Source organism: Cheilinus undulatus, linkage group 16 (assembly GCF_018320785.1).
Source record: "Cheilinus undulatus linkage group 16, ASM1832078v1, whole genome shotgun sequence".
Lineage (NCBI taxonomy): Eukaryota > Metazoa > Chordata > Actinopteri > Labriformes > Labridae > Cheilinus > Cheilinus undulatus.
In genome coordinates, this window is record NC_054880.1 from 44,927,117 (window position 1) to 45,215,474 (window position 288,358).

The 288,358-nt window shown below is 40.4% G+C and overlaps 5 protein-coding genes across 6 annotated transcripts in view; 4 read left to right on the forward strand and 1 right to left on the reverse strand.

Moving 5' to 3' along the window:
* The first annotated feature begins 10,509 nt into the window (after positions 1-10,509).
* myclb (MYCL proto-oncogene, bHLH transcription factor b) lies at positions 10,510-15,921 on the forward strand. The gene is made up of 3 exons (XM_041809173.1): positions 10,510-10,759; positions 11,478-12,155; positions 13,751-15,921. The coding sequence occupies exons 2-3, from the start codon at positions 11,522-11,524 to the stop codon at positions 14,539-14,541; spliced, it is 1,425 nt and encodes a 474-aa protein (XP_041665107.1). The 5' UTR covers positions 10,510-10,759; positions 11,478-11,521; the 3' UTR covers positions 14,542-15,921.
* Positions 15,922-18,002: 2,081 nt separating this feature from the next.
* trit1 (tRNA isopentenyltransferase 1) lies at positions 18,003-96,026 on the forward strand. The gene is made up of 11 exons (XM_041810039.1): positions 18,003-18,178; positions 51,681-51,821; positions 54,147-54,245; positions 54,599-54,756; positions 59,315-59,457; positions 59,614-59,725; positions 69,164-69,276; positions 69,412-69,489; positions 89,706-89,815; positions 95,262-95,379; positions 95,519-96,026. Exons 1-11 carry the CDS (start codon positions 18,020-18,022, stop codon positions 95,683-95,685), a joined length of 1,398 nt encoding a protein of 465 aa, XP_041665973.1. The 5' UTR covers positions 18,003-18,019; the 3' UTR covers positions 95,686-96,026.
* A 27,291-nt stretch (positions 96,027-123,317) lies between these two features.
* Positions 123,318-206,573, reverse strand: fam49al (family with sequence similarity 49 member A, like). Of its 2 annotated transcripts, XM_041808264.1 has the most exons (12): positions 206,294-206,573; positions 171,123-171,213; positions 162,138-162,217; positions 149,152-149,273; positions 145,004-145,109; positions 135,687-135,823; positions 135,483-135,560; positions 135,228-135,344; positions 132,764-132,843; positions 132,255-132,381; positions 125,134-125,204; positions 123,318-125,040 (listed from the first exon to the last, which is right to left on the reverse strand). In XM_041808264.1, the coding sequence occupies exons 3-12, from the start codon at positions 162,205-162,207 to the stop codon at positions 124,977-124,979; spliced, it is 972 nt and encodes a 323-aa protein (XP_041664198.1). In that variant the 5' UTR covers positions 162,208-162,217; positions 171,123-171,213; positions 206,294-206,573; the 3' UTR covers positions 123,318-124,976. The 2 variants fall into 2 exon arrangements, with proteins under 2 accessions (XP_041664198.1, XP_041664197.1); XM_041808263.1 differs by lacking the exons at positions 162,138-162,217; positions 171,123-171,213; positions 206,294-206,573 and adding exons at positions 158,192-158,271; positions 169,738-169,899.
* Positions 206,574-265,248: 58,675 nt separating this feature from the next.
* rpl14 (ribosomal protein L14) lies at positions 265,249-273,750 on the forward strand. Its single transcript, XM_041810035.1, has 6 exons — positions 265,249-265,349; positions 266,271-266,372; positions 266,456-266,550; positions 269,262-269,361; positions 273,015-273,068; positions 273,656-273,750. The coding sequence occupies exons 1-6, from the start codon at positions 265,347-265,349 to the stop codon at positions 273,713-273,715; spliced, it is 414 nt and encodes a 137-aa protein (XP_041665969.1). The 5' UTR covers positions 265,249-265,346; the 3' UTR covers positions 273,716-273,750.
* Positions 273,751-283,728: 9,978 nt separating this feature from the next.
* The window catches only part of LOC121524294 (SNF-related serine/threonine-protein kinase-like), a 36,800-nt gene continuing 32,170 nt past the window's right edge, over positions 283,729-288,358 (forward strand). The window contains exon 1 of the mRNA XM_041809617.1: positions 283,729-283,952. The gene's annotated coding sequence lies outside the window, so the exon portion shown is untranslated. The remainder of the gene's footprint in view (positions 283,953-288,358) is intronic.

Genomic DNA, 288,358 nt, shown 5'->3' on the forward strand with positions numbered 1-288,358 from the left:
GAAGGGCTCCTATGTTAACATGGAACTTGGCCTGTTAAGATGTTTTTGATTGAAATAGCTTTGATTTCAGTAAATATGACCTCCTTATTCTGTAAATTCAACAAATGACAATTTTCAGTTCTTTACAACCAAAAAAAATTTTTTTAACTTTGTTGTGCTTAATAATGTGAAACAGTGCAGTCTGAGTTTTTTTATTTTTGAAAAATAATTTTAAAAAGTTATCATTGGGAGGTTTGTTCAATAAAAATTGAGATAATGACTTTCAAGATGACTTGAAAATTAAACAGACTGTCATTTGCTCAACTTTTTAGGAAAATCAGAGAAAAATATCGGTGTGACTCTTTCCTACACATGCAAACACACCAACTATAACATTTTAAATGAAACTAAAGCAGCTCTGTAACTTGACACAAAAGAGGAGAGAAAATAAATTGTGTTTTTCTGCTGGTCAAGGTCCTTTAAAAGAAACCAGTGACAGATGAGGAGATGAGGTGGAGGATTAAAAAAGGAGACATGGGTTGTATGTACATGTACATGTATGTGTGGCGGTGCTGACCAGTGTGTCGTCTCTCCACCTAACGAGCATCTGGACTAAATGGCCATCCTCTCCCTTCCTGTGTGTGCGTGTCAGCAGGAGGTCAACATTATCCAGTGGGTAGCAGCTGTCACTTTCCTCTCATGTGACGTGAACCTGCAGCAGCTCAGACACACTGATGGGTGTGTCCCAGACTAGGTGCTCATTGATCAGTCTGGAAGGTCAGAGTCAGCCGGGGGGGGGGGGAGGGTTCAGAGGGATGGCTTGAAGGGTGACCCAGGGGAGTGGGGGTGGGGGCTTCTTTGCTACCTGCCTTTTTGCTTTCTACTTCATTCCTCAGTTTGGTTTATTACTTCTGAACACACTCTGAGTTATCCCACAGCATGTAGAAGACTTCTGTCTGATTTTTACCATGGCGACTAAGAAATATGTCAGTCTGCATCCTTTTAGCCAATTCTGCCAATATTTAACCCTCTGGATGTTTCACATTCTCTAGATGTCATGGAGGCATAATGAGAAGACAAAGTGCTCCTCCCTCTGTGCCATCATTAGAGGTAGTCACAGAGTGGGACTGGCAGCGTGGGTGTAGCACGGGGGGGAAAGGGTACTGATTACCCTGGCCCACATAGGCAGGGGCCCTTCAGAAGCCTGCAGTGAAAAGTGCGTTTACTTCTTTGTAATTAGTGTCATTATTGAATCAAAAGCGACTAAATAAATCAGTCAACAGACTGAAATTTGTATGAAAATGTCCACATGTTGAAGTCCAGCGCTGTGAAATAATGCAATTAAATTTAATTTAACCACAGTAAAAATATTACTAACAAATGGGGACATTACAGCTCTGTGGAGTTCCTACTCTTTTCTTCACGTCATGCTTCCTCAACACCATAACTGAGGGTGAATCTACACCTCGGGACACCAATATCACACTGCTGCAGAGTCTATATGAATGCATGAAAGTGTAATGGCAGCAGAGCACTGCAGGAATGCAGTCTGACAAAGGGCATGTAGAAAACTCCTGGAGTTAGGTGTGAATGCACAGCCCAGTTCTTCATTTCAGATTCAGCTGGACTTTGTCGTACCACCTCCCTGGTAGATTTTCTGAGTGAAGTTGAGATGAGCTGATGAGAAAAGGCAGTGGGAATTTTGGAGAGAAAGTTATTAGTGTGGGCTGATGTTTATATCAGCCACTCAGTATTCATAATTACCAAAATCAGTTCTCTCCATTTCATTATCAACTGAGATGCTAATGCTAGTATTAGAATGTTCAGCCTTCTATCATATGTGGTAATTACTGCTCATCCCTCACATATTATCATCATTATTACTGACATTAGAACTGTATCTGCAGAAAATAGGTTTAAGATGGGGTTATGGCCACAACAGTCATATTTTTTTCTGCTCTGATTGTTTCCTCTCTTTCTGCATCTCCCTCTTCTCTTCTTTCTGCATCATCCCTTTCTCCTTTCCATCTCTCTTCATGCATCTCCTCTCCTTTTCCTCTCACTCTTTTCGCCTACTGCATCTTTCTCTTTCCACTTTCTGCAACCTCCTTCTTTTCTCTGCATCATCCTCTTCTCTGTTCCTGCATCTCCCTCTTCTTGTGTGGGAGAGACTCGGAGTAGAGCCACTGCTCCTCCACCTTGAGAGGAGCCAGATGAGGCGGCTCGGGCACCTGGTCCCGATGCCTCCTGGGCGCCTCCCTGGTGAGGTGTTCCGGGCAGGTCCCACTGGGAGGAGGCCCCGGGGAAGACCCAGGACACGCTGGAGAGACTATGTCGCTCGGCTGGCCTGGGAACGCCTTGGGATCCCCCTGTGAAGAGCTGGACGAAGTGGCCAGAGAGAGGGAAGTCTGGGCTTCCCTGCTTAGGCTGCTGCCCCCGCGACCCGATCTCAGATAAGCGGAAGAAGATGGATGGATGGATGGATATCCCGTAACCAGCCTGTGACCATAGATATGTCCTGTGTGATGCATGCTTGCAGCTCTGTCCTCCACTTTTGCAGCATGCCATGTCTTATTTCTGGAGACACTTCCTTCTCTCCAACAGGGCTGCAGTGTGAGGTTCATGTTTGACATTCTGATGCTGGAAGATTTCTGGAGCATTTGGCTGAATAACTGTATAGGAAAAGAAATATCTAAGCTTGCTGATCATCTCTTCTGCCTTCATAGATCATAAATAGACATCAGTGTAAATATGAGCCAGTCTCATAACCACAGGAGCTTTGAATGATCAGAACATCCCTGAACATCATGAACCCTGAGTAAATCTGATCCCAGCACACATATGCATGTCTAACCCACACACACTTTAATGAATCACTTTTTATTTTCTATCATCTGCAGTTTTCTATCAGATAAAGTTGTTTCCAGTGTGCTATTGCTGCAGCAGCCCATGGGGATCATTACAGAACCATTGAATATAATATAATCTAATAAAAAAGGTTCCTCATCTTCCATTAAAATGTAATAAAATTCTATTCACAGTATGTAAAGCACAGGCTGCAGGGGGACGGAAATACAGACGGGAAAACAACTCCTCTTTGTGATTGTGTTTTAGTCTTTGAAGGAGACAATCTCAGACTCTGAAGTTTAGCCTGAAAAACTCAGATGACCTTCTCTTCTTATATGTGTGGGAATTAAACATGAGAGAGTTGACAGAGACAGGACAGTAAGGTCTCTGCTGGCAAAGTTATAATTGTTGTCTGTGAGGAATAATGTGTAGAAAGTAGTCTGACACTTTAAAAATACACTCACACTGAAAATAATCCTGACTGAGAGTGGAGGGAACGGTATGGGTGTGTTGCATCATTCTGACATGGAATGACATACAGGAAGTTGACTTCAAGTAAGGATGAGTGAATTCTGAGAATGCTCAGCAGTTTTTGACACCATCGTTTTATGATTGTAAATGTATATTTGCGGCAATTATGCAGTGAAAAAGTGCGAGCCATGCATACAGTTATCCTCTGCCTGCATGCAAATGTCACTGCAACACTTCATACTGCATTAAACTCAACACAGTGTCATCAAAAATCAACAAGACCCTAAAAACCCTATGCATGCTTTTCTTATTGTATAACACTCTTAATAACTGCTTTATCGTGGTTTTGGTCAATACTTGCAAGTCTAATTTTGGCAGCCTCAGAATAGAAAAATCCTTGTGCCCCCCCAAAATCTTTGGTGTCCCTTCTGGGGGTCCCCAGACCCAAGGTTGGGAACCAATGCATTACTCATACACTACCCCCTACACCTACAATTGCCAAAAGTATTGGCTCACCTGCCTTGGCTCACATATGAACTTAAGTGACATATGTCTCCACTGCTCTAGAGTCCAGTGCGTGCGTTACACCACTGCATCCCACACTCTGCATTGCACTTGGTGATGTATGGCTTGGATGCAGCTGCTCAGCCATGGAGCAGCTCATGAAGCTCTCTACCACTGTTCTTGAGCTAATCTGAAGGCCACATGAAGTTTGGAGGTCTGTAGCCATTGACTCTGCAGAAAGTTGCTGACCTCTGCACACTATGTGCCTCAGCATCCGTTGACCCCGCTCCGTCATTTTACGTGGCCTACCACTTGGTGGCTGAGTTGCTGTGGTTCCCAATGGCTTCCACTTTGTAATAATACCACTGACAGTTGACTGTGGAATATTTAGGAGCCAGGAAATTTCACCACTGGACTTGTTGCACAGGTGGCATCCTATCACAGTACCACACTGGAATTCACTGAGCTCCTGCGAGCGAGCCATTCTTTCACAAATGTTTGTAGAAACAGTCTGCATGCCTAGGTGATGATTTTATAGACCTGTGGCCATGGAAGTGATTGGAACACCTGATTTCAATTATTCAGATGGGTGAGTGAATACTTTTGGCAATATAGTGTATCTAAGAAAAGCTAAGCACCCCTAACCTGACACGCCAGATGGATAAGCCTCCTATAGACAGTGTTTGGGAAAGGGCAGAGCCTGTGAAAACGATCTCTGAGGGTGATTGGATGAACGTTTTGTCTGTCACATCTTTACAGGCCAATCAGAGCAACAAAACATGTGATGTAGCCCTTACAGAGGAGTAAACTCCATAGAGTACTGCATAACAGGAACCATGGCAAGTTCTATATGGAGTTTACTTCTCGGTAGCAATCCGTTGGATTGGAAAGCTTAATCTGTATGCTTTGTGTTATTGTTTTGTTGGAAAATACATTTTCTTCCAAGCCATGCTTCTCTAGAATAAGACTGTCCTCCAAGATTTGCCTATTTAGCTGCATTACCCTCTACCTTTACAAGCCAGGCTGCTGAGAAGCATCCCCACAGCATGATGCTGCCACCACCGGGCTTTACAGTGGGGATGGTGTGTTTGGTGTCTTGTCTGTTGGCCAAAGAGCTCCATTTTGCTTTTATTTAACCAAAGAACTTTCTTCCTCCCACAGTCCTTCTGGTGAACTCTAGTCCAGATTGAATCTGAGTTTTCTTCAACAGCGTCTTTCTCTAAAGCTTTGACTGGTGAAGAACCCGGCCAACAGTTGTTGTCTGCAGAGTCTCTCTCCTATCTCAGCTGCTGAAGCTTTTAACTATGGATTGCTTGGGTTGTGCTTTTGTCCTTGTGGTGCAATGGTAGCCAGGAATACTCATTAACCAGTGACTGGACCTTCCAGGCACACTGGGACATATTCACTGCACTCTATGGATCCCCATCTCACTAACTGTGGGTCTAATAACATTAATTATCTGGACCTCTGTTGTAGTTTCAGGTAGATACCTGTTTTCACTCTGACATTTAAGAGTTTTCTGTGACTTTTTTGTAGAAAAATCCAAATTATATTGACCAGGATTGCTTTGTAAAATAAATAAAAGGGTTAAACATCCAAGATGTTCCACAAAAATGTTAATTTATACCAAATTCGTCAAGGTTTTTATCATCCTAAGCATGTTTTTATGCCGTCTTTTCTCTCAAGCATTCTACATGAATATGCAGAATAAAGCTCAACACCTCAAGCATCTCTCTTTTGTGAGCAGATACCACCTAACTGGTAAATCATGATAACATTTCAGTAATCCTGTGAGACTGTCTCCCACACATCTGTGCAGCATACATGGGTGTTCTAGCAGAGGAAAGAAAGAATCAGGGAGACAGATGAGATGAAAGTAGTCTCGTATTTTCATGCAAACACGGCTCTCTAATTCATAGGGGATTTACTGTAAATGAGCTATTTCCCTCTGCGCCCCACCACAAAACATCCATGCAGGGATGTGCACGGAGATTCTCCAGAATCATATGTGCATTTGCATATCAATAAGATGCTGCTTTAAAATCATAAAAGTGCTAATTTGGTGCATATAAGTGAAGTTAAAAGCGGATAGTCAGTATCAGGGTTAACCTCACTTAATCTTCTCATTTTATCTAAAAAGCCATTTCTTTTCTTTTGATTTTAAGGAGCTGGTCCTTGCACCCGTTCACTTTTGATGATTAATTCAAAGCGGGGAGGCAGATTAAGCATTTCAAAGTATGTAACAAGGCAGGAGACAGAGAGGAGTGAGATAAAAGCGCAGAAAGAAAGAGGGATCAGGAGTAGGACATGCTGAGCGAGAGCGAGAACGTGATGCAGACTGGGAAATTAAAAGATTGCTGCTTCTGTTTCTCCAGTCTGTTAGTTCTACGTCTTTGTGGGCTCTCTCCTGGGAAACGGGGGGATATAACGCTCTAAAGTCTCCCTGTTTCATGTAGGGTCAAGATCTTTTTGATTGGGGGCGACTGGGGATAAAAGCGCAAGAGGGGGGCAAAGGAGGGTGGGAGAAAAGGAGGCAGGGGTAAAACTGAGAGGGGAAGAAAAGAGGATGAGTGACAGAAGATAGAGGGGGCCGTCTGAAGATGCAGTGGACGGACAAAGATTTCACGCTGTCTGCTTCATCACCAGGCTGAGGAGGGGGGCTTCAGAGGTTTCCCAGTCTTCATCCTGAGGGAAGTGTGTCAAAGTTTCTCAAAAAGACGAGATCAGGAGGGTTTCATGTGGCAAGAATCACAAGCGTCAGCAGTGGTGGGTGTGTGACTGAGTGTGTGTTAGTGTGCAGCTGACGAGGCAACACACATGACGCGGCAGACAGAGCGTAGCTTTCTTATCGACTCCCTCAGTGGGGGAGCTCTTTATCATAAGCCTGATATTGATTACAGAGAGGATGAGATGCATGAATGACATCAGATACTGCAGCCATATGCTCACATAAAACACACACAGTGCTGCTCTCTCCCTGGTCTACAGGCTGCCCTGCTTATAGAAACAGAGAAGGTTCAGCAGAGAGAGAGCCAGTATTCCTGGCTACCATTACACCATCGAGACAAAAGAACACCCCAAGAAACTCAGGGAAAATGTTACTGAAAAGTCTAAGTCAGGGGATGGATACTAAAATATTTCCAAGATACTGAACATCCCCCAGAGTTCAGATAAATCCATCATGAAGAGATGAAGGAATATGTCACATGTGTAAATCTGCCTAGATCAGACCGTCCTCACAAACTGAGTGGGCGTGCAAGTAGGAGACTAGTGAGAGAGGACACCAAGACACCTATGACTACTCTGAAGGAGCTCCAAGCTTCAGCAGCTGAGATGGAGAGACTCTGCAGACAACAACTGTTGGCCGGGTTCTTCACCAGTCAGAGCTTTATGGGAGAGTGGAGAAGAGAGAGACACTGATGAAGAAAACCCAGATTCAGTCTGGACTAGAGTTCACCAAGAGGCATGAGGGAGACTCCATGGTCAAGAGGGAGAAAGGCAAGACACTAAACACTGCACATCCCCACTGTGAAACATGGTGGTGGCATAATCATGCTGTGGGGATGTTTCTCAGCAGGAAGGCTTGTAAAGGTAGAGGGTAAAATGTTTGCAGCAACGATTTTGCAAATCCTGGAGAACAATCTTATTCAGTCTGACAGAGAACTACAGCTTGGGAAGAGATTTATTTTCCAGTAAGACAATGAGCCGAAGCACACAGAGAAAGCTACACAGGGATGGTTTAAAGACAACAAGGTGAATTTTCTGGAGTGGCCAAGTCAAAGACCAGACCTCAATCCAATACAGAATGTGTGGCTGGACTTGGAAAGGGCTGTTTACATGTGATTCCTGTGCAGTCTGAAAGAGTTTTAAGGGGAGATATTATGCAAAAATCTCTTTTTCAGGCTTTTCTAACAAAAATGTGTGTCCACAATCCCCTCAAGTACCAGAAAAATTCATTCCCTCTCCCCCTCCCTTTCTCCACCTTTCAGAAAATGTGTGCTGAAACAAGCTGTTCTCAGATTTTACATCTAGTGACCTCACATGCGGTGTAAGCACCTGCCCCCAGGTTTGGTTGGCCCTCCCCCACTTGGAGGAAAGTTCCACCCTCCTCTACTGATCCTCTCAGACTAGCTGAGATGCTGGATAGCTCAGTGGGTTATCCTGCTGACTACAGTCTGGGAGGTTGATGGGTTGAATTCCAGTCAGGTCCTTAACTTTGGATAAAAGTGTCTGTAACATCAGGAGTGCTGCATCCATTTCCCAAGAGGGGTGTGGTCAGGGGCGGAGCCAGAGAGCTCAGTAACATTTAAAGCCACAGACATCGAAGCAGCTCGTTCTGAGCAGGGCTGAAACAGAGGAGGTTTTAGACATACAAAAAATCAAGACTGGAGTGTTTTTACAGCAACAAACTTCACAGGCATGTTTTGAGGACCTCTGAGAACAATATAAACATGTCTTAAAAGGGTAAAATGTGTCTCCTTTAAAATGAGGCGTTCTTATGTAAAGCTAGACACTTGTACCTTTTGTTGTTGATATCACAGATTAAGTTAAATTTTCTTTTGCCCAAATGTATTTTTCTCAGCATCCACATGTTGCCTATTGACCACATCCCTGTGTATATTGCAGATAACCCATGTGGTTGTAATTTGCCACTACATGCTCATAAATCATAATGTTGACATCTGCACACATCAGCTGAACTCTTGATAAAACAATGATCAGGTGGTTAAAAAGTCATTTGTCAAGAACATTTTCTGGTATATTTTAAGCGTTTAATCAATAAAACAATCAGAATTGATGTTGATTTGTGACAGTGATGTATCACTGCTGTTTGTGTGGGTCGTGGGGGGGGGGGGCAGCTTTTCTAGCAGTGGGGGCTCCAAGGATTTTAAAAAGTTGTGAACCATAGATCTATATGCATGCTGCCTCTTGTGCACTCCACAGCGCACCGGTCCTGTGTGATTTATAACACACCCTGGCACTCACATTCATCACTGCACACTTTATGAATGGTTGGTCTGCTTTCTCAGAGTTTACACAGATGACTTCATCTGCGTACTTCTTATGTAAGGCTTGTCTCATGCTGGGAAATCTCCTCTCATATTGATGAAATCTCTTCATGGAAACCTCCATTGTCAGTTTTAGCTTCCAGGTGATTTCTCACCAATGTCTACTCTGAGCTGTCGCCTATTTTGATCCCTAAAAAACTGCATATTACTATTCAACTTAAAATTCTAGTTCCACTGGATTATTTTAAGGCCATGCAAATAGTTTTACAGATTTATTTGATTTTTTTACCTCGTCTTTGTCTCTAAAGTTTGTAGTATGTTTGTTGTATTATGCCTTTAATAATGTTGTGCTGTCTAAGCCAGGGCTCCTTTATCCTCCTGAGACCCTGCATGCACATATGAGGACAGAACACTGTCCTACAACACAGTAATAACTCCTGTTGTTGTTAATTTAGGAGATAATCATCCAGAATGTCAGATAAAGTTAAAGTGAAATGCTTGAAATATGGGAGAATTCACTCTTACATTTTCTAGTATTTTCATGGAGGTTCTTTGTTTATTTTGGAAAGTGTTAATGGAAGTTTTTCTTGGAGAATTTGCTTTGGAATCTTTTAGTATTTTCATGGAAATTTGGCAAAAAAAAAATTTTTTGGGGGGGGGGTTGTTTGGAGACTTTTAGGCAGTTTTGTGGAGATTTGGCAATTTTTTTGGGGGGGGGGATTTGATTTGAATTTTGGTGGAATTTGCTTTGACCCCCCCCCCCCTCTTTTTTTTTTAAATGTACTTTGAATTGGGGGGGGGGGGATTCTTCGAATTTTCAGAAATTTTACTGGATATTTTTGGTGGAATTTGCTTGAGTTTTTTCTAGTATTTCCATAGAAATGTATTTTTAATTTCTGAGTAAATTTTATTTTTTCCCCAGGGAATTTCTGTCACTTTCATTGAATTTTAAGGAATATTTTTGTATATTTGGGGGAATTTGCTTTGAAATACTGGGGTGTTTGAAAATCTTCAGGAATTTACGTGGAATTTTTGGGGGGGATTTTAGGCATTTTTAGACTTCATGGTAAAGCATCAGCCACACATTTGGGGTTATTTTAGCACATTTTAGGTAAATTCTTTTAAAATTTGGGAAATTTCTGGTGCTTGAAGGAAGGAAAATGTTCAAGAATGTTCCGAATGTTAGTGGAAATTTGAGTCTCAGTGATTGATACCATTTCTGACCCAAGACCTCCAAAACTTCACCAACATGTGTTCTAAAACCGATCCAGATCCAGAGCTGTATTCTCTGCAGAAACAGGATCTTCAGGAGGTTTGTGGTTTAACCCATCAGGTCCTACTGATCTAAAATAAATGGATGAAACTTAAAATGCATTCCAAGGAAAACTCAGGTCTCAGGAGGATTTAAATAGATCTAAATGTAAAAGGATGGCTGGTTGATTATGAAGCTTGAATAATAAATGAATGCTTGTTCAATCATATTTATGCAGCATGACGTTCACACGTTTACATAGACGTGTTTACAGTGTGCACATGTCGTAATGATGTTTGCATAATCATAGCAGAAGCAGAACGGTATCATCTGGAGCAATCAGTGTCACATAACCCTCTGCCTGTGTTTGTGCGTCCTGCGCCTTTAAACGGGGGCGTGGCTTCGCTACTACAACCCGCCTTTTATGCATAATAGCCAGCACTCCTTCCCCTGGATCATATAGTGCAGTAGTCGGCAAAGAAAAGTGACCACAGCCAAAGCCTGTTCAGCTGTTTGTGCGGTGGGATCTCCACCAAAAGGACCCGGTTACCTTTAGCGACTGTTTCCACGCTGGAGAGGGACACCAAGCGGATCAGCGGGATTAGGAGGACTCGTTGTCGCTGCCGCGTTTTTGGACACTTCTGTGCGCACGGCGGATCTATGAGGACGCAGGGAGGTTTTTCACACTCAACACCAGGTAAAACTCTTTCCTCCTCTACTTTAAAGCAGCTTTACACGACTGCAAGAGCAAATTATTCCCTGCTTGAAGTTTGGTTTGGAGCTTTCTCCTGCGCATCTGCTGCGTAATTAACTGATCGCAGCTGAATTCTTTGAACCTGATAGGGAGTAGGACCGAGGAGGAGTCAGATAAACTACTTTACATACGGCTTCCCCTGTTCGCTGGAAAGCAGCACGGCTACCTGTCTGTTCAATTAATCTGTTTCAATCTAATTTAATCGCTCTATTTCCTGCCGTGCAGTCAGCAGAAAGCAGAAACCCTACCTCGTCTCCCCCTCTTTGTCACAGTATACTACTAAAACAGTGTTATGTAATGAAACTCTGTTGCGAAACTTGAACTTCTCAGCAGCAACACTGGGGAGTTTAACTTTAACTTTGCGGTATTTTTGCATAGGATGCTCGCATTTATGTCAGCACAGTCACTGTGCATTTAATACTTTATAGTGGGGGATTTCTCCAAATGGCACAGGTAGGTATACTCACACCTCAGTGGATGTTTTACTGTAAAAGTAGGGCGATATTCAGCTGTTACAAACATTATGATTAACCCAGTGTGATGCATCCAAAACAGCTGCATTACGCACAGCCACAGAATCAGCCTTTTACGCATCCGTGGACAGGGGTGTGATTATTTTGACTTCTTACCATACCAACTGTGTGCCTTCTTCCCCCTGCAGACAGAGGGAACAGGGAGTGATTCACCCCCCTGCCTGCCGCCCCCATGCCGGGCATTAGCTCCACCGCGCCTCGTTATGAAAACTGGGACATGGACCACCTCGACCACTACCAACATTATTTCTACGACGACCACCACGACCCGGACGAGGATTTCTTTAAGTCTACGGCGCCAAGCGAGGACATATGGAAGAAATTCGAGCTGGTACCGACCCCGCCCATGTCGCCTATCCGGGCAGTGGAGGGGTCGGGCAGGGTCGGGCTGCTGTACCCGAGTCTGGGGGACAAGCTGGAGTGGGTGTCTCAGTTCTTAGGGCAGGAGGACGAGCAGCAGCACGACCTGCCCTGTAAGCTGACCACCAGTAACGACTCTTTCGGGAATCTGAGCTCCATCATCATCCAGGACTGCATGTGGAGCGGGTTCTCAGCCGGACAGCAGCTGGAGAGAGTTGTAGGGGAGCGCTGCGCTTCCTGTCCCGGGACGGGGGCGGCTGCCAAAGTGGCTGCCGGGTGTGCCGTCGCGTCCCCGGGGAGAGCGCAGAGTGCCCCCGCTGATGCCTCAGCTCTGGGCGGACTGGCAGCGGACTGTGTGGATCCGGCTGCGGTGCTCACTTTCCCGCTAACCGGGGGATGCAAGAAACAAGTGTCCTCTGGTTCTGAGTCTCACACCGACTCATCAGGTCAGTAACAGATGGAATTTTTTTAAACAGAACTTTTCTATATGAGGAAAAACGTTTAAACTTGCTTCTAGTTTATAGTGGTGAAGTACGTTTTACATTAGCAGGGCTTGTTTCAGTCTCATGCTGTTTGCTGGGACTAAAGTGAGCACAGTAGCACATTTTAGGGTGTTTTTCTTAATACAGCTCCTCATTCTGCCTCTCTTCTCTTAATTCATGGAGGTACTTTTCCTAAGGGATTCTCCAGGTCTGAATTGCACCAATTCTCTAACTTATTCAGTTAATATTTAGCTCTGATTTGGCATTATCCAGCAACAAGGCTCAGCATGGCACATGATGACTGCATTGCGTTACCTTGGTGCATGCAACACATGCTTGAAGCCCAGAGAGCGACACGCCCATTGAAACATCTGCTGCCTGGCCGGGCTCCAGCAGACCAGCTGCTCCCTCTCCCTGCTCCTCCAGCCTGACTTATGATAACAATATCCTCTCTGCACCGCCTGGCTCGGATCTGACAAGAATTCAATAAGAGAGGGCAACTCATAATTACTGGAACTTTAATGTGGGAGAGCAGTGAGGAAAAGCAGCTCTCGCTCTGGGGTTTTTGTGCAGCCAGAATTCCCCCTTTACTGCAGAATAAAGGCCACTTTATGCATTTCCACCACCAAATCATACAACTCCTATGTAGGCTGACATGTGATGCAGAGGTTTGACCATGCATAATGGTGTGTGGAATGCCACAAAGGGAACTTGTTGCTACATTCCTCCACTCAACAGGCTGCAGCGCCAATTGTGTCAGTGGGTGGATCTGGTTGGAGCCAGCCCGCTCTGTGAATAGAGCAGGATTAGCCATTTAGGAGGTCGACTAGGCCTGCAGAATTCTCTGACAGGACTTTGGGGCGCTATTTCACACCGTTTCAAGGGATAATTTGAGCTCAAAGAGGAGCAGAATGAGCAATCATGGGTATAAATGTAAGCTTCAGCTCCAATAAAGAAGCATTATAAGATTGCTTGAGGGAATTATTCTGTACGCCCTGTAATATGAGATTGCATCTTTTGTTAAATGAATGCTATTGCAAATAATAGACAGGCACCCCTCCCTTCAGAGCCCTTTGTATCCCCTCTTTACTGTGTTAACTATATAGAGATTATAGCTTTCAGTGCAGAGGTGCAATTTCTCCAAAGGTGTGTCTCATTTTACAAGAGCATTGAAAATGTTCCCAGGTTGAGTCAGCTGGTGGAAATGAAGTCGATGAGACTTTTCCTCATGTTCAATACCACATTTCCACCCCAACAGAGCAGAAAAAGCTTCTTGAATATCAGCTGTTAAGATGTTTCTGCCTCTCATCTGTTTGGTCCACATTAGTAAAGACGCCTAATATCCACTCAGGGAGCACACCTAATGCAGTGAATCCTCATCAGGAGTGTGTGTTCTGTAGAGTGTGTAAAAGCAAATTGATTTCATTAAGCTGTGTGAAGTTCCGTTTTTCAACAGAGGCTTTTAATTCATTAAAAGACGAGAGTATCCTGTGAAGAGGCTCTGCTTTCAAACAGAAACTCAAGCATGTTATTTAAATCTATTTTTTCCTCCGCTTTAGATGATGAAGATGACAAAGATGAGGATGAAGAGGAGATCGATGTGGTGACAGTGGAGCACAAGAATCAGCAGCAGCGCAAACCTCGGCGACTGGTCAACGCTCGGAAACCAGTGACCATCACGGTGCGAGCCGACCCCCTGGACCCCGGCATGAAGCGTTTCCACATCTCCATCCACCAACAGCAGCACAACTATGCTGCACCCTCCCCGGACACGCTCCCCCCACCAGCAGAGCCACCACGCAAGAGGGTGCGACAGGAGGCCTCCACCCAGGCCTCCCTGCTGCACCAGAACTCCCACTACCAGCAGCCCCGCCCCGGCCACGCCCCCCTGAACTTGGACAGCGGGAAGTGTCATGCGAGCAGGGTAAGGTCAGAGTCACCTAACCTCAGCGCCTCCTCTCCTACCTCCTCAACGTCACCTTCATCTCCTCCCTCCTCCTCTTCCTCCACGAGCTCCCACCCTCAGAGCTCGCCCACAAAGCCCCACTACTTCTCCCACCTCTCCAGCCCGCAGTCCTCGGACTGCGAGGACACGGACAAACGTAAGGCGCACAACTTCCTGGAGCGCAAGCGTAGGAACGACCTGCGCTCGCGTTTCCTGTCTCTGCGGGACGAGATCCCGGGCTTGGCGGACTGTCCCAAGACGCCAAAGGTGGCGATCCTGACGCGAGCAACAGAGTACCTGCAGCAGCTGCACGCCAGCGAGAGGCAGAAGGCTCTGGAGAGGAAGCAGCTGAAGGCCAAGCAGCTGCAGCTGCTGCAGCGGCTGGCACACTTGAAACGATCCTGAGCGGCGGGGTCGGCTGTCACACACACGTACACACACAGAACTGTACGGGATGACATGAAGGACAAAAGACACTAAAGTTCACTTTGAATTGGTCACGTTGGAATAGTGCGGGTGGATTATTTTTGTTTTCTACTTTTGTGGTTTGCACATTAGCTTCTGAGTGATTGACAAGGTCGTAAGCCAGTCAGGACAGCAAGCTAGGGACTGATTTTTATGGGGCATCTTATAGGCAGATCAATATGTCCATGGCTACTCAACATAGGTTTGTCGAACTGTTATATTCCCCCTAGAACAAAAAAGAACTTGCTTGCTACAAAAGTGTTGTGCAGCACTATTTAGTTAAAGTGAAAACTGCTGCAGCTGTGCTGTTAAAGTGCTGCATGGTGTGCTCAGACGGTCATGATTGGGCTTGGTGTGCTTGCAGCAGTGATGTCTTTATGTCATCAGGCTGAAGCAACCTTAAACTTTCTCTTCCTCCATGTTTCATCTCATACTGCTCCCTGATCCTTAAAGTTTGGCATGCATTGAACATTTTGTCAGGTTTTGCTTAATCCCCCCCCCCCCTACACTCCACAGAATCTTCCTTTTCCTTCTCTTGTCCTCAGTAAAGCCTCTGGCTTTATGCGCACCGGTACTCACTTACTTGCAGCGTAGGCAATAGTGGGACTATACCGAGCCATGAAACAATATTACAACTAGATGGATCATATACCTCTAAAACAGCTCAGGTTAAGTCCTAACTTCAGTGCCTACAGATTTCCACACACAACTTTTCCTCCTTACATCATCAGTGTTTGCACAGCAGCACCATGCCCACAGTAACAGCCTGTTCTGTAGCAGTAATATTAAGATGCCATTGGTTAAATTTAATGGTAGGTTCAATTTCAAACAACTCTATGAAGAGTTTCCCCCAGCTTTCTCTCAATCTTTAATAACTGTGCCATGGAGATGAGCAAAAAGGTGAATATTGGCTTCAAATGAACCACCAGAAAGAATGAAATGGCTAAAGTTGAATCTCTGACGCCATTTTTTGCTTGGAGATGAAGCCCTGTGAGTTCCAACTGTACATTTCTTTCATCTTGCTGTCTGATATTTGTGATTTGATTTTCTTTTTTATTTTGCATTTGATGTAAAGCCTATAGAAGCCTTTCAATGTATGTAGACTATCCTGTTGGATGATGTGTATATAGTACCCTTACTGTACAGTCCCTTCCAAACCAAAACCAGAGCTGTCTACTAAACTCATCCTAGTTTCTTTCAGCCCTGAGTCCTACACCGGGGCCAAGCTTGCTGGCTTCTCAAAGATAACTCAAAGCTTCTATTTTTGTTAATAAAATGATTATGAAAAAGAGTCAAAATAAAACACTTACTGAACATTGATCACACTAGCCACTTTGTCACTACATTTTTTGCATTGCCTACTTATTTTCTTTACTGTTTGTTAATTTTTTTCTGTCTCTGAGGTTTCTTTATTTGTACAAGTCAGAGTTGACAAAAGTTTTATACTATATTTTCCTACCGAGTTGTGTTTCAGTGTGAGCTAACGACTGTTTTTGTTATCGTAGCTGGCTGGGCTTTATCGGTGGTTATGTGCTGAAGATTAGCATGCATGCTCTGCTCTCTCTTTAGAGGGGAAAGCACCTGAATTCTCCTGTATCCAATCCAATCACTCTAGCTGTAGCACTCTCTCAAATCTGGCGCGGGTGATGGCGTGGAGGAGGAGGGGGGGGGATTAAGAGGATCTAGCGATTAAACTTCTTGCTGTACGCAGCCCTTAGTGACCCTATTGTTACCGCTTTCTCTCTGCTTTTTAGCACACCCGGTGCTCTCTATTCTCCCATAAGTCATGCATCAGAGAACACTGTAGCCTTGGAGTTAGTACTGTAAATGACTCGATCATGAGTAGCATGCTCTGCTCTTAGCAGCACTCAGGAAACTCTCAAGTACGCTGTAGCTTCTGTGATAGGGCGACAGGCTGTGCTTGAGGGACACACCCCCTGCTATTATATGCTGTATATTTATAACAGAATGCTAGCCCAAAATGAAGGAAAGAGAGATTTATATTGGAGGAATCATGTACTTGGGCAAACAATTATATCAGGATGTCATTATGAATGTCTCTCTTTTCTTTCTCTGCGTTAGCTGTAATATTATTCTGCTAATTGATTCAGCACAAACCGCCCTCAGCCCTGGCGTTTATTTTGGACCCTCAGTAGCTGTTTGCTCTTTGTTTTAATTGTTAGACTTGTTTTTGTCACTGGTCTCTGCTGTTGGCACAGTCATGATAGCAGTGGTCCTTGCTTACTCAGTTCAGCTATGGTGAATTCGGAGCCTTGTCTCAGCACTTTGTTTATTTTCTGTACCTCATAAGCCTCTGTGTATGAAGAGTAAGTCATAAAGATAATAAACTCATGGTTTGACATCATAAATCACATGCTTGAATCGTCTGTCTCTTTACACACACTGAAAAATATTATCACATAATCTACATTTGTTGCTTATACCAGTGATTCTCAACTGGTGGGACCCAAAAGTGGGTTCCTTTTAGTGGAAAAAATGTGGCAAAAATGAAAGCCCCAAGAGAACATATGGTACATCCATAAATTTTTAAAGTTTTAAAAAATCTTCCAGTGATAAAATACCAAATTTCAATGGTATTCTGGGAAAATAGCGTGAATTTAAGCAAGAATGTCTTTCTGTATTTCTATGCTTTATATAAATGTTTATTTTCCCCGTCTCTTTGATCAATAATATTTTTTTTTAAATTTAGGTCTTAACTGCACTATTTTTCTTTCAAAAAATTTAAGTGATTGACAATTTTAAAAAATTGGGTCAGATTTCTCATAAGGGGGGCGGAGGTGGGTTCTGGAGAACCACTGGCTTATACAAAAGCAATCTTAAATTCCAATATTATCATAATGATTGTTTTGGAGTGAAACCACCTGTGCGAGTGAAATCTCTCTTTCTCCCCATCCATCAATTGTCCTGAGTAGTCTCCAAGGTAACCCATCCTGGCATCTTTGCCATAGTAACAGCATCTTTGCTCCCTGCTGCAGAGCTCTGACAGTTTCCATAGAAACTATACCAACTGAAATCCCACCTGTAAGAACGTTTTATGAACACTGGAAATGTCATCAGCTATCTGATATGTGCACAGATGCAGCAGGGGGAGGGATGAATCCGCTCAGACAGCTTATTGGCTCGTGATTGTTTTGTAAATAATTATTTTTAAGCTAATTTTCTAACAGCTGTGTCCGCGTGTAGTAATCAGAGCGCGTGTTTCACAAAAATAAAGCGAAAATGTTCATGTTATGACGTGATTTAATCTCCTGAGATGAAAGAGACCGCACATGAGCCCCAATCAATCACCGTTGCCAGAGTAACGGCTGACTGTTGCCTGGTAACAGAGCCCACCTCCCATCCGTTAGTCCACTGCGCGTGCGCGCAGCCGTCAGCTGGGTGCTGAGGAAGCAGCATCATGGCGGCGTCCGCTCGCAGCGTGCAATGCGCCTTGAAGAGAGCGATGTCTCCGTCGTTGGTGGTGATTTTAGGAGCTACCGGCACCGGGAAGTCCAAGCTGGCGATTGAGATTGGAAAGAGGCTTCAGGGAGAAATAATCAGCGCCGACTCCATGCAGGTAGGAGGACTGTTAACACGAGGGAATGCCCGAGGAGTCCTTGACATGGCAGCCATAATGCTTCAGGGAAACTGAATTAAACAGTTGCTTTACAGCTTGGTTTGCGATGACAAGTCAGGAGACCGTTATCCAACATTGTCGAACTTTCTGCATGTTCACATTTTTGCTAAATATTGCTGCGTAGGTTAGCAGACGTTAGCAATAGCGTATGTATAGCTGCTCAATTTCTAGCCCAACATAAACCAACAATAAATTTAACATGATCAGTTTAAAGTCAACACTCCTCTGTCTAACACTAAACCTCACTGTAGGCATGTTTTATGTCGGATATATGTTGAAAAGCACCCTGTTAGCTTAGCGTTAGCTCATGTGTGCAGGGCCTGCAGCCCGCAGGGACACAGCAGCTCCTGGAGAAACAGACACATCCTCCTATAACACTAAAGCAGAGAAAATACCACCAAGTCATGCTGTGAAAGGAAAGACACCGTTATTTTTTAGCCTTTCATCAAACTCTGTGTGATTCCCGTCTTCGTGTGTTCTGTTTTTCACCTATATTGGCCTACTTTTGACCCATTTTTACACTTTGGCTATTGCGAATAGGATTCTTCCTCTTTTTTTTTTTTTTTTTTTTTTTTTTTTTTGCTATTTCTGATGATTGAAAAAAAAGTGTTGTGGGACTAATGTGTAACCCGTAAAGCTAGAAATGGCTTGATTTAGAGCACAGGTGTCAAACTCAAGGCCCGGGGGCCAAATCCGGCCGTGGAACAGTTAAATCTGACCCACAAGATGATCTGATATTCCTGTTCTAACTGGCCCATCAGTCTGAGGTCTGCAGATTTACTCAAGTATAAAAATGTGAACTAATCCTGATGATTTAAGATTTCCTTCTTAAGTGATAAAATCTAAAAAAGTCAGAAATGTTGGAAAAGAAATTAATTTGTGTTTTAATTTCACATTTTCGATTTAGCATCTCAGAATTAGCACTCAAACTTGGGATTTTGACATTTTATTTCAAACTCTGAGCATTTCAACTCATAATTTTGACTTCTCATATATTATTTTGAGCGTTTGGGTTTATAATTCTAATTTTTAAGTGATATTTTGAACTTTTTGACCATTTATTTTGTGTTTTATCTCATATTTTCAACTCCAAACTGTGTCTTCATAATCCCATAGTTTGACCTTTTAGACATTTTGACTTTTATCTTCATGATTAAAAAATGTATTTCATATTTTGACCTTTAAAACTTATGATTTTGACTTTTTTCAAATATGTTTTCCATTAAAAACATTATTTTCCAATTGCAATTTCATGTTTTGACCTTTTTGAACCAAAGAATTTACTTTTCTCAGATTGTGAGCCTTTAAACGTATCTTTTTTTACTACGGTTTTTTTTTTTGTTTGTTTGTTTTTTTTAATATTTTATTACCGGTGAAACAAGGTTGACAGTTTATGGTTTAAAAGGTGACCCTGTTAGGCCCTCAGGTTAGTCCTGAATCCAGAATCCGGCCCCTGCTATGATTGAGTTTGACACCCCTGGTTTAGAGATTTTAGGCATCACAATACTAGTAAGAAATGTTAAGTCCTGGGTACAAATAAGGAACCTAACAAGGTGCATTGAATACATGATAAACTGTCAGACAATAGGGAACATGTGAATAAATAAAAGCTAATACTCTTACAGGATCTACCTGTACTGCTGTATGTTAGCTCCTATTTACATGGATGCTGTAACTACAAATTTAATTAACGGGCAAATCTTGAATATTCATATAGTGAGAAACTAATTGCATTGCATGCCTGCATAAAAACACCTAAATTGTTTGTAAAGTAAACTTTAAATTTGGAAAAATATACCATCTTTACATAAAACACGCTTGCTGAAATGATAAACTGGATGCTGATAGTTAAATATATTATGCATTTTAGGCCACCTGTTAGATTTTCTACACTCATCAGGCATTAATTACACATTTTTTCTGTCTATTATTCATTGTCTGATCTAATAAATCCATTTAAACCATTTTGAATGACTCTGACAGATATTATAAAGCTTATACTTTATATATAGTAAGTTAAACTGGATTATATTGAGAAGAGACAAATAAATTGTCCATGCTACTAACATAGATGAGTTAATAGGGTTCTTTTGATTAGTCTTTTAGTATTTTTTACTCCAGTGACTACCACAATGCCAATGAAAATCTTTTTTTTTTAAAGTAAGATTAACGGCAGAGCTCTAGTTGAATTGCATTTTAACCCTCTGGTACCCCTTGTGTCAAAAATGCACACTTAGTTGATATTTAAAAAAAAAAAGTTGTCCTCTTTCACAATTAATATTATCATGTATTGTATTTTTTGTTCATTTTTGCACAGTTTTCATAGTTCTGTCCCAGCCACAACAATCAGCCCAACATAAATAAAGTAAACCGTTTTTATAGCGTTTATATTCCTGGTGTGCAAAAAATCCCCATTGAAACCCATTCAAACCATTTCTTTTGATCCATACGCCATTAAGGCATGAATCATGCATTTTCTGGTTTCTGGGCTTCATTTGAGAGTTAGGGCTTTACATTTGCACCTGGACCTTTTTTTTTTACCCTGTGATGTCGCTTTTACCATATATGGGCAAGGGCAGGAAATCCATGTTTTTTCCACCAGATTTCAGTGTTATACCGCCCTCTGCTCCCCTTCTCACTAACTCTCTGAGGTTTGTTTAAGTGCAGATCAGTGTGTGAGTGTGTCTGTGCAATAATCAAATAATAAGTTCTCTCATTTTCATGTAGTAACTTGCAAAAAAAACCTTTTTTGTGTATTTTGCATCTAAAAATGCAGTGACATCAATGAAACATGGCGTTTAAAGGGTTAAATAAAATAAAATAAATGAGTATTGGACATTTATGGTCGGGGCTGACCTTAAATGAGAAAAATACAATTCAATGACAGTAAAACAATTTTGAAATGTATGATATTTATAACATAATTCAAAGCTGTGCATTTTTGCACAGAAGGGTGAAAAACGTGAGTATTTTAGAATAATTGACCTAAAAACACTAATAATGCATTTTAACCAATGTTGCTACTAATCAATGACATATGCCAGGCTGCAATCATTCATAAATAAGTTATTCACTTTCAGTGTAGTATCTTGAAAAAATCAACTTGTTTTTTTCATCAAAAAATTTTGTTTGTTGACATTACAAACATGGCAGTTAAAGGGTTAAAAGATATGACAAATATTGAGTATTTGGTATTTTTGTTAATGGCACAAGTTGCTGAAACAAGGAAAAAAAATTAAACAATTAAAAATAAACTAATCTAACTTTTTTATTTGCAGTAATAACCCCTGTGCATTTTTTGCACACTAGGAGGAAAATGAGGCAGCAATTTGTAGGGATACCAGAGGGTTAATAAGTGTTTGATTGTGACGCTCTTCTGTTTACTTCCTGTAATGATCTTAAGCTTTGGTAAAGCCAAGGCCAAATGAAAGCAGATGAGTCATGAGTGATAATGCAGAGATATTTCATTTTTTCATCAAGAAATGTATTAGCTTCACTTTTATTGTCTTCCATTTCAAATCCAGTCATAGTAACCATAATCCTGTGTAACAGGAAGTCCTTAAAGTTTTATGTGCTAAGCAGTTAGATATTAGAGTGTGTGCTTGGGGGTGTGTTTGTCTGTGTGAGCTTAGCGACATTTAAAAAGCGCTCAGGCTCCCATCCCTCCGCTCCTCTCCCTCTCAGCACCTCCCCTCCGGTTCTCAGGCTCCGTTGCTGCAGCAACAAGAGGGCACGCACACAAAAGAAGAGGTTGGATACAGGTTTGAGTCAGGGTCACGACTGAGCACAGCATGGAATCACTCACTTTATCTCCACTTATCCAATCTGAATCCACTCTTTCATTATCTTTCTCCTGCCTCAGCACCACCTTTCTCCCCCATCCTCCTCCCTACTTTTCGGTGTGCATTGTCCTTGAGAGTGTACGTCCCAGTGGGGAGCGCCTCTTCCAGCAGTCACCTGGTACTGGGTAAACTGGGTTACGCTAATAACATTTGAGCCCAGAATATCTCGGCGACCAGCAGCGCTGGTGAGGAGAAACAGTGGCCTAGTTTGAGCACGGCAGCCCCAGCCTATCTCCTCGCTCCCTGGCCTTGTTGCTACCCTCCTGTTGGTGTGTGACAGCCAGAGAAAGCCGGAGAGCCATGCAGACATGGAGTGAGTGAGAAAGAGACTGCTTATGTGAGAATGAGGCTGTGTTTCGGCTAGAGCTGCCCTGTGTTGTCTTTGGGATAGGAAACAGTCTGGTCTTGTTTGGGAGAAAGCAGCATTGTGCTGAGCTGGTGCATATTCAGCGCCGTGCTACACCGGCCCAGCAGCTGATAGTGAATGGGCACGCTGTGGCCACTGGGAAGTGTCCATTGTCCCACGGAGAATTGGTTCCCACACTCCCTAACACTCCTATTGTGTTATCATCGCCCCCTCCTGCCCCTGGCCCAGGCCCCCAACCCACAGTTCATTGGACATGCAGGGGGATATTATTCACTCATTAAATGAACATGCTATCTATGGCACACACACAAACACTCAGCTGTACTGTCAGTGAATGGGGCGCTGCCAAACAGTGTAAAACAGGGGTTCCCAAGTGGGGGTCCTGGGACCATTGGGGGTCCGCCATAGGCATCCAGCCAAAATATCAGGGTTCTTTCATTCCCCGTGGAGTGTAGTTATGTCAAAAATGTGTTGACGTATGAGTGTTATTCCAGGCTTTACAAAGCCCTTTATACCCATCATCCCTCTTATTGAATGCCATAGATGTCTCATGATTGTCTTTAATTAGCCGAGTCGTTTAATTTCATGCAGAGAACAAGAGGATTCTATGAACTAACAACTAGACTGAACTGTAATAAAAGCACAGAACATTGTGTGCCTTGCTAAATGGAACTGGACTCTTCTGCCCTTTAATACTTAATTTCCTGTGGTTTCATTTCTGGTACTTAGTGTTTAATATAAAGATATGAGTTTTCCTTTTCTGCCTGCTGCTTAATGAGATTATCCTTCTATTAATCCCTATTCATAGATTCTATATTAAAATGTAGAATCTGTAGGTGGCTTGGGTTTTAGCATTTGAAAGGGTCCTGTTTTGTTTAAAGAACCTTTTTCATCTAAAGACCAAGCGCACGTCAGCGAGTCCCGGTTGAGATCAAAAGCAGGGAGGATGAAATCAGAGGCAATGCAATGACTTAGTTTTCTCTAAAGAGATACCTGCATTAGAGTACAGCACAATCATTTATAGATAAAAATTTAACATGAGTGACTATGGGTGTAACGGTACAGACAAATATCGGTTTGGTACGTACCTCAGTTTTTTTTGTTTTTTTTTTTAAGATTTATTTTTGGCCTTTTTGTCTTTATTTGATAGGACAGTGGATAGAGTCGGAAACAGGGGAGAGAGCGGGGAGAGACATGCAGGAAATAGTGCCACGGGCCGGATTCGAACCCGGGTCGCCTGCGTATATGGCATGCGCCTTAACCACTCGACTACCGGCGCGCCCACGTACCTCAGTTTTGAAGTCATGGTTTGGTATGGTAGTTAACGCCAACAAATAAAATTTAATTTAAATTTTTTAGAATAAATTGTTTTAAAATAAATAGGCTGAATAAGTTAGTTTAAATTACAAATAATGATGCAACCTCCTTCCAAAAGTTCTTCAGTGATTACAAATATTAATAGATAAATACATTTTTGAATTACTATATTATTTTATTGATAAATTGACATATTTATACCCATTCTTTAAACAGTAAAATTTCCCAGCCGACTTGAACGCATCATCATACCACCCTGCGTTAGCTTGTTAAGTGTTCTAATTAGCATCTGTCCTGCAGATTTCAACATGGGCTTCAGCACTGGACTACTTTTTTAACCAATGGGACCTACTCCAAAGTTTGGGAGAACTTTTCACAGCCCATCTTGGTGGATAAAGAGGTTAGAGCCCTGTGAAATCTGAGGATAACTTTACCTGTGACGCAGCTGCAGACATGATGGAGTCCCCTCTCCCCCTCCTCTGAGGCTGACAGTTGAAGGTAGAAATGATTTGATTTACAGAGCCAGAGCACCACTGTTAGAATAAAAATGATCTTAAATAATAGGAAATTCATAACTGGCTGGTGAGACCTTTTGTTGTTCCTCCTCGTTACAGTGACGTTCCTGTTTGAGTGGAGATGCTGTGATTGGTCAGCTGGATGATGTGCTGTCAGCAACACAGCTGCTGAATAATGTCAGCACTACTGTTGTTGTCTTCGTCCACTGTTGTATTTGACTGTGAAACAAAGTGTTCCTAAACAGGACACTTTTATCTGGGAATATTCAGGCTGTTGCCAGGACAGTGTGACAGTGAGTTGTGCTCTGGTTTTCTGTCTGTGTATGAGCTTCGTTCGGTACACTTTTGAACCGTACCGAGGGGCCCATACTGAATCGGTATGTACGAAAGCACGTACCTTTACACCCCTAGAGTGCAGAGTTCCCTGTCATGCCCTCGAGCAGAGTGTTTAGATGTGTTGTACTGTCGTACAGTGATCCCTCCTGGGATTTCTTTGGTCATGTTTCACATGGATTGCTATTGTTTTTGATGTGAGACACCCTTATGCCACGAGTGAAGTTATCCACCAAGTTAGAGTTACCGCCTGTGATTTAGGTGCTCCTAAAGGATGCATAGTGCTTCAGTGTGTATTTCCCTGCAGTGAAGTTGACTCTCTGCTTTGTTCTTGTCAGAGGAAACCCACCACAGGTTTTCAAGAGTTGCTGCAGATCTGTCATTGTAAAATGATTAAAATTTCAAGTGTAGCTTATCTTAATGTAGTGTGAGCCGACAGACACCTTTAAAGTGTTATATTCAACTCTGTTTGAGTTTAGTTGTTAATTTTGCTGTGTATTTGACATTATTGGAGAGGTGGGACTTTACCTGAACAACCTAGCTGGAGATTTATTCTCTTGTACTTATTTACCTCTGCAGTTCTTTTCATAGTGATGTCTTCATGTGCTCGAGAGGGTAGTCAGACTGACAGCAGGATCCAATTCCCCCCAAGTGGAGTCTAGACTCTGGTGCTGGTGCTGGTGAAGGATGCAGGATAAGATGAGGAGTTAACTTCTGACTTGGGTGGAGGACGGTTGCAGCTTTGACTGTGGAGATGAGCAGAACAGATTGGTTTAGTAGTTAAGAGAGTAAACACCCACAATCAGCTGATCGCCATAGTGGGAAGAGAAGGTGAACAGGAAAGAGTGAGAGACATGGATGAAAAATGGCTCAATGAATGAGTATGAAAACATGTTCCTGCTTAAACTCATGCTGACCTTGATTTTAATCCTGTCATGGTTGCTTATCTGGTAGTGTAGGGCTGTGGTATTATTATATCATTACTGTAAGTATTTTAAATAAGCCAGGTCAACAGGAAAACTTCTCTCATGCTGTCACTTAGAGGTATGCAAACATAGAATTAAAGCAGGTACAAGTTGACCCCTATCTTAACATGAACTTTAAATATTTACGCCTCCATCACGGTGAAGAGAATGCAAGTGCTCTGATTGTTTGATATGCAGAAGCTGTAGGATGTAATTGGTTGAGTGAGGCCTTTGATGAGCTGTAATGGATAGACATTTGTTAATCAACCGTCACCTCTGGGGATAGAATGAATTATCTGGACACGGCCTAACGATGACGCTTTCAGAGATGTTATTGGTATCAGATATTTGACGTGGACGATGACAGTGTGAGGGTGAAGTGAACACACTTCAGAGTTTATTCATAAGAGAAACACTCAGAGCCAAACTGTTTTCTTGGAGCTGTGATAATCATTCAAACACAGCCATGTTTACACGCTGCTAAACATTACATCAGTGAGATATACAGCAGAGTTCTCTAAGTTTAAAGGCTTTGGCAGCCCCTGAGTGAACAGCTGCCAGCGAGAATGCTGTCTGTGTTTTTACTTATTGTTTTGGGGGTCACTTTTTAAACACTGTGTTATCTGGTGAGGCAGAGTTCAGCTTAGGGCTGAATGATTTTGGAAAATAATCTAATTGCGATTTTTTTCCCCAATATTGCGATTTGATATGTGGTTTTTCCTTAACTTTCTTTTATTCCTAAACAAGGACTATACAATTCTTTAAAAGTGTCTAATTCTGATGATTTTGACTCATATTGCAAATTGGATATGAATTATTGCATTGGAGGGTTTTTGTCATTCTTATATTTAATAAGAAAAAGTAAAAAAGGTAGGATTTTTTTGTGGACTATTCTAAAAAATGGCACCTGAATGATTGCATGATATGTCATGCATAACTAACCTTGCAAATCATATGGATACGCCCGTTTCCTTGTTTTTCACTGGTGAATCCATCTTGCAAAGCTCCCATCTGAACCGTTTTGGCCCGGTTACAAAGTGACAGGACCAATCAGCAATGAGGGGCAGTACTTTCAGGCGCAGCAGAGTCGTGACGTAAGCAAGCAGCAGCAAGAGCTGGTGCAGTTATGGAGGAAGAGATTAGCGTGGATGCTGCTAGAGCGCCAGCTTTATCAGAGCTTGACAACATTTCTCCATTAAAAGAAGAACAAAGATCAGTGAGTTGTTTTCTTTTCAAAAACGACAAAAGTCATGTACTTACATGTCAATAGTTGCCATGTTTCATGTTATTCCTCAGTAGCTGTGCCCGCGCAGCTCGATAGCAGCTACATCACGTGTTTTGTAGCTCTTATTGGCCCGTAGAGATGTGACAGACAGAACGTTCATCCAGTCACTCTCCGGGTTTTTTTCATATCCTCTGCCTTTTCTCAAACGTTTCCTATTGAAGCTTTCCCAGATGGATCTGTGAAACAAATCCGTCTGGTGTGACAGGTTAATGCATAACACCTCTGCTGCCAAAAAGGTTTTAAACTGGTGTTTTGACACAATTGAAAATTGCAGCAGACCATATTGCAATTTAATCAAATTTTCAATTTCAAAATAATCAAATTAATTGTCCAGCCCTTGTTCAGCCAAGGAACATCACAGTGAGTTAAACTGTACCCGTTGGAATGGCAGAAAATGTATAGTTTAATGCAAAGTCTACTGAAATTATGAGTCTAGGCTTTTTTAGTCCTTGCCACCCGTGCAATAAGGTTGATGTTTACTCATCCACCTGTTTTTATACCTTAGACTCGATGTCAGCTCATTGGATGTCACCCGTTGGTTTCTGAATAGTTTTATGATGGTGGGAGTGACCATAATCTCTGTCTTTTCACTGGTAGTCATTTTAGTTGGCTTTCACACTCAGGGCCCAGTCCCGGATCTGAGTGCACTTGAGCTCAAAGTCTGGTTCATTTAGGTCAGTGTGAGTGCGAACAAACCAAACCCGGTCACCGGGTCCACTTGAGGAGGTGGTGTCAGGCGTGATTGGACTTTGGCATGGTTCGGATGAGATGTGAATGCAACTGCGCCCGGATACGGCACAAAGAGTCGTACCAGCTATGTGACGTCATCATACAAACTAAACGTCTTTCCCTGGAGCGGCATTTTATTCATATTTTTCCTCAATTAAAGGCAGAAATCATCAGAATCAAGTCAACAAATGGTCGTGTGGGTCTCACCTTACTGATGAAGAAAAGTTGGAGTCAGTAAGATGAGATGCAGAGGCAATAAAAGTCTCCCAACAAATTTAATCCACTGAGCTGCGTGTAGTTGTGCAGATATGAAGAGTGACGATGCTGACATCTTAAACTAATTTTAAATCATCCATGGTGGCAGGATGGACTCTTTTTTGCTGGGTTACAACATAAACAGTCTTCGCTCAGGTCGTGACCCAAGTGGTTGCCATGGCAGCTTCTTCTTTTTTCTTCTCCATGGCAGAGAAAGACAAAAGTCCGAGAGAAAGACAAAAGTGTCCACTGTGCATAGGTCAGTCCAGTCCTTCTCTCATCAATGGCTTCCCTCATGGATGCTGCTGACTATCCAGGACGCCCCGAGTATGAACTCCCAGGTTCAGGGAAGTGAGATGGTGCCCTTGCTGTCGGCCCTGATGATCCACGCCTCTCTTCTGTGTTAAATACAGCTCCACGCCATCGGAGAATTGGTCGTAGGTAGATTTACCCACTCATCGAAGTCCACCACAACTCTCTGCCTGGCCCAGACCTGTCCTCATCCCGGCTGCTGCTTTCATGTTTGTCAGTCAGCTATCTGCTGTTCCTTTTGTTTCCGTGTCTTTATTACCTGCAGTGTTGGCTAACTCAAAGTCCCTCCACATGGCCAAATTCCCTGCATAGTTTTCAGAAGATCTGAAGTCCCCCAGGGACGAGCTTTGCCCGATGTCCTCCACGTTGATCAGATGAATACTCACTGCCTAAATTAGCCAATTGCTGTGCTGCCTACGTAGGGACACAACCCCAGCATCAAACCAGAAGTGGGTCAGGGTAAAATGACTTTGAGTTTATATTAAAAGTTGATGACAGCATATCTTCCTGGTAGCACAATAAATAATGTTATTATTCACTATTTACTTATTGTAGGTATGTTCCAATTACATTTTTACAATACCATTAAAAAGACCTTCAATGTCATGTTTACTGGTGTGGATCTAATAATTGAAGTCCCCAAAAGTCACATGAATTCCAGGCTCGTGGAAAATGCTGCTGCAAGAGATTCAAAGGCATCAATGGGGAGGCACAACGGCTAGACTGAAGAGGTAAAGAAAAAGAGTAAGAGGCAACAATTCAAAAGTTATTTAACTTTTGATCAACTGTGTCACTTCTTGTTGTGTACGACAGCGCCGGTCTGGACGGTGTTTTAGTGATCACATTCAGAGAAAAACTGTCACACAGCCTCCATTCTTTGCTGCTGCAGTGGGTTCTTTGGTTCTTCTTCGCTGCTCCAAAACGGTGGCTGGTTCGTGACGTGCTTTCCAGCAGCAAAGAAGAATTGATTTCCCGTTTATAGTGCTAAAAGTTAGCATAGCTAAACGAAGCAAAATATAAAGCTAAACCAAATGGTATCGGATTGGTGCATGAACTCGTGCAGTCGCCAATACCTGCATTTTAAGCAGTATCTGACATATTTCCGATACCGGTATCAGAATCAGAACACCCCCACTTATATGGTGAGTGGCATAGTTTTTCAGGCGCTAATTTTGGACGTTGATATTTTTATCTGCCTGTGAAACCAACCAAAGGCCGGTAAATGCCGGCTCATAGCAACACTGCCTTGTTCCTCCAACATCGAATCAGTTCATCCTTGAGTCAGAGTGGACATTTGTGCAAAGTTTAAAATAAATCCCTCAAAGTATGTATGAGATATTGCATTCACAAACAGGGGCTGAAATAGCACCCATTGGCCTTGACCTTTAATCTTTTACCTCAAGAAGCAAATGCTATCATCCTTGTGTTAGGGTTGATGTTTGTGCAAATTTTGGAGAAAATCAGTAAAAGTGTTCTTGAGACATTGCTTTCACAAGAATAGACTTCTATATGCAGGGACAACCCAAAGACTTTATGGCTCTGGCCTCAGCCATCGCTGGCACTGATGCATAATGAATGCTGCTATAAAACAATCTCCCTCCCATGCAGTTTTATGAATGAAGAACTGGGGTATAGTAGCCAAAACTCTTTGTGAACCAGGCTTTAAGCGTGTCTATTTCTGGGGTATAATGGTGATTTTTAATATAGGACTTCATTAGGATTCCTTGGCGTTTGCAGCCAGCCTCAAGTGAATACTGAAGGATCTGCCACATTTTGTTCTTGCTCATTTTTCCTCAGTGGAAGCAGCCTGGTTAAGGATTTCAATTCAACAGCACGTCATGTCCTCCATAAACAAGCTCCCTGTTTAATGCATTTATTAATAACACATTATCACAAAGTCAACAGCTTCACTGCAGTGTTTAAAGAAAGGGGTGTGTTTGAGTTTATGCGTGGGTACGGTTGGGCGGGATCGGACTGAAGTGCCACCGGAGGTCCTTAAGGGCAATTTAACAGGTCATGCACATGCATTCACCACCACTTAAGGTTTCTGCGACTATTAGGCGTATTGATGCCCAGTGACCCTTTTCATCATGCGTGCATGAAAGCAGGAGCTGCTGTATTCGCTCATGAGGAGGGAACGTTTCAACAAAGGAGACAATTTGTCAGGCTTGTGGTTTTCAGTTGAATGTGAGCAATGGGCCTGAACAGCAGGAAAGCTGTCATGTGTCATCTTGACCATGCTGGTGCCATAAAAGTGGAATAAAGGAGGTCTTTATTCACCAAAAAAAGCACCAAGGAGTGATTTGCCTCTTAAGGCATAAATCTGTAAATGTGATGGCCAGGTTGTCAACTGATTTGTGGATAGAACAGCAAGTTTTCTCTCAAAGGTCGTGCTCGTTTTGGCCAGAGGTTGTTACTCACATGCACACACAATCATCGGCACCAACTGTTTATCTACGCATTAAACACATCCTACAGCCACAGGCTGTGGAGCTATGTGTTATATCCCTCTAATTTATCCCCTCCTCCTCCTCCTGTCTCTGTGCATCTCTCGCTCTCTCCTCCCCTCTCACTGTCTCTCCCTCTGTCTGGTGTGGCTATGACCTGTCTGGGCTTTGACGCATCTGTTTATATTGTAACTCAGGCACCGCTGCCTCCCACATCCGATTTATGATGCGTCTTTTCAAGTAATCCAAACCCGAGTAGGAGTGAGCCAAAAAGAGAGCTGATTAACTCTTATATTTTTTTGTATGTGTGTTTGTGTGTGTAAATCGCTGTCTGCGGGTGTGGTGATGCGGTCACCGCTACAGTACAGCAGCCAGGGAGAGGAGGATGGAGGAGGAAGAGGAAGAGGGGGGAGGAGGGGGAACAATGCCATGAATGATTTATTAGTCTGGCATTACTGGGCCATTCCCTACAGAGAGACGGAGGAGAGATGAGAGGATGATGGAGGGATAAATTTTTGAAGGAAGGTGCCTTTAGGGGAAAAAAGAAGAGGGGGTAAAGAGGAAAATGCAGGTATTCTGTGGTAAATGTAAAAGAGGAAACAAAATCAAAGAGAAGAATAAAAATGAAGAACTGCTGCTTGGTTGTTTGGTGTTTATATGATTGTGTCCAGGGGTCAGCAGAAGGGCCAACTGCTCTGTTTGAATCTCTAGATTACAATCTTTCTATTGCCTGGAGATGAAAGCGTTCAACAATTCTGCTTTTATAGCGGTTATTTAATTCCCCAAAGGTACAATTTTATTGCAAAGGCCAAGTTTATTTCTGTTTGATTACAGCTGATAATGATTGTTTATTAGAGAGGATCACTGATATTTGGAACCATTTACAGCATGTAACAGGATGTATACCAGTCATTCAAACCCTGGCTCACTAATTTACATTTGAGCAAAGGCTTGGTGGTGTACATCTCCAATTAGGACACCCTCGCTTCCAAAGCTAGAAATAAACTTCATTTATTACACATGCCTTTGTCAGTAAAAGAGGATGAGGAGTAACACAACACAGAGAGGAGAAAGCAGGAAAGGAGTGATGAAGAAAAACAAGCAAAAGTGACAGAAGCTAAGCACAAACCAAGCTAAGCTGTAGTTAAAAATTTAGCAGATTAGCTGCTCATGATTGAGTGTTTGATGATAACTTTTATGTGTCAGCAAATTACAGCAGTGATAAAAATGTAAAACTAATTATACATGAGCTTTATAAACACGAGGAATGACACCAAGAGCAACACCGAAGTTTTGGGATTACAGGAAGTGATGCAGTAAGTATGTTCCAGGCTACTTAGCCAAAAAAGTAAGAACATCTGTGCTTGGGTTTTTTTTTTTTTTTTCTTTGTTGCAGTGATGCGTCTTGGCAATAACGCTTATACAGCAGGGAAGCCCTTTTAAATGGAGCCACATTTCAAAGGAACATGCATCTGTGGGATGAGCAGCAGAGCTGAGTATGTGGGTTTCACCCATAAAAAATTCGCCAAATCTTTTCTGCCAGCTGAAACAGCTTTGAGCTTCTAGTTACCCCAGGTGTCGACAATCAGGTGCCTGATTGGGACCTGATTATCAGCATCTGTGAGCATGGGCCCTGCTAGTTGCAGAGAACCCTATATGGATTTCTGCACTGATAGAGTAACACCATTTGGTGGAGGCAGTGTGATTGTGGGGGGCGGCATTTCCTCCACTGGAAAACAAGGCTTGTCATCATTGGAGGCAATCTCCACAGTCTGGGACAATAGAGAGGATGGAATGGCTTGCCTACAGTCCTGACCTTAACCCTTTTGAACACTTGTGGAATCAGCTTGGGCGTGCCGTTTGTGCCAGAGTGACCAACACAACCACACTGGCTGACTTGCGACAAATGCTGGTTGAAGAATGGGATGCCATCCCATAGCACCCATAGCAGTGTGTGACCAGGGTGGTGACCAGCATGAGGAGGAGGAGCCAGGCTGTTGTGGGTGTGTACAAGCTGTTTGGCATCGAGAGAAAAACCCTGGCAAGTTTTTTATGGGCACAACCCACATACTCAGCTCTGCTGCTCATCCCCAAAAATGCATGTTCCTTACTAATGTGGCTCCATGTAAAGGAGGAATAAACAGGCTTTCCAACCATAGAAGATTTACAAGAAGCTTTGTTCTAACAAAGAATTAATCTACCAAACACAAATTTCAAGTTTCCTTACTTTGTGTGCTAAGTTTATCTAGTAGGGATTGACATTGTGGTTGCTGTGAAACCCCATTCATTTTCTCTATAAGTATCCAAGTTAGACCTAACACAAGCTACCTGAGAGTAAAACACAGGTCTTCACTCTCATTACACAAGTATTTAGTTGTAGCTATGTGTGCGGATGATACATCAGCATAAATGAGGATGACGAAAGTAGAGGAGAATAGGAACTAGCACTGATAAATTCCAAGGGGGGGGGGGGGTGAAGAACATCTGATGAAAATCAAACAAACTTTCATATATTTATACAGTTCCGGTAATATTAAGTGCATATATTTCTACTTTGTACTGATTATTACTATGGCTGAATGATTTGCAAAAATATTCTAATTGCGATTTTTTTCCCCAAATATTGTGATTTAATTTGCAATTATTCTTGGGTTAATCTTATGTATTTTTTGACAAATTCAAGCAGTAAATAATTCCATGAATAAAACCATGTGTATTAGAAACAATGAAATTATTTCAGAAGCAATAATCCATAGCATGAATCTGAATATGGGGCACAACAAGCTTTAAGCTATAAAGGAGGCGGCTGGGGTGGAGGAGGTGAAGCTGGGGTTTGACTTACGTGAATATGTATAATGAGCTAACTATTTTTGCTCGTATATCAAATATGATGTCATTTGCTTTGTTTAAGGGCGTTATCATTTTAATGTCACTCATTTAGATGAAGAAAAATATACATAAAACAAAGAGGATTTTTGTCAACCATTATAAAAGATTGACACTGGAGTGTTTGTATAATGTGCATAAATCTCTGCTGCTGCTGCAGCAAAAAAGATGGCTTTGTTAAACTGGTATTTTGACACATTTCAAGTTAAAGAAATATTGCAACTTATGTGATTTGAAAATTGCAGCAGGCCATATTGCGATCTAATCTAATTTGCGATTGATTGCCCAGCCCTAATTACTACCCATATGTAGTTGTACTTGGTCTGGAAAATTTCGTGCATCCCTAACAAATAGTGGTTAAAAATTCCAGATATTGGGCTGAATAATTGGCCTGGCTGTAGTCAGTTGATCCCCTGATGTAATTTAGATTCAAGTGTTGTGTATTTTGGCCTCTGCAGAACGACTGTTTTTAGTACAAATCTAACAAAGCATTGATCTGTCTGAATCTTTATGACTTCAGTTGTTTTCAAAGCTCTGATTCCAATGATAATTTTCTCCAAATGTGTAAATGTTTGTGGGACCAAGTAACCCCAACACAAAAACATCCCAAGTTTTTTAAAACTGTGACTTACTTTCCATTATCTTCATAATAACACACACAAGCATGTTCAACCCGTCAGAAAGGCTGTGGCATGAGCATTTAAATTATGAAATTCTGTTATGAAGACAATTTTCTTTTATGTAATTGCAGCAGTTAGTGGTTTGACGGAGGGCATGTTTTGCTTGGAGATTAACTTTGGGTGACATAAATTTGCATAGCTGACAAAAGAAAACTGTTGACGGTGCTGGCCTTTTAGGTTTCAGGGACGTGGAGAATGGAAGAATTTATCTGAACCAGTTAATTGTGTCACACCACCAGTTAATCCATCTCTGTTAGCAGTCTGAACTTCCATAAGTATCCCAGCTATGATGCTGATCCTGGGTTTAGTGGAGTTTGCTTGCACAAAGAGAAACCATATCGCTGTATACATGATAAATACTGGTATTCCAGTTTCTGATTACTGCAGTTTAGAAATCAGGGAAAAAATGAGACCATTGTGGCCTTTTGGAGGCTTGGCACTGTTAAATGCCAACATTGTGTTGTAGATACAATGTTTCCACCTCATTTCCAACAACAGTAGAGAGGAGCAACAGCAAACATTAAACAGGTCCTCACCTCTGACTGGTGTCAGCCTGTCACTGCCCTCATGTAAGACTAAAGAGGGTGAAGATAGGATCCCATCTAAACCTCTGATTCTATTTAAGTCTTTAATGAATGAAAACAAACTCCTTTCTTTGCTGCTTAAAATCTAAGACTCTCTTGGTGCTGCTGATAAGCTCTTTGGCTGAGGCTGTACCTGTGCAGATAGTTACACAAAACAGGATGCTTAAAGATCCTGATCAAAAATGGGATACTCTAGTCCATATAAACACCGGGTTATGAGGAAGAACCTCTTTAAAAGAACTGTAACTGACTCTTCTGTTTGCTAATGAGCCAAAATTAAGGCTAAATTTATGTTGGCACCAAATATTGCCTGTCTTTGACATGCAGGGTTTATCTTGGGAGCATTCAATGGCTGTCCATCACAGAGAAGAATATTTGGTATGATCTGCCATTTCATTTTGTCTGACCATTACAATCTAAAATCTTAGAAAAATTATTTATAATTATTGCAATGCTACCAGGTACACAGAAATATCTGCACTGCTTTGTAGCCTCCGCAGGACAGATCAGTCACAGAAGCTGCATCACTCTGGATCACCAGGGCCAGCTTGTTCTCTCTCCCTCCCCAAGCATAGGGGAAAGAAACTTCATGATATGAACCACAGTACCCAACTTTGGCACACAGAAGCTGAGTTTCCATCAGGTGGTCCAGTTTGATTGAGTACCGTTTGGTATGGTTCGATAAACCCCAGAATATTCTGCCCTCACTCGGTGGTTGGACTGTTGAGGCTATGCATGCGCAAGTCTGCCAGCCGCAGTGGTAACAGCAGTTCATACAGGTGCCCGAAATCAGAGGGGAATAAGCAGTAAACAGCTTTAATCAGATAAAAACTGCTGATTTTTAAAAAACAACTACATCTGAACATGTACAGAAATGTTTCCTGAAATGTCAGGAAACCTGATTTGTGGTCACATAACATCCACAGTCCAGGAAACAGTGTGCATCTCTGTTGAGTCCAAATATCCCAACTTTAAGCAGATATTAGTCAGTTTTCCTCCCGTTTTCACCCAGTCCTCGCAGGGAGACTTCTGGGTTTTGTTTTGCAGCCTGGCTGAGCAGTTGTGTTTCACGCTGAAAGCAGTGTCAGTTCAAGCCCCTAATGTGTGTGTGTAGCTCCACCTTTTTGCGACGGATAGGTAAGATTGGTATGCCTACAGCAGTGGTTCTCAACCTTGGGGTCGGGACCCCCTTTGGGGTCGCGAGACACTAGGAATATTTTTAGAATGCAACTGTTGCCACTTTACACCAATTTTGCCAAATTTTAACCAGTTTTCATCAGTTTTTCCCACAAATTTTAACACATTTTTATCATTTAACACCTACTTTTGTCAGTTTTAAACTCTTTCCACCATTTCTTTCTGCCTGTTTTTGCCACTTGTAAACCAATACTTCCCACATAAGCCAAATGTTTCCTCTGTTGACCCACTATTAACCCCATTTTAACACTTTTTATGCCCATTTTTTTCCCATTTTTACCACGTTTCACTACCTGGTATGCCCATTTTTGCCATTTTGACCAATTTCTGCCAACATCTGCCTATTTTTTTTCATTCTCAGTTAGTACTATTTTGCCACTTTGTATTGATTTTTCTTCCCATGTCACCAGATTTCCACCCATTTTTGCCAATTAACACAGTTTTTTCAATTTTTAACCCATTTTAATTCCTTTTTTTTTTTTTACAAAACAGTTTTATATTTTTAAGAAGGCTATATACTACACAAATGATTTTAAAAAAGAGATGTGTTTCATTGATAAGAATGGTTATCTTTTCAGGTTAAATATAAAATAAGGATATTGAAGCTTAACATTATAATAGACCTCCATGGGCCCAGTTTGGCTGGGCCCCAGAAAGCTCTCCCCTTTATCTCCCCTTAAGGACGGCCTTGTCTCCACATGACTATTCTTGAATGTTCATGGCTGTGTTCAGACACCTTCAGTTAAAGCGGGGGTCCCCGGTCTCTGGCCCCCTTATTTTGGGGGTCGTGGGCTGAAAAAGTAGAGAACCCCTGCCCTACAGAAGGGTGTCACAGTGTCAAAAAGCTTCTCATAGCAGGAAAACCAAAATTCTCCAGAACCAACTCACTAAGATTGAAACGCTAGCCATTTTGAGTGGAAGTGCTAGGCTAACAGTCTGTTCCAAGTAGGGCTGGGCAATTAACCGAAAATGACATCAAATCGCAATTTGGCCTGCGGCAGTTTTAAAAATTGTAAAAGGTGCAGTATTTCTTCAACCTGAAATTTGTGTTGAAAATTATGCAGCAGAGATGTTATGCATTACATATCATTAAATTATTTAGGTGCCATTTTTTAGAATAGTTTACAAACAAACATACTTTCTTCACTTTTTTATTATTTATTTTTTCATTTAATATGAGAATGCATAAAAATTATTCCCCTCTACACTACAGTTCACATCCAATTTGCAATACGACTCAAAATCATCACAAGTACATATTTCTCCCAAATTGTTTAGCCATAGTTTAATCTAATATTGTGTTGGTTATAATTAGAGCCAGACCGATTGATTGGTGGGCCGATTAATTGAGCCGATTACAGCGTATCACTGATTAATCAACATCGGCCAAAATGTAGCCGATATATTAACCCATAGAGCTCACGCAGCATGGATCTGTGCTGCAGGCACACCCCTTTATAAATCACTTGGTGAGATTTGAGCCGTAAGTTGTGGGGACTAACTTTTTTTTTTTCTCCCTATGAAAGCTCTCTGTTGTGGCTTTCTAATCCTGTCCTCCAAGCATTCGTAGCTCTTCCTGAACATTTTCTAGTGAGCCTGGAACTTGGCTGACTTTTTGGAGTCTCTAAAGACAGTGTCGTCCTATACAACAATACATGACTCAGTTTATGAAAACGTTGATAACTTTTGAACCCTAAGTCATAGAAACTTACTCCTTTTTTCCTCTGAAAGCTGACCATTTTGCTGTTCGTTTGCTACCATCGATGTCTATGTAGCTCTAAAGGACACCATTGTAGTGAGCCCGGAACTTTGGTGACTTTTCGGGGTCTTTGGAGATTAAATCCACAGCGTTACATCCGATAATAAGCATCTTTTTAACCATTTTTAATCTATTTTCGATCATTTACTTTGACTTTCTTCAGTGGGCAGCCATATTTGTTGACATGTAAAGCATTGTGGGAGTTGTAGTCTTCTCTACTGCTTAGAGGAGTAGAGACGCAGGAGTCGAGAATAAACAACACTGTTGATTCACATGTCCACCATTATCTAGTATAAGAATATTATTCAGCGATTTTAATGTCATCTAAGTTGCATCTTTGTGAAATAAACAAAGATAATATAAATATAAGAATTAGTGATCATGTAGAGTATATATCCTTCCTTTCAATGTTCTTATTTCATATTTCTGCCGATATATCAGTTATCAGCTTTTTTTAGCCCCCAGTATCGACATCGGCTACAAAAATCCCATATCAGTCGGGCTCTAGTTACAATACAGAATGACTAATTGTTTGTGTTTGACTGAAAATACATAAGATGAGGAACTTCAAAACTAACCACATATCAAGTCGCAATATTGGTTAAAAAAAATCCTAATAAGATTATTTCCCTTATTGTTCAGCCCTTGTTCCAGATAGTTCCATATTTAGTTGAAAGATGTTAAAATAGCATGGATCATCTATGTAAGAAGTGCTGAAGCCTTTATCCTAAATGTTGAATATTACTGAAAGAAAGCTGTAAAGGCTACATGACAGACTGAGGGTGCAGCATAGTTAGGTAAAGAATTGAATTAGAAGAAAATCATGATTAAAAAATCCACCTTAATTTATCTTAACCCCTGAGATGTCTTTGGAATAATCTGCCACTTAAACCCGGGGTCAGAAGGCAGCATTTGCATGCCCATTGAGTAAATACTAAACTGGCAAACAGATACATCGGTCTACTGCTTCTCTGAAAGCCTGCTTTATCCTCCTTCGCCCTCCTTTTGCTTTCTGAGTTTTATTTTATGTCTCAATGAGTGTTTGTTCTCTCCATCCCTTTCTTTTTCCCCTCACCCCTCTCTGTCTTTCCTGCCCTCTTTCTTTCATTCTGCCATGCTCCTCCCTTATTTATGTGGCACAGGAACAGCTGTCTCGTGCAGGGTGTAAGGTTGGCCAGGCAGGCTGGCTGCCGGCTCTGCGGGGCTCAAACACTGAGCTCATTGTATCTAACACACTCACACCCACACACACACACGCACACACACACACCCACACACACACACACATTCCTCCTTTACTTGCATGCTAGCTACACGGTTACATCCATTCACATCCATTTGAAAGAGAGGCAGGAAGGAGTAGGCAGCTGGGACTGTTTTCACTGAACTACATCATGTGAACGATGACCTTTAAATTAAAGAGAGTATGAAGAGCACATCCTCAGTTTCTTTTATATTTCAGTTTTCTTTATCAAAATGGAAATGATCAAAAATCAGAACATTCTAACAACAGAGACCGTCTTTAGACGGATGAATTTTTACATTTATTTGCATATTGGAGATGGTCTGAAAATAAATGTCTTGCTTCTAGACGTGTTGAACACTCATATCTATGAATCTGAGGTGCCATATTACCAGAATTTAGATGAAATTCTAGGAAGAAGTCAGTGCAGATACTGAAACCTATTTTCATACACAGAAACAAAAACTGATCTCTGAACACATGCCAGAATTTAACAAAGGCCTACTGTCAATCTAAAAAAAAAAACATTTCCTCTGTATTCAACGTCAGAAGAAGAGTAAACAATAGCTCTGCCCTCTGTGTGTAATTTCTTCTTTTTCTTGTTTAGGACATCTTAATGTCTGTGTGTGTAAGAGCCGCCATCAGTCCACAGGCCGGGACAGGGGGACATTGCTGTCCCTTCACCTCGTCTCTGCATCTGTCTGCACCAGACACTTCTGTCAAGCATGCGTCTTTATGATGCACTAAAGAGACTTATTAAACTGTATTTGACGACTTCAAAATCAAACAGTTTCAAGCTGATCTCTTGCGAGATCTCGTCTCACCCTTAACGTGCAGGTGTAATTGGTGGAGGAGGCTCTCAGGGCTTGACACTAACTTTTTTCCCAAGGAGCACATGTGCTCCAAAGTTGAAAAAGTTAGGAGCACATAAAGAAATTTAGGGGCACAATGAAAAGTGATGAAATAATGTGTTTTCTGTAATAAACGTGATGCAAATAGACATTTACAAGCAAAATAATTTAATGAATTCATATACAAAATGTACAGAAAGGTAAAATCATCAAGTTTTGAAAAAGTATTGCAATTTAATTTTGTCTTTAATGTTATTAATTTTTAGGCTATCTTACAGTAATCGTGGGTACAAGATTTCCCCGCCTGCTTTTATCCTCTGCAGTATTTACAGTACACGAAGTTACCCAAGCCAAGCCAAGGAAAGGTTTTTTGCCATTGAGGATTAAACTTGTATGTCCTAATGGTCACACCGGCGGTGGAGGACGCACTAAGATGGCCGCTGGGGGCTTCAGTTCATCGTCGTCCTTCTCAGCGTCAACTGCCACAACTTCAGTCAGAGTCGGTCTTCTGAAGAAGTGGCTAATAGGTTTCATTATTGCGTGTGTTGTTAACTAACGTGCCTTCTATCTGTCTTCGCTTGCCTTCTTTCTTTCATCGCTCAGCTTCTTTGAGGAACGTTTGCGGGGCTTCTGCTGACGAGCGGATCACGTGATGCTTTTCTACGGACCACATTGGTTCCCTCCTGCTCCCTCTTCCTCCTCTCCTCCGTGGATCTCTCCTTCTGCTGTTTCAACTGATTTTTTTATGCACACATGTGCCCCTAAATATTTTTTACAGTTCGCACACACCTGTTTTTAGGCACAATTTCGAGTGAAACGCTTGCACTGTCGATCCCTGGCTCTGCTCTGAAGATGCTCCCTGGGTTAGTAGAGCAGCATGCTTTGACTTTCCAGGGATTACATAGCCATTAACCCTGTATGGATAGATATGTATATGACCATGTGTATTAAAAACAGTGAAATAATTCAGGAACATTTAATCCATAGTAGCATGAATCTGAATATGAGGGAGCAACAAGCTTTGAGTTATAAAGGAGGAGGCTGGGGTGGAGGAGGTGAGGCTTTGCCAGCGGCAGCAGCAGTGTGGTGCATCAGCAGTAATGCAGTCAGGGATCAGTGAGAAGTACATCATATCTAAATGGACTGCTGAGATGCAAGTTGAGAGAGAGAGCTGTGATTGGCTGTGGGAGCTGAGAGGCAGTAATTGTTATCAGCTGATCACATCTGGGGGTATAACTTCTGTGAGTTAACGCCCAGCTTCATCAATATTAGAATGAGATAAGGAATAGCAATTGAAAAATATATCTATTTGCAATTTTTTTGGTCACATTTAGGGCTGAACGGTTTGGAAAAATAATCGGATTGCAGTTCTTTTTACCCAATATTGTGGTTTAATAAAATAATAAGTTCCTCATCTAATTTAGTTTCCAACAAAAACAAACAATAATTCATTCTGTACTATAACCAACACAATATTAGATTAAACTAGGGCTGAGCAATTTTGAAAAACAAAAATCTAGTTTTGATGATTTTGACTCATTCTGCAAATTGGATATGAACTGTTGTATTTAAGAGAATGATAATCATACATTTTTCTCAAATTTGATGAAAAAAACATGAAAAAATAAGAAAATTGCATTCTTTTGTACACTATTCCAAAAAATATGCCACTAGAATGGTTGCATGATATATAATGCATAATGTGTCTGCTTAAAGAAAAGTTTTTTAATGGTATTTTGACACTAATTTCAGGTAAAAGAAGTATTGCAACTTGTGTGATTTTTAAATTGCAGCAGGCCATTTTGCAGTTTAATCTAACTCACCATGAATTGCCCAGCCCTAGGTAAGAGCTAGCTTCACTGTTAGGAGTTAAGGGAGAAAATGAAAGGGACAAAGAGATGAGTGGAGAGATACTTTTCTCTTCAGCGACTCTGAAAAACTCTGTTTCTGCACTAGTGATGACATAACCAACAAATCATTAACCATAAATTTGTCTTTAACCTATTTTGGGATCTGTTTTTGTTGACAGAGTAAATTTGTTGCTCCACTGCTCAGCAGTAATCGATTCTTCCTCTACAGTTTACCATCACTCTCCCTCCATCCCAGATGACAAATATGTCTCATTTCAGGACTTTAGATGTTTGTTTACAAAGTCTTGACTGAAAGTCACCAAATGTCTTTTTTTCTCTGACGTCCTCTTTTCTCCAGACATCACAAGTAAACAAGATAAGTCATGTTGATTTCTATCTGTGATGTCTTTACAAGGCTTTGCTCGATCATCTCTTCGATTTGTAGCTCATTTCCTCTGCCTTGGCTGAAAGTCTTCATTTCTTTCTAATTTTCTCTCTCATTTGCAGCTTCCCCTCAAAGCATTTTTGTCTTCATATCTTCCACTTAAGTGGCTCTTTTCATTTTTCTGCTTTATGCTTCTGTCATCCTCTGCTTTTACTCTCGGGTCTCCTTGTCCTCATTAAGCCAAAATTGAAATCATTGCAATCTGTTTTTGTAACGCTCTCACATGAGACCGCATGAATGTACGTTGAGGAGTGGTTATGTAACTATTACTCATTTCTCTGAGTGCAGGTAAGTGGGAACAAAATGAAAAGGAAGAAGAGGAGGAGAACAGATGGATTCAGAATATGGGTCACATTTATATTTCTTTTCTCCTTTGTTCTTTATTTCTTCATTTCTTTGACGGCTCATTGGACCAACAGTACTCAAAATTCTGACCTGATGGTAACGACTGACATGTGCTTTGGATAGTGATACAAAGCTTTAATGACCTGAATTTAACAGCAGTAAAACACACCAACATTATATTCCATCAAGTATTTCTTCATTTGAATGAGTCAGCAAAATTCACATTTAACAAACTGAAGAAGCTGAGCTGATTGGCTAAACAAACACAAAAAACCGGTGAGTCGTAACAATTTATGAATCAATTCACCAGGATTTAGTTACCTATAAAGCCTTTAGGAACCCTTTAAACCCCTTTTAGTTAGGGAAGGTGTATGTTGCCATGGTAACGGGACTAAATACTGCTAGTGCTGTGCTCGTGGTGATTAACGTTGGTCTTTATTACAGTGAGGCATCATCTTTATTACAATAGAGTATATTGGTGATTAACACTGGTCTATTTTAATAGGCCACAACAGAGAGTACGGTCTTGACCTGCTACGAAATCTGCTAAAATCTGGTTTGTAAACTGGTCTGCTGCTGAGCAGGGATGGGTACCTTTCACATCTGAACTGGTACTGGAACTGATTCCCAGTACCTGTGGATCAGTAGCACAATGGTACCCATTTTCGGTACTTTTGTGTGTGAATATGCAATAATAAATGTTATTTCATTAAATAACCTTAAAACTTCTGAATTTTTAGATATTTATTTCTCAATTAGGGCTGCAGCAGTCAATTCTTTTTGTTCGAGTACTCTATCGATTCTTCTCCTGATTAATCAAGTGCTCTAATAAGAAATATTGCATTTTTTGATCAATTACTTTTGCTTCTTTTAAGAGAAGTAGTTCTAGACAAATGGGAAAAGAAGCTGGTCCCTTAAATGAACAACTTATACATTGAAGATTGGTAACTACTAATTCTCTAAAGAAAATAAATTTTACAAAGTGCAATGAAGTTCTGATGTAAATTTAAATTAATTACATTTAAAAGGACAGGAAGTTAAATAATGACATTAGATTATGTCATATTTGGGGTTTTAGGGATCCTCTCCCAGGAAATTTTTGGTGCCTACACTTTATTTCTTTCTTCTGTTGTTTTTTATTTTTATTTTCCAATTTGTCATTAAAGTAAAGGGACACTTACTCATTTTATACATCCTCTGCTTAAGATCAGATAAGATATACTTTAATGTCCCTGAGGGGAAATTTGCTTTGGGCAGTAGTGCAACGTACACAGCTCAGACATACACTGATGTACAGACATCAAGATTAGGAATAAAATACAGAGTCTGTAATACTATAGAAAGTGCCTGAGAGCATCCAACATCATATGAGTTCATATAATAAATACTGACAAATCCAACTTCCACACTGCAAGAAAAGCACTGAATATACTTTATGCATGAATGTAATATTCCACATTCTAGCAAGAATAAAGCTCCATCATTCACACAGAGGTCTGATGATGTCTGAAAGGTCAACCTTTAGATTACAGGAATATGGTCTGTTTTTCAAAGGGTGTTTTTTTTTTTGTTGTTGTTGTTTTTTTTTTGTTTTTTTTTTTGCACATTTTCGTTTGTGAGTTCATCCACCCAAAGATGTGACCTTTTTAGACCATCTACTGACACGAATCTTCAGGTGGTCTGGAATAACTAAACCAGAGAGCTGGGTTAGTTAAACAGCCTGTGTTGACTTTGCAGAGAGTGCATAGCTGGAGACTCCCACATAGATACATTTATGACAATGTGTATTTAAAACAATTAATTTAACTCAGGAGCATTTAATCCATAGTAGCATAAATCTGAATATGAGGGTACAACCAGCTTTAAGCTATGAAGGAGGCAGCAGGGGTGGAGGAGCTTTACCAGTAGCACCAGCATGTGCATCAACATTAAAGCAAGCAGGGATCAGTGAGAAGTATGTCATATTTAAATTGGCTGCTGTGTTGAGAGAGAGAGCTGTGATTGGCTGTAGGAGCTGGTAGGCAGTCATTAGTATCAGCTGATCATGGCTGAGCGTATGACTGCTGTGAATAAACGCCAAGCTTCATCAGTATTAGAATGAACTAGGGCAGAACGGTTCCAATTGCCATTATTTTAGCTCTTATTTTTATTTTTTTATGAAGAGGATCATCATTTTATGTCACTCCTTTTGATAAAATGATACTTGAATGTTTGCATAATGTGCATTAAATCTCTGCTGCTGCAAAAAACGAATGCATTAAACTGGTATATTGACACATTTTAAGTTAAAAAAAATATTGCAGCTTCTGCGATTTGTAAATTGCAGTGGGCAATATTGTGATTTAATCTTAAATTAGTGTTTGGCATTCATGGGCCAAGCCCAACACAGAGGCTGGGGAGCATGCTCAGAATAACTAGTCCTAGTTCCATAGTTAAAAACAAAAGTAAATCAGTCTCTAACAGCATAGTTTTGGTGTTTTTCTGACTGGGCTTGCATGTTTTCTGCATTTTAAAAGTCCAGTTTTCATTAGACTAACACAATAATGTGACTTTTTCTCTATGCATGCAAGCATACAGAGTTTATGAACAACACAGTGGATAAAAACAAACTGAATGCAAGCAACATTATGGAACAGTTTGATTTACTACACAGAAATCACAGCAGCTGTGCAAGGCTACAAAAAGTGCCCCCCCCCCCCAACCCCCCACAGCATGCGCACTTCAGGGAAATTTTCCTGAATATTTCCTCATGCATACTTACTGGCTCACCCCAACTTCATGCTGAAAATTTACTAGGCAGCTTGCAGGATTTTTTGTAAACTAGGGCGGACACTTTGCTGTTTGCTTTTGTACTTGCAGCCCTGAACATTTCTGAAGATTTCTGGTTTTTGAAGAGTTGTGGGTATGTTTGAAAGCCCTGTTTGCTGTTATGTGCTTGAAAAGACATGAAAAAGATCAGAATAAATGACATTTTAAGAGACAGGGCAGAAAAGAATTTAACAGTTTTCATGCATAAGTTTCAAGCTCCTCTTGTTAAATGATCATCTAATGTGATCTTTAATATGCCTCCGCACAAACCAACCTGATGCCATGCTATATATTTCTCTCTCCATAAATCTTCTTTCAGATACCATTCTGGTTTTCCTCTGAATAATCACCATAAGTGTGTGTGTGTGCTGACTTGACAGAGAGACAGTGAGAGCGGTGAAGCCAACAGAGGGGTGGCGGTGGATAATTTGTGCAGATTTGTCAGGGAGCATCCTGTTCTCTGTCACAAGTACACGGCGCTCTTCTGTCTCCTCTCCTGTCTGTTCATCTCCTGTTCTCTCGAGTCTTCTGTGACGCTCTTTTACTTTCCAGAAACCCTTCAAACCCTTTAGCTTCTGTCTACCTTCATCTAGCTGTCCATCCATCCATGCATCCATCCCTTCCTTGGCTGACGATGGTGTCGTGCAGAGAAGCAGTGAATAATTTATCAGGCTGGGTTGTTCTGCCCTGCCCTGCTCCCCACTTTTGGCTCGCTGCGGTGATGGAGAACATTTAGGGTGCACGCAAGCCACGCACACACGTTTACCAAGGACATGATCAATAACCTGCACAGCAGTGTTGAGTACACAAAGCATGTTGTTGGGTTTAACAGCAATGACTCCCTGAAACATGTGATTTAGACTGCTAGAGACACTTGAGAGGATGTGGGCACGCCTTGCACTATAAAGTACTTCCTGAACAGATAACGTGAAGACAAAATGTTTTTGTTGTTATCTGGTTTTATTGTCATCTTTTTTTCCCTGCATTTAGAGAAAAATTGACTTTAAAAACAACTTAAAATGATGAAAAAAATGGAAGAAAACTTAATCGGCTTCCTGCCTGTTTCAGGGTTGATTTTGAGATTCATTGATTTTTTTAAAGGTTTTAAAGGGAATGACACCTCCTAATCTGGTTGATCTCCTGCAGTTTTTTAGTCTAGTCAGAGCTCTTTGGTCGGCCAACCACTTCCTGGTAAAGATCGAGACTCAACAATAACAGTGACTGAGCTCTACTGCTCCTGAGCTGTGGATCAGATAACTTCTCCTCTTATGGATTGCTCGGTTGTTTGATACTTTCATGCCAATGCTGAAGACCAACTTTTTTGATACCCTCAGATCCAATCAGAGCTTAGCTTTCCCTGTTTGTTTAGATAGTTCAGCAATTATTTTATATTTTATATTTTAATAGAATTCTGTTTATGGCACTGATCATCAACTGGCGGCCCAGGGGCCATATCAGGCCCCCCAAAGCTTCCTGTCCGGCCCCCAGAAGCTCATTAGATTCAGAAAAGGAGGAAAAGAAGATCTTGTGGTTTTAAGAGTATTGCTTGGCTTTAAATGTCTGCAGCTGTTAAATCAATCCCATACATAATTAATATCACACTGACCACTGACACATGGTCCAGCTGAACCTTGGAGCCATATATGGGTGTGATGGTACATTTCCTGAAAAGTGCTCGCCTCCAAACCAGCTGTTTTCCCAGGATCATACTGGAGAGGGAAGTTGAGGAGTATGCCGACCGATTAATATATACCCATGTACATGCATACTTACTGGGGCACGACCGATATGGATTTTTGTGGGCTGATACTCATTTACGGAATAAAAAATTTGGGAATTTATCTGTATCTGACTGAAAGCTGTCTGATTTTGTTACGTTCTTACAGAATATACCTATGAAGATAAATCCAATATCACCATTGAGCTTCAAATATCAATAACTTTTGATCCATATCGCCCAGCCTTAGTCAACATGTTGATATGCCAACATGTTAGTCAACATTTGTGTTCTTCTTTGTCAGCAGTGGTTTTGGCCTTGGAACTCTCCCATGATGCCTTTGTTGCCCAGTGTCTTTCTGATGGTTGAGTCATGAACTCTGACCTTAACTGAGGCCAGTGAGGCCTGCAGGTCTTTGGATGTGGTTCTGGGTTCTTTTAGGACCTCCTGGATGAGTCATCATTTCACTCTTGGAGTCATTTTGGTTGGCTGACCACTCCTGGGAAGGTTCACCACTGTGCCCAGTTTTCTCCATTTGTGGGTAATGGCTCTGACCATGGTTCTCTTGAGTCCCAAAGCCTTAGAAATGTCTTTGTAACCTTTGCCAGACTGATAGATTCCTATCACCTTGTCTCTCAGTTGTTCTTGAATTTCTTTGGATGGTGGCATGATGCGTTTCTTTCTGAGATCTTGTAGCCTACTTCACTTTATCTGACAGCTTCTATTTAAGCGATTTCTGCATTCAACAAATCTGGAGGTAATCAGGCCTGGGTGTGGCCAGTGAAACTGAACTCAGCTTAGTTAGCTTGCTAGATGCAGACAAAATAAATGCAGCTTATTTCTGAGCTGGTAAACCCACAGTTTGGTCAGGTCTGCACTTTTGTGTAATTTTGGTTTTAGGATCGGTAAAAAGGCAACTCTCTCACATTCTGAATACAAAGCGTCTGACTGAAGCTCAGTGTCTACCAGCTCAGCTGCTGACATTTAAGATTGGACAGGCCTGTCATGTGTAGTTATGCTTATGAAGCCACAATTTAGGCATATCCTGACCCGACAATGCTGGCATCTTTAAATGAAAGAAGAAGCTGCGACTCCCATCTCTCATCTTTCCACTTCTGCCCACTTCACGGCCTTCTAGCTGACCCCTGAGCCACAAAGATTCTACTCAGCCAGTGCCAGAGTCTGAAACCTAAAACATCATAACTTACAATGCAGCGCTTGTCTTAAAATGCTCATAATTTTTACAAAGGGAAAAAGCTCACGAGTTAGAGTCAGGAGTGACTTCTTTCATCCAGTCTTTGATGCTTTGAAAATAATACTTAGATGTTCATGTGCCGTCTGACTGACTGCTGATTAAAGGCTGTATTTTCCTGCTCTGGATTAATGAACAATAGTCTGCTTCACCAAGCTTTTCTTTTTATTTCAATCAAGGCTTTTTTCAGCCAGTAGTTACAGCCTACCGGTAAAATGCTTTGGGAGGTCTTTGACTCAATAAAAGGGATTCATAAAGTTTTCCTGGCTCAGTCTGATGCATGTTCTGAGCCACACAAACGTGCTTTCAGTGGTTGGTGGTAGACTACACACAGATGCTGAGCGGAGTACAGAGCCATGTCGTTGTATTTCCCTGATAAATGAAAGGCTTGGTGATGTTTTGCCACATGGTATGGGTTGTGAACTGCAGGAGAATATTGAACATCTGTGTTTATTAGGGGTGTAATGGTAGGGAAAAGTTTCGGTTCAGTACGTACCTCGGTTTTGAAGTCACGTTTGGTATGTTTTCGGTACGGTAATTAAAGTGAATAAAAAACTTTTTTTTAAAGTGTATTAAATTGTATAAAAATAAAGAGGCTGAATAAATTTCATTTAAATTATTAATAATGCTGCAACCTCCTTCCAAAAGGTCTTCAGTTAAAAATAATATTAATTAATAAATGCATTTTTTGATTACTAGGTTATTTTATTGATATATTGACATATATATACGCATTCTTTAAACACTAACATTTCCCAGCCAACTTGAACGCATCATCATATAATCATAGAACATGACGAGATGGAGATGTTTTTAAGCTAAATGCAAAGCCAGAACCACTCTCCAGACCTGGCTGCTGCACTGTGTCACTCTGCCCAGTGGTTTACTCAAGAAATAGTTTGGAGTATTTGCTTCATGTGTCGTAATGTTACATAATTATACATTATTATTTCATAGCGTGGTGAATGTGCAGGTCACAACTTGTCCTTGAGAGCGTTTTGGAGTTGTTGGATTGTGTATTTGATGAGTTTGATGAGGGAAAGCCAAATTCCGTCTGCTAATATAGCGTTCACGGTGCAGCTGGCTTAACGGTCCCCCAGATCTAGAAACAGCTTGCACCAACAACTAAAGGAAACAAACCTATTACTAAGACTATAGGTATTATGGCAATGGGCGAATTTGCCAAAATGTTGAAGTATCCCTTTAAGTCCTCAACTATCATCCCTGTCCCAAAAAAGACTCCCATCAGCAGCCTAAACGATTTCCGGCCAACTGCTCTCACTCCAGTCATAGGCTACGTTCACACTGCAGTTAAAAGTGACCTGAATCTGACTTTTTTGCTCACATGTGACTCATATCTGATTTTTTCTGACAGTGTGAACAGCGCAAGTCACATTGAATCTGACCGTTTCAAATCAGATTCAGGCCACTTTCGTATGTGGTTCTACATCAGATACGTATCTGATCTTTTGGAAGTTGACTGCAGTGTGAGCAGGCAAATAAAAAAAAATCAGATCTGGGAAAAGATCAGAATTGAGCATTAAGGTCTGCAGTATGAATGCAGCCTTAATGAAGTGCTTCGAGAAACTGATCAGAAGCCACATCATCCAAGGACTTCCACCCACGTTTGACCCTCAACAGTTCGCATATAGGGGAAACAGATCAACAGAGGACGCCATAGCCACAGCCCTCCACAACACCCTGACCCACATAGAACAAAAAAACTGTTATGCCAGGCTTCCTTTCATTGACTTCAGCTCGGCATTTAACACAATCATCCCTAGCAGACTGGTATCGAAACTAAACAACCTCAGCCTCCTACACTCCACCTGCCTCTTGATTAAGGACTTCCTCAGCGACCGACCACAGAGAGTCAGAGTAGGACCCCGCTTTTCCACAGCACTGACCCTCAACACCGGCTCCCCACAAGGATGTGTACTGAGCCCCCTGCTTTGCACTCTCTACACACATGACTGTACGCCCACCCACCCGGGCAACTCCAGTGTGAAGTTCGCAGACAACACGACAGTGGTCGGGCTCATCTCAGAGGGAGATGATTCTGCGTACAGGGATGAGGTCAAAAAACTGTCATCATGGTGCAGCATCAACCCTGTCCTCAACACAACTAAGACTAAAGAAATGATACTGGACTTCAGGAGAAGCAGATCAGACCCTCAGCCCATACACATTAACGGGGACTGTGTGGAGAGGGTCTCGGACTTTAAATTCCTGGGCCTGCACCTGAATGATGACCTAACCTGGAAAACCAACACCACAGCGCTGATCAAAAAGGCACAGCAGCAACTCCACTTCCTGAAGAGCAACGCCCCGGCCAAGGAGCTGCTGGGGTCTTTTTACAGATGCTCCATTGAAAGTGTACTGGCATACTGCATCCCAGTGTGGTTCTCCAGCTGCACTGCTCAGGACACGACAGCTCTCCAGAGGGTCATCAACACAACACAGAAAACCACAGGCTGTGCTCTCCTCTCCTTAGAGGAGCTGTTCAGGTCCCGCTGCCACAGGAAGGTCCTGGGGCATCCTGAAGGACTCATCCCACCCAGCACATCACCTGTTCCAACTGCTACCCTCAGGAAGACGGTTCAGGACAATAAGAACCAAAACTAACAGACTGAAAAACAGCACCTATCCCAGAGCAGTTTCAATATTTAATGAGAAACTGCTCAAGCCCTGAATGGAACTGCAAAAACAATTTCATTGTACGTTCTACAATGACAGTAAAATGAATGAATGGATGAATCTGTTCGATACTCCTAATAAATAGTATCTGTTTAGCACCAGTATTTGAAAAAACCCAAGGGTTTACTAGATGGGAAGTTATACACTTATGAACATAGATATAAAATGTAAAAGTGGTACAGAGTATTGTGTTTTTCTGTATCTAGAGCACATGTTGATAGAAAAACTGACAAAGCTTGAACAATGAATCTCTTTTTAGAGGTTTGTTTTTAGGATAATCAGTCTCTTATGAGAATGAAGACGAGGGTTTTCTAATGTAAAAACCAGTCTTTGGAAGTCTCCACTCTGAGTGTGTGTGAGAATGAAAGTCATGACGGAGTGGTGTATGACACCCAGCTGTCAGATTCCATGAGGGTGCCCCCTCGCTGGGTGATGTAAAATGAACAGAGGAGACGTGTTTCATAATTTTCAGGAATGTTCCATGTTAGAACGACAGGCTGTCTCCTCTCTCTCCTCAGCCTGCTTCAACATTCTGACAGTCAAATGCATAAATACTCGCATCTTTTCTGTTTTTGCTTTCTAGGACAACATGTTTCCATTTTATAAACAGCATGTTCTTGGACTGCAGAGTTGTACAACTTTCATCTGTTTCTATTTTCAGCTCTTTATATGCTGCTGCTACCTGTACCTGTTACTAATGTGTGAGACTTTTTTTATGATTAACTTCGATCTGTTTTTGTGTTTGTTTTTCACCCTCATAGGTGTACCAGGGGCTTGATATCATAACCAATAAGGTGACAGCAGAGGAGCGCGCCCAGTGCAGACATCACATGATCGGCTTTGTGGACCCGTTGGTAAGCAGCTACATGGTTGGGGACTTCAGAAACAAAGCCTTGGCTCTGATATCCTTTCCTGGAAACGTGTTTGGCAGGGGACGGATTGTTTTGTAACACCTCTTTCCACATGTTGCTATCACTGCTTTCACATCTTCCCCTTGGGTAATTAAGTGGTAACTGCAGGGGAAGAATTCAGTTGGTTTGACTTTTACTAATTGGTCTGGAGTTGTGTGCATGTGTGTAGAAGATCGACTGCACTCCGGTTCTGTCTGTGTCTTCTGCTGCAGATGCTACACTGAAATTGAGGAGCGAGATCACTGGAGACGATATTTATAGAGGAGTCAGTGTCTGTAATGCGTCTCCACAGTCACACGCAAACACTCCGGGTAGTCACACCCTCCCGCAGACGCCGGCCGTCACACAGATGTGCAGAGAGGAGGCGATAACTAGAGGGGGTATTAATAGCATGGACACACATTTTCCCCTCACCGCACACACATTTACTAGTGCGGTGAGGGGATGCGGTATCTCCAAGAATAGGCTCAGTGCAGTGCGAGCCTTCTGGTGGGAAGGAGAGAGAGAAATGGAAAGAGATGAATACAGATTAGATGGGACAGACAGTGTGGAGGAATTATAAACTGAAACGGGAGAGAGAGAGAGAGAGAGACGATGGAAGGAAGAGGAGGGGAGCTTGTCGGTTGCAGTAGAAGTTTAAAGACGCACCCCCCTAATGGCACATTATCAGCCCTCACTTTTTCATTCAAAATGCCACTCACATAAAACAGCCCCCCTAAACCCCTCCTCTGTCTTTCCTTTATTGCTCTCAATCATCCGGCCCTCCTTCTGTTTGCCCTCCCATGATTCTCGTCACCGCTCAGCAGCGATCACACTGGCTCTCTTTTCTCATCCCCTTTAAACACAGACATGCATCTCTCTCATGTGTATGTGTGTCGGGGAGGAGAGTGCGGCGGGCTGATGGGCTTTCATCCTGTTTGAGTAGTTATTCGATTATCACTGAGCAAAGACGGCGGGCGTGAGAGGAGGAGAGAGAAAAGAAAGGTGCAAGATGAGAAAAGATGCGACAGAAAAAAAAAGAGGAGGAAGGTGTGGCATTGCTGATGTCTTTTTAAAATTCCAGTATTGATGTTTTTGGTTGATTTTGGAGGTGAACCAAACTGAGAGGCTGATATTGAGTTTTTGATGAATGGCCAGTATTGACTGTTTGCTGCAGCTGATGATTAATTCATTATAAATGATCAGTTTTCTCCTTTACTCAAACAGTCAATAAGATTTCGGAGACTTTTTCGAAAACATACTGCAAAATCTCATGCTTGTTATTATTTCCTTACTGGATGCTTTACCTACTAATACTTAAAAGTCCTCATACACTAATTCAACAATATTTTTTAACCCTTAAATGGGGGGGGGGGGTCACTAAGAGGGGTCGCCAGATGCCTTAAAAAAACCTACGAATATTTTTGAAATGATTTCAAACTGTATATTTTGCACATTTTTATAGAAATATACACATAAAATTAGATAAATGTAAATAAAAACATGCTAATGTTTATTGATGATATCAGTGATAACTGTTACTATTACTGGGTTCTAATGTTGCAGTATTTATGTCACTTTTCAACAATTTTCCTGCCAGTTTGACCACTGTTATTTTCCACTTTCCATCAGTTTTGTGCAATTTGTGCCAGATTTGTGCTTCTTCATACCAGTTTTTTGCCCCTTTACAGGATTTTTTTTTTACACATTTGTACCACTTTAACCCCATTTTGTTCACATTTTTATCCCATTTATTACAATTTCTGCCCATTTCTTCCAATTTAAGTGGCAATATTGCCACTTTTAACCCCTTTTACCACTTTCCATTCTTGAAAATATAGTTAGTATTCCAAAGCAAGCTCAGGTCTCAGGAGCTTAAAACGATTTAGCCAGCTTATTGAATTTTCTTATTTCTAATAAATATATAACTCCATATTTAAAAAGCTGAAATACTCAGCTCTTCTTCCGTGAGATATTTTTTCACTTGGCCCTTTTTACATCATTTTTTTTTTAGATTCTGAAACAAATTAAATTGAAATGTAGGTAGAATGTATGTGTGTAGTACAACAACATAAGGAAAATAATCTTGAAACTGCATTGTTGACTTAAATGAGTCAAAATTGTTTTCTAGTTTAATATGTGACTGTGTGCTTCCTTTTCTCTGATGAATCGGACGTTGATGGAGCTTTTATAATGACATTTGCAGATGAATAGCATGAATGAAAACATTTGAATGCTTTGATATAAAAGCGGTAAAAATCAACTATAGGTGAGTTATCCTTAAGTCCATTTGGTTCAAATGTCCCTCCATCAGTTTCTTCTTTAACACACTCCGACATAGAGGACATGAGGAGCAGCAACAAACTGCCTATTGTTGTTGGAGGGACGAACTATTACATCGAGTCTCTGCTGTGGAAGGTCCTGCTGGATACCGGGGTGAGTGCAGTAAATGTTCATCTTTAATACTCCTCAGTAATCTCCTGTGCCTCTGAAATGATTCATCTCTGTTCATACTTCATCATATTCTTTACTTCATGTCATTTTATGAATAAAAACAAGCTTTAGAAAAGGATACAGTGTATCCTGATTGACAATTCCATAGATGTACAGAAAGAAAATAAAAAATATTTATATAACAAACATAAATAAAGATTGCCTAGAGTGTATTCTGGTTTTTCCTTTCTGCATCTTTTGCATGTTTTTTGTCACCCAGAGTCGTGTTCTATGTATAAAAGACTATAGAGGAAGCATTTGTCCTCACTAAAATACTGATGATGTGTGTTTTACAGCAGGAGAATGAGGAGCCAGGGAATGGAGGAGATGGTGCTGCAGAGAGGAAGTTGGAGCTAGAAAAACTGGGAGGAGCTGAGTTACATAAACGGCTGACGGAGGTGGACCCAAAGATGGCCGCCATGTTGCACCCCAATGACAAACGCAAGATAGCCAGGTGAGAACCGTGGGTGTGAGTATACAACGTCTAGTAAACATGTTTTAGTGTTAGAAATCTTATTTTCTGGAGAACTGTGATTGTGGTCAAAGTTTACTTTAAGGGTCATGTGTGAATCTCAGACTAAACTTGCAACTTAAGAGACAAATGTCTGTCTCTAATGTGATCTCAGTTTTAACCTTAATGCCACTGGACAACCCTTCATAGACTTTATGGTGTCAGAAGTAGAGTGCATGATTTGAGGGATCCACATGAACTTTAGATGGTGTTAAACTGAGCAACTGCACACTCTTTCATTTCATCACACATTGCCTTGAAACAAGAAGCACCTCTAAATAATGAGAAGCCTCTGCATGTATAAATCTGTTTTTTCACATATAACAGAAGCAGAAAACATCATGGAATAACCATTCTAATACTTTGTATTTGACAGAAAACCACAAGCATCTCTTCAAACTTATTGAAATTAACCATAAAGTCGTAGGCTGCCATGGCAAGTTTCACCACAACTCAACATTTTCTTATCACGTCTGTGCCTGCTTTGTTAAAATGTGGTCTTTTATAAATCCATATCTAATTGAAAACTGATTAAATTTAGCCTACCTTTACTTACATTAAACAGGGACTGGACAATTACGCCCTCCACATCACCGTGTTTACTATGAACTCTAGATAAGCCCTCAATAACATCTAAAGATACGTGTTCTCATGGAAAATGCTTAATTTTCTATTAAAAAGCCTAGAGCCCTCATGCACTTGATGATTTTAGAACACTAAAAACCCACTAACGTACTTACCTTTGGGCACTTATCTAAGTTTATTTTTTCTGTTTGTTGTTAATGTCCATTACTTCAGCCTTTCAGTAGCGATGTTATCATTGCATTAAAATGCTGTACAGCCCTGTTGTTTTTAATGCAGTGATACTGGATTTGTTATTTTTCTTCAAGCATCCCATCAGCCTAGGCAGTGTTGAATTTAATTATGTACCAGGGAAGGCCACAATCAGCTTTGCTTTTTTTCATGGCTTAAAAAAAAAAACAAAAAAAACTTGCTTCAACCAAAGTAAAAGCAGACATACTGGCTTTGTGATTTAGTCCACACAACACTGCATTTCATATTTGATTGTAGACCTTAATATTTGTTCCTTATAACAGCCCCCTTGTCTTTTTAAGAACAGGCATGGTATAACAGCACTTTAATATGATATGCTCTATAGCAGTGGTTCTCAACCTTCTGCGACCCCCAAAATAAAGGTGCCAGAGACCCCCACTGTACCTGAGGGTGGTTGAACACAGCCATGAACATCAAGTATAGTCATCTGCAGACAAGGCGGCCCATAAGGGGGGATAAATAGGAGAGCTTACTGGGGGACCGTAGAGGTCAGCAAAATCATGGTCAGTTGTTAAAGGGATACTTCAACATTTTGGCATATTTGCCAAAATGTCTTGTAATGTTACATAATTATTTCATAGCGTGGTGAATGTGCAGGTCACAACTTGTCCACGAGAGCGTTTTGGAGTTGTTGGATTGTGTATTTGATGAGTTTGATGAGGGAAAGCCAAATTCCGTCTGCTAACATGGCGTTCACGGTGCAGCTGGCTTAACGGTCCCCCAGATCTAGAAACAGCTTGCACCGACAACTAAAGGAAACAAACCTATTACTAAGACTAGGGATTATGGCAATGGGCAAATTTGCCAAAATGTTGAAGTATCCCTTTAAGCTGTGATATCCATGTTTTATATTAAACCTAAACAATGACCACTCTTATCAAGAAAACAAAGATTTTTTTGCATTCTTTTGTGTCTTAGTAAACAGCTTTCTTAGAAATGTAAACCCTCTTTCTTAAAAATGGAACAAAATGGCTTAAAAATAATTCAAACGGGTGGAAAAGGTGGCGAGATTGGATTTTGAAAGTAGGAGAAATGGGTTAGTAGTTGCAAAACTTAGATGAAAGTAGCAAGAAAATGCCATCAGTGGGTTTAAGTGGCAAAAATGGGCAAAAAGGTGGAAAAAGGGGTTGAAAAAGTGGTTTCATTTGGCAAAACCAGTTGGAATATATGGTGCAACGGCATGAAAAATTGGTTTAAATTGGCAAAAAATGATTAAATGAGCAAGTAAAATAGGCAGAAATTGACAGAAATTGGTTAAACTGGCAAAAATGGGCATAACAACTGGTAAGATGTGGGCAAAATGTGCAAAAAATGGCACAAAAGTAGTAAAAACAGGTTAGTAGAGGCAATATTGGGTTAATAGAGGCAAAAATGGGCAGAGAGTGGCAAGAATCTGTTTAGAAGTGGCAAAGGCAGGCAGAAAAAAATGTTGGAAAGGGTTTAAAATTAGTAAAAAATGGGTTTCAAGTTGTAAAAATTGCTAAATTGGTTGGAAAAAGAGATGAAAACCCATATCTAAACAAAATCTCCTATTTAAACATGTGAAATTAGCGTAAAGCGTTGGTTTAGGCAGGCCGCAGAGTCCAGTTCTGCTAGCCCTTGTCAGCAGATTTGCTTTTAATCATGCTATTGGCTAATCAGACTCAAGCTATCACATTTAAACTGATCTAACCTGGCCATGCTTTGCTGCTCCCTCTGCAAGCCACTTTCTACAACCCTCCTCCACCCCAGGTCCTCCTTCCCAGAACAGCCACATATGAATAACAGCAAGTCTACAACTGCTAATGAGGTCAAACTATTTATGACCACAAATCATGTTGTACAAATTGCTAAGGCACGCCAAGACTTAGCGTTTGCCTTGCCTCACCGTTGGGGAACCCCTGCTCTATTGCGTTAATGAATGGTGTTGTATTCTCAGAGTTTTTACATGAATGTTTCACTGCATTAGGAGTTTCCTCAGGTTTTATCTGACCTGAAGGGCCCTTGCTCTGTCTCAGGCTGACAGTCATGATGCACAGTCTCCACCCCATACATGCAGACCAGAGAGTTTTTACCCACACACGTACAAACTTACAGGCTCGAGGCTGGATGAGTAGCAGTCTGCACGCTCAGGTCTTCTGTGTTAGCAGGTGAGGTTACCCTACTCTTCTGGATGACAGCAGATGACAGGAATCATCTTTTTTTTTTTTAACCTCGGAGAGCCGTGGGGTGCCAAATTGAAGGTGGTTTGATTTTAATCTCACCATTGAGTGTGTTGGTGTAGCCCTGACTAAAGGCTAACTGTGGGATGTGTAGGAAAAGACTGATAAAAACAGCAGTTTCATACATGGATATATCACATTTTCTATGTATCTTCACTTTACATGTGAATTCCTTGTCTTTTATTTGTTGTTGCTACCATGGTTGTCAGTTATACTTCACAAAATTTATTCCAAAGAAGGGATGGAGACTTTAATTTACACAAGATTTAACAGATGAGTGTATGGTTGATTCATCTCATGTACAGTGCCTATAAAAAGACTTCCCCCCCCTAGGATGTTTAACTCTTTCATTGACATAATGCAAATTAAACAAAAGCATGTAGAATAAGTGAATGAAAAAATATTTACCCCTTCAAGTCAGTATTTATAGAATCACCTTTGACTGCTATCACAGCTCTGAGTCTGTGTGGATAGGCCTCAGTCAGGCTTAAATATCTGGAATTTTACTCCATTCTTTGCAAAACTGCTCAAGTTCTGTCAGGTTGCATGGGGATCAGTGTGAACAGCCCTTTCCAGGTCCAGCTGCACGTTCTCTATTGGATTGAGGTGTGGGCTTGGACTCGGCCCCTCCAGAACATTCTCCTTGTTGTCTTCAAATCATCCCTGTGTAGCTTTCTCTGTATGCTTCAGGTCATTGTCTGGTTGGAAAAGAAATCTTCTCCCAAGCCGTAGTTCTCTTTCAGACTGTTTAAGATTGTCTTCCAGGATTTTCCTATATCATGCTGGTTTTATTTTACCCTCTACCTCTACAAGCCTTCTAAGAAGCATCCCCACAGCATGATGCTGGCACCACCATGCTCCACAGTGGGGATGGTGTGTTTGGTGTCTTGTCTGATGTCTGGTATGGTCTCATCAGACCAAAGAACTTTCTTCCTCTTGACCATGGAGTCTCCCACAGTCCTTTTGGTGAACTCTAGTCCAGACTGAATCTGAGTTTTCTTCATCAGTGTCTTTCTCTTTGCCACTCTCCCATAAAGCTCTGACTGGTGAAGAACCCGGCCAACAGCTGTTGTCTGCAGAGTCTCTCCCATCTCAGCTGCTGAAGCTTGGAGCTCCTTCAGAGTAGTCATAGGTGTCTTGGTGTCCTCTCTCACTAGTCTCCTTCTTGCATGCTCACTCAGTTTGTGAGGACGGTCTGATCTAGGCAGATTTACACATGTGACTTATTCCTTCCATTTCTAAATGATGGATTTATCTGAACACTGGGATTTTAAGAGCCTTGGAACTATTTTGGCTGATACTTTTTTGAATAACCTTTTCTCTGAGTTGCTTAGTGTTCTTTTGTTTCCATGGTGTAATGGTTGCCAGAAGTACTGATTGTGACTGGACCGTTTAGACACAGGTGTCTTTATACTAAAATCACTTGGACACATTCACTAAACTCAGGTGATTCTTGTTATTTACAGGAGCCTTCAAATCCATGAGGAGACAGGGGTCCCGCACAGTCGCTGGCTGGAGGAGCAGAGGGGGCAGGAGGGGGGTGATGGGCTGGGGGGGCCCCTGAGATTCTCAGATCCCTGCATCTTCTGGCTGCACTCTGAAATGGACGGTAAGGAGGGATGATTGAATGTTTTTTTCATTGCTATTTCATTAAAACAACAAAAATTGTAGTGTTTACACAGGCTCTTCACTGCAGCATGAAATATCTGTTTATCTTTTTCTGCTGCTGCACCTGTTTGATTTCTTTCTTTCTGCTCCTTTGCAGTTCTCGACAAGCGACTGGATGCTCGAGTGGATGACATGTTGTCTGCAGGGCTGATAGATGAGCTTAGAGACTTCCATGTTCGCTACAATCAGCAGAAAGTCCAGGACAACAGGTAGGTGAGAACTTTATAAGATTTTATCCATGTACCATCAACTTGTAGACTTTCTAGTTGCCTTCATTACCCTCAATGCAGTGTGACTGCTGACAGTCTGGTAAATGTTTGGGCTGATTTTCAAACTTGTCTAAATCCTCAAGAATAAAAAAATGAATGGCCTTGTGTGACATCACTTGAGGTGGTGAAGTAGTCTTCCTGCATGGCTTCATCCCTGGAGCCACATAAGACATAATACGGTTTTATTGAAGCTTTTCTCCTTCAACCTGTTTACAGACTTCATGTGTAAAATTAGCACATTCTTTTTAAACACCCATGGTCCAATGTTGAATTATCCTCGCTACACACAGCCAAGAAATGCTGCCTACACAAGGCATGTGTTGCCAGAAATTCATTTTTCTACCTTTTCTTAAACCAAAATATCAACTGTAAACACCTAAAACATACTGAGTGGGATGAGAAGCCTGTTATTTGTGCTAAAAGCGTATGTAGTACTTGGCTTCAGCCCTGTCGTCATTGCTTTTGAACGTTACAAGCACGTCTTGGGGTTCAGTGTCTGCAACAAGTGAAAGATCACATTCTCATCCTCCTATCTAAATTAACGATCCAGACATTCAGTCTGGTACAGACTTAGCTCCCTTCTTCTGTCTAACTGGAGCAATGAAAGTAAACTGAACTCGGTCAAACAGCTATCCAGTTATTTATTCCTCCCTCGCCGTCTGACAGATCACTCTGTTCTGTACTCTGTCGTTTCCCAAAGGCCTGGAGACCAATTTAGATACAGCCTGCACTGCTGCGACTTCAGCTCAGATGGGACTGATATGTCTTTAGGATGACCAGTGATTATTAATAATTGCAGAGATAAGCCCTCCTCATAGGACATAAGCACTACCAGGGGAGGCTGGGGATTGGTGCTTATTACCTCAGGGCCTCAGACACACTGAATTGATGTCCTTTGGCCTGAGAACAAGTATTACAGTGTGATGTTGTCTGTAAAAGATGCTGTTTGACAATAGGGTTAACATGAGCAGGACTGATGTGCTGTCTAGCTCACAGTTTCCACTTTTTCTGACACTTCTTTGGCAATTACCACATTAGTGTTTTTTTTCTGCTTAATCAATACAAAAGTCTAAGAAATGTAAATTTAAATCCAAACTAGATGACTTTAGACAAGCTAAGAAAAACCCTAAACGGTGCCTGAAAGCCTAGTAGCTGTGTCATTTACCCTATTCCGTGTCTTGGCCAGGAGCTGTGGATCGAACACACAACCTACCAAAAGGCCAAAAGGCGACTGGCTCTACCTACTGAGCAAAAAGTCGCCCCAAAGACTCCCCAGGCCAGCAGCTAAGGATGTTTTCTAAGCGTCTTTTCCCTCATCCGGCTAAACACTCATTTGAATTTTGTTTATCGACTAGTCTAAAAAGGAAAAAAATCCTTAGAAAACAGTCAAATTCCTAAGGCCGGCCGTACACTACAGGATTTTAAGCCCAATTTTATGCAAGATTTGCCTCCCCCAGTGGTGGTGGGGGCATTTCCTGAGTGGAGCCTCTTCACAAGCGATAATTTGTCTGAATAATCCTCAAGTGTGTGGTGTCAACTAAAGAATTTAACGTGGTCGTAGCCTCCAAGTCCTGAATCGTAAATATCAAACATGTTAGATATTTATGATTCCAGGTCATAGTGCGTCTGAAGAAGTACCCACAACAACCAATGAGAGCGAGCAGACGATGTACCGTCAACAGATGAATTATATGTACTTTCACCACTAACAACCATAAACGCTAACCTTGCAAAGCAGATGGATACGCCCTTTTCTGTGTTTCTCACTGGTGAATCCATCTTACAAAGCTCCCGTCTGAACTGTTTGGGCCTGGTTAGAAAGTGACAGGACCATTTAGCAACGAGGGGCAGTACTTTCAGGCACGGCGGAGTCGTGACGTAAGCAGCAACAAGAGGCCGTTGCAGTTATGGCGGAAGAGGTTAGCGTAGATGCTGCTAAAGTGTGTTTCACACATCCATCTGGGAAGGCTTGAATAGGAAACGTTTGAGAAAAGGCAGAGGCTTTGAAAAAAACTCGGAATGTGATTGGATGAACGTTCTGTCTATCACATCTCTACGGGCCAATCAGAGCAACAAAACATGTGATGTAGCAGTTACCGAGCTGTGCATGTGCCGCTACTAAGGTATAACATGAAACATGGCGACTGTAGACATGTAAGTACTCGACTTTTGTAGTTTTTGTAAAGAAAACAAGTCACTGCTTTTCTTTGTTCTTCTTTTAACAAAGAAATGTTGTCAAGTTCTGATAAAACTGGCGCTTTAGCAGCATCCACGCTAATCTCTTTCTCCATAACTGCACCAGCTCTTGCTGCTGCTTGTCAACGTCACCACTCTGCTGCGCCTGAAAGTACTGCCCCTCGTCTCTGATTGGTCCTGTCACTTTCTAACCCAAACATTTCAGACAGGAGCTTAACAAGTTGGATTTGCCCGTGAAAAACAAGGAAACGGGCGTATCCATCTGCTTTGCAAGGTAAGCTAAAGTGCCAGTTTGTTCAGAACTTGACGACATTTCTTCATTAAAAGAACAAAGAACAGCAGTGAGTTGTTTTCTTTTCAAAAACCACAAAAGTGGTGTACTGACATGTCTACAGTTGCCATGGTTCATGTTATGCAGGTCTCTATGGAGTTTACTGCTCAGTAGCGGCTGTGCACGTGTTTTGTTGCTCTGATTGGCCTGTAAAGATGTGACAGACATATCATTAATCCAATCACCCTCCTAGTTTTTTTTTTTTTCAAAGGCTCTTTCCCTTCCCAAATGCCACCTATGGGACTTTTACAAATCAAACAAATCCATCTGGCGTGCCAGGTTACATAAACACAGCCTTAACTTTATTCCCGTCAGGATTTCATCCTGACTCTTTCCCTTGTTTTAGGATTTTTGCACCTGTAATGCATGCCAGGGCAGCCTGTTGTGGAGGGACAGACATCTGTGTTTGTTTTTGTTCTTTCTGAAGTTACGTGATCATGTGAGGTCTTTGGCAGGTTGGCAGGTGTGTGCTCTCCAGTGATCTGACAGTCTGGCTGAGTTATCTAGTGTGATCGTTCAGAGGGTAAAAGATGAAAAATTGTTTGAAATTTTCCTCATATCAGTGGTCTCCCACGTCTTTAAAATCATTTCAGATTAAAACATCATCTAGTGTGTGGCTGGCATAACAGGGTCACTGTGTTAGTTGGTGTGATGTGAGCCTGATATACTCTCTACAGCGTGGCTAACATTGAAAGCTAGCTCCACCAGGCTTTTTTCCTCTTTGCAGTTTAATATTGTGCTTTGATATGTGGATTCTTTTCACTTCAGTTTAGTAGTAATACATGAGTTTAACCTTCCACAGCCTACATGCCACTTTATTTCCATGTACTGCTCTAAAAATTGTCATACCGCACTGTTTTCACTACACGCTAACCTCTAAGACACCGCTGAGCTTCTTATATTTATGACCAGTGAAGTGCCGTGGGAAAGCTAAGGCAACAGCTATTAACTGAAGCTACAGCGGCCTCTAGTGGTCGGAGGTTCATTACAGTTTAAAAGAGTATTAAAGACCGGGATTTCAAGCCAGGCAGCACAGCAGGGGTTAGGGTCAGGGCCTTTCTGTGCAGAGTTTGCAGCTTCCTCCCACTACCAAAACATGCTCATTAGGTTAGTTGGTGACTCTAAATTGGCCGTAGGTGTGAGTGTGAGCATGCCTGGTTGCCTGTCTCTGTATGTCAGCCCTGTGATTGACTGGTGACCAGTCCAAGGTGTACCCCGCCTCTCACCCAGTGACAGCTGGGATTGGCTCCAGACCTCTACTACCAAGCCTGTGTTCATATAGAATGATAGGTAATTAGGTTAACCGACTCATAAATCTCGCGCTGGCTAATTTGATAAACAAATTTAACCATTTAAACTGCTTGCATCCCTACTAGCATCATCTATTTTTAACAGCTTTTCACCCTCATTAGCCCATAATCCTCATTTAAATAAAACTATCTGCAACTATGGCACCACAATGACATAAACCAGCCCTATTTAAAGAAGGGATTGTACATTAACATATGGTTCTCACTAATAGATAGAGTAATGGAGCACTGCTGTGGGTGTCTCTTGGCTGCACATATTGGTGGTGTGTGTCTGTGATGGGTGTGGCTGCAGCCAGTTGATGCATTGGTGGAGTCATGCCCAGGAAGCTGCCAATTCCCTTCTTTCCTCTCTCCTTCCTTCATCACCCCATTCCACCTCACCGCAGCAGCCTCCTCCTCCTCCTCCTCCTCCCTCTGCATCCTCTCCGTTTCTGTCTCTCTCTATCTCTGCCACTATTGCCCTCTCAGCAATCTGATCACCCCAGCACTTTACCCCCTCCTCCTCCTCCTTTTTCTGTCTGTCTTTCTCTCCTCTCTCCCCCGGTGTCTCCATCCCTTGCTTGCTGCTGTGGCCAGACATCAAGGTCAAATCTCTCCCTCCCTTTCTTCCTCCCCTCTTTCTTTTCTGCCCCTCCATTGACTCTACATTTCCTGTTCTCTGTTGCTATTCTCAAATTTCTGTCTCTGCCCGTCTAGCCAGATTTATTTTTGCTATTTCCTCCTCTTGTTTCTGTTAAAAGTGTAATTCATTGAACAAAAGAAGTCTTTATTTTTGACATGTTTGTTCTTCCATGTTTTATAAAGTAAAAACTGCACGCCCTTAAATAAATCTAACTCAGACTGTTTAAGAACAGCACAGCTCAGACACTGGAATTAATTCTAAGCAAAACAAAAATGTAACACTTGCTTAACTGTATAGTATATTAAAACTTAACACTACAGGTTAATAAACTCTTTAAGTGTTGTTAATTCAATCAAGTCTACACTGAAAATATCCTCAGTGTTAATTCAGCTCCTGTCATGTTACATGCAACACTTTCCCTGAGTTTATGTTATCATCGTGGGTGTCAGGTTCTCCTAATAGTTAATTTTGTAACACTTATTTTCTGACACATTTAAGAGTTCATCAGCACTCAGTTATTCTTTCAAGGAGACAGGTTTTTTTTTTTTGTATTGAATGTTTTATCATCTGATGCATTACAATCCATCTCAAAGGTCCTCAACTTTACCTTTAACACCGAGGCACATTCAATTATTCACACATCCACATGCAAGAATGGGGCAGACTAATACTGGTGTGCTGTAATTATATGGTTCTGTGATTGTCTTTACACAGTAACCATACCACCACCACAGGTGGGACGTCACTAACTCAGTTAACTACTTCACTCATGGTGCAAAAGTATATAACGTCAAAAGGAATCCCTATACAATAGGCAACATCAAAACCCATTTGAAACGTATTAAAACAAATGAAAAACAGCTAAACACTTTGCCCAAGTGCATGATGGGAAAACTCTACCTGCATATCCCCAGAAATAAAGGTGCCAGAGACCGGGGACCCCCACTGTACCTGAAGGTGTCTGAACACAGCCATGAACAATCAAGAATAGTCATGTGCAGACAAGGCCGTCCATTAGGGGGGATAAATCGGAGAGCTTTCTGTGGCCCATGGGAGTCAACAAAATCATGGTCTATTATAAAGTTAGGCTGTGATATCCATACTTTTTATTTAACCCTAATGATAACCACCCTTATCAAAGAAACTAATATCCTTTTTATTCATTTGTGTAGTAAAAAGTCCTCTTAAAATTGGAAATCCATTTTGTTAAAAACAGAAAAAGAATGGGTTAAAAATAGCTAAAATGGGTCAATAATAGCAAAAATTGGTGGGAAAAAAATGGTGAAATTGGATTTTAAAAGTAGCAGAAATGGGTTGGAAGTGGCAAAAATTAGGTAAAAAGGCCAAAAAATGACCAAAAAATGGTTTAAGTGGCAAAATGGAAATAAATAGTGGTTAAAGGGGATTAACAAGTGGCTGCAATGGCTTTTAAGGGATAAAAATGGGCAGAAATTTGGTTAAATGGGATGAAAAATTGATAGAAACTGGAATAAAAGGGTTAAAAAAAGGGCAGAAAAATAGGCAGAATTTGGCAGAAATTGGTAGAACTGGCAAAAATATACATTTCAAATAATGAAATGTGGTTAAAATGAGCAAAAATAGGCATCAGAACTGGTTAATAGTGGCAATACTGGGCCAACAGAGGCAACAATAGGCAGAAGTGGCAAAAATTGATTTAGAATTGGCAAAAACAGGCAGAAAAAAGTGTTGGAAAAGGTTTCAAATGGACAAAAATGGGTTATAAGTGGCAAAACTGTGTTGAAATTGACAAAATTGAAAGGAAAAATTTATGAAAACTGATTAAAATTGATCTAAATTGGTACGAAGTGACAGTAGTGTAATTTGAATGTATTCTTATTTTTTAAGGCATCTAGAGACCCCCTCTCAGTGTCTCGCCACCCCAAAGGGGGTCCCGACCCCAACGTTGAGAAACACTGGTCTAAGCACTCACAGCTGCGTTTTCATTAAGTTTTCATCAATATCTTTGTCATTTTTTGTCACAGAAATGCAGTTTAAACATGTCTGTGAACAGGACAATCTCATCTTTCACTTCCATCCTCTCTTGCCATTCCATGTGATTCACAGCCAGAGTTGCAGGACCAATAAGAGAGTAAGACCTGTTGATCTCTGATGATGGTGAAGCATTTGAGTGTTGCAGAAGCATTGGAACAAACACAGAAGCAGTGATAGTGAAAATAGAATGACAGACAACATTTATGCACAAAAAATGATATGACAAAATCTCATTTTAGACAAGTTTGCTACGCTCACTGACTATTTTATTTATATATTCGACTGCTTCATTGAAACAAAAACTTTGGTTAACCTATTTCACCTACACAATTGGTCCACATGATTGAAGGTGTTTTTTCACAGGAGATTCAAACATCCTTAGTCTCCAGCCCTACACCAAACTTACCTAAATATTCTTGCAGAAATAAAGTCAAGCTCACAACCCCGGTTGGTAACAACCCCTTAGCCGCTGTGGATCAGTGGTAGAGTAAGTCTTCATGTGTTGGGGAGGCTAAAGGTTGTTCCCCATTTCCTGCAGTTGTATGTTGATTTGTCCTTGAGCAAGACACTGAACCTCATCTTCCTCCCACAGCTGCTGCAGTGGCATGTGAAAGTAGATGAATGAGGCCAGTCAGTACTGACAGACATTACATGGCATCCTCTGCCATCAGTATGTGAATGTGACGTAGGACCTGCAGTGTATAATCACTTTGAGTCGTCAGATGACTGGAAAAGTGCAGCACAATCTCCATAAGTCCATTTAACAGTGTTTGCCACAGTGCTGCCTCTGGTATGTAATTGTCTTTAAAAAAAGCTAACGTCTGAAAATAACCTTCATTAGTGGTTAACTTGAACCCACATCCCAGTGAAAAACATCAACATAAGCTAATAGAAGGAGATATTTCCCTGAGGAATGTTGTGGAGAAAGGGCTACAGAGACAACAGAGAGTAAAACCCTCTGCACCGGCTCATTCTTAAGGTTTAAAACCATGTACCATGACAGTGACATTTTATGGAAGACTTTCCGCTGACTAAGAATAGTTCTAAGATTTAAGTAGTAATGTGTGACGTTTCTCTGTTGGTGCAGCCCCTACAGCGGTAGCAGTGTGTAAACTAAATTAGAAACTACGTCTGAACTTGATTCTAGCTGCTGCACCCCTTTACTGCTCTGTAATCCCTGTCGTTAGGTAACTTGAGAATAAGACAGAATAAGAGTGAAGGTGTATTAATAGTTAAGATTCTATCCTGATGTTATTTTACAGAGTGAACAGGAACTTCAGGTGCTAAAGCAGTAAACACAGTTGGCTTAAAACACAGAGGTATTTTAAACAGGATTGTTCTGGATTTGTTCAGGGCAGGATTAAGCCTAAGTGACCCCGCACAGGCATTGTTTGGACCTCATGATTCCATATCCAAGCCCTGAACTTAGATGGCTTTCAATGGATGGAAAATGGGCTGAAGTGAGTCACTCCAGTGTTCGCAGTACAGCAGAGAGGTGGCACATTATCATCAGTAAAAATCTAACATTCTGGACTTTTTTTACATTAATTATGGCATCTCTAACTATAACACAGATATACCTGCCCCTGAGATCTGAAGACCCTAGAAGCCTAGCTGTGGTCTAAGACTGTTTAGATGATGCTGGATGGCACAAAACTTCACAAAAATCAATAATTCCAAATCTGAAATCATTCTATTCAAAACAATCACAAGTAGTCTCGGTCCACTTTTGTAACTCTCTCCTGTCAGGTATCAGCCAAAAGCCCCTCTCTCGCATTCAACTGGTACAGAACGCAGCAGCTAGGCTTCTAACTGTTTTACCTGGGCTCCTACTGTTTCTATTGTTTTGTGGTACCTATGATGTCATGTTATGTCTGTGCTTTACTGATGTCTTAGTTTACTGATGTCTTATGATGCATGTGCTCTAATGATGTCTATGATGTCGTGGTTTGCTTGGTATCTGTGGCAATGAGGTTCTGGTGTCTAATGCTATTAGTTTATTATCTTAAACATGTTTTTTTTGTTCAGGTTCTTAAACTGTGTGGGTTCTGTTGATGTTTCTGCATGCCGTTGGTCCATTGTCTTTAGTTTGGGTTTGTTTGCTTTGTTCTTGCTGCCACACATGTCAAAGCACTTTGTAAACCCGCCTTTTTAAAAGTGCTATACAAATAAAGTTATTATTCTTAATATTATTACCAGAACTTCACATTTTTAAGGAAAAATCAAGAGGAAATTTTGACATTTTGGTCTCATGGAACATTTAAGGAAAGAAAAAACACTTAGTTTGAGCCTTTCAAAAACATTTATTGAGTAACCATGACATTAAAGGTCAGCTGTTCAAAGAACTTTTTGTCACTATTATCAAAAGAAAATGTGGTATTCTTTAATACTGGTGCAAGCTGAACCTGATTCCATAAAATAATGCTTTTCTTTTAGTTTTAGAAAAATGTCACCGTATTGGACCCTTACTTTATTTGCAGTCATTCTTTATTTAGTAAAGGTCCAGATAATAAATCTAACACTCAGATTAATGGTGGAGCTACATGATAGATAATCATCTGAATAGGAACAGCTTGGCCTGAAAAAGGTAGGACTTCTTAAATTGGGGTGAGATAGTTTGACATTGAGTGTAATATTCTGCCTTCAGTCTTCTCGTCGACATGAGCACCTTCCTCCCCTCTACATGTGCCATGCAGTTTTTGAATGTCATTCTGTCACTTTCCCCTCAAAGGGCCTCACATCTGCTCAGAGTGATAGACTTTATTCAGGCAGGGAGGAAGAGATAGAGGAGAAGGTAAATGTGAGTCACCGCTGGGCGTCTAGAAATGTCAAGTCGGAGACAGAAACTTTTCTTTTTTTAATCAATGAATAATGTTTGACTTCCTCCTCTCTCTGCTCCTCTCCAGTCAGAACTATCAACATGGGATTTTTCAGTCCATTGGTTTTAAGGAGTTTCATGACTACCTGACCGCCCCTGAAAGCAGCAGCCAGCAGGAGAAGGACACACTGCGAGACAAAGGTCAGAGTAAAACCCGATCAAAGGCCCAGAGATGAAGTCAGATTCAACAGTTGACCGATCAACCATAAGAACCTTTTTAAACCCTCTTTTCATTCTACCCTTCGTCTATAACAGCCTTCTTTTAACCCTTTCCAGGTATTGAAGCTCTGAAGATTGCTACCAGACGATACGCCCGCAAACAGAACAAATGGGTCCGAAACCGCTTCCTTAAAAGTGAGCATCCTTCATTATCTCCCTACCCACTGGATCCTGTTTGTTTGTTCTTACTCTCCTCTGCTTTAGTGATCAGCACTCTCTTTAACAAGATGAGATTCATGCACTTCTTAGGCCAACAATAAGCCTCTCAGACACCTCAGCGTGTTCCAGGTTACAGAGTGCACTGTGGGAGTGGGTGTGTATATTTATGTGTCCGTGTGCTCTGCAGGGTTCAGATGATGTAACTTTGAAAATGATTATTAAATGATGTGTTTTTATTGTTGCCAAAATATAAGAACATCAACTCACGTATATTGGAAGCCTTGGAGTGGCTTGGGATTGTTAGCTTAGCTTAGAATAGACTAGAAGGAGGAAATAGCTTGTCTGGCTTTTTTTCTGAAGGTGACAAAATTTATCCACTGGCTTCTTTAGGATGTTGTTTTAGGTCTAGTCTTAAGGCAGAGCTAACCTCACCAGGGTTTAATTTTTAACATACATTAAAGAAAGAAGAGGTCCAGAGACAGCTTTTTAAAACTGGCTTACAGGGAAAGCCCTTTCTAATACAGTAGAGAAGAGAAAATCAGATGGTAGCAGATGTTTAAAGTTTTGAGTAGCAACCGTAAAGCCACAAGAATTAAAACAGGATGTCTCTACATGGGATTATTTTCAGCCTAAGCACTGCAGCATCCTTTTTCATTCACTTCCACAGCATTACAGGTGTCGTATCATGCCCCCTTAATTTACTCACCATTTGGTCAAAATTCATTTGGATTTCACAGACTCTTATTGTAAGATCATTTTATTTTTTGAGGCTTAACAGCAGAAGAGTGATGGGAACTACAGGGAGAGACAGTTGGGGAAGACCTGCACTTAAAGAGTAGTGATGGCAGGATTTGTCAGCGTTGTTAACAAATGTTAATAAAATGTGTTGCAGACAGATTTAACTGACAGTATTTGATGGTCATTTCAGTCTGCATGTTTTTCATGCTGTATAGAGATGGGATTTATGGCTCTTTGAAGGGAGCTGGATCTTGTGGATCCGTTCCTTCCAAATAGCTGTTCAAAAAACTGGCTCATTTTGTATTTTTTTATTTAAGAAGCTAGCCAGGGTTAACTCATTTTATCCAAGAAATAATCACTGGAAGGAATGATAGGGGACAATTTGGGTCAGAATCATTCAACCATAGACATCTCACAGATATACACTATATTGCTAAAAGTATACTTTCACCCATCCACATAATGTAAATCAGGTGTTCCAATCACTTCCACAGCCACAGGTGTATAAAATCTTCACCTAGGCATGCAGACTGTTTCTACAAACATTAGTGAAAGAATGGCTCGCTCTCAGGAGCTCAGTGAATTCCAGCGTGGTACTGTGATAGGATGCCACCTGTGCAACAAGTCCAGTGGTGAAATTTCCTGGCTCCTAAATATTCCACAGTCAACTGTCAGTGGTATTATAACAAAGTGGAAGCCATTGGGAACGACAGCAAGTCAGCCACAAGTAGTAGGCCACGTAAAATGACAGAGCAGGGTCAGCGGATGCTGAGGCCCTTAGTGAGCAGAGGTTGCTGACTTTCTGCACAGTCAACCGCTACCGACCTCCAAACTTCATGTGGCCTTCAGATTAGCTCAAGAACGGTGTGTAGAGAGCTTCATAAATGTGTTTCCATGGCCGAGCAGCTGTATCCAAGCCATACATCACCAAGTGCAATGCCAAGCGTGGGATGCAGTGGTGTAAAGCACGCTGCCACTGGACTCTAGAGCAGTGGAGATGCCTTCTCTGGAGTGACCAATGGCGCTTCTCCATCTGGCAATCTGATGGATGAGTCTGGATTTGGTGGTTGCCAGGAGAACGGTACTTGTCTGACTGCATTGTGCCAAGTGTAAAGTTTGGTGGAGGGGGGATTATGGTGTGGGCTTGTTTTTCAGGAGCTGGACTTGGCCCCTTAGTTCCAGTGAAAGGAACTCTGAATGATTCAGCATACCAAGAGCTCCCAACTCTGTGGGAACAGTTTGGGGATGGCCCCTTCCTGTTCCAACATGACTGTGCACCAGTGCGCAAAGCAAGGTCCATAAAGACATGGAGGAGAGAGTTTGGTGTGGATCAACTTGACTGGCCTGCACAGAGTCCTGACCTCAACCTGATAGAACACCTTTGGGATGAATTAGAGTGGAGACTGAGAGCCAGGCCTTCTCGTCCAACATCAGTGTGTGACCTCACAAATGAGCTTCTGGAAGAATGGTCAAAAATTCCCATAAACACATTCCTAAACCTTGTGGAAAGCCTTCCCAGAAGTGTTGAAGCTGTTATAGCTGCAAAGGGTGGACCGACATCATATTAAACCCTGTGGATTAAGAATGGGATGTCACTTAAGTTCATATGAGAGTCAAGGCAGGTGAGCAAATATTTTTGGCAATATAGTGTATATCCACACAGCTGAGAGAGGAGAAGAAATCCTTTTTCCCTCAGCCGTGAAACTTTAAGCCACTGCAGCTAGTTAGCTAGCTTGTTGAGGACACTGCCTGAGGTGGAAACTGTCAACAGGCATGCAGGGGGAATTTCAAAATAAAAGCGGAACTTGAATCATCGATTTGGATCAATGTTTTGACTTTCCATTGATCTGATTGGATTATTCATCAACAATCATCAACAATGAGCTAAACTCTATAATTCCTACATGTCCTAACTAAAGAAACAATCGACTTAACTTTGTATAATAAAATGTGTAATTTTCAGCTAAATGACCACAGCCCCTAATGGCAGTTTTCATTAAGCTTTAGCATCAAGTTAAGGAACGTGGATCTAAATCTGTAGGTCTGTTTGTCATCCTTAAACATAGCTGCAGCCATGCTTTCGGGTATGTGGCTGTATTGTAGCTTAGACATCACATTTACTACTTACATTACCCTAACTTCATATTTGAACATTTCCATTTAAAGATACTTGAAATAATTAGAAGTGTTACTGCTTTTGTTACAGTTTTATGCATGCTTTAAAACATCTGTTTTCCTTAAACATACTGGAAATGATTTTATGAAGCCAGAGTAAACTGCTGTGTTACAGAGTGCAGGATGTTTCTAGATCCAAACACCTGCTTCTAAAACCCTGGGATAATTATTTCTCATCACTGTGTCCCTTGTGACACCGGTTGTATAAGAATGATCATTTGTGGTTGCTTCTGGCTCTGCAGACTGAATTAAAGCAACCGCAGCCAAAACCAACCAGCGTTTGGCAGTTGTTGATTTCCCACCCTGGTTGCAACCCCTGGACGTGTTTTTGAGTGTACACAAAGCCTGAGTGTGTTGGAAACCTGGCCTCTGTGGCCCACAGGCAGCATGCCCTGTAGTAACCCAGCCTCCTAATCCTGTTAGGTCCAAATGGCTTAGGCCACTCCAGGTCCTAAACCTCAATACCCCGTATTCTGACCGCCTGCCTGCTCGCTGCACGCACCATATGGTCTCCATCACATGTGTGTTTTTGTGTTCCTTTTACATATGCAGTAATCTGTCTGAAGTTGTCCGTGCTGTTCAACACATGCATGCGTCTCTGTCTGGCTCAGGACTGATCACATAACCTCTCCTAAAGACCGTCAGAGACGGGAGTCAGAGTGCAGCTGTCACTGACATCAGGCTGATGGTATACAGGTGGCAGCAGGTGAGCTCAATGCCCTTAAAGTCAGAAACTCTTAGTTATGGTTTAACCTCTGGGAATAAGGCATTAATAATCACAGATCTGATGGTCTCATGTTAACGTGGGAAGAATATGAGAGCAGCTTCATATATTTGGGAATGAACTTTAGGATCTGATTTTCTTTATTTGACTTTATGGCGCCTCTGTCAGACAGATAAAAGAAATTTCCCAGAAGTACTTGTAGCTGTCAGAGTCCATACGAAGTTGGCACTAGCTACATAACCTAGCAGAGCTGATGGATTAGTAAGATTCCACGTCTGTCATTGGGCCGATCCATCTTACAGTGCTTTAACCTGAAATGCTGGTTCTTGATTTAGAGAGTGACGGGACCAATCAGGGACATTTGAGGAGAACAAGTTGGGAGCTACTAGAGCTGGGCTGTTAATCCAAACTAGATTACATCACAATCCGACCTACTGCAGTTTTAAACTGTAGAAGGTGCTGTATGTCTTTGACCTGAAATGGTTTTCAAAATGTCAGTTTAATATATGTTTTTGAGGCAGAGATGTTACGCTCCACACTAGTGTAATTTCAATTTTAATAATTTCCAAAAAATCCCACTTTGTTTTTTTTGTATCTCTTTGTCTAATTAAAAATGAAAAAGACCTAAAATGATCATTCTCTTAAGTACCACACTTTTTTATTGATGTGTCTATATGATTATAGTATCAATTATTTTTGATAATTATTGGTTTTATTGTTATTATTATTATTTATTATTGCATTTTTTTGTTTTTGTTTTCATTATTATTATCATTATTTGTTTTTATTATTTTAATTTATTATTATCACCATTATTATTAGGGGTGCACCGATCGATCGGCCAAGAATGGTATCGGCGCCGATTTCCTTAATTTTAGGACATCGGCAATCGGCCGATCCTTGTAAATAAGATCGGTGGATAAGATCGGTTTCATATGCCTCTACCTACTAAAATGTGAAAGATGAATGATAAAGGAACTCATATAATTTAGTAGTTTGGACAGCAATGCTTTAAACTTTTCATTTATATTTGAGAGAACTACCTCATGTGCAGTTAAAACAACAAGTTTGTATTGTTTCATGGGTATTGTTCAGTGTTATTCAATAAAATAAGATTGGAACATTAGAGGTGTACGCTGTCAGTTATAAAAAAAATCGGTATCGGCAAAAATCGGAATCGGCAGGTCAGGCTTTTTAAAGATTGGTGATCGGTGATTGGCCAGAAAATTGCAATCGGTGCACCCCTAATTCTAATAATAATAATAATAATAATAATAATAATATTTATATTTCTGTTATTTTTTATTATTGTTATTTTTATTTTTATTATTATTATTTATTTTTTATTATTTATTTTTCTGCATTGTTCATCCTTAGTTTGATCTACCAAATATTCTGTTTGTTATAATATAGACTCATTTATTGCTTGTTTGCTGAGAAATACATGAGATGTGAATCTTAAGAAGTAATCACATATTAAACTACAATCCCCATATTTGGGGTAAAATACTGCAATTAGATTAATTTCCCAAATCGTCCAGCCCAAGTAGTTATGCCTTAGTTTTACTGCAAGCCTGGAAATCAGAGGTTTTCAGACATTTTCACCCAAGGCCAAAATCTTAATGCTCATCATATCTACGTTGGCTTATTAAAAAGTGTTTTATCATGTAAAGTAAATGCATTTTAATTACAAATAAAACCTACAGTGTGCCTTGGATCGCTTTTAGGAACAGTTGAAGTTTTTCTATTTTTTGGATAAAATTTTAGATTTAAGATTAAACTCTTTTTTGGTCATGCGACCCCCTCTTTACCAAAAGGAATTGAGCAAATCAAGCCCTCGGTTTCCAAAGAGTACCTCCATATGAAACAGAGACCCAGCGGTGCTTCTTTTTAGTCTTGAAGCACATCATATCCACTGCTGTAAACAATGGCGACCTGCAAAGAGGCTAGTGTGGAAGTAGCTATAGCTGCAGTTTTCTCAGATCACATCATTTCTTTATTTAAAGAAGAGCAAAGAAACACACTGAAAGCTTTAGTTGGTGAAAATTGTGTTTTTTGCTCTTTCTCGACTGACTTTGGGGAGCCTTTGATTTAGCACTAGCACCACTGACAGTGAGCAAAGATCATGGCTGCTTGTTGAGTCTGTGTTATGTTGTTTACTCTGCAGCGGCGCTGGCCTACGTTGTCATGTTTGGTCACTCTGATTGGCCTGTAGTGAGTGTGACTCACAGAACATTCCTCCAGTCATCCTCTGATTTTTTCAATGATTCCTCCCTTTTGCCTTTACCTAATACCTCCCTAATGTGTTTAGTTTATCCTTGAGCCAGAGTTAAAGAAAACCCTTCAAAGAGTTCTTGAGATTGATTCACAGGCAGGGGTGAATGTGAGGACCACTGACCTTGACTTTTGACCTTCAAACCCCAAAATGTATTCATCCTCCAATCAGAGCAGACATGTGTGCCAAGTTTTAAGAAAATCCCTCAAAGCTTCTTTGAGATGTCAAGTTCACTACAACAGCCTGGCCTGGACGAACAGACGAACAGACGGACAGATGGAAACCCAGAAACATAAAGCCTTCAGCCCCTGATGTCACTGGTGTGGGGGAAAAGATTCTAGATTAAATCATAAATCTCTTTTTTCTATGGGGAATGCTTTCTGTGTTCAAAATTATGAAAGCTTTAGAGATGACTGACACTCACTTGCTTCAACCTTGGTATCATGGACAAGATCAGTCTCTTTGTCAGAAAATCTTTAGATCATAAAGGCTGCTTGAAAAGTTCCAGTCATAGTGTGGTGAAAGTGCCTGCGACAGATTTGTTGGGCTGGATGAGACTGTGAAATTTTACAAGTAAGATCTGGACATTCATCAAGCTGGTGGGTATTTGGACTAGGGCTGAAGGATTTGCAAAGATTATCAAATTATGATTCCCCCTCTCCCATATTGTGATTGTGGTAACATATGAGATTATTATTACACTCCTCATTTATGCATTTTTCAACAGATACAAATCATTCTATATTATAACCTACGTTCAGTCAGTAACACTTATCATACATCTAACCATTTAATTGCAAAATGGATTTATGTTTTTATTTGGCATCTACTCTAAAGATGCTCCCTGGGTTAGTCGAGCAGCTGCTGTGATTTTTCAGGGATTGCATGGCTAGAAACCCCCGTATGGATGGATACATAAATGGCAATGCGTACTGAATACAATAAAATTAGTTCAAACACAATGAATCCATAGTAGCATGAATCTGAATATGAGGGAGCAACAAGCTTTATGCTATAAAGGAGGAGGCTGGGGTGGAGGAGGTGAAGTTTTGCCAGCAGTAGCGTGGTGCATCAGCATTAATGTAAACAGGGATTAGTGAGAAGTGTGTCATATTCAAATACACCACTACATTGAGAGAAAGAGCTGTGATTGGTTGTGGGAGTTGGGAGGCGATAACTGGCTTCAGCTTTTCATGGCTGGGCGTATGACTACCATGACCTAATGCTGAGCTTCATCAATATTAGATGGAATGAACGAGGGCTAGAACAATTGTATATCCACAGTACTGTGCAGAAGTTTTAGGCATGTTTGGGCCACAATTTGAAGCTGAAGTAAGGTGTGTAATGGCGAGTACACCCACCTGAGGGCCCCATCAGGTGGGAAGGAGGATCGATACAACCCAGGTCATGCTCTGGATGTCTTTGTGCATCACGAAGGTCATGGGAAAATAATCTGATAAAAACAAAACAAAAACCACAGCTTTATGGTGGACTTAAGGGTAGATGTGGTGCTTAAACATAGCCTAGGGTACTGTTAGGAGTAGGAGGGTTGCCACACCCCCTGGTTGTCATGTGTATGTTCTAAGCACTTGAAAACTGTTGGTGGTTGCTGGGCATACTACCAGGGGTGTAAAGGCCCGGACAAAAGAAATGCTGTTAAGCTCGACCTTGGCTGCTGAGCAGCACATATACGTGTCAAATGTGTCGACGCTGACTTTGGCCGCCCTCCCTCCTCTCTTCAGCCTGGGGTTGTGGAACATCAGGACCTGTGAAGAACCGGTAGTGCTCTACATGCCTACAACTTCTGCACAGTACTATATATATATATATGTATATATATATATATAATTTTGCTCATATTGTAAATTTGTTGCCAGTTGCCTTATTGAATGGCATTATCATTTTTATGTTGCTCATTTTGATTAAGAAAAACATGCAAGAAACATGAAACAGAGGATTTTTGTAAACCATTCTAAAAACAGTAATCATGAATCTTTGCATAATGTGCATAAAATTTCTGCTGCAGCAAAAATGAATGTTAAACCAGTGTTTTGACATATTTCAAGTGAAAGAAATATTGCAACTTCTGCTTCTGTAACTTGCAGCAGGCCATATTGTGATTTAATCTAATTTGTGATTAATTGCCAAGCCCTGATTTGAATCTTGCATTAAAAACATGCGCAGCCACAGACAATGATATATGAAGCAGGGTTGTGGATTTTGAGAGAAAGAAACACAAGTTTCTGGCTGGCTGCAAAAATATTCCTTTCACATGTTTTGATTTGGCGTTAAAGGGGACATATTTTACCTTTTTAAAACAAGTTCCCAAGATATTCCTGTGAAGTTTGTTGCTGAAAAAACACTCCAGTATAGGATTTTTGCATGTCTAAACCCCCTCTATTTCAGCCCTGCTCAGAATGAGCTGTTTCTGTGTCTGTGGCTTTAAATGTTAATGAGCTGTCTGACTCCGCCCCCTGATCACACCCTCTCAGAAAATAGGTGTGGCACTCCTGATGTTACAGATGCTTTTATTCAAAGTTTAAGACCTGGCAGGGATTTGAACCATCAATCTCCTAGACCAAAGTCAGCAGGGTAACTCACTGAGCTATCCAGCATCTCAGCTGGCACCTGAGAGGAGGATCAGAAAATGAAGGCGGAACTTTCTTCCAAGTGGGGAGGGCTAAACAAGCCTGGGGGTGGGGCTAACTCCCCACATGACATCATGAGGTGAAAATCTGAGAACGTGTTGTTTCAGCACACATTTTCTGAAAGGTGGAGAAAGAGAGGGGGGAGGGAATGGATTTTATGGATTTTTCTGATTCTTGGTGGGATTGTGGACAGACAAGGGGCACATATTTTTGTTAGAAAAGCCTGAAAAAGTGATTTTTTTTCCACAATATGTCCCCTTTAATGTGCCAAGAACAGCAAAAGCTACTTTATGGTGTGGTGTAGGGCTCAACAGTTTTGCAGAATTGCAATTGCGATTTGATCTGGGATTATTCCTTAAGTTCATTTTATTATGTTTTTACCAACACAAGTAATAAATAATTCTATATTGTAACAAATACAATGTTACATAAAACTAGAGCTGAACAATTTTGAAAAAAAATCTAATTGTGATTATTTTGCCTTTCATTGCAAATCGGATAGGAATTGATGTATTGAAGGGAGTTATAATGTTATGTCATTCTCACATTTAATTAAAAAAAACATACAAAAGAAGTAGGATTTTTGTAGACTGTTCTAAAAGAAATGCCTGTAAATGATTGCATGATCTGTAATGCATAACATCTCTGCTGCAAAGAGATGCCCAGCCCTACTGTGGTGATGATTGATTGGCTAATAGAATAATGTTATTCATCTTTACCTTTGAGCTTTAAACTCATGAATCTGATCTTTAACACTTGTTTTGACTTAGAAAGTCCTGCAGATAAGATCAGTGGAAGAAGGTGTTTTGGAAGTGTTTTAAGGCTTTGCTTCTTTGCACTTCTTTGTGTTTATTAAAACTTTTCATTTAAGTTAGTTAATAAAATAGATGTTATTCCCACATGCAGGTTAATGTTATGTTCACACATAGACCACGCTCCCTGAGAACTTAATCCTGCATGTTAGTATCTATTTCAGTCATTCCTTTGGTGTCGTAGCCTCGGAGTATTTCCTCGTAGTGCAGCCTTGTCCTTGCGTCCACCTCTCAGCCCGGATTGTCCCACCGCAGGGTTTCCCTCTTTCACCCCGTTCATCCCACCTTTTCCGTCTACATCGACTCAGTTCACCTCGCTCCCTCGTTGTGACTGCTGACCTCTTTTCTGTCCTGTCTGAGCCCCACTTACACGCACATATACACACACACACACACAGTAACGCCGGCAGGCCTCAGCTGAGCAGGCTAATCTCTAAAAGCATTACAGAGCTGCCGGGAATTTGCCCCGACCACACAAACTCTGGCAACAGGGTCACAGGGGGCTACAGAGACCAAGTCGAGTACAAAGAGAGACTAGTGGGTCAAAGGGAAAGACGAACTGGAAATGACAGAGGGCCTCAGTCAGGCGGACACAATGAAGTCGGTCAGAGAAGCAGGGAAGAGGAGCGGGATGTTGACCGTAAATGTAAATATACTGAAAGACACTGAGCCGCATGCCTTGAAGACACGAGCTTAACCCAGTTTTACGGTTCATTTTGTTTACCGGGGACTGTCAGTGAGGGAGCAGGTGGGCGTTCGGTGTCTTAAATACTTTTCAGCGGGATCCGCGCTTCTTGATGGGCTCAACTTTACTGCGGGGATTTAAACGCCGGGTCAGCCGGTTCAAATTAAAGCAAGCTTAATTTGTCCTGCCTTTAACTACGTCTTTTCTAAGGTATAGGATCTGTGTGTGTGCGGGTATAGGGACTGTTTAATTAGAAGATTTAATTACCCTTCGAGAAAATGGTAATGTGAGGTTATATGCATTTTAATAAGTGGCACATTTATTCACCCGCAGAGTTTGTTCAAGTACACACACTCCACATGTAACCAGGATACGCTGGTGTAGTTTGACAGAGGCCCCATGAGTGTTAAGTAACAGGGGTGTAGGTGTCTTTAAGTCCCACGAGAGAGATGCTGAGTGAGAGAGTGGAGGATGGTGGAAGGCAGACAAACAGAAAGAAAGACAGAGAAACAAGAGCGACACATGGGTGCATGGAGAGTGAAGGAAACCCGATCCAGCTGGGGTGACAGGTGTGGGGCGAGTTCACACCCTTGTCTTCTGGCTAGTGCAAAAGTTCATGTGCACACAAGCACAAGTGTAACCTCCCCCCCGTGGAGTTCTGCCAGGCTGGATGTCACGGTAAAAACCTCCCAGGCACCTCGGTGAGGTTGGGAGGGGCGAGGGAGCGCTGGCATAGAGGAGACAGATGCAAAGGGTTAAAGGAGAGACGGTCGTAGGTGTGTTTAGATTCAATCCCATCCATGAGCTACCTGAGAGTGAAACAAGGATTTATGCTCACGTCAAAGAAGCAAGTTCATATGATTAAACCTTGTTTCAGGAGAGATATGGTTTATTCAAAATCCTGCAAAAAAAAAAAAGAACTGCCATAATCCAGTAAATAACCCGAATTTTCCTGCGGTACATGGTATTATGTGATTAAAAATCACATTATGCAAGAAGCCGCTCAGGCCAAGCACGGGCCAACGTACATTTTGCACTCCTGTTGAGTAAAGCAAGGGCCTCCACATGTCGTCCAATTTAATTCTTGGAGTAAATGCTTATTTTACCAACTTTAAAGATGCCAGTAGTTAAGGCTGTTCAATTCTGGAAAAAAAAAGATAATCATGATGATTTGAGTTGGTATTGAAATCACAATTATTAAATAATTGATTTTATGAAATCTGCATCACATGCATGTAGTGTCCAAGATGTCTTTTATAAAAAACTGAACTGCTTATGGTGTAGATACTTAACAGTAAACCAGCATTTATTTTTTTGGTGGATGAATTGAAAAAAGTGGGAACCCAATGCAGTTTGAGGCTGGAAGACGTCGCCACTTTAAGGTCCATCTTCACACCTGATAGTCCAGGGGACCCGGTTTGGTTCGGTGCTCAAATTGCAACATTGTTGAACTTTCTTATGGAGCTCTAAGGTCGCATTTACATCAGAGCTGTTTGGCCCGCTTTAAACAAACTCTGGTCTGTTTTCCCGGATAGTCCAGTTCATTTGGAGGGGTGTGAAAGCTCACACAAACTCTGCTGCGGACCAACAACAAGCAGACTCTGGTCCGCTTAAAACTGAGGGTCTCAGTTCTTTTGAGGTGTGAAAGCAAAGCGGACCAACTTGTGAACCAAAGGCATAAGGTGGTAACCTTGCAAAGCAGATGGATTCGGCCGTTTCTGTGTTTCTCACTGGTGAATCCATCTTGCAAAGCTCCCATCTAAAACGTTAGGGCCCGGTTAGAAAGTGACAGGACCAATCAGCAACAAGGTGTTAACTTTGGGGCGCGGAAGAGTCATAATGTAAGTAAGCGGCAACGAGAGGCCGGTGCAATTATGGAGGAAGAGCTTAGTGTGGATTCTACTAAAGTGCCAGTTTTATCAGAACTTGATGACATTTCTTCGTTTAAAGAAGAACAAAGAACAGCAGTGAGTTGTTTTCTTTTCAAAAACCACAAAAGTCGTGTACTAACATGTCTACAGTCGCCATGGTTTGCGTAATGCAGCTCTCTATGGAGTTTACTCCTCGGTTGCGGCTACGTCACATGTTTTGTTGCTCTGATTGGCCCATAAAGATGTGACAGACATAAAGTTTGTCCAATCACACTCCGAGTTTTTTTTTCAAAGGCTCTGCCCTTCCCCAAACACCATCTATGGAAGTTCAGGTTAATAAGGTGGCACAAAGCGTAAAATGTACAGATTTGTATGTGATGTCATACACTCAAATACATGTCAGTACCTTGCTCGGCATCTGTGTAGCCATAGCAACACATCATAGTCAGTCGCTCACATTTTGGCTCGCCTTTTTCTTCTGTACCGATTCATTCGTCTCATTTTAAAATCGACATGCTGGACAGCTTGCTGCCACAGTCTGCTCATAACGCCCCAAACAAAACAGAAACCCCAAGAGAGCATGAATTTGGTGTTGTTTCATTGTTTATGTGGGGGAAAAAAAGACCTGTGGAAGGAGATGGAGTTCCAGTTTCGTCTTCTTCTACATCTCCTGTTCTACTTCGCCGTTCTTTGTTTGGGACAACAGCGCCACAAACTTATAATTTGTTTCGTTTGACCAAGGGCAATGTGAATGCGAACCAAACCATATGGAAGTGCAACAGTGGTGCAATTTGAGTTCTCAATGGAACCATGAAAGCGACCTTATACATATTTTCTCCTTTGATATGTGAAATTCATGGTCAAAGATTACATGTTGGTTTGCTGTCTACACCTAATGGAGTTCAGCTCTTACTGAAAGCACACCTCATCTCAAAAAACGTAATTGCTGATGGAGTTAGGTGGAAAACGACGCTCCATGAGCACACTGGATAGATGAATTCATTGAGTCAATGCATGTGCTATGATGGCAAGCTCTGTCCAACTCTGAGTTTAGAGAATTTCATTGATTTATCAACACTGATATACTCCCAGGAAAAAGAAATACAAACTAAACTGCATTACCATAGATCACATTACGACAGATGGAGCCTATTACAGTTTGACATCAGGAAAGATCGTAGCGCAGTGTCATCACATGACACAAGTATGCGCCCGTGTTTATTTTAACAGTTTATTGATTTGATGAGTTGCATCCTGTATCATTAGCAGGAGTTCTCACATCACTTATACAGCATCTACAAACACAAGCAGTAATGCTGCAGTTGGAAATGGACACACACTCTTGGGTCATTTATTTTATACATGCATGAACACATCTGTGATTGATGCAGAATAAATGAATTAACTTCAGCTGTTATGATGACCATACACAGTAAGCTATATAAAAAACACTACTTATATACAAAGATGTGACTCTCAGCCATGGAAAATGTCAACAAAGGCTGTTTCCACATCATGCCGTTAATCCTCCTGTCTTACACCAACCACTGGCTGCAGTTTAAAGGATTAAAGTAACTATATAGAAACAGTCTGTCTAATCACTGATAGTTTAGTGTGCTTCTGTAGGTCATATGGGGGCTTAAATATTAGTTTCAGTCATTCATAACAGCTGCTCCTAAACACTGACATGATCACTTGCAACACTAAATTATTTATCATTTTGTCCGCACTGAAAAATGCCTTGAGCCAAGTTATTTAACGTCCTGCAGAAATGTCAGAAGTGATTCACAGAAAGAGGTGAGGGAGGCAGAAAGTGGAAGAGGAATGAGGGTGCTGAGTGAACAGCGGCAGCTGTTGCAGCATGGCCAACAGCCAAAGTAGCACAGCTGGGCCAGGAGGGACGCAGCGCTGAGACTTGTAGTGGAGTTTTTATAGCAGAGCACACACAGGCTCACACATCCTCGCTCAGCAAACACAGGGATAATGCAGCATATGACTCCTGGCCTGCTTGTCGCAACAGGTGGACTACTGTTGCAACACACACACACAGTCACACAACACTGTGGAGCAGCTGCTAGGCGACAAGAGACGCTCTTTCTTGTTGGCAAAGCGATCTCCCCTGTGTGCCTGAAAGCCAACGCTCACAGCCGCGGTGTGTGCGTGCGTGTGTTGGCCACCCTGCTCTTTGTCCCGGCTGCACTTCTTATCAACCCTCATTCACCGCAGAGTGGATTAAAAGGGTTAAATTTCACTAGAACATAAACAAGTTTGCAAGAAGGGGGAGTGCACCCATCCAGCATCTGGCAACCCACCCTACACTGTCTCCTTTCTCTACCCCCCTGCTCCACTCAGCTCAGTGGGAGGCAGGTAGCTGCAGAGGGGAGTAATGTGATGGGGTGTGTGTTAAGAGAGATTAAAGAACAAAGCGAGGAGATAACAGCAACAGAAGGGTGAAGGAGGGTGGCTGGCAATGTGGAGCACCTAAGGGAGAGCTCCAGTGTGCATGTGGTAGAGCTATGCCAGGTGACGCTCGCCACCAGCTGCCCGCTATTGTGCCCAAAACACAAAAGACTTCCCCTCTAACACACAAACATACAGTGAAACTTTGATTAACATTCACTACTGGTTTGAAAAGACACATTAACAACTGACCCTCTGTCAGACTGCATTAATTCACACGAGCAGCTGAAGAAGGAAAAAACAAACATGTCCAGTAGTGTTGATATGTGGCAAAGCTAGAGGAAATGATTGAATTTATCTACCAGTCAAGTGGCTTATGCTATAACAAAGGGCAAATTCACCCCTTAAGGAGTTGAAATGTTGCACGTGCCAAGAACTGAGCCAAAACTGGAATTTATGGCTCTCAGACAAGGCTGTGTGAAGATGCTTATTGTCTCTTTTCTGTGGCACAGTCAATGCAGTTTATAGTAGTGATGATTGGATGATACTGTTACCACTGTTTCTCTGTAATAATGGAGCCCCAGACAGTTTCCTACAGAGTCTAATCTATATACTGTCTGCTGATGTCAACTCCACAGCTCAGTCTGTGTGTGCAAAGGATTAGGGCATAATTGAGTTGGCTAGCTGTGTCTTACAGGTTAATTGGATATATACACAGAAGTGTGTGCATCACACATTCATATGTCAGGAAAATCATCTGAATATACGCAGTTATGGCCCACTTTTGCAGTGAATATTTTGTATTTTATCATAATTTCTACAGCACCACTTCATAACAAACATTATCCCAAGACAGCTTTTGTAAAGACAGGTCCAGACCAGTGCTTCTTAAAGTGTGGGTGTGGGGGTTCACAACCTGAAAGAGGTCATAGGGTGACCAGGACAGGAGTGTGGCCAACTGGGAGACCTGGTTCCCTTTAAAATCCGATTGGCCGCCCCGGGCACCAGGCCAGGATCCTGAACCATAGGTCTTTTTAAAGTTAACTTCTAAGTCAGCGGGTTATGTGTCTCTGCTGTCTTTAGACCAGTGGTTCTCAACCTTTTCAGCCCACGACCCCCAAAATAAAGGTGCCACAGACCGGGGACCCCCAATGTACCTGAAGGTGGTTGAACACAGCAAAGCATATTCTAGAATAGTCATGTGCAGACAGTGCTGCCCATAAGGGGGATAAATGGGAGAGCTTTCTGGGATCCAGCCAAACTGGGGGCCCATGGAGGTCAGAAAAATCAGGGTCCATTGTAAAGTTAGCCATATCCTATATTTAACCTGAATAATAACCATTCTTAACATAGCAACAGATATATTTTAAGTCATTTGTGCTGAAGTATATAGTCATCTTAAAAATGTCAGTCCCTTTTCTTAAAAACAGAATTGAATTAATTAAAAAAAAAATCCAAAAAAGGTGGTTAAATGGGCTTTTTTAAGTAGTAGAAATGGGTTACAAGTGGCACAAATTTGATAACAGTGGCAAAAAAAGCAAAAAATGGCTGGTTGAAGTGGCAAAAACAGGCAAAAAAAGTGGTAAGAGGGGATTAAAAAGTGGCAGAAATAGGTTTTAAGTGGTAAAAATTGGTGAAATGTGATTTAAAAGTGGGAAAACTTGCTTTAAACTGGGCAAAAATGGGTTAACTGGGGCAGAGAAATAGGCAGAAATTGGCTGAACTGGTCCAAATGGGCATATCAAACCGTGAAATGTGGTTGAAATGGGCAAAAATGGGCGTAAAATGTAATTTTTAAAAAAAATGGATGATAGTGGCAATATTGGGTCAACAGAGGCAACAATTATACTGAAAGTGGCAAGAATTGGTTTAGAAGTGGCAAAGAAGGCAGTAAAAATTGGTGTAAAGGGTTTTAAATCAATAAAAATGGTCTTTGAGTGGCAAAAATCTGTTAATATTGGCCAAAAAATGTTGGTAAAAAGGGATGAAAATGGGTTGAAATTTGGCAAACATGGAGCAAAGTTCCAAAAATGGGTCCAGATTGTGCAAAATTGATGAAAAGCGGCAAATAATTGTAACAAAATTGGGTGAGAAAAAAATTATTTCAAAAGTATTCTGTTTTTTTAAGGCACCTGGCGACCCCCTCTTAGAGCTTCGTGACCCCCAATGGGGTCCTGACCCAAAGGTTGAGCACCACTGCTTTAGACGTTCATGCTGATATTGCATCTACATGATATTTCATGTTTTTCGTCCATCAGTTCACAGACAGCAGAGCTCCATACATGCTTGGATTTTTTACCCTTTTATTGATTTTTTTTTAGAGCTCAATCATGGTAAATATAAGGTGGCTTTTTTGACCCAAAAAACAGAAAAAAAAATTCCTTAATGTCAAAGTGAAAACAGATTTCTACAAAGTAATGCCATTTAAATAAAAATATGTGATACAGAATAAGTGACTGCATAAATATTCATCTCCTTTAAAGTGACTGACCTAATTAACAGAGGTCCAGCCAATTGGTGCAAGTAGACTCACAATTAGTGAAATGAGGATTGTAATATAAAGGCACCAGTGGCTGGAAGGTCCAGTGTCTGGTTAATCAGTATTACTGACTACCATTACATAATGGAGACAAAAGAACACTCCAGGCAACTCAGAGAAAATGTTTTTTAAAAGTATGTCAGGGGATGGATACAAAAAAATCCAAGGCATGGAGTTCAGTTAAATCCATCATGAAAAAATGAAGGAATATGTCAAATCTGTCTAGCTCAAACCCTCCTCATAAATTGAGTGAGTGTTCAAGAAGGAGACTAGTGAGAGAGGACACCAAGACACCTATGACTACTCTGAAGGAGTTCCAAGCTTCAGCAGCTGAGATGGAGAGACTCTGCAGACAACAACTGTTGGCCGGGTTCTTCACCAGTCAGAGCTTTATGGGAGAGTGGCAAAGAGAAAGACACTGTTGAAGAAAACTCAGATTCAGTCTGGACTTGAGATGTGGGAGACTCCATGGTCAAGAGGAAGAAAGTTCTTTGGTCTGATGAGACCAAAATGGAGCTTTTTGACCATCAGACAAGACGCCAAACACACCATTCCCACTGTGAAGCACAGGGGTGGCAGCATCATGCTGTGGGGATGCTTCTTAGCAGCCATGGAAGGCTTGTAGAGGTAGAGGGTAAAATGAATCTGGGGGAAAAAAAAGGAAAATGCTGGAGGATGATCTTATTCAGTCTGCAAGAGAACTACAGTTTATCAGAGCTTTATAATTTAGCGAGACAATGAGCCAAAGTGTTCAGCAAAAGCTGCACAGAAACAGTTCAAAGACAACAAGGAGAATGTTCTGGAGTGGCCGAGTCAAAGCCCAGATCTCAATCCAATAAAGGATTTGTGGCTGGACTTGAAAAGGGCTGATCACGCCTGATCCTTGTGTAACCTGACAGAGCTTGAGCTGTTTAGCAAAGGACAATGGAGTAAAACTACAGTCCAGATGTTTGAGCCTGACTGAGACCTATCTGCACAGACTCAGAGCTGTGACTGCAGCCAAAGGTGACTCTACTAAACACTGACATAAAAAGGGTTGATATTTAAACAGTCACTTATTTTACATGACATATTTTATTTAATTTACATTACGTTTTAGAAGTTTAAAGGTTTTTTTTTTTGTCAAGTCAAATTATATTGACATTTATAGAATTAGTCAAAAGATAAATCATGGGAGAAAACCTTTTATCAGCACTGTAGGGCTGCACTGGCTCTGCTGACTCTACTTTTGCCTCTCTTACTACATCCATTACACCTCCTAAACATTCATAGGGAGGACCAAACATGACAGAGGTTTAAACATCACAACTTTTAACACCATGAATTTGGCTTGTTAGTGGCTGTTTGTTAATAACCGTAACCAGTGTTGAGTGCTTTTACTTTAACCTTAACCACGTCAGAGTACTTTTCTGTTACCAAAAATAAAATCCCTTTAACTACATGTCCCATAAGTCAATTGTAAATACAGCACATGACCAGGCCAGCTGAACCTCTGCCTTTGTATATGTGGACTCTACTGTCATTCCACAGCCTAGTTTAGGACCCGTCATCTTGACTAATAACATAATTACCAATGTCACAACCTTTAACAGCTCTTAAATCTGTTCAAAATCTGACAACAAAGAAGGCAGGGGCATGCACAGTTACACATAGGCTTTGAGCATTACGCACAGGCTGTGCGCAATACTGCATACCTTAATGAAAAGGCTCTGCAGCACAGCCTGCAATTAAACAAGGGCTTTTAAAACTACGTTTTGCTATGATGCTGTTGTCCCTTTCACCTTTGAATATTAGTAAAATGGGGATAATTCCACTATACTGCCAACATTTTATTTATTTGTTTGGTTATAAAGGGGTACAGAGCACTTTTCCTTGATAACTTGTTTGAAAAAAGTAACAGCTGAGGCAGGTATATCTGGCACAACTTTACTTACTTCCAAGGTGCATGGAGGATGAATAAGGTCTTGAAGGAAACAGAAATCTCCACCAACACTTGTAGTTTCGAGAACAGCTTTATTACACTGATGCGTTTTGGCTTGTGGCCTTCATCAGCTAAGCTGTTAGCATCAGCAGCGCTAGCTGTTAGTGTCAGTAATGTTTACAATGCTACCTGAAGGTAGTGACTTTATTTTTTCAACAGTTTATTTACCTATGCTCCTGGTGATAGGCAACGACATCCAGAGCACAACCTAGGTTGTGTCAATCCTCCTTCCTGCCCTCAGACAGCTTACTCACAACATCTACGCCACAGCCTCAGTTTTTGGTCAAAATATGTCCAGAAGTTGTTAAATAATTCAGATAGCCAATAACTAATACATTTATAGTAGCCTCATTTCACCCCCTTTTCCAAAAGCCATTATATCCCTTTAGTAAGAAGGTACAAGTCCAATTTAAGCAGCCTGAGATGTGTTAATTAGCCTGCATTTTTTCTTAATTGTTTTTTCTTCTTGTCCTTTTTTTTGCTAATGTATTTTTTTTTTTTTTGGTGTTACCATTTCATTTTTTTTTCCATTGCTGTGCTTGTTTCTAGTCACTTTGGAGCTGCACATGCCTTCATGTTTTGTGTTTCTGTTTTGTTTAAATCAGTGCAGGGCCGTGGTTCTTGATGCAAACAGACAGACAAAAACACAGGCAGGCAGATAGACAGACGAGTGGGGCAGGGACTGGTGCTGCTGTTTAGTGCTGAGGCCTGGCCTGGAGACTGCTGACTGATGCAAAATAGAAACACGGGGGTGGGACGGTTGGAGAGAGGGAGAGAGTGAGTGAAAGCCGAAGCGAGACTGATGGCGAGAGAGAGGGAGACGGTGCAGAAAAGAGAAGAGTGGGAGGAAGGAGGGAGAGAGGGAGAGACATTATCGAGCCAGTGTGAGTCAGCAGGTTGACAGAGCTTCAGGGTGCGGCTCCAGCACGGCGCTGCTACTGTAAATTCTCCAGTTTGAATGAGATTCTTATGGAGTCTGCAACATCAGTCACTTCAGAGCCTTTACTGCATGTATGATGAGAATGTTAATATCGCTCTCTTTAAAGAATAAATGATCTGAATCTGTGACTCCCTCTTTGATCTGATCAATGGTGCAGCTCAGCTGAGGGCTTTCAGATGGCTAAATTTACCTCTGAACTGGTAATCCATGAGAAATATTAACTCAAATACATTGTAATAAAATTACTGGCATCTTTACTACAAGTCAAATAAAAATAAAACGGAAACACTGAATCAAAATATTGGCTCTTAAAGCCGTCATTATGTTTATAAGCAGCCTTCCTTGTCCTTGTAAAATCCATAGTGTGCAATAACTGGGTGTGTTTGACCTGCGTGTGTTTGTAGGACCAGGAGACAGCGTGCCTGCGGTGTACGGCCTGGATGTGACGGACGTGTCCCGGTGGGAGGAGATGGTGCTGAACCCTGCACTGCAGATACTGGACAGCCTCAGGAAGGTGGGGCCTCAGTGATCTGAACCAGCTGCCTTTGGTCAGAATCTCCATCTGCCGTCTGGAACCAACAATTTCCATACTTCCTTATTTACTACCTTTTGTTCCTCTCTTATTTACTTTCTTATGCCTCAGTACTTTAATTTTCCATCTGTTTCCCCCTCTTAACATTCTACTCTTTTTCCTACATCCTGATTTTGTTTACTTGCTTACTTAGTTTTCCATTTATTTCTCTTTATCTTTTTTTCTTTCTAGCTCTGCCCTATTTCATTCTCCTCATGCTCTCTGAATTCCATGACACTTAAAAATTCCATCTTTTTAGGTACTTTTTCCATTTTAACTTGACTGTCCTTATTTCACATGAGAAAAAATGTGGAGTGAGAAGGTTGCCAACAGAGAATGAGCTGTCTTCCTGTTGGACAGGGGTTCCTCTGTGATAGCAACTCCCTCACCATACATTATACAAATTAATAGGCAGCTACTCACAGCATTTCCTGAAAGTATGTGAGCGCCACACTCACAGTGTTGCTCGCTGTCCACACTGCATCTGTTAAAAACTGAATTCCCTACCATTATTTCAGGTTAAATCACAGCATTTCAAACATGGATATTTACTATTTTATTCATGCTATCTCTGCTCCCGTCTGACACTCCTAGTGCCTTGTCATCTCCTTTCCTTCTTCCTCGTCTGTGCCGTCAGAAGAAATGGCAAAGAGGCATAAAAATTCATCGCTTACGAGCTGTCTTTCTGTGCAGGTTTCTGTGTAAGATTGGTAAATGTAGGCCATTGTGTGCTGTTAGGAAATCAACATTTTGAACAAAATATTGATTTGGAAATCATTTTAAGGATGTAAGAATGATTTTCATCTTCCATTTAACAAACTGAGCAGAAGAAAGAACTTCACATAGCCTTTATAAAGTGACTTACATTAAACTGAATATTTTCACTATTGATGAAGTTAGACAAAAGGCGCAGATCCACATACTGTACTCACAGCTGTTTCTAATAGCAGCCTTCGCTGTGGTGTTATGTAGCTTTAGCATAGCGTCAGTTTTACTAGAACTGGACCACATTTCTGTGTGAAATAAAGAATAAAAACACTTTACACTAAAAGCTTTTCATGATGTGAAAGATGTTTTCACTCCTCTGCTGACCTGCTTCAGTATGAGTGTGGGATAGTTGGTTAGGGTTAGTTGTTGCGTGTGTGGTTGTATACAACAGGATCAACAGGAGACTACTGAATGCTACCTAGTGAGCATGGCGGTGATGCACGCTGACGCAGCAGCCTTGTGGTATAACCCAGAGAATGGGGCGCATGACACCTACAGTCAGAAGGGGAGGAGGCAGAGATGGCGTTGTGTGAGAAGCCAGGGCAAATGAGCCGGGCAGCAGGGCTAGGCTAAGAGCAGCCCCACACTAACCTGACGTACCAAGCATCTTTCTCGCAAATGCCCTCTCCCTCGCCAGCAGGATGACATAAGGCTGCAGATTTCTAACCCACTGCTTGGGCGACTGTGTCTTGATAATAACAGCGACCTGGCTGCAGGAAGACATACCGGACCTAACCGTGGATGTACAGAGCTGACCAGCCAGCCAACTCAGGTAAGATTAGAGGGGGTTGTTGGAGTCATATCCACAAGCGGGCCTCCAGGATCCTGAGCATCTTTCTCGCAGGTGCCTGCTCCCTCGCCAGCGGAATGGAGACGTGGGGCTGTGGATTTCTAACCACCGCTTGGATGGCTGTGTTTGCTGCTACAGAGGAGACTGCCTAACGAAGTTTCATTGTGTTTTTACTATGCAATGACAATAAATGATTTTCTATCTACCTACCTACCTACCTTCCTACCTTCCTACCTAGCTACAATGTCTGGTAGTGGGGTGATCAGCTCGGACTCAGCCACAGTGGCAGTTTCATCAGAATAGGACTTGTCTTTATTAAAACAAGGGCAGAGAACAACACTGAAAGCTTTTCATCACAGAAAAGATGTTTTCACTCTTTTCTCTCCGTCTGCTTCAGCATGAGTTGGCGATTTTTACGGGTTGGGTCTTCCACTGTATTTAGTGGCTGCTGCCGCGGTAGCTGTTGGCTTGGATGTAGCTGTAGAAAAGCGGCAGTTTAATCAGAACTAGACCGTGTTTCTTTTACAGACAAGAGCAGAGAGCCACAACGAAAGCTTGTCTTTGCAGAGAAGATGTGTTTGCATGTCTCCTGACCGGCCTTGGCATCAATTTTATTCATCAAGAATTTCCACCATCTCCAGCACCTCAAGAGTAGCGCATGTACACATTGTCACTTAGGCTCGTCTAGGCTAAATAATCTCTGATTACCATTCGAGAATACTGGAAAAGTCCTACCCTTGCCAAACGCTTTCTGTGGGAGCTTTCCCAGATGAATGGGAAATACATTCATGCAATGGATATATCAGAAAACACCGTTCAGTCAGGCATTACAACAGGCATCCCAGATAGTTGCAGTGAGCCAGATACTAGGGTTAACCTAGTCTAGTTTACCCTGTCATGGTTTAAGTCAGCTGACTTTTCTTTCTCCATTTCCTGGTCTTTAACTGCTTAATCTGAAACCACACTTTGTTCTGTGTTCCTGTAATGTTCTGTTTCTGTGTCTGTAATCTGTATCTTCAGTTTTGTCTTTTTTGCAGCAGCAGCAGCAGTTTTTGTCTTTATCAGCCTCTGTACAGCTGTTTTCATCTCCTTTCTCCTTCTCCCACAGTAACTGGACTTCTCCCCACAGATTAATCTGACAACATTTCACCTTCCAGAGTTCGTGATTAGATACTCGTTCTTAGAAGCATCCTGCTTTTCTTAGTAGCAGGTTGTTCTTTTGAACAACAGTGATCTATTCAATGATAGACGACATAATTGGCCAATCAGAATCAAGTATTTTTAACAGCCCAACATGTAATAATGGTTTTTAGAATCTGACCCCACTGACATTACTAAGAGCTGAAGCAGAGTACATCATGTTTTTTGTCTTCGCTGTCGTCTGTTTGTCCATCCTCGCCATTGTTGTAAACGTAATATTGCAAAAAAGCTTCGGCGGATTTTTTTCAAACTTTTCACAAATGTTCATCCTGACTTAAGGGTGAACAGTTTGCATTTTTGAGGTAAAAGATCAGTTTGGCCTCATGATCTGATTTTGCTTGTAACATTTGTACCACAGAAAACCCCACAGCCCTCTTCTTCTGTCAGGTTTCACTGTCTGGGAAGTGCAAAGTCCTCATGAAGGCACATAATGACCAGTCAGTAGTTCCAGTTTTATATTTGTGTCTTTTAAAGTATAGTTGTTCCGATTGCGATACCTGTATCTAGGGCTGGGAGATTTAGGCAAAAATCAAAATCACGATTAATTGAACTTTTTACCTCGATTATGATTAATGAATGATTATTCCACCCCCAAACTCCAACCCTGCTTGTTCTATAACTATTTGTATAATTTTAAAATAAAACAACTGAAAGGACCAGGCACAGATAAGAATTTATGGTTACATATTTAAATATATGAAATCAAAACACACATCAGCTGAAATGAAAATGTTTTTCGTAAAAAGTCAAGTTTTTCCAAGGGGAAAAATTTGAAATAATTAACACGGCAGGTTTCTATCGGGTTCGATTATTTTTCGATTAATTGCCCAGCTCTACCAGTATCGTAAATACGTCTGATACAGCTCAAAATGCAGCATTGGTATGGGCGAGTACACGAGTTTATGCACCAATCCGATACCGTTTGGTTTAGCTTGCAGCAGCAAAGAATGGTGGCTGTGTGACAGTTTTTCTCTGAATGTGATCATTAAAATGCCTTCCAGACCGTCGCTGTCGTACACGACAAGAAGTGACACAGTTTATCAAAAGTTAAATAACTGTTGAACCATAAATCGCTGCCTCTTCCTTGTTTCTCCTCTTGAAGCTAGCCATTGTGCCGTCCCATTGATGCCTTTGAATCCTTTGCAGCAGCATTTCCAGTGAGCCTGGAACTCGTGTGACTTTTGGGGACTTTAACTATAGAGATCCACCCCAGTAAACGCGACATTGAACGTCTTTTTTTTTTACCTATTTTAATGAAATTACGATCATTTATTTACACTAGCTCGAATGCTAACTGCCATATTGTGTACTCTTTGTGAGAGTCTGTCAGCCAGTTGCAGGCTGTTCTAGAAGAAGGTATGCTGCCCGGATAGAGCATAATATGTAGAGAGATGGAGAGAGTCTGTGATGCAGCCCCCTGTATTATTTTTATTTTAATATTTAGCAGTGAAACTCAATAATCAGCAGGAAAACATCTTTAGGCCCACAGAGATGCTGTACACCAGGGATGTCAAACTTAATCACAGCAGGGCTGAATTCTGAATTTGGGTCCAACCTGAGGGCCGAGCAGGGTCCACATTTAACCATAAACTGTCAACCTCATTTTCACCAGCAATGAATTATGGGGAGAAAAAAAAACTGATAAACTCGTGATAAATGATTTTGAGATGGAAAAGGGTCAAAATTATAAGTTTAAAGGCTCAGAATCTGAGATAAAAATTAAAACTTGTTAGCTCAAAATGTTCAAAACATGGCATTTAAAGTCAAAATAAAGTTTTTAAAAGGCAAATATATGAGATAGAAAGTTAATATCATGATTCTTGACAGTCAGAATATTAGATAAATTCAAAATCAGCAGTCTAAAACATCAAAGCATGAGAAAAACATTAAAATTGTGAGTTTTAAAGGTCTAAATATTACTTCAAATTTAAATCTAAAAGGTCAAATTATGAGATAAAAGTCAAAGTTAGGAGCTGAAAAGGTCAACGTGAGAAAAAAATCATAATCATGAATTTTAAAGGTCAAAATATTACTTAAAATTTTAAAATTGGGGATTGAAAAATAAGATAAAAAGTCATAATTGTGAATTGAAAAGGTCAACATATGAAAAAAAAAGTCAAAACCATAACTTTGTGTCATAACTGTGAGATGCAAAATTAAGAATATGAAATAAAAACAGAAATGTATTGTCCCACATTCCTGTTTATCCAGTTTTTTTAACTTTTAACTTTTTCTCATTTTTATGACGTAACAAGGATATTTTAGATCATCATGGTTATGTTTACATTTTTAAACTGGAGGAAATCTGCAGACCTCAAACCAGTGGGTCAGTTTTAATAAAAATATGATAGGATCTGGTGGGCCGGGTGTAACTGGACCATGGGCTGGATTTGGCCCCCGGGCCTTGGGTTTGACACCCCTGCTGTACATTATGATTCTATTTGTTGAGCCATGTTCTAGTCAAATATAGGTCTACAATAATTTGCTACTCTGCACAGTCAGTCTAGAAAGTTCACTTGTATCGGCTGATACCTTGGTATCGGAGCCTTACTATACTTATTCTAATTGAAAACTCTACAGACATGGTTTACTTGTCAGTCTTATTCATTTATTTGTTTATTATTCCATCAGGGCGAGGAGCCAGCTGTCTCACCAATCAGAGTCCAAGCAGAGGAGCAGAGAAACAAACGGAGCCACCATTCCTGTGATCTGTGTGACAGAGTGATCATAGGTGACCTGGAGTGGACAGGTGAGACTCTCAGTACACCTCACACTGCATGACAACATTCTCATTACCCACAGTCCTTTGCGGCTAAAAACTTGCACCGAATGCCATAACCCAAAACCATTCAGGACAAACGGTGCTCTGTTGTGTCCTCTACCTGCAGCTCACCTTAAATCTAAAAAGCATCACTATCATGTGAGGAAGAAGAGGAAGTCCGATCCAACGTCTGACCAATCCCAGGTTGAACCTGCACCTCCTGACTCAGCTGCAGAGATCTCGCAGAGCCAGGACAAGAGCACAACACAACAGGAAGTACCTGTGGCGTTATAAGAGTTGTTAAAACTGGACTAAGTTAATCTGCGTTTTTGTTTACATCAGCTGGATGTTTCCTCAAAAGACTGCTCTTCCTTTATTCTGCTGCTCATTCATGTTGTAAATAATTAATCCTTCCTGAATGCAAAGAACTTTGATTCTAAGAACATTTTAAAAATGTAAGAGTGTTTTACTTCAGTCGTACTCGTTTAAGAGTATGGGTTTATGAACTTGTGAAGCAGAGGTGTTGACTACCAGGGTAGTTCAACATCGTGGACTGAAAATAATTACTGGAATGTTTTATGTGCCGCCAAAGAAGAGTTCTAACACTTATATTTGTTCTATCTATTCTTAAAGTGCCTCCATTAAAGTGATCTTTTCATACTTTGATTTCCAACTTAATATTTTTTGACTTCGTCATATTTGCAATTTGCATGCATCAGGATAGGGCTGCACGGCAGCGCAGGGGTTAGCGCTGTTGCCTCACAGCAAGAAGGTCCCTGGTTTGCTTCCCCAGTTAGGGCCTTCTGTGCGGAGTGTGCATCCCCATGCACCTGTGGGTTCTCTCCAGGTACTCCGGCTTCCTCCCACCACCAAAAACATGCTCATTAGGTTAATTGGTGACTCTAAATTGCCCGTAGGTGTGAGTGTGAGCATGCCTATATGTCAGCCCTGAAATTGACTGGCATGCCTGGATGCATCAGGATAAGATGTAAGAAGGAAAAATTCAGTACGTTTACATGCAGAGTTGAGCCCAGCTGTGGTTAAATCTTGAGTAGATCGTTTATCAGTCTTACAGCTGCATGCAGTTCAATCTGACTGGCTCTGCATCTGGAGGTTATTTTAAAGGAGACATATTATGCAAAAATCACTTTTTCAGGCTTTTCTAACACAAATATGTGCCCCTGGCCTGTCCACAATCCCCTCAAATACCAGAAAAATCCATTCTCTATCCCCCTCTCTTTCTCCACCTTTCAGAAAATGTGTGCTAAAACAAGCTGTTCTCAGATTTAGCTCCTGGTGACCTCACCAGGAGCGTGAGCACTCGCCCCCTTGTTTGGTTGGCCCTCCCCACTTGGAGGAAAGTTCAGCCGTCCTCTACTGAGCCTCTCAATTACCAGCTGAGATGCTGGATAGCTCAGTGGGTTATCCTGCTGATTATGGCCTGGGAGGTTGATGGTTCGAATCTCAGTCAAGTTCTAAACTTTGGATAAAAGTGTCTGTATTACCAGGAGTACTGCATCCATTTCCTGTAAGGGGTGTGGTCAGGGGCGGAGTCAGACAGCTAATTACCATTTAAAGCCACAGACACAGAAATGGCTCGTTCTGAGAAGGGCTGAAATAGAGGGGGTTTTAAACGTACAAAGATCCAATACTGGAGTGATTTTTCAGCAACAAACTTCACAGGCATGTTTTGGGGACCTCTGAGACCAATTTAAGCTTGTCTTAAAAGGGTATGATATGTGACTGAAGCCAGATAAAGTTCCTGCAAGTCGGCATTCTGGTGTTTGAGAAAATTGATACAAAGTCGTTTTCTTCAAAATGATCATTTTTCGTTTTTTTCTCATTTTATGCAAGTCCGACGTTTAAACTACTCATTCGATGAAAAAAGTAACACAAATGTGATATTTAAAAGCGTTAATTTTGTGTTTAAAAATGCCCTCTTTTCGTAGTTTCTGCGTGGAGATTGAGGGGAGGGGAAAGCGAAACTGCTGGGTGATAATTGGCCACTCAGCCTGCCATTGTCCCCAGTTTCGCCCATTGAGATGGACAATAACAAACACTGCATGGCTCAAACTCCACCCCCCTCGGCACGTAACTACAGCTGTTTCTAGTTATCACCTTTATCAACAAGCCTCAAGATGCCCCCTGCAGTGAAGAAAAGTAGAAGAGACGATGAAGAAGCAGCAAGAATTATCAACAGACTTGGGACAACTTCAGGATCCCTCGACAGTGAAAGTTTGATGAAGGCGGATTTCCTATGGGAATATTTAGATGAGCGTCACCAGTCCGATTCAGAAGCTTGGTTTGGGTGGACTTTATGTAAACGTGGCTCGATTGTTCACACCCATCACCTGGCCGGCCTGAAGGTAGGAGTAGTCCTGAAACTTTGAACCTGTTTTTCTCAGAACAAAGAGAAACTAGAAGTTAACATTCAAATGAGCATATCTTTGTAAAATATGCCCAGATTAAGGTGTATGATACATCATTTGAAAGCTTGGAATCTACGCTTTCATAATGTGTAAAAACTCAAAAATGACCTCTGATGACTTGCAGGAGTTTTTAGCAGCTTTGGTCACAACTGTCTCCTTTAAGAACAGCTCGGAGATGAGGAGAGGGAGAAGGAGCCGGTGGCTCCCGCTCGTTTGCTTCCTCTCCAGCGGAATGAACTTTTCTTCTTTATGTGTTTTGTTTTCCCAGCTTCTTTCTCTTCTTTTTTGGTTGTTTAACAGCAGTTACCAAGCAAAGCACTTCTGCCTTCTATATCGGCAGGTAAATACTTTTCAGATATATCTGTTTTTTTAATAGGTTGGACATATTTGTTGTGTGCATGCACAGAACCGTGACCCGGGACAATTGCAAATACTGTTACACCTCTATTTAATTGATCCCCAATTGCATTATCTATGCAATATCTATTGAGTCAGACTGACACAATGAATCAACTTTTTTTATTTGCACACAAATGTACTGAATACAAGAGAGGAGAAAAACATGAAAAAAGCAGCTTTATCACAGGCACAAAGATTGCACTGTCACCTTCTTGTTGTATGATTTTACCACCATCCAGCCCTCCATGATGGTGAATTATCCTGATTATTTCCTGCTGTATTCTCACAACAACTCCACCAAATTTTCTGCAGAAAGTTGCACAATTCTGGCTGAAAGCATGTGAAAAATTACACCATATTACACATGCATCTCACCTTGAAAATTTCTGAAATGCCAGCATGTTAAACACCAAAACATTGTAATGTTAGCATTTCAGGTCAAAGTTTCTCCTCTGTGTGTTAAACCCTATCTCCATGGACTTTATGCCTCCTCCAAATGGTTGTAAATCTTAAATAAACCAAAGGAACCAAACTCTTTTGTCTCACAGGTAAAAGTAAAGCTCACACATTTTGTTGAGATTTCAGAGATTTTCACATTACTTCAGTGGTATAAAGGTGTCCCTTTATCTCAGTCTGATCTCATTGGCATGCTTACACAGCACATGTATTGTGCTTTGTTTGCCTCCTGTCACCTAGTTTTACTCTCCTTAAACTTGTTTCTTTAGCCCTTTGTTTGATGGAGACAAGTCACCTGATTGATGCTGTTGTCTTTCATTGGAGCTTAGCCGGGTTCATTTCTGCTCTGACAGAGTTATAAACCATCAGGAGACGTTGTGTTTCACCGCAGCGATTGCACGTCTTTGTTTATCCACTGGTGTGTCGTACCTCTCTCAAACCAAGGTGTGCCTGCGTGCTGTAAAACCCCTTACACAATAGCTGGCACCTCTCCAAAGGCCTCTTCTGGCGCTCCCTTTCCCTCACTTCACCTGATGCTTTTTCTTCCTCCCAATGAAACAGTTGCTCCACATACTCTGCACCACTCCACCATCTCTTCCTTGAAGACGTCAGTCTGAGGTTATTTTTTCAACACAAGTCCAGTTCACAGGCTCCCAGTGTTTGACCTCATCCACATGACTAAAAATATTTCAAGCCATATAATAGCTGGAAATGTGTGTCCCACATTCTCTCCTTCCAAACTGGGTCAGGCCTCAAGCTTACTTGGGGCTTACCATACAGTGTGAGAGATATCAGAGGTCACTGTGCAACTGGTGTTTGGTTTTTATAACCCTTCTGTGTGTGCAGACTGTTTTTCTTCCCCTCACTTTTAATCAGACGTGCTTTCCTCTCCGTCCCTCTGGAAGTTTTTTATCGTGTCCATCTTCTCAGTAATTACAAAAAAGCAACAATTAAATTGTCATCAGATACTTTATCTCAGGAGACTTCATGTGTGGTTTCTTCTTATCTCCAGCTCCTGAGTAAATCCAGCCCGGCACCTCCAGGCACTGCTGAATCACGGTGCGTACTGTAGAAAGGAGAAAACTTGTGCAATTCAATGACATAAGGCTTTAGCCCCTTGAACCACAAATACACACACTCTTAGAAGTGGAGAACTAGGCCAGCGTCCACGGTCACAAGGCTAATTAGTGATTTACGCACCGTGATGCCGTGGATCATCTATGGACACACATGCACTGAGTGAACTCATTAGCAGCAGACAGCGAGGACAAAGAACAAACACGCACACCAAACCCGCTTTAAGAGAGGAAATCTGCAGCTATAGCCACAGATAAACGCACAGAAAATGTATTTATTCAGCTATCTTGTTTTATGTTTTACCCCAATAATGCTGCTTCTTCAGCAGGCCTTGAGCTTTCCTGTATTTGTGCTTCTGTGTGTTTATGTGAAAGCTCTATCAGCTGAATAATAATTCACCCAGTTTGAGTGCCCCATTTCTGTCTCTCCCCCTCTCAGTCCAGCTCTGCCTTATAGCGGCGCAGTAGCTGTATACGCTCACAGAGCACACACTGTCCTATACATGAGGCCCTCTGTGGGGGAAAACTGCAGGCTTGCTTATGTAACTAGCACTGCAGCCTATAGATGCACGTTGTCTGAGTCTGGCATGTTTGCAGAGGCATTTAAGGCTCCCGTGCTGGATTTGCCTCATGCACTGCATCCACTTATGTGCAAAAAGAGCATGCATTATTTTGATTACTTTTTTAGAATGTTTTTTTTTTTTTTTTGCAGTTTTCTGTTTATGTTTAATGTTAACTTTTGCTTTTTTGTCATTAGCCAGGCTGATTCAAAATGACACCAGAACATGTTAATGATAATAAAAAGTGATCAGTAGGTTCAGAACATCTATGAAGAGCCTCTAGCTGGTCATGCAACAGACTGAAATGAATACTCATGTCTCTACATGATGCAAATAGGTAAAAGAGATCATCAGACAAGACTGAAATGAATACTCATGTCTCTACATGATGTAAATAGGTAAAAGAGATCATCAGACAAGACTGATTATTTATTCATGGTACAATTTATTGCCTGTAGATGCTGCCTCAGGGTAGGTGTCAGACAAGCAGACTGCCAAAGCAGCCTGTTTTACACTTTCCCCAGCAAAGACTCAGTAAGTGATACGTCTGACTGCTCAAAGAAAGCAGGGAGAATTTTGATGTGATAATAACAACTGACACACGTATAGAAAAAGGTCAGCAAGACATGGAAAAGACGCACCATCCTGCCCACAATTACAACAGTTAAAGGTCCTCACTCAAGGTTTACATTGTTGCAGTATGGCCCCACTGAGTGTGTCTTAAGGAGTTTTTTTCACTTAAACTACATTCAGTAATGTGTTTTAGGAGTGCACATTGTTGGTTTGCCAGCATCTGATGTGTCGATATTTATGAATTCACATTAACCAATGCTGACTAGAAATCTGGTTCAGGCATATTTACAATTTAAGGGGTTTTTTTTTCCCTGAAATAAAGGAAAACACTCCAGCTATGAAAAGTCTGCTGAACTCCACAAACTTATTTATACTAAGGCTGATATGTTGGTTGTAAATAGCAGGAGAAATTGTCACATTTGCTGAAACCAGTAATTACTTTATGAGCTAATGTTTGCCAATACCGATATCATGTTGACAGTATTGTGAATCACGATTAATAAGTAAATGACTGCTTGCATGAGAGGATGAATTTCACACATAAAGGGAGAAAAGCTGTTAAAAAGTGGCAACACCTTCAGGCTTCACAACCCAAGTGGATGCAAGCTACACTCAGCAGAAAGGTGGAACGGTTTGCAAAAAAAAATCGAATTGCGATTGTGGTTTAATATGTTATTCAACAAATTCAAGTTATAAACTATTCAGTATTATGACCTACATTCAGCCAGGGACACTCATCATACACTTAACTGCAGAATAGATGTGCAGTTTTACTTTGCAGAGAAGGCTTGACTCAAAGATGCTCCCTGGGTTAGTCAAGCATGCTTTAACTTTCCAAAGAGTACATATCTAGAAACCTCCATATGGATAGACACATTTATGTGACACATTTATGATAATGTGTTAAGCCAGGGGTGTCAAACTCAATAACAGCAGGGGCCAGATTCTGGATTTAGGTCTAACCTGAGGGCCTAACAGAGTCGACATTAACCATAAACTGTCTACTTCATTTTTACCTGTGATAAAACATGAAAAAAAAGCACTGATGATAAATCATTTGGAAATTCAAAAAAGTAAAAATAAGTTTAAAGGCTCAAATCTGTGAAATTTTTTTTTCAAATTTATGAGTTCAAAAGATCAGAACACGATATTAAAGATAGAAAAAATATGTTTTTAAAGAGCAAATATACAAGGAGAAAGTTGAAATCACAAGTTTGAAAAGTGAAAATATGAGATTAAATTTGAAATCACGAGTTTAAATGCCAATTATGTCTTAACATTTTAAATTATGAGTCTAAAAGGTCAAAATATGGGATTAAAAAGCCTAAATTAGGAGTTGAAAATGTAAAAATATGAGCTAAAATTCAAAATGAAGACTTAAAAAGTTCAAAATCTCATTTAAATTCTAAATTGGGAGTGTAAAATGTCAAAATATTATATAAAAAGTAAAGATTATGAATTTAAAATGTCAAAACATGAGAAAAAGGTTAAAATCATGTGTTTAAAAGTCAAAATATGGGATTAAAAAGTTGAAGTAAGGAGTTGAAAAGGTCAAAATATGACTTAAAATTTAAAATTGGGAATCTAGAAGATAAAAATGTGACATATAAAGTCCAAATTATGAGTTGAAAAGGTCAAAACATAAAATGAAAAGTCAAAATCATAAGTTTGAGTTGTAATCTTGAGATGCAAAATTGAAAATATAATATAAAACACAAATTAATTTATTTTCCCACAATCTTGACTTATACTGGTGGGCCAGTAATAAATCAAATATGATATGATATGATCCCGCAGGCCGGATAGAATCGTCCCATGGGCCGGATTTGGCCCCCGGGCCTTGAGTTTGACACCCATGTGTTAAGCTACAAAGGAGGCGGCTGGGGTGGAGGAGGTGAAGTTTTGCCAGCAGCAGTGTGGTGCATCAGCATTGATGCAAGCAGGGATTAGTGAGATGAATGTCATATTTAAAATTATATTTTATATTTTTATATATTTAAATTTACACCGCTGTGTTGAGAGAAGAGCTGTGATTGGCTGTTGGAGCTGAGAGTAATTGGTATCAGCTGACTATCAGCTTATCGTGTCTGGGGGTATGACTTTTGTGAATGAACGCCAAGCTTCATCAACATTATATAGAATGAACTAGGGCAGAATGATTAAAAACAGATATCTATATGGCTCAAAAGTACCTGCGTTTTGCAGGTGGCAGGTGCTAATTTCCCACCTTGCATTGACACAGGAAAAGTCTGATTTGCCTCCTAATGAGAAATCGAAAAGAAACGTCATACCACTGCAATATCTGTAAAATGTGGTCATGCTACATGTGGTAGCAAAGCGACAACTTTAGGTGTTGGATAAAACAGTGCAAGTTTAGAATGCAGTTCCTTAAATGTCCACTAGGGGCTGGCTTTAAAAGCCCTGAGAATCACCTACAGACCCATTCAAAAGAGAGATTTTAAGAGAGGGGGTCTTGCTGCAGAGCGTATATCACAGATGGGCCCTCTAGCAGATGGTTCATGAACAAAATCCAGAATCTGGCCCCTGCTGTGATTGAGTTTGACACTCCTGCTTTAATCAAAATGTCTATCTAGGCAAAATGAGTGAAAATAACATCATACACTCACAAATAAGCTAGCTAGCTGCCTCTAGGTTTTCAGTCTATGCTAAGCTAATCAGTCTCATGCAACGATCACAGATTTAAGAGTAGCATCAAAAGTCTCTGCTCTTCTTAGCAAAGCTATTGTATCTGTAAACACTTCAACCTGAATTTATTCAGGTGCAACCCTTTGAACAACTCAGAATCCACTTTGTTTATTTTCCCTGAATTTTCCAGTCATGAGGTAATGATGCTCAACAGACGACTTATTAAATTTTCATTGCCTCTCCATCTCAGAGCGCTGCTGGAGTAGTGTGTCATCCAGTGACTGTGCGTCTAGGTAATGTGAAGTCCACTTAATCCTAATCTCTAATCCCATTTGACTAAACATTCTCTGCCATCTGGCCCTGGCGAGACAACAAAACACACTGGCACGCACCTACACACAGGCAGACGGGCATGCGAGCAGCTAATCAGATGGAGCAGCAGCTGTAGTCAGAGACGCTGTTGACTACGAGGCTGAACCTTTTATTTATGAGAAATGTTTGTTCCTCTGATGTGGATTGAAAGTATGTTTGCAGATAATAACAGAAGGCCAAATAGTTGGCAGTGGCAGAGTACTAGACACCACATGTAGCTGTAATCTCAGAGCGGAGGGTTTTTGGAATGTGAAGGACTTGGTTAAGGATGTGAAACCTTTTCTGTCTGACAGTGAGCCCAGCTAAAGGTCAACTATCAGTCTGCCAGCTGTTGTGTGTGTGGTTTTTTTCCCTTTATCATGAAAGCTGTGTATACAGGCTGTTCTTATTTGTGCCCTTTAAGATTATTTTCTCATTTTCAGTCCTTTCAAAGAGTGTTTTTATGTCTCTGCATGCAAGCTTCCTCTGCACAAGGTCATTGTTTTGCTCTCTGAGAAGAAGACAAAGACGATTCAAAACTTAGGTGTTGCATAACCAAGTGAGAAACACAACACTGTCAGGTGTGACTCAATCTGATAGGGAAGCGTTGTGTTTTTTCTGTTTGTGCACATGTGATATGTCAGTCTTTCATAACAGCACGAAAATAAGAAACGTGCCGTTTCTGTTTGCACTATAAATGTAATATGTGTATGCCACACTACACACTAACATACATAGCCAGGGCTGCAGGAGGAAGGATCAGTGTGCAGCATCCTAACCGGGCTCAGACACAGTGTTTTATGGCGTTTCATTGAGATCTGATGTATGCATCAGGAGCCAAGTGCAGACCATCATTTATTGATGTGTGAGTGAGTGTGTGTGCCTATAGGGATGAGAGAGGTTCAGTGGGTTTATGCAGCTCCCTGTCTCTTTTTTTTGTCACACTGTCTGGCTCCTGTGGTGGCCGTCGTGTATGGAAAAAGGGACAGAAGGACCAGAAGAGGACAAGATGTGATTAGATGTGAAAAGCCTCCAAGGAAAGTGTCCGAGGTGCAGTGCATGCATGGCTCTATAGCTGCTCTTTCTCTCCTCTCTCTCTCTCTCTCTCTCTCTCTCTCTGCTGCATATTTCCTGGCTGTTATGTAATGCGGGGGCCGCTCGGTACTTTTTTCCCCTTCTTCGTCTACCCTCCCCGATCCAGAGCATGACATGCCTTCCTGTTTTTCCAGCAACCCAGTGAACTCTTTTCCCAGGGCAACACTTGGGAGGGCACGCACTCACCCAAAACACACAAAAACACACACACAAAAACACTCACACAGCACAAACTGTTGTCACATATTGTAAGCGGTGTGTTTATTTTAGACAGAGCTTCTTACCCTTGATGCATTGTGTCTGGTAGGGCTATATAAATGCCATTGTCTCACTCCTTACACCCTTATGGTTTGTTTATTTGGTGCCTGTACATTCATATCATAATAACACTCCTCCCCTCCAAACTCCTGTCCATTTTATCTCATTTATCTGTCCATCCAGTTGTTTTCACCTTTGCTCTCAGGCAGGAAATGGGAGTGCCAGCCTATAAAGGACCAGCATTGCAGTCTGACTGACTTGTGTGTGTGTGTGCATGCTCGTGCACGGGGAGCACTGTACTCTCTGCAGTGTACTGTATGTGAGACAAAGAGGGTGTGTGTGTGTGTGTCTGGGTTTCTCCATTGTCAGTGGCTTAAGCGCCGGGGCCGGCTTTTTCCCGCCAGTGCAGTGTTTTGTGGGCGGGGTTTTGGCTAGATTCAGCGGCAACAAAGAGACAGAGCTTCCCGCCCGATATGCTAATAACCTCCGAGTGGGCGGGGACGGGAGCCTCCCCTACTGCAGTGGTTAACTCTTTCGCTGCTGGGCTGGTTGCGTAGTGTAGTGCGGGTTTGCAGAGCATGTTCCTCTCTACTCTTCTGTCTGAGAGTAGACGGAACAGCCTGGAAAGGACAGATGAAGGATGAATCAGGGTATATCTTAATTTATTCTAGGGTTAAATCAAAGTTATGTCAGTATTTTTGCCTCCCTTTACCATAAAAAGACTAATTTTGTCTGGATTTTGAGAAAAAAATTTCAAGTTGATATGCAAAATTGTGCCTATTATACTGAAAGTGTGTTTGTTTATACCTGTAATGAACACTGTATGCCTTTTCGATGTGACCTTACTGTTCAAATATGAAGGAATTTAGTTGTTGCATCATAATCATCCATCACCCACCTATCATTTTTGCCACTGGTTGACTGATTATCAGCCTGGATGATTTCTGAGGCCAGTATTGACCTATAATCTCAGCACTTTATGGTGGATAGCATTTAGTTTCAATCAGATCTTTGTTTGGTGAGGTTTCTTTACTTCCATTAACCACAACAGAATTAAGCAATCATAAAGAACAAACACACACAGTCACAAAAAAGAGGAATGGAAACAGTTGCAACACGAAGCTAAAAATCAAAGTACCAGACTCTGCAAAAGAAGGAAGAACCTGATCTGTAGATGATAGATTAAGCCTTTGCAGGAAATTGTTTCCGTAGCAAACATGCAGACAGCCCATCATCACAGAAACACATAATTAAGAAAAAGGATGGGCACCAGACACCGCCTTCCAAATTATTATGCAAATGATATTTTTCTCTGGTTTTCCTAAACAGTCGATGCAAATGACAGACAGTGTAATTTTCAAGTCATCAACTGTTACAGCATAATTCAGATTTTATTGAACAAACCTTCCAATGAAAACTATTTCTTTTTCAAAAATAAAAAGCTCAAAATGCCCTCTTCCAGATTTTTATGCACAACAGAGTTGCAGAACATTTTATAGGTTGTAAAGAACTGAAAATGGTCATTTGTTGAATTTGCAGCATTAGGAGGTCATATTTACTGAAATCAAAGCTATTTCAATCAAAAACATCTTAACAGGCCAAGTTCATGTTAACATAGGAGCCCTTCACTGATATCACCTTCACTATTCTTGCATCCATTGAACTTGTGAGTTTTTGGAGAGTTTCTGCTTGAATTTCTTTGCAGGATGTCAGAATATCCTCCCAGAGCTGCTGTTTTGATGTGAACTGCCTCCCACCCTCATAGATCTTTTGCTTGAGGATGCTCCAAAGGTTCTCAACAGGGTTGAAGGTCAGGGGAGGATGGGGGGTCACACCATGAGTTTGTCTCCTTTTATGCCCATAGCAGCCAATGACACAGAGGGATTCTTTGCAGCATGAGATGGTTCATTGTCATGCATGAAGATCATTTTGCTACAGAAGGCACTGTTCTTCTTTTTGTACCATGGAAGAAAGTGGTCAGTCAGAAACTCTATATACTTTGCTGAGGTCATTTTCACACCTTCAGGGACCCTAAAGGGGTCTACCAGCTCTCTCCTCATGAATCCGGCCCAAAACATGACTCCGCCCCTCCTTGCTGATGTCACAGCCTTGTTAGGACATGGTGGCCATCCACCAACCATCCACTACTCCTCCATCTGGACCATCCAGGGTTGCACGGCACTCATCAGTCAACAAGACTGTTTGAAAATGAGTCTTCATGTATTTCTGGGCCCACTGCAACCGTTTCTGCTTGTGAGCATTGGTTAGGGGTGGCTGAATAGTAGGTTTATACATGACTGCAAGCCTCTGGAGGATCCTACACCTTGAGGTTGGTGGGACTCCAGAGGCACCAGCAGCTTCAAATACCTGTTTGCTGCTTTGTAATGGCATTTTAGCATCTGCTCTCTTAATCTGATGAATCAGTCTGTCAGAAACCTTCCTTATTATGCCTTTATCTGCACAAACCCGTCTGTGCTCTGATTCAGACACATATTTCTTCACAGTACGATGAATCCTGAAATATCTCTGTTTTCATACCTTGTCCAAGGCATTGCACTATTCAAGGTTTTCCAGCAGCAGAGATCCTTTTTCTTTCCCATATTGCTGAAACCTGTGGCCTGCTTAATAATGTGGAACGTCCTTCTTAAGTAGTTTTCCTTTAATTGGGATCACCTGGTAAACTAATGATCACAGGTGTTTGAGATTGATTTCAGTGATCCAAAGAGCCCTGAGACACAACACTATCATTGAGTTTAACTGAAAAACACAAAAATGAATGTTTTTGATGCTAAAATCCAATTTGCATAATAATTTCAAACGCATTATAGGTGGTTTTTAACCATTAGATTAAAAAAAAGAAAAAACTTTGGTAGTACTCAAGTGGCATTATATATTATACATGTATATCTCAATAAATTTGAGTTCCATGGAAAAGATTTTTTTTTCAGGAGTTCAGTTAAAAACAGTAAAAGTCAAAAATTATGTAGATTCATTACATACAGAGTTAAAATGCCTGTATTTCTTTTAATTTGATTATTTTGGCCTACGGTTAAAGAAAACTGAAAAGTCAGTACCGTAAAAAAAATTACAATATTAAATATGACCAAATATTAAAAACGATGTTAACTTATATGCGCTCAAGACTTGATTGTTCTTCCTTTTGCATAACCTTGCCAAGCAGACAGATTTACCTGACTCCATCTCTGTCATCATGCAGATCCATCTTGAAAAGCTCAGATCCACAACACTTGTTCTGAACACTCTTTGGACCAATCAGCATCATTTGAGGAGAGTGCAGTAGCTGTGGGCGGGGTTTAGTTGTACTGAAAGCCATTAGCAATGGCGGCCTGCAGTGCTGTGATTAGCTTGGATATAGCTCTAGTACAGCATCAGTTTTACCAGAACTTGACCACATTTCTGTGTGAAATAAGGAATAAAAACAACACTAAAAGCTTTTCATGATGGGAAAGATGTTTTCCCTCTTCTGCTGACCTGTTTCAGCATGACTTTGTGAGTTAAGGGCAGAGGTGTCAAGTAACTAAGTAAAAATACTTTGTTACTTTACTTAAGTAGAAATTTTGGGTATCTATGCTTTACAGGGGTAATTATTTTTCAGCCTACTTTTTACTTCTACTCCTTACATTTTCATTCGATTATCTGTACTTTCTACTCCTTACATTTTAATTTTAATAGCCTCGTTACTCCTATTTCATTTCACCTATCCAGATGAATCACGCCATCCAGATAGAGTGAGTTTGATTGTGGTTGATGAGAATATAAACATAATACCATTCCGACACCCTATTGGTTTGTACGCGATCCATCGCACCTGCACACATGACTAGAATCACGTCACACTCTAGCAAGGAAATGGCAGACGTATGTAGCCTAGAACGAAGATGTCCGTGGAAGAGACTCAAGAGAACTGGAGCGAAATGTCCCAACCAGGCACCAGTGAGGAGGTTGGTAGCCAGGAAGACCAATGCTTATAGGCAACTAGTCATCACATCTGCCGCTCCATGACACACATGTTAATGCTCAGTAGTTCACATATGTGGTTCTTGAATGTATTTGCATTGCACTAAAATGCGTTCATTTTCAATGGACATAAATGAAACAGGTGCATCCCAAATGTTTCAACATTAACATTTTAATATAACATTATAGTCATTATGGCCTTTAGAAACATGTTTTTTGGGGAGGTGGGGTAGTGCTCTATAGGCCGCTGTGGCACGGCCTAAGCTTTTGTCCTTAATGGCATTTTTCCCCCCTTACATGACTTTTACTTTTATACTTTAAGTAGTTTTGAAACCAGTACTTTTACACTTTTACTTGAGTAAAAAGCTTGAGTTGATACTTCAACTTCTACAGAAGTCTTTTTAGACCCTAGTATCTATACTTCTACCTGAGTGATGAATGTGAATACTTTTGACACCTCTGGTTAAGGGTTAGCTGTGAGCGCTGCGATTAAGGCAGACTTAGCCATGGCGGCAGTTTTTTCAGACCTGAACAGCATTTTATAATAAAGAAAGGACAGAGAGCAAACCTGGAAGCTTTTCATGATGGAGAATGTTTTCACTCTTCTCCTGGTCTGCTTCAGCATGGGTTTGCAATTGTTGTGGGTGGAGTTTATTATTTTATCCAATGCTTCTGCCACGGATGTAGCTGCAGGACGGTGGTGGGTTAGTAGAGCCGCAGTGAAAGCTCGAGATACAGTATATTCTTGCAGTAGATAGATCAAACAGTCTGGCGTGTCAGGCCTTTACTTCATCAATGCAGCGTGGCATGGAGGCGATCAGCCTGTGGCTCTGCTGAGGTGTAATTTAGCCCAGGTTTCTCTGACATCAGCCTTCAGCTCGTCTGTGTTTTTGGGTCTGGTTTCTCTCATCTTCCTCTTGACGGTACCTGAGAGATTCTCGATGGGGTTTAGGCCCAGCAGGTTTGCTGGCTGATAAAGCACAGGAAATAACACAGCCATTTAACCAGCTTTTGGTACATTTGACAGTGTGGGCAGGCACCAAATCCTGCAGGAAAATCAAATCAGCAACTCCATAAAGCTGGTCAGCTGACCAGAAAGCACAGTGAGCCAACACCAGCTGATGACATGGCTTCACAAACCATCACTGACTGTGGAGACTGGACTTCAAGCACTGTGGATTCTGTGCCTCTCTGATCCTCCTCCAGACTCTGGGGCCTTGATTTCTTAATGGTAAATGGCCTTAAGCTTGTATCGCACTTTCCTAGTTATCTGACCTCTTAAAGCACTTTTACACCACCGGTCACACCTTCCCATTGATACTCATTCATTCAGCATTCACACCCTGAGGCTGATCCCATTCAAATGCACCCATACATATTTACACGCCATTGACGAAGCAGTGGGAGAAAATTGGGGTTAAGTGTCTTGCCCAAGGACACATCGACATGTGACCTGCCAGCTGGGGATCGAACCCTTGACCTTACAATCGTGAGACGACCAACTCTGCCTTCTGAGCCACTGTCGCCCCATTAAATACATAATTTACTTTAATCTGAAAAGAGAATTTGGACCAGTGAGCAGTAGTCCAGTTATTTTTCTTAGTCCAGGTAAGACACTTGGTCCTGTCACTCTCTAACCGGGCCCAGATTGTCCAGATGGGAGCTTTGCAAGATGGATTCACCAGTCAGAAACACAGAAACTGGTGAATCCATCTGTTTTGCAAGGTTTTGTATTATCCATATAAATGCACAGTCAGGGATCTGAACATTTGCAAAGATTTTTCTACTTTTCTGACTTTTGTCTCTGCAACTCCCCAGATTCTTGATTAGGAAAAAGCATCCTTATCCTAACTTGGCACAACAAGTAAAGAAATTTGTGTTTGGTAGATGAGTTCTTTTCTGTACCTGTGCCTTTTGGCAATGAATCTTTTACCGTTGGAAAGCCTGTTAATTCCCCTTTTAAATGGTGCCACATTTGTAAGGAGCATATATTTGTGGAATGAGCAGCAGAGCTGAGGATGTGGGATGCGTCCATAAAAACTGAACAAATCTTCTCTGTCAATGCCAAACAGCGTATTCTGCTTTTGCTATTGACTTGTTTGGTGGATTGAATAATTGAAGTCTTACAAAACAAGACACAATGGCGAGGGCTGCACTGTGACACGGGTTAGCGCTGTTGCCTCACAGCAAGAAGGTTCCTGGTTCACGTCCCAGTCTGGGCCTTTCTGTGCGTGCATGGGTTCTCTCCGGGTACTCCTCCCACCACAATTGGTGACTTGCCTGTAGGTGTGAGTGTGAGCGTGCCTGGTTGTTTGTCTCTATGCATCAGCCCTGCAATTGACTGGTCCAGTCCAGGGTGTGCCCTAGCTCTAACCCAATGACAGCTGGGATAGGCTCCAGCCTCCTGCAACCTCCGAATGTCCTGTTTTGGGGGCCTCGTACCAGAGTCTGCTTAGGGCCAAAATTTTCAAAATGTACTTTCACTACTTTCACAAAATGTTTCAGAAAATTTAGAGCCACTACTGAGAACAGCTTTCTCATTTAAGAGCATACGAGAGTGCAGTGATACTCAACGTGTGGCTCTTTTATGTCTTTTTTTGAAATAGTTTTCTACCAGAAAACCTTAAAAAGGCCAACTTTAACCTCAGAAATTATCCATTATCCATCCATCCAACATGAATTAGTTTGTTTCCCACTCTTGTACAGTTGGCTTAACTTGCCAACCTTTATTTTTTTGTTTGTATATTTCTATTGCCTTTATTTGGAATTTCCCCTTTTTTACCACTGTTAATCTATTTTTACAGCTTTTTAAGCCCAAGTTTGTCACTTTTTTTGCCCCTTTTCACCAGTTTATCCTTTTTTGTCCTGCTTTTTGCTATTCTCAGTTTTTCCGACTTTTTTGCAATACTTCTCACCCATTTAAGCTGCCTTTTTCCATTAAATGCCACTATTTTTGCCACTTTTGGCCATTTCAGTCTCTTTTTACTCATTTTTTCCCACATTTTTATGGTCGTTTTTTTTTTTTTTTTTTTTTTTACCATTTTTGCCACCTGTAACTCATGTTTAATCAGTTTTTGCCCCTTTTTCTCCCTCTTTGCCAACTTTCACCCATTTTTTTTGCCACTTTTTTGCTGCTTGTTGACAGTTTCACCACTTCAACTTATTTTTATTGCCACTTTAACCCATTTTCGCCACTTTTCACCACTTAGATTGTGGCTCTTGCAAAGATATTTGTTAACAGTTTGGCTCTTTGGTTGAGCAGGGTTGAGTAACACTGCTATAGTGGGATCATATTGTTTAGTAATATTTAGTTTAACAATAAAATTACTGTCACTCTCCGTGGGCTTGCATGTAGTAGGAATTTGTAGGAATTTTGGCACACGGGCAGTTTAATTGAGATTGTATTACTGGTCTTCTGACTTGTTGAGAGAGCCTTTGTGATGGGAACAATGAGACCACATGATCATCCCATGGATGCATGTGACATGAAGCTGCCCTAAAGCGACATAATAAGTCATCTTACATTTAAGCCATTTGGAACAAAAACCCATTTGTTTAAGGGACGTAGTACTTGATGCTATTTCTACTATGTTTTTTAAATACAGGGAAATAAACTCCCCCCCGTTCTCTCCACTTGTATATTTACACATTACAAACTCTGATGCATCTCCAATCTGCTGCAGAATGATGACAGTTCAGCCTCCTGATATTTGAGAAACGTCACAGTTATGCAGGATCCCTCAACAGCTGACACACAACCTATGTGATATTTGATCCAGACACTGGAGTTATGTAATGTCCTCGGGGGATTCTTTAACTAGCAGAGTTGTGCAATTATTTTTCTCCTTAAACCAGAACTTTTATGCACATGTGTTTTATTAATGCTAGTGGGAGTTTCTCCATGGAACACAAGCAGCATTCACAACTTTGTTCATGTGTGAAGTTTGACACCGTATCATATGTCCTGACCTGGAACCAATGAGCTCATCTAAAATAGACCGGCTAAAATGAATGGACCACAAATAGCCTTGTTGGACCTAACACACATTACACAACCATCACAGCCTTTATCTATTTATTTATAGACATTTTTAGGCTGACATCTATCCAGTATGCAGTGTTTGCTCTCATGCTTTTTGCACAAATTGAAGAGAAAAATGTGGTTCTTTAAATCTATATGTAATGTGATAGATGAGGAAATAACTGGATGACACTGCAGAATGAATTTTGAAGTTTTAAAATAACACCAGATAGATAGACATTTGGTTTTGCTTTGTTTAGACTGTTTTATTCTTCTGTATCAAATCCATGCCATACTCTGTCATAGTTTTATGTAGCCCTGTACCCTCATGGAAGCCTGCACTCAGAAAATATTCAGACCCCCTTCACTTTTATCAGATTTGTCATGTCACATCCTGATGCTACAGTCAAAAAAAATAATTTTTATTCCCATTAATCTACACTCAATACTCTATCATGACAACATGAAAGCAAGATTTTAGAAATTTTTGCAAGCTTAAGAAAAATAAGAAACTCAAATATCACACTGACATACAGTAAGTATTCAGACCATTTGCAAAAACAGTGAAAATGTAGCTCAGGTTCCTCCCATTTCTCTGAATCTTTACCGAAATGTCTCTACACCTTGGTCAGAGTCCACCTGTGGTAAATTTAACTGACATTCAGACATGATTTGGAAATGCACACACCTCTCACAGCTGACAATGATATCAGAGCAAAAACCAGCTGCCTCTCCTCAGTGCAAAACATGCAAACTGGTTTCCAATCTCCATACAGGATTTCTACAGCTCAGTCAGAGGTTCTTGGAATCAGGAATCAGGTTCTTGGTCACCTCTCTTATTAACGCCCTTCTCCCTTGATTGCTCGATCGCGCTAGGGCAACCAGCTCTTGCAAGATTCCTGCATCAAACTTCTTCCATTTGAGAATTCTGGAGGCCTCTGTGCTCTTTGGAACCTTCAGTGCAGCAGATTTTTGGTTGCCTTGGACTGCAAAAAGAATTGGATAAAGCCTGCGTGACGTCAGCAGTTTGATTACAATAGATGGACTGAAACAGCTCTCGAAGCCAATCTGTGGCAGCTTCCATATTGAAATTGCTGTTTCAACCTAACTTTGGATCAACCTAACTGCAGACAAGAACCCGCCCACTGAGCTCGACTTCCTGTCAGCTAAGCTAGCACTAAAGCTAGCCTTCTGGAGGTAGCGTCTGCCTGTCAAGCTATCAGTAGGTCAAATGAGACGCTCCAATCAGTGCGCAGAGAAGTTTGATTCCTAAAAGTAATCAAAACCATTGTGGTACAAAAAAATTCACCCTCCCTACAGTGTGTACTCATAAAGACACTAGGTAATGAGACACATTTGGGTTTTTGAACCAGGCTGTAAACAGTTTATTTCTAGTGTAAAAAAAAAGGGGGCTTTTTAACAGGTGTTGTGTACGTGACTTCCAGTGTTCCTGCAGCTTCCAGTGGACACTCGCCGTATTGCAATTGTTTGCAGTTGTGCATTGGCTTCATTTTTCAGGACCGGAGGTTGCTGTTTAGCCTTCCCCAGATCTGTGCCCCGCAACAGTCCTGCCTCTGGGCTAAATTTCAGTGTTGCTGCAAAGGGTCTGAATATTTTGCAATGTGATATTTTAGGTTGATTTTCTCAAATTAACTTGCAAAATTCCATTTTGACTTGGTCATGATGGGGAACTAAGTTTGAATTAATGAGGCAATAAATAATTTCAATGATTGCAGCATAAGGCTGGAACATAACAAACCAGAAAAGCACTTGGAGAGCATGGACCTCCACCATTAGTTCTATCTCCCAATATTGAAGAATCCTTTAAAAAATTCCTGGATCCATCCCCATGTGCCCCCCACCATGGCATTCGCTGATTACTCCCTCCCCAATGGGGTGGAAACATGATGAGGCAAAGCATTGGCTTCGCTACTGGTTGACTGTCATGGTGGAAGCATTGCCTGCCGGTGCCAACAGATGCACTCACAGTCTCACCCATGGTCTCACCGGAGGACTGGAAGTCATGGCAGAGGGTGAATATTCCTCTATTCCTCCCAGCATTGTGAGTATTCAAGCTTCAATTCGCTGTCTTTCTCTCTGTTACGCTCCGACCCGTCTCCTCGACCGGGCGTGCATCTTTCAAACTCTATAAACTCCAAAACTTTGAATAGAAACACACCCAAAATGCTGCTGGGATTGAAGTTACTCATGTCCGCCATCTCCTGGTGTAACGTGTTAACAGCGCAGACCTCCACCATTAGCCCTATCTCCCAATAGTACAGAATCCTTTCAAAAATTCCTGGGTCCAGACGGTGATCCAGATCACTCCCAAAATCTAATCAGTTCTTCCTTATGCCATTTCTGACATTTCCTGAAAATTTCATCAAAATCTGTCCACAACTTTTTGAGTTATGTTGCTAACAAACTAACTAACTAGCAAACTCTCCTGATCACATGACCTCCTTGGCGGAGGTAAAAGTGACGGGCTTCTGAAGACTTCCTGAATGCAACGTGTACCTCCTCAGAAATGTAACTACGTGTTGAAAGAGTGCAGACTAGCATTGTGTTTCCTCTGCATGCTGACTGAACTGAATCTACGTATTATTAGGGATTACTGTATGCAGTCAGTTATGATGTTCTGGATCCTGAGAGAGAAGCTGCAATTGTGTGCCAAAGCTGATCTGGATCCTGATAAACAACTAAACAGAACTGTACCTCAGCTAATTCAGTTTCATCTCTTCAGATAATTGCTCTGTAGTCAGTTGCTGCTTTCTCATCTCCAGCTCCAACAATAGAAGGTATTCATCAGCAACTTAACGACAACCTCTGTTCTCACACTGCTCATACTGGCGTTATTCATCCTTCTTTGACATGTTTATTTCTGTCTCTTGCTGCTTTTTCTCCTTTTTTTGATTATCAGACTATGTAAGCACCAGACACATGGGGCCTCTTGTTGAGGCCTGCCTTAAGTTAAACATGCAGCAGTATCAGAGCGGTCAGTCTTAAATTGGGGTTGGCCTTTATGGAAAGTTTTCAGGCAAATTGTGGGAGAATGTAAATACATAGAAAGCACTTTCTCTCCTACACAAACGCACTAAGACTGCTCATTTGCACGGTGCAGGCGGTGTGGAGCGTCAGTTATGAATGGTTTCTGCTGATTTACATTGTGGCAGGTGAGTTTAACTGTCTGCTGATATGGACTGTAGCCAAGCCTTTAGTGTTTATCAGTTTGGTGTGTGACAGAAGGACAAAGGAGGAAAAAGACTGTTTTGATTGTTGGGGGGGGGTCAGAGTTCTTTGAAAGGCGGGAAGGGAAGCTAAGCGAGGGAAACAAGTGTTGAATGAGTATCAGTCACACCGCCTGGCTGATAAGGTGTTCCCTCCTCAGGGCGGTTAACCGTTAACAGACGATCCGTTTGGGCCGAGCCCTCCTGGTGTGGCGTGTTAAAAAGCAGGAGGGGAACTTAGAAAACATCTGAGGGGAAGTTTGGGATCATTCGAGAAGCAACAGACTGTTGAAGAAACCTAATCTGATCTAAATACGGTTTGACAGATGAGTTACTGTGAAAGAGCTTCTCCTGACTACTATCAAACTATTATTTGCATATTTAACTGCCTCATTTTCAAGTGAAATTTCCGGTAAATGCCTTCTTTATTGAAACATCCAGCATGACCCAGACTATAAAAAAGGTGCTAACCTTTGAGTAACTCCAGTCACCTGAGTTTAAGGCGTTTACATGTCCCATGTAGACAGGGATCAAATCCAGAACATTCTGCTTCATTTTCAGTCTTTACCTCTGATTGTGTGCTTTCTTTGTATTGTCTGTTGAAAGGATGCACATAACTGATGCTTGTCAGGATTAATGCAGCTATTAGGGAAGTAAAGTGAGACCTGGCTTCCTTATTTATTACACGGCAGTTAGGGCACAGAGCCAGATCTGTGGCTAAACACACATACACCCCCCCACACACACACACACACACACACACCCACCCCCCCACACACACACAGCTCTGATTTGCCTGCCTATCTTTACTGTCCCAATAACTCCACATGTAAACGGTCCTCTTCTCATTCAGTAGCTGCTCCTGTCTCCATGTAGGCCAGCGTTACTCAACCCTGCTCAACCAAAGAGCCAAACTGATGAGAAACGCCTTTGCAAGAGCTACAATCTAAATGGTGGCAAAAATGGGTTAAAGTGCAAGAATTAGAGAAAGGTGGCCAAAATGTAAAAAAAAAAAAAAAAAAAAAAAAAAAAAAACAGCAAAAAAATTGGGAAAAAAATGGTGAAAAAGGGGAAAAATAGGCATACACTGGACAAAACTGATTGAAAAGTGGCAAAAATGGGTGCAAAGCCACCAAAAATTGAGTTACAGGTGGTCAAAAATTGGTAAAAATGCAGCAAGAAGTGAGTAAAAGTGGTTAAAATGGGCAGTACAGCTGTAAAAAGGTGGGAACATGGGAGAAAATGACATTTAATGGCAGAAGGCAGCTTAAGTTGGCAAAAATTGGCAAAAAAGGGGGGAAATTTGCAAAAGAATCACAATTAAAGTGGCTAAAACTGATGAAAAAGGGTAAAAATGGGATAAAAGTGGCAAAAATAGGCTAAAAGTGGCCAAAAGACATGGTCAAAAGGGCTGAAAGCAGCAGAAATGTATTAAAAGTGGCAAAAAAAATGTAAGAAAGGGGCAACAAATAGCAAATTAGGGCAATGAAAATATACAGGAAAAAAATAAGGTTGACAATCAAAGCCAAGTGTCTAAGTGTAGAGAAACAAACAGATTAATGTGATGTGCAATGATAATTTCTGAGGAATAATATTTCAAATTAAAACACACAAGAGCCACAGGTGGCTCCAGAGGCAGCGTCGAGTATCACTGGTGTAGGCGATGGTTCCCCCATAAGATGGTTCACTATCCACACGCTGCTCTCTTTTCCATATATAACTTCTGACAGTCCTCCTGTGTCCCCCTGCCCTACTTTAATCCTTCTAGAAATTTCATTGAGCAGAGCAGCAGGAGTTGGACAGCTGGCTGGACCTGGAGTTACTTCTGTAGTTTTAAATCTGTGTTTATAGCAGCTGCTGGAGGAGATTCCCCAAAGACATACAGCTGTACATTCACTGCTTAGGTTTGTTGCCTCCCACAGATCATGTCTCTCATCTGTTATACAGTGAAGCACTCCTGAGTGTCCTCTCATGTTTGGGTCTATTAGACTTCTTTTACACCAAATAAAGCAGGTTACTTAGACTGAATGCATTTATCTTGACTGGATTGTTTGAGGTCGTTCATTAACTGATCTTTTGGCGCCCTCTTGTGGTGAGATGGGTGACATGATGAAAGTACATCCTGTAACAGTGGAACACATTGTACCATTAAAGGCATATGATGACAAGAATGACTCATAAACGCTGCCAAAATATCCGTGATTCATGCTGACTGGAGTCATGTGACATTTCTGAGTTCCATATTAGAGACAGAAGCTCAGACAGGATGGACTCAGAGAACGAGACAGTAATAAACGGCTTCATGTGTGATTTATCCATTACTTTTAATTCTGTTTAAAGGGGATTTTTAAGACTGCATGTGTTTTGTATTCGACCTTAACTTCATTATTCTATTTAACCTCCTAAAACCTTGCATGCACATATGAGGACTTTACATTCTGGCCTACTGACAACATAGAAGTCATTTCTACTGTTAGAATCTTTGGAAAACTGTCTGTACTGTCCATGGAAGTTAGAGTTATTTATTTAGATTTATTCTGAGACAATTTGCAATCAACTTTTAGGAATTTTGATTGATAAATTTGGGACTTAATCTTGGAAATTTTCCAGAATTTTCATAGAAAATTTTGGAGACGTTTGTATCTTTGAGAGCTGTTTTTGAATTTTTTGAGCATTTACATGAAAAGTCTGGATTTGTTTTTGGATGTTTTGGGGGATTTTTTTTTCAGCCATTTTGTGTTAATTTAGGAAATGTATTTGTATTTCTGGGGAAATTTTATTCAACATATTTAGGGAAATTTTGCTTCAAAATGTGTAGGTATGCTCATGGAAACGTGGGACATTAATTTTCTAATTTTGGGAATGTGATGGTGAATTGGGAAGCGGGGTATCCTTTGAAATTTCTAGAATCTAATGGAATTTTTGGGGAATTTGTTGGCATATTTGGGGGAATTTTCCATAATTTGTCATGGAATCTTTATTAATATATTAGTACTGTTTGGGGAATTTGCTTTAACAATGTTTTCTGGAATGTAAATAGAACTTTTCATTAAAATTGAGGCTTTATGATGAAGTTTCATTGAAAAATTAGGGGATTGTTTAAAGAAATTTAGGGGTGTTAATTATGGGAAACTTTACAAAAATATGTTTTTCAGAATTTTCACAGTCAAAGGCTGAGCTTTGAAACTAATGTTGTCCAAATTATCCCAAATAAATGGGAAAAAATAAAAATGCATTCCAAACCAAAGCTCAGGTCTCAGGAGGTTCAAGACTTAAAGGGATATTTCACTGTTTTTGAAGTTGGGTTGTTTAGGGCTGAACCATTTTTGAAAATAATCTAAATTTGTTTTTGTTTCGTTAACTTTCTTTTATTCCTGAACAAAGACTAAACACCTCTTTAAAGTTTCTAATTCTGATGATTTTGACTCATTTTGCATGTTGGATATGAATTATTGCATTGAAGGGATTTTACCATTCTTATATTTAATAAGAAAAATGAAGAAGGTCGGGTTTTTTGTGGACTATTCTCAAAAAATATCACCTGAGTGGTCACATGATATGTCATGTTCAACATCTCTGCTGCAAAAAAAAAAGTTTTAAACTGGTGTTGTGACACAAATTTCAGGTCAAAGAAATATTGAACCTTTTGTGATTTGAAACTGCAGCAGGTAATATTGTGATTAAATCTAAATATTGATTAATTGCCCAGCCCTAGAGTCATTTGAGGTATGTAGCAGTAGTAGTGGTATTATAGGCTACTCCACTGTTTTTTAGTGAGTATTGCTCCTTTAAGAAGGACCTGCTAGGCCAGGGGTCATCAAGTACATTTGCACAAGGGCCAGATTTAGTCTCGACAGAAACTCTGAGGGCCGTATTTTTACATAAACAAACATAAAATAAATATTTTGGTCTGATTGAAATATTATTGTTATAGTATTTGTATTTTCTTTCTAAACGCAGGACATTTTTAGGCACTACTATCTATCCCTATGATCTATGATGCAGCAGGCCACAAGGAGACAGGCCTGACACAGAACTGGCTGGGCCCTGAAAGTCCCAGAGAAGGGGCACTGGGATTTAGCACTAGCACTAACCCAATTTTCATTCTTGTAAACCCTTTTTGCCCCTTTAACCCAATTTTTGCAAGATTTTGACCACTTTTGAAACCACTTTTCCTGTGTGTCTTATCCCCTTTGTGCTACTCTTATCCATTTTTTTTGCCACTTTTCTTCTATTTTGGCCACTATTTAACCCCTTTTCGTTACATTTTTTCAAAACATTTTGCAACTTTAAAACCAATTTTTGTCATTTTTAACCCATTTTAAATACTTTTTGCCTGTTTAACCAATTTAAACCACTTTTCCTACATGTTTTATCCCCTTTGTGCTACTCTTTTATCCATTTTTGCCACTTTTCTTATAGATTTGCCATTTCAACCCCTTGTCATTGCTTTATTTGCTCTATTTTTTGTTATTTGTACCAATATTGGATACTTTTTGCCCCATTTTTTCCTCATATACCAATTTTTGCCACATTTTTACCTCTTTTCACCACTTTTTCTTCCCATTTTTGTCCATTTTTGCCACTCCACAACCCATTTTGCCACTTTTGCTTCTCTAACCTCTTTTCACCACTCCATCTGCTTTACCCCGCTTGGAAGAAAGTCCCACCCCCCCCGTCCTGATCCTCCTCCAGCTGAGGTGCTGGATACCTCAGTGGGTCAGCCTGTGGACCTTGGTCTGGGAGGTCAATGGTTCAATTCCCAGCCAGGTCTTCAACTTTGGATAGAAGTGTCTGTAACATTATAACATCAGGAGTGCCACATCCATTTCTGGAGAGGGGTGTGGTCAGGGGGCGGAGTCAGACAGCTCATTAACATTTAAAGCCACAGACACAGCTAATTCTGAGCAGGGCTGAAACAGAGGGGTTTTTAGACATGCTGAAATCAATACTGGAGTGTTTTTTCTCCAACAAACTTCACAGGTATGTTTTGAGGACCTCTGAGACCAATATAAACTTGTCTTTAAAGGGTAAAATATGTCCCCATTATCCTCATTTTTTCCACTTTTCACTACTCAGAACCAATTTTTGCAATTTTTTTAACCCCTTTTCGCCATTTTTACCACCAATTTTTGGCACTGTAAGCCAAATTTTGCCCCTTTAACCCATTTTTGCCAGACATTCACAAATTTTTACCACCTATTCCTGCCAATTTTTGCCTTGACTAATGGAATATTGATATTTTCCGTCTTTATTCTGCAGTTATTTTTTTTCCTTTAGTTAATTCTGTTCCATCTATTTTATTCTCTGATATTCTGGTGTTTTCTGTTTAGCCATGAAGTCTAACATTACTGTCTAAATGGTAAAGTTAAGTGCACCCATCCCACACCCACGGTGATACTGTTTTAAGAAAATGAGTACTAAAGCATAAATAAAAGGTTATTGTTTAGCTGTGATAGCAGCTGTTATTGTTTTGATTGGATATAAAATAGGGTTATCACAGATTAACTTTGACCTCCATCGTCCACCCATATGATGTTTTTAGTCTCTTTTAGAACTTTTAGAACATTTTGTAGCAGATATCTGAGCTATTCTTGATTGTTTTTTGTAGGTTGAGCTGTTGTTTACTGCTGTAAGTCAGCCATGAAATCCCATCCTTTCAGAAAAGCTTACAGTTAGAGAATATGTAATCAAAGACTGGTTTTTAAAAATTAAAATCAATTACTTGTTGTCTATCATTTTGGTTACTTACAGCAAAATAAATGAACAACATAAGGGTTAAATCAGTGCTGCATCTACACCGCAATACAAATTATTATGCAAATGATATTTTTCTCTGATTTTCCTAAATAGTTGATGCAAATGACAGTGTAATTTTCAAGTCATCAACTGTTAGAGCATAATTCAGATTTTACTGAACAAACCTCCCAATTCTAACTATTTTATTTACAAAAGTAAGAAAATCTCAAAATGCTCTGTTCCACATTATTAAGCACAACAGAGTTTTAAAACATTTTATAGGTTGTAAAGAACTGAAAATGGTCATTTGTTGAATTTGCAGCATTAGGAGGTCATATTTACTGAAATCAAAGCTATTTCAATCAAAAACATCTTAACAGGCCAAGTTCCATGTTAACATAGGAGCCCTTCTCTGATATCACCTTCACTATTCTTGCATCCATTGAACTTGTGAGTTTTTGGAGAGTTTCTGCTTGAATTTCTCTGCAGGATGTCAGAATATCCTCCCAGAGCTGCTGTTTTGATGTGAACTGCCTCCCACCCTCATAGATCTTTAGCTTGAGGATGCTCCAAAGGTTCTCAGTAGGGTTAAAGGTCAGGGGAGGATGGGGGCCACACCATGAGTTTGTCTCCTTTTATGCCCATAGCAGCCAATAACACAGAGGGATTCTTTGCAGCATGAGATGGTTCATTGTCATGCATGAAGATCATTTTGCTGCAGAAGGCACAGTTCTTCTTTTTGTACCATGGAAGAAAGTGGTCAGTTAGAAACTCTATATAACTCTGTATACTAAAACTAATGTGGAACGTCCTTCTTCAGTAGTTCTCCTTTAATTGGGCTCACCTGGCAAACTAATGATCAAAGGTGTCTGAGATTGATTTCAGTGATCCAAAGAGCCCTGAGACACAAAACCATCCATGAGTTTAACTGAAAAACAAAAAACTGAATATTTAAAAACCAGTTTGCATTATATTTTGAAACGTGGTGTCTGGTGTAACAGACAGAGAGCATCCGTGGTTGAATGTAATAAATGACAAGTTTATTGTTGCACAAAATGTACAAAATAACAAGCAAATGGACAGCCCCGTTCCCACCCCTTTAGCATCCCTCCCCTCCCTCTGGTTCATTCGCCATAATTAAGCTGAATTTCTTAAACCTATGACTACGGCAAGTCCGATGGTCCAAGCCAAATGCATGGTAATTCTGAGAGACAACACATACCCAATTTCAGCGTCACTGAACAATTAAAAATGAATAAAAACACCTTATTTACACATTTCTGTCAGAACTTTTACAACATGCCATCTATATATTTATACAGACTATGCTTGTGCACATACCCCTGTATAGAAAATATATTATAAGATCAAATTAAATTAGACTAAGGGCTATAGACATCCAAAGTACAGCACTTCTTTTTAATCTCCATTTGAATCTTTTTTATTCTCGTTTTTATTTCCCACTTAACCAGTTACTAAGCTCTTTAACAACTAAAAAAAAGAACCTCTGTTGGATATAGATGTGTTTTTCCTTGAGGACCCAAGCTGACCATGTAGATGCCTGCTGAGAAAACTTCACATATTTACACTGGAGCGCTCACATCTCTCCCTCAGAATGCACGTGTGGAAATATGTTTGACGCTTGTGTTTGCTCTCACTGACTCGTGTGTACGTAAAAGTGATGATCAGGGATTTTCAGCTCGATTTTAACAACTCAAGCCGGTTCAAAGATGTAATAAAAGCAAAAACCAATCAGCTTTGGCACTGGGTGAACAAGTAAGTGTGCTGTGGTTTCCTACGGTTCATTTCTCAGATTCTAAAGGATTCCCTGTTTGTCACTGATGTGCAATCACGCTGTAACTTAAAGCTGTTTCAAGGCGTTTAGATTCAACATATCAGTGCAAAAAAGGGGTGATAATTATTTTATAGTAGCTAAAAATATCGCTGTGATTTCTAAACCACATTAGCACCATGGAGAAAGAGAGAGAGTGAACAACATTGTTCAAGTAAAGCCAGACAAATTCACACGATGTTTTGTGCTGGAACGTTTACAGCGTTAAGGGCACACGACGTGGGTGGGGTCTATTTGTGTCAAGGAAAAACTACAGATCCCATGACGAGATGAAGGATGGGCGAGAGATGAGCCATGAAGAGGTCCTAAGAAGACTACTCGTGTCCTTGCCTCCCGTCCTTCAGGTGCACGGATGCAGAAAAAGAAAGAAACAGGCGGAAGCAAATCTCCGGAGTGGATCCATCACATTGCTCCATAATCAATCACCTGTAGGTGGAGATCAGTGCGCCTGAAGGAGACGGTGCAGGTAAAACTGAATGTATGAGGGGTCAAAGGTGAGTATCCAGGATCAGATTTAAGGGAAAGGAGATGGCGTTGTTTTTAAAGTGTGTGCAAAAATACTCATCGGAACATAACCCCCTTTTTTGTACATTTTGCCTCTGACCGTAAATTTTGCGATATAGCTCCCTCTTAACCCCTACTTATTTTTCATCTGCAGCTTGTTCTTCACTTGTTTTAATATATATCTATATTTTCTTTTCTGGCTTTTTTCTCTTTTCTTACTTTACAAAATGAGAGACAGAATGATGGACAGCTGACAATATATATACTTATTTTCCTCTTCTTATTATCATCAGGTTTCTGTGAACCTGGAGATGAATTCCTTTGTTCGTTGTAAACAAACAGGTTTATCAGCCACTGGCGTTTGCTCCCTCCTTCAAGTGCACTCCTTCCTTCCTTCCTCTCTCCATCCCTCTCCTCTTCTTCATTGCAGGAGGGCCCTGATTTGTTTGGAGGTGCTGTCATCATTTAGATGTCGTGTCGTGTACCTGAAGAGGAGGAGACACAGAGAGATGAGTAAAAATCAGGATGGACGTCGTGTCTCTGTTGATCTCTGGATCAGAAACACGTTTGTTTCTCACCTCAGCGCGTTCAGAAGGCCCTCCACGCTGTTGGACGGCTGCTCTTTCAGCACCTTGATGCAGCCCTTCATCTGCAGAGCACAAAGACGACACAGGGAGAGAGAAAGGTCAGCGGTATCTGGTTCACCTGATCTCCTGCTGCAGCTGCTGCATAAAAGACCAGCGTCACAATAGCAGAGGAGCTGAACTGACAATGCACAGCCGTACAGCTGTGGTCAGTGATGTCGATTTGAATGTGTCTTTGCTGAGATGTTTCTACACCCTGATTGGACATGATCTGGAAATGCACACACCTCTCTATAGAAGGCCTTACAGATGAGAATGATATCAGAGCAAAAACCAAAGGAGCTGCAGAGCTCAGAGACAGGATTGTTCACAGAAACAGATCTGGGGCAGGCTACAAAAAGTTCTGCTGCACTGAAGGTTATCAAGAGCACAGCGGCCTCCATGATTCTCACATGGAAGAAGTTTTTCACAATCAAGAGCTGGTCTCCTGGCCAAACCGAGCCATCGAAGGAGAAGGGTCATATAAAGAGATAAGACCAAGAACCTGATGGTGACTCTGACTGAGCTTCAGAGATCCTGTGTGGAGATGGGTCAAAGTTTCAGAAGGACAACCATCACTGCAGCCCTCCACTGATCTTTGCTTATGACAGGGTGGATAGACTCTGTGCAAAACACCTGAAAGCCCACTTTGACTCCAATCAAGGTGAAGAAACATCTCAGCAGAAAAATGGGGGGCACTGAGCTGAATTTACAGTGTTTTTGAAAAGGGTCTAAACCAGGGGTGTCAGACTCAGTCACAGCAGGGACCGGATTCTGACTTTGGGTCTAACCTGAGGGCCTAACAGGGTCGATATTTAACCACAAAATGTCAACCTCGCTTTCACCAGAAATGAATTATGGGGGAAAAACCTTAGCAATGATTATAAATGATTTTGTTATTTAAAAAGTCAACATGATAAGTCTAAAGGCTCAAAATCTGAGATGAAAAAGTCAAACTTATTGGTTCAAAATATGACATTTTAAGTCAAAAAATGTGGTTAAAAAGGCAAATATATGAGTTAGAAAGCTGATACCAAGTCAAAATCATGAATTTAAAAGGTCGAATATGGGATAAAAGTCAAAATGATTCATTTTAAAGGTCAAAAAATGAGATAAAATTCCAAATCACAAGTTTTCAAGGTAAAAAACAATCAGATACAATTCTTAATCATTAGTTTTAAAGGTCAAAATAAGACATAAAAGTCAACGTTGGGAGTTGAAAACATTAAAATGTGAGAAAAAAGTCAAAATCATGAGTTTAAAATGTCAAAATATGAGATACAATTCAAAATCATGAGTTTGAAAGTCAAAATAATGCTCAAAATTTAAAATTGTTGATCTGAAAGGTCAAAATATAAAAGAAAAATTTAAAATTATGAGATGAAAAGGTCAAAATATGAGATAAAAAGTTAAAACCGTAACTTTGAGTCATAATTTTGAGATACAACATTGAAAATATGAAATGAAAACAAATTTCTTTTCCATGTTCCTGACATTTAATCAAATAATTTCTACTCTTCACTATTTTACCTTTTTATGAGTCATCGGGGATATTTTAAATCATCAAGGTAAAGTTCACATTTTTATACTGGAGGAAATCTGCAGACCTCATACTGGTGGGCCGGGTATAACTGTGCCACGGGCCATGTTTGGCCCCTGGGCCTTGAGTTTGATACCCCTGGTCTAAACACTTGTGATAATGTGATGTTTCAGTTTTTTATTTTGATCAATTAATAAAAAATTTCAAAAACTCTGTTTCCACGTTGTCATGATAGGGTACTGAGTATAGATTAGTGAGAATAAAATGATTTTTTTTTTACTGTAGCATCAGCCTGCAACATAACAAAATTGAAAAAAAAAGTAAAGAGGGTCAACCATCTTCTCACGAGAAAGAGAGATCCAGTACATCCCTCCAATAAATGCACCAATGGAGACGTGAAGTCTCATGTTAAAAATGAAGCTTCTTTGCCTTTTTACCATCATTCCTCTGCAGTTTGTGTTTGCAAACATCCTCCAGCACTCCTGACCTCTAGGATGATGGTTGCACTACCTCAGCAACAGTAAGCATTCACACATGCAGCTCAGCTATGATTGTGGAACAGCCACTGAAACATTTCCCAATGTAGTTTTTCATCAAGCAATTCAATATTAAATACATTTCTCTTCTACATTCAGGTCTCATTTTGTTTTTTTTTTTCACAGTGTACTTGTGCACTGAAATACAGAACTGTGAACAGCATGGAACCAAATGGAAATCTAAAAAAGTAATACAAAATAATTATAATAAGACGAAATAAACTGAATTAAAACAATTGTCTAGAAAATCTGTCCCTAATCTATCTACCTAGCTTCCCAGTTACTCTCCAACCCAGCTCCCCGGTGCTTTGGTGCTGGAATAGGTTAACCGAAGTCTTCAAAGCTTCACAAAAGTAGTGGAATAAATGAATAAAATAACACGTCTAAAATGACATTTTGTCATATTGTTATTTGAGCATAAATGTCTGCCATTCTTTTTTCACCAAAGTGAAGCTGTGTCATCTTCATCACTGCTTCTCAGTTTTTGTTCCAAGTCTTAGTAACAATCAGAGTCTTCATCATCATCAGAGATCAACAGGTCTGACTCTCTCCTCTCGCTCCAGTCTCTCGCCTTACCTCGGACAAGAGAAACATCTACTGACACAGTTGGAGGTGAGGACATGTGCCCACTGCTCTCTTATTGTCCCTGTAACTCTGGCTATGAATCACGTGAGATGGCAAGAGAGGGCGGAGGTGAAAGATGAGAGTCTCTGTGCATGGACGTGTTTGAACCACATTTCTACCATGTAAAATGACAAAGATAAGAATAAAAACGCACAGGCGAGTGCTTAGACCTCAGTGGGTCAAACTACGGGTTACTAACTTTCTGTTTGGAGACAGACCTGCATTTATAGATTAAAGATTTTAACATGAACTTAACCACAGATGGTGGGACTTGTTGTGGATTAAGAAGGGAAGAGTAAGAAGGTAAATGTTGGATAACACACGATTCAGGTGACTTTTGTCTCGTCCATGAAGCTGTCTGTCAGTTTTATTTAACTGAATTGAGTTTTAACAATACTTGCAGTTGGTCTTTTTACTGTAAATTTACTGCTGATGAATGCTTTCAAAAAAGAAGAAACAAAAGTAAACCATACAGGAAGGCAGGCCATCTCCGCTGATAAACAGCGTCATTCTGGGAAACGCTGCAATCACTGCAGTTTCCTCATGCATTCACTGCAGAAGTGTGAATAATCAACAGGTGTCACAGCACACCTGCTTGTTTTGTTGATCATTAACTAAATAAGTCCATACCCCATCAACTTTGACAAAAACAGGAACATTATTAACAGCAGAGCTGCTTTGACTCTGACTGCATTTCTTTACTACAACTATCAACAATACTTTACTCTGCAGTTTTAACTTTGTCGACTAAAACTCTGACTAAAAATGTTCGTCAGCAGCCTTTTTGCCATGAGACTCGATTAAAAAAAGATCTCTGATGATTAAAGTTGACTAAAACTAAGTTTAGTTTTCATCAAGATGGCTAAAACTAGACTAAAATGTGATTTAGTTTTCCATCAGACATTCAAAATCCAGTATATTTCTCCACTGTGGGTAAATCTGTCAAAATACAATACATCTGTCTCTTTTCTGTCCCTCAGCTGTAGAAAGCAGGGACCCAGGTTAGACAGAGAGCAGAGAACACAGTAACATGATTCAGAACCAGATTCAGGCAAGAAAATAAATGCTTGGAATAAAAGTAAAGACTAAAATGTGACTAAAACTAAAAGGCATTTAATCTCAAGACTGAGGCTGAGACTAAAATTTAAAATAGCTGTCAGATTTAACACTTTTACATTTTATTGTAAAAAAGATAATTACTAGTTAAAATACTCACTGTGATGCTAACTCTGTTAGCCCTTTAATGGAAATGGCCAGTCAGTTTTAGCATAGAGCTAATAATCCCAGCCCCAGTCCCCTGAGAATAGCTCAGCAGTCTTTATAACACTGGGCCCAGGACCCCCTCCCCCCGGGGGGGGGGCAAAGATCTGTTAGGAAACACTGCTCTATAACACGTTTTTAATCTTGAAAGATGGAGTACACTGTTTTTGAAACTTTGTGCAGTTTGTTGTTCCCAGAGTCTGAACTGAAGTTGGAAAGAAGGCTTTCAGGTTTTCAGCACGATCTTATTGGAACAAGGTTGTTATAGTTAACTCAAACTAACTACATAACTGAAACTAAAATTCAAAAATCATTTTAGTTAACTGAAACTAAATAAAAACCAAGCTTTACCAAAAAACAAAAACTAACTAAAACTGTATAGAGCACCTACAAAACTAACAAAAATAAAAATAAAAATGGAGACAAAATATCCTTAGTTTTAGTCTTTGACACAACCAGACTGACCGGCAGCTACACACAAGTCTGTGGAGTGTAAAATAGCCTGATCTGATTGGTTAAGACAGTGGTAGTTTAATGTCTGGAGTTGTATTCAAACATCATCATTAAATTAATAAAGGATAAGAGGAGAGTAGCCTGTTTAAATATGTTTTTAAAAATGTATGATGTTCACTCCGCCCTGACATCTATCCGTAAAAAACTAAAACTAATAAAAACTCAAGTAAAACCAAACATTTTTGTAAAATAAAAACTGAACTGAACTAACAAACCAGCAGTCAAAACTCATAAAAACTAAACTGAAATTGAACACAGTGAAAACGAAATAGAAATAAAAACTAATGAAAAATCCAAAACTATTACAGTAACTCTGCTTGGAACAATCTGCAGAATGAATTTAAGCTGCAAAATTTGGTGTCTTTGAATGTTTTTAAATCTGCAGTGAAAACTTCTGAATCATAATTGTCTGAGTGTCACTGCTTTAATCCATGACTTGTTTCCTGTCACTTCATTTGTACTGTGTGAGTCTGAGTGTTTAGGACTGACAGCCTCCAGTCGATTGGTCCATTAATTGGTGGATGACCTCATGTTTGACCAAAATCCAATTGGTCGAACAGTCACACGTGCTACTGTAATTGGAAGAATCCATTTTTTGCAGGGTTAGGGAGACGTCATGTGTTTTTATTTTTTCAGTTATCTAGTGTTATAAAATATAATTTAGGAAAAAAAAAAAGGAATATAACTCTTTAATTATAATTTACTCGTGCCTGTATGGATAATTAATTACAGGTTAAATGTGACTGAAGCCAGATAAAGTTCCTGCAAGTCGGCATTCTGGTGATTGAGAAAAATGGATACAAAGTCGTTTTCTTCAAAATTATCATTTTTCGTTTTTTCTCATTTTATGCAAGTCCGACATTTAAACTACTCATTTGATGAAAAAAGTAATATTTAAAAGTGTTGATTTTGTGTTTAAAAATGCCCTCTTTTTGTAGTTTCTGCGGGGAGATTGAGGGGAGGGGAAAGCGAAACTGCTGGGTTATAATTGGCCACTCAGTCTGCCATTGTTCCCAGTTTCGCCCATTGAGATGGACAATAACAAACACCGCATGGCTCAAATGCCACCCCCCTCGGCACGTATACAGCTGTTTCTAGTTATCACCTTTATCAACAAGCCTCAAGATGCACCCTGCAGCGAAGAAAAGTAGAAGAGACGATGAAGAAGCAGCAAGAATTACCGACAGACTTGGGACAACTTCAGGATCACTCGACAGTGAAAGTTTGATGAAGGCAGATTTCCTATGGGAATATTTAGATGAACGTCACCAGTCCGATTCAGAAGCTTGGTTTGAGTGGACTTTATGTAAATCTGGCTCTATTGTTCACACCCATTACCTGGCCTGCCTGAAGGCAGGAGAAGTCCTGAAACTTTGAGCCTGGTTTTCTCAGAACAAACAGAAACTAGAAGTTAACATTCAAATGAGCATATCTTTGTAAAATATTCTCAGATTAAGGTGTATGGTCACAAATACTCAGAAAGTCAAAACAACGTCACTAGGACCCTCTGACCGAGCCTGTCAAGCACGTTTATACTCGTTTCCCATTAATTGACAACATGTTGAAAAAGTCAGCGGTGTGGCAATATTTTGTTAAAAAGGATTTTTATTTAATCACAACATAAGGTGGTTATACTGCAAAAACTGTAAGATTTTTAAGTTCATTTTGGGTTTATTTTGAATTTTAATTACCACCTAGATGCACTGCAGTTGATGTAGAAATAACATGAAGGTTTTTTCTTTGTTTTTTTTTTGTTTTGTTTTTTGGTCCGTCCCACAACCACTCGATTAATTGATGATCTGGTGCGATTTTAGTCAACTACAGCCCTAGTAATGTGTTGCTGCCATTCTTGGTCAGGTCTCCCTTGAAAAAGAGATCTGTTGATCTCACTGGGACAAACCTGGTAAAATAAAGGTTAAAAATGAATAAAATAAAAATTGGAGGTAAATTTGGTCCAAAGGTGGTCGAGCACTAACCAAAGCTGCTGTCAAAGGGTTAGAATAAGTTATCAAATAATGTTGTTAGATGATGAGTGCAGAAGCAGAGAGATTACAGTGATTGGTCAGATCATCTCTGGTGATAATGTGCTGGAACAAAGCTGCAGGATAATCTGGCAGAGACGTGGAAAAGGTGGATCAGAGTGTAGTTGTTGTACTGTTTTCAGATTCTTTTAAATGCTCCGCTGAATGTTTGATAGAAACACTGAATTATGCTCCCTCTAAATCTTTGCACATGCTGTGTTCAGGTTATAGAACAGTAAAACTCCCTGTGGATGCCAAGACTAACAGAAGGTTTGATGGTTTGGCAGCTCTGAATGAGGCAGCTTTACAGTTCATTTTACTGGCTGTAAGCAGAGCCTTTGCACTCCACAATAACCATGTAATATCAGCCCAGGTCAAGTTTATGTGAAAGCACATCATGCCTACAGTTCCTTTCACAGCCTTCTTTCTTTAGTTGCTCTTACTTCTTCTTTAAATACTTCCTGTAACCCTCCTACGCAGACATAAAACCAACTTTTTTCAGAAGCATACCGATCAAAGACATGACTAGAAGCCCTCTGGAGGCTGAAAGAACTGATGTTTGAATCATTTCTTTGTACTCACATCAATTTTGGAGGTCTTGGCAAAAGCCCCAACAGGGTGAACGTGGTCGTAGAGGATGATGACTCCCACCATCACCCTCATGCAGAACAGCATGGTGTCTGTGTTGGTGAACCGGCAGCGGTACTCCCTAAAGATGACACAGTTATTAAAGGCAGGAATCCAACAATAAGGTCAGTGGAAACGTAGAATGAGACTGAACAGGATCGTATGGAGTCAGGGTGACCTCAGAATAACAGAGACGCTCTCTCTAGAAGTACTTTGGGTTTGGCTTTTTGTCAAGCAGCTGATGACTTTCATTCACATAAAGACGTCTATTTAGAAAAGTTTAAACATAAATTTAGCATGAAGGACTCTGATGAAAACGTTGTATTCAGCTGATTGAATTAGAGGCTCAAACTTGAGAAGGCCTCCGTTACGTTCGCTAAGAAAAGGCTTGTTCATTCAATCAAGACTCTCAGAAAAGGACAAGAGGAGAAGAAAGACTGAGGAAGGGATGAGGAAGTACTCACGGTGTCTCCAGCATTACGCGGCACACACAGGCCATGGTGCTAAGACAGTCTGTGGTGTCCTCGATGGGCAAGGTCTTATTCTAGAGGACAGGAAAGACGAGACGTTAGCACAGGAAACTAACATGAATGTGAATATCTATAAAAGATAAACAACCAAGTGGTACATCACTAAATGGTTGAGGAAAAATAAAGATCCACCACCAGGGGGAGACAGAGAACACCTGCATAGTTCAGTCAGAGTTGAAGGAGCGTGTGGAGCTCTTCTCAGAGGCAGTCATGACCGGCATGTCGTCTACATTTTACATGAGCCTCAAAAGGGTTTCCCAAAAACCTGAGCTGTAAAGGCGCACCCATGTGTAAAGTGTTTAAATTCCCTGCTTCTTCCAGTCTAAAAGAGTGTTTTGACAGAAAAGGCAAGGAGACGGGAGATTTTTTTCACGCAACAGTCCAGGATGGCTACTCTGAGGTAGAGGAGTGTGGTGAAGAGTAAATATCAGAATATAAGACAAGCAAGCCTCATATTAGCGCAAATAAATCATTTACAGTGTAAATACAAATGAACACAGAGCTTTTTATTAGCATATTTTACAGTGGGAATTATTTAGAGCAGTGATACTCCACATGTGGCTCTTCTGTGATGATCTGTGGCTCTTTTATGTCTAAATTTGAAATATTATCCCCCAGAAAGCCTTTAAAAAGAAAAAACTTTGACCTCAGAAATTATCCACTGTAAGTCTCATTACCAGCTTGTTGCCCACACTTCTCCGCCATTTTTTGCCACTTTAATTCTTTCTGTTTTTAGCACATTTCTGCCACTCCTTTCTGCACTTTTTACCCGTTTTTGCCACATTGATTATGCTTGTTGCCATTTGCAATTTTTCCCTTCTTTGCCCATTTAAGCTGCCTTCTGCCATTAACCCCTTAAAGCCTGTTGTTTCATATTTGATACATACTTTTATTATACCTCTACCTAATCAATACGATCAATAAATTACAAAAAAAACTTCTGCAAACAATCTGAAAAATGTTAAAAATGCCCTCAAGTGGATTGTCAGTTACCAAAAACACCTAACGTATCAAATGAGACAGAAAAAATATATACAGTGCTGAACAAATGTATTAGAGCACCTGTCATATTTGTCTCAGAGACCATGCAGCATCATGAAGTGCTTTTTTGACCTCTTAAACAATTTTAGCACATTTTTGCACTTTAATCCTGCTTTATGCTATTCACATTTTTCCCTTCTTCCCATTTTTCGCCCATTAAGCTGACTTTTGCCATGAAATCCACCTTCTCCCCACACTTTGCTACCCTTTGCTGCTTTTTTCCAATTTTCCCACTTTTTACTGATTTTTGCCCCTTTTAGTCACTTTTCACTAATTTTTTACATTGTTTTGCTGCTTTTCACCCATTTTTGCCACTTTTTTGTTGCTTTCTGACCATTTTTGCCACCTTTAACTTATTTTTATTGCCACTTTAAACCCTTAGATTGCGGCTCTCACAAATGTATTTTTCAACAGTTTGGCTCTTTGGTTGTTGAGCAGGGTTGAGTAACCCTGATGTAGAAAATCATACTGGGCTTGCATTTTGCAGTAAATTAATATTTGCATTGAATGTTTACATGTAGTAGTATCAATGTGTTTTCTGTGCACAGGAAGTCTTGCCATTGGCCACACGTGTTAAAAATCCACTGGAGAATAGAGTTATAGCTACTGTTAGATGATGGTGACAGCTGAGGCCAGAGGTATTACATTCACAGGTTGTCTGTCCGTACCCCCACAAAGCCGTTCTTATGACTGCAACGTCTCAAAAATGCTTCGATAGATTATCTGAAATATTTTCCTGAATATTCACCCTCACTTAAAGGTGAACTGTTTGGATTTTTTTGAGGTCAAAGGTCACAACTCAAGGCCACTGGGGCTCATGTTCATGCTTTGCTTGTGTGTTTTATCCTTTTATTGAATCAGTCATGGTCGATATAATAATTCAACAGAGGTCCAGCCAGTAGATGTTAGTAGTCTCACAATCAGTGTAATGGGGATCACCTGAGTGAATGTGTTAATCAGTATTCTTGGCTACCATTACACCATGAAGACAAAAGAACACCCCAAGCAACTCAGGGAAAAAGTTATTGAAAAGTATAAGTCAGGGGATGGATACATGAAGATGTCCAAGGCTCTGAACATCCCCCAGACTTCAGTTGAATCCATCATGAAGAAATGAAGGAATATGTCACATGTGTAAATCTGCCTAGATCAGACCGTCCTCACAAACTGAGTGAGCGTGCAAGAAAGGAGACTAGTGAGAGAGGACACCAAGACACCTATGACTACTCTGAAGGAGCTCCAAGCTTCAGCAGCTGAGATGGAGAGACTCTGCAGACAACAACTGTTGGCCGGGTTCTTCACCAGTCAGAGCTGTAGACATTCACATTATTTAGCTGTGAAGGAACTGTACTATTACCTCTGAGACAAACTTGGTGGTGGCGTTGCTCAGAGTCTTCAGCATTGGTGTTGCTTCAGCGTAGAACAGAGACATCCGATTGGCCATCTCATTGTTCACTTCATTCTCCGCCTCCAGCTGTCGGCCAATAGAAACAGGACAATATCAAAGCTGTGATCCATCCTCACCAGTTTAAAACAGGATGATTTCACTCAAAAATACATTTGGCTTGAACATGTGAAGAACATATTAGTGTCTGCTGTGTTTCAGCCTCACCTGCTGGTTGTTCAGCCTGTTCCTGCTTATAGTCCTCCTGTAGTAGCTGAAGTCATTCTGAATGGCTGGGTTTGTCATCTGCATGGCGACAGGAGTGGTGATTTAGCTTTTTAAAAGGCCATCCACTGAAGATATGGATTTTTCAGTACAGTAAAGGTCAGTTTCTGAGGGGCTGTAATTAAAGTGAAAATGAATTCTCTTCACCTTTAGTTCATCAAAGCTGAGCGTGAAATGAAGGATCTCAGCGAACTGTTTGGCCAGGGCCTGCTCTCTCTCCAGGTGCTGCATGGGAGCGTACGGCGGGCTGGTCAGAGCCTCCAGCAGGCTGCGCAGTGCATTCTCTGCAAACACAGATTTATATCAGAAACATGATTGCACAAGCAGAAATATGCACGTCATACTGCAAAGTTTGAATGCACTGCCATGTTTAGATGGTAGGCTCCTGCTCTAATCTGGCCTGGATCTGACATCTTTTCATCACCAGATTTGAAAAAGAAAGAGACGCAGCAGCAGGGAAGTTTAAACTGGTTCAAACTGTTGAGATCATGTCACTCCAGTTCTGTCACTTCCTTGGTGGATATCATTGTGGGCTTTTAGTAATGGACCTAGCACTTTCTAAGTGGAGTGGTTTCCAGCCTCAGGCAGTTTTGCAGACCCTTGGATCACCTCTCTAAAAAGAGCTGTAACATCCTCAAAGAGCGGCCTCTTGGTGAGGATTTAACATTTAATGTGACCAGAAATTTGCCATAACAGCCCTCAGGCTCTGGAGCTTCACATCTGTTAAACACTGCATTTGGACGATCTTTTAACCTAAATATTTCAGCGTCACGTCTCCAGTGCTGGCAGTCCTGGTCTGATGATCGAAGGGCCTACCGCTCTGGTCTGGACGGTGATAACTTCACACACTGGCATGAAAGTTAGTCCTTATAACCACTGTTGAATCTATATAACACTTTCAAAATATTCTTTTAATATATGAACTTAAAATTGATAATCTGAAAATAAATTGACTTGAGCTTGTGTAGCAGGTCATCTGACCACTCACATTCATACACTCATGGCGAAGGCTGCTATAGAAAGTGGGATTCAGAATTAACCAACACATCTAACACAGTCACATGTCACTGGCACAGCAGTGGGAGAAATTTGGGGTAAAACATCCCCAACATGAATGCAGGAGCCACAGCAGCCACATGCTGCAGAACCAGAGAGATCATTTCTGTTACATGCATCAGAAAAGAGATGTTAAAAGGTGGCAGCAATGGCTTACAATGGAAAAAATATGCAAAAGCTGGCAAAAAAGTAAAGAAAAAGCTGTCGAAAGTAGTGAAAAGGGGTTAAAGAATAACAAATAGGTTACAAGTGGCAAAAATTGAGCAGAAACAGCAATGAAAATGGGTCTTAATATGGCATGAATACATAATTTGAACATCAGAACCCCATAACAGTTTGACACACCAATGCTACTGATATGTCACACATGCAGTGATATCAGTAAATCCCCAGCGGGCAGCGCTACAGTGAAGTCAGAGGTTCAGGCTACAAGAGTTAAGGTAAGGAACAAAGCAAAGAGATCTACAAAGTTTTGGTTCATTTTTGAACCTGGTGCTTCCCTACATGATGCCATCACTTGAGGAAACTCATAAGATTATGCTCAGCTGTGTGTGGTGGTGTGTGAGTGGGTGTGTGTGTGTGTGTGTGTGTGTATGTACAGTGCTTAACCAATGTATTAGCCCACCTGTCATATTTGTCCCAGAGACCATCCAGCATCATGAAGTGCTTTAATACAGACTCTTTCATTTTCAGTCAGCTCTCTACATTTTACCATTTTTAGCAGGAATGAGGAATTTCAAACTGAATACACCCAAATTTGAGCCGGCTCACTGGGCTTTTTGAGAAGTCAGAAATGAATCAAGCATAACATTCAACCACTAAAACTCATTTTTCTGTTCAGGAATGACAGTAAATAACTATTATCTGACATATTAATCAAGAAATATTAATGTGCTTTACTATTTTTTCAGTTTTTTGTAAATCAGTACATTTGAAAATTCATGGATAACAATAATAATTCTATTTTAGCATTAAAAATATCATTTGGGTTAAAGAGCTTCTACATATTGGTGTATTAACCACTGCAGAAACATAAAAAATGATTTTGGTAATTACCAATGCTGTTAATTTAGGGCAGCTGTGGCATAAACCTTACTTTGGGTGGTGGTCTAATAAGTTTGTTCAGCACTGTACATACATATTTAAATGTGTAAAGTTGTATTTATGTAAGTTTATGTGTAAACATGTATATATAATGAATATTTTTTATGATTTATTTCATCATCATTATTTAATTTAATATTTAGTTTATTAGTTGTGTCTACTATCATTGTTATTATATATATATATATTCGATTTAATTATCAGTCTATTAAGTTCACCCCCCCCCCCCTTTTCTTATTTTAAGACAACTATACTTTCTTTATAGCCATCCTCTTTCCCCTTAACCTACAATATTGAAATAATGTATACTGTATGAGCCAGGACAGCTTACCACACCAGAGATTATCCAACACCAAGGCCATAATAATGTCTGTTTTTATTTTCAATTTTTGTTTGTTTGTTTTTGTTATGTTCTCTTGTCACATATCTGTTTGTATGTATGTTCACTTCATAACCCAAAAAAGTAATTACATTTAATTTAATTTAACTTTATTTTATTTTATTTTATTTTATTTTATTTTATTATGGTATAAACTTCCAGCTTCAGGTCAACATTTGCAATATTAAGCACTTTAATTTATGGACAAAAATAAATAAATAATAAATATAAACTCCCATCAGCCTCAGCTGTATTCCACGCTCGTGTTTAGTGCTAATTAGCAAGCGTAAGCATGCTATTGTTGTATGCTAATGCAGGGCACTGAACGTGGTAATTATGTTATAATTCTTAATGTAAGCACAGCAGCATTAGCATCTACATCAAAGCACTGCTGGGCCTCATTCAGCCCCGCTATAGCTAGCAGAGTTTTACTAATAAACACATCTGTGCATCAGGAGGTAGTCAGAAGGGCGAAGGTTCGATCCCCAGCTCCTACAGTCACATGTTAATGAGTCCTTGGACGAGATACTTGACCCTCAAATTGCTCCCACTGCTGCGTCAGTGGAGTAGGAATGTGTAGGGATGCATGTGAATGGGATTATGGGTAGTTAACACACTGCCACTCTACTCAGCAGCCTTTAGTATCAGTGTGTGAATGAGTGTGAAAAGTGCTCCAACTAGTCAGACTTCTAGAAGTGTAGTTCAGGTCCACTTAAAATAAAAACTAATAATAGAATAAACTTAAAATACTATTCTACAGGTGCATCTAAAAATTAGAATATCATCATATTTTCTGCTGTGATTTGATTTTCTTCCCTCCTTGTGAAGCTCCCCTAAGTTCTTTAATCTTTTTCTTTGACAATCCTCTGAAGGCTCATCTCTGTTGCTTGTGCTCCTTTTCTTACCACACTTTTACCTTCCAGACAACTTTCCTTGAATTTGTACTAAACCAGATGTGAGAATGAAGGCTCAGGAAAGCTTTGTAAATTGTAGTTTCACACAAAATTATAAAAAAGATAGTGGAATTTAGATTTTTCTAAAGTGTAAGCTGTAATCATCAAGATTTAAGCAAAAAACTTGACATTCTTCACTTTATATTAGATAAATCCAGAATTTATGGAAGAATGAACTTCTACATATTTCATTTTTTATGCACCTGCACATTTACTGTCTGAGTAACTGTATGAACCAATTCTAAAAATAAAAACCAACAAATAATTTAACTTTTTGAACTTTATTTATAATCCTGTCCTTCAAAAAGTCATTATTAGTGATGCACAGATGCCGATATCAAGCCTAAGTACTCGTACTCCAAACACTGGAGTACTGACTGGTTTAGCTGAGCTAGTAGAGCAGGCATGCACACAGGGACTGCAGTCCTTGTTGCACTGGTTGCAGGATTGATTCCCAGTCTCAGCACTGTTTGGTGCATGTCTTCCCTGCACTCTCTCTCCTCATATTTCCTGTCTGCCTTCAGCTGTCCTTTCAAAACAAAAGCAAAAAGCCCTATAAAAATCATCGTTGAAACACTGCAGATTCTGTACTCATTTTAAAGAATGATGTTAGCCTCTCATCAGAGTTGGAGCCATGTCTGCAGTGGTTGGGGATCCATCCATCCATTTTCTATACTGCTTATCCTGTTGGAGGTCAAGGGGGTGCTGGAGCCTATCCCAGCTGTCAGTGGGTGAGAGGTGGGGTGCATCCTGGACAACCAAGCATTCTCACACTCACACCTATGACCAATTTGGAGTCACCAGTTAACCTGACAAGCATGTGTTTGGTGATGGGAGGAACTTGGAGTACCTGGAGAGAACCCACACATGCAAACACAGAAAGGGACCGGGAAATGAACCAGGGACCTTCTTGCTGTGTGGCAACAGCGCCAACCCCTGCGCCACTGTGCAGCCCTGCCAGGGGATATTTTACTCTAAATTAGGATGACAAAACATCTGATGAAAATAAATTAAGCTTTCCAAAAATGTTTACGATATTTGGGGGATTATCAAGCTTTCATACTTGTAAAACTTGGTGGTATCGGTGCATCCATGAGCCTGGCTGATGACTTTTATAGCAGCTCTGATTCGCCCGTCTTTGACCAGAAGCATTAAAGGTTTTATTCTACTAGAAAGACTTAAATGCTCTGTTAATGATACTCCATTAGAGATCACACTGCCACTGATCTAACGTCCTGATCATCTTTTAGATCACTATATTAGTTACCACACTTATTTGCTGTGTCACATCTACTACTGAACCTAAACCTTTCAGTGCTGCTTCTACCTAAATCAGACACACAAGCTGGACCTCAGAGGCTGTATGTAGTAGTAATGCCTCAGAAGCAGAGTCCCTGGAGGCTCCATCCCTTCCTCTGCATTAAATATGCATAAGGGCCTTCTATAAATAAGCAGAGAAGTGTTTCATCTAAAGGGCCTGGCCAGAAACCCGCTCTGCCTCCCGCTGTTAGCACACAGTGCTACCCTGAGCCCGGCATCCTGAGGGTTTATTCTGACAGATTGGATTGGCTGTTTGTTTACTTTACACCGCGGCCTTTTAACCCCTCCAGGCCCCTTTGATCAAACATTAAAATAAGAGCAAAAAGAGGAGGGGTCATCTCGTTAGCACTCCTCTAGTCATTAAGATTTGATCCTTCTGTAATGAGTGGAGAAGATATCCGTTGTGCTGATGGATACATTAACCCTGATACATTATCATGAATTATTAGTCAGCTCTCTTTCTATGGTAAGCTGAGAACATCATGTCCATGACATCCAAGTATTATTGGAAGGCAGAGCAGAGGCGGCAGCAGAACTCAGTTTCTCTACTCATACTTCTCCCTCTCTCTACTGGACGAACATGTACCACTGTTTCCGTAGCAACGCCTGCCTGCCTGCCTGCCTGCTAGGTCAGGATGCTGCAGAGATGGCTGTGAGGACATCACAGAGTATGTGTGTGTGGCCAGGCTGAAATGCATGTAAAATCATGCTGCTGGTACATGAAGTGTAGCTGTGAAGCAGCAGAGATGCTTCACCCTGCTGTCTGCAATGATTACAGTCTGCCTGTACGTCCATCTATTTAAAGCTCAGCGACACATTTACATTATGGGCACTCTGCTGTGGTTAAACGTCTGTCTCGTTTTGCATTTTTTAGGGGCTCAGAAACTTACTGTCTGTCACATTTCACACTTTTCTCATGCCTCACATCCTGTAACTGTTGAGTAGCTGTCAGAAACAAAACAACAGCTCGTGCTTTCATGAATCTGTTAGACATGTGTTGAGTGTGTCAGCAGTCATACACACTTCATTGCACTGCAAGTGCATGAACAATTGGATCGCAAAACAACAATTTCACTCTTATTTCTGTCAGAAATGTGGAAACAGAGCAAAAGAGTGGCACAGAAATGGTAAAGGGATGCAGTCACCTCATCTGCACACATGAATGGATGTTGGATGACTGGCATCCAGAACTCTGCATCTAGTTTTAAGATGTTGCTGCCTGTAGCTGTAATTCCAGCTCCCATAAAGGGGGGATATAGAGAGGGCCAGCCAAACTGGGGGCCCATGGAGGTCAGCAAGATCATGGTTGATTGGGGGGGGGGGTACCTTGTTAGACTAAAATTACTGTAATCGAGGTGTACTTTTTGAGTATATTTTGAAATCAGTACTCAAAAAAGTGAAATACTCTGGTTCCACGTCACATCTTAAAACAGTTGATGTGCACAGCAAAAACTGGAGTGTTGATATCTCAGGGTCAAACGTTTCAGAGTGTAAAGTGTAATTTAAACTCCATTCTGAATGAAATGATCTTCAGTCTTGGAGTTACTTGACAGGTTTGATCCACCAGTGTTAGTTGAACTCTGTAAAGAGTCTATTTGCTCTAAGCTCCGCCCACTGCTTTCTCAATTCTGGGTGGAGTTTCCATCATACCCTTGGGCAGAGTGTTTTTCTATGAGTTTAGTCCTGTTTGGATGTTGCACCAGGAGTGCAGTTATCCACTGAGTTAGAGCTCCTGTCCTGTGTTTCTAAAGGATGCATGGTGTGTATAGAGTGGTGCAGGAATGAGTCCTAAAACACAGAAGTGAGTTAGCATTTTAGCACTTCCAGTTCCCTCATCTGAAAGTCTCCGGGAATTTTGAAAGAGTTTTTTGTTAAATGCCTGAAATAAGGTGAACACAAGCTCAAGAGAGTTTAACCTTTTATCCTACAACATAAAATACATCTGAAACGTGCCCCACCTTTGAATTGTGTATCTTTTCGCGTCTTAATAAAGGCGGTTGCTAAAAGACAGCTAACAAGGACTACAGTGTTTGTCAGGAATCATCCGAAGCGTGGCAACTGAGCCTGCCGTTCACTTGTATCAGCGGGTGATGACGTTAAATTCAATTGACCTTGTTGTAGTTCATTATAGCATGACGTTAGCTTTTTACTTTCATCAGTTAAATTAATGAACCAGATATGATGCTTATACTATCAATTTATGATGATTATCTTCATGAACAAAAAGTGTCAGTTTCATAAACTTTTATTGGACACAGATCTTATTTTCAGCAATAATCCAAGAACCCATTGAAAAATCCCATAGGCTCGACGCCGAGGGAACCCAGCGATGCGAACTTCCAGGTTTGCCTACAAAATTACGTCACGACTGCGCCACTCTAGTCTTCATCAGTATGCGTTGCCGTGCTTTGAGGTTGACCCTCTGCTTTGCTCGTGCCAGAGGAGACCCACTTTACCACAGATTTTCATGTGTCACTGCAGCTCTGTCAGAAATATACCTTTACATTTTAAAAAGGTAGATATTTTATAAAGTATCGTTTATATATAGGCAGGCCAATATAAACATTTTATCTACACATCAAGTGGCATAAAGACGAACGCCCACAAAACGTCACATCCGGGGAAACCAAACAGCTTTCCACAATGCCGAGGAACTGTTGCGTACCCTTTTGCACAAAAAATAAGTTAAAAAATCCAAATCTGAAGTTTAATATTTTACCAAATCGAAGCACAGAGCCAAGGAGAAGAACGCAGTGGCTTCAAGCACACACAAACACACAGATAAACAGCGAGGATAGTACGTCCCCCTTAACTGCGGCCCATGTCTGATGCGGCTTCTCTGTCACCCTCCAGGGTGGCTTTACATCACACCGGAACAGGTAGTTATTGGAGGCAGGTATTTTGTGATGAGGCACAACTCCCACAAAGCCACTTGTAAAAAAGTTATGTGGCTGCAGGGACCGATAGTTTTTGAGGCTGTTGTGTGTGTAAATCCCTGCATGATATACCGAGTCGTCAATAACCAATATGCAGCTCATGATGGCTGTTGTGTAACAACAACCATTGTGTGGGGCACAAATTCACTAAAACGTGCTAATTTCCTTGTCAGACGTTGACATTATGTGAGGTTTAGTTCATCAGTAAACGTGATTTTGCCTCTCGCCAGGTGATTCAACCAGCTAGCAGAAGATGTCAGAGAATGAAACATCAGGCCATTGAGTTGGATCATTCGTCCACTCTTTCTTAAGATACGGACAAGTATCTGATCCTATAGAGTGATTTTTTTAATGTATCTATCTCTATCAATTGGCTGTAAGGAATCCATGTATGACATTTTAGTGGTTAGGATATATACCAGAATTTAAAATCAGCAGGCTGACAATGCAGCAGGCGAAAGGGAAAGGATCGTTTCCCCCCTCGAAATGCCCCGCCCCAACCTATGACGCAAGGAGGACAGTGGATAGAGTCGGAGATGGGAGAGAGAGTGGGGAGAGACATGCGGCAAAGGGCCACAGACCGGACCCGAACCCCGGCCACCCATGAACATAGCGCCCCAGATCGCTAGGCCATCCGTGCGCCCCTCAAGTGTTAAATAAACACTATGAGTTTAATTTACACAAGGGATGGGAACTGACAAGATTTTATTGATGATTCCTTCCAGTGAATTTTCAGTACAACTCCTCAGCACTCAGTACTTGAAGTAAACTGAGTTACATTTTTTTACTTTTACTTAGATTGATTCATTTCACTCTTCCACCCATCCATCCATTTTCTATACTGCTTATTCAGTTGGGGGTCACGGGGGCTGGAGCCTATCCCAGCTGTCATTGGGCAAGAGGTGCGATAGGCCCTGGACTGGTCACCAGTCAATCACAGGGCTGACATGTAGAGACAGACAACCAGGAACGCTCACACCTACGGCCAATTTGGTGTCATTAACCTAACAAGCATGTTTTTAGTGGTGGGAGGAAGCCGGGGCCCACACACGCACAGGGAGAATGTGCAAACTCCACACAGAAGTCCTGGCTGGGAAATGAACCAGTGCACCACTGTGAGGCAACAGTGCAAACCCCTGCACCACCGTGCAGCCCTAATTGTACTTTTACTTCAGTCAATTTAACCAGAGTGACAACACTTATACACACTTATATTATTTTCCTGGATAATAAGCACTCTTTTTAAAGCAACTAATATTTTTATGTATTTATACTGTTGTATATAGCCTTTTTCAACATTTATTCCTTTTTATCATAACAGAATTAATTGAGTAATTGCTTAAAAAGTGAGCAAAAAAGGTGGTGATGAAATATGAAAAAGTTGGTAAACAGAGGCAACAATAGGCAGGTGATGGCAAAAATTGATGTAAAGTGGCAGAAATGAGCAGAAAAGGCAGTTATAGTGGATTAAAAAAGTGGAAAAAATGGGTCTGGAGTGACAAGAAAAAAAAGATGCACTGATACTGCTACCACTGCTACTGATCCATCACACATTAATATAACCAATAAGTCCCAGTCCATTCTCAGGGACTGTCAGGGGCCAGGCCACATCTGTGGGCAGTCCTGCCAATGTACTTTAACATTTAGCCACCAGAGCCAGTTACAGCTCCTGAAATCACTGCATGAACTAAATGTAATGGTCATGCTCATGCTCACCCAGTCGGAGGGAAAACTCATAGAAGCGCTTCAGTTTGGCCACCAGGGGGCAGACTGCGTTCCAGGCCTTCTCCTGTAAAGCGAGGTCACCAGGGTTCTGGATGGCCTGTGGGCAGAGAGCACAGACAGAAACACAGATGTTACTCTGGGAAACTGTTAAAAAAACACCATCTCTGCAGACATTTCCTCTTTAAAGTTGTTTCACTTTAACAGCTTCACCTTCATTTTTGACCAGCATGTTTTATAAAGTTCAGTTAAGCACAGAAGACTGTAGCAGAGGTCGTTTCCTCCTTTATTTTTATCAACATGACACAGAAAGTCTGCCGAAGAACAAATAAAATGTGATATTTGAACTGATTTTCATTAGTCACTGTCTTATTCAGGCATCATCAAGATTAAAAACAAACCAAAAATCAACTTAAACAAAGGAGAAGCCAGGTTCCTTTCAGGATAAGGCTTCATTACTAAACAAATATTATAAAGTCAACAATGCATTAGTTTGTCTCTCCATACTTTAAGAACTTTTTACCACTTCTCATCCCACTACGCCCATCTGCTCCTCCGTCAGATGAATCTACATCTATAGTCTCATTATTATAGAAATACTGAGATTCTCCTAAAGCAGATGGGCCCTGCAAATGTTGCTGAGCAGGAGTAAATAGAGCATCAGTGGGAGAGTTTTTAGTCCTGGATTAAAACATGTTTGCTTTTGGGTATTTGGAGCAGTGAGAGTGTTGGCAGGATTTCTAGCGTGCTAATTGAGATGAAGGAGGATGCATCCTAGTGCAGGGACTGACTCATTGTTCTTTATTTTGTTTTAGATAACTCTTTAAAACAAACACATTGATTTTCTTAATCACGGCGGTTTAATGTATGAATTCATGCAGGATGTCGTCTGAACTTATTTGGCTCATTATAACAAAATCATCCTTAAACTCTGCCTGTGTGTAATGAGTTTAAAGTTAACAAAAACCCATCAAATTATCATATAAATGGATTTTAGTCTGCATAAACATATCCATAAAATCATTGTGGAGGAATCAGTGGCACAGAAAAGCATTCAGGCATCGGCAGCTCTTGTTAGAGCAGTGTTACTCAACCCTGCTCAACCAAAGAGCCACACTGTTGAAAAATACCCCTACAATCTAAGTGGTGAAAAATGGATTTAAGCAGTAATAATGGTTGAAAATGGTCAAAAAAGTGGCAAAGAAGTGGCAAAAATGGGTGAAAACTGGCAAAGTAGGTTTTAAATGGACATAATTAGGTTAAAAAAATGGGTGAGAAGTGACCAAAAAATAGTTACAGGTGGCAAAAATGGTCAAAAAGCTTCAAAAAAACAAGGCAAAATGAGTGGAAAGTGACTAAAATGGGCAAAAAGCAGCAAACTGGTGGAAAAAATGGGAGGAACATGGCATTAAATAGCAAAAAATTGGGAAATGCATGAATACAGTGGCAACAACTGATGAAAAAGGCAAAAAATGTGCAGAAATGGGCCAAAAAAAATGGCTAAAGCAATAAAAATGGATTGAAATTGGCAAAAAATAAAATAAAAAAAAGAAGAAATGGGCAAAAAATTGCAAATAAGGGGCAAAAATGGAAAAAGGGCAAAGTAGGTTTAAAATGGACAAACTTAGGTAAAAAGTCAAAATAAATGGGCGAGAAGTGACCTAAAATAGTAACAGATGGCAAAAAAGGGCAAAAAGCTTCAAAAAACATTGCAAAAATGAGTGGAAAATGACTAAAATTGGCAAAAATCAGAAAACCAGTGGGGAAAAATGGGGGGAAAGTGGCATTTAATGGCCAAAAAACCAAGTGGGAAAATGCACGATAACAGTGGCAACAATAAAAAAGGGAAAACATGGGATAACATCTGCAGAAATGGACCAAAAAAATGGCTAAAGCAATTAAAATGGATTGAAATTGGCAAAAAATGAAAAAAGGGCAAAAAAAATGCAAATAAGGGCAATGGAAAAATACATATAAAAATACAGGTTGACAATAAAATTTAATAACTGAGGGCTGCTGTATCAGTGTGGGAAACAAACTGATTGTGACTTGCAATGCATAATTACTTGGGTCAACGTTTCCCTTTTTTCTGGGGGAATAATATTTTTAACTAACACATAAAAGAGCCACACATCACCACCAAAGAGCCATGTGTTATCACTGTGTTAGAGGGATCACTTCTTTGTCGATTGAGGGTTTTTAGTCGGATTCTTTGACAATTAAAAGAAGATAGAAAATTGCAAGACTAATCCTTTAATTCTCCCATGATAATAAAATCCACATTTTAATGCCAAGTGTCATTTTCTAACTCATGGCCCGACTGCAGCTGGGATTAATTTTCTATCATTAATGTAAAAAATCCAATTTAGGTGCACATTGTGAGAGGAAATTAAGGGTTCAAGTAGTGAAATAAGATGAATCGAAAGAGTTAAGTTCAAAAAGTGTCTGTTCTGATGAAATGCTTCCCAGACCTCGAGGCGTTAGGAAGCGAGGAAAGGAAACAGTTCAGCAGATTTGTAAACAGGTACAGCAAAACTAACAGCTGAGCAATCAGCGGCGATCGTTCACACTGCAGAGGGAACTCTGCAGCGATGTGTGGCTGCACCTGAACACACGACGGCTGCTGGTCATGAACATACCAGCAGTCTAATCACATTTATGCCTGTAACACAGTGAATTACATCTATTTTTACTGCATACTGCAGGTGAGAGTTTCACACTATCAGGCTGAATAAAACACACGTTTGAGCAGGGGTGTCAAACTCAGTCACAGCAGGGGCCAGATTCTGAACTTGGGTCTAACCTGAGGGCCTAACAGGGTCGATATTTAACTATAAAATGCCAACATTATTTTCACCAGCAATGAATTATGGGGTAAAAACCTTAGCACTGATGATAGATGATTTTGTGATTAAAAGGTGAACATGATAAGTTAAAAACTCAAAATCTGAATTAAAAAGTGAAACTTATGAGATTAAAAGGTAAAAACATGACATTTAAAGTCAAAATCATGTATTTAGAAGGCAAAATATGAGACAGAATACTGAAACCATGAATTTAAAATAACAAAAACTGAGATAAAAGTCAAAATCATGACTTTTTTTACTGTCGAAATATGAGATAAACATCGAAATCATGAGTTTAAAATGTCAAACTATGAGCTAAAATTTCAAATTAACAAGTTTTAAAAGTCCAATTATGATATAAAATTAAAAATCACGCATTTTGAAGTAAAAAAAATGACATAAAATTCAAAGTTAGAGTTGAAAATGGTCAAAACGGGAGATAAAAGTCAAATAATGACCTTTAAAGGTAAAAAAACTGAGATAAAATTAAAAATCATGAGATTTAATGGAAATAAAATGACAAAATTCAAAGCTAGGAGTTGAAAAGAGTCAAAACATGAGATAAAAGTCAAATCATGACTTTAAAAGGGGAAAATATTATTTAAAATGTAAAATTATGAATCTAAAAGGGTCAAACCATGTGATAAAAGTCAAATAATGACTTTAAAAGGTAAAAAACTGAGATTAAATTAAAAATCATGAGATTTTAAGGTAAAAATATGACAAAATTCAAAGTTAGGAGTTGAAAAGTGTCAAAACATGAGATAAAAGTCAAAGTCATGACTTTAAAAGGAGAAAATATGATTTAAAATTTACAGTTGTGAATCTAAAAGGGTCAAAACATTAGATAAAAGTCAAAGTCATGATTTTAAAAGGTCAAACTAGGATTTCAAATGTAAAATTATGAATCTAAAAGGGGGAAAAAATGACTTAAAATTCAAAGTTAGGACTTGAAAAGCGTCAAAACATGAGATAAAAGTCAAAGTCATGATTTTATTTTAAGTTATGAGATGTAACGGTTAAAATATGAAATAAAAAGTAAAAACCATAATTTTTAGTCACTTTTTCTAATTTTTATGACTCAACAAGGATGTTATAAATCATCACGGTTAAGATCACATTTTTATACTGGAGGAAATCTGCAGACCTCATACTGGTGGGACAGTTCTAATAAAAATATCATATGATCTGGTGGGCCGCGTTTAACTGCACCACGGGCCAGATTTGGCCCCCAGGCCTTGAGTTTGACACCCCTGTGCTGGACCGTTCAACACACATCCAGGGCTCCCTCCTTACTTCTCGTATCTCCTGGCCCGCGCCGTTATAGGACTGCAGCTCTGCTAGGATCCCATGAGCCTCCTCCAGCACAGCGCTGACCTGGTTCCACACGGCCGTCTCTGCCTCCGTGGGCTGGGCATCTGGGAGGAGAGGGAAGGGAAGCGAAGACGAGGAGAGGAGGGAAAAAGGAAGAGAGAGAGGGAAGTGAAAGTGTGATGTAAGGCACGGGCAGAGATGAAAATACCAGGGGGAGGAAGAGGGAAGGAGAAAATAGCAGGAAAAGGGGGAGATTTGAGGAGAGGAGGAGGTTAGTGATGAATGAAAAGCTGGAAAAGATGGCATCCTAGCAGGCCAGATAAACCCAAAGATAAATAATGATTAGCTAAAATGCTATAAAAACCTAAATGTTAGAGTAGAGCTGGCAGCTGGACTCTTCCAAGGTCAAAGCTGGCCAGTAAATTAATGACTAAATCGCTCTAATAGTGTTAAAAAAAGAGATCTAGTCACGCTCTGTCACAAAGGGAGGCTGATGTGGTCACCCAGTCAGGACCGGAAGATGACGAGTCAGTTTCACTTCACTGAATAACTAGACGAGGACGTTTCTACTGACGCTTGGACATTTTGATGGTCTTCCGCTGCCATAAAAGTGCCTGGATTGCATCATTTGGACATTTCCAGCTCCTGAGCTGTAATCATGTGAAGCATGGTTCAATCAGTGGAGATTTATACTGTCCTGGAGAGGTGTAATTGTCCCATCACAGTGATGTAATAGTCCTATCCATCTCTTTCACACTTACTTTATTCCCCCTCCTCATCTGAATGAATAGTCTTCTTCTTTCTGGCCCCTGAGGTTTAATTGTGAGAAATGTTTAAACAAACAAGCAGCAGAGAGAAGAACCTCTGGGCATGCTCACTCCTACTCCGCCTGTGTTTTACACGTACTGTAAACTCTGTTTTTGCCGCAGGGCACCTCCCAGTCACAGTTCTGCTTTGTTTGCCCATGTGGCGTGCTGCACACATACAGAAGAGATTAAATGTTTGAGGGACACAATTTACGACGTGCTCTCTCGAGTCCTATTGTGTTTAGTTTTCTCTTTTAGTGACTCAGGTAGAGAGTGTGCCCAGAAAGCTCTCGACGTGAGGCAGCACCGATGATTATTTCTGCACCCTGAGGCATCGCCTCCCTGCAGAGAAATAGTAATCATGGAATATGTGCTGTCCCAGGTGCACATGGGCTGCTATTATGCAGGCAGCAAGAACGGCTATTTTAAAGATGAAGCCTCACTGATGTGATCCTCATGTCTCTAGTAAACCACATTTTCTCTTTTCTAGTAAGCAGTGAGATGAGCATGGCATATGCACATTACAATAAAGGAATAATTTACTTCTTTTAAAGATTTCTGTTATCTTAAACCACAGTGCCTCAGTGTCTTATTGGGTGTTAAGTGTTAGACGTTTACCCTATCAGGTCAGGATCCAAGCTGATATATTTTATAAATATTCACTGATTCATGTTCATTTATTTCATATGGAGCCAATAAAAGTATTCACCTTGGATGTTTTACCCTTTTACTGAATTTATGAATGGTACATGGGCTTAAGCTTGCATATCCATCCATCCATTTTCTATACTGCTTACCCTGTTAGGGCTGACCAATTAATTAGAGTCACCAGTTAACCTAACGAGCATGTCTTTGGTGGTGGAAGGAAGCTGGAGTACTCAGAGAGAACCCATGCATGCACGGGGAGAACATGCAAACTCTGCACAGAAAGGTCCTGACCTGGAAGTGAATCAGGAACCTTCTTGCTGTTTAATGTCAAAGTAAAGCAGATTTCTACAAAGTAATGTCAGTTGAATAAGAATATGTAAATTAAAATAAGTGACAGCATAAATATTCACCCCCTTCAGGTCAGTATTTAGTAAAGTCACCTTTGGCTGCCATCACTGTTCTAAGTCTGTGCGGATAGCTCTCAATCAGGCTCAGATATCTGGACACTAAAATTTTACTCCATTCTGAGGTCTGAGCTTTGACTCTGCCACTCCAACACATCCGACATGTTTTCTTTTTTGTTGTCATCGTTCTCTCAGTGCTTCGGCTCGATGTCTTACTGGAAAATAAATCCCTCAAGTCCTAGTTCTCCTTCAGATTGAATAAGATCTTCAAGGATTTTCCTCTATTTTGCTGGATTCGTTTGGCCCTCTACCTTTCCAGGGCCGGCTGCTGAGAAGCATCCCCACAGCATGATGCTGCCACCACCATGTTTCTCAATGGGATGGTGTGTTTGCTGTTTAATCTGAAGGCTAACGAGCATCATTTTGGTCTCATCAGACCACTTGACCATGGAGTCTCCCACAGTCCTTCTGGTGAACTCTAGTCCAGACTGAATCTGAGTTTTCTTCAACAGTGTCTTTCTCTTTGCCACTCTCCCATAAAGCTCTGACTGGTGAAGAACCCAGCCAACAGCTGTTGTCTGCAGAGTCTCTCCATCTCAGCTGCTGAAGCTTGGAGCTCCTTCAGAGTAGTCATAGGTGTCTTGGTGGCCTCTCTCACTAGTCTCCTTCTTGCACGCCCACTCAGTTTGTGAGGACGGTCTGATCTAGGCAGATTTACACATGTGCCAGATTCCTTCATCTCTTCATGATGGATTCAACTGAACTCTGGGGGATGTTCAGAGCCTTGGATCTCCTGACTTAGACTTTTCACTAACTTTTCCTCTGAATTGCTTTGAGTGTTCTTTTGTCATCAGGGTGTAATGGTAGCCATGGACACTGATTAACCAGTGACTGGATTGTCCAGAAAACAATCACTTGGGACACATTCACTGCACGCAGGTGATCCAGGTGATTATTCTACCCAGCATATTATTGTCAATTGACATTACTTTGTAGAAATCTGCTTTCACTTTGACATTACAGAGGTTTTTGTGAACTTTTTTGTAAAACAAAAAAAAAAAACACATTACATTGACCATGATTGATTTATATAAAATGATAAAACAGTAAAACATCCAAGGGAGCGAATACTTCTTGTAGGAACTGTATATTAATTCTAAGTTTGTAGGTACTGAACATATTTTATGTATGTGAACTCCAGATGCTGGTGGTTTTTCCTCTTTTCCACCGATGCTTAGCTAAACTACCTCCTTCCTACCTTTACTTGCAAAGGGACAAAGACGTTAAAAATTCCAAATAAAGACATTAGGGGTTTCTCAAAATGTCCTTACAGTTGTCTGTGTTGTTTCAGTGAAGCAAAAGCGAGTATAAGAATAAAAGAATCACTGCAATTTTCTGATATCTCTCAGGATTTTTTTAGATGAAAGCTTCACACCCCCTTTTTAAATTCTCAATAAGATTCCTCAGAAGCCTCTTTCATGGTAGGATGATCAGCATGGAGCCATAATTCTCTGAGCGCTCGGCCTAGAGTTGAAACCAAACCTTGAGCTGTGTGACAGAGGTGACTGTGTCTCTGGGTTGAGAAGAAGAGCTCACAGATGGCAGAGAGGTGGAGGGGGAGGGGGCACGTGTCTAAAGATGTAATGCCTCAGTCTGACTCATTCTGCTTTGCTTTAGAAGTAAAGTGAATCACAGGCATAATAAATGAAAGGTAAATTGAGCCTGATTGACAGCTGATGCCTCTCGCCAGCAGTGAGCTCTCCCACCCTGCACCTGTAACACACGACGACTACAGAGGGAGGAGGAGCAGCTGTTAAAGGGAGTAAAGAGGGTGAGGAGGGTAAGATCATGTCGGGACACACTGCAAAATATCTCCATCTTAACACTTCTTTCACTGTTATGTTTAAATGCTTTTATATGCATTAACTACTGACAGAGATAACTGATTCTGGATAGAGCATAGAGTGTAAAACATCCTCATTGGTTATTATTCTCAGACCCCGTTTTCACAGCAAAGTTTTCGAGTGAAAATGCAAAAGTTTTGTAGCATCTTGGCTGTCCGTTCACATGGCAACAGCGTTTTGATGCCTGAAAACGAAGCTTTTTGGAATCAGGCTCCAGAGTGGAAGTTTTTCAAAACGCCCCCGTCTCTGTCTGCGTGTTAAGGCCCATTTATGCTCAACGTTAAATACGGATACGGATACAGACGGAGCCTTCTGTCTGTGCTCCGTGTTCATTTTGTCCGTATTTCTGCACGTTTCCATAAAGCTTACAGATACGGGCCAAAAGGAGCAGTACCACCGGAAACCATGGGGGCAGTGTTGCTGTCACTGCCTGATATGTAGCTCTAGTGAGACATGAAGAAGAAATAACAATGGCAGAACTTTTAGAGGAAGAGTAGTACAGGTTGGTTAGAAACGCTGCCTCCTTCTTTGTCTTTTATGCAAGAGGTACATTATCAATCCCTCCTCCACAGTCGCCATGTTTGTTTTTGAGTTTGTTGTTGTCATATTGGTTAACATACATGCCAACGTAAAGCACGCATGGAAGTATGTGAGCAATGACAGTCAAATCGTTTGGAAAGGACGTATACATTTTCGTACGTAAAGGGAGTATAAATGAGCCTTAACCAGGGAAACTGGCACTTTCTGAAAACGGACATGCTCACTGCGGCTGCAGTGAATATCCATGCGCGAGTAGGCTTATAACACATGTGTGGATGGGAAGCCCAAAACAAAACAAAGATGGCCAACATCAGTGCACTGTTCGTGCTTCTTACTCTTCTGAATTTAACTGTACTTCTCCAGCAAAGTGTTGATTTATTTCACCATCATTTGGATCAGCGGAGACATTTTTCTTGCCTGCACCAGATTCTGACTCGACTCATACGCAGTCGAAGGGTAGCCCGGACTGTGTCCAAAACTTTCACACTAAGTATGTGGCACGATCCAAATTCATAGTATTTAATTCTGTGTGTGAGAAATTCTCTAAAGTAAACTAGAGTTTAGAGGATTTTTGATGTGAAAGTATAAGACCTTTCAGCCACACAGAGGCCTAAACATAAGAGCCCCATGCTGAAACGCATTAAACGTTGTGGCGAGGTGCTTCTCTGCACACAGGCAGTGATCTTAGACGGTTATTTTGGTATTTCTGAAGTCGGGTTAAATAAAGCACATGGTGGCATCAGTGATTTCAGTGAGTGTTGCTCCTGCAGCTGGGAAAGCCAGGCGATACAGTGTAACAGATGGGTACAGCTTCTCCATGTAATTTAGAAAGTTCCAGATAAGAATGGGCCAAAACACTATGCCAGCTCAATTGTACGCAGTGTTAAATTTTTTAAAGTGTTTCATTATTCGTTCAGGAAGCCTCTGTGTTTGGTACTATATTACAATGTGAGCTTCAGCCCCCAGCTCTGTGCTCTTATGTCTGAACAGCTGTCTGGGTCTGCAGGTTTCATCAAATGAAAAAAGTAGCTAAGCTAAAACCAAACTAAACCAAGCGGTTTTGACTGGAGGGACTATAACATGGCGTTTATTGTGCATATGAGGGGAAACTTTAGGAACATGGAGGAACAACTTCTGTAGATGTAGGCTCAGCGAAACGAAAGAGAGAGGGGAGAAACTTAACTGGAGAGTGGTTAGCAGGAGAAACCTTTAGTTTCCTGCTGGTGTAAGTGTGGAAACTCTTAGCCCATGTCCATGAGAGCTACTGTTGTCAGAAGTGGGAGTTAGCTCAGACTACACATCACCATGTCAGACTACGGGGCTAAAATCTTGTCCCGTCTTGGACGTCAGACTGTCCAGACTACAAGATCCTGAGCGCTTATTGTATGCTGGCATCACCACTGTCTCCGAAACTGTGTATAAGGTCACAGGTTGTTGGGGGGCGGGTCAGAGAGTGTCAGTCACTCTACAACAGAAGTGCGTGGTATTGAAATTTTTGCACTTCCACACTGGCTTTATTTTCAGGACTGAAGGTTGCCGCTTGATGTAAATGCAACACTTCAAAAACTTTCAGTAGAGCATATAAGTGAGTCAGCATTGTTTTGTTGGCCCATTTAACCTAAAAACTCACTAAATTACTTAGGGCTGCTGTATCCATCTGCTGTGCTGTATGGGCTAGCTTACTGCAGTGGAGGGGCAAGTCTCACTGAAATCACTGGAGGCTAATGCCACTGTCACGTACCTTATATAACCCAGCTTTGAGATATTCCTTTAAAGCATACAGACGCCTTGATGCCTCTGCCGCTGTCCAAGTGAACACACATTTGTTTAGTGTTTCATTAAAATGTCAAAATATGCTCACCATGTGTTGAGAGTCCCCAGCAAACAGGGTCACACTTTAAACCATAGTACTGCAGTTTGCTAGCATAAGGGTTGAAATGTTGTCTCAAGCTTTCTTAACTTTCCATGTCCACGATGTGCACTACACAGGTGACTGTGGGAGTTTGTTTGACAGGTATAGGCAATTGATTAGGCATTATTATCCTGTGAGTGTGGCTCTTTATCCCAGTGGTTCTCAACCTTGGGTTCGGAACCCCTTGGGGATCACGAGACACTGAGAGAGGGTCTCCAGATACCTTAAAAAAAAACAACGAATATTTTTTGAATTACACTGTTGCAACTTTACACCAATTTCACCAAATACCAACCCTTTTTCATCACTTTAACACCAATTTTAGAACATTTTTGCCAATTAAAACCCATTTTTGTCCATTTTTACCCTTTCCATCACTTTCTTTGCCTGTTTTTGCCACTTCTAAACTAATTCTTGCCATTTTCTGCCTATTTTTGCCTCAGTTGACCCATTATTACCTCTATCAATCACTATTTACAACCCTTTTAGCCATTTTAACCACAATTGACCCTTTTTTGCCCGTTTATATCAAATTTTCATCCCATTCCACCCAATAACCACCAATTTTTTGCACTTAAAAGCCATTTCAGCCACTTTTAATCCCTTTTTATCATGTTTTGTGCCTGTTTTTGCCCCTTTAACCCAAATATATTCTTTAGAAATCTAATTTCATCACCTTTTCCACAATCTTTGCAGCTTTTGCTCCTTATCTTTTCATCATTATCTACAAGAATCCCTACTTTGTCTCCCTCCTAATGTGCACATTTGTTTTATTTTATTTTGTTTGCATTATCACATGCATACCTTAAGTTCTGTCTGAAGGAGAGCCAGTCCATTTTGTCCTCCTGATAAATCCATAACTGTTCTCAATTATCCAATCCATAATTGTTTCTTGTTTGCTGTTTTTCTCCTTTCATGACCCCATTTGGGGTTGCGAGACACTGAGAGGGGGTCTCCAGATGCCTTAAAGAAGCTAGAACTATTTTAATACTTAACACCAATTTTGCCAGATTTCAACCTGTAGTCATCACTTTTTTCCCACCAATGTTGCCAACTTTAGCTCGTTTCTGCTGCTTAAAACCCTTTTTTGTCAGTTTTAAAACCTTTCCACCACTTTTTTCTGCCCTTTTTTGCCACTTCTAAATCAAATCTTGCCACTCTGCCTATTGTTGGCTCTGTTGACCCCTTATTGCCACTATCAACCCCCTTTACAACTTTTTACACCACATTTCACAATTTAATACACCCATTTTTGCCAGTTTAGCCCATTTCTGCCTGTTTCTGCCACAGCTAACCATTTTTTGCCAATTTATATCAAATTTTCATCCCATTTCACCAAATTTCCACCTAATTTTGCTACTTTAATGCCATTTCAGCCACTTTTTAAATCCCCTTTTACCACTTTAACCCATTTTTGGTTATTTTTTGCCACTTTTAGCTCATTTATGGCACTTCTTACCCATTTCTGCTACATTTAAACTCCAATTTCAGCACCTTTCCCATCATTTTTTGCCATTATTAACCAAATTTAGCAATTTGTAACCTATATTAATAGTTTTTTGATAAAAGTTATTTTCATTTAAAGAAGGCTAGTCACTACACAAACGAATAAATTAAGATTTATCTTTCTTTGATAAGAGTGGTTCTTATTCAGGTCAAATATAAAGTATGGTTTTCACAGGACCATGGTTTTGCTGACCTCCATGTGCCCCCAGTTTGGCTGGGTCCCCCTTTATCCCCCCTTAAGAATGACCTTGTCTGCACTACTCTTGAATGTGCATGTCTGTGTTCAACCACCTCCAGGTACAGTGGGGGTCCCGGGTCTCTGGCACCTTTATTTTGGGGGTCGCGGGCTGAAAAGGTTGAGAACCTCTGCTTGAGCCACCCCGGCAGAGAGGAACAGACTGAGTGACGAAGGTCTTGAAAATATTTAGTATGTGTTGGAGTTTTGGTAGAAGAATGTAGGACACGGTTTTGGACACGGCAGTAAAACGGCTACATGAGGATGCTCACACATGCTAACATCCAGGTTTATCTCCTAGCAAATGACATTAGCATGCTAGCATTGTCAGAGCACATGCTAAGCATTTAGCCAAACGTGTGCAGCCTATCAGGGTTGCTGACATGGCTCTAGTGTTTTTGATGATTCTGGTCAAAGTTTTAAGCTCGTATTAGAGACCTCAGAAGAGTTTAACACTAACAGTGAAATGATTTGTTAAGATGGGCATTTTCCCTCTGCAACGTTTAGAATTCACCAACAGGGAGAAAAGGAGCGTCTTTCATAATCATTCACTTTATTTTCACACACGTTATTTAAAAGCGACACACACGCATACACACAAGCCCAGATAGGTCAGACATACAATAGGGATGAGGAGATGAAGAAGTGGAGAGATGATAATAGACATTTTGTTAGCCATCATCATCCCTGAGCAACAGACGCCCACACAGGACTGGCATTTTCGCTTTACTTCGCAGCACTTTTTGCAGCTTGGAAGCCCAGATCAAAGCATTATTGTTGTCGTTCTGTTACCCCGTCACCATGCCATTGTGCATCTGTCTGCCTCTAATAAGACGTGGCGCGTGTGAATAAGACCCCTTAGAAGGAAGAATGACTTTCAAATGCCAGTCCCCGGAGCAGAAACCAAAAGATAAAGAGGAGGAGAGGAGCGGAGGAGGGAAAACTGGCTAAATAAGGACGCAAAGATGACACAATGGTCAGCTAAGAATGATGGAATGAGGAAAACAAAAGCAAAGGCAACAAAGAGAAAGAGATAACTCAAAAAAATAAGAAGCGGATGGTCTCACGTTCAAAGTCAAGGAAAACTATTGGGCCATGCTCAAGTTCGGCGCAAGCCAGCACTTTCAGGAGGTTTCCCATGAGCCCCCTGGAACAGAAAGAGGGGAGAAGTCTGTGGGTGATGAGGGGATGGATGTCGGGGTTGTGCACGTGTAACCTGTGTGTGTGTGTGTGTGTGAGCGCTATGTGTGTGAGGCGAAGGTGTGGGGATGGGGGGCCTGGATGAGAGGGGGTTGTTGGGATGGCATGGTGGAAGAATGTCCTGGGTGAAGCATGGCAACATGGACACAGAGCTTCTCTAATCCCACTCATTTACGTTCTGATGAAGGCACTAAAATTAAAGCTTTCCTACAAAACTGTACCTTAAAATTATTAACAGAAACATTTATGCATGTTTTTCTTGGATGTAGAGGGAATGATTGACCAGGACTTGGTTGAGTAGGTAAGAATAATAGGTGAGCCAATCAGAAGTTTGGAGTCTAGTGCAAACACAGGAGGCCTATTTTAGGATGTAACTGCATTTGGATGATTATCCTTTGTTAAAAAACAAAAAGTGTGACTTAAACTGAGAGTACACCAGCTTGACTGGGCTCAGTTAGAGTCGGGTCAAGGGGATCCTCCTTAGAAGAACAGGAAGAATGAAGACTTTTTCTGCATTTTGTAAAAACAACATGTGGGTTAAGGGACACTTCAGTAAAATAATGCAAAATTCCTCCCATGCTAATTGCTATTTTTGTAGCTTTCTCTTACTGGAGCAATCCCAGGCTCATTCCAGACTTGAAGTAAATTATCTAGATCAGTGATACTCAACGTGTGGCTCTTTTCTGATGATTTGTGGCTCTTTTATGTCTTCATTTGAAATATTTTACGCCTAAAAAACCTTAAAAAAGGTCAACTTTGACCTCAGAAATAATCCATTGCAAGCCACATTAATGAGTTTGTTTCCCTCTCTTGTGCACCTGCTTTAAAAGTCGATATTTCCATTGCCCTTATTTGGACTTTTCCCCCCTTTTTTCTTTTTCTTTTTTTTTTTTTTTTGCCAGGTAATCTTTTTTTGTTTGGTTTTTTGCCTTTTGTGCCTATTTTTGCCACCATCATCCTACTATTGGCCCTTTTATTTTCCAGTTTTTGCCTCTTTTATCCTGCATTTGACTATTTTCAATTTTTCCCCTTTTTTGAACATTTTTTCCACCTGTAACTCATTTTTTGTTATCCATTTTTGCCACTTTTTCTCCCATTCTCCCACTCTTTTGCTGCTTTTTGACCATTTTGTCACTTTAGCTTATTATAATTGCCACTTTATCCACTTTTCAGCACTTAGATTGTCGCTCTTGCAAAGATATTTTTCAACAATTTGGCTCTTTGGGTGAGCAGGGTTGAGTAACGTTGATCTAGATCTTTTATCCATTTCAATCACATTAAGACCACCTGCCATATTTATTTTTTCCACCAAAATTAACCTCCTGCATTTTCAGCCTTTACAGCTGGTGCTTTCTGTTCTTATTTATAGGAAGATCCTAACCTAAAAGTATCATGTAAAAAATGTTTTTCTACCTGTTTCTTCAGATGACCTGCTCCTTCTCTGATTGCCTTTAGGATTCACTTGGCTCTGATACACTTATAAAACTTATAAAAGTTGAACTGGGTGGCATTTTAGGTAGTCATAACTAACTTTAGCTTGCAGAGCAAATGGCAAAACCAGCTGAATTAGGGATAATGACTGTCTTTAGCAGGTGAATAATGATGCATAACTTGTTATATTTCAAAGCTCTTCACCACTGCCTCGGCATTTTCAGTTTTCCTGATGCTACAGTAGAAAAAAAGATTCTCAACAATCTGCATTCATTTCCCCACAATGACAAAATTTTAAAAAGTAATTAAAGCTTATTAATGAAATCTCACATTTACTTAAGTATTCAGAGCCTTTGCAACAACACTGTAAATGTAGCTCAGGTTCCTGACATGTCTCTGGATCATTGCTCAGCTGTTTCTGCACCTGTATTGGAGTTCACCTGTGGTCAATTAAACTGATTGGACATGCTTTGGAAAGGCACACAGCTTTGCCTTTCATTTGGAGTCTCCTGCAAAATCCAAGCAGGCTTTCTTGGATTTACACCCATCCACTCTGAAATCAGCTCATAATGGTGCAGAGCTGCAATGATTGAACTTTGTCCCATCTCCACACAGGATCTCTGGAGCTCAGTCACAGTGACCATCAGGTTCTTGGTCACCTCTTACTCAGGCCCTTCTGCCCTAGTCATTCTGTTTGGCCGGGTGCTCAGCTAGCCAGCTCCTAGTTTTGCCAAACTTCTTCCATTTCCATTTTATGCAGGCCACGCTGCTCTTGGGAACCTTCAGTGCTGCAGAACTTTGCCTTGCTACAATCTTGTCCCTGATCTCTGCAGCACTGCAGGTCCTTTGACCTCATGTTTTTTTTTTTTCTGTTACAGTTTTTCACAAAATAAAATTTCGACTTAGTACAATTGCACTTTAAATGTGTTTCCATTGAAGGGAGTTTTGGGTAATCTGACACGCTAGATGGATGTTTTTCACACATCCATCTGGAAAACCTCCCATAGACGGCATTTAGGAAAGGGCAGAGGCTTATAAAAACTGGGTGATTGGATGAACATTCTGTCTGTCACATCTTTACAGGCCAATCAGAGCAACAAAACACGTGACGTAGCCGCTACAGAGGAGTTAATGCCACAGAGAACTGCTCAACGCGAAACATGGCAACTGTAGACATGTCAGTACAGGACTTTAGTCGTTTCTGAAAGTAAAACAACTCACTGCTGTTCTTCTTTTAAGAAATGTCACCAAGGTCTGATAAAACTTTAGCAGCATCCACGCTAACGTCTTCTGCTATAATTGCCCCGGCCTCTTGTTGCTTGCTTGCACAATTCCAAGGGTCGTTTCCAAATCCTGTCCAATCAGTTTAATTTAGCACAGCTGGACTCCAATCAAGGCGATGGAACATCTCAGCAAAGATCCAGAGACACGGAGGAACCTGTGCTTAGAGTGCTGTTGCAAAGGGTCTGAAAACTTCCATCAGTGTGATGTTTCAGTTCTTTATTTACGACAAATTTGCAACACTTTCTAAAATTCTGCTTTACTTTGTCATTAAGGGATACTGGGTGCAGATCAGCGATAACAGAAATGATTGTTTTTGACTGAAGCATCAGTCTGCAACATGAGATAGTCACGGGGGTCTGAATCCTTTCCAAATGCATTCCAGAAAGAGAAGATGTCCAAATTTAAATTTCATCATTAGAACATTTAACACAAAATAAATGTTTTTATAAGAATTAAGATTTAAGAATGATGCCGTAGGATTTTCAAGATGCCTGCACTTCTGCAGGAACCGCTGCACCACTGAGCACCAGAGCAGCTCAAACCAGAGCTGCAGACGAGAGAAAAGGTGAATGGATTTGAAAAAAGGTGCACGTTTTTAATCCTGTTGATTCAAGATTAAATTTGCACATGCATACATTAGAATGCATTTCCCCTAAAAGTTAACATTTGCATTTAGTGCTGAATCAAAGATAGAGATGGTTGGAAATGTCAGATAATAATTGTAAATCGTTCAGACTGATATCTGCTTGTATAAGAGATGAAATGCCCTGAAACTGAAAGTGCTTGTGATTTGTACTACAGCATGTTTGCCTCGCTGTCTCTCCTACACTCTGTTTATTCACACCTACACACCACTATAATTTGACCAAACGGCTTTCAGCATCGCAGCGCCCTGAGAGTGGGACTAGAGAGCTTCTGAAAATGACAAACCACACCCACAACAACACGCCATCACACCACCAACAACGCAGCAGCTCACATCCAAAAATACCTCCCCGGACCCCACCCAGTGACCTCCCACCGAACACCTCAGCTGCACACATGTGCACTCACATCTCAAGCACACGGACACGTGCACACACCCCGGTGCTCACTTACTTTCAAAGTCCAGGAAAAAATGTGGACAGTTCTCTAAATCCTTGCCAAGGACCTTAATGAGGTTCCCCATGGCTGGCGACCTGGGCGGGAGGAAACGACAAAATACATACAGTACGCACAACCTGCATGAAAAAACTCTGCATGCACATGGAGAACACAGCAGGTTGTGGGCTATTTATTTTATTTTTTTTACCCATCTGCACTCTTTTAATTAACCCTCTTCTTCCTCTCCTCCTCCATCCTTCTGTCTAAGCAATATGCCCAAAGCAAAGTCAGACGTTCCCCTCATAAATGACACTGATCACAGTTTGCATCCCATGCACAGCGTCCGCTGTATTCAATTAAAGAGAGGCCTAACTCCAGAAGTGAGTCACTACAGCTGAGCAGTGGTTATAATCCATTTACATTACTATAGTAACCTAATAAAAGCCTGCAATGCACAGGCTACTTTCTCCTAATGCCCTTCATGTACAGCGGTCCATGGATGCTTTATGACAAGCTCTTTAGACTTCATACCCAAAGGCCAGATGCCAGCGCTTTATGAGACAAATGATGCAAGCTTTATGAGATTATACTGCAGGTCAAAACAGGCACTTCTGTATGTTCATTTACAGCAGCAGACAAAACAACATATGTCAGGTGTTTTTCATCTAAGCCCTCATTTCCACTTACATATATGACCCATGCATGTACAGCCATGTGTATAGGCTATACTGATGAGGCCTCCTGTATGCAGCAGCTGGACCAAAACCTGATGAAGACTATCTTTAGCCAAGGGGAGAGTGTAATTTTGTTCGCTTTTAGCCATGCAGTGATTTGGAAAATGTGTTTGAAAAACTACAGACACAAAAACAGGACTAATATTTCATTTTAAGACATGAGAGTTGGCCTGTCAGGAATGTAAGATGTTCTATGAGCGATTTTTGAACAAGCTATTTAAATATTCATTTGTGTGCTTACTAAGTGGTTTTCAGTTGCCCAAGGGACACAAGTGATGAACTTTAGAGTTAGTTCAGGCAGTAATCTCGAGCACTATGATCCACACCTGACAAGCATCTAATCAAATCACATGATTCACATGATGATGATGTGTGCTCTCGCTTCAACCCTCTTCCACCTGTTGGCTCCAACTGGGGGGTTAAAGATGTTATACCACCACTCCTTAATTCTGCATGTAAGATAAATTGGTGAGGAGTGATTAAGTCGGAGCCTGACACCAGACTATGCTTTGCTACCATTTAGGGCCGAACGATTTGGGAAAATAATCTAATTGTGATTTTTTTTCACCCAACATTGTGATTGCAATTTAACATGTGATTACTCTTCAGGTTCCTCATCTAATAAACCATTCTATATTATAACACACAAAACTATTTCCCCCACATATTTATATCCAGTCTCCCAAAATCTACAAATAAATGTTCTCAAAACGTCTTAAAAATTTACAAATAAATTTCTTAAATTTTTATGAAATTACCTAAAAGTTTCAAAGCTATTTCCACCAGAAATTTATATCCAGTCTCCCAAAATCTACAAATAAATGTTCAAAAATTCTAAGAAGATAACTAAAAATTAAAAACCTGCCGCACCACCAAAAAATCAAATCAAATTCCCAAAAGAAGTAGAAGAAATAAATTCCTAAAATTTTCATAAAAATACTAAAAAAAATCAAAGCACCCCACCCCCCCCAAAAAATCAAATCAACTTCTTAAAAATTTAAAAATTATTTCTCAAATTTTCATGAAATTACCTTAAAGTTTCAAAGCTAATTCTCCTAGAAATTTGAATCAAATTCCCCAAAATTTAAAATAAATGTTAGAAATTTCCATAAAATACCTAAAATTTTCTAAACAAATTTCCAAATGAAAATAAAATCAAATTCCCAAAAATTTACAAATAAATGTATCAAATTTTCAAGAAAAAACTTTAAATTTTCAGAGCAAATTCCCCCCCCCCCCAAAATTCAAATCAAATTCCTAAAAATGCCAAAATAAATTTCTCAAATTTCCACAAAAATATCTAAAAAATTCCAAGCAAAAATCCCTCCAAGATTCAAATCAATCTAACAAAAATGTCTTATTGTAATTATTTAGTCCTCTTTTGCAAATTTGATATTAATAGTGATGAAGGGAGTGATAATTTTATGGATTTAAATTGAAAACAAAAATATACAAAAAAGGAAAGTAGGAACTGTTTTTTTTATTCTAGGAAATATTGACACTTGAATGTTTGCATTATGTGTAGAAACTGGTATTCAAAAACACATTTCAGGTCAAAGGAATATTTCACCCTCTGCGATTTGAAAACTGCAGTAGGTCACACTGCGATTTAATCTGCATTTGGATTAATTGCCCGGCCCTACTGCCTATAAATGCTTGAAAAATTGCAAACGTGAAATGACTAAACTAAGATCAAGCCAAAATTTCAAGGCACAACCTTTAAAAAACAGCCTCTTACATGTCACAGTAAATCAAGTGTAGCTAGTGTAGGCCGGCCATGCATGGAGCTACGCGCTGCCGTAAGACTGAGATCAGCTGATCTCACAAAGTCCTCAGCTGAATGCAAGTTAATTCATTCTAAGCACGCTGTTGGCAAATCGCACTCACACCCATGTTTAAACCGTTCTTGCCTGCTTATGCTTTGTTGCCTCCTCTGCATTGTGCTTTTTCCAACCCTCCTCCACCCCAGCTCCTCCTTCACTCTGCCTCTGACTTTGTCAGTGTCATTTGGCTGACACTGATGCCTGCTCTGCTCTGGGTGTTGCCTTGCCACACCGTTTGAGAACCACTGTAAAAACCTGTTTTTGTTTAATTGTGTCTTCTATGTTGTCAAACTGCCCTTCATATAAACTGAGTATCATGTTTTATTTCATATCAGACTGATCCATCTCATTTCATACCATGCTAATAAATATGTAATGTGTAAGCATGTTAGCAGGATAATATAATTTGGATCCACAACTGTCAAACTAGATCAACAAGTTTGTTTTAATCATGGTGATAACGGCTTGCAGCTCACAAGCATAAAAAACTGGATCTCAAAATACTAGGATACTGTGGAAAAGTCCAGTTTTCCAAGGTTTCCTGAGCCTTCATGCTCTCTCTCTGGTTCAGTTCACACTACTGCAATCATGGGAAAACTGCTGACTTGATAAAAGTCCAAAAGACGATCACTGACAGCTTTCAGATGGGAGGGTAAGCCACAGAAGGTCACTGCTGAAAGGGCAGGCTGTTCTCAGAAGCTGTATCTAAGAATATTCAAGGAAGGATGAGGACTGTAACTTAGGGGAGCTTCCCAAGGAGCGGACTGAGGCTGGGGGTCAATGGATCAAGAGCCACCACAGACGGATCCAGGAATGGACAGCAATAGTGTTCTTAATGTAGAGCCAATCCTGAACCACAGGTAACATCATAAGCATCTCACCTTAGCAAAGGAGAACAAGAACTGGGCTGTTTCTCAGTGGTCCAACGTCCTGTTTTCAGGTGAAAGCAAAGTTTGGATTTCATTTGGAAATCAACGTCTCAGAGTCTGGAGAAACCCAGCAGTGCCACGGACTGATGGCTCCATGCAACATTGCATCGATGCAGTAATTTGTGCTGAAGGAGCTCCAACCAAGATTTCCCAGAAGGCCAGCACTTCTGTATTATAAATCCTTTTATGGAGTGGTGCTATGTGATATTCTAATACTCTGAGATCGTGGATCTTTGATCTGTGTGAGCTGTGAGCCATAATCATCAACATTAGAACAAAAAAAGTCTTAAAACATTTCACTTTGTATGAGATGTATCTAGAACAGTGGTTCTCATGGTTGAGCCTTAGGACCACCATCCACTCCTCACTCCTGATATTTTTCAGCCAATCAAATTTATTTAATGAAGAATATTCTAGCTCCTGGACCTCAGACTATACAAAGATGTGACACAGCAAAGGAACAGGACTAAACTAGCATGCTTTGAAAGACTTTCACTGACACATTGGCACAACTTTCACATTCACAACCCAGCAGTTCAAAACCACTGAGCGAGAATATGAAAGTTTCACTTCTTGAACTGAATCACAGGGGGAAAAAACTTTTCATTATATTCTATTTTTTAAGATGCATCTGTATTGATTTTAAAAATTACTGCTCCTGTTATTTCTATTAGTAGCTTATTTTTAAATTACTATTATAAAATATTTCCAACAGTTTTCAAAGCCAGAAAGATTCTTTGTTTGTGTAACTATAAAAGGTGATCTCTTAACAGAAGCTGCCCTTCTGTCGCTGCGTCTCATCCATGTTTTGACGGACTACTGTCATTCTTTGCCATCAGTTGCAATTTCAACCACCCAAACTTCCCCGACTCATCCCAAATCTTTTGCAGGTAGCGTGCAAAATGAACCAGGAAGGCCACTTTTGACAGCCAGGCTTCTTTATAATGTAAAATTCCTCAATGAAATTTCAGTGATGAATAACTTTTTAGTAAATAAAATGTATGGGGTGGCATTTTGTTGACTAAGTAGGCAGTGGAGAGGGGCAGAGCTGAGCAGAGATTTCTCTAGTCATCATATTTTGTAATAACCTGACACGCCAGATGGATGTGTTTCACACATCCATCTGGGAAAGCTTCAATAGGAAATGTTTGGGAAAAGGCAGAGACTTGAAAAATACTGGGAGTGTGATTGGATGAACGTTCTGTCTGTCACATCTCTACGGGCCAATCAGAGCAACAAAACACGTGACGTAGCAGCTATCGAGCTGCGCGTGCGCAGCTACCGAGGACTATGGGTCGGTTTTTTGGTACCCTTTCCAATTTTTGCTCAATGGAAATGCAAAAAAATGTGTGCCATTCCACACCAAACTGAGCCGGACCACTTGGTGGAAACGACCTATATGTTCCCCCTGAAGGAACTGGTGTATGTTTTAACAACAGTTATATCTTAAAATGACGTTACGTCACAGAGCTCGTGAGACTCGACAGCAGTGTTGATAAGCTAAAATGTTATTGATTTTTGGGTATTTCAAAAACACAGAACAGAGTTTCGATCCCCATCCCTACTCATTCGCCTAGCCGTGATCAGCTGACGGCCAGCTGATCTAATAAAAGCCAATCATGGCTCTTTCTGTCAACACAGCGGTGTATCTAAATATAATGTACTTCTCACTAATCCCTGCTTGTATTCATGCTGATGCTCCTCCACCCCAGCCTCCTCCTTTATAGCACAAAGCTTGTTGCACCCTCATATTCAGATTCATGCCACTATGCCTTTGAACTAACTTTACTGTACTGTCATTAACTTATCCATCCAGAAGCGGGTTTTAGCCATGCATTACTTTGAAAGTCAAAGAATGCTGTTTGACTACCAGGGAGCATCTTTTTAGCAGAAGCCTCTCTACTGAGCTAAACTGTAAATCCATTTTACAATGTTTAAATCTACGACGACTGTTCCTGACTGAACTGGGAATTACCTGTTATCACAGGAAAACTGAGTAAAATCAACTGTGGGAATGTTCATAATAATAAAAACAGATATATCAGGTTGAATTTCAGAATTATGTAAAAGCATGCATCAGAAATTTAGAATAGATCCATCTTATTAAATCAGGGATGTCAGACTAAATCACAGCAGGGGCCGGGTTCTGAATTTGGGTCCAACCTGAGGGCCGAGCAGGGTCCACATTTAACCATAAACTGTCAACCTCATTTTCACCAGCAAGGAATTATGGGGGAAAAAAACGTGATGAACTGATGATGAATGATTTTGAGATTGAAAAGGGTCAAAATAAAAAAAGACAAACTTATTAGCTCAAAATGTTCAAAACATGACATTTGAAGTCAAAATAATGTTTTTAAAAGGGAAAAATATGAGACAGAAAGTTTAAATCATGATTCTTGACAGTCAAAAATATTAGATAAATTCAAAATTAGCTATTTAAAACATCAAAGCATGAGAAAACCATTTAAACTGTGAGTTTTAAAGATCCAAATATAACTTAAATTTTAAAATTGAGGATCTAAAAAGTCAAATTATGCGATAAAAGTCAAAGTAAGGAGCTGAAAAGGTCAAAATGTGAGAAAAAAAAACATAATCATGACTTTAAAAGGTCAAAATATTACTTAAATTTTAAAATTGATGACCTAAAAGGTCAAAAATAAGATAAAAAATCAAAATTGTGAATTGAAAAGGTCAACATATAAAATATAAAGTCAAAACCATAACTGTGAGATGCAAAATTAAGAATATGAAACAAAAACAGAAATGTATTTTCCTACATTTCTGACTTTTTATCTAATTATTTTAACTTTTAACTTTTTGTAATATTTAAGACTTAACAAGGATATTTTAGATCGTCATGGTTACGTTTACATTTTTAAACTGGAGGACATCTGCAGCCCTCAAACCAGTGGGCCAGTTATAATAAAAACATGGTAGGATCTGGTGGGCTGGGTGTAACTGGACCACGGGCTGGATTTGGCCCCTGGGCCTTGAGTTTGACACCCCTGTATTAAATGGTCAGAGGTTTAAAAATACTAAATACAGCCCCAGTTGAGAGCTATAATAATATCTTATCAGAGGATCTGTAATATTGAGAGGATTGAGAGGAAATATGTGGACCTTTATGCATGCTAAAGACTAAAAAATGCACAGTTAACACAGGAAGTGTAATGTTCATTTAGACTCAGCTGTTAGAGTCTGAAAGCCTCTTCTCCTCACACAGGGACTTTGGTAGCAGAATGTAAGCAGCTGCCAAGTTTCACTTCCTCTGCCATACCCTCTGTTTATGTGCTATGTTAGCACACAGCGGAGGCCTATCAGTTTCCCCCTGCAAGACTAATTTATGGCCAGCATTAGCATGTTTATGAGAAGCCACCGTGCAGCAAAAAAAAAAGCCTGTTGTTTTCTCTGTTACTCAGCAAGAAGTGGTGTTGCATTGCAGCACCCAGGTACAGATCGCCGGGGTTGAGTTACACTGTCCAGCGGGTGGAGAAAGACAAAAAGCAGCAATTTAGTCTTACTGTAACGTCTGCTGGGAGGTGGAGGAAAGCTATGTGCTGAGTCACTGCTGGAACCCATGAGCATCAGTCCCAACGTGTCTCCTCTTGACTTCTAGACCACCTGCTCTAAGATGGCTGTGAATAAATGAATAACAGATTCATAGCCTGACCCCAACAAGGTGATCGCAAAGACGAAGTCAAGCTGAGTTTCAAATCGCAGCCTTGCATTAAGCAATGAAAGCTTTCTGGCATGTAAATAGGTGATAGGTGATCGCTGTGTGGGTGTGTTTGAGGTAGCCGCACATCCGCCACACTCACAACGACACGCACACACACCGAGTCTGGAGGAGCAGCATGTGGTCCATCCAGAGAGCAGCGCTCGGCTGATGGTTGCCAGGATACTGTTGGCCTGGTGATATCTCTGCTCGTCTCAGCAGAAGGAAAAAAAGCAGCCACTTTGCTCGCACGCTGGGTCAGCTGCTTACAACGGTGATGTGAGGCATCAATCCAGCAATCAGTTTGAATTCATAGCAGAATTCATGTGGCAGATGCCCACCTATGAACAGGAAATCATGAGACTCACCAGCAAGCTCTGCTCTTACCCTCCATTCCTACCATCGATTTACCTCTTCCTTTGTCTTTAGCCTTCACTTCCTCTGCCTGCCTCCTGTCTTTGTCCCCCACTTTGTAAAGCCGTCACGGCGAGTAAATCCCAGGTAAGAACGGCTCAGAGCGATGTCTGCAGTTCCCCGTGGCTCTGGTCTGCTTTTCTGAGACTGATGTAAACTTCTGCTCTTGCTCTTTCTCCCTCTCTCTCTCTCTCTCTCTCTCTGAGTATCTGTCCCCTTCACACTTCTCTTTTTCAGGCATCTATTTAAAGTTCCTGTGGTTTTCTCTATTTGCTGCATGCTTGTCTTTGTTTTCATAGAAGTAGACAACCTGCTGCGTGAGGATGCTGGTATAAAGAGTGTAAGTTATGTTGATTTAATTCACTTATTGTTCTATTTCCTCTGGCTCTGTCCTCTTATTGTGTGTGTTTTCATCTCCCCTGTTTACAGGCAATTTCAGAAAACTCCTTCTGCCTCTGACATCAGATTGGGTTCCTCAAAAAACATCCCCTGCAGCTCTCCTCTCTGCCTTACTTCTCTATTCCACCACTCAGCAGCAGCTCCTTTGGCCCTGTCTTGTCATAGTGCATCTCTGTCACAGTCTCGCTGGTGGCCTTTGGGTGCAAACAAGTCTTAGTAGTAGAGTAGGAGTGACGATCTGAGCTCCTTAAATGCATGTTTCCTATGAAACTGCTGCACATAATATACAGAAAGCCACATGGTGCATGAGAGCCACACTGATTGGACGTTAAAACATGGCATTCTGTGAATCAGGAAGTGTGTTTAGTGGCTGCTGGTTGCAGTTTCCCTCACATGCAAACACACACAATGTTTGCAGTCAGCCAGCATGAAAGTGGAGCAAAGTGCTTCTCTTATGCAACTGTGCAGCACACAGCTCTCATCTGTAGTCCAGCAGGAGAAACCAAACGAAGGGGGCTCCTCAAGTCTTAATAAAGACCCGGCTCGGCTCCCACATGGCGTCTGAAAAGCAAACCTGGTCGAGACTGGAAGCCAAGCAGCAGAGCGAGGCCTCGCAGCTTCCTTTCAGCTCTCAGTGAAAGATTCCTCCTGTTAGAGCCCGGGAGCTTCATCAGTGTGGATTTACTGAGCACAGAATCAGCTTTGCTGTTCTTTGCCAAGTCTAACCTCTATTAACTCACCAATAATACCATCTGAAGCCCCTTTCTCCATCTGTGTGAGCCTCTCCGCCTCTTACTGCAATGATCTCTCTTTCCGAAACTCATTCAGTGGCTGCACCATCCACAGATGCAGCGACTGTAAGCTCTCACCACTGCTGGTTCTTTATCCCCAAACTGTCCACTCGTCTCATCCCTGTTCAACCTGCCATATGGTGTTTCTCTGCTGTTTCTCTGTTGTTTTTTTTACTGCATTTTTATTCCTACCTTCGCTTGTGTTTATCCCTCTGTAACACTTCACTGCATCAACCAGGGCTTGTCAGCTCCACACAGAGGTTACAGCATCAGCACCCACCACCTGTCAAGGAGAGAGAGAGAGAGACACAGTGAGAGGGGAATCAACATAAAATTCAACATCATGCACAACAATGCCAGAAAGAGCATCAATATCAGAGGCTTGTTTTGGGTTTTAAAAACCATTTGGTCAAATGAGCCAAGAGAAAGCTGGCAAAAAGATGAGGAAACATCCTAGCTAGCTTGCTATCACACGCTTGTAGTTGCTAGCCTTCCAGTGATACATCACAGGACATTATAACCTGTTACCTGAGCATTATAACCTGTTACGATCCTCTCCAATCTTAAAAAATGATTCCAACAGAGCACAACCGCTTAGTTGAGGATTAATTTACTGTTTTCTGGCACAAATCTCTCCATTATGATAAGTTCATGACCCAGGCTTCTGTTGGCTATATTCAACATCATGCGCGACATTGCCAGAAAGAGCATCAATGTCAGAGTCTTGTTTTGGGTTGCAAAAACCATTTGGTCAAATGAGCCAAGAAAAGCCGACAAAAAGGTGAAGAAATGTCCTAGCTAGCTTGCTATCAAATGCTGTAGGATGCTAGCATTATAACGTGTTAAAATCCTATCAAATCTTAAAGAAAGCTTCTGATCAGAACACAGCTGCTTGGCTTTGTTCCAGAGCAGAGACAGAAGTTTGGGATTAAATTTACTGTTTTCTGGTACAAATATTTCCATTTTGATATGTTTAGGCCACCATGCTTGATAGATGTGGGACATTTACTATGAAGCTGGCTGTTAACTTTCAATGTACTAACAACAGACTGTACTTAGATGATCTGCTCAGTGATTTTATATCATTGTAGCACTAGGGGACGGGGCTATTCACCATAAAGACCAATGATGTCATAGGTTTCTATGTTTGCTATATTCAACATCATGAACAACAATGCCAGAAAAAGCATCAATGCTAGAGACTTGATTTGAGTTTTAAAAACCATGAGCCAAGAGAAAGCTTGCAAAAAGGTGAGGAAACATCCCAGCTAGCGCGCTATCACACGCTTGTAGGTAGCTTGCCTTCCAGTGATACATCACAGAACATAATAACCTGTTACCTAAGCATTGTAACCTGTTGCAATCCTCTCAAATCTTAAAAAAAATTCTTCTGATCAGAGAGCAGCTGCCTGGCTTTGTGCCAGAGTAGAGACAGAAGTTGGGCATTCATTTACTGTTTTCTGGTACAAATCTTTCAATTATGATATGTTTAGGCCACCATACCTGATAGATGTGGGACATTTACTATGTGGCTTGCTGTTAACTTTCAATGTACTAACAACAGACTGTACTGAGATGATCTGCTCAGTGATTTTATATCATTGTAGCGTTAAGGGGGTGGGGCTATTCACCATCAAGACCAGTAATGTCATGTGCTTCTACGTTTGCTATTTTCTACATCACACTCAGTAAAAGCACAAATATCCAAGACTTATTTTGGATTTTTAAAAACATTTGGTCAAATGAGCCAAGAGAAAGCTCACAAAATGGTGAGGAAACGTCTAAGCTAGCTTGCTATCACACGCTTGTAGGTACCTAGCGTTCTAGTGATACAAAACAAAACATTATAACCTGTAACCTGAGCAAAGCACACATCTATTTATCACTTATCATAAGTCCTTGATTCTTAAATTGTATAATTTAAAAAAGGATAATCAGAACCACTTAAATTCCCTTAACCCATTCATTCCTAGGCCCTTTTCCAGTGTCCAAGCTAGAAAAAGGCATACCTAAATACAACTATTATATCTCTGCAACTACACAGTCTACATGAATAAGCTTGGTATCAATGTAAAGATAACCCCTGAAAGATTGCAGCCGATGTGTAAAAATCCCTGTAGAAGTTACCGGGACTAACTAGATACAGATTTTGTCCACCTAAATTACTTTTAGAGTAAATATCTCCTGTGAAATTCCAAGCCAAGGTTTCTAGGATTAAAACGGTGGGTCACATGACCATATCTGTGCATACTCACACTGCTCTATGTGTTTTTCAGGAGAAGGATGGGCTGCCCCTGGTACCGGGGCCTCTCAGGACAAAGAGGTTAAATTCAGTTTTCTTTAACATGATTTTCTAGATGCTGGATTTATCTATATTTTATTTGTTAAAGTCCCTCTAAAGTAATACAAAAAGATCTCTATTTTAGGTTTGTTGTATGACAGGCCACTCTGTTATCAACCAGCAGGCAAAATTTCATTCATGAAAAACATCTCTAAGTTTAGAAAATTAAGCTTCAAAATCATGAAAAAAAAAAACTGCGCTAGGATGGTGTGGGCGTGTGGGTTGAATAAGCTGGAGCCACGCCCACTCAGAAAAACAATCCTCTCAAATTTAAGAAAAATGCTTCTGATCAGAGCTCAGCTGCCTGACTCTGTACCAGACTAGAGACATGAATTGGGGATTAAATTTACTATTTTCTGGCACAAATCTTTCCAGTATGATATATTCAGTGACCTGTAGACCAACTTGGCTGATAGATGTGGGAAATTTACCTCACAATGAACAATACCACAGCATGTAGCTGGCTGTTAACTTTCAATGAAAGTTGTGATATCAGCTAACAACAGACTGGACTAAGATGAACTGCATGATAATTTTATATAATTGTAGCACTAGGGGGGTGGAGCAATTCACCATTAAGACTGGTGATGTCATGGGCTCAGATATTTGCCCTGCTCAAATTAAACCAGCCAGGAAAGAGGTAAACAACTTTCCAATGTTCTAAATCAAAAATTCAGTTACACCTAGATTTCAGTGTTCACATGTTTACAGCAACCTTATTCCATCATATAGTGTGAAGACACAAAGTTTGGACTTCACTTTATAAGGACTTTAACCAAAAAAATAAAAGTAGGACCGAGTCCTGCTCCAAGATGATAAAACAGGTCGTGGACAGTCTGACAGTACCTACAGAACAACAAGGCCTGTATTCACTGTATCTACTCCACTTTTATTGGATGCTGCTTAAACTACATGAACTCTTGAGCAACCAGAGTGCTGATTTAACTGGTAAAACCAGTATAGAGAAAGTTTTGGAAAACTATGTTCATATTTGAACCAATCAAGATATCCTTAAAGATGTAATGTGCTTTTAACTAAATCTTTCACAGCATTTTGATCCCAGGGACAGGACCAGGATGGATCAGAGCTTTTAGGACACTGGAAACCAGTGTTTTATTGGTGGTCTGATAGATGTGTAGATTGTGGCTGCTGTGCAGGTTGGATATTTCTCATACCAACAGTAAACTGCAAGTCATCGTCACTTGTTAAAAACCTAGATAATAAGTCTAGTTTGTAGTCTCTTTCAAAGGCCACAGGCCCAGACAGTAACCTGACATGCCAGATAGACTCTGTCATAGATCCATTAAATGGTATATATTCACACTGATCCATACTGAGCTGTTGAGAAGAGCAGGATTTTTAACAACGTTCTTAGAAGGTGATTGGACGAACGTTTTGTTTGTCATAATCATTATGGGCCAGACTGAGCTCGATGGATAAAACTGCTGAGGCCGATCAGAGCAAAAAACAAAAGCATATTCTCAGCCAAGATCTTTCAGTGTGGCTCTGAGCTCTCGTTTTTACAAACAAATGTGGTCCAGCTACAGCAGGCAGCAGCCATTGCTACACCTGCTACTAGCCATTACTTCCAGTATAGCTAAGCTCCGCCCATAGCTGTCCCCTTATTCTCTTCAAATAACGCTGATTGGTCAGATCCATTGTCAGGCTTGGCACAGTGGTTTCAAACTGGATCTTTGCTTGGTGGATTTGCCTGATAACAGCCAATCCTTCTAATTTGCCAAGTTACCAAAACAGCTGATCAGAGCTGAGATGTAGTCTGTTTGATGTATAGCAATAGGGCTGAAGACAGAGGCTTTCTGGATGGATGGATACCATGGATGGATACCATGGATGAATACCATGGATGGATGAATGGATGGATGGATACCATGGATGGATACCATGGATGGATACCATGGATGGATACCATGGATGGATACCATGGATGAATACCATGGATGGATACCATGGATGGATGGATGGATGGATGGATGGATGGATACCATGGATGGATGAATGGATGGATGGATGGATGGATGGATGGATGGATGGATGGATGATAGATGGATGGATGGATAGATACCATGGATGGATGGATGGATGGATGGATGGATGGATGGATGGATGATAGATGGATGGATGGATAGATACCATGGATGGGTGATGGATGGATGGATGGATGATGGATGGATGGATGGATACCATGGACTGTCAGAATCTGTGCAGGATTTGGGCAGGATTAGAATCCAGCGAGGGCAGGATTTTGAAACAAACGGTCCTGTGCACGAGTCTAGATTATTATAATTGCAGAATTGAAGCAGTGATGAGATAGCAGCTTAAGTCAAAGCCTATGGATGCTGGGATTGTGGGTTGTAAGCGAGAGCGCAAAGCTGAAAGTCGGCAGCAGCAGAAAAGAGGAGATGCAGTTTAAACAGACCACCAAATTGTGAGGATGTTTGTCAGGTGATTGGATTATAATGCCTGTCAGGTGTGAAATCAGCGAAACTCAAGTTGTCTGCCTGAATACACTCGTGTCACTCCATTTAGAGACCAGAAAACGTGAATGAAAGTCATCAGTGCTAAGTGGAACTGCTCAGTTTGCTGATCGTTTTCTGTGAGCATCCCTTTGAGCTTTTACTACCACTAGTAGCATTTGATACCTATAACAAAAGCAAACTGTAGCTTTACAATGAAAGGGTTAAACACTGAAGAGGTAAAGTTTCAACAGCAATCTCTCAGAAACAAAGAAAGAAAGTTCCCATCGATTATGTACCCTTCTAAAAATCCACATAAATCAGTCTAATCTGGACCTGGATGGTGTTCCTTTCTTCCCTGGTTTTACATCCTAACACAGACTAATCTTGTTAAGCTAATCTCATTCATTGCTCCAGCCTCGTCTTATACTGGCTGACTGGTGTAACTATTAACACTACTGCTGCTGCCCTTGCATCATCGAATCTCATCAGGAGAGAGTGCAGACAGAAGAGAGGCGGGGGCCTTTGAAGAATAGTTGCCAGGGAAACACAGCCTCTTATTCTCATGGCAACACGCAGTCGGGTTCTGTTCAGTGTTATCAGTTGAGCGGATTGGATGGAGAAATGGATGGACGGATGAATGGATGGATGTATAATCTCCAGAGTGAGTCGGACATGAAAGCATTGACGTTCCTCCTCTAAGGTTGTAAACCACGCTGTCCGTATATTCTACCTTACTTTGACTGTGTCCACCTCAAGTAAATTGCCCAGTTCTTATTGATCTGTCCTCTCAGGGAGAGGGCAAAGGTCAAGTATTGTACTGGACGCTAAGGTCAAGAGAGGTGAATTAACACTGAGGTTAATACTGTTGGACAGAGTTGATTTGAACTTCATCTTTTAGGCTAGATTGTTATTTTTTCCTCAGTCTGACATTTGTTTTCCATCTCTTGGCCTTTAATGCTGACACGTAAATCCCCCCACTCCACAAATTTCCATGGTTTTAGAAACACCCTGTTACAAATGAAAAACAACCCTCTAATGGATTTTTTTAGATCACAACAAATGCAAGCACATAATTTTTCTCCAGCACACGACCAGACTACAGGTTTTGATGGATTACTGTTTAGAATTCTGCTAATTAGCTGAGTGCTTTAGTTTGCAGTTCTAGCCCCCCGCCACCTGTTTGTTTCTCGGCTCTGCTTGATGAAAAACCAATTTAAAAACTTACCTATTAGAGTGAAATATTAGATAATGGTAAAACCCAAACAGCATGGGGATTATTTTAGTCAAAACAGTCTTATTCACAAGCTCCTGAGAGTTTTGAACCAGAGTGGCTCTTCAAGTCCTTGAAAAACAAACCAAACAGGAAGAAGGCCGACTATTTCAGGTTATTTCTATGCTTGTCACACAAAGTTAGGACCCAAAAAAGTAATTCAAATAGTGCAGACTGGGAGAGAGAGGTTCATTCTGCAAACAGAATCATAGTTAGCGGGACATTTGATATAATATATGAAACTAAATAAAGCACGATAAATTAAGAGCAAGTTTAGCTCAGTTAGCACAGCAGGTGCCTTTAAACAGAGGCTGTCCTGGGAACACCGGTTGCAGATTGGAACCCTGATTCTGGCTCTGATGGTGCACGTGGTCCCATGACTCCTGTCCAACTTCAGCTGTCCTAGCCAATAACCCTTTAAAACCTATGGGATCACCTACGTCCCCATTTGCATATCTATTTTTTAACCGTGGGTAGAATTGTAACCAAATGAGATAGAAGAATAATTCTTTTTGCATATAAACCAGAGGAGTAACACTAACATATCACACATTTAATTTATTCCAGAGTACTGTCTCCTTCTAGAAATATCCTTCCTTCTTTTGCAGAAATGTAGTAATAAGTGAACACATCAAAAACAATATAATATGATATAATCTGGGCATAAATGTGTTGTTTTCTTGCAGGTCACAAGTCATGGTTATTATTGTTTTAACATGGTTTTCTGCAAACAAATGTATGCTCAACAGTATCTGGCAAACTTCGAGATTTGATTGCACTACGGTAAATAGTTCATTTTTTTTAAAGGTGCTGTCTTGTTGCAAACTGTGCACAATTTCATTTAATTTTTGTTTTTGCCACAGTTTATAAAGATCATTTTACTTCAGAAATGAAGCTATGAGCATTCTCAAAATCTTTTTTTGTGGTTTGAAATGATCTTGTGCAACTTTTTTACAATCACAATTTTGAGGGATACAGCTATGACATCTTTGTATTTAGGAAAATATGTTTTAAAAAAAAGGGATTTTTCTTGTGGTTTTTTGCACTTTTGAGCAATTTAATTTGTAACTATAGACTTATCACATACATATCATTAAAACCTGGGTTCTAAGGGTTGTATGGATGTTTAGACAATTCAAATACTTAAAGAATGCCACTATAACATGTATAAAAGATATGCTCTGGTCACCAAATGCCTTTTAAAAACAAGGAATATTTAAGATTATTTAAAATGGTATATATTACCCGTTACTGATAAAATAATAAATGCATGAAATTATTCAAATGTTATATAAAAAATGGTAATGAAGTTAGATTTATGCTGAAATTAAAGCAATGTTTAGAAATCCTTATTAAAATGTAAGTCTGCACATGATTATAGTTGATTGCACTGCAGCATTCAACCACTTTCAGGTGGAGTGGGGGTCCCCGGTCTCTTGAGCCTTTATTTGGGGGCAGAAAGGGCTGAGAACCCCTGCTTTACAGTCTATTCTATACAAGAAGATGCAATGAGATCTATGCAATGTATTTTAATGCCTTGCAATGTGATGTGACACCATACAACAACCATCATCAGTATTCCTGGCTACCATTACACCATGAAGACAAAAGAACACTCCAAGCAACTCAGAGAAAAGTGTTATTAGGGCTGGGTATTGCCACTGATTTCCTGATTCAATTTGATTTCTGATTTGATTCGATTCAAATTAATATCGATTCATTGAGGGATATTTCAGCTACAGTACCTGTGTTGCTTGAATATGCAAGGGGGTCTTAGAGAACTAATGGCAGGGATGATACTTTCAGTTGAATAATTAATAAGAAGTCTTCTAACTAGGCACAATATTTAAAATATTAAAGTTCACACTAAAAACTGACCCCAAACTTGTTTCCTGAAAATACTTTTTATTGACCTACACATTTGATCAATCAACATAATAAAGTGCAACATAGACTTAACAGTCAGTAATAAAAGATCCATCTCTGAATAAAATAAATCAATATTGAAAATTTAAATTAAAAAATCGATCTGAATCGGAAAACCGATTATTTGAACCCAGCCCTAAATGTTATAGAAAAGTGTAAGTCAGGAGATGGTTACAAAAAGATCCATCATCAAGAAAATGAAGGAATATGTCACATGCGTGAATCTGCCTAGATCAGACCGTCCTCACAGACTGAGTGGGCGTGCAAGAAGGAGACTAGTGAGAGAGGACACCAAGACACCTATGACTACTCTGAAGGAGCTCCAAGCTTCAGCAGCTGAGATGGAGAGACTCTGCAGACAACAACTGTTGGCCGGGTTCTTCACCAGTCAGAGCTTTATGGGAGAGTGGCAAAGAGAAAGACACTGTTGAAGAAGACATGCATCAAATCTAGACTAGAGGTTGCCTAAAGGTATGTGGGAGACTCCATGGTCAAGTGGGGTACAGTTCTTTGGTATGGTGCCATGCCAACACTGCGCGTCACTGTGAAGCACGGTGGTGGCAGCATCATGCTGTGGGGATGCTTCTCAGCCAGCTCTGCAGTTCATGGCTGGACTTGAAAAAGGCTGTTCATTCCCAATCCTTGTGCACCCTGACAGAGCTTGAGCAGTTTTGCAAAGATGAATGGAGTAAAATTGCAGAGTCCAGATGTTTGAGCCTGATTAAGATCTATCAATGCAGAATCTGGCAAATCCATCAGCTTTGTAAGGTTTGTGTGTGGCACCTGAGGTATCCAAATATGCTGATGGTACAGTTGTACATTTTGCTGATTTTTAGGGTGATGATATGATATAAACTTCCAGTACAATGGTTATAATACTATTTAATGTGGTACAATGGATAATGCTGTACAGTGTCATACCATACCGGACAAGATTAACAAAGATATCAGTTTTTTTCTACAAGGGTTGCTGGGATTGGCACAAAACAAGCGTCACTGTCTTAATAGCGACACAGATGTTATCTGTTTTGTCTGGATTTGGTGTTAGTACAAGTTTTGGGGGGCTTGATGCGTTTAAAGTCGATATTAACTGATCAATTCCAGGAAGACTGGTATTGCCTCTGCCACTTGATGAGTGCCATCATAAATCAGTGTCATGCTAATCAAATATCAGACCACTCTGCAGTCTCCGGAGGGAAGACACTGAAGGAGGCAGGAGGCATTTGGAGCGACAGTCTTTAAATATAGTCGCTTTTTCTGCAACTTCAGGGCTGATAAGTACTTCAGAGAGAGACGGTGAAAGAGTCAAAAGGTCTGGGGGGGAGGAAGAATAAAGAGAGAGATCACAAAGTCATTACAGGCAGACATCTGTGTCCGTGCTACTCAGCTCATGTTAGTTCTGCTCACTGAACAGGCCGGTCTTTAAAAAACCCACTGGTGATTGTTTCCTTTCTTGCTCTCTATCTCTTTCACTCTGTTTCAACCTTTCCTCTGCTCCCGACACACCCCTCTCTCCTCCCCCTGTTCACTCCATGCCTGTCTTTTATGTCCACATTCATTCAGTCATCTTCTCACCACACACCCTTTCGACCTCGTCCTGTCTGAGTCTCTTTTATATCCTCCCTCGCCCCGTTCCTTCTTTGTTCTCAGCGCTTTCTCCCTAAAGGTAGAGACGAGTGCAGGAGGCTGCAGTGAAATCGCCAGCTCATATGTGGAGAGAGAGAGAGAGAGAAAGAACAGGGGGAAGAAGAGGAGGCAGAGTGAGCTGAACACCCACCTAAACTCAGTTATTGTTGTATTCACAGGAAGGACAACAAACTGTTTTTCAAGGCTGAGATACAGATCATTACATAATGGACATGCTGCATGTTTGACATTACAGGAGGACGGGAGGAGAGGAGGGATTGAGCATGTAGCTGAGGAGATGAAAAGAGGAAGAAGGAAGGCTAAGAAGGAGAGGAAAGGAAGGGAGAGATGAGGAAGCGACATGGGAAAAGAAAAGGACTTAAGGAAAGAAAAGGAAAGGAGGAAAGGAGAGGAAAGGAAAGGAGTGATGAGAAAGGGGCATGGGGAAAGAAAAGGACTTAAGGAAAGGAAAGGAAAGGAAAGGAGGAAGAAGAGGAAAGGAAAGGAGAGATGAGGAAGGGGCATGGGGAAAGAAAAGGACTTAAGGAAGGGAAAGGAAAGGAAAGGAATAGAAAAGGAAAGGAAAGGAGGAAAGAAGAGATGAGTAAGGGGCATGGAGAAAGAAAAGGACTTAAGGAAGGGAAAGGAAAGGAAAGGAGGAAGGAGAGGAAAGGAAAGGAAAGGAGAGATGAGGAAGGGGCATGGAGAAAGAAAAGGACTTAAGGAAAGGAAAGGAAAGAATGAGAGGATAGGAAAGGACAGACAAAGAAGACAGGAAGGGACAGGGCAAGGAAAGGAGAGTAGAGGAAAGGAAAGGACATAAGGAAAGGAAAGACAAAGGAAGACAAGGAAAGGACATAAGGAAAGGAAATAAGGAAAGGGAAGGAAAGGAAAGGAAGACAAAGAAGGGGCATAAGGAAAGGACATAAGAAAAGAAATAAGGAAAGGAAAGGGGCTTAAGGCAAGGAATTAAGGAAAGGACAGAACATAAGGACGAGGAAAGGAATGAAAAGGAAAGGAAACGAAGAGAAAGGAAAGAAAAGGGAAAGCTAGACAAGGAAGGGACAAAGGGGGAAAAATTACATACCGAAAAGAAATAAGGAAGGGGAGGACATAAGCAAAGAAAGAATGAAAGGATAGGAAAGGACAGACGAAGAAGACAGGAAGGGGTAGGGAAAGGAAAGGAGAAGAGAGGAAAGGAAAGAAAAAGGAAGGAAAGGAAAGGAAAGGAAAGGAAAGGAAAGGAAAGGAAAGGAAAGGAAAGGAAAGGGAAGGAAAGGAAAGCAAAAGAGAGGAAAGGAAATAAAACAAAAGAAAAGCAAAGGAAAGGAAAGAAAAGGAAAGGAAAGACAAAGGAACACAAGGAAAGAACATAAGGAGATGAAAGAAAGAAAGGAAATAAAGAAAAGACAGGAAAGGGGTATAATGTTAGAAAATAAGGAAAAGGAAGGACATAAGGAAGAGACAGGAAGGGAAAGGCACAATGGAAAAGAATGGAGAGGGCTTAGGGAAGGGACAGAACATAGGGAAAGGAAAGGAACAGAAAAGAAAGGAACCGAAAGAAGGAAAGAAAGGAAAGGAAAGGAGGAAAGGAAAGGAAAGGAAGACAAGGAAGGGACATAGACGAAGGATGGATATAAGAAAAGGAAATAAGAGGAGAGAAAGGATAGGAAAGGAAAGGAAAGGAAAGGAAAGGAAAGGGGGAAATGACAAAGGAAATAGGGGTTTGAAAAAGAAAAAATGATAATATATAAAAGTAGAGGAATATTGTCACGGGAGTAAATAACAGTGGTGAAAAGAAGGAAATGAAGAGGTGTTGAAGGGGAGCAAAAAGGAGAAAATGAGGCTTAAGTCTAAAACAGCAAACAGTAGATTATGGAAAATAAAGGGAGATAAGGAAGGAGGAGAGGAGAAAAGGAAAGAGGGTGTGGAAGGGAGGAAGAGAATGTTGGAAAAAGAAGAGAGGACAAAGAAGTGGAGGAGAGGAGAAGTGCATTGACAAAGAGCCACTTTCAGCCAAATAATGGGAGGTGGTGGAGTCAGAGCCAGCTAGACCATCACTAAATCTGACATGCACACACACACACACACACACACACACACCCCCACACAGACACACAGTCATACATGGTAGCAGCTCCACTGCTGTCCTTTACTGAGGTGAGGAGAGAATAAAAGGACAGAGAGAGTGAAGGATGGAGCACTAGAGAGAAGGATGGAAGGAGGCAAGGATTCTTGAGCATCACCCCTCCCCCTCCTCCATCTCTCTCTGACACACACACTGGCTGAGTCTGGGTCCGGCAAGGCGCCTCATAAGAAGGGCGATTGCAAATGAGCATTGTGATTGTGTGCTGCGTGGCTGACAAAGGAAAAGGGGAGGATAGATGGAAAGGCAGAGAAATGACAGGGAGAGAGAGAGCGACATGTTTAAGCTGCACTCAAATCCATTTTCATTGTGCAATATAATTCAGTGTGATCATTTCTTTTATTGAAATAAAGAAGTGGGGCAGTGACTGAGGGATCTTATAGCTCAGAGGTGGATAAAAATGAGCTCTAACATCTCCATTGTGTAGTTATTATAGTGGTTTATATGCATTAGGCCTGTATGCATCTCTAATATACAGTGTCTTGTTTATCAAAGGGTCTGACATGAGAGTCTTGGTGGTGTAATTCATTTTCAGTGCTTCTGTCTCCACCAACAGATTAATATATGCCTCATATTTAATGTCGCCATTAATATTTGAGCACCAGATTTTGGCTCAAGGCCGTTTTGAATCTTGGAAAAGCAGAGCTGGAAGAATAACAGCCTTGAATTCCATCTTCAAGAGCTGTTTCCTCCTCAAGATTTGGCTGCTGGAGGAGCGATGGGTGCAGCTCTAAGCTTTATTTGTGATTTTGGATGCCAATTAGCTGCTATCATAGGGAGCGCTGAAGGCTTTAAGGGGTCTCTGTGCACTCAGGGGGGTTCTGGTGTGTCTGTGCACTTTTGTGTGGCGCTGTTATTGCTGAGACTACTGTTGTACCCCACTTTTCTTTGTCCTTGTCTGACCCCCTGCTATCTGTACACAAAGAGAGGAGAGATATAAAAGTGTACAGCAGACACTCTTTGTCCCTGATGGAATGCTTACACACTGCTGCAAATGGGTCAGGGCAGTGTGAGTATAACTATATGAATTTAAGCTAGGGCTGTGCACATTCCTATTTTTGAAATCATAAAAAAACACTGAATGTAAAAACCAGAGTAGGGGCCCCTGATAAACCCAGAGAATGGACCCCGATAAACCCAGAGAACAGGCCTTCCCCAGATTTTAAAAACTCTGGTCCTCCATAATCGTCTCCCTCACTAGTAGCATCCACCATTTTCACACTGATAGATCAAGCCAGCAGAGGCTGATTGGCTGATTGAAAATTAACACCGTTACATCTCAGGAATCAACTGAATGCAAAGAGATGTATTTATGATCAGACTACCCTGCTGGTCCAGAGTGATCTGAGACCATGACTGGCATTGAAAACTGCTGAGTGTCCTAACTTTTCCTCTGTTATACACAGAGAAGCACACAGGAGAGCATGTACAAAATGACTCATTGACATCCACTGATCTTCAGTTAATCCTCCGACATTTAAACTTTCTGTTTGCTTTCTCCGTTGAGGCAACAAAAGGTTAAGAATTAAGCTAGGAGATTTTCTGTCTTTTGTTATTTTTCATTGTTATCCCTACTGCCTTAGGTTGATGGTATTCTACTTCCTGTTTGTTTATGTCGGGTTGATCAAAAACTAGAAGACATTAGCTTAATAAAGGGAGAAATTCTTTTTCTGTAGATATAAAAAATTCTGAGGTGAGAGAGCCTATGATGTGGCCCTCTGTGTCGCTGTTATTTTCATAGTTAGCAGTAAAACTCATAACAATTGGCAGGAAACACAGGCAAGAAAAACTTGTGTTAGAAGGTCTAATCACAGTGTTTTGGTCAGACGGTCTTCATCAGGCGAAAGTGACAAATGCTAATATGGATGTTAGCTTACATGCAGCCAAAAAAACAGCAGTAAATCAAATTAATAATATTGTATGCCAACAGAAATAGAAAACACTGTCTTAAAAGTCTATTTTGCATGCACAAGCATGCATTTGTCTCCGGCTTGCATGTGCAAACATGTCGGAGTAATACATTTAAACTGGACTGCACGTTTGAACCCATAAAGCACTGAAAAACTCAACTTTTATGTTGTGAAACCAATAAAAAAAAGTCACAGAGGAGCTGTGCCAGGCATCAGGCTGTTCTGGTAAATACTGATATTGTGTTAAAGAAATAACATGAAGTTCAATGTGCAGTATGACGTAGCAGGATGACTTCAAAGTGTCCTTTTTTATACTTTTTCTTTGCACCAGGGACTCTTTACTCATAACCTGAAGGCAGGAGCTAAAAGTGGCAGCCGTGGTCCTCTAAAATTCTCAGGTTAAATTGCACTGATGTGTTTCCATGTAAAAACAAATGTTTCCTCCATATAAATTGTGAAAGTTTGCTCTTCTTTTGACAGTGTATTGACTTGTGTTGCACTGAGCCAGCTTGCTTTGTTAGAGAGATAGAGAGGTGTTAAACTGAGAGTGAGCGACAAGGTCTCTATGAAACAGAACATAAAGGCAGTTTGAACTCGACTCCCCGGCGTCTCGCTGTCTTCTGATTCTTCTCTCCCCTTCAACTCTCCTTCACTCGCTCTCTTCATTCATCGTCTGTCGGCGTCCCGGCCCGTGTTTATGGCTGCGAGAGGATCAGCCTGCCGTCTCTTCTTCAACACAACCCGTGGTGTTGGAACAGGCCGTCCATATGAGCTGTAATTTAACTTTTTATTTCAGTTTTCTGGTTAGAGTTCAGCTGTTAAAGTGATGACTGAGGAACTCCATGATAAACCAGTGTTTAGCTCATGCTCCTGCTTTTGCTCTTGCTCTTCTGTGGTAATTTTTTTCTGTACATTTCCGTCGCCCTCCCCCCCTCTCCCCTATTCATTCACAGATGTATGACTCTCTCTTTCACTCTGTGTCTGTCAGAATAAACAGTGGTTAACCAGAGAGGCTCCTGGTGCCATGATAGCTTTCCTTCCTAACCAACATAACGCAGTTTACTTCTATCATTCTATCAATTTTTAAATTTTAGTTAGCACACACTGGAAAATGACAATACAATAATAGAAGGAGTAAAAATAATACTAAAAGCCATTAGATTATGTGAAGCACAATTTCATCTCAATTCACACTAAAAATATTAATAGTTCAAGTAAGAACATGCTTCTACTTGCTTCAAACCTTGAATAAGCCTGACTTCCTCTAGACTACTGTCCACGTATCAGATCTTCTCACAGATATCTACGGGTTGGCTGCCGTGATCACCACTGACTACAGCCTCATTCACATGTCCATGACTCCTGAAGACTTCCTGTTCTGGGTTAAGCTGCAAAGGTGAAAACAACCAGCCAATGTTTTCACGACAACTTTTCCCATACTTTCACATTCATTTTACCCTCTGCCTTAACAAGCCTTCCAGGGCCGGCTGCTGAGAAGCATCCCCACAGCATGATGCTGCCACCACCGTGCTCAACAGTGCAGAAAGTGTGTTTGGTGTGTTGTCTTATGAAAAGCATCATTTTAGTCTCATCAAACCAAAGAACTTTCTTCCTCTTGACCACAGGTGTCAAACTCAAGGCCCAGGGGCCAAATCCGGCCCGTGGTACAGTTGAATTCGGCCCGCAAGGCCATAAGATCTTTCTATTATAACCGGCCCACCAGTATGAGGTCTGCAGATTTCCTCCTGTAAACATGTAAATTTTACCTTGATGATTTAAAAAAACCCTTGTTAAATTAAAAAAGTAAAGAGTAAAACAAGTTAGATAAAACAGTCAGTAAGGTGGGAAATAAATTAATGTTGTCATTTCATATTTTCAATTTTGCATCTTACTATTCTGACTTAAACTTATGATTTTGACTTTTTTCATGTTTTGACCTTCAAGATTCACAATTCAGAATTCTAAGTCATATTTTTACCTTTTCAAACTTGTGATTTTGACTTTCTATCTCATTCATTTACCTTTTAAAACTTTATTTTGCCTTTTAATTTCATGTTTGATCTTTTCAACTATTAAGTTTGATTTTTCATCTCAGACTTTGAGCCCTTAACCTTATAGTTTTTACTTTTTTCATCTCAGAATGATTTATTATCAGTGTTATTTATATTTTTTCATATTTTACTAACGGTGAAAACAAGGTTGATACTTTATGTTTAAATGTTGAGCTTGTAGCAGAGTAGTCATAGGTGTCTTGGTGTCCTCTCTCACTAGTCTCCTTCTTGCACGCTCTCTCAGTTTGTGAGGACGGTCTGATCTAGGCAGACTTACATGTGACATATTCCTCCATTTCTTCATGATGGATTTAACTGAACTCTGGGGGATGTTCAGAGCCTTCGAATTATTTTTGTATCCGTTACCTGACTTATAATTTCCAATCAACTTTTCTCTGAGTTTCTTGGAGTGTTTTTTTGTCTTCATGGTGTAATGGTAGCCAGGAATACTGATTATCCGGTGAATAAACCTTCCAGACACAGATGTCTTTATTATACTACAATCACCCGAGAAACATTCACTAGAACCAACTGGCTGGACCTCTGTTGCATTAGGGCAGCTACTTTAAAGGAGGTGGATTTATATGCAGTCACTGTTTGTCCTTTTTTTATTTGGTCTTACAGCCAAATTATCTTGACCATGACTGATTTATAAAATCAATGAAAGGGTCAAACATCCAAAGGGGTGAATATTCTTTATAGACACTGTGAAGCCATGCTAGGAACAAGCTTTGTGTGTTCCCAGCTGTTTCAGTGGGCAGGCCTTTATAATTTTGCATGTAAAGTTGGAGTTAGCTCATGTGATAAGGCAGCAGGAGACATTCAGGAAAATGCAGCATTAGCAAGAGGGAGGGATATGTACAACCAAAGATAATATGCATGCAACTGGTGTGAAGTCCAGAAAGCACTGATATAAAAGCACAAATGAACATAGTGTTGCATATCTTTTTTCATTTCTTGCCTCCTAAGACTAACTCTTGTCTGAGAGGAATGATAGCCATGTGTGAACAGCCGACTCAGGAAGATTTCATGGGAAGTCCACCAGAAAATTTTCCAGAGATTTTCAGGAGTTGCAAAAGCAGTCCATTTGTCCTATTGATGCAATCACTCAGTGCCAGTGCAAGTATTGATTTTAAACAATGCATTTTAGTTAGTATTTATGCAGTTAAGAATCAACCAAAAGAAGAAAAATGGACAGAAATGTGAAAAAGATGTAAAAATGTAGGACTTTGGCTAATGTGACACACTTTGCTAATTCTGGATAAAAGCCCCATGCTGTGTTGTGACATGTGCGGATGTAGCCCATACTGTAAACTGCAACACTATAGCACAGAATTGGGACACGGCATGTGTCTCAGCCCCTTAGCAGCACATGACCACAGAGAATGAATGAATATAGTAACCTTTGACCTCAGGCTGACCTAGAATCTATTTTCAGCTCTGTGCGCTGGAGTCATCCACCCTCTTCATACCATGAAGAGCCGGCGTGTCCTTGACAGAAGCGATGCTCCATCACACTATGCTGCAGTGTGTCTCACATGGCAGAGGATGCAGAGTTACACCGCCCCCCCCCCCACGTCCCACTGGGACGGGCAGGATAGCATGCAGCAGCTCTCAGATATGGGAAATTGGCTTCCATGCAAGGTATGGACTCGAGCTGACGCAGAGAGAAAAGTAATTGGTGGAACAGAATGAAAATGAACTCGAGAAAGTGGGTGGACCCCCGGTGTGAAAGTTTGAGGTCTTGGCAGACATTTTTGGTTTATTTCTGTCCAATGATCTATTTTTAACCACATTCCCACCAGCTCCTTGTTGTTTGAGTCAAAAAAAAGTGAAACGGTAGATAATCCCCACTAACTGGAGATAACTAATTAGCAAGCATGCTTGTGTTTGTTACTGTGAACAGAAAGACAAAGATAGTAATAAAAGAAGTACGTATGGTCTCACAAGTCTGATCAAACACAGAATACTGGCCTCGATGCCAGATTCCCAGTCGCCCATGGCAGATCTGGCATGAGAACATGTGAACAAATACAAATAATAAATAATAATAGAGAGCGAGAGCAACAAGATAGACTAGAGCAGTGGTTCTCAAATAATGTGCCTTACACAAGTCTAGGTGTGCCTTGGGAATCTGGCTGGACCCCTGAAAAACCCAGAGAATGGACCCTCCCCAGTTGTGATTTATTGATGAGTATGTGTGTTGGATCAGTAGCATTGGTGCTAGCATCCTGGCTAACAGTTACCTCATTTGGCAAGCTATTATTGGGTTGAAATTGGTGTTGAAATTATCATTATTCATGCTACTTTTAACCAAGTTAACCATTTTTCTACCAATTTTGCCAGTAATTTTGTCAACTTAAACCATTTTTGCTGCTTTTTTGCAATTTTACAACTGTTTAAAAATACTTTTGACCCATTTTTTGCTACTTTTTTTGGAGCTTTTTGCCATGTTTAACCCATTTTTGCTACCTTTTTGACAGTTGTTGCCTACTTTTGCTATTATTTGGACATTTTTTGCCAATTTTTTCATCACTTTTTACCACATTTTAGCGACTTTAACCCTTTTTGCCACTTTTCTGCCACTTGTAACCTATTTTGTCACCTTTTTGGCACTTTCAACCCATTTTTGCCACCTTCTTGCTAGTTTTTACTCACTTTACCTTTGTTTGGCCACTTTTTTGCCTAATTTTTCCCATTTTTTAATCACTTTTTACCAATTTTAACCACCTTATTACAACATTTAACCCTTTTGGCCACTTGTAACCCATTTTTGTCACCTTTTTGACACTTTCAACATGTTTTGCCACTATTAACCAATTTTTTGGCCCCTTATGCCAATTGTTAACCATTCTTGACTTTATCTTGCCACTTTTTACCCAATTTTGCCATGTTTTATCATCACTTTAACCAATGTTTGCCACCTTTCAGGCACCTTTTGCCCACTTTTGCCACCCCCAGTTGCCTGGGCCCCAGAGACCTCTCCCCTCATCCCTCCTTATGGGCCACCTTGACTGTTATATTATTTAAAAAGTCTATTTTGTATTGATATGAATACGGTGTGAATATTGGCTTAACCTTAGGTGTGCCTTGGGCGAAAAAAGTTTAAAAACCACTGGACTAGAGATAAGTGGACACCATAAGCTGGCTGTTTACTGTCATGGGTCTATGTGTAGTTTGCATGTTCCTCTGTGTCTGTACGGGGTTTCTTTAAAAATGTCACTGTCCAATGACAGTCCAAAAGCATGCATGTAAGGTTAAATAGCGTAAAAGGCCTTTTTAATGACAGGGTGATTGACTTGTAACCCTCTCAATGTTCACTTTTAGTGGGACAATCTCCCAAACTCCCTCTCCATTCAAATGAAAAAGAAATTTTAGGGACTGTTTACATTATAGTAGAGCAAGGGTTCTCAACCTTTTCAGCCCATGACCCCAAAAATAAAGGTGCCAGAGACCGGGGACCCCCACTGTACCTGAAGGTGGTTTAACAGCCATGAACATTCAAGAATAGTTGTGTGCAGACAGTGCTGCCCATAAGGGGGATAAATGTGAGAGCTTTCTGGGACCCAGCCAGACTGGGGGCCCATGGAGGTCAGGAAAATCAGGGTACATTGTAAAGTTAGCTAGATATCCATATCCATGTTTTATATTTAACATGAATAATAACCACTCTTAACATAGAAACAAATATCTTTTTTAAAGTCATTTGTGCCATATAGTCATCTTAGAAATGTAAATCCTTTTCTTAGCAACAGAATTGAAAAAGTAAAAAAAACTGTCCAAATAGGTGGTGAAAAAGGTGGTTGATTGGGAATTTAGAAGAAGCAGAAATGGGTTAGATGTGGCATAAATTTGATAACAGTGGCAAAAAAGGCAAAACTATGGCAAAAATGGGTTGAAGAGGCAAAAACAGTCACAAAAAGTGGTAAAAGGGGATTAAAAAGTGGCAAAAACTGGTGAAATGGGGCAGATAAATAGGCAGAAATGGGTTGAACTGGTTTAAATCGACATATCAAACAGTGAAATGTGGTTGAAATGGGCATAAAATGGGATAAAAAGAGGTTGATAGTGGCAATAATGGGTCAACAGAGACAACAATATACAGAAAATGGCAAGAATTTGTTAAGAAGTGGCAGTAAAAGGTAGTGTAAAAGGTTAGAAATTGCTAAAAAATGGGTTTAGAGTGGCAAAAATGTGTTAAAATTAGCAAAAATTGTTGGTAAAAGGGATGACAATGGGTCCAAACTGTGCAAAATTGATGAAAAGTGGTGAATAATAGTGACGAAATTGGGTGAAAAAAATCATTTCAAAAGTATTCTCTATTTTTTTAAGGCATCTGGTGACCCCTTTTTGGTGTTTTGCAACCCTCAATGGGGTCCTGACCCCCAGGTTGAGAACCATGTAGTAGAGGGCCTACTTGTTTTTTACTAATTTTCTAAAGCCTATTGTCGTTTGCAATATTCTGTTCTGGGGCCAAAAGATACCTCAGTGACATGAGTACAACAGTTTCCTTTTTATTGTGAAGTAGTCCAGTAAAGTTGTCAGAAATGAGGAAATTAGTGAATGCACTGGTTCCCAGTGTGGGGTCAAGGCCTCCCAGTGGAGTGTAATGCTCATTCTGCTCTGGTGTTGGCAAAATTTTTACTCAATAAATTTACCTCACAATGAACAGAAAAACAGCATTTAGCAGATCTACATTGAAATTTACCGGATGTTTTGTGCGTTCTCGTTCCTGTTTGGATCGATCTGCTTCTGGTGGATTGAAACATTTGAAGCAGCATCCTGTTTAAATAGACTTGGCCCATATCTCCAGAGCAGTGCTAGTTTTGTCAACTAAAACTACGACTAATAATCTTTATGGACAACCTTTATTCCATGAGAAAGTCTAGACTGAGACTGGGAAGCAATAGATCTTTGATGACTAAACGGACAAACAGCAAGCTTAGTTTTTGTCAAGATAGCAAAATGTATTTTAGTTTTCTGTGCCTTGGTACTGGTTGTTTTGTCTTTCTGTTGTTCAGTCTGTTGCACCAGATATGCATAAGTTCTGACTTGAGTTCTGGTGTACAGTCCACACTAAACCCCACGTTAAAATTAGTTAAGTTCTGGGGCGCGCCGGTAGTCGAGTGGTTAAAGCACTCACCATGTACACTGGTGGCCCGCGTTCAAGCCCGGCCTGTGGCACCATTTCCTGCATGTCTCTCCCCACTCTCTTCCTTGTTTCCAAGTCTATCCACTGTCCTCCTCTATCTAATAAAGGCACGGAAATAAATCTTTAAAAAAAATAAAGAAAAATAGTTCTAACTTAAGCTGTGCCATTGTTTGGTTTCACCACAGAGACATAAGGTTGATCTTAACTGGTAGAAATTCACATCCAAACTAAGAAAAATATTGTTGCAGATGTGAAATTTTCACTTGATTCAACCAATCAGTGAAAGGTATTTTTTTACCCAGGGTTTGTTACAGAGCTGCCACTCGTGTCGGATTGTCCCCAAACAGGCTAACATCTGGAAATAACTTATGCTAACTGCCGCTAATCCTCAAACGGCGTTAAGTGTGGATGACAAATATGAAAAAGAATTTTGAACAGGTGATCGTTAAAACCTGGAACCAAAACCTAGAGATTTTATAAAAAATAAGACTGACATCTATTGGTGAAAACACTAAAAACATGAGAGTATTTAACAGTAGACGACTGAAATGATCTCCGCTCATGGAAAACACCAGTGTTACTGATCATGGAGAACCCTCGCTGACACCAAATTACCGGTAAAATCCTCAACTCCTCGTCACCCTCCGAGTTATCCCATTCTCTGAGAATTATCACAATGACAGCCATATTCTACAGAGGACTTTACACCTAGTATGAGGTAGGTGTAAGATTTAAGTTGTAACTTCAGCCTGTCTAGAAACTCTCTCAGCTGGTGCAACACCTTCAAACTAGGCTACACTTGAACTTACGCACAGCTAGTAAAACCCACAGCAGGTTTGGCTCCATTTGGTGGTGGGATTGTTGATGGCATGAAGGCGTCACCAACTTGGGATTGCTTAATAGGTTACACCATGCAGAAGGACATAAAAGCAGGCTTGCTTTCCCAGGACAGCAGACTCTATTTTTTCTGTTTTGGTTTGGTTCTTGCTTTGTTTTGGATAAAATCATGACACAATTGCAGGCTTACTGTGTGGGCCTTCCCCTACGAGCTGGTCATAACACCGGCTAGAAAGGTCCAGAGTGCTGCAGACCAAGTATGTGTAATTTGAGGGTAAGTCAGTGACTCTTGTAGATTAGAATCTGAAGGAATATATTATTGTAATTTGTGACATATTATTTACTTGTTTCTCTGGGGAAGGGTAGCTTGAGAAAACAGAAGGCTATGGAGACAAAAAAACATTGCTAAATGTGTTTGAGTTTGACATTTTATTTTTCTTTTGTTGTTCTTATTGGTTTAATTTGATCAAACAGCAATTTTAAAAGCTGCACTTTTTGGCATTCCATATTAAATTTATTTTTCAGCTGCAGAGCTATCACATACAGAAGTGATGACTGACTTTCTGCTGAGCCTCCCACCTCCTTGGTTACTGAGCAGCACGACACATGAAACTGGCAATGATTGCAGTAAACACTCTAAAGCACTAAAGCAATGCTTTTTACTGCATGGTTGTGCAACAGGTATAATCTCTTCCACTGTTACACACACCTACAGTACAGTATGTACTGTACAGTATGTTAATAGCATGCAATTTACACAGCTTTGCCACTCAAATATAATTGTTGACTATATAGAACATGGATGTAGACTCAGTGACATCACCCACTGGCTTCTGGTGAGGCCTATGATGGCGGTCACCACAGTGGAAATGCTGGTAACCCTGGTAACAGGCAGAAGTGAAGCTAAGACAGGCTTAAACATCTACGGTGCACCTGCCAGTCAAATAAACCATGCTAATAACTATGCAAAGCTCTACGCCTTAATACAATCTGAACAGAGGAGTTAAAAAAAGTCTCTGTAGCATTTTTATAAATGAAAAAACAGGTGAGACCTGTACTGTTTTATGAGCCATGCTGAAAACAGGTAAAAATCCAGGAGATTCTTTGGTCCAACTGCTGAATTGCATTGCATCGCCACACTGGCTTAACTGTCTATATGCAGCCTGCATATAACCCTACATCTGCTTAGATATCAAAATCCTACCAGCAGCAAGGAGGTAAGGTTGCTAATTTCATTCTTTTTTGGCTGTATGTAGAAAAAAACAACACCAAAGTGCTTTAGGGAATGGTGCTCAACCTTTTCAGCCCACAACCCCCAGAATAAAGGAGCAAGAGACCGGGGACCCCCACTGTACCTGAAGATGGTTGAACACAGCCATGAACATTCAAGAATAGTCATGTGCAGACAAGGCCGTCCATAAGGGGGATAAATGTGAGAGCTTTCTGGGACCCAGCCAGACTGGGGGCCAATGGAGGTCAGGAAAATCAGGGTCCATTGTAAAGTTAGCTAGATATCCATATCCATATTTTTTATTTAACATGAATAATAACCACTCTTAACACAGAAACAGATATCTTTTTCTAAGTCATTTGTGCCATAGTATACTGTCATCTTAAAAATATTAAAAACAGAATTAAAATAGTAAAAAAAATGGGCGTAAAATGGGATAAAAAGGGGTTGATAGTGGCAATAATCGGTCAACAGATGCAACATATACAGAAAGTGGTGAGAATTTGATAAGATAATGTAGATTTGATAATGTAGTGTAAAGGGTTAGAAATAGCTAAAAATGGGTTTAGCGTGGCAAAAATTAGTTAAAATTTGCAAGAATTGTTGGTGAAAGGGATGAAAATGGGTCCAAATTGTACAAAATTGGTGAAAAGTGGCGAATAATATGACGAAATTGGGTGGGGGAAAAAAAAAAACATTTCAAAAGTGTCCTCCATTTTTTTAAGGCATCTGGTGACCCCTTCTTGGTGTTTCGCGACCCCCAATGGGGTCCTGACCCCCAGGTTGAGAACCACTGCTTTAACCAATCCTAGATTTCTTAAAAGATTCTGACTACCACCATTCAATGTTAAAATAAAGGAATGATCCATTTTCTTTTTTGTCATTCCCTAAAAAGTGGTGATTTTGGAGATGTGAGGTTTTGGCCAACAGTCTGTACATCGATGTTTGACAGCATCAGAGCCCTGCGCCCCCCTAATGTTTGTGACATTATCCCTTTAATGATGTCAGGGCTTCAGCATCTTCTTCCTAGCGTTGCTACCATAGACTAACACATCATATCTGCAGAGACTGGTAGATGGTAGAAAATATTCCTTGCTGCTGTCTGCTCTTACTTTTTATGACACCTCTGAGGTTTTGCTCTTCTCATGGATTTGAGCTTGATCTTTCTGCAAAGCGGCCTCCGTGCTGTGCAGAGAGATGGGACTCTGAATTTGATCCAGAATGCTCTCAAAAGTTTCATACAATTCCCCGACAGCACAGAGGCCTGTAGAAAACAAATAAAAAGTGTAAAAATGATAAAAAGGACTTTTGTATCATGCTAACGTATCATTGATGTGTTTGGGGAAATATGGCGGGTTCATTTTGTTTTACGAACGTTGGAGATGGCAGATATCCACGCTGATCTCTGCCAGTGCATTTCTAGAGATTCCTTGGTAGCCCTAAATTCACTAAATTTGCTTCCTGAAGATTCTATTTAAGATGATTTATCTGATAATGTAATCCTCCATTCACTTATTTTCAGAGAATTGAAACTGAAGACTTTTGAAAAACTTGCCTAACAAGTTTTGAACTGAGGGACTCTTTAATTAAAACTATTCTTTGATACAGCCCGATGAAAAGTGAAAAAATAGATTCAGGAGATGGTGGGATTTAATTTTCCCTGACAAGGGAGCCCAGATCTGATAACTCGTAGATCACATTACTTTAACTCTCTGCGTTGGATGGCACTTATGGAGAATACTGAACACTCTTATTAGAATCCGTTAACATCCTCGTTCTGCGATGTAACACAGTAAGACAAGAGCACGAAGAGCCACAGTGACTCTCCTCCTGATCAGACGTGACCGGGCCTGTTCGCCTCGCTCTTCTATGGCAATAACAGAAGAGATTTCCACTTTATGTGTGTAATAAGATCTGAATAGAATAGTCAGTTATCAATACAGCTGTTGTTCACTAGTGTCGATGAGCAGCCCTCTGGTTCTATTTAACATCAATATCGCCAATACGGTTTGTTGGTGAGGAAATTTAGGCCGATCAGAGTTTATAGAGAGCAAAGCGGAAATGACACAGAAATGCAAAAGCGTGTAAAAATCTAGTGAGTGATGCTCAATCAGCAGAGGCTGTTTGTTTCTGAGGGTCATGGTAGAAATCCATATGTAAAAATAAGCTCTTACTATAAAGATGGCTGAACTGAGGAAACTTGGTGTGACGGTCATGATGGAAGCACTCATAGACGCTTACATCTCTGCCTCTTTTCTCCACTTCACTGTTTTTGCCGTCCACTGGCTCATTGATTCTTGAATCATTGTTAAGCAACCCTCAAGGACAACAACAGGTCTGTCAGTTTCTAAAACTGGAGATCAGTTTTCAGTACTTATCCTTAAAACCAACTGACGGATGTAAAGGTTGGCTAATAGCACTGGTACAATACATAAAAAATATTAAAATAATAAAAAATGGTGATACAAGGGCCCAACGCCAGCAGTATATTCTTTTAAAATCAGGATTAGAAATGTAATGTAAGATGGTGTGTAAGGGCCACTAAAAGCACTTTTTGTTTTTTTTTTTTGTTTGTTTGTTTTAAATAAAGAGGATCTGTTAATTTTTGAGCAAAAAAAAATGGAAGCTTTTATGATCATAAAGTTGTATCTTTACAAGAAAAACTCAGGATTTCAGGGTTTGAAAAGACTTCAATTTTGACTTTAGATACTGAAAAATATCCAAGTTTTCAAAATGATAAATAAACAACAGTGTAAAGTCAAAATTTACAAGAAACCAAGCTGAAAACAGAGGTTGGATTTTTGACCTTTCAACTTTATATTCTTGAAATTTAAAGTCTTGGTTCACATACATTCACTACTTTTAGGGTAAAAATTTTAATTTTTTTCAACATTAGCCATCTGACACACCAGATGGATGGAAAACCTTCAATACTAAGAGTTTGGGAAAGGGCTGAGGATTTAAAAAAAAAATCTAGGAGTGTGATTGGATGAATGTTCTGTCTGTCACATCTTTACAGACCAATCAGAGCAACAAAACGCGTGACATAGCCGCTACCGATGTGCGCATGCGCAGCTACTGAGAAATAACGCGAAACATGGCGACTATAGACATTTGATTTCTAAAGGACTGTTGTTGTTTTTGAAAAGAAAACAACTCACTGCTGTTCTTTGTTCTTCTTTTAACAAAGAAATGTCGTCAAGTTCTGATAAAACTGGAGCTTTAGCAGCATCCACGCTAAGCTCTTCCGCCATAATTGCACCAGCCTCTTGTTGCTGCTTGTTTACGTCACAACTCCACCGCGCCTGAAAGTACTGCCCCTCATTGCTGATTGGTCCTGTCACTTTCTGACCGGGAGCTTCGCAAGATAGATTCGCCAGTAAGAAACAAGGAAACAGGCGAATCCCTCTGCTTTGCAAGGTTAGAACAATAGCAGCTCCTCTTTATTATTAAGTTTTCTCGAGTGGCCCTCATAGACAATCATAATAATGGATAGTTTAGAAATCAAGTTGGGATTTTGTCAGTGAAAACAATTAAAATTGATTTTTAATTTTTGTATGTGGGCCTCGGGGGGCTGAGATACGAGTAGGAGGGGCCCGAAGGTAAAAAGGTTTGGAACCACTGATTTTTATAATCTCATACAAGTGAGGAAGTTGGTTATATCTAAATCACATCAGAGCAAGAGTTAGCAGGTTGTTAGCTCAACTCAGCATAAAACCTGTTGCTAAAGTATAAAAATCCATCTGCTAGACACTCAGTTTAACTATTAACACAAAAAGATCTTGTTTGTTTAAAAAAGAAATTTCAAAAGCATATATGTAGAAAAATGTTGGTTATGCACATCACTGGTGCAGGGCACTGCAAAACCAGAGGCTAGAATAAGGTGTGCCTGCTTACTAGCTCAGTGCCCTTAAAAACTATGTTTACATGGACCACTTGTAGTAAAAATGCTTCATGGTCAGTCTCCATTAAAACTGTCTCTCTTTGGGGTGATTTTTGTCTTTGGTTGGTCACACACTACAGGAGCCTGATTTGAGGCAAGATTTGCCAGCCAGGATTTCATCCTGAGTCTTTCCTTTGTTTTATGATTTTTGATGCACTTGTAACACATGTTAGGACAGCCTGTTGTGGAGGGACAGCAATAGGGTATCGACAGACATCCGTGTTTGTTTGTTTGTTTGTTTTTCACACATGATCACATGATCCTGCGAGGTCGTTGGGAGGTCGGCAGGTGTGGCCTCCAGTGATTGGACAGTCCGGCTGAGTCGTGTCGTGTGTGCGTTCAGAGCATTAAAGACAAGCAGCAACCTCCGGTCCTGAAAAATGAAGCCAATGCGGAAGTGCAAAAAATTTCTGTACCGCGAGTGTCCATTTTAGACTGACTGCAGGAACACCGGAAGTCCAGCCTGGACACATGTTAAACGGCCGGTTTTGACACTAGAAATGAACTGGTCTACAGCCTGGTTCAAAACACCAAACGTGTCTCATTAGCTAGTGTCTTATTGTGCTCCCACTGTACGGGGGGTGAATTTTTTTGTACCACGATTGTTTGGATTATATTTAGGATGAAAGCTGATTGGCCCGTCTCATGTGATTGACAGATAGCTCGACAGGCAGAGGCTCCGTTTCTGTCAACCAGAAAGCTAGCTAGCAGGCTGACAGGAAGTTGTGCTTAATGGGCGGGCCATTAGGTTGATCCAAAGTTTGGTTGAGACCGCAATTTCAATATGAAAGCCTCCATGGATTGGCTTCAAGAGCTGTTTGAGTCCGCCTGTTGTAAGCAGACGACTGACGTCACACAGGGTTTGTCCAATTCTTTCTGCAGTCTATGATTAAAGATGAAAAATTGTTTGAATTGTCCTGATGACTGTTGTCTCCCACATTTTACAAAAACCTTAAGATTTAAAAACTGTCTGGTTTGGCTGGCCCTGGTGTGCCTGTCTGCCCTACTCGATATGACGTCCTCATGTTTCGTTATTTACTTAACGGACAGAAACATGGCGGGTACAAAACGAAACTGGTCTGTTACAAATGCAACTTTCACTACTTAAGTAAAAATAAAGATAATATGAGGTACAGACACAAGAGTGTAGAACTATCCAATATTTTTGAAAAAATAATCTGATAGTGTTTTTTTACAACAAAGGTGAATTTTCAGTGAGTTTGACCAGTGGGACAATGCTGTGCACATTCAGAGCAGTTTTATTCTGATCAAATGTTTGATGCTTGAGCACATATCGCATCTTTTAGCCTCCATGTGAAAAGAGAAATTTAAATCTCAGATTAAAAGTAATTTAACTTGAAAAAAAAAAAAGCTTGTGTAACTGCAGCTAGCGAGTGAGCGTACAAGCACACCTTTTCTCCTAAAGGCATAGTTGTGACCATTAGGCTGCAAGGTGAACTGTGGTGACGTCCCAAACTCGGATGCATTTCATCCATCTTAGCAACGGTCCATAGACAGTGTTAGGAAGAACAGAACCTTTCAAAATAAAATGTTTAGAGTGAATGTATGACGTATTTCACACACATAGGTGATTTACAGGTGGGTCACCCAGGTATATTTGTCCACCATTTTTACTTATTTTTTTAAAAATTGATATATAATTACGGTCCATGCATTGATACGTAAATACACTATCTGTGGAGTGATGTGTCAGGTTAAAAATTCAGCTTTTTACGCCGTTGTTTCCACATTTTTGTCTGTTGATGATATTGTCCTATACACCTGCTCTAGGATGACCTGGGACGGCAACTTGAATTACCGGACCACATTGTGAGGACACTCAGGCCAGATCTGGTCCCAACATCAGAGGCATCCAAACAGGTGGTCATAATAGAACTCACTGTCCCCTGGGAAGACCAGATAGAGGAAGCTCATGAGCACAAGAGTGCAAAATGTTTTGACCTGGTGGAGGAGTGCAGGGCCCGAGGATGGACGGCCTGTTGCAAACCCACTGAGGTGGGTTGCAGGGGCTTCTCAGGCCAGTCTCTCCATCACACACTTGGTCTCCTGGGAATTAGGGGGTCACATGATAGCGGAGCCACCAGGAACAGCCTCAAGGACAGAGAAAACTTTCAGGATTATAAGGGGCCAGCCATGGAGTACAGCTACTAGGACAGGTGGGTACTAGGTGGGTCTGTGATCTTAGACCTTTAACACTTTTTGACCCTTGGTTTGTCTCTGATGATAGGCCTAGTTGCACCATTCGGTTTGCTTGAAACTGATGATGGTTGCAGTACACCATCTCATCAACAATGAGTCTTTATTCACACATGCAGCTCACCTGCTATGATCAAGAGAATTATTTCAAAAGATGAGTGATGTTATTTGAGCATCTTTATACAAAATCCTGCTGGTAAATACTGTCAAAAGGGCAGGAACACACAAAAATACATCTACCAAATCAGGTGCTCTTCTTTCAATAAAGAAACATCTAATTCTGATAAAACTACAGCTATGGCCTCGTGATTACAGACACAGAATCTGGGCAGTCCACCATCTTTGCAAGGTTACTTTAGGATGGGCACATGCCTGATGATGTTAAGCCTTTGATGATTGGATAGGAGGTTGCAAGCCAAATGATTTTGTGTCAGAATAATCCTCAACCTCCCTCCTGTGTCAGAGGCTGCCTTTGAAGACTGCCTGTCTTCAGGAAAATATATAAAAACCAATGAAAGTGAACAGAAGAGTTATGGCAATCAGATGCTATGGAGTGCAAGTTTAAGCAGGAAGACTGTTTCTGCTCATTCTTTCATCACCACTCGTTCTTATCCCACCCTTTTCCATTCTTTCTCTCTTCTTGCTCTGGTGATCAGCTGATTATGGGCGTTCACTCTCCTAAGTACTCAGCAAATCAGATTCTGCCACACCATAGTCTGACCAATTATCATGCACCTGTCAGATTTTAAACCCGGCATTCTCTCTTTCACAGTCAGCCTGTCGTTCTTTGCTGAAGCTGCAACCCTCCTCCACCCCAGCCACCTCCATTCAGTTAATCAGCATCTAGTCCAGATCCTCACAGGTCTCCTCCACCCCAGCCACCTCATTCCAGCTTTCATTCTACTCCAGAGTTAATTTTGGCAGCTATTTTAAATTCAAGTCTTAGTCTTTAGACGAAACGTCTTTTAGTTTTAGTCGACAAAAACTCAAAAGATTTTAGTCTACTTTTACTCCATAAAAAGTCCCCACATTTTAGTCTTTACTTTTAGTCCAAGCATTTATTTTCTTGCCTAAATCTGGTACCAAATCATGGTAGTGTGTTTTCTGCACTCAGCTAAACCTGGGGTCCCTGCTTTCTACAGCTGAGAGGCAGAATAGATACAGATGCATTGTTTTTGACAGATTTACCCACAGTGGAGAAATATCATGGATTTTGAATGTCCGACAAAAACTACCTTACATTTTAGTCTAGTTTTAGTCATCTTGACAAAAACTAAACTTACTTTTTGTCAGTTTTAGTCATCACAGATCCATTTTTGTTGGTCTTAGTCTAGTTATTGTCATGGAACAAATGCTGTTGACGGATAACTTTAGTCATAGTTTTAGTTGACGAATTTAACACTGGTCTACTCCTTATCTGATCCTGCATCCCTAAACACCACCACCGGGGTGGGGGTATCCTTTTCCTGCTGTTTGCCCCACAACCCTTCAAATAGTCTAATCAATCTAATCACCAAGGACTTTAAACATTTCTCTTTCATTGAATATGTAAAATAAATTATCGTTAACAAGTCTAATCTGATTGAACTAAAGTCACAGCTTTCTGCAAGATCTCACAATCCAGTGCGTGAATTCAGAGGATAGTAAGATGAAAAATAATTCTTAATGGTCCCAATGTACCAAGCTCTGGAAGGAACATGGGGTGAAAAAATAAAAATGATGATGGGGATTTTTTTTTTCTTTTGGAAACAGTTTGCGAGATCTCACAGAAAAGTAGATTGAAATGACGTAACAGTGACTACTTCCAGGTCAAACCAACCAAAACAACAGAGGACGAGCATCCGTGGGGGAGATTCATTAAATTTTACTTCATAATTGGACTCAACTAAAAAGACATTCAATCTGTGCTTAGTCGCAGGCACGCTTTTTGTATCAGAGAAAGGCATTTAAAGAGAATTTTGGGTGAAAGGGGACTCCCTCGTTGTAAAACTTGGATCTGGCGAACCTGGTCGAATTCATCAGCAACCAGTTGCAATCCTCCAGACAGCTTCATGGTTACAGACGGGTGTATGCCAAATGTTGTGTAGGCATTAAGCCATATGACTTTCCTTGAAAAGCCATCAATACTCCCATTGATTCATATCCCGTATGGCTTCAGTTTTTCGTATGAGTCCAGATGAAGTTAACTCCTTTTGCGAAGTAGTTCTGTCCTCATAAATGTCTCGCTTGTCTTAATGAAACCCCTCTGGGATCCATCTTTTCAAAACCATTCGTACATCCTCTTTCCTTACACGTAGTCCTTGCCCTCTGCATTTGGCATACACCCATCTGTACCTGTGCAGCTGTCCGGAGGACTGCAACTGGTTGCTGATGAATTCCACCAGTTCCACCAGATCCAACTTTTTACTACGAGGGACTCAAAATTCTCTCCAATCCATTTGCTGATAGGAAAAGTGTGCATGCGACGATTGAATGTCTTTACATGTCAGGCCAATATCGAAGTAAAATTTAAGGAATCTTCCGGGGCTCTGTACTTATGTCCCACATTTTTGAAAACATTTTTTGATTTAAAAACTGTCTAGTGTGCAGCCAACCTTACTGTCACTGGTAGACAGACTTTGTTAAAGCTAGGCTAGAGTATGTATTTAATTTAATGGCTGGAAATTTTCATCCAATTCTTTAGATACACCTGAAGAAAGAAAATCAGCACATTTTATAAACTGTGACACACCTTTCTGATGTAACCTAACATTTCAGATTGTGTTTTCTGCAGGAGCAGCATGTTCAGTTTCCCTTCTGTCAGCACCTCTCCAACCTAAAGTGTAATAAATACACTTCTGAACACTGAGACCCTCCCTCACTCGTCTGCCCCTCTGTAACAGGATCATCTCTGATCAGAGGAATAATCCCTGACTTCTGAGCTTAAAAACCACTAGATTACCAGGTAGAGACAGATCACAGCTTACCATCTAAAATAACCTCAAACCCGGCCTAGTCTAATTTAATCTCTGGAAACAAAAGGAGCATCAATCATGAATGTCGTCTGACAGATGTTTGAATGACAGATGTTTCCGCTCGACAGATGGGTCGACCCGTCAACGAGATTAGAAGTCCAGATAAAGCGTGGATTTTTGAGGAAATCGGGCAGACAGACACATGGACTAACATATGGATGATGTATTTTTTCAATTAAAGGATTCAACGCAATTTAGTTGAACAAATCTATACAGGAGCACTGTTTGATAAGCTTTTCTAAGCAAATAAAGCTGAACTGAAGTATCACTGCTCTTTTTATACATTTCAGCCAAGGTTAGGGTGTGAAATAACTCTCCTTTCTTGCACAAATTATTTATTGCATGGTCAAACTGTCAAAGATAAAGCTTGCCTCTGATAACATTTGGAAGATCTTTAGGGCCTTTGCTGCAACAAGCAATGTTCTTGTTTCTCTTTCTTCGTTTTTTTTTTTCTTTAGGCTGTAAAATCCTCTTCCCCGCTGACCTATTTGTATCTTTCAGTGTCGAAATATTTTGACAAAATACTTTCCAGGCGTGAACCATGACATTTCAGAGTAGCTGCAGACGTTTCCGTGTCATTGTGCACGTCACTCATGGGCCTTTTTTTTTTTTATCGACTGTCAGTTTCGTTGCGACCTCGGCCGTGTTTAGCTCGGTGACGGCTGGAGGAGATCATTACACATCATTACACCTGATGAGATGTGCTGGCAGTGCTTGGCAGGTGATAAATACCGAGAAAGCAACAAACATCGCCCAACCTCACCTATGTTTACCCCTTTACTCCTTTTCCCCACTCTCACTAACCTCACATGCCCTCCTCTTCTATTCCCAGTCTCTCTGTGTGTAATATCACACTTCTGTTGCTCAGAACATGAGGCATCATGGGATATGCTGTGAAGCTGTGAACTTGGGGTGGCTGCAATGAATGCATAGCTCATGTAAGCGTATATACTGTCAAGCAGATTAGATGGAGATACAAAAGTGTATGTGCATTTTATGTATAAAAAAGACCTGCCGTAACGTGACACCCCAACCCCCCGTTCCTGTCTTCTGCCGCGTCAAACCTGATAATCCTGACACATGCTAAGGCAACATAATAAGACGCTGCACCTCATGCCAACAGAGGAAATGGGACATAGTGAAACATTCAGAGCATTAATCTTCTGCAAGACAGCAGGACACAACGATTGTGCAGTGCTGGAAGACACGGCCACATGCTGCCAACACCATTTTGCAGAGAGCGTTTTGACTGGATGAAGGGAAGAGGAAGTGACAGAACGTACAGAGGCGATGACTGGAGGAGCGAGGAAGGAAAGAAATACTGACTGAAGAGGGGAATTAATGAGTTAATGATGGAGAGAGAGAGGGAGAGAGCACAAGGAGGGATGCTGATGGACAGGAAGCGAGAGAGAGAGAGAGAGAAGGCGGGCTGAGAGACAAAGAGTGACAGAGAAGGAGCGAGCAAAGAGGAGGAAATGCAGACGGGCATGTTTCTATGGGCGCTCAGGAAAGATTTGGGGTGAGGGAATCTTGCATCATCGCGGCAGGCCAATGAAAAGGCTTGGTTAAAATGTTCAAAGGGAGTGTCCTAGCAACAGCGGAGTAAATACCACAGGAGCTACCATTCCATCATAGACAGAAAAAAATACTTATACATGGACTTACATGCTGATTAACATAGTAGTTTGCATAAAGCATGCACTTATTAGCTGGATCAGTGCACTTTGCTCTTTATTCATGCATGTTAATGTGTTTTAATTTGCATATTTTTGATTAATGACTGCACATAGCACAGTGAGACCTATATATCACTTTCTGTATGTATACATATCAGTCATTAACTATGCCAAGCATCACTAAGATGTAAATATTTTACCTATAGATATGCAAAATGCAAAAATGTTTGCAATATCTTTGCACAAAGTTGCATTTATTACACTCGGGGGAAATTTTGCAAATGCAACCATGCTGATACTTGCATGCATGATCTCTAAATAAAGGTGCAATCCTGCATAAATACATGCATATATGTAGGGAAGTGTGTGCAAATGGATAGCTATGATTAGATAAGACATACTTGCATTATATGTGTGATTTATATCACACAACAAAAGATACTGACACTGTAACATGACCTCATTTAAACCAAATTATCTATTATTAAATTACCCTGTGTGTTTGTGTGTCTCTGCAAACATGTTGTAAAAGTCAACATGGCAGTAAATCATCGTTTAATCTACTCACTAGGATTATAACCTGAGTCAGTAGATTACAGAGGGATATACAGCAGCCAGATCTTTCAATTACACACCTCTCTCATCTGTTTCTACCTCCACCCACCCATAAACACTCACGCTTTCTCTTTCCACCTTCATATTTATCCATCACTCCCTGCCCACACAAAGACCTGCAGAGTCACACGCTAGGTAGGTAGGGAGTTTCACCCCTTTCTGCCCTCCCTTCCCCGTCTAACACATCTACGCCCATTCCTCTGCCAAATTTTTCCTCCACATTTGAAGGAATGAAGCGCTCCTGAAAAGCCTTAGCCCCTCATTCATTCATCCCTCCATTCAGTTTTTCCCTCCTTCTCTCCTCCCTTTTTTTTCCACTCGAGTCGCATGCACCCACCCCTTCTGATCAGCATCAGTGCAATCTGAGGCTTTTGTTTTTAGCAGGCTGTTTGCAGAGCATGAGCATCCTTGGAAGCATTTTTCTTGACTTTCCTGTTTGTGACAGACTAGGAGGAGCCCATGCAGTTCAGCCACATTGTTCATCAGTGTGATATATGATGCATGAGCTGTGATGGTTCTAGGTCACATATGTCCACTGACCAAACCATCATCCATCACTAAAAAACCAACAGTCAAGCGTACGTGGATTTGTCCTGCTGCATTCCTGCTAATCCACAGAGGAGGAAGATCTCTGAGGTGTGTGACTGTCAGTGACCGTGCTGCTCAGGCTAAGCACTGCAGTGAAAGAGGACAAGCCCCAGATGACCAGTCCCACAGGGTTTGATGTAGTCAGGGCCAAATTCACTGCCCCGGGGATCCTGACCCACGCCAGTCCTCCACCTACCATCAGCCAAACAACCCACATCCATCCACAGCTTCCTCCTCCAGCAGCCTCCCCTTTAAGGTGCAGGGTGGGACTGTAGGGCCCCTTCCTCCCATCCTGAAGCGCATGCTAGGAGATAAAAAGAGAAAAGGAAGAAGCTTGGCTTACCGGCTGGGCGTGCAGGAGGAGAGGATGATGCCTCTGACTCTTCTCTTCTCTTCCTTGTTTCTGAATCGAGGTGGAACAGAGACGGATGCAGGGAACAAAAGAGATGGAGGAAAAAAGGAGGCAGAATAGAAACACCAGGAGCTGGTGGATAGCAAGAGGAGAGAGTGGAGAGAAAGACGGCAGAGGATGCTTTAAAAAAGAGGGAGAAGTCCTTGTGCTGCTTTTCTCTGTCTTCCTTGGAGAGACTCCTTTATCCTTGTGAGCCAGAGGGCTGTGGATTCACCTAAACACTGAGCACACGCACTGGCTCACGCCACGCAGCCCTCCCTCTCTCTCTCTCTCTCTCCCTCTCTCTCTCAGCTCTAAAGACAGCAGCTGTCGGTCTATGAGAAATAGAACGCCATGTCCCCCCTCCCTCTCCCCTTCTCCTCCTACCACGCTCGCTCACAAAGACCCCCACCACACCACACATCCAGCATGTCCTCACAACACCCCCTCCCCCTTTGACTAACATCTCCCACTAGCCTTCTGGCAGTAAGAGGAGGGGTGGGGGGGGCACTACTCTGTGAATGTGTCTCAGTGAGAGTGTGCAGACTTGTATTGTGTTTGACATTGTTTCAGCAGCAGAGTGACTTTTTCTGTCCACACGGTGTGAAAGTGAATCATGGTGAGTAAGGATGTGCAGCAGGGTATTTTTGAACACTGTGTGGGTGATTGCAGAGCATCACTTTAGCTACTGTGCTGCAGAAAGGAAGGGAACACACATTATCTGTGGTGATAGTGTGAGCGTGTTTAAGTTTATATTTACTGTAAGAGTGGTTACCAGCAGAGCTGAGATGGCATTTATGAAATGCTCCCAGTGACTGTGTGGGTTTCTGTGCCCAGTTTGAAGTTAATATGTGGAAAACTCCCGTTAGGACTCTTACTTCAGGGTCGCAGCGACGGCAGGGCACGCTTAAATGAGCCGTGATTAAATTGTGACTGTGTGTACATTGGTGTACATTTGAGTGTGTGTTTGTACGTCTGGTAATGGGGACAGAATGTCTATTGTGTGGTGGTCTTGTACCCAGACCAGTGTCTATGGCACCCCACCCGGGGGAACTGGAACAACATAAAGAGAGCTAAAGACCAAACACAGCCATGCAGTGCTCCACCACAGTTTGTATCGCTGCCAAATTTAGTATAGAATCAGGCTAGGAAGACCTGCTGCCTTTTTACAATCAGGTTACATGAGAGTCTTTGAGGACACCGTGGCAGGGGTACGCTGGTTAAAAACATGAAGACTATGGAGTCACTGCTGCAAGGGCACACTGAAATAATTTAATCCTGTCACTGTTTTCTTTTTGTTGATTCATCAAAAAATACAAGAGCAGAAATATGTGTAGAGTGCGCAGAGGAAGTCTTGAGGAGTTTCAAACCCTTGCAGAAAGTTTTTGAGCAGGTGTAGACCAAAGTTTAATACGTGCAAACAGCAAAGAGGGGTCTGGCTGCAGACGTAGATCTCTGAAGTTTCCATTACAGTTTTTCGCTAAAATAAACGCCATACTTCTTGAATTTAACCATTTTGGAAAGCTTAAATAAGAAACTTTTGAGAAAAGGCGGAGGCTCTGAAAAATCCTTGGAGTATGATTGGGTGAACGTTCTGTCTGTCACATCTCTACGGGCCAATCAGAGCAACAAAGCATGTGACGTAGACGCTAGCGAGCTGCGCGTGTGCAGCTTCTTAGGAATAACACAAAACATGGCAACTATAGACATGTCAGTACTCGACTTTTGTCGTTTTTGAAAAGAAAACAACTCACTGCTATTCTTTGTTCTTCTTTTAAAGAAGAAATGTCGTCAAGTTCTGATAAAACTGGCGCTTTAGCAGCATCCACGCTAATCTCTTCCTCTTCCTTCATCTCTTTAAACTCTTGTCATCTTTACACGTGAAATAAAACTTTAAAATCTTTAAAATGTTCGAATTAATATAGGTAATATTAAGGGAATATTAATTCAGCAATATTTAAACACCGCACACCCTGCTCACACTAGCGACAGACACACACTCAGCTGTAACGCACACACACACTCCAACAGCGCTGATCCTCTACGGACAGAGGAGCTTTAAATAAGAGGACAAAGTGTAGGAGTTTATCCTCCTGTATTCTGAAGAGAGACGAGCCACTTTGCAGTTATTTTGGGAGAAATTTGACCTCTTAATAGTCTATTAGTTTGACCCTTGTGTGTGCAGATCTGCCTCACTGCAACAAGCATCTAAATCCTAAACACTGGCATTTACAGAGAGAAACAGGTTAGGACGCTGATAAATTCTACCGGCCTACCGGTCAGTTAAAGTCGCTCTGTTACCCACATTTGGCTAGTTGGCAGATGTTAATGTCAAGCCCTGTTTCTTCTGTGGGGATATTAGTCTTATAAATCTGTAAAAATACATAAATATTCAAGCAAACATGTACACAGACGACAAATATAATACTCTGTACATGACTGATTTACTGAGATTGGATTGGGGGAAGCTGATTGGGCAGAAAATTGCAGATTATTTGCTCCCACTATCTGCTCAAAGTCTGATTCATAAGGCATGTATGGCTAATGATGTTCAAGTAAAAATAAACCCAGGAAGTCATCCTGCTTTTAGCTCTTATTTTGAGTCTAAATGTGCAGAGAAGCCTGTTTAATTGCAGGAAAAAACCCTTTCTTGAGTTTATTATCAGCCAGAATAGAAAGGAGACGTTTTTTTCCAGCTGACTAAATACACGTACACCGCGTTCCAAGTTATTATGCAAATGATATTTTTCTCTGATTTTCCTAAATAGTCAAAAAGCACTGTTCCACATTATTATGCACAACAGAGGTGCAAAACATTTTTAAGGTTGTAAAGAACTGAAAATGGTCATTTGTTGAATTTGTAGCATCAGGAGGTCATATTTACTGAAATCAGAGCTATTTCAATCAAAAACATCTTCATTTGTTCTTCTTCTTTAGGATGCTATGATAAATACCACACTGCAGACTTTATGGAGGTTTTATTGCACCATCAGATATTGATATTGTTACATCCCTAGTCTACATGTTTTTTTTCCCACCAAAATGCCTTTTTAAACTATTCAATGCTCGATCATGATTTCAATTGCAAAATTATTTCTCACAACCATAAAGCAGTAAAAGCCTCATGCCCCTTAGATATTTGGCAGGTCAGATGTGTTTTTTCAGTCTTTTACATCAGTTTAATGCAAACCCCCTAAATCCTGATCTGAATCAGATCCTTAGAATGATTGTTCAAAGACTAGAAAATACACTCAACCATCAGATACAACCTAGCCAGGCCTCTCATGTCAATAAACATGTGACTTTAGCAACACTTCTACCGTGACAAATCCATAACTGCACATAGCGAGGGTTTGTTTACCCTGAGCTCAGACTCACAGGCTTACAGGCTTACTTGTGTCCACCTAACCTCGCTTGTTTGGATGAATTTGCAAATCTCTGCACACATTTTTGATCTGTGTCCCCATTTGTGAATCTAAAAATACCAGCTAGGGGTTGTATGAGTTGAGAATTTTTAAAGTTTACTGGCATGTGATAGAAGTCGAGTCGACTCCAACTTGTCACTAATGCAGTGTTAATTTAGTCGACTAATGACTAAAACTATTTGTCGACAGTCTTTTTTCCATGACAAAACTAGACTAAAACTAACAAAAATAGATCTGTGATGACTAAAACTGACAAAAACTGAGTTTTATTTTTGTCAAGATGACAAAAACTAGATTGAAATGTAATTATGTTTTTGTCAGACATTCGAAATCCATGATATTTCTCCACTGTGGTTAAATCTGCCAAAAAAACAATGCATCTTTATCTATTCTGCCTCTCAGCTGTAGAAAGCAGGGACCCCAGGTTTGGCAGAGAACACAATATAATGATTTGGTACCAGATTTAGCAAGAGAATAAATGCTTGGACTACAAGTAAAGACTCAAAATGTGAGGACTTTTTATGGACTAAAACTAGACTAACACTAAAAAGGATAGAAATGACTAAAATGTGACTAAAACTAAAATGCATTTCATTTAACGACTTAAACTAAGACTAAAATCAAAAATAGCTTCCAAAATTAACACTGCACTGATGAAATCATGAATGAATCCACACAAGAGGGGAATAGTTCGAAACAACCAACAATAATAACAGGCAGCTTACGAACATTTTTGGTGCAAGTGCAAACATTAAATGGTTAATATGGTAGATAATGTAGCATTTACAAAAGAAACCCTGAAGCACTGTCACTAGATTTCAGCAGTGGCGCATTATACACCTTACATGCCATCTTCTTGGTGTCCATTGTTTCATTATATGTTTATTTAGCCTTTATTGAACATATTTAGAGCTAATGCTGCCTTTAAAAGCCCTCTAAAACTGAAGTATTTCTTACAATCAAAAAGAACAGATATTCACAGATTTGGGACTAACTCAGTAGGTCAACCTCGTGTTATTAAACGACGAGATGTTCCCTGGTAGCTCACTTGTACTAGAAAATACCATGAGTTTGGTTTAATCAGGGTTAGAGACAAAGTTAGGCTTCTGAAAAACACTAAAAGCAGACTAAAAAACTCAAAAGCCTGCAAAACTGATGAATAACAAAAAGGACACACCTTTAGGACCTCCAGAGAAGAAGAGGTGGATCCGGCCTTCTGAACACATCGCCAGTCAGATAGTTGGCACCATGAGGCTGCTTGGTTTGATATGCCATCACATTCATCAGTAAACTGTGGTCTACTCAGTCAAACGCTATGGATAGATCAATAAGAGCAGCCACACATTATTGATTTTATTTTGTTTAGCATTACTTTGACATGGACACACAGAGACATTGATGCTGTGACAGTTAATCTTGCAAAGGTCCCAGATGCACTGCTGTAAGTGTTTATTGCAAAGTGCTAATTTCAAACACAGGTCCATGGGAGGCTTTTAGAGATTTAAGTCAGAAATAGAAAAAGATTTAAGTCAGAAATAGAAAAAGAAAATAGAAAATAACACAATCTAAAAATATGACTGTGTTCATTTTCTGCTCTCTAGAGACCCATAAATCAATCATCAGAAGACTGTTCTTAACTCCTAAGTAGGAAAATTTTCTTTTTGATGCTAAGTGTGAATTATTGTTGGTTCATAGATTGCGAAAAAAGAGAGAGAGAAAATGGGGGAAAAAAGCAAAGTATGGCGCTGTCAGTCTACAGTTTAATCTTTGCTCTAAATGATACAAGTTACACCGTGTTCCAAATTATTATGAAAATTAGATTTTAGATTCATAAACATTAAATTTTGTGTTTTTCAGTTAAACTCATGGGTGGTTTTGTGTCTCAGGGCTCTTTGGATCACTGAAATCAATCTCAGACACCTGTGATCATTAGTTTGCCAGGTGAGCCCAATTAAAGGAAAACTACTTCAGAAGGACGTTCCACATTATTAATCAGGCCACAGGTTTCAGCAATATGAGAAAGAAAAAGGATCTCTGCTGCTGAAAAGTGTCAAATAGTGCAATGCCTTGGAGAAGGAATGAAAACATGAGATATTTCAGAAAAACTTAAGTGTGATCATCGTACTGTGAAGAAATTTGTGGCTGATTCAGAGCACAGACGGGTTTGTGCAGATAAAGGCATAATGAGGAAGGTTTCTTACACACAAATTCATCAGATTAAGAGAGCAGATGCTAAAATGCCATTACAAAGCAGCAAACAGGTATTTGAAGCTGCTGGTGCCTCTGGAGTCCCACCAACCTCAAGGTGTAGGATCCTCCAGAGGCTTGCAGCCGTGTATAAACCTACTATTCAGCCCCCCCTAACCAATGCTCACAAGCAGAAACGGTTGCAGTGGGCCCAGAAATACATGAAGACTCATTTTCAAACAGTCTTGTTGACTGATGAGTGCCGTGCAACCCTGGATGGTCCAGATGGAGGAGTAGTGGATGGTTGGTGGATGGCCACCATGTCCCAACAAGGCTGTGACATCAGCAAGGAGGGGGCGGAGTCATGTTTTGGGGCGGAATCATGGGGAGCTGGTAGGCCCCTTTAGGGTCCCTGAAGGTGTGAAAATGACATCGGCAAAGTATATAGAGCTTCTGACTGACCACTTTCTTCCATGGTACAAAAAGAAGAACCGTGCCTTCTATAGCAAAAATGATCTTCATGCATGACAATGAACCATCTCATGCTGCAAAGAATCCCTCTGTGTCATTGGCTGCTATGGGCATAAAAGGAGACAAACTCATGGTGTGGCCCCCATCCTCCCCTGACCTTTAACCCTACTGAGAACCTTTGGAGCATCCTCAAGCTAAAGATCTATGAGGGTGGGAGGCAGTTCACATCAAAACAGCAGCTCTGGGAGGATATTCTGACATCCTGCAAAGAAATTCAAGCAGAAACTCTCCAAAAACTCACAAGTTCAATGGATGCAAGAATAGTGAAGGTGATATCAGAGAAGGGCTCCTATGTTAACATGGAACTTGGCCTGTTAAGATGTTTTTGATTGAAATAGCTTTGATTTCAGTAAATATGACCTCCTAATGCTGCAAATTCAACAAATAACCATTTTCAGTTCTTTACAACCTATAAAATGTTTTAAAACTCTGTTGTGCTTAATAATGTGGACCGGCATTTTGAGGCTTTTTATTTTTGGAACAATAGTTATCACTGGGAGGTTTGTTCAAAAAAGGTACCACGAGCTCTAAACAAGAGGCAATGGCAGAAAGCCCACATACTCAGCTCTGCTGCTCATCTCACAAATGCATGCTCCTTACAAATGTGGGGACATTTAAAAGGGGAATAAACAGGCTTTCAAATGAAGATGTATTGCCTAGAAGCATTGCTACAACATAAACACTATTTTAGGAAAGAACCAAACGAGCACATTTCAGCTGTAACATGGCTTTAAATAGTCGTTAGAGGAAGTTTCCAGTAAAGATGATGTGTTTATTCATGCTAGTAGCTAAAAACACCATGAAAAACTGTGCTGACTAGTTAGTTCAGACTTACAACACTTTAAAAAACAGATGTTTGAGTAACTGTTCAAATTGTCTAAAATGTGTAGTTGTAAATTAAAAGAACAGAACAGTCTTGATGCTGCGTGATAACCCTAAATGAAGAGCAGCAGACAAGTCCAGTGCCTAACAATAAATACAGAACTTCCTGTTTTTGCTGCTACTTTCACATCACCAGACATTTTCCAGCATTGCCAAACACACTCGAAACATTAAATGTAGTTTTGTTTTCGCCTTAACTTCCCTGTGGTGATTCATTATTCATGCTGCAGACATGATCTGGCTGCGTTTGCATGCTATAGATGAGGGCAGAAATAATTAATGAATGAATGCTCATGCTATAGGGAGACAAATAACATAGGAACAATATGTTTCTGCAGCCACGCATGCATACTGGAGCATGCTGGCCTCATGTAAAGACAGACTCATTGTGAATGCACCTGTGCGATCTCTCGTCCATCACAAAGAGGGAGGTGGTGAAGCGGTCGGCCTCCTCCTGTTCGCTGGTTTCTGAACACCACAGAGATGAAAGAGAGGCAGAGATAATGAAGGCAAAGGCAGAAGAGAAAGAAGTGAGCACTTCATTCTGTAGTGGTGAGAGAGTGCTTCAGAGTTTAGTTTAATACATGCTGAGTTTCTGCACAGGGAAGTCTGACGAAGAGCGGGAAGGAGAGAAGAAAAGTTTTTAAAAGTCGATGTTCGGCTTGTTGGAGAGTCATTTCACTGATGAACTCTTCAGTCTTTTATGATATTGTCTTTTTTTTGCTTTTACTCTCTTCAAATTTGTAGTAAGCTTCAAAAAAGGTCTATAATTACAACTCAGAATTTATCTGTTAAGTATATTCTCTTTACTTTAACAAGTCAGAACTGTGATTTTCCTTCTCACTGATCTGTTCACACTCATTTGTTGGGTGAAAAGTTGAGCAAACTTTGACATTTGAGGCCTTGGCTGCAGACTAAAGGCCCATTTATGCTCAACGTTAAATACGAATCCTGGTCATGGTCCGTGTTCATTTCGTCCATATTTCTGCATGTTTCCATGAAGCTTACGGATACGGGCCAAACGGAGCAGTACCACCAGAAACCGAGGGGGCAGTGCTGCTGTCACTGCCCGATACGTAGCTCTAGTGAGACACGAAGAAGAAATAACAACGGTGGAACTTTTTGAGGAAAAGTTGTGCGAGTTGGCATCCTACAACCCAGCCTCTGTTTTTGTCTTTTATGCAAGACGTACATTACCAATACCTCCTCCACAGTCGCCATGTTTGTTTCTGAGTTTGTTGTTGTCATAAACTGTTGACTCTGGGCTGCCCCCCAGTGGATGGTGGATGTATTGGTTAACATCTATGCCAGCGTAAAGGACGCATGGAAGTGTGTGAACAGTGACGGTAACATCGTTTGGAAAGGACGTATACATTTTCATATGTAAAGGGAGTATAAATGGGCTTTAAAGGTCTTTGCACACTAGGTCTGTTATTTTAAGATGGATTTTATGGATTAGCAACACTGAGTCCATTGCATTTTTATTTGCCGTCATTGCAAACATTCATAAAACGTGGCAAATTGTTTTGTATTGCGAGCCCGTGTCTCTGTTCCTTCTCTAAAATGACTCTGGATCCGTCCTGACAGAGCGTCACACATCAGCAGCTCATGCATCACAGCGCTGAGCTGTGAGAAGACTAAAAACATGCTTTTATCAGTTATAGCCTATGTCAATGGTTGATATCCACGTAACAAACAGGCAAATCACAGCGTTTAAAGAGAGGGAAGGAAGGAGCAGGTTTGGGTGAGAAAATCAAAGATGAGGACATTTATTTTAGGAGGGTTTTAGATGGAAATATCACAAAGACAAGTAAGAACAGTAAGTTAAAGAACACTGTTAAGCCTGGAGTTTGAAGACTTGTGACTCGAACTTTTCCTCATAAATAGTTAAAAAATATCAAATAACAAAGAGAGATAAATATATATAAAAATGAAAGCATTATCAAGGCAGTGAAGTAAACCAGACAAACACACTTTAAAGTCCTTTACATTAGCCACTGAAATTTCATGGTTTAGCTCATGCTTATAGGGCTGTGAACATCAACGCGTGAACGCTTGTTAACACGTTAAAAAATAATAACACGATTTAATCGTATGACACCAGTCCTCCAGCGTGGATGTGTATGTGCCCAGGAGCAAAGCACATCTTTGCTAATGTTAGCAAAGATGTTAACAACAACACGGGATCACGCCATGGTCGTACCGCTCTGTTCAGCTGCTTCAGGACAGTTTTCTCCTTCAGCTGCTCAGATAAATGCTGGAAAGTGCTCCAGAACTTTGAGACAGTCCTGTCTGTGAACAATATTAATCCAGTGTAGAAATCCACGGAGGAATCTGCAAAATTGAAGTTAATTAGCGAACTTTACCAGCTGAAGACGGAAATATGATGCATTCAGGTAACCTCAGTAAAGAAGATGACTGTATTCTATGTTATGGTGTGTTTAAATGTCACATGAAAATAGGAAGATGTAGTTTTTAATGAGAAACGTCAATTAATCCAGTGTGAATCTGTGTTTATATTTGAGGGATCTACAATAGATGTGACAGACTGAATCAGAGCTTTTTAACTCAATCTCTACTCAGCTAAGACCGCTTTAGTTTAAATATTATTTTGTCTTTCCACCAAACTATAGAAAGTACTGATAGTGGTATTGATAAGGACTCAGATCAGCACTTTAATGTGCTGTACATAGAATTAAAAGAATAAAAATAAAACAGTTGACAATAACAACCTTTTAAAATCTAAAAACATAAAAAATATACTTTATAAAAAATGCTGTGATTAATCACAAATAATCACAGCGTAGTGATGCGATTAACTTGATTAATTTTTTGATCGAGTAACAGAACTAGTTAATGGTCTACTTTTAAATTATGTGAAATTTGTTCTTAATGTTTAAGGGAACAACATCGAAGCATGTGATTACAAGCTGGAGACAGGCCCTAAAAACCCAAAATATTAAAGGGGACGTATTTTACCCCTTTAAGACACGTTTATATCGGCCTCAGAGGTTCTCAAAACATTTCTGTGAAGTTTGTTGCTGAAAAACACTCCAGCATTGGATTTTTGCATGTCTGTAAACTTCTCTGTTTCAGCCCTGCTCAGAACGAGCTGTTTGTGGCTTGACTCCGCCCCTGACTCCGCCCCTCTCGGGATAGGGATGTGCCTTAATATGGATCAGGAGAGAAAGGCGGAACTTTCTCCCAAGCGGGGAGGGCCAACTGAACCTGGGGGCGGGGCTAACTCCCCACATGACATCATGAGGGGAAAATCTGAGAACGGCGTGATTTAGTAGACATTCTCTGAAAGGAGGAGGCGGGGGGTTCTTTCACTGCCAGGATGGCCGAGGAAGCAAGCAGAAAGCAGCAGATGCTGATCCGTAGCATTTTAGCTAACATGCAAAAAATTCAGATAAAAAAACTGACTCAGTGTGCAGAGGCCTGCATTTTCCACATGCAGCGGCTGTGCTGCGATCCACCAGCAAATCGTACAGCATCGTGAATCGTTCCTGCCTCCAGTCAATCAGAGCAGTCCCACTGTCCGCGCTCCAGTCCGGCATACGGCCACTGAGGAGGGATTTTGGCTTCACCTTTGAACAAGGAGACAGACTAGTCCATATTACATCAGTGGTGTTGGTGCTGAGCACTTTGACCCTGAGTTGACTGTGAGTTAACTTCCTGTCTCATCAGTCCAGCATAGTTAGCATTCTAATTTGACAACGACTCCAGCATGGACTGGGGTCATTTATTAAGGCGGTGCATCACAATCTAGAGGACTTTCAAACCCTTAGACACTCCAGTTCCATAGTTTCAGCACCCTGAACGACTCCAGCGTGGACGTCCCTCACAGGAGCAGATGTTTTCCCTGAAATGAGACAGGAGCTGGTGATTTTCTCCAGTTGTCTGAGAATAAACATTCTCTTTGTGAAGCTTTGTACTGAACTCTCCTGACCAACTGAACTCAGGCCAGCAGATAAACCGTTTACATCTCACTGCACCGTGAAATTCACACCAGCGCCTGTTTCTTTGTGTGTATCTGTGTGTATGTTAGTGTGCCTCAGCAGATAATGCAGACGCATGATCATCACCTGATCTGGCTGCATTGTTCTGAAAGACGGCGGCTCTGCAGTGAAGGAGACCACAATGAATAAATAACTGGTATCCAAGGATACTGAGGGAGGATGGTGAGTAAGATAATTTGCATAAGCTTCTAGTGAAAGTTAGCCTCCAGTAGAACCCACTGTATACACTCCCTCAGTCCATAAATCTGAATAAACGATTACTAACTATTTATGATAACTGTGCAGAGCTCTGCTCTAATACAGTAAATACAGTAAATACAGTTACTCAACCCTGATGAACCAAAGAGCCAAACTGTTGAAAAATACCTTTGCAAGAGACACAATCTAAGGGGTGAAAAGTGGCAAAAACGGCTTGAAGCAGCAATGAAAATAGGTCAAAGGTGGCAAAAATTAGCAGCAAAAATGGTCAAAGAGCAGCAAAAATGGGGGAAAAGTGGAAAATGGGTCAGAAAAGAGAAAAAATGGGTGAGAAGTGACAGAAAAAAGAGTTACAGGTGGCAAAAAAAGGTCCAAGAGTGGCAAAAACCTTTGCAAAAAAAAAAAAAATGAGAGGAACGTGACTTAAATGGGTCAAAAGCAGTCAGGAGTGGCAAAAAGGGCAAAAAGGGCAAAAAAATAGAAAACAAGTGATGTTCAATCACAAAATGTAGCTTGAATGGGCAAAAAATGGTGGAAAAGCATAAAAATTAAATAAAAGTGGTAAAAAAAAAAAAGTTGCAAATATGGGCTAAAAAGAGAAAACAAGTGGTGTTTAATGGCAACATGTAGCTGAAATGAGCAGAAAAAAAGGTGTTAAAGGCCAAAAATGGAATAAATGTGGCTAATAAAAGTTGCAAAAATGGGCGAGCAAAAGAAAACAAGTGGTATTTAATGGCAAAAGGTAGCTGAAATGGATGAAAAGTGGCAAAAAATTGTGAAAAGGGGCAAAAATGGGATAAATGGGATAATTTAGTTTGACAAAGCCTTTTGCATACAAAAGATATTTTTCTCTTATTTTCCGAAATATTAATGCAAATGAGAGTCAGAGTATTTTTTTGAAGTCATCAGCCGTTAGAGTATAACTCAAATGCTTTTGAACAAACTTCATAATGATAAACATTTTATTTAAATAAAAACCTCAAAATGCTGGTCCACATTATTAAGCACAACAGAGTTTTAAAACATTTTATAGGTTGTAAAGAACTGAAAATGGTCATTTGTTGAATCTGCAGCATTAGGAGGTCATATTTACTGAAATCAAAGCTGTTTCAATCAAAAACATCTTAACAGGCCAAGTTCATGTTAACATAGGAGCCCTTCTCTGATATCACCTTCACTATTCTTGCATCCATTGAACTTGTGAGTTTTTGGAGAGTTTCTGCTTGAATTTCTCTGCAGGATGTCAGAATATCCTCCCAGAGCTGCTGTTTTGATGTGAACTGCCTCCCACCCTCATAGATCTTTAGCTTGAGGATGCTCCAAAGGTTCTCAGTAGGGTTAAAGGTCAGGGGAGGATGGGGGCCACACCATGAGTTTTTCTCCTTTTATGCCCATAGCAGCCAATGACACACAGGGATTCTTTGCAGCATGAGATGGTTCATTGTCATGCATGAAGATCATTTTGCTACAGAAGGCACGGTTCTTCTTTTTGTACCATGGAAGAAAGTGGTCAGTCAGAAACTCTAGATACTTTGCCGAGGTCATTTTCACACCTTCAGGGACCCTAAAGGAGCCTACCAGCTCTCTCCCCATGATTCCGCCCCAAAACATGACTCCGCCCCCTCCTTGCTGACATCACAGCCTTGTTAGGACATGGTGGCCATCCACCAACCACCCACTACTCCTCCATCTGGACCATCCAGGGTTGCACGGCACTCATCAGTCAACAAGACTGTTTGAAAATGAGTCTTCATGTATTTCTGGGCCCACTGCAACCGTTTCTGCTTGTGAGCATTGGTTAGGGGTGGGCTGAATAGTAGGTTTATACACGACTGCAAGCCTCTGGAGGATCCTACACCTTGAGGTTGGTGGGACTCCAGAGGCACCAGCAGCTTCAAATACCTGTTTGCTGCTTTGTAATGACATTTTAGCAGCTGCTCTCTTAATCTGATGTATTTGTCTGTCAGAAACCTTCCTCATCATGCCTTTATCTGCACAAACCCGTCTGTGATCTGAATTAGACACTAATCTCTTCACAGTACGATGATCACAATTAATTTTTCGTGAAATATCTCATGTTTTCATTCCTTGTCCAAGGCATTGCACTATTTGACACTTTTCGGCAGCAGAGATCCTTTTTCTTTCCCATATTGCTGAAACCTGTGGCCTGATTAATAATGTGGAACAGTGCATTTTGAGGTTTTTATTTTTTTAAAATAACAGTTATCATTATGAAGTTTGTCAAAAACATTTGAAGTATGTTCTAATGGCTGATGACTTTAAAAATACTCTGACTGTCATTTGCATAAATATTTTGGAAAATAAGAGAAAAATGTCATTTGCTTAATGATGTGGAAAGCGGTGTAAGTCTGGGAACCAAACTGATTAATGTGATTAATTTCTGAGGTCAAAGTTTCCTTTTTTAAGGTTTTCCAGGGGAATAATATTTCAAACTAAATCACAAAGAGCCACACGTCGACTATCACTGCTCTGACATGATAGTCTTGATTCTCCTTTAACAACACATCAGCTGTGAAACTGAGAGTGCTCCACTTTTATTGTTGGTATTGATTTTAAAGCAAAAAGAGGCACGCTCTCTCTGAAAGAGCCGGTGATAGGAGAAAGAGCATGAGAGGTATGGAGGTCTCTCTGAACTGAAATATTAATACATGAACATTATTGCCACCCAGCATAAGGGGGAGCACCCTGGATTATTTATACAGTGTCTATTATTTTTTAGGTCACTTGTCCCGTCCTGCTTGCCATTGCATGGATGGCAAAGACTGCCTGTGGTGTGTGAGCCTGTCCTCAGATGAGTCTTTATGTAGGCATGCTTTATGAATTATGAGGAGAGGTAAAGTGCACCACTGCCATTAAGTGGGAACACAGGGAAGGAGCAGGTTTGGGTGAGAAAATCAAAGATGAGGACATTTATTTTAGGAGGGTTTTAGATGGAAATATCACAGTCAGAGACAAGTGAGGACAGTCAGCTAAAGAACACTGTTAAGCCTGGAGTTTGAGGACTTGTGACTCGAACTTTTCCTAATAAATAATCATAAATATCAAATAACAAGGAGCTAACTCCCCACATGACATCATGAGGTGAAAATCTGAGAATGGCTTGTTTCAGCACACATTTTCTGAAAGGGTGAGAGAGAGAGGGGGGAGGGAATGGATTTTTCTGGTACTTGTGTGGATTGTAGAAAAGCCTGAAAAGTGATTTTTGACAAAAATGTCCCCTTTAAGAAGAAACGGAAGAATTCTTCATGTGATACTTCCTCTGTCTAATGCAGTTAACGCTTGTTTTACACGCAGAAGTCTGTCAAGAGGTTTAAAGATAAGAATCTTGTGCACAGTTGAGAAATTTAGGTGAGCTCAGAAGACAGGCCTACCTTTCCTATAGTCCAGTGGTTCTCAACTGGTGGGTCGGGACCCAAAAGTGGGTCGTGAAGCTGAATCTAGTGGTTCGTGAACTGAGAAAAAATGGTGGTCTAAGATCTGAGGAGTACTGCAGTCCTTAGTGGACATGCTCCCATTCCTGTTAGTTTGCTGTTTTTTCAGAATGATGGGTGCATTTTTAGTTTTTAAGCCTTTAACAATGAGCTCAGTCCCTATCACCTTTACTGAAGCCAGCCACAAGGGGGCGATTGAGATATTTTAGCTACGTATTTCTGGAGCTCTCTTAAGACTATCACTGAGTTCGATGCTAATATGCTGAGTTGTGCACGGCCAAAAAAAGATTGAGCTTTTGTTTTGAATGCATTTTTAGTTTTTCAGGCTTTTCAGGATCAGTAGGACCTGATAAGTTTGAACAGGAACATCCGATATCCACTCAAACTCCCCGGAATCTACCTAAAACTTCTGTTAACAATTCTCAAACATGGCTTTAAAGTTTCCTACAAAAAGTACTCCAAAAATTTCTTCAAATTTTTCATTGAAACTTTATCATAAAGCTTCAATTCTAATACAAACCTTCCCCCAAAAAATCCCATGTAAATTCTGAAAAAAGTGTTTAAAAAATCCCCCAAAATCTAAAAGCAAACTCCCTAAAAGGACCAAATATATTCTCCGTGATTCAACGAATCTGTCCTCCAAATATCGTACCAAATTCCCTGAAGTTTCCATAAAAATCTAGACATTTCAAAGGACAACTCACTCCCCCCCAAGAATCAAATAAAATTCCCCAAAATTCTAATACATTCCCTAAATTTACACAAAGAGTGCCTGAACATTTACACTCAGATTCCTCCAAACAACCCAAAAAAAATTCCTGCAAATATTCAAAAAATTCACTGCAAAAAAACTTCCAAAGAAGCACTCAAAAATATTTTAAAAATCCCCAAAATTTCCCTGAAAATTTCCTATAAAATTCTCTCAGAATTTCAAGTGAATTATTTGAATTTTAATGAACATCCATGATAATTATCTAAAACATTCTAATATTAAAAAATATTTTTATTATGTCGTAGTAAAACTGGAATTTAATGCTCTAATATGTGCATGCAGGGTCATGGGCTCTCATAGATACCTTTTTTAAGTATGCCTTTTTTGTCCCTTTCTTCCAAAAAAAAAAAAAAACAGTATAAAGGAGATATTTCCAAGATTCTGTCCTGATTGATTAGCAAGCTACATAGTACGTGTATTGACCTAACTACAGGTTTACTTCTACAGCTGTAGAGCTGCTTGTCCAGAAGTTGAAGGGACACAGAGAGGCTTTTTCTTACATGAACGACATGAATTGCAGAACTAAGCTGTACAGTAATCTGAGTGCTGTAACTGATGTCCTTTTTCAGTGATGTCTCAGGTAGAGGTGCCCTGGTTCTTGTTTGAATGGAGGGATTGGTTGGAGTGCTAAGGGGAGAGATGGCCCTTTCAGATTTCCCAGCTGAATATACCCCCAGAACCTTGGGAGTCATCTGCAAGTGGACTTCTCTTGAACAAAGTAGGCTACAAATGTAAGTACTTTCTTTATTTAAAGGACTTGGAAAATCTGAAAATGCTCATAATAAATGTATCATAATGTGTCAATACATCATCCTTCCATCTGTCCATCTTCTTCTGCTTATCCGGGGCCAGGTCACAGGGGTATAGCAGGTTAAGCAAGTCCACCCAGATGTCCCTTTCTCCAACGACACTTTCCAACTCCTGCTGGGGGATCCCAAGGTGTTCCCAGACCAGACAGGATATGTAATCCCTCCAGCATATTCTGGGTTTCCCCCGAGGTCTCCTCCCGGACAGCTGTGCCCAGGATACCTCCTGGTTCCCACAGAATGTCTGAGCCCAGTCACCCTCTAGATCAGGGGTTCTCCACCTTTTCAGCCCAGGACCCCAAAAATAAAGGGGGGATAAAGAGGAGAGCTTTAACCTGAAAAATAACCACTCTCACCAAAGAAGCAAGTATACTTTTTTATTCATTTGTGTGGTAGATAGCCTTCTTAAAAATGGGTCAAATCCATTTTGTTAAAAACAAATATAAATGGGTTAAAAATGGCTAGAATAGGTTAATAATGGCAAAAAATGGTGAAAAAGGTGGTAAAATTGGATTTTAAAAGTAGCAGAAATTGGTTAGAAGTGGCTAAAATGTGATTAAATTGGCAAAAAATAAGCAAAAAAGTGGCAAGAAAGGGCATAGATAGTGGTAAGGGGAATTAAAAAGTGGCTGGAATGACTTTAAATTGGTATAAATGGGTGGAAAATTTGGTGAAATGGGATGGAAAATTGATACAGACTGGCAAAAAGGGTAAACTAATGGAAAAATGTGCAGAAACTGGTAGAAACGGGTTAAACTGGCAAACATGAGCATATTAAATAATGAAATGTGGTTGAAATGGGTGTAAAAAGTGGTAAAAATTGGTTAATAGAGGCAAAATGGGTCAACAGTGGCAACAATTGGTGTAACTGGTTTAGAAGTGGCAAAAACAGGCAGAAAAAAAAGTGTTGGAAAGGGTTTGAAATGGGGAAGAATGGGTTTTAAGTTGCAAAAATGTGTTAAAATTGGCAAAATTGATGGGAAAAAGTGGTGAAAATGGGTAAAAAAAAATCTAGCAAAATTGGTGTAAAGTGGCAACAGTGTAATTTTAAAAATATTCTTAGTTTTTTTAGGGCATCTTGCGAGCCCCTCTTAGTGTCTTGCGACCCCCATGGGGGTCTCAACCCCTGAGTGCCACTGCTCTCGAGGAAACTCATTTCCGCTTGTATCTCCGGTCTCATTCTTTCGGTCATTACCCAGAGTTCATGACCATAAGTGAGGGTTAGGAGGTAGATCGACCAGTAAGTTGAGGACTTTGGCTCTCGGCTCAGCTCCCTCTTCACCACAACTGTCCTCCACAACGCCCTGCAGCACTGCTGATGCTGCACCAATCCGCCTATTAATCTCATGCTACCTTTTACCTTCACTCATGAACAAGACCCCAAGATACTTAGACTCCTTCATTTGGGGCAAAGACCCACTCCCCTGAGGAGGGGTAATCCACCGTCAATACATCATGGTTATTTTATTTCAAACAAGCATTAAAAATAAACCTTCTTCCAAGCTGTAGTTCTCTTGCAGACTGAATAAGATTGTCCTTCTGCATTTTCCTAATTTTTTTTCCACATTCATTTTACCCTCTACCTTTACAAGCCTTCCATGGTTGCTGAGAAGCATCCCCACAGCATGATGCTGCCACCTCTGTTCTTCACAGTGGGGATGGTGTGTTGGAGGTGATGTCAGTGTTTGGCGTCTTGTCTGATGGCCAAAAAGCTTTAGTTTGGTCTCATCAGGCCAAAGAACTTTCTCCCTCTTGACCATGGAGTCTCCCACAGTCCTTCTGGTGAACTCTAGTCCAGATTGAATCTGAGTTTTCTTCAACAGTGTCTTTCTCTTTGCCACTCTCCCATAAAGCTCTGACTGGTGAAGAACCCGGCCAACAGTTGTTGTCTGCAGAGTCTCTCCATCTCAGCTGCTGAAGCTTAGAGCTCCTTCAGAGTAGTCATAGGTGTCTTGGTGTCCTCTCTCTAGTCTCCTTCTTGCACGCCCACTCAGTTTGTGAGGACGGTCTGATCTAGGCAGATTTACACATGTGACATATTCCTTCATTTCTTCATGATGGATTTAACTGAACTCTGGGGGATGTTCAGAGACTTGTATCCATCTCCTGACTTGTACTTTTCAATAACCTTTCCTCTGAGTTGCTTGGAGTGTTCTTTTGTCTTCATGGTGTAATGGTAGCCAGGAATACTGATTAACCAGTGACTGGACCTTCCAGTTCCAGGTGTCTTTATACTACAATCACTGCACTCACTTCACTTCATCACTTGGATATTTTTGTTTGACATTTTTTGTTAAAATCTGGTTTTACTTGGACATTAAAGAGGGTTATTTTAGCTATTTTTTTCTTTAAAAGCAGAATTATATTGACCATAAAGTCATAAAAGTGAGAGAACAGTTTAGACCTGCCAACTTCATAAAACGTAATGGAATAAGCTCCATTTTTATCAATAAAACTGTGTTGTGTTAAACTTTGTTGAAGATGCTCATGGTGACTGTGCCAGATTGTTGTGATTCTCTGTGATATAACCCAGTCAAAGGGCGTGTTGTTGCTCTCTTCAAAGGCAGAACATCTGAGGCCCGGACCAGTCACGTTGCACCACAGACGTCCATGCTGAAGCCCACACTCTCCCTCCATGACTCTCAGCAGCTAAATGTTACACTTCTATATTGACGAGTACGTGGGCAGCTGGTGAGCTGGCATCATGCAGACGCACTCTCTGCATCAGAAGTGAGCAAAAATCCGTTTTTCAATCAGAGCTTCTGGAATAAATATTTTCACTGTGGATGGACTTTGGCTCTGAAGCTAACTGTTTCACCTCATGCATTTACATTCACATTCACATCCACCTGCTTCTTCCTCCATCCTCTCCTCCCTCCCCCTCCCTCTCCTCCCCTGTGCCTATTTCTGTCGTCTTATTGGAGTCATTGACAGAAGTGTGGTTGCTCCGCACTCGCCCTCCCCTCCCCTCCTCCCATCTCACCCTCTTGTTACAGTGGCTGTGGTCTTCCTGCCCCAGTAACACCCCCGCCGAGCTCAGGCGGTTAGTACAGTCTGCCTGTGCTCTCTCCTTATAAGGGCAAAACACATTGACAGAAGCAGAGCGAGGGGGGCTGTACCAGCACAGGCGGGCAGGTAGGGGGACAGTGGCTCCGACAGGAGGAGAGAGATGATGTAGAGGAGCACAGACTAGGAAACAGGGAGGAAGATGGTCAGAGAGAGAGGGAGATGTGTTAGAAAGTGAGGGTTCAACTAAATCTTGGGGGCTTTCTAACAGAACAGCAACATTCTTCATCCTAGGAGCACATATTTGTGGCAGTTTATATCTGTCTCATTCTCAAGATATGCAAGTTTTTCCCTGAATCTCATCTCATCAAAACCACAAAGAGACAAATTTAGACAGTAGGCTGACTCTACTGCTGAATGTAGTGTGTATGAGGTTTCCCGCTCATATTTCATGTTTGATCATGAAAGGACAAATCCTCAAAAACCTTCATCAATCTTAATCATGTCTTACAAGCATGAAAGTACCTTGGCTACATGGACCATAAATCTTAAAGTAGTCATTCATGAAATGGGCGGTAACACGTGTGACGTCACGCTCAGGGTTAGTCTCATGTCATGAGCTGTTATTTTAGGTTGTTTGTCGTATAAATGTCCAGATTCAGACAAAGGGGGAGGGGGTTCTTAAACTTTTCAGCCCGCAACCCCAAAAACAAAGGTGCCGGAGACCGGGGACCCCCACTGTGCTTGAACGTGGTTGAACACAGCCGTGATCATAATCATTGGCAGACAAGGCCGTCCTTAAGGGGGGATAAATAGAGAGCTTCCTTTGGCCCAGCCAAACTGAGGGACAGAGACCTGGATGCAGTCGAGGACCTCCACTTCACACCAGAAGTCGGACGAGCGCCGCCATATCTCGTCTTCTAATACCAGAAGTCACTTGAACTGAACGTATTCTTCGTCGTTTTCTTGGTGCATCGCCACCATATTAATATAGGCAGGTCCGCCACCTAAGGAAATACAAGTAGGTGAAAATACGTGAACTTTCAGACTAACAAGCACAGCGTTTACATAACATTGATTTTAATGAATCGATTTATGATCCAAATTCACTGACCACTGAGCACAGACATAATATGAGATGGGAGATTGGCTGGCTGGCTAGCCGGACGCCAATGTCGCTGCCATGTTGCCTGAGGCAAGTCCCTGGTGGAAATGACTCAATATAGAGTAAATGTAGTAAAATCTTTTATATTTCATGGTACATCAGCTTGTAAGTCTTAACGTAATGACAAGGTGCTTGTGGAGGAAGACTGATCCTCATGTCAGCTTGAAGGACTGATGGACCGTGTTGTGAGGCGGGCATGACATGACGTATTACAGAAGCCGTCATTCTTAGCGGCACTACGATGGTGCAGGTCCTTACAAAAAACCAAAGTATTGACAGGGTAATTATGGTGACATGAGTGAAAATCAGTGGTAGCTTCAGCAGGCTTCTTTCAAGTTAGCTGTTAGCCGTTAAGCTATCGCTATGATGTCTCGCGCTCTGGTTCACCATGTCTTCAACAACTTTACAAACGACTCCTGTAGAAGTCTGTACCTCTTTAATGTTTTGGAAGCCAAAATAAGTTCACATATTCACTACGAAAGCAGCAGAAGCTGCCTGCAGCCAGCCGGCGGTGCCTGCCGCCAACTAGCAGTCAGGGGGTGAAATTTCGACACAACTACCGCACAAACAAAGTAAATTATTAAATGAAATGCTGGGATACATCAGTGTATCGATATTTTCTAACACCCCTAGTATTAACTCACCCCAATTTAAACGCATCATTCACATTTACACGCCACCAGTGAAGCAGTGGGAGCAAACAGGGGTTAAGTGTCTTATCCAAGGACTCCTCACACCCATTCACACACTGATAGCGAAGGTTGCTATGGAGAATCGGCCATCAGTATCTACTAGTGGTGTACTGGCAATGTTCTGGTGTTACGATACGTATTGCGATACAGGGATCCAAGGACTCCTGTGTTTTTGGCAGCTGGGGATCGAACCTGCGACCCTCCCTACAGCCTGGTATACACCGTGTGACAGACAGATGATGACCAATCATGGAGATATCTTTTACTTTAAAATGGTAGACCGATGTCGCACTGTGGGACAGGTCGACAGACGGCCAAAGATAGCATGTGATAAAATCCTGTGTCCGAAATTTAGGAGGACCATCTCACAATGTGAGGGCTGCTACAACCTCCTTGACTAACCCACCAATAGAAATGCAGCAAAAAAAAAAACAACATAAAGATAAATAGAAGCTGGCACTAACAACCAAACAAGCTAGCATTGGAAAGGAGACGACACCAAAACACAGAAGTTTGTGGGGTAACAGCAAAGAGGAAAATCTTGATCTCAGATGATTTTCCAAGCATTTAAATACTACAATTACAGCAGCTTTGTTGTTGCTTTGCTTCATTATTGTCCACAGCACTGACAGCATAGATGGATGATGCACACTCATGACATTTTTCTCTTGCATATTGGTGAACATCTGACCTGTGATTCAGGGTCAATTTGCCCTAATTCCAGATGTCTAGTCCACCATTGTTAAAGCCTGAGGAGAAACTTGATGTATTCACACTTACAACCTAACCTCAATTCCACTGATGTACAGCTACGGCAGCAAGTCAGCTGGAAATCAGATCAGTCATTCATGATATCTGGTGTGGATACCTGAAGAGAGCAGGTATGGGCCTGGCACCTGGAGCAGACCTGGAGGAGGGGCATCAGGAGGCCAGAGCAGTGCAGGACCAAGGATGGTGAAGTGCCAACCCAGCACCAGTGTTAATTTCGTCGACTAAAACCATGACTAAAAATGTTCATCGTCAGCCTTTTTTCAGTGACAAAAACTAGACTAACCAAAATAGATCTGTGATGACTAAAACTGACAAAAACTAAGTTTAGTTTTGTCAAAATGACTAAAACTAGACTAAAATGTAATGTAGCTTTCATTCAAAATCTGTGATATTTCTCCACTGTGGATAAATCTGTCGAAAAACAATGCAGGTGTATCTATTCTGCCTCTCAGCTGTAGAAAGCAGGGACCCCTGGTTTGGCAGAGTGCAGAGAACACACTACTATGATTTGGTACCAGATTTATAGACCAAGGATGGTGAAGTGCCAACCCAGCACCAGTGTTAATTTCGTCGACTAAAACTAGACTAAAATGTTTTGAATTTTCATCAACTAAAACTAGACTAAAACTAAAAAGTATAGAAATGACTAATGTGACTAAAACTAAAATGCATCCAATTTAAAGACTAAAACTAAAACTGAAATTAAAAACAGCTGCCAAAATTAACACTGCCCAGCACATGCTGCCATACCTGACCTGAAAGACATAAGGGATATATATATATATATATATTTTTTTTTTTTTTTTTTTTTTAAAGATTTATTTTTGGACTTTTTTGTGCCTTTATTAGGGAGAGGACAGTGGATAGAGTCAGAAACAGGGAAGAGACATGCAGGAAATAGTGCCACAGGCCATATTCGAACCCGGGTCGCCTGCGCACATGGTGCGCGCCTTAACCACTCGACTACTGGTGTGCCCCTGACTTATATATTTTAACTTGAGGCATTTACAAAAAATAGTTTCCCTGTTTAGAACTTTCGCGAAGTCAGTTGAGACAAATATATTGAGTATTTTCGACTTGCTTGTTTTTCCAACGTGGGGAAAAGTCAGAGTACAGAGAGAGCCTATGCATACACAAGGAGAACATGCTAACTCTGACAATAGCAGCTTTGAGTGCATCAACACAGAAATATGGCCGCCGTGGGAGTCTGGTCAGATATATCCTTGACCTTACACTGTTACATAAAACGATTGTTTACATGAGGCTTTGGTTTCAGCGTTTCAGCGGTCAGGGATGCATGCTTTGAGCATCAGTGTCTGCAGATATGAGACATCAGTACATCAGCTAATGATGTAGCATGCATCCGTATCAGTGATGTTTATCTGCTGTGTTACAGCAGTTTAGGTTGGTTCAGAGGAGAGGCTTGTCACCGGGCAGGAGAAGTCACCTGTGGAACAAACTGATTTGTTTTATGTTGGAACGTGAGAGAAAATGTCACCAGGTAGGAGTCTCACGCCGTCTCTGGAGAGGATCAGTGACATGGAGTGGTAAAATAACGTTTTAAGAAGAGGGACTCGTAACCTAAATACATTGATTTTATAGCTTCACAAACAAGTAGAACAAAAACATCAGCATTAGAATCAGACATTTGAGGAGTTATTTCAAACACTAGTGTCTATACGGGCCCTGATTTCATAATCAGTGTACCTCTACCTGTGATTTAACAGAACCAAGCCTGGCCGCCTTAAAGGAGCCAGATTAGATGGGTTGGGCATCCAATCAGGATGCCTGGTTGCCTTCCTGTGGAGGTCTTCCAGGCACGTCCAACTGGGAGGAGACCCCGGGGCAGAGCAAGAACTCCCTGAAAGATTACATCCCATCTGGTCTGGGAACACCTCAGAATCCCCCAGGAGGAACTGGAAAATGTTGCTGGGGAAAGGGGTGGGAGAAGATGGATGGATGGATGGAAGGCAGACCTTTAAGATGGTATTTTAATCCTCAAAGATTTTGTCAGGAAGACATCATTCTTCACCAAAACAAAGACATAAGCTTCATAAATCTATTTGCATCTATATGCAGAGGTTTGCTCCCGATCAGTATCTGTGACTTTGACATTTATCAGCATCGTCTTTCTTTTTTATTTAATCATTGCTGTGACCACATGGCCTCACAGTTCTCATATCAGCATTTAGCACATTTAAATGGACTATGATCACATCATGTCAAATCTAATCCAAGCCAGGCGCTGCTTCAGTCACCATCAATGGAGTATTGATCAGTTATACAAACAGCATAAAACTGTCTATAAAAATCAAAACAGTACAGAATTGACGTCAATACCCAGTTTGTAAAGCTGAATATTGACTTCAAACATGATAAGGGTACTGTCAGGAATTACAGCTGAACAAATACAGACAGGAAACAAGAAGATATAAAAGAATGTGAAAGAATTCAAAAAGCTCAAAATGATAGTGAAAGGAAGCTGGTTGTTAGGGTGAGGTATTCGTGGATAAGCTGGCTGGCAGGCTTTGTAGGTGGCAAGAGAAAACAGGTGTAAGTCGTGGTGGCAGGTAAACATAAGTTATTAAAGCAGGTAAAAAAACACACTTGAACTGAACTCACAGCACACAAACAAACTGAAAACAGCACAATTCCACTTCTCTCAGCAGGGCTCTTGTTGAAGAGATGATGAGTGCTCGACTGGAGGCAGGTGTGATTGAAAATCAGGAGCAGGTGTGCAGAGAGTCAAAGAGAGAGAGGATGAGGGAGGTGGAAACAAAACCAACAGAGCAAACTCCTCTATCCACAAAGATCTAAGATGGATAGATGCATAGATGGATGATGGATGGATGGATCAGTGGATTGATGGATGGATGGATGTTTGGATGGTGGATGGATTGGTGGATAGATGATGGATGCATGGATAGATAGATGGATGGATGGATGGATGGATGGATGGATGGTGGATGGATGCATGGATGGATGGATGGAAGGATGGATGGATGGTGGATGGATGGATGGATGGATGGATGGATGGATGGAAGGATGGATGGATGGTGGATGGATGGATGGATGGTGGATGGATGGATGGATGGATGGATGGATGGATGGATGGTGGATGGATGCATGGTTGGATGGATGGAAGGATGGATGGATGGTGGATGGATGGATGGATGGATGGATGGATGGATGGATGGTGGATGGATGGATGGATGGATGGATGGATGGATGGAAGGATGGATGGATGGTGGATGGATGGATGGATGGTGGATGGATGGACGGATGGATGGATGGATGGATGGATGGATAAGTGGATGGATGGATGGATGGATAAGTGGATGGATGGATGGATGGATGGATGGTGGATGGATGGATGGTGGATGGATGGATGGATGGATAAGTGGATGGATGGATGGATGGATGGATGGATGGATGGATGGTGGATGGATGGATGGATGGATGGATGGATGGATGGATGGTGGATGGATGGATGGATGGATGGTGGATGGATGGATGGATGGATGGTGGATGGATGGTGGATGGATGGATGATGCATGGATGGATGGATGGATGGTGGATGGATGGATGGATGGATGGATGGATGGATGGTGGATGGATGGATGGTGGATGGATGGATGGATGGATGGTGGATGGATGGATGGATGGTGGATGGATGGATGGATGGATGGATGGATGGTGGATGGATGGATGATGCATGGATGGATGGATGGATGGTGGATGGATGCATGGATGGTGGATGGATGGTGGATGGATGGATGGATGGATGGTGGATGGAATCCCAGTTTCTTGTTAACATGACTGAAAACAGATCTTTTTATCCATACAGTGATCCTGTTTTATCTGCCTGTTGTTGTGTGCCAGTGTGTTTGTGAGTGTGCTGGTTCTGTGTGTTCAGCTGGAGCCGTTCTCGGCGTCACACCTCCTGTGTGGCAGCCGTCCTGATGGTCTGCTGTGAGGACCAGCCAGGTGCTAATTGGGCCTGTAGTTATTGAATGGAGGCGGCTGAAATGAATGAAGGTTAATGTGTGGAAAGCGAGGGGCCTCGTGAAGAGTGTGTACGGTACATCAGCGTTAGACTGCATGAACACACTCCTCTCGTCCCCTAGCTGGTGCCTGCCCCAGTTAAGTTCAACAGACCCCTCATTTTGTGGCAGATGGAGGGATGACATCCCTTTGGGAACGATGCAGTAGAAGGATGTAAATCCGTTTAGTCACAGGTCCCAAAGTGGAGTAAAAGACAGACACAGAGAGGAAGAGAGGGAAGTTAAACCCTTATAACTCTCAGCTTCTAAGTGTGTCAGCATCTCTGAACTGAAGCAGGGAGGAGGTTTTGTAGGATTTGTGTGTTTGCTTCTGCATCTTATCAGTATGAAACATCTGCTCTGGTTAATCTTCACCAACCTGTAGGCAATGCTTACTGTGAGTAATCCCCCCACTGGGACAAAACTCAAACCCACCCAGAAGCCCACGCAACTGAATAGTTCTGAGAAGAAAATAGATCAGATGAATAAATGTGATCTTGATTCAGAGATTGGAGATAAGCCTCTTTGTCTCCATCTCCCTTATCAGAATACAAAACAGGAAAGCATCTCCTCCTATCGCTCCATCACGTCTGCTGATTGACGCTCCCTTTGAAGAAATTAGGGAATGAAACAGTGAAGAGGGAGCGATGAGTCTCGATAGCTCTCCCTGGTGTGTTGGTTATGTAAAGAGGCAGTGATATAACCCGAGAGGAGCGGTGCAGTTTATAGGACGTGAAAACTGAAGTACATGAATAACAGGGTCACGGATTGAACACTGAGGGAGATTTACAGTCAGTGACCGTAAACCTGATCTTTAACGTAAAAGACATTACTCTTAGACTCAGGCTCAGGGCAACTTCTAACTTTTACCCCTACCCCTTGATTTTAAGTGCCCCTTTCTTCCCCCCACAACGTGGGATGACCCTTCCTGTTCCTGATACCTCATCAGTTGTCATTAACAAAACTAACATAAAGAATGTTGGACATTTCCATTACAAACTCTACAAACGGTTGTTTTTTTTTTTAAATGCTTGTTTGGGGGTGACCGTCCCTCTTCAAGTTGAGCCACACATTCTCTTTTAGATTGATGTCTGGGTGTGACTCGACCACTCCGGCATATTCCCAGTCTGTAGTTCTCTTGCAGACTGAATAAGATTGTCTTCCAGGGTTCTCCGATATTTGCCGCATTCATTTTACCCTCATTTTACCTTTGCAAGCCTTCCAAGGCTGCTGAGAAGCTTCACAGTGGGGATGGTGTGTTTGTGGTAAGGCTGTTGGAACGAAGTTGAATATAATTTGAATATTTAAAAATTCATTACAGTTCGAAAGCTGAAGTTACTATTCAAGTGTGTTTTTAAAAATATTTTTGATTTTTATTATTAGGGATGCATTGATCCCGATCCTGGTATCGGATATGGGCCCGATCCAGCCCCTCAAAGCTGGATCGGTGGTGCAACCAGCTCTATGCCCTTTTTACCGGCGCTCTAGTAAGACGTCACATGCGTGCGCCTGTCAAGGAAAGAGCGATGATAGCATGGCAGCGGCTAACAGCGGAGGCTCTGCGGTGTGGAGGCATTTCACTCTCATTACACCGACAACAACGGCAACATGTAATATATGCAAAGCGAATGTTTCGAGAGGGGGCAGTCACTCTGCAAGATTCCACACAACGAACTTAATTAAGCAACTAAAGAAGCACCACGCCATATGACGAATACGAACAAATGAAAAAGACCAACGAAACGAAGCAGTTAACTTTGTCGGCTACTCTGCAAAGACGAGAGAAGCTTTCCGCTGACAGTATGAAAACACAAAAAAATGACAGAGAAAGTGCTGAAATTTATAGCTTTAGACAGACAGCCCCTGCAAGTGGTTGAAAATGAGGGGTTTTGTCGCCTTGTTGAACACTTAGAACTGGTATCGGATCGAGATCGGTATCAGTATCGGTGATACCCAAAGTCCAGGTATCGGAATCGTTACCCAGACCAGAAAAGTTGGACCCTTGCATCCCTGTTTCTAATCGTTCTCGAGTCTCTCCCCTCTCTGCTTGGCCTCTACTTCACCCCTATGTAGGTGTAGAAACAAATGTTTTGTCACATGACATGAAGAACAATAAAGTTTTCACACTCAAAACACAGAGTGTTTGGGGATGTTTATTGCCAGGGTGGTGCACACGCTGGTGGTGATTTGGCGAGTAAGGCTTTGCTACATCATGAGATGCTGATGTACAAGAGTAAAACCGCGATGCTCACCGACAGTAACCCGCTGTCAGGGTGGAAAACATTCCGGTCCAGGTATCCTGGGCACCTCCTCAGGGCGGAGAGGGTTTTCCCAGCTGCTGGGGCAGTAGTGAACATAAACGCTCTGCTCTTGATTCGTGAATCGCCTCGTGTTTTGAGTTAAAAACATGTCGGGACAAGATAGGACCAACATTTTTTAAATGTTGTGTTCATTATAAACATGATGTCATACCACTGTAAGCGACGCAATTTAATTTATTTTTGTTTTGATATTTAATTTCTAACCTGTTTGTTTGTTTAAAAGTTGACCATCAGTTCCAAAATGCCTGCTAAGGGCCTCTAAATGGTACAGGTGGCTGTGTTTGCACTAAAAAGTACATAAAAACTAACATTAACTACCTTTGCTTTTAGCTCATTATTTTTTCTTTGCAATCAGTAATATACTAGAAAAGCACTCAGAGAGCGCAGACCTATGCCATTAGTCCTATCTCCCAATAATGAAGAATTGTTTTAAAAACTCCTGAATCCATCCCAATGTGTCCCCCACCACGGCATTCGCCGATTATTCCTTCCCCAGTGGGGTGGAGACACGGTGAGGCAAAGCATTGATTTCGCTATGTGTGGACTGTCATGGTGGAAGAATTGCCTGCTGGTGCCAACAGATGCACTCACAGTCTCACCCATGGTCTCCCATGGCAGAGGGTAAATATTCCTCTATTCCTCCCAGCATTGTGAGTATTCTCGCTACAATTCGCTGTCTTTCTCTCTGTTACTCCAAAACTTTGAATAGAAACACACCCAAAAATGCTGCTGGGATTGAAGTTGCTCATGTCCGCCATCTCCTGGTGTAAAGTAGTAACAGCGCAGACCTCTGCCATTAGCCCTATCTCCCAATAGTGAAGAATCGTTTAAAAAAATTCCTGGATCCAGACAGTGGTCCGGATCACTCCCAAAATCGAATCAGTTCTTCCTTATGCCATTTCTGACATTTCCTGAAAATTTCACCAAAATCTGTCCATGACTTTTTGAGTTATGTTGCTAACAAACAAACTAACAAACTAACAAACTAACCAACAAACCCACCCGATCACATGACCTCCTTGGCGGAGGTAAATATTAGAGGGTCCTCTAGCGCAGGGGTTCTCAACCTTTTCAGCCCGTGACCCCCAAAATAAAGGTGCCAGAGACCAGGGACCCCCACTGTACCTGACGGTGTTTGAACACAGCCATGCACAATTTGGAATAGTCATGTGCAGACAAGGCCGTCCATAAGGGGAACCAATGGGAGTGCTTTCTGGGACCCAGCCAAACTGGGGAACCATGGAGGTCAACAAAATCCTGGTCTATCGTGAAGTTAAGCTGTGATATCCATATTTCCTCCGCCAAGGAGGTTATGTGATCGGGTGGGTTTGTTTGTTTGTTAGCAACATAAATGGGGATAAATAGAAGAGCTTTCTGGCTCCACTCCTATCAAAGACGTACTTTTACCTTTTTTTAATCATTTGTGTAGTTAAAAACCTTTAAAATGTTTATCGTTTTTGTTGAAAGAAAGGATTAAATGGTTTTAAAATTGCTAAAATTGGTTAAAAATGGCAAAAAAAAAAAAAAAAAAAGAAAAATGGAAAAAGTAGTGAAGTTGGATTTTAAAAGTAGCAGTAATGGATTAGAAGTGGCAAAAAATGAGATAAAAATGGCAAAAAAGATAAAAATGGGTTAAAGTGGCAAAAATGAGATAAAAATGGCAAAAAAGACAAAAATGGGTTAAAGTGGCAAAATGGGCATAAATAGTGGGTAGAGGAGTTAAAATGTGGCTGAAATAGCTTTAAATTGGCAAAAATGGGTGGAAATTTGGTGAAATGGGATTAAAAATTGATTTAAACTGGCAAAAAATGGTTAACTGGGGGAAAAAATAGGCAGATATTGGTAGAAATTGGTTTAACTAGCAAAACTAGACATATCAAACAGTGAAATGGGATTAAAATGGGAAAAAATGGGCATAAAAACCTTAAATGGCAAAAACAGGCAGAAAAAAAGTGGTGGAAAGTTTTAAACTGACAAAAACAGGTGTTAAACGGCAAAAGTTTGTTTAAATTGGTGGGAAAAAAGGGGGACAAAATTGGTGTAAAGTAAAAACAGTGTAATTTACAAAAATGACCCCCTCTAAGTGTCTCGAGACCCCAAAGGGGGTCCTGACCCCAAGGTTGAGAACCACTGCTCTAGTGGACAAATGTGTAACTACATGGTGATTAAAGCAACTGGATGTTTTACATACATGTTGATAAAAAATGTACATAAATATTCAAATATAATTCGAAATCTGTACAAAATAATAAATGGAATTCAAATTGGACTGTAGATAAATACTGACAGCCATAGACTGTAGATAAATACTGACAACCCTAGACTGTAGATAAATACTGACAACCCTAGACTGTAGATAAATACTGACAGCCCTAGACTGTAGATAAATACTGACAACCCTAGACTGTAGATAAATACTGACAGCCCTAGACTGTAGATAAATACTGACAACCCTAGACTGTAGATAAATACTGACAGCCCTAGATTGTAGATAAATACTGACAGCCCTAGACTGTAGATAAATACTGACAGCCCTAGATTGTAGATAAATACTGACAGCCCTAGACTGTAGATAAATACTGACAACCCTAGATTGTAGATAAATACTGACAGCCCTAGACTGTAGATAAATACTGACAGCCCTAGACTGTAGATAAATACTGACAGCCCTAGACTGTAGATAAATACTGACAGCCCTAGACTGTAGATAAATATTGACAGCCCTAGACTGTAGATAAATACTGACAGCCCTAGACTGTAGATAAATATTCACAGCCCTAGACTGTAGATAAATACTGACAGCCCTAGACTGTAGATAAATATTCACAGCCCTAGACTGTAGATAAATACTGACAGCCCTAGACTGTAGATAAATACTGACAGCCCTAGATTGTAGATAAATACTGACAGCCCTAGATTGTAGATAAATACTGACAGCCCTAGACTGTAGATAAATACTGACAGCCCTAGACTGTAGATAAATATTGACAGCCCTAGACTGTAGATAAATACTGACAGCCCTAGACTGTAGATAAATATTCACAGCCCTAGACTGTAGATAAATATTCACAGCCCTAGATTGTAGATAAATACTGACAGCCCTAGACTGTAGATAAATACTGACAGCCCTAGACTGTAGATAAATACTGACAACCCTAGACTGTAGATAAATACTGACAGCCCTAGACTGTAGATAAATATTGACAGCCCTAGATTGTAGATAAATACTGACAGCCCTAGACTGTAGATAAATACTGACAGCCCTAGATTGTAGATAAATACTGACAGCCCTAGACTGTAGATAAATACTGACAGCCCTAGACTGTAGATAAATACTGACAGCCCTAGACTGTAGATAAATACTGACAGCCCTAGACTGTAGATAAATACTGACAGCCCTAGACTGTAGATAAATACTGACAGCCCTAGACTGTAGATAAATACTGACAGCCCTAGACTGTAGATAAATACTGACAGCCCTAGACTGTAGATAAATACTGACAGCCCTAGATTGTAGATAAATACTGACAGCCCTAGACTGTAGATAAATACTGACAGCCCTAGACTGTAGATAAATATTGACAGCCCTAGACTGTAGATAAATACTGACAGCCCTAGACTGTAGATAAATATTCACAGCCCTAGACTGTAGATAAATATTCACAGCCCTAGATTGTAGATAAATACTGACAGCCCTAGACTGTAGATAAATATTCACAGCCCTAGACTGTAGATAAATATTCACAGCCCTAGACTGTAGATAAATACTGACAGCCCTAGACTGTAGATAAATATTGACATCCCTAGATTGTAGATAAATACTGACAGCCCTAGACTGACGATAAATACTGACAGCCCTAGACTGTAGATAAATACTGACAGCCCTAGACTGTAGATAAATATTGACAGCCCTAGACTGTAGATAAATATTGACAGCCCTAGATTGTAGATAAATACTGACAGCCCTAGACTGTAGATAAATTTTGACAGCCCTAGATTGTAGATAAATACTGACAGCCCTAGACTGTAGATAAATACTGACAGCCCTAGACTGTAGATAAATACTGACAGCCCTAGACTGCAGATAAATACTGACAGCCCTAGATTGTAGATAAATACTGACAGCCCTAGACTGTAGATAAATATTGACAGCCCTAGACTGTAGATAAATATTGACAGCCCTAGATTGTAGATAAATACTGACAGCCCTAGACTGTAGATAAATATTGACAGCCCTAGATTGTAGATAAATACTGACAGCCCTAGACTGTAGATAAATATTGACAGCCCTAGATTGTAGATAAATACTGACAGCCCTAGACTGTAGATAAATATTCACTGCCCTAGACTGTAGATAAATACTGACAGCCCTAGATTGTGGTGATGTCAGTGTTTGGCGTCTTGTCTGATGGCCAAAAAGCTTTAGTTTGGTCTCATCAGACCAAAGACCTTTCTTCCTCTTGCCCATGGAGTCTCCCACAGTCCTTCTGGTGAACTCTAGTCCAGATTGAATCTGAGTTTTCCTCAACAGTGTCTTTCTCTTTGCCACTCTCCCATAAAGCTCTGACTGGTGAACAGTTGTTGTCTGCAGAGTCTCTCCATCTCAGCTGCTGAAGCTTGGAGCTCCTTCAGAGTAGTCATAGGTGTCTTGGTGTCCTCTCTCACTAGTCTCCTTCTTGCACGCCCACTCAGTTTGTGAGGACGGTCTGATCTAGGCAGATTTACACAGGACATGTTCCTTCATTTCTTCATGATGATTTAACTCAACTCTGGGGAGTGTTCTTTTGTCTGCATGGTGTAATGGTAGCCAGGAATACTGATCAACCAGTGTTTAGACCCTCCAGACACAGGTGTCTTTGTACTACAGTCTCTGCCTCTGTTGAATTGGGTCAGCCTCTTTAAAGAGGGTGGATATTTCTACTTGGTGCTGTAGCACTGATAGACATTTGTCTCAGAGTAGTGAGTTAATGGTGGCAGCTGAAAAAGTCTGGACTGTGTTGGTCACACTGCAGAGCTCCATGTCAACATTATCCTTATATTTGTGAAGTTAAAATCAGCCTAGTTACATTATTATCATAGCCACAACAGGAAAATGAAGTACTGATGAGCAGCACAATGGGAAACATAGTGGGTCAGCAGCAGGCCAGTGTGCAATATAAATGTTTTTATGGTAATTATCATTAGCAAGTGTTTGAGTATTGAAACCACAGAAAATCTGACTATCTCTTGACCCTGCATTATTCCTACCTCTGATGCCACCGCAGGAACGCATCACTTCATCCTCTCTTTAGGCCAGGGCTGTCAAACTAAATCACAGCAGGGGCCCAATTCTGAATTTAGGTCCAACCTTAGGGCCCCTGCTGTGTTCACATTTACCATAAACTGTCCACCTCATTTTCACCAGCAATGAATTATGGGGGGAAAAACCTGATAAACTGATGATTAATGATTTTGAGATTGAAAAGGGTCAAATGATAAGTTTAAAGGCTCAGAATCTGAGATAAAAATTCAAACTTGTTAGCTCAAAATGTTTAAAACATGGCATTTAAAGTCAAAATAATGTTTTTATAAGGCAAAAATATGAGACAGAAAGTTGAAATCATGATTCCTGAATGTCAAAATATTAGATAAATTCAAAATCAGCAGTCTAAAACATCAAAGAGTGAGAAAAACATTAAATTGTGAATTTTAAAGGTCCAAATATTACTTAAAATTTAAAATTGAGGATATAAAAGCTCAAATAATGAGATAAAAGTCAAAGTAAGGAGTTAAAAAGGTCAAAACATGAGAAAAAAAATCATAATCATGAATTTAAAAGGTCAAAATAGTACTTAAAAATTTAAAATTGAGGAAACAAAGTCAAAACTGTGAATTGAAAAGGAGAAATGTGTTGTCCCACATTCCTGACTTTTATCTAATAATTTAACTTTTAACTTTTTTTATTTTTTAAAAATTAAAAAGGATATTTTAGATCACAGGTGTCAAACTCTAGGCCCGGGGGCCAAATTTCGTCCTGTGGAACGGTTAAATCCGGCTTACGAGATGATCTGATATTCCTGTTCTAACTGTCCCATCAGTCTGAGGTCTGCAGATTTACTCAGGTATAAAAATGTGAACTTATCCTGATGATTTAAGATATCCTTGTTAAGTCACAACATCTGAAAAGTAAGGAGTAAAAATATTTAGAAAAGAAAATAAATTAATTTGTGTTTTAATTTCATATTTTTGATTTAACATCTCACAATCAGGACCCAAACTTAAGATTTTGACTTTTAATGTCATACTTTGAGCATTTCTACTCATAACTTTGACTTCTCATATCATATTTAGAGCTTTAAGATTCATAATTCTAATTTTTAAGTGATATTTTGACCTTTTTAACCAATTATTTTGTATTTTACCTCATGTTTTCAACTCCAAACTTTGACTTCATAATCCCATAGTTTGACCTTTTAGACTGACTGTTTAAAATTTTGAATCATATTTTGACTTTTAATTTCATGATTACAAATTTAATTTCATATTTTGACCTTTTAAACTCATGATTTTGACTTTCTATTATACTATTTTTTAATTTCAGTTTCATGTTGGACCTTTTTGAACTAATACATTGACTTTTCTCAGATTTTGAGCCTTTAAAATGATCTTTTTAACTTTTTAAATGTCAAAATCATTTATCATCAGTGCTAAGTTTTTCTTCATATTTTATTACCGGTGAAACAAGATTGACAGTTTCTGGTTTAAAAGGTGACCCTAGGCCCTCAGGTTAGTCCTGAATCCAGAATCCGGCCCCTGCTGTGACTGAGTTTGACACCCCTCTTTTAGATCGTCATGGTTACGTTTACATTTTTAAACTAGAGGAAGTCTGCAGACCTCAAACCAGTGGCCCAGTTATAATAAAAATATGATATGATCTGGTGGGCCAGGTGTAGCTGGCCGGATTTGGCCCCCGGGCCTTGAGTTTGACACCCCTGCTTTAGGCCTTTTTGACATTTATCATGAAGGTGAGGGCAAAATACGCTGAACCGTCAGCTTCAGGAAAGTCCCAGCCCCTCCCAGGAGCTTTAAGATTAACCTATTTCTTTTATTCTGCTTGTTTCAGCCTTTTAATAGTGGGGAGAATGCAGAAAAACCTGATGGTCCGGTCTGTGAGCACCCCTGTCATTATAAATATGATTTTACATGTAAAACTTTCAGATAAAACATTGAGGATTTATGCTTAAAAGAGAAGTAACTCATCCATCCATTAAGAGTACAGTGAACTGGTTAACACATTATTTTTGCATGTCTGTGCGGCTGCTTCAATGCCAGGAGGGAAAGCTGCAGGGTGGGGGTAGGGTGTCCCAGAAATTGGCAATTGCCTTTCCGCCCTGCCCCCACGTCGGGCACCCACATGGACAGTGGCAGACGAGAGGAGGAAGAGGAGGAGGAAGGAAAGCCAAATAAAGAGAGTGGAGGGATGCCAGCACGTCTTTCCCCGTGGCACACAGATGATCCTCGTGGCCTGCAGGCTGCGGCCTCTTTGTGAAAGTCTATTTAAACGCTATCAGCTGAAAACAGAGCCTGGATTACACAAGCCTGAGCTGTGAGCGTGCACATAGAGAAACAGCTCCATCTCCACCTCACTGGTCTATACATCCACATGAGTCTAGACTGGAGTTTTCCCAGTAACCCTCTGTTTTCCCCAGAGGCCGAGCTGATTAACAGTAATAGGGAACAACAATGCATGATAATGTGAATTATAATGGACCAATGGAGGCCGCCTTTGGCCCCTGTGCTCCATATGTGGCGATGGCACAGTAATAATGTACATGGGCCCTGCAGGGACAGGCCAGACAAAGACAAAAGCACGCCAGACTGTAGGTTAAAGTAAAAGGAACGGACACGAGAGGCCCGGGGGGGGGTGCATATAGGTCCTGAGTACGCATAAAGATGAGGGAGTTCATTTACTTTGAACTGTAAATACGCTCATGATTGCCAGTGTACACACATCAGTACAATGAGGTCATCCTGGCGCTCGGTTTTTACATCATTCTGCTGAAAAAATTAATGGCACTCGACCTAAAACTACAATATTTGCTGAAAGCTCATATTTTAGAGAGAATGTGGCCTCGCTTAATAGCAGCCATGCATGGACAGGGTTGTCTCTCCACCCTCATCTCCTTTCAGTGGCCAGCTGTTGTTCAGCCTTCCCTGTCTCCTCCTCCATCTTTACTCCTACAGAGCTGGGAGCATTTCAACATTAGAAATGTAAAACTCAGTGAAATGTGCAGAAGGACGGAGCACAGACTCTGAGGTCTTTTGGACTGCAAAGTCAGGAGGGGTAAGGAGGTCAGGCTCTGGAGGAAATCCCTCCATGAGGCCAAACTGGTCTCCACTCACCCCGTCCATCACTCAGCTAGGACTGTGTGTGCAGTCTTGTTCTAAGGAGCTGTTAGAGACTGAGCTGAGCAAATCGATATTGATGAGGCTCATCCTCTGATATTTCTCTCACTCCTTCAACATCTATTTCCTTCCTCCTTTATTTCTGTGCCGTGCTCGACTCTCAGTGTTTCTATCATTCTCTCAGGGATGGATAGCTGCTGTCAGGGTTCAGGGCATCTGCTGAAAGCAGTGTGGATAAAGGACTATTAATGATCCTGCCTTGATTGTTGCTGTTTTTGGGTGCAATGATGTGGATCAGTGGTTCTTATCCTTGGGGTCTGGACCCCCTTTAGGGTCACGAGATACTAAGAGGGGGTCTCCAGATTCCCTAAAAAAACAGGAATATTTTTTAATTTCACTGTTTCCCACAAATTTTAACATATTGTTGTCATTTTAAACTCTTTCCACCACTTTTTTCTGCCTGTTTTTTTGCCACTTCTAAATCAATTCTTGCCACAAAAGCCAAATGTTGCTTCTGTTGACCCATTATTGCCACTATTAACCCAATTTCACCACTTTTTATTATTTACAATTTTTCCCATTTTAAGCACACGTTACAATCTGACATGCCCATTTTTGCCAGTTTGACCAACTTCTGTCTATATCTGCCTATGTTTTCTTACTTAGTACTATTTTGCCCATTTGTATCGATTTTTCTTCCCATTTCACCAGATATCCACTCATTTTTGCCAATTTAAAGCCTTTTCAGCCACTTTTCATTCCCCTTTTACCACTATTTATGTCCATTTTAGCCACTGTAACCCACTTTTGCCTTTTGTTGGCTATTTTTTGCCATGCTTATATGATTTTTGCCACTTCTAACCCATTTCTGCTACTTTTAAGATCCAGTTTCACCACCTTTTCCACCATTTTTTAACCACTGTTAACCCTTTTTTCAAATTTTAACCCATTTTAATTCTGGGGGGTTTTTTTGTTTGTTTTTTTTACAAAATTATTTGAGAAGGCTTTATTCTACACACATGATTAAAAAGAGACTTGTTTGATTGATAAGAGTGGTTATTTTTTCAGGTTAAATATAAACTATGGATATCACAGCTTAACTTTACTGTAGACCATGGTTTTTAGACCTCCATGGTCCTCAGTTTGGCTGGGCCCCTGAAAGCTCTCCCCTTTATGCTCCCTTATGGACGGCCTTGTCTCCACATGACTGTTCTACAATGTTCCTGGCTGTTCAACCATCTTCAGGTCCAGGGGGGTCCTGGTCTCTGCCACCTTTATTTTGGGGGTCCCAGGCTGAAAAGGTTGAGGGCCCCTGGATTCAGTGATGTACAAAGTGTTTGACTGTGACCCCAGCACGAGCCTCTGGCTCCATCTGGTGGACACTTCACATTAATGCGTGCTTTCAAGCATCAACATCTTCTGACTTTTTCTCTCCACTTCTAGCCACCGCTGTGTCCTTAGACAAGACACTCAGCAATCACAGTGATCAGTTAGCTAAATAAAGGTTTAATGCTCTGATTAATGAATGCTCTAATGTAAACATTTACTCTTATTAGAAGAGTGGCAGCATTATTTTACAGGCTCACCAGCACTGATACCTAATCAAAGTGTCTGACAGTCACTTCAACGTCTGCTGCATCAGTCAGTTTGATCTTTTTCTCCAACATTAGAGATCAGACCAGTGATAGTCAACGCGTGGCTCTGCAGCCACATGTGGCTCTTCAGTGATGGTTTGTGGCTCTTTTATGTCTGAGTTTGAAACATTATTCCCCCAGAAAACCTTTATGAAGGGAAACTATGACCTCAGAAATTATCCATTACAATCAGTTTGAATCTCCACATTAATGCAGTTGGATTCAATTTTCAACCTTTGGTTTTTTTTCTGTGTATTTCCATTAGCCTTTAATGCATTTTGCCATTTTTTTTATTTTGCCACTTTTAATCCATTTTTACTGCTTCTATCCCATTTTTTCCCAAAGTTTTTTGCCTCTCTGCTTTTTGCTATTTGCAATTTTTTTCCCCTTTTTTGCCACTTTTCACCCATTTAAGCTGCACTTTTGCCATTAAATCCCCAGTTTCAGCAGTTTTGCCACTCTTTGCTGCTTTTTGACCATTTTTTCCCCACATTTTTGCCCATTTTAGTCACTTTTACACACATTATTTTTTCTTTTCCCTGTCCGTTTATTCCCCCATGTGAATTTTTCATCATTGTTGATGCCTTTTTACCATCTGTTTGCAACCTCAAACCCATAATTGCAACATTGTGCCAAGTTTGCCTATTTTCCCCTTTGTTTGGCCACTTTTTTTTCCCCATCTTTGCCACATTTCTTCTTCACTTTTAAGCCATTTTTACCTTTGCCAAGTCTTTTAACCTTATTGACACTTTCAACACATTTTTGCCACTGTTAATCCATCGTTTGACCGCTTTTTGCCAATTTTTGCCCATTTATGTCACTTTTATCCTCATTTTTTCCATGTTTTTGCTGGGTTTTTTTTACTATTTTCCCCAACATTTTGCCCATTTATGTCACTTTTACCCTAATTTATTCCATGTTTTTGCTGGTTTTTTTTTTACTATTTTCCCCCAATTTTGCCCATTTTAGTCACTTTAACACTCATTTTTTCTGCCATGTTTTTGCTGTTTTTTGACTATTTTCCCCACATTTTACTTCGTTTCACCACATCTTGCCTAATTTTGCCATGTTTTTGCATCACTTTTAACAGTGTGAATATGGTGCTTCTTGAGATTTTAGCTTAACCTTTGGTGTGCCTCGGGCAAAAAAAGTTTGAAAACCAGTGGAGTAGAAGCATCTGGACTCCCTGTTTTTGCACTCCTGATGATAGTGGCATTAACTGATTTATGATTTTGTGATGCCACAGCATCCCAAAGCTTCATTTTCCAGCCACTAGCTTGAAGATTTTATAGCTTTCAGGTACTGGTGGAATCAGAGGAGGGGCAGAGGGGGTGATCGCCCCCACACCCACTTCTGTAATGTTTGACAAAAAAACCAAACACTGCAACAGCGTCCTCTAAAATGTTCTCAATATGGGCAAAATTTGATAAAATGTCCATTTAGTGTGCATAATCAAACAAAGTGCCCTCTATGTGATTAAGATTTGGGGGAAAAAAGCCTTCTTGATGGTCAAAATTTGATAAATTCCATGTTTTGTTGCCCTGTACATGGCAATAATTCATCAACCTGCCCTCTCTGGTGTCTCTATGTGGACAAATTTGACAAAGCGTTTTCTTTGGAGCCGTTTTATTCAGAACAGTTTGACAAATCGCCGCCTTTATCGCCCTCAAAGTGGGCGAAACTTGACAAAACGTCTGCACCAGTGTCCAACAACATACAGCAGGTGCCCTATTTATTATTGCAGCCCTCGGCCCTCAACCATCCTGAGTCGGCTACTGCTTTCAGGAATTAATCTTAAACATGTCGTCAGTGTGTTTTCTACAGGTGTGTGTTTAATACGTGTGTATTCTGTATTTATTAATAGTAAATGTAAATGTGCTGTCTCACCCCTTCTATTATTTTTACATGGACATGTGAGTGAATGGAGCTGTGAGTCTAACATCCATATTTCTCCTTTTGTTCCTTACAGACGCTTCTAAAGGGCCCGACCTGCAGGAAAACTAAAATCTTCACCCTCCTGCCTCTTTATCACCTACACTGTAAAAACTGACTAGTTAAATGAGCTGATAGAGCAGCTGAGAATAAGTTTACCACAGTTTTACCGGGACATTTATGCTGGGTTAACTTTTTTAATTTGAACTACTCTGTGGAAACGTTCCCACTATTAAAAAATTCTGTTTAAAGGGATACTTCAACATTTTAGCAAATTCGCCCATTGCCATAATCCCTATAGTCTTAGTAATAGGTTTGTTATGAAATAATCATGGAACATTATGAAATGAAGTTGTTTTAGAGCCAAATGCGAAGCTGGGACTGTTCTCCAGACATGGCTGCTGGGCGGAGTGATTTCAAAAGTGCACGTTTAGTTTAGTGCGTAATGTTACATAACTATACATTATTATTTCATAGCATGGTGAATGTGCAGGTCACAACTTGTCCATGAGAGCGTTTTGGAGTTGTTGGATTGTGTATTTGATGAGTTTGATGAAGGAAAGCTGGAAATACCGGAGGACTCCATAGCGTTAGCTGAGCAGCTGGTTTATCAGCCCCCAGATCTAGAAACAGCTGGCACCGACAACTAAAGGAAACGGACCTATTACTAAGACTATAGGGATGGGTGAATTTGCCAAAATGTTGAAGTATCCCTTTAATCTGCAGCATTTCTGCCACTCATGGAGCTGAAGAGACTGCTAGAGGAAATAACCAGAGGGTGAACACTGAGCCAGGAAGTCCTGGTCCATCCTGGTTCAGTGTATCATCCATCCATAGGCGGGACTTCTCTGACTGAGTCAGCAACTTCACTCATGGTGAAGATGTGCCCAAAGGAATTCTGGGTAATTCTAGTTAGTCTTACTGTGTAGGCTGTGTTTGTGCTTTTTTTAGCACAGAAAGTTGAATAAATTTTTAAACAATGAAAACGTACTGTCATATTGTCAGAGGAAGGCCATCCACTCTGGATATCCTGATAAAAAGTCTTCTTAAATGAGAATGAAGCTTCAGAAACAGTCATGCTGCATGGTCTGTTTGATAAGAGCGTAAACCAAACAGACGTGTTTGGTCCACATGTGTAACACCAGTGTAATCCAGATGTTTAGAGTCATTCATCAACAACCAGATTCTCAGAGCCATCCATCCATCCATCATCCATCCATCCATCCATCCATCCATCCATCATCCATCCATCCATCCATCCATCCATCCATCCATCATCCATCCATCAGTCCATCCATCCATCCATCCATCCATCCATCCATCCATCCATCCATCCATCATCCATCCATCCATCAGCCATCCATCATCCATCCATTATCCATCCATCCATCCATCCATCCATCCATCCATCCATCCATCCATCATCCATCCATCCATCAGCCATCCATCATCCATCCATCATCCATCCATCCATCCATCCATCCATCCATCCATCCATCCATCCATTCATCCATCCATCCATCCATCCATCATCCATCCATCAGTCCATCCATCCATCCATCCATCCATCCATCCATCCATCCATCCATCCATCATCCATCCATCCATCCATCCATCCATCATCCATCCATCCATCATCCATCCATCCATCCATCCATCCATCATCCATCCATCATCCATCATCCATCATCCATCCATCCATCATCCATCCATCATCCATCCATCATCCATCATCCATCCATCCATCCATCCATCCATCCATCCATCCATCATCCATCCATCATCCATCCATCATCCATCCATCATCCATCATCCATCCATCCATCCATCCATCCATCCATCCATCCATCCATCCATCATCCATCCATCATCCATCCATCATCCATCCATCCATCATCCATCCATCCATCCATCCATCCATCCATCTATCATCCATCCATCCATCCATGCATCCATCCATCCATCCATCCATCCATCCATCCATCCATCCATGCATCCATCCATCCATCCATCCATCCATCCATCCATGCATCCATCCATCCATCCATCCATCCATCCATCCATCCATGCATCCATCCATCCATCCATCCATCCATCCATCCATCATCCATCCATCCATCCATCCATCCATCCATCCATCTATCATCCATCCATCCATCCATGCATCCATCCATCCATCCATCCATCCATGCATCCATCCATCCATGCATCCATCCATCCATCCATCCATCCATCCATGCATCCATCCATCCATCCATCCATCCATCATCCATCCAGGGTTAGGCTTAGGGAACATCCGGTTTCTTTGCCTCCATAACTCTTGGGTTGCTTTTGCAGTATGTTTGGGGTCCTTGTCCATCTGTCCTATCAGTGTTGGCTGAAAGTGAGCAGAGATGACCCTGACACACCAGACAGGCAGTTTCATCTCTCTATTATTCATGGATAATTTATTAACTTGATTACTTTGTTAAACGAGTAACATCACTAATAGTGTCAGAGTGGAAATTAAAGATGTCAAACTGCTGCAGTTTATTTAGAAATAAATAATTGATCAACAGATCATTTTATATAAACTTGATATCCATTAAAGAAAAAAAAATCATGTGTTTTTCTTTTCAGTTATATTTTTTCAAGTAAGAAAATTAGTATAGGAAAAAAATATCAGCAGATAAGACCAGAAAAATCTGAATGAAATGTCTTCAATATTTTCAATCACAACCAAATGATTTGAATTAGAAATGGGGCTGTTTGGACCTGAGGTGGAACAAAGATATGTCAAAGAGATGGAGACACATCCTTCAAAATAAAAGCACATAGTAAACTTTTTAACACACATTTCTATCAAGGCACACCTTTGTGACTCAGTGAAATTGCTTTACAATTCCCTTCTGGGTCCTAGCTGTTGAGAGCAGAGGGCCTGGGAAACACAGGCTATGTTGTTTATGCGCTAAAACCTTCAGATAGTTTTATACTACTAATAACTACAGACCAACCACCTCCACTACACCTGCTATAAAGCTTTAAAGCATTTAGGGAGAAACTAACATAAATAAATGAATCGATAAATAAATAGGTAACACTAAAAAAACAACCAGAAAAACTAAACACTGATTATAAAATTTTATAAAATCGATCAAAATGAACTATTATTTAAGAAAAGGCTTAAGCTATGGTTAATATAAAATATAAATAAATATAATTAGATAAAAATATATTTCGTTTTTGTTTGGAGAGTGTTCAAATATCACGTCTCTCCATTCGTGCGTGCTCACACGCACGTCGTTGTCATGGAAACGACCCAGCCGAGGATATATAAGGCCCTGGAGCCTTCCATTCTCCCCTTTTGCACTTGAACTTTGAGAGTTGACCTGCAAACCCCGAGATACCTGAGAGCTAGCTAACTTTTGGAAAGCGACCAGAACTTGGACACAACTTGGACAGTTTCTTCAAGCCTTTAGGATTTTAACTTTGAGCGGAGAGCGGAGGAGAGAGTAAAATGACCTTCAGCAGACCACTCAACGACGGCAGACAGCTGCTGCACCTGCGTGAGGATGGAGGTAAGACAACTTTAAATGGAGCTAAATTCATCTAAACTATTTTACTGAAGATGTAGTCTGTTTCTGTTCAGACCTAATCTACTCTGAAGGCTTTATCAGTAGGTCTACATGAATTAGACTAACTTTTAAAGACGAGCTAGCTTAATCCCACCTGTTTGGATCAATTAGCCCACAGACTTCTATATTATTTTTTCACTCGACGATTTTTTCCCATTTAACTGCCTTGTTTTTAAAGATTTGAATCTTTTCAATATTCCGGGAAAAAGTGGAGGGAAATTAGAGTGAATATTGTGATTTAAAGCAGATTTATTTTGGTTTGAGTTGCTAATGTTCATATTTGTACTAATGTTCAGAGAGGGCTAGCATAAATGCGACTTTTGAAAATTGCTCCGAATGTGGCTTTGAGCTCAGAACGCCATGACGTCAGACAGGATGACGTGCTCCTGCATGATTTAGACCTGTGTTACTGTATCAGGAGTTAAAACAGAATCAGATGGAGTTTAAATCATGAGCCAGACAGTTCAATATTATTTATTTCATATGCCTGTTCTTTTATGGTCAACCTGTTAACAAGGGCTTTCAGTCAATGTAGAACATGGAGGTCAAACTCAAGGCCCGGGGGCCAAATCCGGCCGCAAAATAATCTCATATTCTTTAACTGGCCCTAAAATATGAGGTCAGATTTCCTTCAGTATTAAAATGTAAACTTAACCTTGATTATATCAAATATCCTTAAGTCATAAAAATGTGACAAATATAAAGAGTGAAAATAATAAGATAAAAAAAATGTGTGAAATTCATTTGTGTTTTCATTTCACATTTTCAATTTTCAATAGCACAGTTATGAATTCTGTCTATTATTCAGATTTTATCTGATGTTTTGAGCCTTTAATATTTGTTATTTTAACTTTTTATCCCATATTTTGACCTTTTACATCTATTATTTGGACTTTTAGCTAAAATTTAGGCTTTTTCAATGTATTATTTTGATTTTTTATCTCATATTTTGACATTGTCAATTTATTATTTTGACTTTTGTCTAATATTTTGGCTTCTTCTGTGTATAATTGATTTTTTTATCTTATATTTTGACCTTTTAGGTTCAAAGTTTTTAATTTCAAATTATATTTTAGCTTAAAAACATGATTGTGTCTTTATTTTTTATAAATTTGCCTTTTAAAAGCGTGATATTAACATCTAATTTTGTGTTTTGACCTTTTGCACTAATAATTTTGACTTTTATCTCAGATTTTGAGCCTTTTAACTGATCATTTTGACTGTTTAAATCTCACAATCATTTATCATCAGTGTTTATTTTTCCCTATAATGTATTACTGGTGAAAATGAGGTTGACAGTTTGGTTTAATGTGGACCCTGTTAGACCCTCAGGTTAGACCTGAATCCAGAATCCAGCCCCTTCTGTGATTGAGTTTGACACCCCTGATGTAGAATAAATATAGATTTCCACTGTCCAAAAAGAAAGAAGTGACAATATCAGATATAATCCTAACTGCTAACAGGCCTCTTTGTGTGCTGGTGGATTATTAGTGTAGTACAGCTGTAGTGAGGAACTGACATTTTGTTCACCTTTAAATATACTCTGATGATCCCAGGGCAGAAATTCTGGATTATTATCTATTTACTTAAAAACATTTCATGTTTGTAGTCAAAGTTTATCTTCATATTTTGACCCAATGTAGCTTTGCCTCTTTCAGACGACGCAAACCTCAACCTGGAGCGTCCTGCTGGAGATGGTGTTCCAGAGGTCGTCAGAGCCGCCCCTGATGAAGACCAGGGAGCAGGTGAGTATGGAGGTGAGTATGGTGTTCCTTTAGCAGGTGAAGGTGAAGGATTTCCCCCGAACTCAGACGACGAGTCCGAGGATGAAATCCAAAATATCGTGGACATCGCTGGTGGGGAGGAGGAGCTGGATGGAGACATCCAACCATGGTGGATGGAGGATGGAGACATCCAACAACCATGGATGGAGGATGGAGACATCCAACAACCATGGATGGAGGATGGAGACATCCAACAACCATGGGTGGAGGATGATGACATCCAACAACGGTGGAGGTTGATGGAGGGTGAAGAAGTCCAACTTCTACGGATGTGGATGGAGGATGAAGCCTTCCAACAGCTGCGGATGTGGATGATTGAGGACTGGAATGCCAGGGCTGAGTCGGAGGATGAGGACTCGGGGTACGAGTCCATGTTGGAGGATGAGGAGGAAGAAGAAGGAGAAGATGAAGAGGACGACGTCAGACCTCGTTCCCCTCTGGTGCAGCAGTTTCCACCAGAGCACTTTGGGCAGGGCTGGCCCCGAGAGTTCCCCCCTGTCCCTGCCGGACCTCAAATCCCCACGCGACCTTCTACCCCTGTTGAACCTCCAGTCCCTGATAGTCCTCCAGCAGGACCTTCAGCCTCCGCTGGACCTTCTGTCCCAGAAGAGTCTGTTCCATCCTCCTCAGGCGTGGGCCTGAAGAGGAGCAGGGAGGAGAGCGCTGCAGCACAGGAGAGTGCTAAGAGACAGAGGATGGATGAAGACGTGGATGATGAGCAGCCGTCCACCTCTGGAGTCAGCTCTTCTACTCAGAGCAGGCACTGGCACTGGCAGCCTCCGTGTGACGACAGCGACTCGGATTAAAACCCACCACCTGTTTGATGGGACAGAGTCCAGCAGGCGCCTCCGGTCACCTTCATCTTTGACAATTTTGCATTTTTCATTAGTTTTTATTTTTGTCAAATTTTCTTTGTGTTTTCAATTTCAGTTTAGTTTTCCTAATTTTCAACACCACCTTATTAGTGTAGTTTTTTGCTTATTTAAATTTTGTTTTGTCTAGTTTTTGTGTTTTTTGGGATACTTGTTCAGGACAAGACCTAAAAAAGCATGAAAAACTAAATATCATACCATTGTAAAATATTTATTGTAATATTCAATTAGAATTCTATTTATTTAAAACTCATATTTGACACCACATCAAAGCCTAAAATCACCATTGTGTTAGGTATTGTCTAGTTTAATTATAAAAAAATAGAATGAAAGTAGTTTTAAAATTAAAAACTCAAAATATTGTATATTTACACTAGAATAAAGTTATTTGTCCTCCAGTGGAGGGGGGGGGGGTGTTTAGATGACAACACACATTAATTGTCTAATTTAATAATTTAGAAATAGAATAAAAGTAGTTTTAAACATTAAAAAACTTTTAATATTGTATTTTTTTCAAGAATAAAGTTATTTGTCCTCCAATGAGGGGGTTGGTGGTGGGTTTAGATAATAAAAGATAATAATGTTCAAGTTAAACAAATAAAAAATTGAATCAAAGTAGTTTTAAACATTTAAAAATAATTTAATTATTGTATTTTTCCACAAGAATAAAGTTATTTGTCCTCCTATGAGGGGGGGTGGTGGCGGGTTTAGATGACTAAACACACTAATTGTGCAGTTTAACAATTAAAAATTGAAAAAAAAGTAGTTTTAAACATTAAAAAAACTTCTATTATTGTATTTTTTTTCAAGAATAAAGTTATTTGTCCTCCAATGAGGGGGTTGGTGGCGGGTTTAGATTATAAAAGATAATAATGTTCTAGTTAAACAAATAAAAAATTGAATAAAAGTAGTTTTAAACATTTAAAAACAGATTTAATTATTTTATTTTTCCACAAGAATAAAGTTATTTGTCCTCCTATGAGGGGTGGTGGCGGGTTTATATGACAAAATACACTAATTGTGTAGTTTAACAATTTAAAAATTGAATCAAAGTAGTTTTAAACATTAAAAACATAATTTATCATTGTACTTTTTCACTCAAAGTTATTTGTCCTCTGATGGGTGTTGATGGTGGCGGGTTTAGATTATAAAAGATAATAATTCTCTAGTTTCACAATTTAAAAATTGAATAGAAAGTAGTTTTAAACACTAAAAAAACCTATTATTGTGTTTTTTTCACTAGAATAAAGTTATTTGTCCTCCGATGGAGGGTGATGGCATGTTTAGATAATAAAAGATAATAATTCTCTAGTTTATCAATTTAAATATTAAATAAATGTACTTTTAAACATTTAAAAAAAAAAATTATGTATTTTTCCAGTAGAATAAAGTTATTTGTCCTCCTATGTGGGTGGGTGGTGGTGGGTTTATATGACAAAATACACTAATTGTGTAGTTTAACAATTTAAAATATAGAATAAAACTACTTTTAAAAATTAAATAGCCAATATTATTGTAATTTTCACTCAAATGAAGTTATTTGTCCTCCTGTGAGGGGGGTGGTGGCGGGTTTAGATGATGACAGATAATAATTGTCTAGTTTAACAGTTATAAAAGAGAATAAAATTACTTCTAAAAATTAAAAAACATATGTTATTGAACTTTTACTCAATAAAAATAATTATTTGTCCTTCGATGAGGGGGGTTTGGTGACTGGTTTTGATGACAACACACACTAACTGTGTGGTTTGTTTTACTGCTCCAAATCACGCCGTATCCTCCCAGACCCAGAATCATAAATATCAGACATGTTTGATATTTATGATTCTAGGTCGTAGTGGCTCTGACGGAGCACCCACAACAACCAATGAGAGAGCAGACGGGGTAGCGTCACCAGCCTGATCATAGTAAATATAGTCAGATGCAGTGTGGATTTGAAGACGGTTACATAACTGGTCAGCACTACTTTCTCATGGATCTTTGCAATGAAAAAGTTTAGATATAGGTCTATTCTTAGCTAAGGTGCCTGAACTTCAGATCTTGTGGTTCTTTGACCGACACAGTTACCAGCCATTATTTGCTCCAGTTCAGACTTCATATGTTCTCTGCTTTTCTCTGAAGTTCTCCATTAGTGGTTTTGTCAGAGGCGCCGGAGCCAGAAGAGTCTCTTCCTGTTGGATGAGAACACTCTTGCACCAGCGCCAGGAGCTGGCTGCATTTCACCGCCTGGTTCAGGAGTTGTGGTTTGTTGATGCAGCTTGTTCAGGAACTTCTTCAGGCCGTCCCAGGAACAGTTTGATGTTTGTGGGTCAGACAACAGGACCCCATGCATGTATTTATACATACGGACATATAACTCAGCTTTCATCTCTCTTGGGCTCTGCTGGGGGTAGAGTGCACATTTGGGATCCTTTTTTCCAAGTTTTCGATGTTCCAGCAGGTGATGGGGCAACATCTCCACATGTAGAAGCCTGTGTGAAAGCAACCTGCATCCTCCAGAACCTTCTGAGGTCAACAGAGGCCCAACCTCCATCCCTTGAAGACTCAGTCCCCATGGAAAGAGCTGGGTGTCCTGGATCCAACAAGTCCAGCATGTTCCTGATGCAGCCGAGGGAGAGGTTCACCTCGTATTTCAACTCTGAGGCTGCCGAGCGCTCCTGGAGGTGTTTAGTTGTGATCAACCTACACTGTTTCACAAACAAAAGGCTCTTTTCAGGACCATTGAACCCTATAAAGAGCAAAGTTTCCAGAAGACAAAACCCAGGACTCTAAATGATAGATAGATAGATAGATAGATAGATAGATAGATAGATAGATAGATAGATAGATAGATAGATAGACAGACAGACAGACAGACAGACAGATCGATAGGTAGATAGTGTGCATTGATAGTTCTGTTGCAAGATGTACAAATAGTGCAAGAATGCTGGCTAGACATGATCAGAGGTATAAAGTATGCAGGAATGTGGGCTGATTTAGAAGAGGTAGGATAATTTAAGATAGTTGATGAGTGCAAATCTACATATAAGGGCAGGCATTTTACAGCAGTGATTTATGTCACAGTTGGTAGATTAATTAGTGCCATGTGCATATGAGGTCAGGCATTTAAACACAGAGAGCCTTCTTACAGCATTTGAGTACGGTAAACAGATCAAATCAGTTATTACCACAGCAAAAAGATCAAATGAGTCATTTGTAGATTAAATTAGTAATGAGTATGGTACGTTGATAAATGAGTGCATATATGCAAATGAGCCGAGGCTTTTACCACAGTGAGCTTTCTGACAGTATTTGAGATCCAGTAAAACAGTAAGAGATAATTCAGGATATTTCAGATGAAGCAGCACTAAGGTGTTTGTTAAATCAAAGTTATTTTCTGGCTCTCTGCGACTGTTGAGAGGTCATCAGAGTAACTCTGTTCAACTGTTTAATACTACTCCAGTTTTTTCAGATACTGAATGTTGGGTTTTTATTAGATGTAAGCCACAATCATCAAAATTAAAAGAAATGAACACTTTAAATATTGAACTTTGTGCTCTATAAAAAATTTGTGTCACTTTTTGAATTGAACTGCTGAAAAAAGGGCCTTTTCCATCCATCCATTTTCTATACTGCGGGGGGACTGGAGCCTACCCCAGTTATCATTGGGCGAGAGGCGGGGTACATCCTGGCCTGGTCGCCAGTCAGTTGCAGAACTGACATATAGAGACAGACAACCAGGCACGCTCACACTCACACCTATGGCCAATTTATAGTCACCAATTAACCTAACGCGCATGTCTTTGGTGGTGGGAGGAAGCAGAGAGAAGCCACGTGTGCACAGGGAGAACATGCAAATGCCGCACAGAAAGGCCCTGACCAGGAAGCGAACAGGGACCTTCTTGCTGTGAGGCAACAGCACTAACCATAGACTGTTGAAAAAATTGGACAAACCCCATGTGACGTCAGTCGTCTGCTTACAATAGGCAGGCCAAAACAGCTTTTGAAGCCCATTCGTGGAGGCTTCCATATTGAAATCGCAGTCTCAGCCGAACGTAACACCCACCCACTAAGCGCGACTTCCTGTCAGCCTGCTAGCTAGCATTCCGGTTGACAGAAACGGAGCCTCTGCCTGTCGAGCTATCTGTCAATCAAATGAGATGTGCCAATCAGCTTTCATCCTAAATATCAGCCAAACGATCGTGGTACCAAAAAATTCACCCCCCATACAGTGGGAGCACAATAAGACACTAGCTACTGAGACACGTTTGGTGTTTTGAATCAGGCTGTAAACCAGTTTATTTTGTGTCTCAAAACCGGCTGTTTAACGTGTGCAGACGGAACTTCTGGTTTTCCTACAGCCAGCCTCAAGTGGAGAGTCGCGGTATAGCAATTTTTGGCACTTTCGCATTGACTTCATTTTTCAGGACCGCTTGGCGCTAACCCCTACTATGCCTACAACCTTTTCCATAACATTCTAATTCATTGAGATGCACCTGTACAAGTCAAAGACAAATTTCTAGTTTACATGCATTAGCAGACACAGCATTTTCTATTCTTTTCTGCAGTTCCCTAAAAATGAGATTTATAAAGCCAGTAATGGAGGTAGTCAGGACATCCTTGTATTTTTGAAGGAAAACAGGATTGATTCCCTAGATATATTTTGCTTTTGAGTTTGACAGTGATGAAAGGATTTACCTTTGCCTCGTCTGCATTTTAAAATAAAAGGTACTCGCCTCATTAGCTAAAACAATAGGGAGCTGTGCTTCAGGGAGATTGTTTCCTAATTCTACTACAGAGCTCATCTCAGCTCTATAGAGGCCATCTTGGAGCAAACCTTTCCACTGAGTCAACCTATGCCTTTCCATAACTGTTTTTTATTTTCTAAAGCTTGTTTAATTATCCCAAGAAAGAAATTAGATTTTGCCTTGCGAAGCTGCCCTGTGATTTTATTTCTAAGGCTTTAAAATATCAGACGATCTGTCTCCAAACCAGATGTCAGATATTTTTTAAAGCTGCATCTCTTGTCTTCATTAAGTGCCATAGGGCAGGGGTTCTCAACCTTTTCAGCTCGCAACCCCCCAAAAAAAGGTGCCAGAGACCGGGGACCCCATTATACCTTTAGGTGATTGAACAGCCATGAACATTCAAGAATAGTCGTGGAGACAAGGCTGTAAAGCGGGAGGTTTCTGGGACCCAGCCAGACTTGGGGCCCATGGAGGTCAGCAAAACCATGGTCCATTGTGAAGTTAAGCTGTGAAAACCATATTTTATATTTGACCTGAATAAGAAGCGCCCTTATAAATAAACATGTCTTTATTTATTCATTTAGCCTTCTTTAAATGCAATATTTTTGTTAAAAATGTAATTAAAATGGGTTAAGAAATCCTAAAATTGGTTAATAATGGCAAAAATGGTGGAAACAGTGGTGAAATTGGAATTTTAAAGAAAATAAATGGGTTAAAAGTGGCAAAAATTGGATAAAAGTGGCAAAAACAGGCACAAAGTGATAAAGGGGGATTAAAAAGTAGGTGAAATGGCTTTCATTTGAAAAAAAAAAAGAAGGTTAAAATTAGGTGGAATGGGATGGAAATTCGATATGAACTGGCAAAAATTGGTTAACTGTGGTTAAAATCGGCAAAAAGTGGTGTAAAAACTGGTTGTTAGAGGTAATAATGGGTCAACAGAGGCAACTATAGGCAGAAAGTGGCAAGAATTGGTTTAGAAGTGGTAGAAACTGGCAGAAAAAGGTGATGGAAGGGTTTGAAATGGACAAAAATAGGTTTTATGTGTTAAACATGTGCTAAAATGTGCAAAATTGGCGTTAAAAAGTGATGTAAAGGGTTAACATTTAGTAAAATTGGTGTAAAGTGGCAACAGTGTAGTTTTAAAAATATTCTTTTTTTTTTAGGCATCTGATGACCCCCTCTCTGTGTCTCATGACCCCAAAGGGGGTCCCGACCCCAAGGATGAGAACCACTGCCATGGGGTGTCTTTAAACCAGGATAAAGTTTGTTTTCTATTTTGCTTAATAAGCACTGCTTTAGTGTATGTAGACAAACTCTTCACCATCTAAGCCTCAAAATGCCCGTCTGGACTCTTTTCTTCTTTTAACCATAAAAAGGGGAGAAAATGTCCTATGAGTGCTTTTGCCCATTTTTTAAAGAACACTATAAACATTCAATATCTGGCTGTCATTTACAATTTACTGCATGTTAAAAGCGTGTTTGAACAGTTTAAGATGAAGAAAAACATTTTAAAAAATATTGATTTTTAGACTTTTAGTGAGAAAAAACACTGAAAATGTACATGAACAACAGATTTTGCATTTGAAATCACAAATTTGAACAGTATAAAACATATTTACAATCAAATTTTTGGAGTGATGTCTCTCTATGTGCAAAAACAGACTAAAAAAATAAACTATGTGCAGGTGTTTTTTCCTCTTCTCTCCTCTCTGGTTGCAGACACACTCCCTTCACACTCCGAGGTCTTTGTGGAACTGCCGGTAGCAGTTCCTTTCTGGCCGCAGACACAGACCCACATCACAGTCCTCACATTCCCAGGCAGTGCTCTTCTTACAGAATTTGCAGCGCCGTCTCCCCACGCTGGCTCTCTGAGATTTCAACTGTCCGTTGCTTGTTAGGACTGGTAGATGTTTATCACCTTGGGTCATCTCTGGGACTTTATGCAGAGAAACTCCAAGGAGGTGTGCAGCAAGCTCTTCCTGGAAATGCTGACGCGTCATGGGCTTTTTCTGCATGCTGGCACATCGCTCCCTGTGGGTAACATAGGAGTTTGCCGCAGCAATGTCAACTAGATGCTGGAAAACTGTGGTGGTCCATTTCCTGGTTTTCTGGTGGACTGAAATTGCGCCAATCATCTGGTCTGAGGTGTCCACTCCTCTCATGTACTTACTGTACTCTGTAACTGCAGTGGGCCTGGGGACAGTAATCGTTTGGTGTGCCCCATCATCTGTTTCCTGATGACGCTGCACTGTGTCCCCACTGTACACTGGGTGGACGGTGGAGCACAGGGAGACTTCCCTGGCATCCAGCCACTTTATAAACAAAAGATTACCTTCCCTGATCCACCGGATACTGCTTTGTGGGGATCTTTTGGTGAGGGCATTTTCTTGGGTGGTGGGGACACCAACTATTCCCTGCCTGTATGTCCCACAAGCTCCGAATCCCTGCTGGTTTAGGTGTTGGAAGAGGAGGGGACTGGTGTAAAAGTTGTCTGTGTAGATAATATACCCAGACCCCAGAAGGTCTTTGTTAACCAATCTGGTAACCACATCAAAAGACAGCCCCTTCCCTGATGCCGGCTTGGACTTGCCTGTGTAGAGCTCGAAGTCGATGGTGTAGCCAGACGTGACAGTAAGCACAAAAAACTTTAGCCCCCACTTGGTTGGTTTTGATTTCATGTACTGCTTAATGCTGAGCCCTGCCTTGGTCACCACCATCCGCTCATTGACTGCAAGGTGCTGCCTTGGGTGGTAGATGGCCTTGCACTTTATGCATATCATCTCCATGACAGGTCTGACTTGATGGAGGCGGTCATACTCCTCTGTGCACTTTTACCCATCATTTTCCCTATCTTTCTCAAGATTTGATAAAATGGCCATGAACCGGTCTCGGGGCATGATGGTGGCAAGGAATGGCACATGGAAAATGGTATCTCTGCGCCAAAAGACACTAATCTTTGGCAGTTTCAAGACTGACATGTACAGCAACATGCCTATGAACTTTTTCATTTCTTCTGGAGTTATTTTAGTCCACATGAACTTTCTCCCTTTCTCCAGGTTTTTGGTTGCATTCTTATTTGTGTTTTGACAGAGAAGTTTGAAAACTGCAGCATCAAAAAAATTGGAAAAGATTTCACCTGGTTGTGGGTTTCCCATATTGATTGGAGGTTGGACACCAGGGGTGCATTTTGGGTTGAACCTCAGTGGCTGAGGGACTCCATCATCAGGCTCTGCCTCAGTCCTCCATCATCAGGCTCTGCCTCAGTCCTCCATCATCAGGCTCTGCCTCAGTCCTCCATCATCAGGCTCTGCCTCCATCATCAGGCTCTGCCTCAGTCCTCCATCATCAGGCTCTGCCTCCATCATCAGGCTCTGCCTCAGTCCTCCATCATCAGGCTCTGCCTCAGTCCTCCATCTAGGATGATGTGGTGAGCGGCTTCGCTGCCTCACGGCATCACCAGAACCTGCAGCATCCCCGTAGCTTCCCTGAGTGTGTCCTCGGCCTCTCTCTCTCCCAGGCCTCCCTCTAGAGGACGGCTGCTCCTCATCACAAGACAAACTGAAAGTAGCGGAGAAAAATAATCATCTGGTCTCATACACACTATTAAGTACAAACAAGGAATGGTACACCCTGCAAACATATACATCACGGGTGTCCAACTCGGGGCCAAATCCGGCCCGTGGTACAGTTACACCTGGCCTGCAAGATAATATCCTATTCTTATTATAACTGGCCCTAAAACATAATGTCTGCAGACTTCCTCCAGTATAAAAATGTAAACTTAACCTTGATGATATCAAATATCTTTAAGTCATAAAAATGTGAAAAAATAAGTAAATAAAATAATTAGAAAAAAAGAAACATGGGTAAAAAATTTTTGTTTTTATTTCATATTTTCAATTTTGCATCCCACAATTATGTCTTCAGTCTATTGAGACTTTTATTTCATATGTGAACCTTTTACATTTATTATTTTGACTTTTTATCTCGTATTTTTCCATTTTTAATTTATTATGTTCACTATTATCTCATATTTTGACCATTTTCAATTTATTATTTTCACTTTTATCTCATATTTTGAGCATTTTTAATTTATTATTTTCACTTTTATCTCATATTTTGACTATTTTCAATTTATCATTTTGACTTTTTCTTTCACATTTTAACCTTTTACATTTATTATTTTGATTTTGTATCATATTTTGACCATTTTCAAGTTATTATTTTAACTTTTATCTCATATTGTGACCATTTTCAATTTATTACTTTCACTTTTATCTCATATTTTGACTATTTTCAATTTATCATTTTGACTTTTTCGTTCATATTTTAACCTTTTACATTTATTATTTTCACTTTTTTTTATATATTTTGACTGTCAATTTATTATTTTCACTTTTATCTTGTATTTTGACCATTTTTAATTTATTTTCACTTTTGCCTCATATTTTGACCATTTTCAATTTATTATTGTGACTTTTTATTTCATATTTAACCCTTTACATTTATTATTTTGACTTTTTGTTTCATATTGTGACTTTGTCAATTTATTATTTTCACTTTTTATCTCATATTTTGAGCTTTTCAATCTATAATTTTCATTTATCTAATCTTTCATTAACCTCAAGTGCTGGGTTGACAGGGACCCATCGTGTCCTTTGTGCTCCAAGACAGCAACCTTGAGGCACTTTATGACAGGATGTAAGATCAGTCTGTCACAAGGTAGATATACATGGAGGCATGACAGGGTTTTGAAAAGTCTAGCAGCAGGAATTGAAAACAGAAGGCGACAGATGAATGCAGGACAGAATCAGGGAACGAGGACGGTTCAGTTTGTCAGAGAGGCAGAGAAGGTTAAAGGAGGTAGGTTATTAGGTAAGCACCAGTTAGGCCAGTTCAAGGATGCTAAGGACTGGGAGATGCAGGTAGATTTAGGAGGGAAACTTGTTGTGCCACAGGAGATAGTTTGCACCAATCTTAGGCCTGACATAGTGCTGTGATATCAGCGTGTAGTTTACTTTATAGAGCTGACGGTTCTGTGTGAGGATTCTGTGGAGGAAGCCTATGAAAGGAAGAAGCTGAGATACGCAGATTTAGGAGCAGAAGCTGAACAGCCAGGATGGAAAGTTAGGACTTGCCCAGTAGAAGTGGGATGTAGAGGGTTTGTAGCAAGGTCAGCTGTTTCATTACTTAGAGAGCTGGGAGTGCAGGGACAGAATTTGCGAAAGACAGTTAAGGAGATCTCAGATGAAGCAGCTCAGGCCAGCCAGTGGATCTGGATGAGGAGGAGTAATGCCAGCTGGGGCAAAAATGAAGGTTGACGAAACCCTGTAACTTTTCTATCTGTTAGTTTCGTTTAATCCTCGCTCTACTCTGTCTTCCCTCATGAAAATGGGGGGGGGGGGGTAGAGCGCCAAGCCACACCAGGCCGGGGGTGTGTGTTAACCCACGGCAGAGTACCACACCCTTACCTCTGCCTCCCCCACCTTATTGCAAAGATTGCTCGCTCTCTCTCTCTCCCTAATCTGTCTCCTTTTCCCCTCTTTTTTCCTCTTAGTTATTGGTAATAATTGTTGCACTGTAATCATGAGTGGTGTTAAGGAAGGTAGTATCAGCATTGCCACTACCTGGAGCTCGCATGTACGGAGCCTGGGTCTGTTGAAGGTGGCGTGCTGTTGAGGCTGTTTGGGCCATGTGGTAGGACAGGTAAGATGATGTCTGTGTTGGCATGGTGGGTGGTGAGAGCCGGCATGGAGGGGGGTGGCTCTGGGACGCTAGAGATCACTGTTCAGGCCTCTGGAGGTGTCGTGGGACTAACTGGACAAAACACTGACGAAGGAGGGCTCCCACTTGACAACCTCTGCGAAGTGCTGGTTTACTACCCATGGGTCTGCAGGGTTGACTTGTGGAGGCAGATAGTAATGGGTTAGGGATTTCTTCACTGAGCGCTGATCCTCTTTATAGGGCACAAGCATCTTGTGTTTCATTCAAAATAATTTTGGCTTTTTCTATTTAAAATTTTGACTTTACAACTTAGGCCTATATTTTGACTGACAATTTATAATATTCACTTTTTAGCTCATATTTTGAGCTTTTCAATCTATAATTTCATTTATCTATCAATTTTGGCTTTTTCAATTTAAAATTTTGACTTTTTAACTCATATTTTGACTGTCAATTTATAATGTTCACTTTTTAACTCATATTTTGACCTTTTCAATTCATAATTTTGACCTTTTATCTAATTGTTTGACCTTTCTGACTTATTTTTTTACTTTTATCCCACATTTTGACCTTTTAGGTGCACCATTTTTAATTTAGGCTAAGTCATATTTTTGCCTTAAAACATGATTGTGACTTTCTTTTTTATATATTTTCCTTTTTAAAGCATTATTTTAACATCTAATTTTGTGTTTTGACCTTCTGAACTAATAAGTTCGACTTTTTTATCTCAGATTATGAGCCTTTTGACTTATCATTTTGACTTTTTAAGTCTCAAAATCATTAATCATGAGTGCTAGTTTCTTTTCCCCGCAATTTCTTACAGGTGAAAAAGAGGTTAACAGCTTGGTTAAATGTGGACCCTGTTAGGCCCTCAGGTTAGACCTGTCCCGGTCTCAAAGCCATCAGTTAACTTCAGTGCAGGTTTTATTACCGGGGAGGGCCGTCTTCCAGACATTTCTGATTAAACTTTCGCTTGTCTCCTTTCCCTCTCTGCTGTGTTTCTCCGCCGGTCTGTGTGTTATGGTTGGTGGGCAAAGAGGTGGACTTCTCAACTTCCCTAAACAGCAGGAATTGAATTACCGTAATAACCCCATGTTGGCTGTGAAGCGCAACTTTTCAGCTTTCAGAAGCCGTTGGAAAATTTTCCGATAGCACAAACCATCGGGAAATTACGGTAATCGAAAAAGCGCTTGCGCAAACGTGTCCCCGACGACACACTCGTGTATATGTATGTATATATGTATGTATGTATTTATTTTCTTATGTATTTACTTGTTTATTTTTTTTTATACACAACGACAATAAACCTTTCCACTAAACAATACAATCATGAATTGGAAACTTGACTCCTACTGTGTTCATAGGTAATAATATGTCAAGCTGTCCAGGCTTAATTATTCATATGAATTTATTTTCCCTGTAATATAAATAAGGTCCATTAAATCACCGGTACTTTAACCACTGACATTATTTTAAGAGCATTCTTTAGAGCAAAAAGGCCTGATATGATACTGTAAAACTCAGTGGATGGCTATGTAGGCTTGACAGGGTTTTTATTTTGAAATGTTTACATTTTCAATTGGGTCACGATTTCTTTAACCTCAGGTATTTCAAGTTTGAAATCAAGAAAACAAAAATATTAATTGATTAAAAAAAAAGATTTTTGAATGTTATCGTTTTTCCATTTTAGTGAAACAAAAAACGACTAAACAGCTCACTTCTCAGTTTTTTTCCCCTTTTTTTTAGAAATTAAAAAATGAGACATTAGCTCAATTTTCCAAGAAAAAGAAAAAACCGTAATAAATGATTCTATCGCTGCTTTCAAACAGGAAGTGGAACTGCCAGAATCTACTGACCACACTGGCCCTCGTTCGTGTAGACTGTTATCACTGTAAATTAATTTATGCCTCAAATAATAATGACTTCATCGAAACTCCTCAGAAAAACCGTCCATTTTCAACAGAAATTAAAGGCGCACTGCGCATGTGTACAAATAAGACGGAAGCTGTATCTGCGTGCAGCGGAAATGCTAACGTCCTTTCTGCTCCCTGACTGCCATCATGGTGAGTTCGCCATGAGACTTTCAGCTTTTCTAAGTGAAATTCCTTTCAATATATCGTTATGTTCTGGGATAAAGTCAGTCATTGGTGTCGTTAATACATCCATGTGTACATTATTGGTGTGTTAGACATGTTAATGATAACATTTTATACGTTTTAAAGCTACATGGTTGTACGTGGGCTATTCTCCGTACAACAACGTGGTCTATCAGGCCGCGAAAGCCGACAACTGTAAGGTTAGGGGCGCATTTTCCCTTTGAAAAGTCCCCGAAATACACGTTTATCATGCCGTAAAGACGTCGTTCCTAGCAGACGTTTAATTTATTCCTGTTGTGCTCGGGTCCTCTTGTCTGTACACCTAAAAACCGATAGTTATCACAGATAGTAGCTGAGTAAACGCTAGCTAGTCGAACCCTATGTATGAGCCTAGGCTTATTTTGTTGCAGTGCTTCACACAAGATATAATTCAGTAGCTGTGACTGAGGTATTGAGTCTCCCCGACGGAAAAGGTTCTCTTTAGATGTATGATAAAGATGAGAATATATATATGACACTACTGTAAGCTGGCCAGTGGCGAAAACAAGTAAGGATAAAGCAAAAGTGTCTGAGTCCAAACACACAAAACGCGAGAATATGTATTAGACAAAACAGATTTAGTGTTGAACTGGATGAAGAAATATGATAGGAATAAGCCATTACACTATATATATGAGCAAAGGTATTGTAGAAGTGTCAGATGCTGATGAAAAATACATTTGTGAAACAGCAGAAATAGTTTAAATGATACTGCTTATCTGTTGATTTCATGATGCTTTTGGCGAGATATGCCCTTTTTTTCAGACCTACCATTGAAGTCTCACTTACTGTAGACAACCTGTTTTTGAATCCCTCATTTCTGATGTGCATCTCTGTCATCTTTGTTAGGTGTTCAAGCGCTTTGTTGAGATAGGCCGCGTCGCCTACGTCTCCTTTGGACCCCATGCTGGCAAGCTGGTGGCCATTGTTGATGTAATTGACCAAAACAGGGTGAGTACTGTGGAAGATTATTTATTGGTGAGTACAAGACTGTGGTTTGTCTTGAGGTAATGATGGTTGTGTGTTGGTTTCAGGCACTTGTTGATGGCCCATGCACTGGCGTGAAGAGGCAATCCATGCCCTTCAAGTGCATGCAGCTCACAGACTATGTCATCAAAGTACCCCACAGGTAGGTGTGAACACTGAGATGATCTGTTACCGCATATCTTACACATACTTGTATGGACGTTGCTTATCTTTATGAAAATAAGCCGAGCGCATTTTTGTTTCATTTGCACTTCTTTTTTCTTATTCCTTGTTCACACGACAACGTTCTGCTTTGTTTTCTGTTTTCAAATACTTCTACGTTTAGACGGCATTGTTTTGAAAACAACCTCTGTCTGCACGAGACTGCAGGAAACACAGATATGCTGTAGTAAAGTGGTTTACACACAATAAATCTGTCTCGGCAACAAAGACAATACTGTACAGTCACTGTTTTTCATGTGTTTTTGATAACGTGTATCATTTTTATCACACACGGTGCGTGAGAGTCTTTCATCACTAAATCCCCCTGTCACCATCGCAGCACGGCAGCGAAATTTCAAGGCACACGAACACAAAATGCTTTGCTAGACCACTCTTGTTTTAACGAAGATATCCTTTAAAGCTGTTTAATTTTCCACTGACATATTTTTCTCCAGTTTTTAATTTCTTGTGGATTTTCTCAGAAAGTGTAGAACTTCCTGCAGCAGGAAAAAGAGAGCCTTTTCTGAACAATATTTCTGTTTCCCTTTTTTAATTTAATCTGCTTCTGGAAGTGATTAACTATCTTTTTCAACCTTTATACACAAGCTTCAATCCTGTCTCCTCCATCAGCTGTGCACTGATGTGCAGCCGATGGAGGAGACAGGAGAGTCTATGGCAGGTGTGTCAAACTCAATCCCAGTGGGGGCCAGTATCTGGATTTAGGTCTAGCCTGATGGCCTAACAGCTTCAACTTTTTAACCAGTAACTGTCAACCTTGCTTCATCGGTAAAAAAAATATGGAAAAAAACCCACTGATGATCGCCGATTTTGACGCTTAAAAAGTTAAAAAGATAATTTTAAAGGCTAACAATCTGAGAAAAGTAAATTTATTAGTTAAAAAAGGTCAAAACATGAAATTGAAAAATAATGTTTTTAAAGGCAAATATATTGGAAAGAGAGTCAAAATCATGAGTTTAAAAGGTCAAAAAAATGATTCAAAATTTGAAATTGTGAGTCTAAAAGGTCAAACTATGGGATTATGAAGTCAAAGTTTGGAGTTGAAAATATGAGATAAAATACAAAATAATTGGTTAAAAAGGTCAAAATATCACTTAAAAATTTGAATTATGAATATTAAAGCTCAAAATATTATATGAGAAGTCAAAATTATGAGTTAAAATGCTCAAAGTATGAAATAAAAAGTCAAAATCCTAAGTTTGAGTCCTAATTGTGAGATGCTAAACTGAAAATGTGAAATTAAAACAAATTAATTTCTTTTCCCACATTCCTGACTTCTTATCTAAATGTTTTTACTCCTTACTTTTTCAGATTTTATGACTTAACAAGGATATCTGAAATCATTAAGGATAAGTTCACATTTTTATACTTGAGGAAATCTGCATACCTCAGACTGATGGGACAGCTAGAACAGAAATATGAGATCATCTTGTGGGCCGGATTTAACTGTTCCACGGGCTGGATTTGGCCCCTGAGCCTTGAGTTTAACACCTGTGGTCTACGGGATGAATTTTCCATATTAAATCATAAAAGAAGAGAGGCTAAATTGTCTCCAAGAAACAGACATATTTGAAAAAGGGGGAAATAGAAATATAATTTTGAAAAGGCTCCAGCTTTGCTCATGAGCAGCGCCACGCTTTATGAGAAAAAGAATGAGAAATTAAAGGCTGTCAGAGCTGAATTTGTCCGTGGAAAACAAACTATTCTCAGCGGAATATCAAGGTTATAACAAGGCTGATCTTATAAAGCATTTTTGTGTTAGTATGAGCCATGAAATTTCCCTGCCCCGCTACAGTGGCAGTGATTATCATGATGATCAATAGAAAAGGTAGATGCAATCATTTCCATTATTAATAGCATGACTTTATCTAAATAAACTAGCATTGATAGCCCCCCCACACCAGAATGTCCTCTTTTCTAAATCCAGCTCTCTGGGACCTGAATCGGAGGGATCTATGTCAAGCGGCTCGTTTTAGACCTCAGAAATTATCCATTACTCATCATGTTAATCATTTTGTGTCCCACACTTGTACAGCAGGTTTTAAGGTTTTAATGGTCAAACTTAATTGTCAACCTTTATTTTTTTCTATTTCCAATCCCCTCAATTGCAATTTTTGTCACATTTTTGCATTTTTTGCTACTTTTAATCAATTTCTGCTGCTTTTAGCCCATTTTTACCACATTACTTCTTGTAGCATCTTTTCAACCATTATTGTGATTTTTTGCCATCAGTTTAAGCCACTTTTATCTGTTTCTTTGCAATTTTTTGCCCATTTAAGCTACCTTTTGCCATTAAAAACCTTATTTACTCTATTTTCCCACCTTTTTACAGCTTTTTTGCCTGTTTTAGTCACTTTTAACTTATTTTCCCAGCTTTTTGACCACCTGTTATTTAATTTTTTGTGACTTTGCACCCATTTTTGCCACTTTTCACCTAGTTTCTCTATTGTATGCCTGTTTTGCCCATTTTCCTCTCATTTTTGCCACTTTTCACCATATAGGTTGTGGCTCTTGCAAATGTATTTTTTCAACAGTTTGGCTCTTTGGTTGAGCAGGATTGGGTAACGCTGCTGTAATGTAACGTGTAGCCTAGATCCCCATACCACCTTACTGACTATATGTAATCGTTCACAGCGCTCGCCAGAAATTTGTGAGGAGAGCCTGGGAGAAGGCCGAAGTCAACGAGAAGTGGGCACAAAGCAACTGGGCCAAGAAGATCGAGGCAAGACAGAAGGTAAAAGCTGTTTTTGTTACTGGTCAAGATGAAAATATAAGTATGTTAATGTCTGGAAGACAAACTATGTGGCATCTCTTTAGAACCAGTATCAGGGTTGAATTATTTGATTTCTTGGCTTTAATAAGATGATGACATTGTCATGTGGACAGTTAAGACTCCTTACACTGAGCAGTTAGGGGGGCAGGCAAGAGTCTGAGGTGGGAGATGGAGTTTGAGGCTTTTTGCAGGGTTCAGTAGTCTGATGGCCTTGTCCACATGGAGACCAAAACAGTATACTGTATTTTCCGGACTATAAGTCGCTCCAGAGCATAAGTCACATCAGTCAAAAAAATGCGTCATGAAGAGGAGAAAACATGTATAAGTCGCACTGGACTGTAGATCACATTTATTTAGAAATTGACACACCGTAGTCCGTGCGAGGCGGTGGCGTTGCATGAAGTGGTAACACCAAAAAGGCCCACCTACAGTCATTTATATTCCTCTTCTTGGCAACTACCAGGGCGTGGAGGTGTAACTGCACCGTTGACAAGCCTCTCCTGGCAGCACGTTGTCCACCCATCTGTGGACTCGTTCCTCCAGCTCTGGCCATCTTGCTTTCAGCCCGCGATTAGCTTTCTGTGTTTTCTTCATTGCAGTAAGAGTAACCTCTGCTTTTCGCCAGTCCCTCACAAGTTTCTCACTCACTCCAAACTTTCTTTCTGCTGCTCGATTACCATTTTTGTTGACCTTTTTAGTGGTACAGGAGCAGCATATAGTTGTCACAAGCCTAGAGCGCCCTCTCGTGGCTGTAGATGGTAATGTTTACTCCTTGGTTTATGTCAGTCAGTATGAATTAAAATTTAAAAACATGTTAAATTACATATATTTTGATATATTATAGTCTGGAAAATACAGTATTTCTGTTTTGAGAAAGTTTTCCATTAACATAGGATAATTTCAGGAAATGTCTGCGTAAGCATGGAACCAATGAAAATGACTGAAAACGCTGTAGTGTATAATTCCAAGACTGTAGGTGGCGCTGTAACACTGCCATGGCACAATGCCCCGAAAGAGAGATTACAGAAACTGCCTGAAACTTCCTACTAGTTGCTCTTCTGGTTGTTCTCGGTGGTGGATTTAAGAACATCTGGTGTCTGCTGTTCTCAGTGGTGGTAAAGGAGCATCAGATTTAGCTGATAAAGCCATAATAAGCTCAGTAGCTTCTGCAGAACAAACACAACCCTGTAATACACCGTTGTTGTTTTGGTTCAACATGTGCATATGGCTTAAGTGGGCCATGCTGTGTGTGACATAACCATTTCAAAAAAGATGAGGTTGGCTGTCCACACAGAGACGTAACTGTAAGCGTTTACAGATTTGTTCACTCTGGGACCCGGTTTCAAAAAGTAACGTTTATGGCCTCCAAAACGCCGTTTCCGTGTGTATGAAATAAACGCTATTGCAGATACTCCTGAATTCGTCTCCGTGTGGATGGGGCCTGAGTCTATCTGTGATTTTGCTCTCCTGTAGCGTGGCTTGGTCCAATTGTAGGAGGAAATCGCAGTGTTCAAGTTGGTGCTGAACTTTTCCAGCGTTCAGAAGTTCCTCCTCAAATTTGTAACTTTATCATAGAAACTGTATGGGAAAACATGCACTTAATAATTTAACTTGATGGATGTTTGCCAAATGTCTATTTTTTTTTAATGCTGTGCAAACGCACCAAACAAGTTTTAATAGTTATGTTTGGGAGACTAGAATACACTTGAGCATCTTTTCACTGGAATTTTTTTCAATCATTTCCAATCCTTTAATGTTTATTTCATTGTCAAAATAGTTGTGAAGGAGTTTTTGATGCATAGATAGAGATACTAACCCTTTTTGCATTGTCTGTGCATTATGGGACTGTTGTGCTTGGCAGCTACTGTAAATTTAGGTTGAAATGTTCAATTTAAGATGTCACTGAGCCAGAGTTATAGATGTCACTGAGCCAGTGTTATAGTAGATGTCACTGAGCCAGTGTTATAGTAGATGTCACTGAGCCAGTGTTATAGTAGATGTCACTGAGCCAGCATTATAGTAGATGTCACTGAGCCAGCGTTATAGTAGATGTCACTGAGCCAGTGTTATAGTAGATGTCACTGAGCCAGTGTTATAGTAGATGTCACTGAGCCAGTGTTATAGTAGATGTCACTGAGCCAGTGTTATAGTAGATGTCACTGAGCCAGTGTTATAGTAGATGTCACTGAGCCAGCGTTATAGTAGATGTCACTGAGCCAGCGTTATAGTAGATTTCACTGAGCCAGCGTTATAGTAGATGTCACTGAGCCAGCATTATAGTAGATGTCACTGAGCCAGTGTTATAAATGTCACTGAGCCAGCGTTATGGTAGATGTCACTGAGCCAGTGTTATAGTAGATGTCACTGAGCCAGTGTTAGAAATGTCACTGAGCCAGTGTTAGAAATGTCACTGAGCCAGTGTTATAGTAGATGTCACTGAGCCAGCGTTATAGTAGATGTCACTGAGCCAGCGTTATGGTAGATGTCACTGAGCCGGTGTTATGGTAGATGTCACTGAGCCAGTGTTAGAAATGTCACTGAGCCAGTGTTAGAAATGTCACTGAGCCAGCGTTATAGTAGATGTCACAGAGCCAGCGTTATAGTAGATGTCACTGAGCCAGCGTTATAGTAGATGTCACAGAGCCAGCGTTATGGTAGATGTCACTGAGCCAGCGTTATGGTAGATGTCACTGAGCCAGCGTTATAGTAGATGTCACAGAGCCAGCGTTATAGTAGATGTCACTGAGCCAGCGTTATGGTAGATGTCACTGAGCCAGCGTTATGGTAGATGGCAGGGACAGAGGAGCAGAATGGAGAAGAGCAGGAACTGTGTGTGGGTCTGGCTCATGTTGTCTATAAATCGGTCTCTTGAGTTTCCATGATGCCAAACTGTAAAACCGCCCACTGCTGTTACTGGTTTCACGTAAAAAAGTACCGAGGGCACAGTGATGACCGAGCATCTTTTCAATGCTGTTTTAGAATTACAGTGTAAAAAAGGGTTAATGGCTCTCATCTCATCTGAGGAATCTGACCTGCCAGTTAGTATTAAGGAAAGATGGGCACTCATGGAGCATATAACACTGGCAGCAGGAGGGAGTTTGTACATGTTTTGATTTTGGTACCAAATCAAAACAAGATGCTGCCTGTGCATTAAGAGAAGTTCATCCCCATCCTGATGTGAGATAAGCGAAGTCACATCAGTGTGTCTGTGACATTCCTGTTTAACATGTTCCTAGTGGAGTGTGAGTAGACTCCACAGTATGCTCCTGTGCTACAAGTCTATGGCTCTCTACACGACTATTTATCTCAGCCTGAATCTGACGGGTGTTTTGGTTTTTGGTGTTTTGTTCTAATGAACCAACACAACAATCGGCTGTCTAATGATTATCTCAAAAGTTCTAATGTATGAAGTCTGAGTTGCACAGTGTTTAATCAGAACTGTTCCCCACCTCCAAGGATGTGTATTAGTGCAGCGACTCAGTCTGATAAAACAGATCTAAACAGCTGTTCTCAGCACATGTTGATCCTTCATTAAATCTCTAGTTGAAGTGTAATGTTGAGAGAAGTCTGCCATGGTTGTATCCCTGACCGTATCCTTGTGGTTTTCTTTGCAGAGGGCCAAAATGTCTGACTTTGACCGCTACAAGGTGATGAAGGCCAAGAGGATGGTAAGCAACACACGCAACTAATGTTGAACGTATTTGACAAAGAAATGAATATCTAAGTTTATTTGTGTCATTTTGACGTTTTCATTATTCAAATTTTCTTAGGAAAAAAATCCTTTTCCCCCCGATTAACTCAAACTGCTGTTTCCATGTCCATGGATCAGCCTGTTTAAGTTTATCATTACCAAAAGTCATACTTTTTATTAATGAGGATCCACTTCTGAAATGCATGTATGTTGTTGATCTCATGAAGCCGTCTCTGAAATATAGATAAAAAGTTGTAACTTGTTTGCTGGGGCAGCCTTGTTAATCTGGATTCAGCTGTTGTATCCCATCAAGCCTTTTCACAGATGGCTGACTAAACAGCTACAGTTAATAAAATTAATGATGGATCAATTTGATCTAATACTCCCAAAGAGCAGAAATTGACCACAGATAATTTGGTTGCCAATGGGGACTCTTTCAGAGGCAAATGAAAAATGATTTTCTCTGAGCAGCAGCTTGATTTTATCACTGGTGCTTCATTTTCAGTGGTTTATTAGTCCATGTTCAGTATCTTTGATTAATGCATTTGTTTTTTCTTTCTGCAGAGGAACAAGATCATCAAGCATGAGGTGAAGAAGCTGCAGAAGGAGGCAGCAAAGAAGTGAAAAGTTTGACAAAATAAATCTCCTATTCGATTGTTCGTCTGTGTCCAGTGTTTTTTGTCCTCTCAAACAAAACTGCGGGATCATGTTGAGATTCTTCCACTTTGAAAATACTCTTTGTTAATTTTGTAATGATTATGACAGCACAATACAACAGAGTACAACAGTACTGGACAATTAACCAGTGCCACGCTGAGATATACTGAATCTTTACAATGTAAAATACAAAACACTTAGACAAATATACATATATATGATTAATTTGATTTTATTATTGTCATGCATAAACAATTTGCCCAGCCCAATTAGGCTTACAAGACACCATTATCTTTACAGAGAGACCAGAAACCAAAAGACTAAGTAACGTAGAACAGTGGTTCTCAACCTTGGGAGTCGTGAGACACTAGGAGGGTTAGGGTTATTTTTTTTGCCATTAACCGGTTTTAGCAGTTTTTAAGCCAGTTTCATTCTTTGTAAGGGTTTTATATTTTTAAGAACGCTATTTAGGACACAAATAGTTGAAAAAAATATGGTTATTATTTCGATATGAGTGCTTTTTTTTCAGGTTAAATATAAAATATGGGTGTCACAGCTTAATTTAACAATCCCAGTTTGGCTGGGCCTCATTTATCCCCCTAATGGACGTCCTTGTCTCCACATGACTGTTCTAGATTGTTCATGCCTGTGTTCAGCCACCTTCAGGTCCATATAGGACCCTTTATACCTTTATAAATGAAGAATGAACTCAAAGGATGGGGAATGTTCAGTGTTACACTGCATGGAGGCAATATTTAAAGTCTGTTACAGGTGCCAAAGAAAATGCTATACTTGCATAAATCCTCAGTTCTTAATCCCCCAGTTTATTTCAAGAGGAGCTGAAGTAATTTCACCCCAAAATACTTAAATGTTCATGTAGTTTAATAACCAGCACCTTCCTCACTTCATGATTGTGTGTTTAAGTGTTTAAGGCAGAACTAAGGTAAAAACAAGTGGATGTTTCTGCAGCACCATTAATTTGATATATTAGGTGTAGATTTTGTAATTCCATGCCTATGTAACTGTACTGTTTCTACAATGTTAAGCCTATTATCAGGAAGGTCCTGAGCTGTACCTGAAGGTGGTTGAACACCCCATGCACAATCAACAATAGTCGTGTGCAGACAAGGCCGTCCATGAGGGGGGATAAAGGGGGAGGTCTCTGGGACCCAGCCAAACTGGGGGTCCATGAAGGTCAGCAAAACCATGGTCCATTGTAAAGTTAAGTTGTTAAAACTATATTTTATATTTGACCTGAATAATAACTACTCTTATCAAAGAAAAAAGTATCTTTATTTATTCATTTGTGGAGTAAATAGCCTTCTTTAAATGAAAATAAGTCATAAAAACATAATTAAAATGGCTAAAATTGGTTAAAAATGAAAAGAAATGGTGGAAAAGGTGATGAAATTGGATTTTTAAAGAAAATAAATGAGTTAAAAGTGGCAAAAATTTAAAAAATACTGGGAGGAGACCCATACACATATGAACATACCTGGTGTAAATATTCCATTTACATTTGAAAATCTGTGCTTTGGCGAAGTGCTATTTGAAAATTGAGCTGTGATGATAAGAAATTATTTTGTGTACTTTTGGTAGCGAGTAAAAAAGCCATTACTAGGAAATGGTTGAAGATGGAAAGACCCACCATTGAGGAATGCACTGAAATTGTACACCAAATTTACATGATGGAAAAATGATCTTTCTCCTCAGAATACAAAAGTATGAGTTCAACCAGATCTGATCTAAATAGCGTGAGTATGTAAAGCCTATAACATCTGATTTTAGTTGAAACTACCAAATACATGTGATAATACACTTTTATCACGTCTTGCTTAAATTTCTGAATACCTGAATGTATTTCTTTGATGTACAGTGCTTAACACATGTATTAGACCACCTGTCATATTTGTCTCAGAGACCATCCAGCATCATGAAGTGCTTTAATGCGGACTCTTTCATTTTCACTGAGCTCTCCACGTTTTACCATTTTGAACAGGAATGAGGGATTTCAAACTGAATTCACCCAAATTTGAGCCGGCTCACTGGGCTTCTCTGAGAAGTCAGAAATGAATCAAGCATAACATTCAACCACTAAAACTCATTTTTATCTTCAGGAATGACAGTAAATAACTATAATTTGACATATTAATCAAGAAATATTAATGTGCTTTATTATTTTTTCAGTTTTTGTGTAAATCAGTAAATTTGAAAGTTCATGGATAACAATAATAATTCTACTTTAGCATTAAAAATATCATTTGGGTTAAAGAGCTTAACCATTGCAGAAACATCCAAAATAATTTTGGTAATTACCAATGCTGTTAATTTAGTGCAGCTGTGGCACAAACCTTACTTCTGTTAGGGTTAGAGTGGACTAATACATTTGTTAAGCACTGTATGATCTCTGGACATTCACGAGGAGCAAATCCCTCCTTTGGTTCTGTTTTTATGTTGATATGACTGTTCAAAATCATAAACAGGAAAGCATATGCTGAAAGACTTTCTGACTTATGTCATAGCCGTCCCTACTTCCTGGTAGAAGGACACTGACCAGTGGATAAAGAACCCAAGGTGAAACAAGGAAAGTCTGTTTATGTTAAAATGCAAAGGAGAGTGTAATGTCTTGCTTTCCCAAATAAAATGTCCAAAAAAAGAGTGGCAAAAAGTAGATAAAAGTGGAAAAAATAACCAAAGATGATTTAAAGTGGCAAAAACGGGCAGAAAAAGTAGTTAAAGGGGATTAGAAAGTGGCTGAAATGTCTTTTTAGTGCAAGAAAATGGTGGAGTTAAGGTGGACTGGGATGAACTGGTAAAAATGGGTTAGCTGTGGTTAAAAAGGGCAAAAAGGAGTGTAAAGAGTGGTTGATAGAGGCAACAATAAGTAGAAAAAAAGTGATGAAGAGGTTTAAAAATGGACAAAAAATAGATTTAAGTGGCAAAAATGTCCTGAAATTGGCTAAATTGCTGTTAAAAATGATTTTAAAGAAATTCTTCATTTTTTTTAAGGCATCTGGTGACCCCCTCTCAGTGTCTCATGACCCCTGACCCCAAGGTTGAGAACCACTGCACTAGAGAAGTAACCTCCCAAGTATTTTTACAAATTTCAGTACATTGTGCTTGAACTTCTTAGCTCCTCCAAATCCACTTTAACATGTGACTTAATTTGACCGGGATGAGGATTGATTTAGAAAACACTCAGCTGGCCTTATAAACCACATATCGGGTACTATTTTAACTTGATTTTTAATAATTTAGTTGGTTAATTAGTTTATTGAAGGGGGCTTGGTTCTGTTTCCTGCTGTGACAGTTTAATGAGAAATCCACTAGATGGCAGTGTGACACAGTTAGAACTTCCTTTATATTCTTATTTTTACATAAATCAAGGAGGTCCATTTTCAGATTCATGGCGTGAGTCTCCTCAGAGCAAAGACCAGTCCTGTATCAAGTCTAACTTTTCACATTCTTGTGTTGTTTACGGAACAAACGAGAAAACTTCCTGGTGTGATTTTTCTTCAAACAGTCCTGCTTCTACTAAAGCTCTTCACTTAAGACGAATGATCACTAAAATCGTTCAAATAGAGCCCTGGAGCCTTCAGGCCAGTCCTGTGTGATGTGAACCAGCATGATAAGAGACTCTGCCAAACAGGTTCCGCCTACCATATCAGAGAGGAGCTTGTAAATATTACATAACAACAGACTTGAACGTTGCCCAGCTGGCTGTGCTGAGAACAAGAGCACACAGTCAGTGCCAACACACCTCCCCACAGACCACCACAAACCGGGTGTTGGACTCAGCCCAGAGTGGAGTGGGTGGGTGGGAAATATCAGCTGTGGGCTAAGTCCCTCAGTGGCCTTAATGCTTGATTTTCTTCAGAAGTAGGCCCAGGCTGTAAAAACTGATAATGAGCCATTGTTCTTGTGTAGCATGAGCTACAGAAAACACACCAATCTTATCTGTCACCACAACAACCGTGCTCTGTGAAGAGCCTTCCAGAGATGAACGCATGTCTGCTGAAGATGTGTAAGATAAAGAACATTTTGTATTATTGTCATGGGGCCTGATAAACACGCTCCTCTATTAGCGTAGTTCTGACGTCAGAGATGAATGGTACCGATGCGCAGTGGTTATGGAGCTGTCAAGCTGTAGAAGGAACACCGGAAGAGAGGCGAACACGCTTTCAAAATAAAACCACTTCCAGCAAACCCCAGTAAATGGGGCCGCTGTAAAAATAAATACACACTCTAGCCTTTGCTTGTACTGGTTCAGCAGATTTATATACGGGCAGAGCAGTCTATCAGACAGACAGTGTTAGAGAAAAACATTATATTTTATTTTTTTATATAAATGATAAAGTGATTATTAGTACTGATTCTAATAGTCATGGCTAGTTGTAGGGTGACTGAAACCACAATTATTCTGTTCATAATCAGATTTGACCTCATGATGGACTGCATCTCAGTTTTGCTCTATTTCTGCACATTTCATTAACAAAGACAACTATTCACATAAATGTGAGCTACCTTTTTATTCTATAGGAACTGCTTTTGAAATCAGTGTCAAGAATGAATAAATGACTTATAAAGTTCCAGCTGCAGTGTAAAATATCTGTAATCCACGTCAGTACAGAATAATCAATCGTGTTCTGTGATTGCATTGATTGGTCGTCCACATTTACATTGTGTTGCATCACAGAAATGATTCAAACACCCCAATAAAAAAATATGGACTTAGATTAAAATAACCTCAGTTGGTTGGTTGGTTAATAGCAACTTACTGTGCTTTCCCATTCAATTTAAGTCAGTCAAACACGTTTTTCTCAGAGCGTACTTTTTCATGACACCTTGAACTTATAAATGAAGCTCATAAGTTGATATACAGTATATATGTGTATACAGTACTTAACAAATGTATTAGACCACCCTAACCCTAACCAAAGTAAGGTTTATGCCACAGCTGCCCTAAATTAACAGCATTGGTAATTACCAAAATCATTTTTGATGTTTCTGCAATGGTTAATACACCAATATGTAGAAGCTCTTTAACCCAAATGATATTTTTAATGCTAAAATATAATTATTATTGTTATCCATGAATTTTCAAATTTACTGATTTACACAAAGACTGAAATAATAATAAAGCACATTAATATTTCTTAATATGTCAGATGATAGTTATTTACTGTCATTCCTGAAGAGAAAAATGAGTTTTAGTGGTTGAATGTTATGCTTGATTCATTTCTGACTTCTCAGAGAAGCCCAGTGAGCCGGCTCAAATTTGGGTTTAAAAAAGTTGAATTCAGTTTGAAATTCCTCATTCCTGTTCAAAATGGTAAAATATGGAGAGCTCAGTGAAAATGAAAGTCAGCTTTTCAAAAATGTTATTAATCCACAACAGCGTTCCCCTTCACTGCTGCTCTTTAATGTTTATTTCACTGTAAAAAACTCAGACAGCTCAGTGTACCAGTCTAGTTTTGCTAAATTAATATGGTAGCACCAGGCCAGCATGTGCTGAAGCTACAACGTTCAATACAGTCAAGCACAATGTTCATGTTAGAATGTGGGCCATGTTTCATTTTATATCAAGAATTTGCTGAGGGCCAATGAAAAATGGACTGCAGGCCACATTCGGCCCCCAGGCCATAGTTTGGACACCCCTGGTCTATATGAAAGCAGCTCTGTATTCAGACTCTTACTCTTGGCTTAAGACAGAAAAATACAAAATGACACAAACCAGTTTAAAATGCAAAAGAGTGGAATTGGTGAAGGCTATAAATAGTGTGCAATTAATCATAACTAACTGCAGAGATCCTGAGATTAATCACAATACATTTTTACAGCCCTACTAAATTCTAAAGGATTATTCCTCCATTAATTAATAAATCCAGAAGTCAATGATACAAAAGTAAGGTGAGATAATATTGATATTTGGCTCTTTAACTTAACAGTCATGCAATTCTAGTATCAGTAAAAGGCCTTGTGTGAGTAACGGTTGAAAAAAATAAAGTGTAGAGAAACAATGAGACAAGTCATTTTTTCAAAGCTTTGGTGATATTTTATCGTGTTTAGCATTCAGACATTAGTAGACTTATGGTAAGGTAGTAGGAAAATATTTGTTGTTTTTCCTGAAATTACTGGCTTATCAAGAGGACTGAACATTTCTAAGGAATAGGGCTGAACAATTTATGAAAATAATCTTAGTGTGATTTTTATCTCCAACTTTGCAATGTGATTTTGTATGCAATTATTTTTCAAGTCTTTGAAATTATGTATTTTTCAACAAACACAAGCATTATATCATTTTATAACAACTATAAACACAAATAAAAAAATCTAGATGTGACCAGTGTTCATTTCGTCTAAAGCATGACTAAAAATGTTAGTCAACAGCCTTTTTTTCCATGACAAAAACTAGACTAAAACTAAAAAAAAAAAAAAGATCTGTGATGCCTAAAACTGACAAAAACTAAGTTTAGTTTTCATCAAGATGACAAAAACTAGACTAAAACTAAAAAAAAATAAGATCTGTGATGCCTAAAACTGGCAAAAACTAAGTTTAGTTTTCATCAAGATGACTAAAACTAGACTAAAATGTAATGTAGGTTTCGTCAGACATTCAAAATCCGTGATATTTCTCCACTGTGGGCAAATCTGTCAAACAACAATAAATCTGTATCTAAACTAGACCAAAATGTTTTAGGTTTTCATCGACTAAAACTAGACTAAAATGATTTGAGTTTTTCGTCGATTAAAACTAGACTAAAATGATTTGAGTTTTCGCTGACTAAAACTAGACTAAAATGCTTTGAGTTTTCGTCAACTAAAACTAGACTAAAATGCTTTGAGTTTTTCGTCGACTAAAACTAGACTAAAATGCTTTGAGTTTTCGTCAACTAAAACTAGACTAAAATGATTTGAGTTTTCGCTGACTAAAACTAGACAAAAATGTTTTGAGTTTTGGTCAACTTAAACTAGACTAAAATGTCTTGAGTTTTTGTTGACTAAAACTAGACTAAAATTTTTTGAGTTTTCGTTGACTTAAACTAGACTAAAATGTTTTGAGTTTTCGTCTAATAAAACAAGACTAAAATGTCTTGGGTTTTCGTTGACTAAAACTAGACTAAAATGTTTTGAGTTTTCATCGACTTAAACTAGACTAAAATGTCTTGAGTTTTTGTTGACTAAAACTAGACTAAAATGTTTTGAGTTTTCGTTGACTTAAACTAGACTAAAATGTTTTGAGTTTTCGTCTAATAAAACTAGACTAAAATGTCTTGGGTTTTCGTCGACTAAAACTAGACTAAAATGTTTTGAGTTTTTATCAACTAAAACTAGACACAAATGTCTTGCATTTTCATTGACTGAAACTTGAGTAAAATGTCTTGAGTTTTTGTCGACTAGAACTAGAGTAAAATGTCTTGAGTGTGCGTTGACTAAAACTAGACACAAATGTCTTGAGTGTTTGCCGACTAAAACTAGAAACAAAATGTCTTGAGTTTTCATCAACTGAAACTGGAGTAAAATTTCTTGAGTTTTCGTCAACTAAAACTAGACTAAAATGATTTGAGTTTTTCATCGATTAAAACTAGACTAAAATGTTTTGAGTTTTCGCTGACTAAAACTAGACTAAAATGCTTTGAGTTTTCGTCGACTAAAACTAGACTAAAATGATTTGAGTTTTTCGTCGACTAAAACTAGACTAAAATGCTTTGAGTTTTCTTCGACTAAAACTAGACTAAAATGATTTGAGTATTTTGTCGATTGAAACTAGACTAAAATGATTTGAGTTTTCGCTGACTAAAACAAGACAAAAATGTTTTGAGTTTTGGTCAACTTAAACTAGACTAAAATGTTTTGAGTTTTCGTTGACTAAAACTAGACTAAAATTTTTTGAGTTTTCGTTGACTTAAACTAGACTAAAATGTTTTGAATTTTCGTCTAATAAAACAAGACTAAAATGTCTTGGGTTTTCGTTGACTAAAACTACACTAAAATGTTTTGAGTTTTTATCAACTAAAACTAGACTAAAATGTCTTGCATTTTCATTGACTAAAACTTGAGTAAAATGTCTTGAGTTTTTGTCAACTAGAACTAGGGTAAAATGTCTTGAGTTTTTGTCGACTAGAACTAGGGTAAAATGTCTTGAGTGTTCGTCGACTAAAACTAGACACAAATGTCTTGAATTTTCGCCGACTAAAACTAGAATAAAATGTCTTGAGTTTTCATCAACTGAAACTGGAGTAAAATTTCTTGAGTTTTCGTCAACTAAAACTAGACTAAAATGATTTGAGTTTTTCATCGATTAAAACTAGACTAAAATGTTTTGAGTTTTCGCTGACTAAAACTAGACTAAAATGCTTTGAGTTTTCGTCGACTAAAACTAGACTAAAATGATTTGAGTTTTTCGTCGACTAAAACTAGACTAAAATGCTTTGAGTTTTCTTCGACTAAAACTAGACTAAAATGATTTGAGTATTTTGTCGATTGAAACTAGACTAAAATGATTTGAGTTTTCGCTGACTAAAACAAGACAAAAATGTTTTGAGTTTTGGTCAACTTAAACTAGACTAAAATGTTTTGAGTTTTCGTTGACTAAAACTAGACTAAAATTTTTTGAGTTTTCGTTGACTTAAACTAGACTAAAATGTTTTGAGTTTTCGTCTAATAAAACAAGACTAAAATGTCTTGGGTTTTCGTTGACTAAAACTACACTAAAATGTTTTGAGTTTTTATCAACTAAAACTAGACTAAAATGTCTTGCATTTTCATTGACTAAAACTTGAGTAAAATGTCTTGAGTTTTTGTCAACTAGAACTAGGGTAAAATGTCTTGAGTTTTTGTCGACTAGAACTAGGGTAAAATGTCTTGAGTGTTCGTCGACTAAAACTAGACACAAATGTCTTGAATTTTCGCCGACTAAAACTAGAATAAAATGTCTTGAGTTTTCATCAACTGAAACTGGAGTAAAATGTCTTGAGTTTTCGTCGACTAAAACTAGACTAAAATGTTTTGAGTTTTTATCGACTAAAACTGGAGTAAAATGTCTTGAGTTTTTGTCGATTAAAACTAGACACAAATGTCTTGCATTTTCATGGACTAAAACTGGAGTAAAATGTCTTGAGTTTTCTTCAACTGAAACTGGAGTAAAATGTCTTGAGTTTTCGTCGACTAAAACTAGAGTAAAATGTCTTGAGTTTTTATCGACTAAAACTAGAGTAAATTGTCTTGAGTTTTCGTCGCCAAAACTAGAGTAAAATGTCTTGAGTTTTTATCAACTAAAACTAGAGTAAATTGTCTTGAGTTTTCATCGCCAAAACTAGAATAAAATGTCTTGAGTTTTTATCGACTAAAACTAGAGCAAATTGTCTTGAGTTTTCGCTGACTAAAACTAGACTAAAATGTCTTGAGTTTTCATCAACTGAAACTGGAGTAAAATTTCTTGAGTTTTTGTCAACTAAAACTAGAGTAAAACTAAAAAGGGTAGAAATGACTAAAATTGGACTAAAACTGAAATGCATTTCATCTAAAGACTTAAACTTAGACTAAAATTAAAAATCGCTGCCAAAATTAACACTCTATGTGACAACTTATTTTGCAAATGCAGTATGAATTGCTGTATTGGTGAGAGCAACCATCTTTATTTTATTTTCATTTTATTTAAAAGAAAAAAAAACAGACAAAAATGAAGAGAGCAGGATTTGTTGTAACATATTTGATTGATTTCCCAGCCCTAGTAAGGATGAGGAGCCGAACACCTCTAAAGGTTGGAGAAATTCCTGGTATTTATTCATATTAAGAAAACCTTTTCAGAAACAAACAAACGAAACTGTCAAAGAAATTATTTCCACTGTTGAGAAGTTACCAAACACGTGTTTTCTGCCCACGAACGCTAATAAAGCCATTGTATGCTTTTATGTTGAAAGGAAGACTTCCGGTCTTCTCCTTCTCCAACAACGTGTTTGACGCAGCTGAAAGCGCAATCCAGAGAAAGAGGGAGGCTGACTTGACAGTGTGACAGACTTCCACGGGAACTCAGTGGAATAAACGTTCGCCGGTTCGCTGTCAGCCGTTACCGTGAGGCGAACTAGACCCCCGGAGGACCTCGGCCTCGTTTCGACCCGCAGCTCAGCGCCCAAAGCCCCGCACTGTCCCGCAGTTTTAAAGGGAACGGACAGGACGAGAGCCTGCTTCAGATTCCTCAGTGGTAAGTAGGACTGGTGTAGCGCATGCAGGCTGATGGTGTGGGCCCGCGTAGTAATATGTGTCAACTTAGCGGGGCTCTGGTCTTCGCTCCGATGCGCATCCTTTTAGGCGCATTTTGCTGAGCCGTCCGGGTCTTTACTGCCACATTGGAGTGCTGTTGGCGCAGGCTGGTCCGCACTGTCATGTTATTGTGGATGCGGCCAGCAGGCATGTTGACAACAGAGGGGGTACCCATATGTGCACTTGCGCCTATGCAGAAAAATACAACTAGTGTAAGCGGTCAGCAGTGCGTGCACACAACAATCCTGTGTACTGCACGTGAAGTGTTGATGTAGCTCTGGATGGCGAGGGTACAGTGACTTATTGATGCTACGCTCCTCACAGCCAAACAATAACTGCGCACAAACAAAATAGATCCTCCTGAGGTGTCACTGTAACCATCCTGAAGTGATATTTCCCTACAATCACTGCTCAATGTCAGAATAGGCAATGATGTATGACCCTACTAGCTGTTCATAGGAATATTTTCATTCTAACCACACAGATAAAATCCCCCGATCTGACACCAATCTATGCACATTTTAGTGTAAATGCTGTAAAACAAATCTACATCATCTTTTATGATGTCTATCTCAGCATCCTCTGCCCTCCTCACCTCGGCACTACTGCTTTATGCAGGCTTGTGTTTATTAGTTTGATGTTTCATTTTTAAAGCTGCACACAGAGAGCAAAGTTAACCAGTCAGATTGCTTGCATGCATTCATAACTGGCCTATGAGGGTGGTTCTGACCCTTGTACAGTGGTTTTACAATGTTTTAGCAGGGGTGTCAAACTCAAGGCCCAGGGGCCAAATCCAGCCCGTGGAACAGTTAAATCCGGCCAGCAAGATGATCTGATATTTCTGTTCTAACTGTCCCATCAGTCTGAGGTCTGCAGATTTCCTCAGGTATAAAAATGTGAACTTATCCTGATGATTTAAGATATCCTTAAGTCATGCAATCTGAAAAAGTAAGGAGTAAAAATATTTAGATAAGAAGTCAGGAATGTGGGACCATAAATTAATTTGTGTTTTAATTTCACATTTTCAATTTAACATCTCACAATCAGGGCTCAAACTTAGGATTTTGACTTTTTATTTCATACTTTGAGCATTTCAACTCATAATTTTGACTTGTCATACAATATTTAGAGCTTAAAGAGTCATAATTCTAATTTTTAAGTGATATTTTGACCTTTTTAACCAATTATTTTGTATTTTATCTCATATTTTCAACTCCAAACTTTGACGTCATAATCCCATAGTGTGACCTTTGAGACCACGGGTGTCAAACTCAAGGCCCGGGGTCCAAATCCGGCCCATGGTACAGTTACACCCGGCCCACAGGATGATATATTTTTATAATAACTGAAACACTGGTGAGGTCTGCAGATTTCCTCCACTATAAAAATGTAAATTTAACCTTGATGATTTAGAATATACTTGTTAAGTCATAAAAAATGGAAAAACTAAAGAACAAAAATTTATCAGATAAAAGTCAGGAATGTGGAGAAAAAATTTGTGTTTTCATTTCATACTTTCAATATTGCATCTCAGAGTCACGACTTAATCCTATGAATCTGATTTTTTATTTCATATCATTACCTTTTCGATTCATAATTTTAATTCAATCACACATTTTAACCTTTCGGATTCACAATTTTAAATTTTATTTCATATTTTGACCTTTTAAACTCATTATTTTGACTTTATATCTATAAATTTACTTATAAAAACATTATTGTGACTTTATATAACCTAATGTGTTTTTACCTTTTGAACACATTCATTTAATTTTATAATCTCAGAGTTTAAGCTCTTAAATTTATCATTTTGACTTTTTTAAATTTCAAAAGTTTTTATGCCCATAATTTATCACTGATAAAAAGGAGTTGACAGTTTATGGTTAAATGTTGACCCTGTTAGGCCCTCAGGTTAGACCTAAATTCAGAATCCAGCCCCTGCTGTGATTGAGTTGACACCCCCGTTTTAGACTCACAGTTTAAATTTTGAATCATATTTTGACTTTTAATTTCATGGTTACAAATTTTATTTCATATTTTGACCTTTTAAACTCATGATTTTGAATTTCTTTCTAATATATTTGCCCTTAGAACATTATTTTTTAATATTGATTTATGTTTTGACCTTTTTGAACTAATAAATTGACTTTTCTCAGATTGTGAGCCTTTAAACTTATCTTTCTAACTTTTTAAATGTCAAAATATTTTATCATCAGTGCTAAGTTTTATTGTTTTTTCATATTTTATTACCGGTGAAACAAGGATGACAGTTTATGGTTAAATATTGACCCTGGTAGGCCCTCAGGTTAGACCTGAATCCAGAATCCGGCCCCTGCTGTGATTGAGTCGACACCCCTGCCTTAAAGGCACCACCGGTGCATTTTTATTCAGATTATAGGTAAGCTAAAAATAACCCTGGTTGATTGCAGACTCTATGCTTTTCATGCTTACGTTAAAATCTCTTAGTATTGAGCTGAATTGCTAAGAACTGTTAGGCTTTCCATCTGATCTTAGTTGCCACTTTTTAATAATCTTTGCTCTTTAAGTTTGGGATTTTTAGTTGCATATTTCTGCAGAGTAAGACATGATTGCATGAGAACTAACTGTGGTACCTTTGACACAGTCGTGTCTGCATCAGAAGAACCTGCTCAGTGATTTTCCAGTGAACCAGAGGCCTGATAACTCTGGGCACATATCTCCTCTATCCCGGGCTATTAGAGAGGAGATGTTATCATAACAGGTCCTTGACCTTATATGTGTGTATGCACATATGCACCACTACCTAGTAAATGAATACACCCATAGCACCTTGAACAGTTACACAACCAACCTCGAAGCGTTCCTGACTCTAGTGTGACATGTCCAGGGGCTGAAGGACCATGTAATCAAAATACCACACAGTTTTTCATACAAAAAGCACTTTTCAGCCGTGTCGTTTTTCCCATGTCCTTAAACCATTTAAGTGATTACATAAATACTCTTGAGGCAAAAGGAGGTCTAGATTTTAAGCTTTCAGATCCTGGTTTGACCCAGACTGTAGCCCACTTTGGTGTCACCTAACCTACCCCCTCAGCCTGATTGGTGAGCTAAGTGTGCACTTATGTGTGTGGTGTTTGCACGTGTTTGTCTCCTTTCACAGCTTTGGGTCTGTGTAATATCAACACCTACATGTTGTCAGTGTCAGGCAAAGAGTTGGGTATGATCGCGATTACTTTTGTGTCATGGTTTGTGTGTGAGAGTGAGAGCGAGACACAGCGGAGACGGATTGAGGTGTCAGCCTCCTATTATAAGAAAAATGACTCATTCTTTTCTCACAGGTACAATCCTCCAACTGAAGATCACGCAAAAAGGCCCAAAGAGCTCTTTAAGCTTTCATAGCCTCATTAGAGTAAGCACAGCAAAATGGTGGGCTTTGCATTTTTTCCATCTCATTGCATTTAGGTGTGTTCCCTGGCAACTCTTATGTGGTTTCCTGTTGTCTCAGTGATTCCAGGTGAGGGAGACACACCTAGGCGAGGATCATGGCACTGGAATGTTCTGTGCCTGTGGATTTTGTGCTTTTTGCCGTTTTGTCTGTGCTGCTGGCACGCAGGTAGATTCCTGGAAGAGGAATGCCATGCCTCCCCTGGAGGCGTTGTTTCATACTCAGGGCTGTGAAGAAACGTACAGTATGACGACAGGAGCGTCTGTAGAGCAGAGCAGAAGGTCAGACATGTGAGCACAGTGGCATTTAGGAGGAATTAGTCCAGTATGCTACATTCATGCTTTAGGGAAGGAAATATCAGATGACCAACCATCGATTATGAAAGAAAATCCAACTTGGGCTTCATTATATTGTGCAATAAAGCCCCTATTATTAACACAATCTGAAAAAGCACAGCCAAACTTAATACAGTGATAAAATGAACGGTAAAAGTTTTGCATTCATTAATTGCTGCATCAAAAAGTTCCAAATATTTGCCTTTACAGGTCCTTAAAGTAAGGCTTGTCTGTCTTTTTAAATAAATATTTTTGGACTTTTTATGCCTTTATTGACAGAGGAGGACAGAGTCAGAAACAGGGGTGAGAGAGTGGGGGATGGGAACCTGGATGGGAACTTTGAGGGCTGAGCTCTCAAATAAACAATAATAATAATCTTTAAACTGGTCTTTAAAACATGTTTTTGTTTTCAGATTTTTTTTCTTTCAAATATACGTTATTTTAGCCTCTTACAGTGAGCTCTATCCCTACACTTATGTCAGCCACAAGGGGACGATTGAGATATTTCAGCTGAATATTTCTGGGGCTGTCATGTAGTTAAATGATTAGGGCTGGGCAATTAATCACAAATTAGATTAAATCACAGTA

What these genes read in the sequence shown, in the direction of transcription:
- fam49al (XM_041808263.1), bottom strand. Translation starts at nt 158,264, where the DNA reads ATGGGAAACCTCCTGAAAGTGCTGGCTTGCGCCGAACTTGAGCATGGC. An exon ending in ACAGGCTGAACAACCAGCAG is followed by an intron (nt 135,345 to 135,482) that starts GTGAGGCTGAAA and finishes ATTGGCCGACAG; the next exon opens with CTGGAGGCGGAGAATGAAGT. An exon ending in CCACCAAGTTTGTCTCAGAG is followed by an intron (nt 132,844 to 135,227) that starts GTAATAGTACAG and finishes CCTGTCCTCTAG; the next exon opens with AATAAGACCTTGCCCATCGA.
- rpl14 (XM_041810035.1), top strand. An exon ending in GTCATCAAAGTACCCCACAG is followed by an intron (nt 266,551 to 269,261) that starts GTAGGTGTGAAC and finishes AATCGTTCACAG; the next exon opens with CGCTCGCCAGAAATTTGTGA. An exon ending in AGATCGAGGCAAGACAGAAG is followed by an intron (nt 269,362 to 273,014) that starts GTAAAAGCTGTT and finishes TTTTCTTTGCAG; the next exon opens with AGGGCCAAAATGTCTGACTT.
- myclb (XM_041809173.1), top strand. Translation starts at nt 11,522, where the DNA reads ATGCCGGGCATTAGCTCCACCGCGCCTCGTTATGAAAACTGGGACATG. An exon ending in GTCTCACACCGACTCATCAG is followed by an intron (nt 12,156 to 13,750) that starts GTCAGTAACAGA and finishes CCTCCGCTTTAG; the next exon opens with ATGATGAAGATGACAAAGAT.
- trit1 (XM_041810039.1), top strand. Translation starts at nt 18,020, where the DNA reads ATGGCGGCGTCCGCTCGCAGCGTGCAATGCGCCTTGAAGAGAGCGATG. An exon ending in AGGTCCTGCTGGATACCGGG is followed by an intron (nt 54,246 to 54,598) that starts GTGAGTGCAGTA and finishes TGTGTTTTACAG; the next exon opens with CAGGAGAATGAGGAGCCAGG. An exon ending in CCGAAACCGCTTCCTTAAAA is followed by an intron (nt 69,490 to 89,705) that starts GTGAGCATCCTT and finishes GTGTGTTTGTAG; the next exon opens with GACCAGGAGACAGCGTGCCT.